Source organism: Mauremys reevesii, linkage group 21 (genome assembly GCF_016161935.1).
Source record: "Mauremys reevesii isolate NIE-2019 linkage group 21, ASM1616193v1, whole genome shotgun sequence".
NCBI lineage: Eukaryota > Metazoa > Chordata > Testudines > Geoemydidae > Mauremys > Mauremys reevesii.
The window spans coordinates 13144092-13413730 of record NC_052643.1 but is presented as its reverse complement, the minus strand read 5'-3'; the positions used below and the strand labels follow the sequence as shown (position 1 = coordinate 13413730).

At 47.9% G+C, this 269639-nt stretch overlaps 4 protein-coding genes across 12 annotated transcripts; all 4 read left to right on the top strand.

Annotated features, from left to right (window-relative positions):
- The first annotated feature begins 741 nt into the window (after positions 1–741).
- Positions 742–13730, top strand: LOC120387642 (C-factor-like). The gene is made up of 6 exons (XM_039508577.1): positions 742–901; positions 8291–8342; positions 9344–9531; positions 11214–11369; positions 12576–12686; positions 12956–13730. Exons 1-6 carry the CDS (start codon positions 761–763, stop codon positions 13067–13069), a joined length of 762 nt encoding a protein of 253 aa, XP_039364511.1. The 5' UTR covers positions 742–760; the 3' UTR covers positions 13070–13730.
- A 5044-nt stretch (positions 13731–18774) lies between these two features.
- Positions 18775–22734, top strand: AURKAIP1 (aurora kinase A interacting protein 1). The gene is made up of 4 exons (XM_039508633.1): positions 18775–18920; positions 19451–19543; positions 21026–21477; positions 22575–22734. Exons 2-4 carry the CDS (start codon positions 19492–19494, stop codon positions 22674–22676), a joined length of 606 nt encoding a protein of 201 aa, XP_039364567.1. The 5' UTR covers positions 18775–18920; positions 19451–19491; the 3' UTR covers positions 22677–22734.
- Positions 22735–33015: 10281 nt separating this feature from the next.
- On the top strand, positions 33016–80458 carry MXRA8 (matrix remodeling associated 8). 5 transcript variants are annotated; one of them, XM_039508681.1, is made up of 12 exons: positions 33018–33153; positions 42250–42320; positions 50514–50604; positions 60694–60717; positions 61149–61457; positions 62085–62186; positions 63466–63924; positions 72853–73011; positions 74134–74164; positions 76653–76729; positions 77753–77830; positions 79515–80458. In XM_039508681.1, exons 3-12 carry the CDS (start codon positions 50556–50558, stop codon positions 79538–79540), a joined length of 1314 nt encoding a protein of 437 aa, XP_039364615.1. In that variant the 5' UTR covers positions 33018–33153; positions 42250–42320; positions 50514–50555; the 3' UTR covers positions 79541–80458. The 5 variants fall into 5 exon arrangements, with proteins under 5 accessions (XP_039364616.1, XP_039364615.1, XP_039364619.1 ...); XM_039508682.1 differs by lacking the exon at positions 42250–42320 and having other exon boundaries at positions 33016–33153; XM_039508685.1 differs by lacking the exon at positions 50514–50604.
- Positions 80459–98119: 17661 nt separating this feature from the next.
- On the top strand, positions 98120–266633 carry DVL1 (dishevelled segment polarity protein 1). 5 transcript variants are annotated; one of them, XM_039508680.1, is made up of 16 exons: positions 98131–98742; positions 168190–168259; positions 194316–194437; positions 204820–204932; positions 237605–237743; positions 247287–247380; positions 248474–248543; positions 249427–249566; positions 249981–250057; positions 250418–250485; positions 251041–251190; positions 257861–257992; positions 258994–259161; positions 261524–261730; positions 263160–263206; positions 266162–266218. In XM_039508680.1, the coding sequence occupies exons 1-15, from the start codon at positions 98573–98575 to the stop codon at positions 263168–263170; spliced, it is 1731 nt and encodes a 576-aa protein (XP_039364614.1). In that variant the 5' UTR covers positions 98131–98572; the 3' UTR covers positions 263171–263206; positions 266162–266218. The 5 variants fall into 5 exon arrangements, with proteins under 5 accessions (XP_039364612.1, XP_039364610.1, XP_039364613.1 ...); XM_039508678.1 differs by lacking the exons at positions 263160–263206; positions 266162–266218 and adding an exon at positions 262093–263149 and having other exon boundaries at positions 98120–98742; XM_039508676.1 differs by lacking the exon at positions 263160–263206 and having other exon boundaries at positions 98129–98742; positions 266162–266633.
- The last annotated feature ends 3006 nt before the right edge of the window (positions 266634–269639 follow it).

The window sequence follows — 269639 nt, the reverse complement described above, 5'->3', positions numbered from 1 at the left end:
GGGGGATTGGGGAAGAAGTGGAGTGGGACCCTGGGAGGGTGGGATTGGGATGGGTGGGGTGGAGGGGACCATGAGAGGGGGTGGGATTGGGATGAGTGGGATGGGGGGACCGTGGGAGGGGTGGGATTGGGATGAATGGGGTGGGACCCTGGGAGGGGATGGGATTGGGATGGGTGGGGTGGAGGACCCGGGAGGGGGATGGGACTGGGATGAGCAGGGTGGGAGGGACCCTGGAAGGGGGTGGGATTGGGATGGGGGTGGAGGACCCGGGAGGGGATGGGACTGGGATGAGCAGGGTGGGAGGGACCCTGGGAGGGGATGGGATTGGGATGGGTGGGGTGAGGGTACCCTGGGAGGGGAGGATTGGGATGGGTGGGGTGGGGTACCCTGGAGGAGGGGAGGGGATTGGGATGAGTGGGGTGGGGTACCCTGGGAGGGGAGGGGATGGGATTGGGGTGAGTGGGGTGGGGTACCCTGGGAGGGGAGGGGATGGGATTGGGGTGAGTGGGGTGGGGTACCCTGGGAGGGGATGGGTGGGGTGGAGGAGACCCTGGGAGGCGATGGGGAGATCCTGGGGCAGGGAGCGGGGTCCTCGGAGGATGGGGGCTTGGGAGGAGCAGCCGGTGGGGTGAGGACGGGGCCCAGGAGGAGCAGCTGGGGTGGGGCCCTGTGGGGCGGGGCGAGGCCCCGGCCCCGCCCCGGGCTGGGTTAAAACCGCCCCGCCCGCAGCCGGCCCGGCTCAGCGGCGTCCGGCCCCAGCATGGCCCAGCAGCGCTGCCGCTCCGTGCTCATCACCGGCTGCAGCCGGGGCATCGGGCTGGGGCTGGCGCGGGGGCTGGCGGCCGCGAGCCCCGCTCCGGACTGGGTGATCGCCACGTGCCGCTACCCGGAGAAGGCGCAGGTAGAACAGGAGGGACCCTGCCGAGACCCCCCCGCCCCCGGCCCATACCGGGGGTGTTGGCTCACGGGCACTGGGGGCTTCTGCAGCCCGGGGCGGGGAGAGAGGCAGTTCTGGGCCATGGGGCTGGAACTGGGGGGGGCTGCTGCTGCTGCACCCCCCCCCCCGCTTGGAGCAGTTTCCATCATATCCAGGGTTTACAGTTTGGTTTAATGGCTCTCAGTCCCCCCCCCCCCACACACACACAAATTGTCCCAGTGCCCCTGCTGGAAGGGGGGACCTCTCTGCTCCCCACGGGGCTAGGGGGTGTGGATCAGGGTGAAATCCAAGGATCAGGCCCTGACTGGGAAAAACTTCAGTGTTCGCTAGGGTGACCAAACTCGGGACGGGGCTGGGGGTGTAATAGGAGCCTATATAAGAACAAGACCCTAAAATTGGGACTGTGCCTATAAAACTGGGAGGTCTGGTCGCCCTAATGTTTGCTGATTCCTTGGTGCAGCACAAGTCCTATTCCAAACTTTCAACCTGCCGGGAAACTGGCTAGTCTCCCTAAGGATTTTTTTTTTAAACCCTGCTCGATCTCTAACTCTGAGGCAGGGCTGGCTCCTACAAAAGCGCCTGTTTATGCGCTGCGGAGCTACTGCTGGTAACTCCCCACCTTTCAAGGGCACAAGACTTAAAATGAAATTAACAAGGACTGCTGCCATTCCCATGGCTCTTGTACATTGCAGAGCGGAGGACAGACTTCTTTCTTAGCTGGAAGGCACATCTGGAAAGCAGTCTACTTACACAGCTGCCCCATATTAAACCTCCCTCAAAGCCACTAACCCTGTTCCCTCCTTCATTCAGTGCTGGATAGGTAAATCCCTGACTCTGCTAACCCCCTGAAAGCTGACTCCTACCAGTACTAGACTCCTGGATCTCTTCTGTTGCATTGCTTCATTGATTCCCTTGCCTTTTGTCTGATGGGGTTTTTGTTCTGCTAGAAAAGGAGTTCATTGCATTGGTGTATTTCAGTCTTACTTCATGTCAGAGTGGTGTGGTGGTGGTTTGGGGGGTGGGGGTTAATCCCTCTTTCCTTCAAGTTGGGATCAGCTCGCTTATCGCTACCCAAATGGATTCCTTTGTAGACTTAAATCTGTATTCTTGAAACCTTCTCAGCCAATTCATTAGATTCCCCTGCCCCCTTTCAATCAGCAGTCCTAGTATAATATTGTGGGTATAGACTTGACTTCTTTGTCCAGGCACTCTCCAGACTTCACTCGTAGTGAGTGATTGCTAATCATAGCTTTGGGGTATCTAACTTGCAAGTGGGGTAATTTGTCACCCACCCTCTTTTCACAGAAAGGGGGAACCATTCTGGTGAGTAACTTCACAGTGTATCTCTGTGGTCTGCCCTTTGCCTTTTGGCATAAATCCTTGAACCCATGGCCTGCCTGCTAATTGCAAGGTCAAAGTCTGCCCTTGGCTGACTTCGGAGAATGTCTGGTGTGTGCCTTCCTGTATTCTTTATGCATATAAAATAATGGGGTTGAAATTAGCTGTTCCTACTCAAGAAGGAGATCTCGGCGTCATTGTGGATAGTTCTCTGAAAACATCCACTCACTGTGCAGCGGCAGTCAAAACAGTGAACAGAATGTTGGGAGTTCTTAAAGGGATAGATAAGATGAAAATATCATATTGCCTCTATAAATCCATAGTACGCCCACATCTTGAATACTGCATGCAGATGTGGTTGCCATACTGATTAGGGGTATGGAACCGCTTCCATATGAGGCGAGATTAATGAGACTGGGACCTTTCAGCTTGGAAAAGAGATGACTAAGTGGGGGATGTGATAGAGATCTAGAAAATCATGACGGGTGTGGGGAAAGTAAATATGAGAAGTAGTAAACAACACTTCCTTAACACAAGAACTAGGGGGCAGCAAATGAAATTAAGAGGGAGCAGGTTTAAAAATAAATACTTCACAGAATGCACAGTTAACCTGTGAAACTCTTTGCCAGAGGATGTTGTGAAGGCCGAGATTATAACAGGGTTTAAAAAAAACTAGATAAGTTCACGGAGGACAGGTCCATCAATGGCTATTGGCCAAGATGGGCAGGAATGGTGTCCCTAGCCTCTGTTTGCCAGAAGCTGGGAATGAGTGATAGGGGATGGATCACTTGATTACCTGTCATTTCCTCTGGGGCACCTGGCATTGACCACTATATGAAGACAGAATACTGGACCTTTGGTCTGACCCAATTTTGAGAGGGCTGGCCTACTAGTTAGGGTATTAACTTGAGAGATGGGGCTTCAATTCCTGGCTTTACCCCTAGATTTCCTGTGTGACCTTGGGCACAGGGATGGGGGAGAGGGGAGGAGATCTGTGCTGCTTCTGAGCAGTTTGGGTTTGCAGCTGCTGCTTCCTAGGAGGCAGGAAGGAACAGCTGACACCAGGCAGTGGGCCACATGGAAGGCCCTTGCCTTGCAGGCTGGATGGATCTGGCATGCAGGCCACCACTTGAAGCACAATGCTCTGAGCATTACACCAATACAAATAATAAATCTGCTCTGAAGCTGGCTTGAAATTAACACTCCTTCCCCTAGCGAGGGGTGTTGCTAAAAGGTGGCTTCTGAAACCCTGTGGAGGAGGGGAAACCAGAAGTTCTCTTAATCTCTGTAGAGAACAACAATATTGCCTACCCTAAGCATTCAAAAATCCTGAATGGGGCTCCTGAAAATCACGAGGCTTTGAAACCTTGTTTTGAATTAGAAGGTAGATGGCACAGCCGAGCCTGCAAGGTGTCTTGTCTGAGCTCTCTTCCTGCAGCCCTGAGAGCTAGAAACTCCCTTTTCCAAAGAAAGGAGAGAGTCTCCTGACTTCAGCAGCTGGGGCCTTAAACACTGAACTTGGCGAAACTCACGATAAAATCATGACTTGGCAACAGTACTTGTGTTAACTTTTCTTGAATGCCAAATATGAGCTCTTACTAAGCACGTGTGAGCAGAAAAGCAGTGAGATTCATTATTGTCTCTTCCTCACTCCCCACTCAAATATCACGTAGCTCAACTTATTTTAGTAAAGCAGGAGCTTTAAGTGTTCAAAGCTTCCACCAGCAAGACGTTAGCGCCTGCCCCTCCAAAGGCTTTTACTTCACATGGTTCCCATTTATAGCCAGGTTTAAGTGATAGTCTTTGTTCCCATGGAGTAGATGTGTGGGGAAAAGTCACATTTACCCAGTTCTGGCTCTTTTAACCACCTAGGGCCTGAGTCTCCACTGTTCTGCACCTTGTGTAGCCCTACCAGTGAAAAGTGGATGTAAAACCTACCAGACTAGAATGGTCTGATCCTAGTGTCCTCTCCTGAGCTGGATGATGAACTCTGGAAATGTCTGGGGAGGCCTCTCCGATCTGGATTTGTAAAAATCCAATTACAGGAGACCTGAGTTCAGGGCCGGTGCAAGGATGTTTCATGCTCTAGGCGAAACTTCCACCTTGCCCCCCCCCACCCTGAGACACCCCCCCCTTGTGGCAGCTGCCCCCCTCTGCCCTGAGGCGACCCCCCCCTTGCGGCAGCTCACCCCTGCTCCACGCACGAGCACCCCAAGCACGCCATCACTGCTTCACTTCTCCCACCTCCCAGGCTTGCAGCACCTAAGCTGATTGGTGCTGCAAGCCTGGGAGGTGGGAGAAGTGAAGCAGCTCACCCCTGCCCCGCCTCCTCCCCAAGCATGCCATGGCTGCTTCACTTCTCCCAGCTTGCGGCACCACTCAGCTTAGGCGCCGCAAGTCTGGGAGGCGGGAGAAGTGAAGGGGACATGGTGTGCTCAGGGAAGAGGCGGGGCAGGGGTGAGCTGGGGTGGGGAGTCCCCCTGCGTGCCATCCTCCCTTCCTGCGCCCACCTGCCCCAGCTCCCTCTGCCTAAATGCCGGTGGCGACCGGGGCTGCCGAAGATCCAGCCACCGCGGTCGCTGCCGAATAAAATGGCGCCCCCCCAAATCCTAGCGCCCTAGGCAAGCGCCTAGGTCGCCTAAATGGTTGCACCGGCCCTGCCTGAGTTGCTTCCAGACTGCCCCTGGAAAGGTGGGAAAGAAGCCGCCAATGGCTTTTAAAAGCCTGCCTTGAGGGCTTAAATATTTTGCTTGATCTTCTTGTACCTTTTCCCCTCTATGTAGGCTAACTGCCAGCATAGCCAATGGTGGTACTTCTCCAGTGGCCTGGGAACACACTGGATCCCTCCACCCAATCCTCCCAACTACAGAAGGAGCAAATGTCTTTCCTGTACCTTGCTGACCCCTGGGATAACAGAACAGTTGAAAGCTTTTGCATGTGAGTCTCTGCCAGCTTAGACTGACTTGTGCTGAATAAATCCTAGGGGCTGTCTACTGTGTGTGCCTAGCAAATGGACTTCTGAGGCTAGAGATCCTGTAGTCTGTCTAGCACCCCTTCTCCTAGGAGTACAGTACCCTGCTTTAGCATGGATGTGTCTGATGCTGTACTGTTCAATGTGTTAATTACCTGCCCATTGCCCTATGCACATGAGCAATAGGGCAACAGGTAGGGGGGGAGGCATAGCTCAGTGGTTTGAGCATTGGCCTGCTAAACCCAGGGTTGAGAGTTCAATCCTTGAGGGGGGCCATTTAGGAAACTGGGGTAAAAATCTGCCTGGGGATTAGCCCTGCTTTGAGCAGGGGGTTGGACTAGATACCTCCTGAGGTCCCTTCCAACCCTGGTATTCTATGATATTCTAAATGGCTACAGATCTCTGACCAAATCAATCCTGCATTCCAGCTCACCCATTCAGGATTAACAAAACACTTGTGCTGTTCTGGAAAACAGGAGTAAGCAGTTAATGATCAGTCAAGCATGCCCTGAAGGCCAATGGCTCTTGGCTTCTTGGATCTCCTATTCCACCCTCCTCACAACCTGCAGTTCACAGTTAAGGACTCTGCACAGAGAATGTCCCAGTGGCAGCCCCTCACATGCAAATAGGCTTGGCAGAATTTAACTTTTTATTTTGATGGAAGATACTTAAAGACTTTTCTTATTTTTACCTATGTAAACAATCATGGTTGTGGGGAATAATGGAGGGTGTCATACAACAATTATTTAATTATAGAGATCGAGATTCACAAAGTTAAAGCTTTGTAACTGTCAAAACACAGGTTGTCAAGATACAAAATATCCTCAAATCAGAGTGTTTTAAATTCTCAAGCAGCCTATTTCTTTATCTATCTGTAAACCTCAATTAATGGAAACACTTGGTCTCTGCACAGTGAAAGTTTTATTTTTAAATAATAAATGTTAATAAATGTAATCCTTCCAAGCCTATGGATAAACCAGGGGTCTGCTGACTCAATCAGGCACCATAGTTGGTGAGTTGTTGCACAAGGTGGTTCTTGGTTAGCAAGGTCCCTAATCAGCAAGGTTGGAGGGATCTAGAAGGATAATCTGTCTTTCTACCCCTCCTATCCCCAACTTGAAGACATGCATGATCCTTCCAGACCCCTCTGAATATAGGACACTTCTCTCTAACTAGGTTCCTACATTCAAAGCTAGTCCTTCTACTTACTCCCCTCTCCTGCAGTGTGTCCCTGTGTGATAGCACATTCGTCACTAGAAGAACTCCAGAGAAAAGTGCAGGGAGGGACAGTGGAGGGCTATCACTCTGACTTTGCAATAGAAGATGCTGGTGCTTAACAGTTCCCTTTGTCACTGCATCCTGTAGGGAAACTGGACTGTTCCTTTTACATAAAAACTTTGGCAGATGGAGGACTCTGTAGCCAGAAGGACCCACTAAATAAAATGAGGAGTCAAATCTTTTCTGGGACTCTGTCTTTTAGAGACTCTGAATTGTCTCTCTCAAGACACAAGCTACATTCTGGAGGCTTTGTAACTTGTTACATTTTGGTCTGGGGTGGCGGGACCAGCATCACTGATCCTGGCCCCTGGCTTTGCCTGAGTATGATTGACCCTGGAGTAGGTGCAGCTGACAGTATCTTAACTTGAACTTTTTAAAATAAACACAACCCAGTGGTCACGAGTCTTTGGAATTTACCATCTGTGAAAAGGGCCAGGATGAAACCAAAGGCCCAAGTCTCTTCCTCATTTCAAGAGGAATATCAAGGCAAGGTTCCCAGCCGACAAGCCTTGTGCCTTATCTGCAAGGGTCACCTCAAGATGTTTGTGGTGGGAACCAAAATCTCCATGGCTTTTTCCATCTCTCACCACCCTGAGGCTGCCAACAAGAGGATCAGATCTGTTTTGATTCAATCACTAATCAGGCTGATAGCAAGCACCAGCTTGTTTAACACAGGTAGGGTGCCCAGATGTCGGGATTTTTATAGGGACAGTCCCAATATTTGGAGCTTTTCCTTGTATAGGTGCCAGTTACTCTGCACCCACTGTCCCCATTTTTGACACTTGCTGTCTGGTGGCCTGTGTTTAGGGTGACCAAACACCCATCAGATGGCAGCAACTCAGTGTCTGAGGCTCTCTGGTGAGAATAAGAATTGCCTGTGGGAATTCACTCTCTGGAATGAGACTGAGAAGAACCCACCCTGTTTGTTTCATTTGGCTAAGATTTACACCCTGCTTTGTGGCCTAGAAGGGAAGTGTTCCCCCAGGATCATCAACCTGAATCTGTCTAGTGGCAGCTAGGCTACCATTGCAATTGTGTTCCTGCTAGTTAGTGACTCCTTGTTTCCCTAAAACAAACAAAAAAACCAGGAGTACTTGTGGCACCTTAGAGATGAACAAATTTATTTGAGCATAAGCTTTCCTGGGCTAAAACCCACTTCATTGGACAGTTAAACTTCAGTCTTCAATTTCACTGTGACTGTTTTGCAGAGAACTTGACTGTAGTGCATGGAACTGAAAAGAATTCAGTCTTGAGTCTTGCACAATAAAAAACTTCCCAGTGATTGCCCTTATGTTCTCAAATCTCAAATGCTCCTTACTTAAACTAGTGCTGCTTTTCCGTGCTGCTGCCAGCACAGACGTGCCTGAATCTTCAATGACTAAACACTCAGGCTGTGGAACTCTGTAGCTGATGCTCTGAATGGGAAGCAGTGTAATGTCGGTCCAGCAACTGCATGCAATAGGTTGTTATCCTGCTATCCGAAGCCCGTTGCAGGATGGGCTCACCAGTAGCGTTCCATCTCATGGCTAGACTGCTGGATACACGCCCTGCATGCTCGCCCAATGGAGAATGTAAGCAGGGTGCCCTCATGGTGTGGGGCTGCTAGTGGCTTTACCAAGTGAGTCAGTAAGAGCTTGACTTCTCAGAGGTGGCCAGCACCACACTCCCAGGGAAGCTAAATAGACAGGCGTGCTCAGCACTCCTGAAAACTGAGCCGTAACTACAGGCAGATGAGACCACAACTCAATTTTTCCTTCTGTTTCTAGGAACTCCAGCAGCTCAGCAAGCAGTATAGCAACATCAAACTACTCCAGCTTGGTGAGTGGAAGGGCCTCGTAACAAACCAAAGCATGTGCTACCATAGCAAGGTTGGGTTGCTTTTGAGACATGGGAGTGGAAGATCAGAAGTCGCATCTCTTCACTAATAACTTAAAGCCACTCCCCAGATCTCTGGTACTGTACAGATTTCTTAACTCTTGTGTGACAGTTTGGTTCCTTCTAGTGTTTGAGAAATGATCTGTGCTAATTAGGGTGACCAGATGTCCCAATTTTTATAGGGACTGTCCTGATTTTGGGGTCTTTTTTAATACTTGGCTTTCAGGGTTTGTTTGCTTGTCTGTGACAGGGTGTTTACATTTAACTGAAACTCACTGTTTTTTAGATCAATTTTGACATCTGACTACTGCCTATTGAAGAGAACTCCTCTTTTCCCTCCCCCCAACTTATTGTCAGTCCCTCACTGAAGGAGGACTGAGGCAAAACTCCACATTCAAACAGCCTCAGAGTTTGGATCCACGCTTTGTCTTGCTCTCATGTCTGTGGAATGGCTTGAGAGGAGGACACCCAAACTCTCAGGTCCTTCTCTCCTTTAGCTTGTATTGGATCACACGGTATCAGTCCTGGTGCTGGATTGAGATCATACATCCTCTTTGTACCCTGACTTTGATGTGACAAACCTGAAATTGTTATGCACTTAGCCCCTTCTGGTCATGAATAAAAACTGAGCTAAGTCAGGCAAGAGGACTGGCCATGCATGACCAGATGTGTATCGGGCTGGGGTGAGGAAGCCCTTATTTCCCACCTTCATTAAAGGGAAGACGCCTTGTTCAACATGGACCACGTAACATTCCTCTTGCTTATATGTTCTGGCCATGCTTGTTTCAGTGGGACTTAAATTTCCACCAAGCATATTTCCTACACCTATCCTGAGCCAGCCTGATGCACTGGCTTTGCCTGTGCAGCCCATACTGGGTACACAGACTATCACTGTCCTAGAGAATCCACTTCATTGCCGGTGTTTCCTTTCCTCTCTGTGGCAGATGTGGTCTGTGAAAACAGCATAAAGAAAGTAGTCAAGGAAGCGGAAGAGATCTTGGGAGACAAAGGGCTGAACTGCCTCATTAACAATGCTGGTATCAATGTGGTGGCGTCCCTGGAAGAAGTCACTGCTGAAACAATGCTCACCATTTATGAAACCAACACAGTCGCTCAGCTGATGGTCACTAAGGTAAGACCGGGAAGTGGGTTGACTTTGGGAAAGAGACTAAAAAGGCTCTGTACTTTGTGTACTGCCTATACAAGTCTTCATGAGCCCCATCGATGCCTCTTTACATTGTACGAGCCTGGTGAGTCTTCCAGAGACAAGCTAATGCTTAACTGCATGGTCACTGGGGTAGCCCAGTGGGCCAGCTTATCTGTATTATAGTCATTGCTTTGTTCTGCTTTCTTATATTGAGTAGTAATGCAAGGAACCTACAGGCCTTTTAGTAGATAGAGGCTTGAGGCCTATAACCCTTAGCATAGATCAACTTAAGTACCAGTAAGTCGTAAGTTATAGGGAACTGAAAGTGGTTTGCCAGAGCGGAAATTTTGTCCAGAATACTGACATCAACCACACAGAACACAGCTGACCCCAGCACAGAACATAGCTGACACCAGCATCTGGAAAGTTCCAGACAGAACCTCCAGCTTCAAAGCTGCCATGACAGCAAATTGATGTGTATGCTAATAAGGTAACATCATACATGTACTAACCTATAGAAACCGGACACCTTAAGGGGAGGAAATACAAATAAGGACCTCGACTGAATATGCCTTCACCATAGGGTGACCGGATGACAAGAAAAAAATATCGTGATGCTGCCAAAGCGCAAAAAAATAAAAGCTGGAGCGCTATCGAAGCCAAATATCGGGACAAATGGCGTCCCGACCACACATCTGTTGGGATGCGGGACAGACAGCTGAATATCGGGACATCTGGTCACTCTAATTGGTCATGGCAGTGTCAGCGTAACCTACTAAAAAGTAACATCCCAAGGGCAGCAGAGGGGTTGGAGAAATATAGATCTTGGGAGGGGCCAGAATGATGGCCACCAGGGAAGATGAGGACTATGATGGTGATTAAGATAATGGTTAAGTATGAAAGATCAGGGTGTAAGTATGGACGTCCAAATGTACTTTCTGTATTATCTCTATCTGCTTTAAGTTTGTGTGTTTATAATCTTTGCTAAATTAATCATATTTATATATAGAAAGAGTTCCTGTAGTGTGAGTGCACCTGTGCATATCAGCGTTCCCAAATCAGGATTTTTACAACAATCTTACTGGGCCTGATCTTGGGACAAGAACCTATTAATCCTCAAGTTACAGTTGTATTTACCCAACTTTGGGTCAGGCTACACTGGCTAATGCTGACTCTCAAAGCTCTTAAACTATTCTGGAGAGAGGTCCGTCTCAACCCTAGCCCAGTATGTGGGGTGTCACAATCTGCTTAGTTTGACCATGCCCTCTGATTTGAGCAATGAACAGTACGTGGTGGGCTCCTCAAAGCCGCTTCTAGCCTTTTTCTATGGTATGCAAATCTCCCTGTCTTGTGGGACAAGAGTACTTCATGTCTCTTCAGGGGTTCATAGTGCCAGGTCCTGAGCAGACTTGGACTGTAAATAAGCAAAGGATTACATCGAGAAGCTGCTTGCTTCGTGTGGGTGATAGATCTGTGGTGGTTCTAAAGTCAGCATAAATCATTAGCTAGCTCTGTAGAGGGTCTACCAGTGTGTTAATGTTACTGCAAGTCGGATAGTAGCATAAAGTTGAGCTCCGCTCTTAATAGAACAGTGTTTAATCCCAAATTGGTCGTGGTCAGGCTGAGACTGAAATTTAAGTTGAAATAAAATGAATTTTCTCTTACAGGCCTTTCTTCCCCTTCTGAGGAAGGCAGCCCAGTTGAGCACTGGTATGGGTTGTCACCGAGCAGCCATTATCAACATGTCCTCGCTTGCTGCCTCCATGCAACTGGTCCAGGCAAATGAGATGTTCCTCAAAGTCTATCCTTATAGAATAGCGAAGGTGGGTGTTTTCCAAAGCTTTGCTCAATTGAAACCAGGCAATGCTCTGAGCTATAGGGGATCCTAAACTGGTAACTAACTTAGAAATAGGGGTTCATTCTCTATGCTGTATAAGAGGACTTTACTAGGTAAAGACTTGCTAGTCAATATAAAATAAGACGAGAGAGCTGTTGTCCTCCTCCTTTCTGCACAAAGCTCCCTTTTACCACAAACCTATCTATCAGGAATATGGAACATGCTGTCCTTACCTGGACAGTATAGTGGTTAGTTAAGTTCTAAATGCACCCAGCATATCTAGGAGATCTCCCTAGACCTACGATGCACCTACTGGCCATAGTGCAAGGCTTCTGCCTAACCTCAGCAAGGTGGTGAATAGGGTAAATATTAAACTGATTGCAAGGAGTGGCAGTCTCACCATGGTTAGTGTCAACATGAATGTGGGTTTTTAACATCTACATATCCAGGGACTGTGATTGATCTGCTATTTGTTTTGGTTAGCCAAGGATGGATTTAATAGAATACTGGTTGCTTGGGTTAAATGACGTATGTCAGACATTCTTCCTCCTCATTCCTCCCCTCTCCCACAACAACACGTCTTTCTCAACTCCTAAGGTTCTAGGACCTTGCTGCTTAGGAACTAGATGGAACATCTGTTTCTTCAGACACTCAATACAACAATGACTGCACAAACCAAGTAGCTCCATTAAACTCACCAAGTTGTCTGGTAGGCTGGTGGGGAAAGAAGGGGTTACCTTTTCTTTCTCGTTGGTCTTAAATGCTTGGATGGAGGAGTCTTGTAAATATTCTTAGTTCAAGGGTTCTGAAAGGCTGTATTTATATGGGGGGCTGTGAGTATATAGAGTCTTTCAGAACCTTTGAACTAAGAATATTTACAAGACTCCTCCGTGTGAGTGTCAAACTGTACTTCCACATCTATCAGAACTTAACCAAAAATTGCCCCATCATTCTCCTCACTTGCACCAAAATAGGTCCATTGACTTTTGACCCACTCTTGATTGGCATCTTCTAAGAGAGGAGATTGAAGCCCACAGTGTCTGAAGTACGTCTTCCAAAGGGGACCTTTCTACAGCTCCCTCACTCATCGGGTCAGGGATGGGGAAGCACGGTACTAACTGGCTGGCCTTCCTTCCAGACCTCAAAGTTGATATGTGAAACTGACACACTGATACCATGTTCACTCTTCCAGACTGCACTGAATATGATCACCAGGTGTCTTGCTGCAGACTTGAAAGGGGATGGAATCCTTTGTATTTCTCTGCACCCAGGCTGGATTCAAACTGACATGGGAGGAGACATGGTTAGTGACATCAAGACACTTTATATTTATATATTTTTGAGGTCCAACCTTGCATCTCAACACCTTAAAATATACTGGTTCTCTAGTTCACTCTTGCAATCCGCTGCTGAAGGTTTTGAAGAGCCTGTTGCCTTAACACATCTCATTAACTAGGAAACTATATTAAGTGCAACATTACTTATGGGTGTGCAAGAGCTTCCTTAGAATTCTATTGCTTGCCTTTCCCCAAGGATACTCCTCATAACTTTTTTTAATCTTGATCCTCCTAGGCTCCCTTGCAGATACAAGAAGCTATTCCAGGTATCCTCTCAGTTCTGGCTAATCTCAGCGAAAAAGACAACGGCTCCTTCCTAGATGGGCAAGGGGGAACACTACCGTGGTAACACACACACCATGGACTACAGGTTGAGAGTAATGCCAGAAGTTAAATCTTGGTTGGCAATGTCTTTGTCTAGATCTCTTTGACTATTAACAAAACTGTTATCCAACATGTACAGATATTTGGAAGGGTTTTTTGCTCAGCTGTTCAAATAACCTCTGCAAACCCTGAGAAGGAAACAGGACACGGGGAATGATACCTTTTAGCAAACACTCCAATTTATTAAAACTACAGCTAAGGGGGTGGGTATTATTCCTATTGGATTCCAAAGCCAAAGCAGTAATATCTACTCTTATGGGTGGGAGTTGCAGGTGAGACCATTCCATTCAGTGGATTTGGGCCTGTTTACATCAGATAAAGGGGTTGCTATGGTCCCTGCTCCAAGCTGGACGGACATGTCTGGATGGCTCCTGCAGGCTGAACCTCTCTGGTAACTCTTGTACTGTAAATCAGTCTAGCAGGTCAGGGCTGTTCAGGTGGGTAAAGACTGAAGCTTTAACCCTGGTCACTGCACTTCTCCAGAAGTGTCCCCATGGTCATGGCACAAGACACTTGTTTCCTTCCTTGCTGTGGGACCAATCCCCTGGTCCATGTAGGGGTGGGGTTTGTATTTTTGACTCCTAACTTGTCTTCAATAAAAGCTGCTTTTGTTTAAGCAAAAACCACTTATTTACTGAACTACTTCAGAGGCTTTCTACTGGACCTAGCTTAGGAGTCTGGGCCTCTGGCTCAAGGGGTGTGAGATCAAAATTCCAGCTGAAAGGCATTGCTCTCTGTCCAGTGCTACCTTGAAGGTGGCTGTTAGAGGCTGGCTCAGTTCACGGGTAGTGCCCAAAACATGGAGAGCAACTAATTGTTGGGTACAAAATGTTACCTGTAGATGAGATAGAGCAGAGATCTCTGAATACTGACTGAGGTAAGGATGGAAGCAAAGACTCTATTGCAGGAACTATGCAGTGTGTTAAAGTTTCTTTTTCGTGCTTTTTCTAATCTCTTAAGTCAAGCTGCCTACTTATGTTAATGGTGCGCTGAAGAATAGCTTTCTCTCTGATGAGCTGTGACTTTAATAGCAATATGGAGAAGGGCCAAAGCTGTGAGCCGTCTCTTCCAGGACAGTAGCTGTTCTTCAAAACCTGCCCCCGAGTGATCTTGCAAACTGGTTTAAGATACAGCTCCCATGACCAGGGACCTCACATTCATTTCCCCCGCCCTCCTAGTTCTCATGCCACAGTACCAACAGCAGATGAACCGTAACTAGGTCTGACTGAATCAATTGCTGTGGGAGGGGGGACTACCTTCTATATCAAGGGTTCTCCATATGCTATAAAAACTCCGTGGCCCACCTGTGTCATAATAACAGCTTTTCTGCACATGAAAGCCAGGACTGGTGTTAGGGAGCAGCAAGCAAGCCAATTATCCAGAGCCGTGTGCTAGAGGGCTCCTACTAGGGCCAGTTCTACCATTTTTACCACCCCAAGCGCAAAAAAAACAAACCAACCCAAAAAGCCCCTCTGACTGCCACTGCCCCAACTGCTGATGCAGAGGAGAGAACTGCTGGGCCTGCCACCTGAACTGCCTAAAAAACCACACCTGCCTGGACTCTGCCACCCCAAGAACAGACAGAATACTGCCCCTCAGCATGTGCTGCCCCAGGCACATGCTTGCTCCGCTAGTGCCCGGAGCCAGCCCCCATGAAGCTACATTGCTCAGGCTTTGGCATCTGCCTTGGCTGGCAGGGCTCAGGGCCTGGGCTTCAACCCCCCCTGTCAGGGCTTCAGCTTTCTGCCCTAGGCCCCACTGATTCTGTTTGGTGGCCTGACCTGGAACATGCTTGGGCCGCCCCCGTCCCCAGGGGGCCACAGGCCCCTGCTTGAGAACTACTGTTCTACATCTCATTTGGGTGTTGATACCAGCATCCTGAAAGAGTGCAGGAGCCCCTGCTCACTTCCCCCCAAGCAGATACACTGCCAGCTAGTGGGGTACCTGCTGGGGCCCCATCCCTGCCTTTCCATGAAGGCAGGGGCACTAGTAGTGCTTGTGGGGAACAAATGGGGACAAGAGCTATTGGTTTCCACCACCCTTCAAAGGGGCGGTGGGGGGGGTGGGTCTTAGCCCCCTTTGCCCTGCCCCCCATGCCAGTGTGGGGGAGCTGGCATTGTTGTGGTGTACGTAGAGCCTGGGGTTACCTTAATCCAATCCTTCCTGGAGTTTCTCTAGGTGCGACAGCCATAAACAAATAGTCCCCTGTCCTCCTGCCAAGGGGGAAGAGAGACAGCCTTTGGCTGATACAGCTCGGCAGACAAAATAGGCTTATGAAACAACTCTGCCACTGCTGCTCATCGCTCTGTGTGCACTGAATTTCAGTGTTAAATCTAGCCAGGGCATTATAGGTGTTCCGGGCTATTCATGGTTCTTTGATGGCTGAAATAGCTGTACCTTATACCTATGGGACATTTGTGTTTAAATTCCTTCTTGCTATGCACATGGGGTGGGGGTACTACTGCTGCAGCCCTCTCCGGACATACTATGTCTGCACACTGTCTAATGTTCTCAGAAGGCTGAGAGACTTGCGATGAGGTGGGATCTACAGCTGCCTCTACACGTGCATTAAGGCTGTCCCTAAATTACAACTTCCTTTGTCCTCTGCCTTCTGTACTTAGACCCTTCCCCCCAACTGGTGTAACTTCATGTGATGCAAACTCTAAAATCTTGGTAACTACCCCCAAAGTGCTCTTCATCTAGGCTGCCCCATCGTTACTGGCTGGACACTGAGTTGCTATTGCTCAGAACTACAGTCAAAGTAGGTTAAAGGTGCTGTGCTGTTAATCCAGTCACTGTAATGCTCTTCAGAGTCAGCTGATGCTGTCTTAGGTCAAAATAAAAGCTATTTTTAAACTCATTGTAGTTACAGCTTTTTTTTCCCCTCCTGGTTGTACATATCTAAGTCTCCTGCCTGTTCATTATGCCTTGTCGAGTGGGGGAAATGAAGCTACTGGTTGAAAACTGGTTCATAAGCTACAGCTGTGGGGGGTAGCAGCCTGTCCCTGTTCTGCTCCATATACCCGCTCATTCCTTTGATCTCCATTGGCAACCTGAAAGTGTCACCATGTCATAATGATCTGTCCATGGTCCAGTGCAGTGATGCACCAACCAGAAGTCACTTGCTGAGGGAATGTGTGTGTTTGCTTCGATTCACTTGACAGAGAGGTGCAAAAGTGAAACTGCAGGGTGGGTGGATAGTGCTTTTTTTTCATGCTATGTAAAGAAGGCACACAAAGCTTGTTCTCTCTCCTCTGATTAGCATGGGTATTTCTTGCCTTTAGAAATGTAGTTCTTGTTTACCCTAGAAGAGGCAATGTTGACTAAAACACTAGTGCAACTATATCATATGAAGCTAGAAGCCACTGCAGTTAAGAAGGGTGTTTTAGTTGAAGAGTTTGACAAAGTATTGGCACAGATGAGACATCCACAGCCAATGCATAGGGAGTATTGACATTAACAAGAGTGAGCCCTTCCTGGTCTCTCCAGTATCAGTTTAAATGTGGACAGGCTTCCCCCGGTTTGGATTGCCAAGCCCATCTTGGAGAAGAGCTTCCGGCTGGGAAGCTGCCCCAGGGCTCTTGCGGGGTGGCCTACTGGCTCTGGACAGTGTCATGGGTGGTGTAATATGAGGCCATCGATTCCTGTCATGGGGGCCTCTTCCTCCTGCATGGAATGTTCTCTGGAATTCAGCAAAACCCACCTCTAAGAAGTGCTGAACTTTGGAAAGGCAACCCTGGAAACCCCGCTAACCACTTCAAGAAAACGTTTATAAATGTTCAACAATTTTCTTCTGGGGTTTGAAGCAGCACTGATAAGGCTGGTGCCCAGAAGTCTTCTGCTCTTCTTCCCTGCGGCTTTCATGTTACCCCTGAGGTCAGTTTATTGTGAGACGGCCAGCAACAGGCTCAGAAATGCCCATTGGAGTTAGGCATGGCAAGAGAACGACCCATTCTGCTGTCTTTAAGCCACACTAGAGAGTGTGACCAATAGTTTTGGGTATGATAACTGGGGTAAAATAAATCAGAGTCCAATCTGATCTGCTGGGATGACACCAAATATAGGGAGGAGATATAATGGGTAGTCAGTAGGAAGCACAGGGAGACATCATCACAGGCGAGGGGCCGGGCTGCATGTTTGAGGGGGTGTTTCAAACATATTCCCCAAAGGAAATTCCCCAGAGAGGAATGTTTTCCTCAGAACACTCTGCTGTCATTCAATATCCCTGCTGAGAAGCTGCTTCAGGGAAACACTGAAGTCTTGTCCCTTTGGCAAGGAACATCAGTAGTACCCGTTCTTTCTCCCATTTCTGTTATGCCCAGGCCAGAAACAGCATGTGGAAATGTGGCCCAAGCATGCAAACGATGAGATTCCAGCCACTCTCCCTTTCCTCAGGCTAGGACCTAGGTAATTACAGACATGCAGGCCAACATGTGCTTTCACTGATTCAACATTTGGGTTTCAAACATGTGTGTGCAACATGCACATCTCTGTGTTCTCATGTGTATGTCTGGGGCTCAGCTGTGTGTGTTCATGTGGCTCTTTACTGCTCACCTGCATGTGTGTGTATAAATGCATGGAATGTGTCTGTGTGTGTCTGGGAGTCACCTGTGTGTGTGCCTATATGTGCCTACATCTACGTTCATGCATCTCTCTAGGGCACTCACCCATGTGTGCATGTGTGTGGGGGACTCACCCGTGTGTTACTGTCTGGGGCTCGTGTGTGTGTGTGTCTGGGGTTCACCCTTGTGTGTATGTGTGTGTATGTGTTAACTGTCTGGGGCTTGTGTGTGTGTGTTGCCGGCACAGAGTGCCCGAGGACAGCAACAGTGGGGTTTGTTGCCCGGTGTGCTTCGTGCCAATGAACACACCAAGGCGGAGAAGCAGACAAAGTTTATTTGAGATCTCAAAGCGATGCAAGGAGACAGGCACGTCTCAAATCAAGCACACAGCTACAAGCAGCTTTTCTCTTTTTATACATAACTTTAGCTAAGCTCTTCCTTTCCCCCCTCCGCCTTCCCCCCCCCCCCCAGCAATTACACTGAGCAGTAGCAATTACATGAAGTGGTTAAGTCATGCTTGGCATCTAACAGTCTAGTAACTCTTTTTGAACCCTTATCCTGTCTTATTCCCTTTGATCTGTTATCTTGCCCCTTAGCCAGAGGCATACAGGCCTCATTGTTATTTCCTGGTACCAGTGTGAGTGGGGTTGCACCTGATAACTAGCTGTTACACATTCCATTCTCTGTTGCTGGCTCGTTAGGTCGATTAAAGTTCAAACATGGAAGGGCTTTGGTTCGACATGGAGTGACTTTGGTTCATTCAGGCCTAGTGCAAGAAGGCTTCATTGACACTCGTGGTCTTCCACCCTCCTGAGTTACCTGGGGTTATGCCTAGTGACACCAACATATGTGTGTGTGTGTGTGTGTGTGTGTGTGAGGGGGGGGTCACGCTTGTGTGTGTGTCTCTGTGTGTGTGTGTGTGTCTGCCTGCGGCTCTCTGCTGGCTCCTGTCTGTCCGCCGGCTCTCGGGGGTGCCAGCCTGGCCGCGTGCCTGGCCCACGTGCGTCGCCCCCGGTTCGCCCCGTGCAAAGCCCCCCCCCCGGCCGCGCTCGCTCCGGGGACAGCGGCCATCCCGTACCGAGCATGCGCAGTACAACCTAGGGCGCAATCGCGGGCGGGGGGACAGTTTATGCTGCTGCACCGGCCGCTGGGGCCGGAACGCGGGCGCTGGGGCGCGGGGCCGGGCGGGCCGGAGCGTCGCCGGAATTTCCGGAAGCCGGGGTTTGTGCGGGGCCCGGCGGCGGGCCCGGGATGGTGAGTGCGGGCTCGGGCCCTCCCCGCTGGGCTGGGCTGGGCTGGGCTGGGGGCGGCGGGGCTCATTCCCCGGGTCCCTGTAGTAACGGATCTTGGGGCCGGGCAGCGGTTGGGGTCGATGGGTGGTGGGGTCTGGGGCGGGAGCGGTTGGGGTCGATGGCCGGGAGGGGGCTGGGGAGCGGTTGGGGTCGATGGGCGGGAGCGGTTGGGGTCGATGGGCGGGGAGCGGTTGGGGTCGATGGGTGAGGGGCGGCTGGGGCGGGGGAGCGGTTGGGGTCGATGGGTGAGGGGGGCGGCTGGGGTTGATGAGTGAGGGGGGGGCGGGGGAGCGGTTGGGGTCGATGGGCGGGGGGGGCTGGGGCGGGGGAGCGGTTGGGGTCGATGGGCGGGGGCTGGGGCGGGGAGCGGTTGGGGTCGATGGGCGGGGGGGGCTGGGGCGGGGGAGCGGTTGGGGTTGATCACGGTTGGTGCCTGGCTGAGTTCCTTCCAGCTTTGTGTAGTTCACTGAATGACGGTTCTTATGTTGGCAGTCGTTACTGGTTCTGACAGAGGGAAGAAATCAATAACAAATATGTTGATATCACGGCTAACATCTCAGTTAGCGAAGGCCTCACGATTTGCAGGTAAACAGAACTGTGAAACTAACACACACACACACACACACCAGTTCGTCTGTGTTAGAACTCATAGTGCAAAACCGAATTTGAAGTTTTCAGGGGTAATTAGACTTCCAGAGTTTCTTTTGCCAGCAAGCATTACAAGTCAGGAGAATGAGTCATTTGTGCTGAAGAACAGTAGGTCACTAATCCTGCTGCCTGGCATGTATTGACACTATTGTGAGGTTTTGCCTTAATTTTATATGTGATCATAAGGGGAATGAATGTATTTTGGAGCGGAAAGGTTGAATCTTGAGATTTTGTTCAGGTTCGTAGGGTCTTTTTATATCTGACTTTTTTTCCTACTCTACATGCAGGGGTAACTTCTTTAGCTTAATTTTAGCTGGTTGAATTGTACCCTTCTCCTTAAGGTAACGTGCACATTTTACATTAGTTCAACTAATGGGTAAATTACAGTTTAACCGCTTCATTCTTTAGTGTTAAACTGTTTTTGAACATAGTGGTCCAAATAATTATTTGAAATTTCCTGTGTGTATTTTAACTATGGGCCCACAAAAGCAACATCAGTAACTATATACTGTAGTTATACCACTATGGTATATTTAAGTTAGGTTTTCCCCTTCTCATTCCTCCCTAGCCAAACACGTGCCATGGACCTGTCTTATCATCTGCCCCCTCTCTTGGGTGCACCACTAGGAGCTCCTCCAACTCCTGAGTGAGTGAGGGAGAGAGACAGAGCTAGGCTGGGATCTTCCCACAACCCACCCCCTACCCCCTAGTGCACTTGGCCCCAGCATTCCAGTCTTTCCCTCTGGGGAAACCATGAGATGCAGGAGCCTTCCATCTCCTGGGGAAGGAGAGGGGAAAAGAGCTGGATTGGCCTCCCCTCAACCAGACCCACATGACCATATCTTCCCAGAGATGATAACCCACTGCTGCTGCAGGCCACCGTAGTAGAAGTCTGTACTGCAATTCTGAAGGTTCAGGGTTCAAACCTGGCCTGCCGGTGGTGCACGATTTGTGGGTTGTTATAGTTGTACACAATAGAATTTGTCTTTTTTTCTTTGAACAAACAAATTAGAAAATTGCATCCAAAAAACTATTAACCTAAATTACTTTCTCTTGCGAACTCACCCACTCAGAAGTTAAGAAATGCCACTTTTATGCCTCCCAATGCAACTTTAATTTGACCCCTTGTGTGTATGCATTGATACAGTCTTTAATTACGTGATTGCATACTATTTTTTCCACATGACCCCTACCTCTTTCCGCGAACAGAATGGATGCACAAGGGGTGGAATTACGGTTGGACAGGCGAGAGTAAATTTGGCATTTCCTAACTTCCAAATGGTTGAGTTTGCAACCTAAATAACTTTTAAAGTAGCTTTTTGGGCATAATTTTAATATTTAGCTATTTTAAAACTAGACATTCATGTAATGTGTTCTTCAAGAAGTTTAACTCTTAAACAAAACTCTTGTTTCTTTAAGGACATTTTTTGCCAAGATCAGTGTCTTCTGTTCTGTGCTCTGGTCCTACATCTGCAAATTACAGCACACAACCCTCTGATAAGAATGGAGCCCAACCTCAGCGCTGGTATGCACTGGACCCTGAACTGGAAGAAATGCTGGTCCCCAGAAAAATGTCCATCAGCCCTTTAGAAAGCTGGCTGACTGTTAGATACTCCCTCCCTAAAGTGGAGATCATCAATGTTCATGAAAAGCTTAGTTATGAACCTACCCAACAGTATGACTGTCCCCCATGTGAATGGGGAGCTGATGTGGAAGAAGAGGACGGAGAAGTCAGCACTAACAAGGTTGAGTGTAAGAATGTGTTGAAGATCCGCAGGAGGAAAATGAATAGGCATAAGTACAAAAAGCTGCTCAAACGAACACGTTTTTTGAGGAGGAAGATACTAGATGGTCGCAGGAAAAAACGTCAGGTGAGATTGGGTTAAACAGTCCAGCAAATCAACAGAAGCATATTTTCAAAAAGTGGCTGGCACTTTTTTTAGATATGGCTAGCAGTTTATGTGGTGCTTTTGATCTAGAATTGACTTGTGAAAAACGGCAGCAATCTGATTGGAACAATTCCAGTGCATTGGGCTGGTGGCTTTGCAGATCATGCAGGTTTCGGAACCCTCTGAACTTTTTGGCTTGTTTTTTTGACCTGGATGTCCTTGACCAATTATTTAATATTTCTGTAGCTGTAAAGAGATGTATTAAACTTTGAATGATACATCACTATGCATGGTGATCTATCTTGACCTTCAAATAATTTGAAAAGAAGAATGGTTACGACTTTTGCAGTATATAAAGATAATCTGTCGACATATGCACCAATGAGTAGTACACGTGCCCAAGATGTTTGGATAGTTGGTGTAATAACCATTTTCTACCTGTCTTGCCAGCATCCTCAGCTGATGTACTAAGGAGAAAATATCACACTGCACTCCTGTCTAGAAGCATTTTACTTTCTAGAATGGGGGGATGGGGGAGGGGGGCAGGAAGGACATGGGTCCACATTGACTGGCAGAGGCAGATGCAACTCCACTGGTTGAATGGGCTACTTACTCTGCCTTTCCACAGCCCACAGGTCTTCCATACTTCAAATTGTTTCATCCCCGTTCTAGTCTTTCTCCCACCACACATGTCCTTAGCAGGTGTTTGTGTCTTGTTAGTCCCAGTTAACCCCTTCAAGTTTAAAGAGTCTGGGTTAAAGGTCCCCTTTCCTTTCTTGATCCCTGCTGGATACTGTTTTTTTTTTTTCTTAACATTTGAACTCCTTAAATATGTCTCTGTTTTCAGTATTTCTAATGGGGCATTTCTAAAATGCAGTTATACGGCATTTGAAATGCATTTTCTGCAATAAGAACTACAGTACACTATGAGAAGCAGGACAGGCTGCCTAGGTAACGTACTGCTTCCTTTATACAGATAACACCCAGCTTCTCTTTAGGATACTTCTTATGTAGTGGGGTGTCTTGGTTTGAACGTGTCACTTCCAAGAGAGCTCACAGTTGTCCCTTTTTCTTTCCAGGCCAAGTTTGAGAAAGATCTGAAACACATCTGGAGAAGAGCTGGGTTGAAAAAACCTTCTGAGGGCTGGCAGCTTCCCAAGATATTTGTGAGAACTAAATGACTGGAACACCTCAACTGTGTTTTGCCATTTAATTGTAATTAAAGGGTATTTAAAATAAGTCAAAGTTCTTTTAACTTTGTCCTGAATGATGAGACCAGAGGGGTGTGAATGTTTAAAATCTTGGTGAGGAGATCATTCCGAGCCCTGTGCAACACTGGTATTGAAATAATAAAATGCCAAAAATAAAATAATTAAAAAATAAAATAAAATCAAGCATGCGGGCATAGTAACTAAAAATGACCTGAGTTAAAAATCAATTAGTGGGTTCATTAGCTCAAGTCAGACCTCTGTCTCCCAGCGCCAGCCCCTCTGTCTAGCTGCATGGAGAAGAGAGAAATAGAGCAAGTAAGGTTCTGAATAAAATGACCCAACCCACAGGACTTGCCAGTTCTGAGGAATATTCTCATGGAGTTTCAGTCAGAGCTGGTTTGGGACCAATTTGCTGTGAGGGTCAGAGATCCAGGCCGATCCAGCTGTTCTCATTTCTCTTAGTGCAAGGCATAAGGCAGAAGTGATCCTGCACATACCTTCATCCTAGATCAGGGCCTTTTTGTATTGGTAATAAGTCCTTGAAATGTAACCACCCAAGTATATGGTATCCAGTCCCAAGTGGGGGTGTGAATGTGATGGGCTTTGTTACCTTGGTGGAGATGGAACGACAGCATCACAAGTGTGATACAATAGTCTTAGTATGGCGAGAGGGAAGCAGTCCCTGCTGCACCAATGGCCTCTGAGTGTGAGGGGGATTGCACCTCATACTGGTGCAGAAGACAGGGTCATGTGACCAGCACATCTCAAATGTTCCTGCAGGAGAAGCTCCCTGTTGGTTGTAAAATAGTGTCTCATTCTCATCATACATCCTGCTACAGGATGCCTGCTGCTTGCTTCTCAAGACAGAAATAATGCTGTTCACAGGCTGTAGCAGAGTTGGGGCAGGAGTGGAAGTTGCATTAACCAGCAGGCTCAGTGAGTAGCTTCTTCACACGAAGGCATCCAGCAGCCGTTCTGAAGAGAAGAAGCAACTAAAGATCTTTATTTGTATTGTCTAAGCCATTTTTAGTGGGGGTCCAGAGTCCTGGCTTCTGTTTTTGGCCCTGCTTTGACTTGCACTGGGGTGCTGGGGCAAGTCACTTTCCTTCTGTCTTTCCATCTGAGAGGTGAAATACAATATCCCACCAGAGACAGATGATGAAAACAATTAGAGGTGATGTCCTATGAAGAGAGGGGGAAAGACTAAGTCTTTTGAGTTTGGAGGGGTTATGTTAGAGGTATACAAAATAATAAATGGTGCATAGGTGATAAATTGGGTACTCCTGTTCATTCTTTCATAATCCAAGAATAAGGGGACACCTGATTAAACCAAAAGGCAACAAAATTAAAAGCGGATAAAAGTATATACTTAACTACATTGGCCTGTGGAACTCATTGCTACAAGGTAATATTTAGACTAGCTGATGGGAATTTGGAAGAAATGTCTCATGTGGCCAAGTTACTTTGCAGTGAACATTTATGGGGTTCTGTGCACTTTGTTCTGAAGTATCTGGCGCTGGCCACATTCAGAAACTGGATATTGGATTAGATGGACCGTGGTCTGATTAGGATGGTAATTTCTGTTGTATCCTTCTTTAAGTCATCTGCCAATGCAACCAAAAGACACCTGCTACTCTTCTTCCTGTCAGTAGATGGCAGTAGACTCAAGGCCTCCTAAAATGCTTTGGGAGTTGTAATAGGAGCCTGCTGGATAATTTTCTAGTTCTTGTATTTTAAAGAATTGGGGTGTGTGTAAAAATCCTTATTCTTGACAGAAACATATTGCTATAATGGGAGGTGTATTCAATTGATGTGACCCCTGAGACACACGCAGGACTAGAACATTGCTAAGGCTGGCTTTCCAGACTATAGGCTCAAGTCTGTTATTAGCAGGTGGCTTTGATCAGGGCTTTAAAAACAACCCCTTGCCTCCTCGTAAAGCTTTAAAGAGGGCTACAGCTGCAGTGCTTTTTAACCCGCTCAAACAGGGCTTTTTTCAGCCTATTCCCTCAGGGCTCCAATAAGGGGAGCGCTTAACCCTCTGCCTTAAAAAGTCCCTGTATGTAATGCTGGCTCTAGCCTTCAGGGGCGTGGTTAATATTCAGCAGGCATCCAGGGGTTGCTAAAAAGTCTGAACGTTTTACAGTGTAACTGCACAAAAGTGCCTTGCTGTCAGGTCCTTTCAGTCTGGCCTCCTCTCTCTGAGCAGGTGCCTAAAGTATTAGCTCATTTGGAGTGAGGCCCCTGGGTTTTTATTTCCCTTCATGCTCATTCTTAGGGGCTGTGTTCACAGCTCTGTCGCTCCCATTCCTGCTGCTTTTGGGACTGGCTCTTAGGCCTCTCGCTGATTGCCCTCCTGTCAGAAAAATCTGTCTGCGTGTTTCTAGGGTGCTGGTTGCTGTGGTATCTTTGGGAGGGGGGTCTTCAAAATTACAAGCAAAATCCTGTCCCAAAAGACTAGCCACCGCCTATGCCTCATTTAACACGGCTGTGCTGCTGTGATGTTCTCTGCTCTTGCAGCCTGAGCAGACAGAATCCTGTGACTCTTGCTTTTATTCCAGAAGCACTGACATGCCATCCCAGCTTCCAGCCTAATGGGTGTGTGAGTGATTGGAATGTGGCACCAGGTGTGAGGTGCGTGTGTCCCTGACTTTCCCTGTGATAATCTGTTGAATATTGATAGTGGTGCCACAAACATGGTTGTACTCATCCTCTTTTTGTACCTCGGAGGTGAACATACAGAGACTGGCCATGTACATCAAACACCCATGGCCATCTTAACCAATTCCCCCTCTGCCCCCACCTTACTATTTCAGGGGGTGCAGAGTTGGGTTCAGGGCTTTGTGGGTTGGAATCTACTGAGCATGCCACAGGTAAGAACATAACATTCAAAGCTCTTCCGTCTTTGGGTAGGAGAGGAGAGCAATGTCTGTCATTGCACTAGTCACTCTGTAAGCCTGTGGAACACAAAGCAGTTCACTGCAGTCATGGCTGGTAGCTCAAGAGTGGAGGGAGGGACGTGTCATATCCTGGGATTAGCCCCATAGCGTTAAAGCCACCTCTTGATATGTCACCCTGTTCTTTAACACCGAGTCAGCTGCTAGGAAAGAGAATTCTGAAACACTTGAAGTTCCATGGCACAGACCTCATACAATTCTTCACCTAGAAGAGCTGGATTGTTTCGTTACAGGGCAGTCGCCGTGTTCCAGCTGGAGGTCTCTGCAGTGAATTCCATCTCTTCACTAAGTAGAAGTCTGATTATATCTGCCCTCTAAATCATAGTTCAGTGCATAGAGTCATCATCTTTACGTCTACTAAACATAGTGGCAGCCTAATCTGCAGGTTTATGGAAGTACTGTGTAATTTGCAATGGTGTTTACAAATAAGCCCCAGTATGTTCCTATATAATTAAAGGCTGGGGACAAGACATTTGTGCCCTGCTCTTAGTAGTATATATATTTTTTCTAGGTGGGGTCGCATGGTTAAATCATGGTTATCCTAAAGCAGTGGTTTTCAGCCTTTTTTTATTTGCAGACCCCTAAAAAAAATTTCAGAGAGGTGTGGACCCCTTTGGAAATCTTAGACATAGTCTGCGGACCCAGGGCTGAAACTCACTGTCCTAAAGCATGGTGGAAGTCTCATGCTGTTTCAGTGCCAGACACTATAAGGACACACAGACACACACATTCACCCTCTCATTCTCTCTGTGTAATCCTCCACCAATACTAAAATCAACATGTCCTAGCTCACTCAATCACAGATCAGGTTTTCTACCCTAATACAGCCCTTCATCCCTTGGGTTAACCTGCTCCTGCTCTTGTTGGGGAGGAACAGATGAAAGAAAGTTCCCTATATTTGTCTGTAGGGGGAGCACCAGCACATAATATTCCATTCTGGAAACCTTATTATGAATTTCTACTGTTCTAGAAATATAAATATGCCTATGTGCGTATGCACACACACGTGTACAAGTATGTGTAGCTATGGTAGCAGCTGAAAGCCTGTGGAGGGGCAAGCTTTGACCTTTATCCTACTCAGATAAATCAAGAGGTTTCAAGGATTCTTCCTTCGGCTCCCTATTATGGTTGAAAACCAGCAGGAGGCTGCCAGAGGAATCCATGCTAAGTATTACAGAGGCTGGAGCTATCCAGTGAAGACAACGTGATGGATGTTTGAAACTGGGATTCAGCCATCGCTCAGGAAGGAGTTCAGAAAACTGGAATATGAAACGAATTACACGCACGCACCCCCTCCCCCTCCGTGCTTGGGTTGTGTGTGCTTGGATACAGAGAGCAAACTAGACTGTTGAGCAGAATATTGGCTCTCATTCAGTCTGGTAGTTTTAGCGTTTGGATTAATGTCGTTACAGAGCTACCTGGTTTGAACTGAAACCGTGGTTCGGATCTCAGGTAGGAATACCGGTGCTCTCCAAAGAGATATAAAGGGGCTGTATTTTGTTCCCCGTCAGTCAAAGCAGTGTATAAGCCTCACACAGATGGCCTGCTCTCTTCCCAGAAGTGCAAGACACCGCAGCATTGTGACTTAAACAGCTGGGATGGGCTGAATCTGCTGCAGAACTGGCAGCTCATAATGGTGATGGGCGAACTTCAGAGGGACTGGGAGGCTCTCCCCTTTTAGATACATGTGGCTGTTGTCAGTGTGGTAGCGAGAATCTCGAGTCCAGATTTGTGTGTTTCCCAGTGGTTTCTGGTTGTGAAATAATAGCTCCTGCATTCAAACAGCATGAGCTTAAGATACCTGTCAAATGCTGGGGCCGATCCTCAGCTGGTGATGATCGATGTAGTTCCCTTGACTTCACTGGAGATGCATTGATTTATAGCAGCTGAGAATCAGGCCCATTATGTCAGTGGACTACATGGCAATGGGGTAGAGCCAGTGTAGACAGAACGTGCTGGCCACTGGCTTTTTAACCACTGGAGCGTCCACTCCTGTTCACAGCAGGTCTAAACGCTATGGTGAAAATAACTCCGCAGTCCGCAGGGGTCTGGATGCACTAGCAATCGCTCCATTGGTACCAGATTCTCACTACCACATTGACAACAGCCACATGTATCTAAATGGAGACACACTCCCACCAATCAAACTGGAAACCAGTTGCTATCCATATATGGAGTAAAGCCCTTTGGTAACGAGTATCAAATTGAATGGCTGCCTACCGCACTCAAGATTCCCAGGTGGTCTCCTATTCAAATACTAGCCAGGCCGGGGATGGTTTAGCTTCTAAGGTCAGGCAAGATCAGGTGCATTTAGTCCGATATGGCCATGAATATCAAATTGAAATGGATGAAAGATAGCAACAGTTACACCCTGTGTTAGGCACAACACGGCAGCGAAAACCACGGTGTGAAAACCACGCCTGAGTCAAGTGATCCTGTTCCATGTGCTGCATGTGTAAAGCATTAGCTTGGCTGTCTTCTGGGCAACTTTGACAGCTTGGGTAATTCCTACCATATAAGTAGTGATGGGTGACCCTCCAAAGGTGTGAAATTTGGGTTTGAGTCAGAGGAACACAGATTTGAGCTGCTTATTCAAACCATGGGCTGAAAATCTGAGAACAGGCTTCTTGGGAATATTTCTGCTCCAGGCTGACTTTAATCAGCTCTCAGCCCATGCTTCCCTGGGTTCTGAAACTGTCACCAGCCCTGCTGGCAACTCTGATTGGGCTTCCCCTCCCAGTGGCAGAACCAAAGGGGGAGACCCTGCTCCCGTGTGAGCCTTGGAATAGTTCAGGGAACCACTACATACAAGAACAACGAGGAGTCCTTGTGACACCTTAGAGCAGGGGTAGGCAACCTATGGCACGCGTGCTGAAGGCGGCACACGAGCTGATTTTCAGTGGCACTCATGCTGCCCGGGTCCTGGCCACCGGTCCGGGGGGGCTCTGCATTTTAATTTAATTTTAAACTAAATTTTAAACATTTAAAAAACCTTATTTACTTTACATACAACAATAGTTTAGTTCTATATTATAGACTTATAGAAAGAGACCTTCTAAAAACACTAAAATGTATTACCGGCACGCGAAACCTTAAATTAGAGTGAGTAAATGAAGACTCGGCACACCACTTCTGAAAGGTTGCCGACTCCTGCCTTGGAGACTAACAAATTTATTTGGGCATAAGCTTTCGTGGGCTAGAACCCACTTCATCAGATGCGTGGAGTGGAAAAGACAGGAGCAGGTATAAATACATGAGAAGATGTGAGTTGCTGTACCAAGGGTGAGATCAGTCTAACGAAACAATTCAATTGACAGCAGGATACCAAGGGAGGAAAGATAATTTCTGAAGTGGTAATGAGAGTGGCCCATTTCAGACAGCTGAAAGGAGGTGTGAGTAACAGTAGGGGAAAACGAGTATTGGGGAAATTAGGTTTAGGTTTTGTAATGACCCAACCACTCCCAGTCTTTATTCAGGCCTAATCTGATAGTGTCCAGTTTGCAAATTAATTCCAGTTCTGCAGTTTGAAGTTGGAGTCTGTTTTTGAAGTTTTTTTGTTGAAGAATTGCCACTTTTAGGTCTGTTATTGAGTGACCAGGGAGATTGAAGTGTTCTCCTACTGGCTTTTGAATGTTATGATTCCTGATGTCAGATTGTGTCCATTTATTCTTTTGCATTTAGACTGTCTGGTTTGGCCAATGTACGTGGCAGAGGGGCATTGCTGGCACACGATGGCATATATCACATTGGTAGATGTGCAGGTGAATGAGCCCCTGATGGTGTGGTTGATGTGGTTAGGTCCTATGATGGTGTCGCTTGAATAGATACGTGGACAGAGTTGGTTGTGAGAGTGAGGGATCATCCTTCAGGATAGGTTGTAGATCCTTGATGATGCGCTGGAGAGGTTACTAAAACACTTGCCAGTTTATGCTGGCGCTGCTCACATAATGGAGCCTTGTCAGGGTAACACACTTCCTCCAACCAGTATGAACTGAAACAGCTCTTTATGATGTGCATTGGCAGCGACTCCTGCTATGATATCATCGGAGCAGGCACGTGTGTCTGAAGTGCCGGGTACAGGCTGCGGGGTGCCCAGTAAACCCAGCCGTGTGCGGCTGTAAAAGAAAATGTGAAGGGACGTTATTCTTCACAGCGTTGTACTGGCTGCTGAAAGATTTCACCAAGTTGCAAAGCAAATTTCCTTCCGTTTGCAGCCTGAGGGGTTCCATCTGTGCTCAGTGCTTAGCCTCTGATGCCAGGGGCCTGGTTCCTAGTGTGTATTTTGGGCACCGTCCTCTTCGCTTGAATCATTAAGGCTCCAGGGCAATCTCAGATGAAGGGGCACATGCCAGGGATCTTTTCTACCCCATCTAATTCCCACCTCCATTGTGCCTTGGAAGTTTTCCGAGCAGCTTGTGAACAATGCCTGCGTTTCAGAGGGGGAAGCGCCGAGCTCCCCTGCTGTCGGTCAGCTAGCTGCTGATTGGATTTATTAAAAACCACGGGGAACGCAGCCCAATAATTCCTGAGCAAAAACGATGGGTGCGTTTACACTGGTGAGCTAACAGGGACACTGCCAGGTTAAAAACAATGGGCCAGATCTTTAGCTGGTGTAAATAGGCACGTTTCCATTAACTTCACGGGCATTGAGTTGAGGAGGTCCTGGCCCCACATATTTTAAAAGTAAATGGTCCTGAGCTGCTGTAAGCCAGTGTGATTGTGCTGATTGCTGTCAGTGGAGGAAATGGCTCAAATGATCTTTCAATGATGCTAACAGCACCGTAGATAATGAAACCTGATTGTGAAAAAGAATCTTGTTAAAAAGTCCTGCCCTGGACTTTGTGTATTGAAATGCTGCTGCTGCTGCTGAGTTAGGCCCAGTCCTACAATGCGCTGAGAAGGACTGGTCAAAAATGACATGGATTTTCCACATGAAATTCAAAAGAAACAAGGCCTCTTTTCTTTTTAAAATTTCATGCAGAATTTTTCCACTTTTCATCTAAATGCAATGAAAAATTTCACGTGCATTTGCTCTGAAACAAAAACCATTTGTTTTGATGCTATTCAAACCAATCAACCAACCATCTTTCTCTTTGGGGAGCTTTTAGCACTGCTCTCCCTGTCTTTCTTTTCCCCCTCTCGATGCGAGAGAAGCTGGCGGGGGCGGGAGAAAGAAGCAAAAACTGGAAGTAATTTGGTTTCAATTCACAGTGAAAGCTCTTGTTTTATTTTGATGGAAAAGCCGAACATTTCAAATGATACGACAAATTCAGGGGGATTTTTTTTATCGTTCGAAAAGCCATTTTTCATCACAAAATCTTTAAGGGAGCTCGACCAGCTGTGGTGCTGGGTGAGTTCTGGTGGGCCTGAACCCACTCTGCCTTTTCACCGATATGAACAGGATTTGGGAGGATTTAGGAGTAGCTCGATAGCATCGAGCGCTCAGTAAGTCCTGTGAATAGTCCTGGAGTGACATTGCTGCTAGAGGCAGGGTGCTGCGAGGGAAAGCCCTCCCTGAGGACATGGCAAGCTCCATAAAAATAAAGATTTCGGAAATATTTAAGACTTTCTATTTGAAGAGGATTTGCAGAACTTGGCAGAGTCCTCACAGCTGAACTGTGACCCAAGCCAGTGGGGGGTTGATCTGAAGCAGAATAATTATCGACTGGGGAAAAAGCGTGCCAAAAGCAAGAACAGTAAAAGAGGCCTGAGGTGAGGTTATGGCCAGCAATGTGACTGCATGTTAATGGCACTGTCTTACTCAGCAGCTCTGCTCCCTGGGTGTCTTTGAGTCAGATCCGTTTCCTCAACTGACAAAGTGTTCTCACTCCTGCTAGCTTTGCAGGGCCGGGTCAGCTAGGAAAGAGCCAGCTGGATTCAGGTCAGAATTGTCCTGAGGGCAGAATCTTTGAGATAGGTCATCATGGCAACCTTCCCTCCAGACCAGACCGCCCAGCTTTGGCTCCTCAGGGCATCTGTACTGTTCCAATCAGGGGTGCTGGAACAATTTTTATAGCGGGGATGCTGATGATGGAAACCGTATATATGGTGTCATTTCTACTTCAAGCCAGGGAGTGCGGCGGCAGCATCCCCAGGAGTTCCAGCACCCCTAGTTCCAGCACCCCTAGTTCCAATTACTGGCCGGAAGTTGTTACTGCAGTGCAACCTCAAACCTGCTTCATGTAGGTAGCTTAATGTGCAGCCGTCACAGAACTGCCATTGTCTGAGCCGTTTTACCTTTCTTATGTGTGAGGAGGGCATGACCTAGGTTGTTACCAGCATCCTGCCAAGCGTAAGGAAATCTTCCTTGGCTTGTCCTAACATAGGGAGAGCCAAATCTCCTACTTTCTGACAACAGCAGCTATTCCTTGGGGAAGGGATGGGGGCTGCTGGGCCCTCCAGAAAAGCAGGAAACGTTTCCTCACCAGGAATCTGTGGAGGATTCCTGCCAGGGTCCACATCTGATCCGGAGAGGAAGAGGGTGGCAAATGCCCAACACACGGGGCGGGAGTGGTTTTCATTATTATACAACGGGGTTGCAGAACACAAGGGAGGATGAATGAAAAAGTACAGGCCAGCGAACCATGTCTACATAGAGAAAGCACACAAAGAGGGCTTTGTCTGGCCTACGGCGTCTCTCCATCTCCATAGGGTGAGCTGCAAAATTCAGACCCAAACTTAAAATCCCCCCAAATCCAAGCTGAGCTGCCCCCCGTGTCTTGGTCCTTTCATTTCTAGGGCGAACAAAGAGGAACAGTTTGCAGACCCAGAGCTGTTTGCAGGTAGGTTTGGAAGGACGACTTTTTTACTGGTCAGTGTCGTTAAATGGCAACGACACCCACAGACTTATGAAAAAATATTTCCATTGATAAAATTTGCGGCTAGGCAAAGTAGGAAAAATGCTGTTTGCGAACGTCTTAGAGTTTGAGTTCAGGTTATTTACTTTGTATGTGCATGTGATGTCGAGCAGCTGCCTTTTAACAGTTATAAAGCTTCAGCTTTTTTTTGAATCTCAGCCCCTTCTGTAATTATTGACTGACCCCTTCATGGTCCGATCCCCGCATAATTTCCCGCAAGTGTGAACATTTAAATGGATACAGATGAAACAAAAAGGCGTAGCACCCATCATTCTGCACAGCTGTGAAAATGTAAATTGATACAAGTAGAAAAAATGCTTAAAAATAAACTGTTATCCATCAAAATGATTAAAAATGGATTCTGGCAACCCTATTTATAGGGCACAGACTCCTCCTAGTAATTAGCACAGACCTGTCTGTGGGTGGGGCTCCTATAAATGGCCGTTCCTCCATTTTGGCTTCTTTCTGCAAAGCCTCAGCTTGTGCTGCAGGGAGCAGCTATCAGCAGGTATGAGGTCAATAAAAGGAAGAGAAAAGGGACTAGGAAAGGAAGAACCAGCAGGTGGGGAAGAGCCCTGGAGAAGGCTGGGACCGCGTGCGTGATCCCTGTCCAGCTGGAAAGTAGAGGAGAAGGTAAAAGCCCCTAGTTCCGCCTTGGAATTCCCTGGGATAGGAGGCAGGCAATTACATAGGGCTGGACTCTGATCTCCGTTACACTGGGAAAGCCAGGGAGATGCCACTGAAGTCCTTACTCCCCAGCTCTATCATCAGTAAACCTGAGATGGAAACTGAGGCACAGAGTGGTGAAGTGACTTGCCCAGAGTCACCCAGCAAGCCAGTGGCAGAGCCAGGAAAGGGACCCCTGGGTCTCTATCCACTAGGCAGCACTGCCTCCTGATGTAAAACCAGACTAAGCAAGAGGAGAATGAGAAACTCCTACCCTCTTCCGCCCGTTTTCATTTTTGCCCCAGAATACCCCCAGTTGCTACTGGTTTAGCTTAGCTTTGCTCACCAGCCATTTTGAAATCTTGCCTGGTGAAAACAGACTTCGGACAGCTAGTCACGGGGGGGCGGGCTTCCCCCCAGCAGGCCATAAGGGGCTAATGAGCCACAGCAGGGAAATAAAAGAGGGGAAATGTGCTTGGATGAGTGACAGGAGATGTAATGAGTGGCTGTCGACCTCCTGCCATGAGGAGGCTCTGGGGTTTGCAGACGGGTGGCCAGTTTTTCGCTGATTTCCCTGCTCTTTGCGGTGTCCTGGGCTGGCTGCAGCTGGTGTCAGAGACAGGCTTCCTCCATCTTGGAGCAGGAACTTTTAAAGAGCTTTTTCAGCAGACTCCCTGATCTGAGCGGCTGTTGGAAGAGATGAAAAGCGCCCGCTTCACTGTTTGGGAAGCACTTCTGTGGGCCTGTGCTATGCTGAGCAGTGGCAAGGGGATGGACAAAGCAAGGAGAAATATAAAGCATCCCTGCCTTAAGCTTAGAACAGGCCCAGAGCCACTCCACTCCAGGCAAACCTAGCTCTTGTTTTCCTGGCGGGAAGTTTAGCACAGGATAAAATTCTCAGTGCAGAGCTGGGATGTGATGTATGCAGCCAAGAGGAGAGTTCTGCCCTGCATTGAAAGGGGGACGCTCGCTTAAAACAAAAAGTAAGGGGCGGGGGAGGTAGTTTGCTTGATGTGAATTTAAGGAGCATTGTCCAGTATGGATCTTAGTCCAAATCAGCTCTGATGTGTTCATAAATTTTGACTTGAACTTAGTGAGTGACTCTTGCTTTTCCCTCACCGTGATCACAGTTACTGGCCTTTCCACTGTTCTGCAAGCTGCTGTGCAAGAGCTGCAGTAGGTTTGATGCACGAGGCTGGGTTTTCAAAGCGTGTATCCTTTTTGTGTACACTTTTTTCATGTCCCCATTTCCAGCAATGCAGAATCTCAGCTCTGTAACGACTGGGGGTAGGGGATTTGTGATTCTGTAAGCTCTGACTGCTGGTCAGGGGCCTCCACTCCAGAGTATTAAAGATTTCCTGGTATCTTTTTGCAAGAATACCTGGCCAGATTCCCATTTCCACCTGCCTAAATTCCCCTGCAGTTTTATTCGGATATGGGATTCTTCTTCACTTCCTGTTCTAAACTGTTGTGCAGCGTTTCTGTATGCTGTCCACTAGCTGCTATGTTCCACCTCAGAAGTGGCTGCATTTCAGTAACGCGTGACAGTGGTTGCTGTGCACAGCTCTTTGGGATGAAGTTGCTATGTCAACTATGTCTCTTTCATCCCCCAGGCAACATTCTCCCATTTCAGTTTGCCTTGGATGAATGTGTTGCTTGCTGCCCTGCACAGTAAACCAAACTCTCTGCTTTGCACCTCTCCTTCCCAGCTCCGTATTCAAGCAGCCCATCTGCAAATAACTGATCGTCACCACCCCCCTTCCTACAGTGGTTCTGTCAGAAGCCCCCCTACTCTTCCTGGGTTGAAAAAGCCCATTTTCTGTAAATTGGCAAGATATGTATTTCTCTAAATCCAAACCATCTCCCCGGACCCGCATGCTCTTGAAGTTAATGTTGCTAGACCAATCTTCTAGGGCATCGTCTCTCTTTCATGAGTCCTCCAGGGCCATTTGGAGAGCAATCAACCTGCGGAACAAAGATTAGGAATGATGGAGAGGTGGTTTTCAGCCATGGTTTCAGAACCTGCACTTTTCCGAGGCGACGATGACTTATGACAACTATTAATTTCTTGGTTAACGGCTGGCTGCTCTCAATGGGCCTTCGTGGATAATGAAGGGGTAAAATTACCCCCGGCTGGTTTCACAAATGAAACTGATTATAATGAAGCTTACTGGAACCCTAGATCCTCAGACCCACAGGAGTGCGCTGCGAGGCTGCACGTGACAGTGCTCCTTTCAGGGGAACTAGTGCATTGCTAACTACCGCAGTAACATCCAGGAGCTACTAAGACAAGGTTTGAGTAAGATACTGTGGCTCAGCCCCTCAGAGGTATTTAGGTACCTAACTCCTATTGGGTCCAATGAGAGTTAGGCACCTAAATACCTTAGAGGAGCTGGGCCTAGGAGCCAGGAACACTGGTTCCCTCTATGGCCTCTGGCAAGTCACTTAATCAGTTTGTGCCTCAGCTTCCTCAGTTCTAAAATTGGGAATAATAGTCCTGAGCTGCCTGGCCGGGGTGTTGTGTAGGGCATTGCGACCCTGGGATGGAAGTAGGGTGACCAGATGTCCCGATTTTTATAGGGACAGTCCCAATTTTGGGGTCTTTTTCTTATACAGGCTCCTATTACCCCCCCACCCCCATCCCGATTTTTCACACTTGCTGTCTGGTCGCCCTAGATGGAAGGCTCAATAGAGGTGCCCCCGGTGATCATTAGAAGTGGGGGGGGATGTAGGTTTCCAAGCAGAGAGAAACACGGAGCATCCAATTTCCAGGGGTGGTCAACAGCAGCAGCTCCTCATTATGTTCAGCTGGAACTGGGGATGCTCAGCACTTCTGGAGATCGGGCCCAGAGTGGATCTACAAGTTGCCCTTTCAGAGCAGCCCCAGGTCTGAAGAGCTGGCCCAGCTCCATGTTTACGCCTCTGAATTTAGCAACAGGCTCGTATTGCATTCTGGAGGGCAGCCTTCGTTAAGCCCAAACGATGTTTTCTTTTCTTGTAAATAAAGTGGTCTGGAAAGCCTTGGAAAATAATAAAACCTCTTGGGAGGCAGCCTCCCAGCACTCTTTTCAGGACAAAGCTATTGATTTTCCCAGCCCTCTCGCTCCCTCTCCGTCATTTGCGATCTCAAAATAAGCTGCTGGGCTTGCAATGCCGCTGCCTCCATTACAGGCGGGCACAGCTGATGGGCTGCAATTAGCGTGGGGAACGGAGTCCCTTCAAAAGCCAGTTTCACCAGAGCCTGGTTCTCATGTGGAGAGGGGCTAGACAATGTGGTTTCAAGCACGAGGCTGATGGTCAGAAAAGTGACTCTGAAAATGAGCCCTTTCTGCAGCACGGGGTCCACTCCCTGAGTACCTTTGAGTCCCGCCTGCTTCCGTGAGTCACGGGAATAGCATGGAGCGCTCGTGGCTGTGGCCTCTGAGGGCTACGCGGTGGCAGACAGGCTTGCTGCTGCCCACGGAGAGGCAGAGGCCTGGGACTTCAGCCCGCTCCACCAGCACCAAATTCACTCACGCTCTCAGCAGTGGTTATTTCCAAAGGTAAATGAGGGGACGCTCCAGTGAGGAGGAGCAACCTTAACGGCTGTTGGAGGTGTCCCTGCTCGCCGGTGAATGGAAAGGAGGGTCAAGGAGAAGGGAGAGGGACGCCGGGCCTGATCCAAAGTCAGCGGCAGTCTTTGGCAGTCGATGTGCGCACCCTGAACCCCGTCACCCCAAATAAAGACAAGCAGAACTGTAGGGCTCAGTGCTGCTGGCTATTGCAGCTGGGGGAACCTGCTTAAAACAGCTGTCTCCCATCATAGGCTTCAGGCAGATTCACACGGTTTCGGGGTTCCAACCGTGAGGTTCTAGCTGTAGGGTGGGGGGGGGTCACTGCTAGAAGAGGGTTCATTGCGATGGTGTCTTGACTGGGCTCCTGATCTGTGCTACGCCTTGGACTTCCGCACCAGCCAACCACCTGAGATGGCCCCATCTATTTTGTGTGACCAAGGAGGCAGTGTGGCCGAGTGCATAGAGCCCTGGACTGGGACTCAGGGGACCTGGATTTTTTCCCTAGCTCAGCCACTGACTGGCCTGCTGGGTGCCCTTGGATAAGTCAGTTCGCCTCTCCATGCCTCAGTTTCCCCCTCTATAAAATGACACTGACCTCCTTCGTAATGTGCTTTGAGATCTACTGAGGAAAAACTCTCCATAAGAGCTAGATTTTACAATTAGCTGACTTGTAACCACTGCTGTCCTGTGACTGAGTCCCCCAGGAGCGTAGACGGGACCTGAGTCTGCCTATTCTGATACACATCAGGGTCCCCTCTTTCCCTGATTGTCTTTAAGAGCTTTTTTTCAAATCACTAACAAACAGGGCTGAGTAACAGTGAGTGGAATGTCAGGCTCCTGGGAAGCTGGCTTGTCTTGCACGCCTAAGACAAACAAACTGGCTGATTCGATTCCACTGTCATTTCCTCCTGGTTCTTAGCGCTGTCTGTGATCTGCAGAGTTGGACACGGGCGAGTTATGTGCCCAAGGGGCGGCTTAGTGGTCTAAGTGTAAGTTTGAAATACCGAGACTCCTGAGAACCACAGCTCCTGCTGGGGGTGACCCAGCCCGTCGTGAGCTGGGCACACTGAATTCCATGCAGTTGTTTCTCTGTATGGACACGAGTGATCTGAAGGCACTTGGGTGCCCTGGTCCAGATTTCCCCTTGCCCCAGTATGTGTCTGTTGGCTGCCTTTGAACTGATTCCTGACCGTGCATAGAGTCAAATCCTGAAGTCTTTATTCAGGGCAAACTCCCATTCGCTTCCACTTTCACGTCACATTTCCACCTTTTCTCAGCCCCAGAGTAACCGGATGGACCATTTTCAGTTCAACACCCATGTCTTACATTTATATGCTTAGTGCTGGTCTGGCTCTTTGAGCTGGCGGAGGGAATGAGGTCTGTGTTTTTTGAATGAGACCCACAGGAAAGGGGAAACACGTGGCAAGGTGTTGCCTTGCTTAGGGGATCAGGGAGAGTCAAAGAACTTTTGATGGGGAGACAGTCAACCTGACCATCACGTTCCGGTCTGAACACACGTTACCCACCATAGTCCTGGGTAACGCCTGAGCCCTGAGATTGCTGGGGATGAACGAAATGAGAGAGAGAATATTACCCTGATTTTTGCAGTCAGCTCCCTTTGCACATGGGGCAGAGTGTATCGGCAGCGGCACTTTCTCCCCTGCGTAGCTGTGTAAGCCCTGATCCCACAAATGCATTGGTGCATGTGCCAGCAGAGCCCCGTAGCTGTGTGGAGTCCCATTGACTCCCCTGGAGCTCTGTGGCACTGCGAGTCTCCCCCATACATGAGTGCAGTCGCCAGAAGCAGGGTCTTAGTTCCAACCTCTCTGATAAGACAAAAGCAGCGCGGTCCAGGGGAGAAGGTACTGGGCTGAGATTCAGGAGCACTGGATTCTGTTCCTGGCTCTGCCACTGACCCTAATTCTAATCTGATTTGACTGTGTCTGCAGCTTTGTTTATTCATTTCCATGAGCATTCCTGGGAATACCTTTAAAAATCTCGCCCAGAGAGACTAAGTGATTTGCCCAGGGTCACACAAGGAGTCAGTGGCAGAGCCAGGAATTCGACTCAGATCTTCTTAGTTCCAGTCCAGTGCATTATTTACAAGCCTCCACTTCCCGAATCCTTGTTTATCTTCTGCACCCTCTCCTTATAATTCCCCCTCCCCTGAGGGAATTCGAACCCCACCGATTTATTCAGGCCTTTCTTCAGCTTATAAAAGCCCCAGCCATCCAATTAGAGAGTAGACGCAATAACATGTGACTTAGGTGACCAGTCACATAGCCTGAATATTGCATACTTGCATTGAACAGCCGTGAGCAGCCCATGGGCTGAAGTGTGGCTGCACTGAAGATTTGTCGGATACCTGAGGACCCTGAACAACGGGATGGAAGTCCTGGCCTGGCTGTGAACAGACAGAAAAAGGGACGTCAATCACTGGATAACTTGTCCACAGTCAATAATTCGCCAAGCTGTGCCCAGCATATCTCCCATGTTTCCCCAGGCCAGTCTGCGCTGTGTGGCCTGGGAAGGAGTGAGGGTGAACTTCAAAAAAGGGTCGGCGGTTTGGCTAAGAATCTAGAGGTTTGGCCATTCCTCCAAACTTTCCAGACCTCTTGAGCTTGCAAAATTGGGCTGGAGATCTCATGAGAATAAGCCTTGGTTTATATCCTGCTCCTGTTTTGACCCCAGTGTAAGGTTCGGTTCGGATCCGAGATGCAGAAGGCAGGTTTTGATTGGTTCCTGTTCGTATCCCAGCAGGCTGGCAAATGGGGCAGCCGTGGCGGCTCTGACTGCAAACGCGAATGGCGTCAGGGCCAAGAGTTTGTGGTGGGTGGTTTCAGTTCCCTGCCCTCACATCGGAGTTCTGACCAGTGAGACTTGGCCAACAGGGGGATTTGCTAAGCTGCGGAGGGGACCCAGACGGGTTAGGCTGTGTTACTGTGGCTGTCCAGGGTGGGCTCCTCTTTGACAAAAGGGAGCACAGGCTTGCGGCATAGAGGTCCCTTATGCATTTTGTGATGCCAGGCTGTAAGTCCCAGAGACTCCTGCCCCCACCCCACAAAGCACACTGGTTCCTTTTACTGCTTTCCCTTCCATTTAGAATTAAAAGCACGAATAGAGGCTTGTCCAGAAGAATGATAGAGCACTGGACTGGGACTTAAGAGACCTGATTCAATTCCTGGCTCTGCCACTGCTTTGCTGGGTGACCTTGGGCAAGTCACGGCCCGCTCTGTGCCTCAGTTTCCCCCATCTGTAAAATGAGGATAAGGATACTTCCTGCCTTTGTAAAGTGCTTTGAGGTCTGTGGATAAACCCATTATAGAAGAGCTAAATTAATCGATTACCTGGGGCCCTTACAATAGGATTCAGTGATCCAGCAGATCTTGTCCATCACTACTGTGAAAGTTTTAAACGGTACCATAATTCTGGTGTAAATTGACTTAGCTCCAGCAAAGTCAATAGAGCCAAGCTGATTTATACCAGCTGCGGATCTGCCCCTGTTTGATGATTTTCAAGCCCACAAATCAGTCCATCCATCTGGATTCTCTCTCCACTCATTCACCGTCAGCCTGAGTCCTGCATTTTTATCTTGGAAACAGAATCTTCAAACTAAAGTCTGGAAAAAAATCTCTGTTGGTTTCTTGGGCAAGTCTTCTGTTTTTCTAGCTGGCTTCTAGTCCTGGTTTTGAAATGAATTCCAGGAATCCAAGTCTGAAGGCCGCCCAGTGAAAACGGGTGTTTAAATATAGTGCCGTCCCAAGATGTTAAAGTGACTGGAGCTACAGCAGCCCAGAACCCCCAAGAGGTTTAATGGCAAAAGGTGCATGCGAGGACACCTAACTGGCCAGCAATACCTGAACAGCCAGATGGAATGGGAGGGATTCTAGTCCAGTGATTAAGGCATCTCCATCTGTGGTTTAGGTACCCAAATGCCTTTGCGGATCCACCCCTAAGTGATTTGTCCAAAGTCTGTGCTCGAACGGTGACGTGAACCCAGGTGTCCTGGGCTGGCACCCCAACCGCTGGGTCATCCTTCCTCTTGCTGATCTGACCTCAGCTCCCCCACTGACTAGATCCAGGGCTCTCTCTCTTTTCTCTTCACCAGCAACAGGCTTGTCACTGGAGCGTGACGGGGGAATTAATAGATGAAATCCCTGGCTAATAATTTTCCATGATTTTACTCTGCATATAAATACCCAGAAAGGCTGACGTGTGCCCGTTACAGTAGGCAGTCTGGTACCTTCACCCAGCTGGCTCATCGATTTGTGCCAGCAGCTGGGTCAGGCTGGAGACTCTGCGTTCAGGTTCTGCAGTTGAACAGGAATACACAGAGGAACCTCTGCACAGAACCCTGGACTTTTCATTTTGAATAAACTCTTCGGAAAGGGCAAATCAGGGGGTTTAGCTCTGTAATTTCAGTACAGAAGAAACATTGTAACATGGAGTCCCGAAGAGATGCCACTGCTCATTAGGTCACTGAGATAATGATAGGCTTCATTTGACGAGCCTGTCATTGCGGCTAGATTTCAGTTTTGTCCTCTTAGTTCACGGAACCAAGTGCGTGTTGTATTATTTCAGTCTCGCTTACGGGATTCATTGCAGATGGAAGATTTATTTTAATGGGAGAAGCTTTGCAACCAAATGAAACCTCCTGGGAAACATGCACTCTCCAGTGACTTACGCGGGATTGTGTTACGTTGTTCTCGCCCGTCAGCACTAGACAGCACTAAAGGCGGGTTTTCTAATCAAATTGTCCTGAGAAAAGGGAGTGCATGTGGATGATATGCAAGTCCTCATGAATGTAGCACACTGATGGGATAACAAGAGTTAGGGGAGCAGTTCCTGCTACAAAGAATTGCATCAGTGCACCTTAATCCTGACTGGCAGCCCTGGGCTTCCCAGGTACAGCTCTGCAGATGCGTCTCCCTCCTGACCTTCAGCACCCATGTTGCTTTGCCAATGCACCTGCCATTACACTTCATTTCCCATCTGTAGTGCTCCTTGTGCTGGAAACCCCCAGCTCTGCTGTATATATATGGAGATATACCTATCTCATAGAGCTGGAAGGGACTCTGAAAAGTCATTGAGTCCAGCCCCCTTCCTTCCCTAGTACTGATTTTGACCCAGATCCCTAAGTGGCCTCCTCAAGGATTGAGCTCACAACCCTGGGTTTAGCAGGCCAATACTCAAACCACTGAGCTATCCTTCCCCCTCAATAGGAATCTTTTCCTTGCTTTTGATAGCCCCGAGCAGATTAATCATAGACTATCAGGGTTGGAAGGGACCTCAGGAGATATCTAGTCCAACCCCCTGCTCAAAGCAGGACCAATCCCCAGACGGATTTTTACCCCAGTTCCCTAAATGGCCCCCTCAAGGATTGTGATGAGATGTCATCCAATCCCATGTTAGAACAGACCTAAAAGGATCATTGGTAGTTTGATCATGGATCATTGACAGGGGCTTTGTGAATGACTCATGCTATGTTATTTTGTGTCTTCCTGTCCAGTGGGAACTACTCCTGCTGTGCCTGAAAGCCGCTCCTTCCTTATCGTGATGGCTCTCTCAGATAGCAAATAGGTGTGTGCCGTGTCTCTTTATATCGTCAGTTGGGCTGTGGTGTTTGGTCATGTCAACACTCTAGATAATTGCTCTGGCACTAATAAAATGTGGTGCAAGTTTTAAACAAAATGATTTAAAGGAGGGCTGTCAAACAATTTTTAAAAATCACAATTAACCATGAGATTAAAAAAATAGTTGCGATTCATCGCAGTTTTAATCGCACTGTTAAACAATACTAGAATACCGATTGAAATGTGTTATAAATATTTTTGGATGTTTTTCTACATTTTCAAATATATTGATTTCAATCACAGCACAGAATACTCAGTGTACAGTGCTCACTTTATATTGTTATTTTGGATTACAAATATTTGCACTGTAAAAAAGTATTTCTCAACTCACCTCATACAAGTGCCGTAGTGCAATCTCTTTATCATGAAAGTGCAACTTACAAATGTAGTTTTTTTAATATATAACTTCACTCAAAAACAAAACAATGTAAAACTTTAGAGCCTGAAGAGGCATACAAATGTTTAGCATATGCACGTAAATACCTGGCAACGCCAGCCACAAGAGTGCCAATGCAAATGTCTGTTCTCACTTTCTGGGGACATTGTAAATAAGAAGCATTATCGCCCATAAATGTAAACACACTTGTTTGCCTGAGCGATTGGCTGGATAAGAAGTAAGACTGAGTGGACTTAGTCCTCAGCTTCCCCGGCAGGACCTGCAACTGCATGAATCCTAAACCAGATCCAACGCTTCCTCCAGTGCTCAAAGAGTCTTGCCATGCTGCCCTGTAACATGCCTTGATCTGCTCTGTGGGCGCTGGGTGGTCAGAGGCCTGTGGCTGGTTGGTCGAAATGATGAAGCAGAAGCGGTTTTTCCCTGAGTGAAGCTGCTTTTCTTTGGCCATCTCTGTGGTCAGAGCAGGGCAGCTGGAATGTGCCACTTTGAGCAAATGAGCCGCGCTGCTTGTTTGGAGAATCAATACCCCAAATGCCACTAGAAGGGCGGGCACAGGAGAGACCTGGGAAAAGCTGGCTGAGCTGGTTTCCATGGAGGATCTAGCTTCTGGTCCCAAGCTCACCCCTCCATGCCCAGCCTGACAAGTACCAGGGAGAGCAGCTGAGGCAGTTACCTCATCTCCATGGCCTTCCTGGGTACCACCATGGGCTGGCCAACCCAGGAGTGGCCCCGGATCCAACGCTTCCTCCAGTGCTCAAAGAGTCTTGCCATGCTGCCCTGTAACATGCCTTGATCTGCTCTGTGGGCGCTGGGTGGTCAGAGGCCTGTGGCTGGTTGGTCGAAATGATGAAGCAGAAGCGGTTTTTCCCTGAGTGAAGCTGCTTTTCTTTGGCCATCTCTGTGGTCAGAGCAGGGCAGCTGGAATGTGCCACTTTGAGCAAATGAGCCGCGCTGCTTGTTTGGAGAATCAATACCCCAAATGCCACTAGAAGGGCGGGCACAGGAGAGACCTGGGAAAAGCTGGCTGAGCTGGTTTCCATGGAGGATCTAGCTTCTGGTCCCAAGCTCACCCCTCCATGCCCAGCCTGACAAGTACCAGGGAGAGCAGCTGAGGCAGTTACCTCATCTCCATGGCCTTCCTGGGTACCACCATGGGCTGGCCAACCCAGGAGTGGCCCCGGTTGGCCTCAGCTGGGAAGGCCGGCCAGACCAGCGTGGGGCCCTAGGGGCGGGGATGGGGGATGGGACATGCAGCAGGGCAAGGGCCTGTGAGCCACACCCGCTTGGAGAGGGATGTTCCAGAAACGCCTTGGCCCCCCTCTGCCTCTCCCCTTCTCTCAGCCTGAGCCCCAGAGAGGCTGCGCCTCTTCTCGCCAGTTTAGCTGTTTTCCTTTGCAGATCTCAGTGGCTTCTGCCTGGATTTTGGCTCCTTTCAGACAGGAAATAGCCGATTCATAACAGCAGCAACCACAGCCATCCAGAGAAGTCATGCAAGGCACAGCCAGCAGCTTCTGCAAAGCCAGACCCAGGAGGCAGAACAGGGGACGGGGGAGGGAAGGGATCTGCAGTCGATGCCCAAAAGGCCAAGGTTGATCAGCAGGAGGCAGTAAAGAATGGAGCAGGGTGGGGTGGGTCCCGAGCTTGCAAGATGCAGAAGGGCGGCAGTCGCACCAGGCTTTCTGTGCTGAGCTACAGGGCTTGCAGGCACTGCTCTCTGATGACGCAGCTGGGCAGAGGGCCGTGGGTTCAGAACCGTTTCATTTTGCTCCTCTGACCCACAGAGGCAACGGGATACAAGAGGAAAGGCTCCTTTTCCCGCTCTCCTCAGGCAGAGATGACGAGCCAGAGTCTCAGCTGGAGATCAGCATTGTCTATGGAGTCGTGATGGACACCAGCTGGAGGGCTGGTAGCTGGTGTTCAGCTTGGAGCGGGGGGAACGTGCGACAGGCAGGAGGTTTGGAAACTGGGCTAATCATGGTGCCTTTTTCTAGCCCCTCCCATCTGAGGATCTCAAAGCACTTTGTAAAATGCAGGTTGCTGAGTCCCCGTATGGGGAAATGGAGGCACAGGGAGGAGGTGAAGATTTCAGGGTCTAGTAGTGGTACAGCCAATATATGGAACTCCTCTAGCAACACTCCTCGTCTTATGCTTTACCCACTAGACCATGCTTCCTTCTCACGGTGCCCTTGTGATGTCCCTGCCAGCCCTGACACTTGGGTGTTCCTTTCTGAAGAGGGTCATCGACTCATCTCTGCAGGGGTCAGGTTGGAGTTAGCAAGAGGCAAACCTCCAAATGACTGGCTCAGGTGGTCCTCTGAATATATCCAAGCTTCTCTGACTCCCCTCTGGCTTACACCAAAGCGTTCCCTCTGGGTTGGGTAGGGACTGGGACCAGCACGAGCTGGGATTTCTGGATTTCTAATCCTGGGAAGAGCAGAGAGTCAGGAAAACAAGCAAAGTTACCCACACTCTTCCATATTCCAGCAGAGTGGTTCAGTTCAAGTTCGGGGTCAAATTTCAGTGGGATCTTCTTGTAGCCAAACCAGTGCACCCCGCCTGGGTTGGAGCTTTGCTGTGGCTTGTTTCCACTGGGCTGAGTCTGTATCTGTTAAAAAAAAACCCGTTGTTTATGGACATATTATTTAATAATAATCACTGGAGTTTCTTGCACCGCCTCTGAAGCACCCGGTGCTGGTCACTGTTGGAGGCAAGATATTGGGCTGGATGGACCACGGGTCTGATCTAGTCTGGCTGCCCCTCAGCTCACACTTGTTGCAGCGCACACACTATGTCCTGGTGTTTAGGTCTCTGTAATAAAATGTTACATTCATAATGCACCTTTCCTCCTAGAGCATTTATCCAGCTAGATAAACACAGCTGCACGAATGCAACCATTTCTAGGATGGGGGAAAGCTACCATGTAGCACACAGGACAGGGTATGATATTGTGATGGGAAAAATTGACCAGGGTCACGTACTTTCTCTGACAGAAATGCTACATAGACCTTCAATATCCTTTGGTTCGAAGGGCTCGTTGGACAGATCCACACACTTTTAACTTTCTAGGGTTATGTGTTTATTTCCCTTGGAATGTAACAAAGGGATGTGGTAGCCCTGGTAGGATTCAAACATGTGGCTTTAGGGAATCCAGGTGTTTGAACACACAGTGCTTTGCCACTGAGCATCTTATCGGCCATTTTCTAGGCTCAGTCAGCTACAGTGCATCAAACAGCCCAATCTGAACCCCACATGAAAAGGGCAGTGCTCGTGGCTGACTAACTGTGTGTTTGTCTACAAAGTGGAGAAGGCTGCCAGCTGCTAAAGATTTCCATTCTCTCTGAGGCTGCGTGACACATTACCAAACAGGAAGGCTGCGTAACGCTGGGAAACTGATTGCTGTATCGAATGCTGCTTGGCAAAGAGGTCTGAGACGCCTCTTGGTGCCTGGTGCGCTTCGCAGGCCTGAGTGGAAGGCCAGGAGCCTCTGAAAGGGACAGGCACAGAGGGGGCAACGGGAAGGGGAGATGAGAAGGACCGTCGGGGGACTGAACTTCTCTACTGAAAAAATCTAAACTGCAAATGAGACAGTCGTTCCCTGCTGTTCAGATCCGAGGGGAGGACTGGGAAAGTACCATTCAAGAGATCACTCAGTCGGGCGAGAAGAGAGGTAGGAGTGGGCTGCCCTATCATGCCCTGCCCTTTGCAGGTATAGGCCTGGTCAGGTAGGAGATGCCCATCGGACTTGCACAGAAGAGTCCGAGAGAAAACCATAGAGAATTATGTGCTTGCAACAGAATGTTTACATGGAACCCTAGAGCAGGGTAAAATCCACTGCTAAATTCTAGAAGGCAGTTAAACAATTCTCCAAAGTACAAAGTCATTCAAGACCAAAGCACAGGGCCAAATTCTAATGGAACGGCGCCAACTTACACCCGCTGAGAATTGGGCCCAAGTCCTAAAATAACACCTAAGCACTTTTCATACTCCTGTTACGTTACTCATGCTACATGCTGTGAGAGCAAGTATCACCAGTTACTCTGCCCTAGGCAATCCTCATGTACCAGCTCCTACTGAGAGGGGACATTAAGTCCTCTCCCTATGCTGTCTGGGAAGGTGCCCTGGGGTCGGTAACTTCCTTTGTCACAGCCCTTAGAGGCGATCCGTGTTAGGCTGAACATCCCATCTAAGTGCAGCCCTCTCTGGCCTTAGCACGGCATGGACTCAAATCTGGGTGCAAGATTTTGATCTTGTGGTGAAGGTGTTAAACGAGGACTCTCCCTGTGTGACCTTGGGTAATATTTTCAAAAGCCCCTAAGGGATTTAGGTGCCTGACTCCCACTGACTTTCATTGGCATCTCTCAGTGGCTCAGTTCCCCATCTTTAAAATGGGCCCAATAATACTTTTTGCCTGCACAGAGACCAATCAGGGACCCACCTAGCACAGTGGGGCCCTGATCTTATCTTGAGGGTCTCTAGGTATTACTGTAATAAAAAATATTGACTTGAACCCCCAGCCTTCAGCCACTGAGGCAAAAGTGCTACTATCTGAGCACTATCTGTGGTATAGAGGAGCCAGACACAAGCAGAGCTATTCATGCTCTGTTACAAACCAATACATGCGTCAGTTTCTGGACCTCATAGGTGGAACCTCATAGGGATGCTATTGACTCTGGCAAAATGTGCAGGCGAAAGGAGGGGTTAAATAAAAATCAGAAAGCATGAAAACAGAAGAACCACTGCGACAAATAGGTTGTGAATTTGAATTTAAGCCACTCCCAGCACAGAATCACTTTTGAAATGTGCATTCCTCCGAGTCCGCTTCCTTCAGACGTCGGGGCATTGTTCTGAGTCAAATGCTACGTAAAGGAAATCTGAACGCTGCAGCAGGCTGATCAGGGCCGATGGTAGCCCATGTTGCTGATTAGAGCTAGGTGGAATTTTTTGGCCAAAACTATTTGTTGGTGAAAAATGCAGATTTGGGTTTTGCAAATTGTTGCTAATAAAAAAAAAAAAAAAAAAAAAAAAAAAAATTCTAAAAAATTTGGAAAATTTTTTTTTTTCATTTTTTTTTTTTTTTTTTTTTTTTTTTTTTGTTTTTTTAGCTTCAAAATCTAGCTTCAAAATCTTTTTAAAAATAAAAAAAAAAAAAAAAAAAAAAAAAAACAAAAAAAAAAACAAAAAAAAATTTTTTCATGATTTTCTGTTTTTTTTTTTCCTTACTTTTAGTTTCAAATTTTTTTTTTTTTGATTGAAAATTATTCTCCCCAATTTTTTGAACGGTCACAGAATTGAAAAATCCCTCCCTGTCACAGCTCTACTGCTGCTGTCTTTGACCTCCCTCGCATGGGGAATGGCAGCTCAGATGGTTTTGCTGTGTAATGTTAACGGCACATGACTAGAGCCAGGGCATCCATATAAACATTGTCAGATTACATCTCCACACACACAGCCTTTGTTCTCGAGAGAGATTGAAAATGGGATTAGATTTGAAGAATGAATGGGAGGTGGTTTGGTGTTTTGTGTGTTGTGTTGTTGTTCATCCTTTATATTAAAAGCTTGAAAAAAATGGATCAACTTCGGTTTAGGCAGGTTTGAGTTCAGAGGTTTTTTTTTGTTTCCATCATCTATCTCAAAGTGCTTTCCAAGCAATTAAGCTCCCAATGCCTCTGATGAGGGGAAGTGTTGACACAGCAGAGTCACAAAGTAGCTAGCCCAAGGCACGGGGAGCTATGATTTGATTTGCAATGATTGTGAGCACCTACTGACCTCAATGAGAGTTGTGGGTGCCCATGCCACCACATGACAGATCAATACTGAACCAGAAAGAGAACTCATGAGTCCTGACTCAAGATGTCACCCACTAAGGTTTATTATTCGCTAGTTTAGGATTGGGTTCATTTTCCGAATCAAAAAACAGACTGGTAAGGAAGAGAAAGACCTTCCTCAGTAACGTTAGGGGAAGGGTTGGGTTTTTTTTCTTGGCTTGCGTTTTAGGGTCATCTTCACATTTGGAAATGAATCTTTCTCTTCTCTTTCACGTTGTCTTCAGTGCGGTCTGGTAGCGGGAGCTCCCTTTGGTGTGCTAAAAGGACACAGAACCCGCTGAGATGTTCAGCAGAGATGAAGCAAGAGTCTCCGCTCACCATGGAGGGTTTACGGATTTCAGGCCAAGGCCTTACTGTTACTTCTGACTGTTTTCATTTATTTTCCGCCCTTGAGAGTTAACAGACCAGAAGCTCTTGCATTCTGTTTCCCGTACCAGCTGCATCTTTGACTCCACTGGCTCTCAGGCATCTTTTCTTGTCTCTAAGGGGTTGACATTCCACAGAGTAACAGTTACTCCTGGAGAATGGAAACTTGCCTTGCAGTTTTAACATTGGATTTGAAAATATGTATGTTTGATTTTTTTTTTTAAATAGCTGTGTGAACTCGGGGAAGACTCATCCGATTTCTGCAGGTAGCAGAATGCTGGAGAAACTAGCCGGCCAGATTTTCTTTTCAGGTGAAGAGGGAATTTTCCACAGATAGCTCTCAGTTATTCCTCTCAATTGACTCTCTGCATACAAAACCTGCATTGGTTTCACTGAAATCGATTTAGTTAAACTGCTGCCGCTTTCATATGTGGTCTTTCATATCAGCTTAAAACTGGTTCTATTGGTTTAGCATGGGCCTGTGCATTTACTGATGCAAGCTAAATTGCTCTGAGCCGGGTTTGAATGGACGTACGTGTCCATGAACAACGTTGCACCGGTAACTGGACTGATATAAAATCACACTTTTCGTCACATTGGTACCACTTTATGTACAGACCTGGCCTAACATAACAGTCTTTCTCATGAGCAGGAGCCCACTAAGAACTCTGCTTTTCCATCACTACCTGAGATCATTGCTGTATCATGGCCCTATTAGTCTTGTATCTAACAGCTTACGAGCGGACCAAGGAAACAAAGACCAGTATGTTGGGCTCTCCAAGATCCACTGTACAAGGCGTCTGTTTTTTCTTTGAATAGAAATCAGTCAACCCGTGGCATTGTTCTGTTCTTGTACACGGAGCTTGAATGTAGAGGTTCTCCGCTGGTTGTATCTCTCCTGTCTGTCATAGCAGAGAAGCTGGCACCAAAGGCTGGAGAGGGGTCCTGTCCATCAGGAGACATTTGGGGGGACAATTATAATCTAGTCTTTTTTGCCCCCACTGCCTTGAACTCAAGTCAACGTTGTTTCCTAAGTCATCCTCTGAGACTTGTTTTTAAAGTAAAACCATGTGAGGGGAGACAGATCAAAAAACCACAAAGGTTCAAAAATCCTGTCCCTGGCAGACAGCTGGATGAGTGTCAAAAGAAAGGAACAGCTGGATCCAGTAAAAGCACAAGGAAAATTAGTTCCATACCCAGAAGGGAAGTAGGGGGAGGGGGCTGGGTTTTGGAGCGCAGAGCTGTGTGGGACCAGCGAAAGTCAGCAGATGAGACTTTGACATCAAAGTCAGGGAGCAGAGCAGAAGGATCCAAGGGGGGAAGAGAGAGAGCTCGTGTTTTGGAGAAATTGAGCAGGAAGCTTTAAGGAAGGGAAGGAGGTGGAGAGAGTGTTTTGGAGGGGGCAGCGCAGAGGGGAGGTGGGGTGTTATAAATTGTAGGTGGAGTAATACTGCAAGAATTTGAGCTGCTGTCCCTGGCTCCCCGGCTCTACGGTGATGAGGTCATAGTGTTTTTGGGTTAAAAAAAACAACAACTTCAACTTGTTTTTCAGGAGAGAGAGAGAGAGAGAGAGAAACACACAGAGGCTGAAGAAATGGAGCAAGTAGCAAAACTCCTTCTGTGGCAGCTTTTGCTTCTGCAAAGTAAGCTTCTAGCTGATCGGCATCAATGTTATGTGTCTTTCTTGCACCCCGAGAGAATGGGGGCTTGGAGTTTACCTGGGGGAGCCGGCTCTGTCAGTTCAGTGTCTTGGTTTAGATTCTTGTAGCTAGTTGTTTTTCTGGAGTGTGTGTGTGTGGCGGGGTGAGGGTAGGATGACCAGATGTCCTGATTTTATAGGGACAGTCCTGATTTGGGGGTCTTTTTCTTATAAAGGCTCCTATTACCCCCCCACCGATTTTTCACACTTGCTGTCTGGTCACCGTAGGTGGGGGAAAAGGTTTGGCTGGGGAAAAGGGATTTCTCTTGGCTTTTCTGGAGGAGGAATGTTTGGTGTGGAGGGGTTGATCAGAGGATGTTCTGGGTCGTTATCCATGTACTTTGGTTTGTTTTGCTGGTGTGCAGAAGGAAGGGAAGGAACATCGCTTGGGATTGCCCCAAAGCTTTGAGACGCTCTGAATCGTTTGATCTCAGGTGACTTTGTGCTGTAAGGCAGGAGCAGGCAGTTGCTGTGGGCGGTAAGGGGGGAAATGCTAAAACTGTTTGGGCTGCCCAGGTAAAAACAGGATTCACCTGACATCCCGGGGGAGGGCGGAGATGGAGAAGGGGGAGGATGGTCGGGGCAGGAGGGTTATTATAGAAACGTGGCACTTTTTATGTTGTTTCCTGTGTTGCAAAATTTGGGCGGGGGGGGAATGGCAGATCCAATGCGCCGAGAAAGGGGGCCTCAGCTGGCTCTAATGAAGTGAAAAGACTTGTGGGTAAATAGCAGCCCCCCCCCCCCAGAAGGAAGCAGCCCACGTCACACCACCCAAACCAGCCCCTTTGACACCTCTGAGGAGAGGTGGGGGTGAGCAAGGCTGGCTCTCCCCGGGGCACAGGACGGCTCGGTTTCTGAAGGACGACAGTGGAGCCCATCTGGAAAATGTGGGGTGCAAGCTCTTTTGGGGCTTTTTTATCCCCCAGCTTCATAAACCCAAATAATCCCATTAGCCAGTGGCTGGGGTTCCCCCGCACCTGCCTTGCATAGCTCCTGCAGGTCACAGGTGAATTCAGGTTTTGTGCTCAGTCTGGTCCCTGGTGGATATTTTCCACCTCACCAAGCCAGCCACAGTTGGCAGTGCCTCTGGGTGTGGTTCAGGACTGGCAGAGCAGGGAAGGCTGCCGGTGAGGACTGTGGGGCACGGGCAGAGCTGTGAGGGACTCAGCACTGGAAGAGACGATCACGACTGAGGAGCAGTGGGAGAGCTGTGTGGGGATCCGTGACCGGAGTGGGAGGGGGGATGGTTTCGTGTCATGCCTGAGAAGCACTGGCAGAACTGAGGGGACTGGAACCAGCTGGGTTGTTACCCTACACGATTCAGGTGCTTTGGCAGAGCTTGAGGCGCATGTGGGACAGGAACAGCAGGTTCTATTGCTGCTCATCAGCAGTAGAGCAGCGTGGGGCTCAGACCTGCAGGTCAGGGTTGAGGGGTTCTAGCGGACACATTTGGGCGCAGTTTGTGGGGGTGGGGGCAGGGTTGCAGCCCTGTCACAGATCTTCCACTTCCAGGCTGACTTCACCAAATTCCCATGACAATAAAGTTGGAAGCAAGGCGGGGAGATATCCCGTTCCTTCAGTCTTTGATGAGATGCGGTTCTGATCTCCACCCTGGAGCGTTCATCCCTCGGGGAAAGGCCGGCTCCGTTCCGAATGGCTCTGCGTAGCGGGCCGCGGGCCAACACACTGTACACGAGGCTGAGACGTGTTTACAAAGCGAAGCACATATCTGAGCTGTCTGGGAGAAGCAGGGCCTGTGTGCGCAGCAGCCAAGATGGCGACGGGCAAATGCTGGCGGAGCTTCTCCTGGCTCCTCGTGCAGCCGGAGGACTTTTTTCTTTCTGCCGAGACGGCACATTTTTGTCTCTCTCCGGTCTGACAGGCATGTTCCCACTTGTGGGAAGGTGTTGGAATTGTTAGAGTCGGATGGCTGGGGAAGCTTTTGGGAGTCCCAAAAATCCCCTCCGAAAGCAAGAACAAAACTCTGCTGTTGAGAAATTAAATCCCAGGAGCCATTTTTTTTTTTTAAAACGGGGACTTAAAAAAACACCAGTGCAAGGGCTGACTCAGCAATCAAGCGGCTGCCTGTGAGGGGATCTTCATTCAAGATCCAGCCTCGGTCTTTCAGTCCCAGGCCAGCAGGAGATAGGAGCAGCAGGGATGCAGTGTGGTTAGCCGTTAGGAAGCAAGTTACTCACTGATGCCCCCGCCTGGGTGACTTGAAAAGAGGGGCGTAGATCCGCCTCCCTCTGCTGAGTCAGCTGGCAAATAGAGCTATTCCCAGAACTAAGCTGAGCTGTTCGGTGTGGCTATTGCTAGCACAGTGCCTGCAAGACAAACCATAATGGTCCCGTTGACACTGGGTCAGGCCCCCAAGGAGCCAGCGTGAAGTTGCTACCATTTTCCAAGAGAGTACGAGCTTAAGTCAGTAGCAGCATCTGGTATGTTTGCACTGACGTGGGAAGGCCCTTAAAAGTGCTGACGCAGGGGTCGCGATGACGGAGAACGAGGAACTTGGTATTTTCACATGCTTCTTATTTTTAACTTTTTAAAAAACTCCCGTTTTTGAGTAAGCTCCTCGTTCAAGGCCCGATCCACTGCCCACTCGCTCCAGCCGGACCGTGATGCTGCCCCACCCCTCCAGCAAGAGGAGCAGCAGCTCCCTTTTTGTCAATGGAGGCTGGTTTAATGGCCAGTGCAGAGGTGTCACTTCCTTGGACGGAAGCTCAGGCATCTAGACAGCACCCCAGTGGTGTGTTAATGGTTAGAGCAGGGAGTGGGAGGCAGGATTCCCAGGATCTAGTCCTGGCTCTGTGATTGTCTGACTGTGTGATCTGGGGTAGGCTGAAATTTTCATAAGCGGCTGCTGATTTGGGGCGTGTCTGATTTCTTAGGCTACAGCTAGGGGCTGATTCCGAGAGCTGCTGAGCACCCACAAGTCCCGCTGAAGTCCATGCACGCTACAGGTGCTCAGCCCTTCTGCAAATCAGGCCCAAGCTGTCCCAAGTTGGGCACCCCAAAACCGAGGCACCTCAGATCAGTGTCCACTTTCAAAAGCGTTGGCCTGAACCTCTCCAGAGCTCAATTTCCTGAAGTGCAGATTAGAAGTGACGACACCTGGCTCACGAAGGTGTCAGGCGGCACTTTGAAGCTGAAAGGACTATGGCCAAGATCACGAGTGCTATTGTTTAGAAGCCGGGATGCTGCAGAGCTTTGACACAGTGACGCTAAACAGGAGGAAGGGCTCTGAAGGACGACAGGGAATTCTTTCCCAAGTGTCTCCCTGGTGGGTCTTGCCCACATGCTCAGGGTCTAACTGAGCGCCATATCTGGGTTGAGAAGGAATTTCTCCTGGGTCCAATTGGCAGAGACCCTCGGGGCGGGGGAGGCTTTCACCTTCCTCTGCTGCGTGGCTCACGGGTCACATGCAGGTTTAAACGAGTGTAAATGGTGAATTCTCTGTAACTTGACGTCTTTCAACCATGATTTAAGGACGTCAGCAACTCAGCCAGAGGTTCGGGGTCTGTTACAGGAGAGGGTGGGTGGGGTTCTGTGGCCTGCGATGTCCAGAAGGTCAGACTTAGATAATCACGATGGTCCCTTCTGACCTTAAAGTCTATGAGACTCAGTGGCCTGGAAAACGGGCAACGAGATGGGCAAAGGAAAAGGGACTGAAAAAGAGATGGTCAGAGCTGAACTTACTCTAACTGAAAGGCCTTGTCTAGGGACACAGGCAGGCTGGGCCGGAGATGAGGTCCCTGCATTCAGAAGGACCTTCCTCCAGCCTGTATCAGCTGAACCCTTAGGAGGGAGAAGAGCATGGACAATTCCTGGTTGATCTCAGTTACCCTGGGAAGAGACAGTGCGAGTCAAGTATGCTGGGTGTAGATCACTAAGAAGGCTCGATTCTGCTGCCCTTACTCCTAGGGGGAGTCTCTTGCTTCTCAAGTGGCCCCATGGATTTCACCCCATGCTTGTCTTGTAAAGCACTGCTCTCTCTAGACCTGATCCGGCACCTCCTGAAGTCAATGGCAAGGCTCCTACTGGCTTCAGCGGGGCCAGCCTCAGAACCAGTGTGAGTAAGGATGGCAGAATCGGGCCTTTGGGGGGGGGTTACCCGCTGTCACAGGACCCTGTAATGAACACACCCATTTACCAGCCAACAGCCCCATCACGCAACAGTCAGACAATCACAGCCCCATCACGCTGCCTCCTGTGATGTTAGCCAGATTCCTGGCTCAGCCCTGCCGTTGCCTTTCGTCCTCTATTAGCCCTTCGTTGAACAGGATGCCGGGTGTTTTGATTAGCCCAGCTTCGGGCTCAGCCTCTCAGTCGGAGCGGCAGTCTCTCCTTGGCATCCCAGACTCCTTCCGATGGAAGCCGTGGTGGTGTTCTGTGTGTAGGAAAGGGGAGAGGTGGTTTCCTACTTGGGTCACACCGAGGAGGTCACTCAGGACGTTCCTCAGAGTTTTGGGCTCTTGCTTCTTGTTTGTCCAGCTTCTTCTTGGCCTAGCTGAGAAGCTTGCCTTGGGATTATAGAAGCCAGAGCCTGGGTGTGTATTTTACAGGGAGAGCTTGAAATGTAGGCTGTTCCCCTCTTCTCATCCGGCAGAGCTCAAGATTTTGCCTTTCCTTGGGGGCTTTCGTTGGACGGGCCAGCACGATATCTCAGGAACTCAGTGGGAAGAACCCTGTGTTTGCCTCTAGAGTAGAAGAAAAGTTCGGGGCCACCATGTGAGCCAGTCTCCCTAGCACCACTTGTGTCTGGAGCTGAGGATGGGGCTGGGGGATGTAGCTACAGGGGTCAGAGCAGTTGCCCTCCATTTTGTAAAGCGGAACCATGAACTGCAGCGAACGCAGTTTGGCCAAGGCTTGAGGTTGTGGTCCCAAAGCTTCGGCTCTCGTGTTTCTAGGCCTAACGGTTGCAGAGGGAAACCAGGGCAACCTGCCCTTCCCTTTCATCTCCTGGAGCCATCCGCCAGCGTGGCCCTGGACGTGGCATTGACAGTGCTGTGAGTTGAGCACGGGGCTCCTGGCTGCCCCTTGCCTCCGTCGCACAAACTGTGTCAGTGTAAGGGGCTGTACGGCTGCCAGGATGGGTCACTGGCCTTTCTTCCAGCTGGTGCAATGCTTCTACAACACGCCCCCTTCCAGTGCCGGGGGAGGGTGGCCGCAGTGCGGCTCTGCTCTGGCTGTCCCCAGCTGCCCCAATGGCTGCGTGGGGCCGGAGGCAGCTTAGGGCAGTGTCTCAGGCTGCTCTTACTTTGCTGGGTCCCAGGGCAGCCCCAAACCATGACCCAGAATCAGGGAGGTGCCACTTTTCTTTCATCCCATCTCCAGTCTCAGGCACATTGATGAATTGGGTCCCAGTAGCCCACGGGCGTCCCTGATCTCACACCCCTCCACTGTTCCCCCTGCGTCCTGCCCGATCGGCTCAACTCACTACCTCCTTTGTCTCCTCCCACTCCTGGCTTCGGACCTCCTCTCACGCTGCCCCCACCCCAACACAGTTACTGCCTTGATCAAGGTGGGCAAAGCAGCCTCTTTCAGTTGACAGGTTCAGTACTGACAGGTGGGAGTCGGTGTCTCTGAGCCACGCACAGTCCAGGGTTTGTATCCCAGCCAGTCAGGATGAACAATAGAACCAAGAGCTCGAAGTATGTCCCTGGCAAAGCACAGACAGGTATTACACCTACTTTACAGATGGGTAAATTGAGGCACAGAGAAACACAGTGACTTGCCCATGTCCTACAACGAGTGGCAGAGCTGGGAAGAGAACTCAGGAGTCCGGACGTGCAGTTGCCTAGTAACCACTAGCCTGGTGCCTCCCCTGTAAGGATCTGCTAGCAGAGGCTTTAACAGATGAATGAAAGGGAGGCCGGCAGGAGCCGTGTCAAGTTTTTCTCTCCTGGAAGCTGCTGCTCTGATGTTACAGATGATCACGCTCTGCAGCCTTGTTTCACAGAACAACCACGTTTTGCAATGTGGCGGAGGAACACACGTGGCCTGTTAATGAGCTCCAGCAGCCCATCCTGGCAATACGCCCCAGTGGATGGACAGGAGAGTCAGGGCTTGTGTGGTCCTGATCATGCCAGTAGGTAAAACCAGCATAATAACAGAATCCAGAACTGAGGGGAGAGGGGCTCTGCTATTCTTAGCTCAGGGACGATGCAGGCTGTGGAGTGGGGCACATGGAGGGTTTCCGGGTTTGGAAGGCTCAGCTGGATGACTTTGTCAGATGTCCAATTTATGCAGTTTGCCTCCATGGTTTTTACATTAAGTTGTAAGGGGGAAAGGGAAAAATAAATGCGTTCCCACGGCTCTCCCACAAGAGGAGATTCTCGCAGCACCAAATCAATCCATTATTAAGTGAACAGCAAAACTAAAAAATTAATATAGCTCTACCTTGATATAACGCTGTCCTTGGGAGCCAAAAAATCTTGCCGCATGATAGGTGAAACTGTGTTATATTATACGTGCTTTGATCCACTGGAGTGTGCAGCCCCGCCTCCCCGGAGCACTGCTTTACTGCGTTATATCCAAATTCGTGTTATATCAGGTGGTGTTATATTGAGGTAGCGGTGTACTTTGATCCATGTTTGCAAAGCATTTTGGGATCCTCAGAAGGAGAGTGCTATAGAAAGGCAAAGTAGCATTTCCTTGTTGCCCCAAGCTAAATCTGAGCTTCCAGAAATGAAGGCCTGAGCATTATTGTTCTGCGCCAAGTGCTTTGTAAACCTCAAGAACAGGGATCGGAAAGGAAGGAATCACTTCACTGTTTGGGAATGTGTTGTCCCTTTCTTTTATACAAAGTGATACAGAGTCACCGGCATTTCCCCACTGTATTCTCTTTGTAAAGCTGCAAATATAAATGCAGAAGAAAAGGCTTCCATCTGGAGTATCTCTGAATGGGGCTCTTGCATGGAAATGGCCATTCTCACACCATGTCATTGCCGATGCTTTGCGAGAGGCAGAGAATAAGAGTGGTTTATTTTACTGAGCGTGTTCTCTGTGGGTGTGATTGAAGTAGCCCCATTCTGGAGTTAATTTATTCCCTGTTGCAAGAAATAAATTCCAGTCTTTGTCAGGGTGGCATTGTGCCCATGGCATTAGCAGGACAAAACAACTAATTATCTGGCTGTAACCCATTTGTGCTTAAATGGTTAACAGATGGTTTATGGAGATGAATGATGCCACTGTGTTGTGATACTGAACCATGCTCTCCACGCTGCCCACTGGACTTCCCATCCTATGCAACTAGCAGGAGGTACTGGGCTGTCCAAAGGGGGAAATGAAGACATTTGTTTATGTCTCTGGAAGTAGTTCTCACCGCATGGATCTGAGTTATGTGGGCTGGAGAGGCTAGCCTGGGGAAGCCAGGCGTGTGAGGGAGATAGAATGGAATGGGGAGGCCCTTGATGTCAACAGGTGGTTTCTCTGACTAGTACTGGCAGCGAAGTGTGACAGGAGCGTGCAGGGGAACACACCTGAGTGCAGTGAGCTTGGCCAAAGGATTCGTGCTTTTCTGATCATCAGCTTTTTTCCTTTTATGAAACCCTGGAACTCAGTCAGTTGCATCAACTCCCGCATCGGTGCTGCTGCCCTTTCTCCTGAAGACTTGGACACCAAAGTCCTCTGTTTAGCCATAGGACAGGAAGAGTGGCAGTGCCGTCTTCCCCTCCACTCTACTCCGGCTCAGCTCTGACCTGGGACTTGAATCTCCATGTCCATTTAGTCCTTGGTCTCTGTTGGGACAGCAATCTTGAATGCCCTCTAAGAAGGAACCAGAGTGAGATTACCAAACGCCGTTCACACAGGTAGCACAGAGCCGAGCAGGGTTCAGATAGATGATCTACAAGGGGAAGGTTCCATACCCCATTGCTAGTTCCATGAGCCATCCAGCGCCCCCTTGCTGCTACAGTCCATGGATGATCCCTGGAATCGCAATGGACCGTCATGGGGAGCCTGGTCGATGTGGCAGCAGCAGAGGTGCAATTATGCCTGGTCACCCTTTCTTACTAACCGTTTGTGGAAGAAGGGTGGAACTTTTCTCTTCTAGATGTAAGGCTGGGTGTCTTCCTACAAGTCCCCAGGGCCCCTCCCCCTCCAAATGAACAGCTCTGAGGGCCTCGCCCTGGCTGACTATACACCAGGCCGAACAAAAGCCTCTATTATCTATTATATAATGGCAGCGTGGTCAGAAGCACTGCCTAGCACCACGGGCGAACCAGCTGGAGCCAGTGGAGAGAGACCAAGGTGATGTTTGTATGCCAGTTCCATTATAAACACTCCGTCTCAGCGAGAGAACACAGGGGGAGGGTGGGTATTTTGGTAATTCACTACAATTTCCCATCGATGGGTGTGCTCAGCCGCTGTCTCGTCTTACCCTGCACAGAGCCGGTCTGCGTTGTGAGTTGGTCGAAATGCCGGCAGCTGTCGGCCCCTTGTGTTCAAACATCCCCCCTGTGGCTGCTGGTGGAGGAGCTGCCCCATCGGCAGCAGTGGTGGCAAATATTAGGGAGGAAAAAACCCTGTGGTAGACAAGGTCCTGTTTCCATTGTGTAAAGCCAGGCTTTGTGGTGTGAGGGCACAGGGATAGCCCCTGTCAGTATGTTCCCAGCCCTAATCACAGCTCCAGGCTATGAGGCTCAGCTGTAGTTTTCTCTGGGCAAAGCTGCGACTGAGAAGCAGTGTGTGACTGCAATCTGGCTGAAAGCACTGTTGTAACTGGCCCAGGATGGAAGGCACCCTACAGGCATCAGAAAGGCCAGTGATTTCCTGAGAACAGGACCCCTGACCACTTAGTTCAAAAAATGCTGGCCTCAGCCCTTTTAGCAACAGGAGAAACCCTTAGGGATGGCTAGCTGAGAATGTCTACACTGCCATCGGGACAGTGTGTGTAGACACACCTGAGCTAGCTCACTGAAAATAGCAGTGTGGCCACCTGGCCTGAGTCCGGACCTACCGTCCCAGTCCAGATTGTACACGAGCGGCTCGCCTGTGTTGCTGCCCAGGCAGCCGTGGCCACATTGCTATTTTAGCAAGATAACTCGATCAAAGCTAGCTCGGGTATGTCTACATGAGTTGCAGTCATGCCTCCCAGTTGCTGTGTAGACACACCCTTAAGGACAGGTTCAAATCCTGTCTGTAGGCTGCACCCATTAGAAGACGTAAGCTACATACACGTTTAAGGCCTGATCTTGGGAGGAACTGGTGTGTTGTATTAAATGCTTGGTTGTTTTTTTTTTTTATCCTGGTGGCTCCCGAACAGAATTAAGATATTTACCGGGCGAGAAGCTGCATCTGTAGGACCAACTGAGGGGAAGTTAAATTGGGGTTATAAACTCCCCTCTAGCCCAACCAGCACATTAAAGGTCAATGCGAGGATTGGAAGAAATCCCTGTTTTTCTTCTGCTGACATGAATGGCACGTTCATTTCAATGGGGGGGTTGGTGGGTACAGGGTTTGGCCTCTGAAAGTTACCACAAATACCAGGCCACTGATAGGTTTCCAATCCACTTAGCTCCTTTTTCTAATTATCACCTGGACCAGGGTACGAGTAAAGTTACCAGAAGAGAATCCAGATAATGAAAAAGATGGGAGGAGGGGCCAGCCAGATCGCTGGGGTTGACGGTGGTGAAGAGAGTTAATTAGCATGGTAAACTACTGGGCCACAATTTAATCTGGTGCCTCAGGTTATCTCTGCAAAGCCAAGACCAAATCCGACTCTATTTTGACCCCGTGTCTCAACCCCCTTCTCCAGCCTGCTTGTTTTTTTCATTCACTGGAAGTTCTTTGGGTCAGAGACTCTCATTTCTTATGCTTGTAATGGGCCTAGCACTGTGGGGCCCAGACGGGTTGTGAGGCCGTCAGCGCTAGCACAGTATAAATATTAAATAATCACAATGATGAAGAAGAGCTGAAGGATGGAATAATAAAAATAAAGGAAAGATGCTTGCTGCTGGCTATGAATATATTTAATATTTGCTCATTTACTTTGTCAGTAACGTTATTTTCTCTTCTCCTTTGACAGGGTCTGTTGTTCATTTGTATTCAGGTAAGTGACACCCTTTTAATCTGTCCTGGTTTTAGGATCGTTAGAAGTATGGGCACTAACTAGGGTTGCCAACCCTCCCGGTATCGGGCTCGATCTCCCGGAGGCTACTAAAGCCAATCCGGGAAATTTTAGGCTGCTAAAAGTCCAGCAGTGCAGCAGGGCTAATGCAGGCTCCCTACCTGCCCCTGGCCCCACACCGCTCCCAGAAGTGGCAACAAGTCAGGCAGCGACTCCTAGGAGGAGGCGTGGCCAAGGGGTCTCTACACACTGCCCCCGCCCCAAGCACCAACTCTGCACCTCCCATTGGCCAGGAGCTCCTGCCGGACATGCATAGATTCTAGAACATGCTGCCATGACCAACCTGCTGCTTCCATGCATCCTTCCCCACTTCATGCCCCATCAGTCCGGCCTCTCCCTCTCTCTGCCCACAGTCCCAGCTGACATGTTGAACCCTGAGAGCGTGGTGGTGTCGGTGTCGAATGTCAGCGCCGTGGCTGGATCCCAAACTGTCCTGACCTGCAAGAGTTTCCGCATGATCTGGACCCAGGACCGTCTGAATGACCGCCAGCGTGTGGTCCACTGGGACTTGTATAGCAACCAGGATGGCGATTACAAGGCGGAGAGGCTGTGTGACATGTACTCAGCTGGGGAGCAGCGGGTGTACAGCTCCTACAACCAAGGGAGGATAGCCATGCCTCAGAATGCATTCGCAGATGGCAACTTCTCACTGGTGATCAAAGGTACCAGGAGCCAAAGTGATCTCTCCTTCCATTGCTTCTAGAGAGCTGCAGCTCCATGCTCTTGTACTGAGATTTCCTATGGGGAAGGGAGGCTGATGTTATCTGAGACTCAGGAACTGCAGTGTTCTAACCACTAGTAAAGTAACCACCTTTTAAGAGAAATGTGCCTTGCAACCACTTTGAAAGCCTTAATCACGGTGTGTCAAGAGGAAGGATGGCCTTATGGGTAAAGCACTGGACTAGGTCTGGGTTCCAGTCCCAGCACTGTCATGAACTCCCTGTGTGGCCTTGGTTGAGTCACTTAATCACTCTGTGCCTCATTTTCCCCACCTGTAACGTGATAAGAATCCTGTCTTCCTCCCACTCTCTGTCTGTCTGGTCTATGCAGATTGTGAGCTCTCTGGGTCTCTCACAATGCCTCGCACAAGCTTGGCTGGGGCTGGTGTTACTGAAATGCCAAATAATAATTCAAACAAACAAGACTGAGCTCAAATGAGCATGTAACTGCAGAGAGAGGTTGGCCCTGTTTGTCTAAAGCTCATGGCCGCCATGCCTGGGGGCGTGCTGCATAAACAACCGCAAACTATCGTCACCTTGCTCTTAAATGGTCTTTTTCTCCTGCGCTAGATGTTGCAGAGAGCGACCAAGGCACGTACTCCTGTAACCTCCACCATCACTACTGCCACTTGTACGAGACGGTGAAAATCCAGCTGGAGGTCACCGAGCAAGGTAAAGGCGCCTGCTGATGCAAACGATGGGGATCGGTCCCTCTGCGGGGGGGCAAGTACTTCCCATGCCCAATACTTCGGGCCCCAGGCTGACAGAGAACTCTGGGCAGGGGGAGCCCTATGCTCATGTAGAGCCTTGTTGGTTTCACAGGTGTACTACCCAGCTTTGGTCAGGGAGACCCCTGCTCCCACCCACTGCCTCACTGAAATCGGTGGGGGTTTGTGCAGAGGCGGAGCACCGTGCAGGATAGGATCACGGGTGCTGCACGTGAATGTTGCTGCACCTCAGAAGACATCCGTGCTCACTGCAGCTTCTAGCAACCATGCAGCTGTGAGGTTTCATTCTCTTTGCCATTGGAGCCTTGCGGTGTCACAGCTCTCTGGGTTAGACCAGAGCGGGGGCTTCTAGGGACTGCCACCGACAGCACCACTTGGATGGAGACGCCGCTTGCTGTAGATGTTCCCCCTTGCCCGCTAGCTTCACCTCCATCTTGTCCAGGTTGAGCAGCCGGCTGGCTTTCCTGCAGGTCCCAGTCTCCTTAGCCCTGGGAAAGAGCTGAGGCTGCCCTGCCTGGCTGTGCTGCGAAAGAGGCGAAGGGCTGACTGTTCAGCAAGCGTACGGGTAACTCGTATAAGTGGGTGGTGGGATGGGAAGGATGCAGCATCTTCTCCTTTCTGCTCTCGCTCCCTGAAAGTTTCTGTTCGTATAATAAAAATGCCCAGTCTGTCTCCAGGAGCCCCAGGCTGCTTTTCTGTTTTTTATTGCTCAGCATGAACAGCCTGCAAGCCGGTGATCCTGTAACTCCTCCAGTAATTAGGGCACTGGGAGCAGCAAAGCATTTCCTGCAAGGAGACTGCTTAAGACGCTTGGAGGATGGGACCCAGGGTGTTGAAGATAGTCTGTTATCACTATTCCATTCTCAGTCGTTGGAGAGAGCACGCAGACCTAGCCACGGACTCTCAGCTACCAGGGAGGAAGGATGGGCTTGCAGTTAAAGCCCTAAAGGGGGACCCAGGCGTCCTGCGTTCAATTCCTAGCCCTGGCACAGACTCTGTTTGTGAGGTTTGAGAGCCAGTCACTTCCCTTCCACGGGCCTCAGGTTGTGATGCACTTTGAGATCCTTGGAAAGCACTCTCGGTGGTTCCTAGCATAGGAAAGGCTGGTGTCCTTAGACAGCAGAGCTGCCGGGGGCATCGGGTATAATAAGGTGTGTGTGCTGGGTTGTTTCCAGATGTAGATGTGTATGTTTACCCAGCTGCCTCCTGTGTCCTCTCTGCAGCCAGGGAAGCGAAGAGGTACTGGGATGGCGAGAAGGCCGTGATCGTTGCCTTGCAGGACAGCACCGTGGTGCTCCCCTGCGTGAACCGGAACCAGATCTGGACTGAACGGCACAGCGAGGAGGAGCAGCAGGTGGTCCACTGGGACAGGCAGCCCCCGGGGGTCCCGCACGACCGGGCCGACCGCCTCATAGACCTGTACGCCTCCGGTGAGCGCCGCTCCTACGGGCCTCTCTTCATCCGGCAGAAGATGAACATCACCGAGACGGCCTTCGCCCTGGGCGACTTCTCGCTGCGGATTTCAGCCCTGGAGAACGCGGATGAGGGCACGTACTCCTGCCACCTCCACCATCACTACTGCGGCCTCCACGAGCGCAGGATCTTCCGGGTCTCCGTGACGGAGCCAGTGAGAGAGAAGAAGGTGGTGAACCTCACTAACCCCAACAGCGTGCCACCTGTAGGTAGGTGACCCTCCGAGGGTGGGGGGGGTCCTTCCTCCCGGGAGGAGGTGAACAGCTGCAGCCCTGCTCTCGGGCTGAGCTAGGCCGGCTGAGAGGGGCTATGGAGCAGGCCTATGGGCCCTGCCCTCAGGGAATGCCTCCAGTTCCAGAGGGTTTTCTAGCAGGCAGAGATGGCTCTGCCCCCACACCGGCCCTGGGCTCAGGAGACACTCTGGGGCAGGCCGGAAGGAGGGAGGGGACGTGACCAAGGTGACTCTGCATCCCTGCAAAGCTCCGCAGAGGCCATTGATGCAACTTGGAGATGCTCTGAGAGCTTCTCCAGCCTGAGCCAGGTCCACACGTGACCCTGCAGCCAGGAGCAGATGAGACTCAAACAGCGTCACTTCTGTCCATGCAGGAATGAATCTGCCCCTATGTTCTGAGGGGTGGTTGGTGTCTTTGTGTGGGTGGTGGGTGCTCTGATTGCTTGAGAGGAAAAACATCTGCAAAGAGCAAACCCTGGGAACCTCTGGACAGGGCCTGCTCCTGCCTCCAGCTCGCACTGAAGTCAGTGGGAGTTAAAGATGCTCAGCACCTTTGCAGCTGATGGGTCTGATTCTTCTCTGCCTTGCATCTAGTGCCACTCTATTCACTGGTGCAAAGTGCATGTCCATGGTTACTATTCTGGTGTGGGAGCATTTCACACCCACTCTGAACAGGTGTCCATGCCAGGTGGTGGAGAATCAGGCCCCAAGACCACCCCCCCCTTTTTTTTTTTTTACCATATCTCGCATTTTCTGCTCTGGACGAGCTGCTCTCTGAAGCCTGTTCAAACCCTGAACCATCACACTCATCACAGGCAACTCCCCTTCCCCAGTTTAATAATTTTTGAGCCTTCCGGGTTATCGTTCTTTATTAACATTTTAAAATATTCATCATGGTTTAATATTTATTGGCTGCTTAATACTGAATTTAAACGTGCTTCATAAATCTTTAAGTTCTGCTTCAGCAAGAGGCTTTTCCAAGCCACGGAGGCCTGTGTCTCCCCGTTGGGCCACAGGTCGGCATCCAGAAAAGAGAGGCATTATCAAACAGAGATTGCCCGTGGGCTGAGTTTATGGAGAGGCTGGGACACAAATACACCTCTACCCCGATGTAACGCTGTTCTCAGGAGCCAAAAAATCTTACCGCGTTATAGGTGAAACTGTGTTATGTCGAACTTGCTTTGATCCGCCGGAGCGTGCAGCCCCGCCCCCGCCCCCGCCCGCAGAGCACTGCTTTACCGCATTATATCCGAATTCGTGTTATATCGGGCCGCGTTATATCGGGGTAGAAGTGCATTACTCTCTCTGCCTATGGCCTTTTGCTGCCGTCCCATGGCTTGGGGAGTCACGTTCAGCTGCCATTTTGCAGATCTACATTTCAATTTCAGGGAGGGTCCCCTAAGAATCCGGGTTTGCTCTTTCTTTGTGCAGTCAGTGAACTGGTAACCACCTGAACAGGAGGTGGACAAAACATGGGAGGAGCTAGAACCAATTGAATATAGACAGACGAGCTCACTGGTCATTCAATCCTGCATCAGGTCCCCAAAACGGCTCAAGCAGTACTGTCCCCTCTTGCCTTCTAGAGGAAATACCTAACTAATGTCCTGGCCAATTTGAAATAGCACTGAGAATGGCTCAGTATCCTGACTGCATTCTGATGTGGGGTAATTACATTCTGCCTCCTTGCATTGCCCCATGGCTTTCAATAGAGTACATAGTCATCATTTGCACTTCAAAACTGTTGGCTTAGTATTGCTGTGGGCTGTCCCATAGCTGCTGTGTTTCACCCCAGCGATGGCTGCATTTCAGTGGTGGGGAAAGTGATCCCAGCGTAGTGAGTTTCAGTTTAATTGAGCCTATCAAGCACATTGGGAGAAAAGGTGCTGGATACGTGCAAGATAATATCAGTAGTCTGGGTCCTGCACCGGGGTTTGTCACTGGCAAAAAGAAGGAAAGGATTAATTACTGCAATCAAAGAAGCAGTCTCAGGAGCCCTCTCTCCCCCTTACACTAATTCAAATTTAAGCATCAAACTACTGTTCTTCCTGTGTTCGATGGGTTTTGTTTCTCCCTGGTAAACTTTTCCTGGAGGTTTTACTCTTTACATTTCATTGGAGTGCACAGGACTAAATAAAATAAAATAAAGCTACTATGTTCCATTAACTGAATGATAACAGTGTCTGCAGCTGGACTGACAAACGCAGTCTTGTAGGTCAGAGTGTGCTGGAGGAACTCAAGAGACAGTGACGTCTAAGGACCAGCGCAGGGAAACTGGGAGCCAGGACACCTGGGTTCTCTTTCTGGCTGAGTCTCTGTGACTGGCTTTGTGACTTTGGACAAATCCAGTAGGGTCCAGTCCTGCACCGCGCACTCACACGAGGAGCAGGGTAATCGCTTGTGCCTGCACAGGATGGAGAGAACGTCTTGCAGCAGTGACATGAGCCATCATTGGTTGATCTTCATAAAGTGCTTTGAGATCCTCCGATGACGGGTGTTATTGAAGGGTACAGAGCCTGAACTGTGCCCCGTGTGCAAAGTATTAGTACAAGAAGGGAAGGAGCCTTCTGCCACTTTGGCAAACTGGGTCCTGATCCTGCGAATCTCCGTAATGTTTTCTCATGCGAGTAGTCCTCACTGGTCTCCTCTGGCCAACAGCAAAAAACGACACAGATGAACATGTTCCCTTTGAAGTCAATGGCAAAACTTGCAGAGACAGCAGTGGGAGAAGGATCAGGCCCAGGATCCCCCCCCCCCACACCTCATTTGAAGAACACATAAGCTGGATTTTTTCTGTTCAGAGCCTTTGCTAAACAGGTCCATGAGGGGCTGGCTGCAGTGCACTTGGGGCCCACGGATCTCAGCGGGGTTTGGATCAGGCCTTAGTGGGCCTCGGGTAAAGCAAAGCAAGTCGGTTCAGCTGCTAAGCTTTGCCCCCTTTGGGCCCCTGGGTGGTGAGTGCTCATCTGGCCTGTAAAGCGCCACGCTAAGAATTTGCTGAATCAAGGGGAATTTGAGAGAAGCTGGAATGTCTCGTGTGCCTGTTCCAAACCCATCGACACCATGCAGCATGCCGGAGCGGGTCCTGTTTCCATAGCAGCGGGAGTGGCCGTGACAGAACCTCCCCACTCCTTGCGCACCCCTGAACAAATCTTCCGGGAGAAACGAAAGAAAAGGAAAACGTCAGGGGATAACAGAACCAAAGCGCTGACCTTTCTCAATGAACAGCTCCAGTTTCAGGCTTAGCTCCAAGGTTTGGAGCCATTTCCAGACAGGAAACTTCATCCTGCTGCAAATAGAAACCTGGGGCTGGATTCTGCTCTTGGTTGCACCCGAATGAATCTAGAGTGAAGCCACTGACTTTAGTGGAATGATTCTGAGGAGCTGAGAGAAGAATCCGGCCGTTATCTCACTGACGGATTTACTCAGCCGGTGCAAAGTGGTGTAGCTCTGTAGGCAAAATGGTGTAGCTGGTGCAAAGTGGTGAAACTAGACCCATTTACACTAGCGCCAGGGATCTGACCCCCAGGGCCACTCAGAGGGGGGGGGGCAAGTGGGGCAATTTGCCCCAGGCCCTGCAGGGGCCCCCACGAGAATATAATATTCTATAGTTTTGCAACTTTTTTTTACGGAAGGGGCCCCCCAAATTGCTTTGCCCCAGGCCCCCTGAATCCTGTGGGCGGCCCTGCTGACCCCTGGTATTTTGGTGGCAGGAATGTCGGGAGGCTGTTCCCTACTTAATTTTTTGCACTAAAAATCAGTTATCCTGGGTTAAAATAAAGCAGCAGCCCTTTGAAAACGCATGCAAGTTCGTCATATATTTCAACCAAAGGCCTCAGAGCATCTTACAAACACTGAATCCCTCAAGTCTCACATGCCTGTGAGATAGGTACCTCTTTATAAAACAAACCTGTTAATTATTCCTCCTTGTCCTAAATGGAGTAGTATGGGAGCCAGGGAACTAAACGGGATTATACCGTATTTGAGAGAAACAAGGAAAGGATTTTGACTATGGCTGCCTGCATGCCTGGTCCCCAGTCCTGTATCCTGATCCATGCGAGTGGACCCTCACGTCCGTGCAGAGCCCTGTGGACTTCGGCTCCAAGGGTCCACCTGTATGGATCAGATTGCAGGACTGAGGCTTTGGTGTGTAACTCCACTGAATTCAGTGCTTTATAGTCTGATTTGTGAGCGTGTGTGTGGGGAATATCAGTGCCTTAACTCTTGCATTGCTGGCTATGGTAACGCCCACCTCTTTTGTTAACCAGTACTGACTATTTTCGGGAACTTTAGTGCAGTGGCTTGAGTGCAGATAGGGATGTGATATTTAGAAATATTGCACGTTTGGCTTTTGCTCGTGGCATAAAGCAGCATCACCTAAGCTTACACTTTGGTGGAAAACTAGAATGGGGAAGAGATAATGTATACTAGATAGAGATTCTGTTCCTGACTCTGCCACTGGCCTGCTGAGTGACCTTGGCCAAGTCACTTCACTGCCTGGTACCTCAGTTTCCCCATCTGTAAAATGCTGATCTCCTTTGTCAAGTGTTTTGAGATCTACTGGTGAAAAGCACTAGATAACAGCTAGGTGTTAATAATAACAATAATAATAATTAATAATAATACTTAATAAAATAAACCTCAAGAGGCCCAAAACTGTTTCAGATCTATTCTTTGTTATGTTAGTGAAATCCCCAGTGTTTACAAAAGGCTAAGCCAACTCCAACCCTCTCTAGCAAGCGATGTCAGGGAAAGGCAAAAGACCAGTAAGCTGCCGCGCTGGGGATGCTGTCACCTGGTTTAAACATCTGCCAGTGCGGTTGCTTCCTCTGTGTGGCAGCTACTGCCGCCTTTAACAACATAGAGATTTGCAGCAGGCCGTTGATGTTGATGGCTCTGCAAGTGGGTTTTTAATATTTTTTTTAAGCCTGGCTCTGGTGACAAGATTTACCCAGTTCATCCCCAGTAGAGCCAGCCAGCAACAGTCGGCGCAGTGGGTAGTGATGGTAGTAAAAGAGGGATACACGATTGGGCTAGAGGACAAACCCATCAGACCACACAGGGCTCTTGCCCAGCGTCTCGATTTTCCGGTGATGATGCTGGCATTTCCAAGGCGTCATCTTTGGCTCTACGTTTTTGGCTCAGTTTCCCAAGATGTGTGTATTTAAAAAACCAACAAAACAACCTGCCCCAAAGCCAGAGGCTCTATGTATATAACCAGAGCCTTTCACCGCAGGATCGTGGGCACTTGACAGTCATTATTTAATGCTCGCAGCACCCTTGTGGAGCAAATCAGTTATTTTTGCCATTTTACAGATATGGAAACTGAGGCACGGGAGTGGTTTAAATAGATTTTTTGTCTTATTATCGGGGTCTTGTTCCTCTCCCTGAGTGTACGCTGACCCCATGGCAACCAAAGACCCTTCCCCCTCATTAGGGACGGGGCCACGTTGTGAATTTCACATCCATAGGCTTTGCAGCTGAACGCCTCCTCAGTCTGAGAGTGTTGGATGGTCTGTCCGGCCCATTGAAGAGAGCGGCCCAGGTTGGATTGTTTGCATCTGGATCCAAGCTCCCCGAAAGTTCAGGAGGGGTCAGATCCAGTGTTCAGGTTCTGAACCAGGTCTAACTGGGTTTCTTCCACAAAGCTTAACGAAGACTCCATCAGGCTTTCAGAACTCTCCACCCTGCTGTACCTCCCCTTCCCAGAATGCCCTGCTGCTCTTACCAAGTTGGTAACAAACGGTTTCCCGGGTGGAGCACTCCTGTGTGTTCCAGTATTATAGCTGTCAAACTCTCGCGGCAAAAAGACAGCACAGCGAGGGCTGAATCCAGCCCTGCGCTATGCAGGTCTACAAGGACAGGAAAAGGAAATAGGTAGCTTCTTCCCCAGTACAACCAGCAGAGCATGAAGGGACAGGACTAATGGACATAGCAAGCCCAGGCACCATGTCCCCCACGGGGCCATGCTTTTCTGGCCGGGATGTGTCCAGCCGTCCAATCACACATGCTGCCATCGGCGGGGGGCGCTGGCATTTCACTCTTGCTGGGAGCAGCAGCAAAGTGCTTGGCCTGGGCCTGCCCTGCCGAATCCTGGTCAGCCTGGCAGGAGTCGCTTTTACAGTACAAGCACTGGAGATGTATCTCTAGTCCCACTTCCTGCTCCTCCCAGAGCAGGACCCAACCCAGAGACAGCGAGAGGGTTTCCTGGTTCCTACCTGTTCTTGAGCAGCTGCCTCAATTCTTCAGTTTTGATCACCAGTTTAGCATCTCCTAATGCCCTGGGGCCCTGGGTCACTCAAGTGTTTAATTAAAGTTTGGCTGATTGGTTTAATGGGCTATTTGCTCTGGCCCATTAGCCCTTCTGTAACTGGGGTCCTGGACCTTTGGGTCAGGGTGCTCAGCGCTTGGTTTATTGTAGGGAATGTGGAGTTTCTGGATCCCTGGCTGCATTTGCATTTCTGTGCTGATGGAACTGAATAATTTATAACATTCTCAAATGGCCCGAAAAGCAAAACCAGCTGTTGGAGTCATGATGAACTCGCTGGCTTCGCTCAGCAGCGACATTCCTCTGACAGCCGATCATCGCTGCGCTTAACCGATACTCCGGAGGTGTCACGTCACTTACCGGGGAATGACTAAAAAGGCTCTGGGGAGATCTGGCTGCACAGGCAAGGCTGACACAAACGGAGAGCTGGGTTCAACCCGGGGGCAATCATGTCCCAGCTGAGACAGGCCCTGGTGGTCTCATTCTAGTCTCGATGGTCATTTGGTCCACACTGCAAAATCACCCTCCAGTTTGGCCTAGCATAGTCTTTGCTTAGGACAGGCGTGCTGGCAGACAGATGGAAGTTCTTTCTTGGCAATATTGTGCACGGTGGGCCGGGCATGGCAGGGGAAAAGTCTGCCACTTAGTGCCTGCTATTTGTCTCTGTTATTAACCCCCCACTCTCAAGAGCACCAAAATACACTTACAAAGAAAAGAGGGAGCTACATTCTGCTCTCCCTTAAACTGGTGTAAATCCAAAGTAATGGAATTACTCCGGATTGACTCTGGTATAATGGTGAGCAGAATTTGGACCATTTTAATTACTATATAGGCACTGGGGAAACTAAGGAACCAGAACAATTAGGAAGTTTGCATATGCACATGCAGGGCCAGGAAGAGAACCCAGGATTCCTGGTCCCTGCTTTAGCCATTAGGGAATGCTGCCTGAACATACTGCAAGGTATGATGGCTCTTTGGATGTTCCCCCTCACTCTCTCTCACTATAGGAATTTAACTCTGAAGCAGCTTTCAGGTTAGAATTCCCTGTTGGCGTTCGTCTGGTGCTGTGTGAACATTCCCAGTCTCCAGGAGACAGCATTGCTTTGAACTCTGCTTCAAAGGGAAGTCCCCCACAGCACAGTGTGTCTCAGGGCTTTGCTATCTATCCTTCGGCAGGATTTATCTAACCCCCCGACTCTTGCAAACAAATATTTCCTTCTCGTTCTTCAGGGGGAGGGAGGGAGAGAGCATTGACCCAATTATTCGGGCTCGAGAAAAACGTTCCATGTACAAACTCTATTTCCCTTCCCTGCTTGGAAGACGAGCAACTGGAATCGACAAGCTGCTGCGCCCAGAAATGGAATGGATTTCTGGCTTTTTCGCTGTGTTCTTTGTTATTTATTTTGTTTTATTTAAAAGAAAATTCATTCTTCGGCATTGCAAATTCCTTCCACTCCATAAATTATACCACTTGGCAGGGCCGGGCTGCTTCACCCGTTAGCTGTCTGGAGCCGAAGCAGTGCAGTGCAGGTCTAAAGCGACCAGAAAAGCGCTCTCTGCTCTCATGCAGAGGCACCTGGGGCTCTCCTTGCTGCTCCCTGGATTCGCCCCCTTTGCTAGACAGGAGAAGTGCCGTGATAATCAGTAAGAGTCACCAACAGCACGTTTGCTTCCCTGGAAAGGCTTGGGAACGTTAAACACGAGCACATGTTACAGAACGTGCAGCAGAGTGGGCGGATGCTCTAATGGTTAGTGAGTTGGCTAGACTCTCGGGGGAGCAGGGTTCACTTCCTGGTTCTGCTCTCTGTGCCCTGCCTGACTTGGCTCACATCACTGAATCTCCCTGTGATTCAGTTCCCTCTCTGTTAATTGGGGTCAATAATCCTCAGGATCATACATTGCTAAAGGCAGGGGATGTCTCTTACCATGGGTATGCACAGTACGCAGCCCTGTGGGTCCTGATCTTGGCTGGGAGCCTCCAAGCTCAGATGAAGAGAGAAATAATAATTGAGACGTCCAGAGGGGTGTGTTGTGTTATTTTAGAAGGAATCAAGGTGCCCAAGGAGTTAATGTGACCCTGCCACTGTCTAACATTAAACAGGGTCAGGGTTTGGTATCCAGAGACCTCAGCCTGCTTAGCAGCATGGCAATCACCACTAATTATCCATTGAAACCTTTCATTAAAGATCCATTTGAAATGTACCATATTGAATAAGGCTTTCGTTTTACCAACATTCCTTGTTCCCTTTCCCGGTAGCTGAAGGGAGCTCTTAGGCTGTTCGGAGGTGGGGCTAGCTTTGCCTCAGGTCTCTCTCTAACGGGACCCCTTTCATCGCAAAGGCTCCTGCTGGACGTTACAGCCTGTATCTATGGGGCTCACTCATTCCTCACTGAAATGCAGCCATTTCTGGGGTGGAACTGCCCGCCGTTCTGTGCCCCGAAGCACAACAGCATTTAAAAGAGGGTGCGAAGAATAACTTCTCTCCTTCCCCACGCTGGGGCACGTTTAGGTTCCAAAGCCGTCACTGAAAAGGATTTATCTTTGAACCAGGCACCCCCCTCCCCGTCTGTGTTCCGCTTTGCTCCAGATATGTGGGTGCTGCCATTTTATTCTGCTTTGCTTTCTCTCACCAACGCCAGATCCAAACCTAGGCAGGGGCCATAACGTGATAAACGTCATCATCCCCGAGAGCCGGGTGCACTTCTTCCAGCAGCTGGGCTACATCCTGGCAACCCTGCTCCTCTTCCTCATCCTCCTCATCATCGTGGTGCTCGTTACCCGCAAACACCGGAGGAGAGGTAAGCGCCTGGCTGGCAGGGAAAGGGCACCAATGGGAAAGTCTCCAGGGGTGTTACCTGGCTTAAGGGGTGCTGCTGAGCATCGTGCTGAAGGCAATGGGGCTCGTGGTGGGTTTGCAGGAGTTGGCCTGAAGAGAGACCGTTCCATGAGATGGGTGTGATAGTCATCAGGGCATGAGGCGGTCACACGGCTCACCCCGAACCTTTAAACTGCACCCCTCCCACTATCAACAGTTACACGTTGCCTCTGCCCAAACTGTGTAAAACCCAGTGCACCTCCTGTGGGTGAAGTGAGCTGTAATTGGTGTCTTCGGCCTTGTGTGGACCCTGTGACTCTCCCCCTGCAGAAGGAGATACGTGCCTACAGACATGACTGTAACAGAAATAGCCACGTACACTATGGCGAGCCTATGTGGGTGGCAACGTCGACCTCCTCAGTGGTGCCCTAGGATCGCCACTCTTGGTGGGGGGTAGAGACCCGAACACCAGGGGACCAGATTCTGATCTCAGTGACCCTGCTGAAAATCCAGAGCCACTCCACTCACTTTGATGGAGTTACACTGGGTTCACCTTGGTGTCAAATGAGAACAGAATCCGGGCCAAGGTCGTCCTAAGGAGAAGAGGACCCCTGAGATCATAGTTCCATCCAAGGCGGGGTGAAGGAATCTAGCCTGATACCCGCCTTTTGGAGAGGTCACAGACCTAATGGCTCTAGCCTGATACCTGTGGCCCACCATAGACACAGTCCTAAATGGCTGTCCTGTCTCACCTGTGCGGATGTACCATGGACCTAGTGAGTGCAGCAGCATGAGGCAGGGAGTGACCCCTGAAAGGTCCATGCCTGAAATACCAGAGGGAGACGTGACAAATGAAGAAGACCAAAGCTTTTGGTGGCCAGTCTGGTCTGGGAAGGGTGGAACAACAGGTGAAGATTTAGGAACAAAACGTGACTGGTCAGTGGGTTGGGAGAAGGGGTAGCTGGGATGGCGTCCTCGGGCAATGGAGCTGGGATGCACACGGGTGGGCACGTGGTTGGGCTGTGAAAGCCAGGCCCACGGTGAGCGGCCCTCTCAGCCCCGGTGTCATTGCTCCCGCTCACTGCGTGTCTCTTTCCCCGTCTAGGCTACGAGTACAATGTGAAGAAATACGACGAGTAAGTAGGAATCCCTGATCTGTAGTAACTGAGCACTGAACAAAGCGAAAGGCTCCGTCTTGAAGAATATGGGCCCAGATTCTCGGTGCTGTCACGTGCTGTAATGCCACCAGGGCTGTCCACCTGCCGAGGGTGTCTCTGTGAAGTGCACAGTCATGCAACAAGCATGTTAATTACAGGCTTTATTCACTGCCTTCCCGCTGATTCTCCTGCAGCTCACTCCCTAATTATGGCCATTGCTATGTGTTTGGGGCTGTACACAAAAATTGGGATCCCCTTCCCTGGTGAGTAGCTTGAACCCTACCAAAATGGTTGTTGGAGGGCTGGCTCGGCAGCTGGATTTCCTCTGCTTACACGCTGCGAACTGAGCCTCAAAATAAACAGCGCTTCATTAACGATACCCCCAGGAGTTCGTGTTAAAGGCACAAAGTGCACAGGTCTGGTGCAAACACTGCTGTGGTTGTCCTGGACACACGCCTGTGCCTAAGCCCCCTTAAACTTTCTTTTCATCTTGGCCCCACTTCTGGGACTTGTGCTTCTCCGTTTATTTCTCTGTAAGGAAGAGACCTTTGGCTGACATGCTGTAGGAGAGGATGGTGTCTGAAAAGAGAGACAGAGAGGTGGTGACGTTCCCCGGACTTCAGTGGGAGACGTGATTCCCTTTTGTGAGACCATTTTGTCATGTGTTCACTTCCTTTATGAGAAAAGTCTGATAGAATGTATTAGGGATTTTATTAACTGAATTACGGTAGCACCTCAAGGTCCTGACTGAGCTCGTAGCCCCATAGTGCTAGGTACTGTACTTACATATAGTAAGAAACCATCCCTGACCCAGAGACCTTACAGTCTGCTTAGACAAGTCAGAGAAAGCGTGGGAGGAAAAACGAGGCACAACAAGGCCAAGTGACTTGCAGAAGGTCACAGAGCAGGTCACTGGAGGTACGTCTACACTTCACACTAATCTCAGGCTCTGACTCAGGTTTGAACTCAAGCCCCCTTTCCGTCCATACCTAAATCAGTCTGCCTCGGGCCAGCAAGCACGCAGCCCTGCTAGGGGTGTGAGTCAGAGCTCTCTATCTTGGGTCCAAGCCCTGTCATTCTGTAGTGTGGATTCAGCTCAAGCCTCAGACCCGAGTCAGACGGTCAGCATAGTGCAGTATGGAAGCATTAGCGCAGCTGTGAGCAGGGGCGGCTCCAGGCACCAGCACACCAAGCTCGTGCTTGGGGCGGCAAGCCACAGGGGGCGCTCTGCCGGGCGCCACGAGGGCGGCAGGCAGGTTGCCTTCGGCGGCATGCCTGCAGAGGGTCTGCTGGTCCCGTGGCTTCGGTGGACCTCCCGCAGGCTGCCGCCGAATCCGCGGGACCGGGGACCTCCCGCAGGCAAGCTGCCGAAGGCAGCCTGCCTGCCGTGCTTGGGGCGGCAAAATACCTAGAGCCACCCCTGGCTGTGAGACCTGGGTCTAGCAATTGTAAGCCCAGGTTCACAATGCAGTGTGGACGTTCAAGCATGGGCTTGGAAACACCAAGTCCACAAGCCCAGATCCTACAAACCTGGGTTTACAATGCAGTGTAGACATACCCTGGCAGAGCCAGGATTAGTGGCTCTGACTCTCAATGCTGTGGTCTGTCTACTAGATCACACTGTCTCCAGCGCAACCAGTAAGGCTCTGTAGAAATTTAGTAGGGTTCTACGGAATATACCCTAAAACCTCTAGTATTTAATAGCGAATGTGCATCTTGTGCAGGGTTTTCCTACCATCCTAAAGATGTACAACCTTTTTTGATTAAATTCTCTGGAATGGTCTCCCAAAAACCTCTTGTGATGTTCCCCTCTGGTGTTATTTGGAGCAGTGATCTGCTAGGTCACTCCAATCCTTGACTCTGGAAGCCAGCCTCACCCTGCTCTGCTTGAGAACCCCCACCCCTGGGCTGTTCACGTACAGCCTCTGGCATGTCAGATGCTTGCTTTGAGCCATGAGGATACATTTTCAGCCTCATAACTATATACATGAAATTATAACCTGTAACAATTACTATAACATCACTATAACAACCATGCTCAGTGCATCACGAGCCTTCTGAAGACACCAGCATGACAAGCTTTGCATTGGATACCACACAATCATTTTATAAAGATGAACCTGGGGGTGTAGGGTGTCCTAAAGGAAAGTGTGATGGAAGAGAACAGTTAAAACATCGTGATTTTGGTCTTTATTGTTAAAGGGTAAATCTTCAAAGCAGTGGATGATGATTTAACCACAGTGCTCCCCTTAGCTTTAATGTGTGTGGTACAGCAGAAATCCCCCAATCCCCTGCTCTGAAATTACCCACTCTGAAGATCAGGAATTGGCTGGAATGTTGGGAGCAGAGGTGATGGGAAAGATATGAGAGAAGTGGGGAACAACCTGCAAAAATGAAAAAAGTTAAAGGAACCAAGTGTAGAAAATATCTGGCAAATTGTGAGTTTTTTTCTCATTCCCTTTGTCAGGAAGGACATGAATCTCAAAGAGTTCTCAGTTGACACAACCGACCTGACCCAGTACAAAAGCGAAGACATAAGGCTGGGTATGTGTTGAATCAGCAGGATGTTTCCTGCAGCAGTTCTCAAAAACTAATTACGACTGAGATTTTCCAAGCCATCTAAAGGATTTGGTTGGTTGCCCAGTTTCTCATTCATTTCTGTGGGAGGTGCCCATCCACAATCTGTAGGCAGCTTTGGAAATCTCAGCCCACAAACCTAAAACTTGGGCTAAAAATGTTGGGCTGAACCTGGGGGCTTGAGTTTTTGGGGTGACTGTGAGTTTTGGGATGAGCTGGGGGCTGATTTATGGGTTTGGGGGAAACGGGCAAAACTCTTTACTTTCCCTTTGAGCTTTGGGGCTTCTTTGAACCCTGCAGCTCATAGCAAAATTCACAGGAATGTGAATCCATGTGACGCAAAAACAGGACGAAAATGTGCACAACAGTCTGTGAAAGGGGTGTTATAAGGATGATAAGGGACTGCTTGGAGAATCATGGGATACAGAGTCAGAGACTGAGCTACAGAGATCCCAAGATGGGCCCCAGAAAAACAGAAGGCGTGTGAAATGCAGCAACAGAGAATAGAGGAGTCCCCGGGGGCAGGTCTGGGCAGAGGATGGGATCTGGGATATAATTCTGTGCAGGGGGGTGGGGCCGGCTGCACCTGTGGCTTCCTACAACTCTGATAAAATCCTGCTGAGGGCCTGCATCTTCTGAGAGTTTTCCTAGGAGCAAAATTCTTTAAATAACGACATCAGGAAAGGCCCCCCAGGTGCCCTTCCCCCAGCTAATCCAGAGCATCTCGCTACAGACCTAAGCAATCCGTGGCCGCTAACGGGGGCCACACGCTGACGTATTCAGACTTGATCTGTGCCAGTGAAGTGATTAAGCTGGGGAAACAGGTTTCCTCCCTGCCAGTATCCGAGTAGTTCTGCAAATATGACCGATCTGGAGATGCACCTAGTGCCCGTCAGGAACAATCTCACATCCCGCTAATCAGAAAAGCGTTGCTTTCTTTTAACGGTCTGTTGGAGTCTGGCCTCTGAACTGCGTTCTTTCCTCATGCAGATTTCAAAAACAACATCCTGAAGGAGCGGGCCGAGCAGGTCAAGAGCTTCCCAGCAAAGATCATTGATTTAGACAAAGGTACCGATGACCCACTCCACCCACTAAATGCTGGGCTGGATGCTGTTTATTGTGGGGGCTGGGGGAGGCGGGGAGCATGGTGCTAAGATTGCAGCCGCCCAAGCCACAGATGAAGGGGGAATGTCCAAACAGCCTGACACGTGGCCGCTGGAATGAGGAGTTGGTTCTGCTCTTGTCCTCTCATCATGCAGCCACAAGTTACAAGTGGTGATTAGGAGCCTTAAAAGCTCTTGGCAGCAGATGAGGAGAATTTTCTTCCCACCCCAGTATGTAACAGAACTAGAATACTTTATTCCAGTCTTTTAAATAGCACTTTCCCCGGCACCTCCTAGCAGAAATGTGCTCCCATGGAGGTTAGGGATGACCCACTCTCTGGAAGAAAGTACTGTGGGCTAATTTCGTTATGGACATCATCCACTTGCTCCAAAGCAAGCAAACAAACCCCCCAGGAGTCTGAATCTCCTCTCATGCCCATGTAAATCTGGAGTAACTCCATTGAAATCAACAAAGTTACACTGGTGTAAAACTGGTGCAAGTGAGAAGGGAATCACGCCCTGGGCCTCCTGTAACTCAGCTTTATAACTTTATTAGTACCGTGATCACATCAGTTACCCTGGAGCTGCAACTGCCTAGATTCTGTGGAGCATCTCATAGTAACCATTTAAATAGCTTGGGACCAGTCCGGATCCCACCTGTGAAAGGACCATACCAGATCACTGAGAGAAGCAGAGTCCATGGGGAGTTGCTAGCAAATGAAGGAGACATTTTGCGCTCTCTAGTAAAATGATTATGCGTTATTTGGAACAATGGACTATTCCCTGTATAAAAAGGGGGAGAGACTTTTCCTAAAGGGAACCTGGGTCTTCCTCTGTTTGAATCAGATCACGTGGGTGGCTGTCACAGCATGGAGATGGAATTATACGAGAGAAGGCACCCCACAGAAAAAGAGGTGGATAGAAAGTTCCCAAATCCTTCCCCCTCAGGCCTAGGTCTGGATGAAGTTGTGAGCCACTTTCACAGAGTATGGAAAAAGTTCTGTTCACTCTGAGTGCCTCACGCTCACACATGCATTTATCCTCCTCATTCTCCTGCGAATAGAATAGGGTGACATTTTTCAACTGAAACTTTTTTTCAGTGCAAAATGCAGATTTGGCAACACCAAAACATGTGGCAAATTCACGTCGATTTCGGTGAAGAGCTTTTATTGAAAAAAACCCTAATAGAGAAATTCTGAACAAAATCAAAATGTTTTGTTAAACGTGAAATGATTCTTTTTTCTTCTTATTATTATTTTTCAACTCACCAAAAATTTAGAAAAAATTCAGTTTTGAGTCAATCTCCCATTTTTGTTTGACTTGCCAATGAGCTGAAAAATCTGGCTTGACCAGTGAAGTGGGGAAATGACGTTATTCCCATTTGGGGATCTGAGCCCTGGGAGGAGGGAATCGAACTCAGGTCTTCTAAGCAGCACTCAGGTGCTTTTAATACACTTTCAGCTGAGGCATTTCCATCACGACATGCACATACATACTCCAGGCCCAGCTGGGTCTCAGAAAGAGGATTTTTACCAGACGAGCAGGCTGTGAGCACCCTGCTGCACATCTGTATATATCACAGTGGCTTGATTTGCGTGATTTTAAAGGAGTCTGCAAACACTAACCTCCGCCCCCTCCTGTGCTTTCAGATTTCAGGAAGGAATACTGTAAATGAAGACATTCGGAAGCTGCTGGCTGGACCAGAAGCTGCAATTAAAAATAGACGAGATGCATTCCTTATTATAACATCCTTCCAGTTACCGTAGATCTTTCATTTAGACTTTCTTCCCGTTGGGCACCAAGGCGTGTGCAGCTGCATACAGAAAGGTTTAGATTGGCTGTGTGATCTTGGAGATGGTTTTTGGTGGCTTCTTTTTCCCCTTTCCTGTTTATTTTTCCATCCCTTTTCTGGATTTTTTTTTTGTTCTTTTGCATCAATGGTTTTTTTCAGCTGAACCAGCAGATGTTTAGCTTTAACTTAACAGCATTAAATAAACCCCACCTGCACCATGACCCTGAGCCATCCGTATATCAGGTCCTTTTCCGTGCAATGTGTTTAACAGCAAATAAGACAGGGTCTGTTTCTGATCTCCCATATGCTGGCGTAAATCAGGAGGAACAATCATGACACTTAGCACTTTTCATGGTCAAGATGTGGTATCAATGTTAGCTAATCCATCCTCATGCCCTGCCAGGAGGGTGAGTAAATATTATCATCCTCCTGCAGGTGTGGAAACTGAGGCATGTAAGTGCAGAAACTTGCCTGTGATTTTGCAGAGGATAAGTGGCAACACCAGGATTAGATCCCAGATGCTGTGGACACCTAGCTCTGTCTTATTCCTCTCAGCCACCTTGCCTGATTTTATTATTATTATTTTAAATTATAGACCAAATCCAACCTTGGCATGAGCAGGTACAGCTTCCTTTGAAGTCAATGCATTATCCTGTTGGAAAACCAGTGTAAGCTAGATCAGAACCAGAAATCTTACTATGAACAAGGCAAAATTCTTGGATCCATCGAGTGGTTCTCTGCTACATATCCTGCATTTGCCAGGTGGGTCCTACCCATCAGGGGCAGCTCTAGAAATTACGCCACCCCAAGCAGGGCGGCACGCTCGCCGCCCTTCCCCGGTCCCGCGGCAGGTCCGCTCATCCCGGGGCTCCGGTGGACCTCCCGCAGGCATGACTGCGGAAGGTCCACTGGAGCCAAATGCCGCCCTGCGGGACAATGCCGCCCCACGCGCCTGCTTGGCGCGCTGGGGTCTGGAGCCGGCCCTGCTACCCATGCAGTGAGGTGCAGACCTAACTCCACCCTGTAGATCTCTTAGCTGCAGGATGGATCAGGGAGGAGAATTTTTCACTATGCACCAAACCCAGCCCCAGGCACAACTCCCACTGATGTAAAGAGAGGCAGTATGCTGGGGGTGAACGGAGACCTTAGGTTAGCAACTGAAATCAAACTCAATCAGCGACAGTTCCTCAGATCTATCACCTAAAAAGAATGTGTCAAGTGTGGGAATCTCCCTCACATCCTCTGCAATGAAGACTCATGCAAACAGTTAATCAAGCTTCTCCGTAACAGCCTTGTCTTCCTTGAGTGATCCTTCAGCACCTTGATCATCCATTGACTGTTTGGCCAGCATTTCAAATTCTCCACCGTCTGTTTCCTATTGGTAAATTATCATCATAGAGCTGCTCCGGGGAGCATTCTTTGTTTTTCCGTAAGACTTGGAAGGTCCCAGCGAAGGAGGAACAGATTCAGAAGGGCTGCAAGGTGTGTATATCAACAAACTCTCAAAACAGGCTACAGGGCGATTTCTGGGTGCTAACTCTTAGGCAGGAAGGTTGAGGAGGGAAAGGAAACAGGATCAGTTCTGTGGATGTTGACTTCACATTTGGAAGTAGGGGACATAGGCTGAGAAGCCCTTTGCAAATAAATAGCCTGTTGGGCTGGTATTTCATGTTGAAAATTGAATCTCTTTCTGAGTCAACTCTTTGCATGTTGGAAATCACACGGTGGATTCTGCCATACTTTGGTTTCCATTATCTCCTCACTGGCAGAGGCTGAATTCTGGAGATGCCTGGCTGCCGCAAGAATGCATTTCGGGCCAAATTTGGGCCTGGAGCATCCATTTACGCCAAAGCTGAATTTAGTTCTTCAAGCTCCATCAGAGGGATCCTGGATGGTGCCCAGCCAATCTTGTCACAATGCCGCGGGGCCCTCATACATACTTAGAAGCCAGGATGAGAGGCTTTTTGTACCTAAAGGAGAGTGTAAAGGAAAAGGGTTCATCATGAGTACCACATAGGCTCTGATGTCTCGCCGATGGTGGGCGTCTCCTTACAGAAGAATAATTTTCTGTGGGAGAGCGCTACTTTAATGCAGCCTCTTAGGGCAACATTAGCTAAACAGCAGAGGTGTGAAAAAATACTGGTGCGACATAGTAGGTTCCCTTATCCTCCTGTAATCCCGTTTCCTGCAAGCTGCTCAGTGAAGGCAGACCCCTGATCCTGCGGGACACAGCTGGTAGGATCAAGGCTCTACGTTCCACTAGTTGCCTGGCCTCAGAAGGCAGAGAGCCATTCTTGGCTTGCATTTCGTGGGGCTTGACTGAAATCCAACCCACATCTCTGCAGGTGCAGGAGGAAGCACTGGTTATTCAATCAGGACGGCACAGTCTCAAGCAATCGGCATTAATGTGTGTCTCTCTTTCTCTTTCATGTCTGTGAGTCAAAGGTTGGAACTTTTACTTGCCAGTTCAAATTGCTTAGCGTAGCTTATATAAACACAGGCTAGAAATGGGGTCACTTACTCATAAGCTCCAGAGGAGTTTCAATATTTCATTTGTCTTCTAGACTGCAAAAGAGCTTAAGGGGAAAACATTAACATGTTTTCTGAACTAGGCACAGGGCTTTGAGAGTTCCCCATCTTTGCTTTGGTCTCCAGTGGGAATGCGCTGGAGTGTGTGTAACCCTACGTTGCCCGAGGTGATACTGTGCCCGCCTAGCAAGCAAGTGAATCAGTAACTCAGAAGAGGTGTTCGTGGGTGAGTCTGTGAAGCCTCCTGTGACGTTTGTGGGTGGAATTTTGCTTGTGCCATGTATCGTGGCTGCATCTCTGCACATGCAGTTACTCAAAGCAAACTGCGTTTCTCACAGTCCACGCGGTGCAACTGGCTTGGAGTTTCAGCCTGGGCCCAAAGCTGGATGAGAAGAATTACACAAAAACGTGGCCAGGGAAAATTGTGCCCGGCAGTTGTTAGACGTCCCTCGCTGTCCAGGCCACTTTAAGAAAAAACAAAAGAATGGTCAGGCTGGAGCTGGTGCTTCAAAAGAAGGTGCAATTCCCTGGCCAATTGCACTGTGCTGCACATGGAGGGACAAAATTCCTCCTTTATCTCTGGCCTGCCATGGGAGGATCTGAGGTTGTCATGCTGGCAGGGTCTAGGAACACTCAGGAGAGCAACCCCTTCCTTTCCGCATGCGTGGTAAGAGAGGTGATGGTTCTTGAAGGAATCATGTCCCGACAGAGACCTTGTTGTGATGTTTCCACTGCCAGCTCCTTGGGTCAGGGACCGTATCTGGTCCAGAGCCAGGCACACCACTGAAGCTTAATAGTAAAAAATAAAAAGTTCCCAGGCCTTAGTGGGGAGGAGATTTTAAAAAGAGGGTCTCTTGGAGGGACTGCACCCTCTCCAAGAAAAACCAACTGAAATGGCAGCATTAAAGTCTGGCTCATCCAGTGTCCTGTGTAGATCTGAACAGGTTCAGTGCAAGGTTGGTTTTTGCTAATCAACGAGAAAATCAAGCCGGACAGGGCATGCGTTGCTGCCTTACTACAGGGACACATTTACCAGGTCAAAGGCCAGAGGTAAAGAGATCCAGGCAAGACTACAGGACAATCTGGTTAGTGTTTCCATAGTACTGTTAAAGAACTAAGTGGAGTCAGCAGGGGTAGACTCTTGTGTTTGGTGGTGCATAGGAGTGATGAGAGGGCAGACAGCTTTCAGCTCTGACACCACTGAGCAGTTCATTAGCTGTAGCTCCTTGGCATGTTTCCTCTTGTATATTGTTGGTCTTTCCCCTTGGCCTGAAGGAATATGGCTGGTCTCTCTGCAGCTCGGTTTTCTCATCAGTATAGGGGGATAATAATTCCTCGCTCACAGAGGAGCAATTCATTAATATTTGTCAAGCACTTTGAGACCCTTAAATGCAGGTCTCTATAGCAGTGCAAAAAAAAATAAAAATGACTGCACGGAGCAGATGCTGCATTTAATCTTTAGCAGACATGTTTCCCTTTTGATTTATGGACTGTTGTCAAGCTTCGCACCCTTCTAGTTTCCTTTGATTCCTGAGAAACACATTTCACTATAATAAGAATAATAAAACCCCTTAATATTTGTCTTCTGATTGCTTTCCCTGTTCTGAAGCAAGTTGATGGCAGAAAATGCCAAGTGCCTGGTAGGGTAGTTAAGATTTTATAGACTGTAATCTTTTGTTTGGAAACAAGGCAACAGTTTACATCGGTGACCTTAAAAAGGGGTTATGTTAAATGCCAGCTGGTCCCAGATTGGCTCGGCTCTTTGGAAGCAAACATTTTCCAGAGAGCTTTGTGTAGCAAAAGGGCCTTCATTTTTAATTCTTGGAATCAGTATTATCTGGTGCTGGTGGTTTTGACTTTGGAGCAGTGAAAGCATGATCCTTTCCCTGTGATTTATGCTCTCCACTCAGATAGGAAAGCTGCCAGAAAGTTCGTTTTATTGTTCTTGCATTCCTGCTGATTGAGTCCTTTTGGCTGTTTTTCCTCCCAAGTGCAATTGTTCATAAGTGAATGATTGTTATTGTTAACAGTTCTGTAGGCTATCGGACCTGCAATGACTTCTCCTCCTTTTGTAGCAAGCATAGTCATTTGGCACCGGAGAGAAAGACAGAGAGAAATCCTAGGATTAGTTTAATGAAGATGACATTGTCATGATCTTAATTGGACATAAACAGTAGGGAGTCATTTCTGTAGGCAGGAAAGTGGGTACAGATAAAAAACTAAGACACCTACGTGGACTCAGTGATTTGGAAAAGATAAAAAAAAGAACAGCTCTTGTGTTTCAGTGTCTGGGCAAAAAATTATCCTCGGCATGAGCTGGTGAAATCTTAATTGACGCCTGAACTTGACTAGAAGCTTGCGAGATGGTATAATTCGATGCAGCTGCGCAATCCTTTTACAGGTGCTAAAACAACAGGGATTATGTTAGTCTCCAACTTAGATATTTTGCCAGAAATCAGACAGCTGCTCTTGTTGCTGGGAATTGGTATATAGATATATATTTTGGTAATTAGAAGCTTGCTAATTACAGTGGAGCTCCATCTAGATGAGAACCCGCCTGGCAGGTGTGATGCTATAACCCAGTCTTTATGTGGGGCTTGCCTGGGTTGCATGCAGCAGGGAGGATGCACCTGAATGACACAGAGTGAAGCAAAAAGTGTTTCCTCCCCCAGTATCTGAGTGGTTGGGCGTGTCTTAAAATTCAGAGGGGCAGAGGCTAAGTGCTGCTTCCCAGGTGACACTTGAACGTGAAGCAAAGGCAGAGTCAGTTTCTCAGCTGGTGTAAATCAGTAAGCTCTGGTGCTACACCCATTTACATCAGCTAATGATCTGACCCACAACAGTTTGTTCAAGGAAATAAGAATAATTTTGGTTTGTCTGATGATTTGTCCCGCAAAACAGGCTACAAGAGATTTTGCCTGTGGAAAGAAAACTCATGGTGAGCACAGGAAAAGCTGTAAAGTTTTTTTTTAAATTTAATTATTTTATACCATTTAGGATTTTTTATTTTAAAAACTCCCTGATGAAATAGCAGTCATTGCAATGTAGAGAAGTGTCTTTAATGTAAAACCCAGAAGGTGTTAGCAGTGACACACCATGCTTCTGGTTTGAGGGCTACGCTGGGTAACAGAGACGTGGTGGATTCTCTGTTGCCTGAAGTCTGTAAATCAAAAGGGGATGCTTGCTAAAAGATACGCTCCGGCTCAGCCGGAAATGCTGGGCTCGATGCAGAAATTAGTGGGTGAGGTTCTCTAGCTTGTGTTACACAGGAGGTCAGATTGGATGATCATAACAGTCCCCTCTGGCCTTAAAATCTATGAAGCCTCTGCTGGTGGCCTGGTGCTGCATTTGGCTTTTTCTGAGGTGCATTTGGAAATTAATAAAATTAGAGTAATGTGTGCAATAGAAAATGCCTCCTAAATTATATATGGGGCTAATTTTTTCTGTTACAGCTCTGCAACCCTATAATAATAATTAATACCAAGGAGCCATTCCGCCCAAGAGCTCAAAGTGCTTTACGGAGGTGTGTAAGTAGAAATGTCTTTAGGTCTCAGGTGGGGAAACTGAGGCACACCGTGATTTTTTTTTTTATCGACTTGTCCAAAGATACAGAAGAGACCAATAGCAGAGCTAGGACTAGGACACAAATCTGCTTTTCAGCTGTGTGCACTAGCCACTGAACTGTGCTGCCTCTCCAGATTGAGGGGAGAGTTTGGCCCATAAAGCTGGTTTGACTCTGTGTTGTAATATACTTCATTTCCATACTATCATTGTTGCTTTATTGTCATCATTTATCAGCCCATTGTGTTACTCTCCTGACATGTAAGAAATAAAGAAGAATGTAATTGGTTTTCAAATGCAGTTGGTTTTATTTCTTGCTCTTTGAGACGCCCTCTGAGAAACTGAGAAGCAGCCGCATGTTCCTTCTTCCATCTGTGCAGTATCTTCCACCTCAAAGTGCTCCAAAATGCTCAACAAACGATGGCCCCAATCCTGCATGCTCCCAGCGCATGGAACTCCCCTTGGCTTTGGTAAAGAGTTCCCCACGGGGAGGGCTCATCAGACTGGGTCTGTAAGGCCCAAATCCTACAGTCTATATGCAAAACCTCCCATTGACTTCCCAAGACGTTGTATTTAAGGATGGCAGGATCAGCCCTTCTACTGCATACACAGATCACAGCACCACTGAGGGTTTAGCCGTCCACGGTAACAATGCACAATGCTGTAGACCAGGAAGAGAAGGAAGACACCATATCCCATTGAAACTGCAGGGGAGGAGGATGTTGGGCACGGTGACAGTATAGCAGCGTTATTATTACTGTTAGTAGAATCTTCAGGACTCTGGGATTGGCAGACAGAGAGGCAAAGAATTTGCCTTTAGTAGCGGGGTCAGGAATCTGCCCCACCCACCTGCTGCCAGGAGTTAAACTTCCAAAGCTCATGCCACTTGGTGCATTTAGTCAATTCCTCCTACCTGGGATTCCTGCTGGACTTAAATAGCCGCCAAGCCTCCCCAAGTCCATTCTGCTCTTGGAGAGCCACCAACTGCTGACCAATATTCCAGCAGGAGTGACAGAGTTTTCCCCAGGACAGAGTGGAAACCGCTGATGTTACCCTGTTGCATGGACAGTCCACAGTCCCTGGCAAAGGAAGAGGGAGATCAAAGCATTTGGCATGGGAGAAAAGCAGGAGGTGATACAGTGTAAATAGCTAGAGGTGGCTTGAGGAGCCTGTCCGGTCTACCTGGCTCTCACCAATGCTTAGGGTCTCACCTGCATGGAATTCGTATGCAAAACAATCCATTGTCATTCCATGACACCTCTTACCCGAGGGAAAATCAGCCTGCACTGCCTCCCTCAGCTCTCCCAACTGGCCAAAATAAACAAGGCTAAAGAGGGGGCTAGTGAAGAGCTGGAGGGGCCCCCCAATCTCCTTTCTGACAGCAGATTGAAAGGAAGGTTGGGGTGATTTCCCTGCCTCTGATGGCGTTACCCCCCTTGTCTGGGTGTTGCTCAATCAGCCCTGCTAGGATAGGGCTCCCCAAAACACACGTGACAATCAAACCCTTTGCCTTTGGAGTGCCCCAGGTTGCACCAAGCATCATGAACCTTCTGTTTCTTTGGCTGAGGTGAATTCAGGGCCCACAAGCACACAGTGTCTCCACGCTGGTCGGTCCCATTTTTAAGCTGCAGCGCGTGTTCCTCACCGCAGCATCTAAGAGGAAGCAGGGCTGGCCATTCTTCTAGCAGCGGAGCTCATCCCTCGACCAAGCTCCACTGGGAAGGAATCAAACCTGAGACCATTTTTAGACTGAAAACTAGCTCCTCACCTTATTTTTTTTTTCTAAAAGCCTCGAGCAAACTGCAGGGCTGTGCCACGGAAAATGCTTTCAAATTATACCGCAACTGCTGGAGGCCAAAGACACCAGCAATTTGCTTTCTCCCATTAGTGCTAGATGGGAAATGTGGAGCCGCGTTTCCAAAGGGCCTCCGAAAGTGCAGCTGCAAAAGTCTGCAGGCATGTCTGTTTGCACACGCATGACACCCACATTTACATGTGCTCCAAAGGCAAGTGACCAGCTGCCAACCAAAAGGGAGAATTTTTCCCATATGCAAATCGGGCAGCTGGCAGAGGTGGGTGTGATCACCAAACCCCTTGGAGAACATGGTCCTAATGCCTAACCAGGGCCAATCCTGGGCCACACAATGCTCTGGGCCTCAGGGGACAAAGTATCCGAAAACCTGCACAGAGGAAGAAGAGGAAAAGGGGAGCAAGCCCCGGGGTGGGGGGTGGTGGAGACACAGATGGGAGGGAGAGGTGAAATAAAGAGGAAAAGTACACAGTGTGATTCACTCTCTCCTAAATGGACAAAACACAGTCCCTTGCCCAGGATCCCAAACTCTGGTGCTTCGCAGAGAGCTGGCTTTAATTGCATTAAGGACAGCGTCAATGACAGGAAAACTTTCCCATGTAAACAAGAGCTGGAGGGGTGATGCCCGGTGGTGAGTGGGAAGATGGGTGAACCAGGCAATGCAGAGTGGGAGGTGCCCATTAATCTCACTGCTGAGATGTGGTCCTCACTGTGAAAATGTTTTAGAGGTGTGTGGTTGTATTTCTAGTCCCACAGATGCCCTGTGGATGGGATTCATCTAGGGATTGTGTCTTGGCTAGAACACAGGTTTTGTCCCACTTGATTGCAGAGCCATTGGCCATTATCTTTGAAAACTCATGGCGACTGGGGAGGTCCCCGATGACTAGAAAAAGGCTGATGTAGTTCCCATCTTTAAAAAAGGGAAGGAGGAGGATCCAGGGAACTACAGGCCAGTCAGCCTCACCTCAGTCCCTGGAAAAATCATGGAGCAGGTCCTCAAGGAATCAATTTTGAAGCACTTTGAGGAGAGGAAAGTGGGGATTAGGAACAGTCAGCATGGATTCACCAAGGGCAAGTCATGCCTGACTAACCTAATTGCCTTCTTTGATGAAATAACTGGCTCTGTGGATGAGAGGAAAGCAGTGGGCGTGTTATTCCTTGACTTTAGCAGAGCTTTTGATACGGTCTCCCACAGTATTTTTGCCAGCAAGTTAAAGTCGTATGGGCTGGATGAATGGACTATAAGGTGGATAGAAAGCTGGCTAGATCATCGGGCTCAGCGGGTAGTGATCAATGGCTCCATGTCTAGCTGGCAGCCGGTATCAAGCGGATTGCCCCAAGGGTCAGTCCTGGGGTCGGTTTTGTTCAATATCTTCATTAATGATCTGGAGGATGGCGTGGACTGCACCCTCAGCAAGTTTGCAGATGACACTAAACTGGGAGGAGTGGTAGATACACTGGAGGGTAGGGATAGGATACAGAGGGACCTAGACAATTTGAAGGATTGGGCCAAAAGAAATCTGATGAAGTTCAACAAGGACAAGTGCAAAGTCCTGCACTTAGGACGGAAGAATCCCATGCACAGCTACAGATGAGGGACCGAGCAGCTAGGTAGCAGTTCTGCAGAAAAGGACCTAGGGGTTACAGTGGACGAGAAGCTGGATATGAGTCGACAGTGTGCCCTTGTTGCCAAGAAGGCTAACGGCATTTTGAGCTGTATAAGTAGGAGCATTGCCAGCAGATCGAGGGACGTGATCATTTCCCTCTATTCAGCATTGGTGAGGCCTCATCTGGAGTATTGTGTCCAGTTTTGGGCCCCACACTACAAGAAGGATGTGGAAAATTGGGAAGAGTCCAGCAGAGGGCAACCAAAATGATTAGGGGGGCTGGAGCACATGACTTATGAGGAGAGGCTGAGGGAACTGGGGTTGTTTAGTCTTCAGAAGAGAAGAGTGAGGGGGAATTTGATAGCTGTTTTCAACTACCTGAAAGGGGGTTCCAAAGAGGATGGATCTAGACTGTTCTCAGTGGTAGCGGATGACAGAACAAGGAGTAATGGTCTCAAGTTGCAGTGGGGAAGGTTTAGGTTGGATATTAGGAAAAACTTTCACTAGGAGGGTGGTGAAGCACTGGAATGGGTTACCTAGGGAGGTGGTGGAATCTCCTTCCTTAGAGGTTTTTAAGGTGAGGCTTGACAAAGCCCTGGCTGGGATGATTTAGTTGGGGATTGGTCCTGCTTTGAGCAGGGGGTTGGACTAGATGGCCTCCTGAGGTCCCTTCCAACCCTGATATTCTATGATTCTATGATCTGTGGAGGCAGGGAATTTAATACAGGACTTGAATTTGAGGAGCCCACATAAAACAATCAAGAGGAGGAAAAATGGCACTTTATCAAAATGAACTTGATTCCACTTGCTGCTTTGATGACCTGCCTCCGTGCTCCAGCCTGACGTCCCTTCACAAGCAAAACTTCCAGCAACTTCAAAAGGAGACTTTTCTGCATAAGAGCTGCAGGTTCAGGCATTTGACCAGCAAAGAGATGGGCTGGGTTTTGTTTTACCTGCTTCTGTCAGTATTTCCAACCCATCTGGCTTATAGAACTCAAACGGCATCCTTTCCCATTCAGACTTCATCGCTCAGATGTTATCTGGCAGGCCACGGCAGATTTCATGGTGATGTATGCAACAGCAACACCGCCAGGCTTTCATCAGCACTGCAGAGCACTAGATAAGATGTAAAATTGGGCCCTGGGTCGCTTGTGATTATCAAGTTAGTAAAGATCTCATAAAACCTTTTGCAAGATATGGGGAGTTACCTGTAGGACTCTGGCCAAATTCGGCCAATTTAAATTATGCTCTACCGCTTCAATTCAATCTGGGATTTTCCTTCATATCCTCTAAATTGTCTGTAGTGTTATGAGCTGTTAAACAGCTGCCACGTTCCACCTCAGAGGTGGCTGCACTTCAGTGATGGGCGCACCTTTGTAATGTAGGTAAACATCATTCTCTAAAAGCATCCGGCTTTCACTTTGGGTTTGCTGTTGCTGGGATGCACTGATGCACTGGAGGGTAGTTCAGGCTCCTGGCCTGCAGAGGAGGCAATTCGTGCTGACTACGGCGCTGGGTTTTGTGCCCCACAAAACACTTCCCATGGAGCCACTGACACCCATCAGATGGGAACAGCATCATTACAGCCCTGGGCTGGATTTAAAATTAGAACCTGGGCTGGAGCCGGCTCTATCCCATCCCCAGTCCCACAGCTTCTATTTACGTTCATAGGGGAACTATGCACTTGCCCCAGCAGAGTTTACTAACTTTTTCCACTGCAAGTGTCTTGTTTCTTTTGAACAGTCCCCCAGGAGTTCAGACGCCAGGTGCTGCCCTGGCTGAGGTATCAAGCTTTGTTTATTTATTTGTTATTTTTGCCTGTGAAGTACATTTTGTCTCATTCCTACAGACCTCATGGCGGGCACAGACCTGCAGCTGGAAAGCCCCGCAGAGTAAGTATGTACATTCCCTGAAATGCCTTTGAAAAAGCCCAATATCGGGTGTCATTCTAGCTTATTTGTTTCCTAAACCTGCTGCAGCCAAAAGCAACAAGGAGCCTTGCTGGAAGCCAGGGAGCGGGTTTGCTGCACTGCAATGCCTTTGCCACCCTCTGGTGGCGGATGGGAGCCTCGTCTGAGCTGAGTTCTGCAATGACCTGTCAGCTCCCCAGGGAGGTGGCCGAAGAGGAAATAGACTCACAGGCCCAGATACTCAGGTGGTGTATATTGATTTCAATGGCAATTTATACTATCTGAGGAGCAGGCCCATTGCTTCTTAATTTTAGACAAATCCAGATGTGTGGGCGATACACGACCTCTTTCCTTTGTAAAAAGCTCCTAGGACAATTTCCATGGCTAGCTGCCAACTCCCATTTTTGGATGACAGGAAACATTTACAGCCTCTATGAACTGGAGTTAAAACACTGAAAGTGAGCCGCCAAACCCCCTCCCCTGAGAGGAGAAGAGCGTGTGCACATCATTACACCTGCCCTTTCCTACTACACTTAGAAAATCTATTAGTGCCCAATACAATTAAACCTCGTTAGATGGGGCCACTTAAAACGTGTGACGAAGAGCAGTTGCTTGCTTGCGATTCGCACGCGTAGCTGCACTCACAGATAGAGGTGACTACTCCCAAACTTTTATACGTCCTTCCGATGTAAATGGCCAACATCTCCCTCTCCTTTTCTCCTCTGCCACCAGTGACTCATGTGGATAATGCTTAAGTGAAAAGCGTCCTGTTACAGGAATGAGTAGTAAATATGAGTCATGCTGGCAGGACTCCATGGCGTGGCAAATTGAGAAACGTTTATCTCTAGGTCATTAGTGTGGATCCAGCCAGGATGGAGTCTCTGCCAGCTAGTTGGTGGCCTCAGTTCACTTCCTGATGGAGAGGCAGCCGTAGATGTGACACTCACTGGCCTCCTCAGTGGCGTTCTCAGCAGAGAGGCCACAGGACTGAGTCTGAACCTATAGGATGGATAAGGAAAGTTGGCAAGGATTGTTGGGCATGGGGGTGTGGGAAGCTTCTACTGACACCAGCCCAGATGTTCCCATTCTGTTGATAAGCAGAAGTTTTCATTTTCTAGCTGGCAATCTGACCAAGGGTACTTTTATGATCTCATTGACATCACTGGCTGGCCCTTAGAGAACAAAGCAGGCTTGTTTTCTAAGGCAAAACCAACATCTAAGCTCCCAATGGAAGTTTTTGCTCAGTTCTTGACAGGTGTTTGTCTGAGGTGTCGTGTGAGTGGCCGTTCGGTTCATCTTCCCCTTGTGAGTCTCATACCACAGGCAGGGGCAGAGTGACTTGGCTGCTCTGTCAAGAGATCAGGAGCCTTTCTCTCGGTACAGGACCAAAACTAAATTCCCCGTTCCTTGATAGGTTTCTAAATGGCAAAGGTTCCATGCAAGGTGTGAAGGGCACTTTTCAAACATTTATTTGTACCTTGGTAGTGTCTAGTGCCCCCAATCACAGATCAGGGCCCCGTTTTAGGTACTGTGCGCAGACCCAATGAAAAGACTATTCCTATCCCCAAAGCGTTTAGAGTCAAAATAAATACGAGTTTTGCCTTTGGATTCCCTTGCCAAAGGATCACCAGAGGGAGGGGAGATGCTTTTTCTCCTTTACCTGCAGAGATTTCTAAAAACACCCTTGCAAGCTGGGAATGGGCCTGAGTCACACAGTTCCCTAAAACTCCAGGATGTCCCAATCCTTGCTTTTCTTTCAGTCCCAGTTCTAGTGCAAATGCTTAGTTAAAAAAGCACGATGTGCAGTAAGCCTGTGGAATTCAGTGCCACAAGAGGCCATCGTAAATACAACACAAAAGCCAGATTTTTTAAAAATGGGGTTGGTAATTGAAGAGCCATAAGAATGATTAAAAGAGTAGAAAACATGCCTGAAAGTGACAGACTCAAAGAGCTCGATCCATTTAGTTTAACAAGGAGAAGGTTAAGGGGTGACTTGATTGCAGTCTGTAAGTATCTGCCTGGGGAACCAATATTTGCTCTTCAGTCTAGCAGAGACAGATCTAACATGATCCAATGGCTGGAAGTTGAAGCTAGACAAATTCAGACAGGAGATAAGGTGCACAGGTGTAACAGTAATTAATCATGGGAACAATTTACCAAGGGTCGTGATTGTCATCAGATGTCACCGGTGTGGTGCTCTGCTCTGTTCAATGTTGATAACAGTCGGCTGCAGGCGTGTGTTCCCCTGTGTGCTGCCTCGGCTCTGCAAATCGCTGACAGAGCCCGAGAGAACCCCCAATGACCACAGACTCTAGTAAGGTACGAAGGCACCCGGCCAGGTTTATTGCCAAACAAAACATAGTCTCTAGCTTCCTGGATCAGATGTCTACAGTGCTGCTAGTACATCTGTGCTCCCTGACAATAGACCGACTCAGTCAGTGGCCGGACTCACCACTGCCCCCTAGGCCAGACAAGGCAACTCCTCAGGGGTGCATTCTTATACACAGCTACAAACAAGTTACACCTCACTCCTGACGCATTGAGGTACAACCCCTCTACGTAGCAAGGTGCCGCCTCTCACCTTGTACATGTTGGTTCGAACAAAACAACTCTAGCCATCATGTTACCCTTTTGCCTTGTCTTTAGGATGGGTCAGCCTGTTCCTTGTTATCTGTGTGGAACATGCAAGTATCGGAGTGTTCTAGTACCATCCTAGCACATGTTTACACCTCTAGTGTCCAGTACCTTTTAGGTATGAATATTTTTGCAGCATCAGCCCTTTCGTTGCCAGCTTCTGTGAGCAGGGCCTGCCTCTGGCTCACAGCTTCACTCTGCTTTATGTTAACAAAGTCTTGACCATTACTTTAGTTCAGGCCTTAGGCCTCATACCGGGCCTCTGAGAAGGGTTTATGTTTCAGGGCCTCATCTTATCACAATGATGCATTCTCCATCACTGGCAATTTTTAAACCAAGATTGGATGGTTTTCTGAAAGATCTGCTAAAGGAATCGTTTTGGGGAAGTTCTCTGGCCTGTGCTTTGAGGAGGTCAGACTAGATGATCCCAGTGGACCCTCCTGACCTTGGAATCTACGAATCTGTGAATTCTGTGGCCAGTAATGAAGGGTAGTATGAACTTCTAAAAAAAAAAAAAAATGGCTGATCAATGCTTATGCTTTAAGCATTCATCTCCTCCAGAAGGCTATTTCCTCAATCAAGTGGCTTGGACCATTATACCTTAATTTGACTTTCCTTTGAAATGTCAGGTACTGGATTCCGCAAGAAGCAAAATCTTAGCCTTGGTGCACCAATGGTTTACTAGTATGGCAAACCCCCTGTTTCTCACTATGTATCAAATACATTTAATTGGATTAGCTTGTGGTTTAACTGTAACGTTCATCTGGGTTATGCCAAGAAGGCAGGGCATTATGGGCGGGACACAGGAATCCTTCTGTGAGTCATAAATCCAAGCTCCTGTCTCTATGCTGGCGTGTAGCCATCTGACAATTATACAACTTGTTCCATTTTTAGTTGTCAAAAGTGAAAGCAAATTGGCTAGAGCAGGGACAGGGCTCTGCAGACCCAATCCCTGTGTCAGCCCCTCCTTCGAAACTGAGAAATTCAGAACGTCATTAAGTACCCACTAAAGAGACCAAAGTCTTGAATATTTGTGTGGGGTTTTTCTTTATTATTTATTAAAAAGATTGCAGAGGACACGGTATCTCTGAGAAGCATAGCTCAGGTTAGAGAACAAGCCGTACATTCCCACCAAGTGATTCTAAAATGTAGTAAAACTGCTGTTTTTGTGGCATATTTTCTGTACCAAATGCATCCCAAAATGTTATGTGAACCACACTGTGTGTGTGTGTGTGTGTGTGTGTGTGTGTGTGTGTGTGTGTGTGTGTGTGAGAGAGAGAGAGAGAACGAACTTGGATGCATGAGCTAGGGTGACCAAATGTCCCGATTTTATAGGGACAATCCCAATTTTGGGGTCTTTTTCTTATATAGGCTCCTATTACACCCCATCCCCATCCTGATTTTTCACTCTTGCTGTCTGGTCACCCTAGCGTGAGCTTATGGAAATCCTCAGTAGTTTGTGCTTATCGCAAGTAAAAGGCCAATATTTAAATAGTGAAAACATAGGTTTAAAGTTTCCAAAGTGACTAGTGGCTACATTTTGAGGGGCCCAACTGGGGACACTTTAAAGAAGACTGATGTTGAGAGTGGGGGTGCTCAGCACCTCCTGAAAATCAGACACCTTTGATGTGTGCCAAATTGGAGACCCCAAAACCGAACCACCCTACAACCACTAATCACGTTTTGAAAATTCAGGCCACAGCTTTTCCTTGCTGTTCACCTTGCATGTCTTGCTAAAGGATTAGAGAGGGATTTGGGCTCAATGGTGAAAACAGTGGTATAAATGCCCGTAGAGAGTCAGGGTTGGAGAACTTCAGTGAATGCAATTTTGTGATTACATCACAGTACTAGGAGTGCCGGCAGATAGTTGGCGCTAGCATTTTGGTTTCCCAATACATGTCACAGTCAGGCCTGGCAAGAGAAATGTGAGACTTTGGCACATCATGTTCACTGCCCCGCCCCTTTCACTTTATTTACACAGATGGTACAGATAGTGGGGGGAGGGCCCTTTGAAATCAGGGCTCTGGTCCACTTGTCTCCCCTTCCCCCCTTTTGTCAGCCCCAGTTACAATGATACAATAGAGAATAGTTAGGTTCCTTTCGGGTGAGATGACTTCTTTTTAAATGGGATGGGAACATAGGAAATTAGGGTAGAAAGAACCATAGGTCCATCCCCAGGATGGCAGGATCAAACTGTCTTTTGGCTGGGGCACCCAGAAATACTTTTACATTCCAATTAAAAATAAAACCCTTCCCTCCTTGATGACTGATGCACAGCAGGCTGTGTGCCGGTTTTCTGTGCACTGGCTGCCCCATCCACCTCGGTGATGGCTCCTTGGTGGAGGTAAACAGGGCCTGATCGTGCATCAACTTACTACCGCATCTAAGCAAAGGGGCTGCACTCGGTTGTGTTTGCAGGATTGGGCCCATACTTTGTTAAAGCACCTCCGGCTGAAAGATGCTACATAAATGTAAGATGTGGGGTAGGATTTTCAAAGGTGCCTAAGGAAGTTAAAGTTCGGTGCCCAATTCCCATTCAAAATCAACAGGAATTGGGAACCTAACTAGGTGCTTTTCAAAATCTCACCCCTCAGGCTTAGATTTGGGGATACCCCCTCTCTCCCCTTTCAAAATAATAAATAGTAACAATGTTAACGAACCGTTTGGCCTACTGCAGCTGCATTAACACAACTGGCTCCCCTGCGGCTCTCCACGGCCACAGGTCATTCAATTACTGAGTTGCAATTTACCTTTCCACAGGCAGCAGCTGAATATTTGGAGAAACGAATGTGATCTTTCTTGGGGGTGGCGCCAAAAGAAAAAAAAGGAATATAATACGCCTGGGGTTTTGCTGCAGAAGTATTTTTAATGAACCGTGGATTCCCCACGACCCAGCAACATACTTTTTGGAAATCTTCACAGGCCGGTTGCCCTCCTTTGGAATTTTTAAGGAGGAAGCTGGAGTCACTCAAATGTAGGAGCTACAGGATCTGCTCCCCTAAAGAGGTGTTCTTTAGAACCAGAGGACCACCACTCTGCTCCAGAGCACCGCTCTCATACCTGGAGCAGTAGGACCAAAGCTACTCCAAAGCATGGGGAGAGCATGTTGGACTGCTCCATGACGTCTGAGAAAGGATTACATTTTTATGACAGGTAAAAAGCTTTGTAGATGCCAACCACCCCGGCAGTATCTACACTGGAGACATTCCCAATCAGCACCTATTAAAGATTTCTGAAGATGGCAAATGTCTCTCTCTGCTTTCTTATTAGCATAGGCTTTGGTTCATGACAACTTGTACTAACAGCAGGGGAACACTGAGCATGGTGATTAGACAGAAAAAAAATCAACCCAGCTCTGTTGAAATACAAAGGGAAGGAACAACCCTGATTTGGCCAGTGACTGCTCTGCTTTCTGTACCTGGCTGTTTCCAGTTACAACACACAAGACACATTTTTCTGCAGCTACCAAAATCTCCTTTTTACCAGCTCTTGCTTGGTTTAACCTCAAACTCTTTTCTTTTTTTTGCCTAAATTTCAGCATTCCTTGGTTTCCCTCTACTCCAACTATGAATGCAAAGCCAGTGCCACTTGTGTCCTTATCCCACAGGTTAGTCCTGTAAGGAGCAGAGCAATCTGCAGAAGAAAAGCAGGTGGAGGGGCTGCGAATGGGCCGGGCACCAAAATTTGGCCAACATTTTCAACCCAGGCTGGCTAATGTGTTATGCTCCGAGATCCATATTTAGGCAGATCCATAGAGCAGCTTGATTTTTATTTCAGTGGGAACTGCAGGTGCTCAGCTGCTGCCCCTTCATGAGTCATTTTACTGGAGTCAAAGGGGCTGCTCGCATGAGGAGGACTCAGAGGAGGGTTATTTGAAAGCCAGGGAGGGCTAGATCTGGCCCATGTTCCTGTGTAACAGTAAATCGCTCTGTCAGGAAATGACAGGTATGAAGCGAGCTGATTATTTACTATAGCTTTACTATCAGGTTTCCAGGCATGGCAACCATAAACCCGTGAAATGCCTTGTGTGTGGCTATAATTCAGCCAAGACTGCCAGCCTCAAAACGACACCAGCTGGTACTTTTGTTTCGTTAGGAAGATTTTTGTCTTTGTCCATTTCAATCCGCCCAGGAACCAGCCCCCCCCGGGTCTATTTCCAAGCAGCCAGCAGGGAACTAGCGACCCGGGCCATTTCGTTCCCGGAGTTGGCGGATCACGTTTCCACGGCGGCTCGGAAGCCAGGACCGGCGCGTCACATGATTGCAGGGAAAAGCTGCGGAGCCGGGACCCCGCTTTGAAACCCCCTGGGCAGCCGCGCGGTGCGGGGCTGGTAGGGGCCTTCGGAGCAGCCTGTAACCCAGGGGGGCGGCTGGCGGCTGGCTCCTGCGCCGGCTAAGGGCAGGGGCCAGGCTCGGAACACGGGGTCCCTTTAACTCAGCCGGGGGAGGAGGCAGCAGCGAGGAGGCTGGGAAGCGGCTTTACTCCCCCCTCCCCACCCAGAGCAGCTGGCAAAAGCGGGTGGCTGCAGCGGCGGCTCCAAACGCCACCCCGCCAGCCGGCTGCGTGCGGGGCTCCTCCAGCGGCGTTCGCCTCTCGCCTCCCCGGCGAGCTCCGGGGCATGGCCCGCCTCCGCGGTGCCCCCTCTCCTCGCCCGCCGGGCCGGGGCCGGGGCCGGGGCTGGGGCCCGCTTGCATTTCTCCCGTTGAGCAGCTAGAGAGCGGTGCAGGGAATGAAATCCCCGGTGCAATAGCCAGGAGCCGAGCGCTCCCTTCCTGTCTGCAGCCGCGCCGGGCCGGGGCCGGGGAACCCCAGCGAGTGACGGGCAGCTCCGAGCTGGGCTGGATCGGCCCCCCCTCCCCCCCCCATGGCGGAGACTAAAATCATCTACCACATCGACGAGGAGGAGACCCCCTACCTGGTGAAGCTGCCGGTGCCCCCGGAGAAAGTCACTTTGACAGATTTTAAAAATGTCCTCAGCAACCGGCCCGTGCACAGCTACAAATTCTTCTTCAAGTCCATGGACCAGGATTTCGGGTGAGTGTGTCTGGGGGGGGGGTGTATACCCCCCCGCCCCGGTCTCCTAGCGCTGTTTGTTATATGGGGGGGACCCCAAATATTCCCTTCCCCCTCCCCTGTCGGCTGCGATGGGCTTTACACCCCTCCCGGGAGCGGCGCAGCCGAGCGCACCTGTTCCCCGCGCCGGGGGGCGCAGCTCGCGCGGGTCGGGGGGGAGGGGGGCACTTTCTATTCGTGGGAGGGGGAAGGGTCCGAGGGGCGTTTGTTTGATATGGGGGGGGAATGGAGCAAACGCCCCCAAGGGCTGGGAGATTGGGGGGGGGGCGACGAGAGCAGCCCCCCAGCAGCTGTGGCGGGGGGGGCTGGGATCGCGCTGGGGGGTGCCCCCTTTACATGAGGGGAGGGGGCGCGGGGGCTGCCTCTGTATGTGGGGGGGTCAGGGGGCTGCTGCCCTGCAAGGGGTGCCCGGGGAGGGGGCTGGGGCAGCGCTAGAGCCAGCGGGGTTTGTGCCCCCCCCCCAGCGGAGCTGGGTAGCGCTGGGGAGGGGGGGCTGTGCCTTGTCACCCCCACGGGCGGGGGGAGCCTGGCACCGTGGCGCCGGCTTCGCGCTAGGCCCGGGCGGCCGCCGCCGCTACGGGGCCGGGGGAGGCAGCTACTAACATGGCGGCCCGGGCTGGGGAGGCGGCGGGGCAGCCTCCTTCAATACAGCCCCAGCAGTGCCCGGGCGGGGGGGGGCGGCATGGGGGCAGATCCCCCCCCCTGCGCCAATTACCCAGCGGGGGGGGGCTTGGGGGCAGCTTCCCCCTCCCTGCCCCCAGGGCCACTCACCCAAGAACTAGGCGTAATTGACTCTGCCCTGGCAGCGGGACAGGGCATCTCCCAGTGCCAAGGGCTGGGGCAGTTCCTGCCCCGATACCCAGGCACAAGCGGGCAAGGGAGGGTCCTTATCCCTTATCTGACCCAAGTCAGATCTACAGGGAGAGGGGTTCATGGCCCTTCCCACGTGCAGGTATCTGCCTCAGGGAGACTGGGCCAAAAGCCCTTCTCCTCCTCCAGGCGGCTGGTCCTGGAAAGCCAGGCTGCCTCCTGGACACACACCCCCTGCCCTGGGGAAATGGGAGAAATTCCATTCCCCAGTACCCAGCTAATCACCCAGAAAGAGAGGCCAATACTCTGCCCTGGCGCTAGCCACGGGGCGTTGGGTAACTGGCTGGCTTCCCGCTGAGCAAGCCCTCTGCTGCTCTCTGCACACTGAGCATCTCCGCTCTCCTGTCACCTTACACATCTGCTCTGGATAGTCTTCAGGACACCCCAATAATATACTATAAAGGACATGACCAAGAATATGCTAACGGATGTATTCGAAGGGCCTTCCACTCTTGCAAGTGCGAAAGCACCTTTGCATGCACCCATCAGCTAGCTGCTTCCTCTCGGAAGTGATCGTTTTCACCCCAAGAGTGTGCAGAACGTATAAAAGCTGATGAAGACGAGGGGCCAGATTTTCAAAAGTCCAATTGATCTGTGGGTGCTGGACACACTTCTGGCCCAGCTTTCCCTCGCAAATGAGGGGTTTGTGTACTTGAATTTGTTTGCATTCATATATAAATATAAAAAGAAGTCCAATGCCCTTTGACAGTTTGTCATAAATCAGCTTTCAAAGGGTAATAATCCCTCTGTAATACGCAGCTGCACTTTTTGGTCTTGGGTGTTTGTATCTGCATCTATCACTGGCAAGACATCTCCGCATTTCTAGATTGCATTTGGAAGAGGATAGATGAAACATTTGTCGAAATGTAACGTGAGTGATCTAATGCCTATAGCATCACTAACATAATAAGCATATGAATATAGTGCCTGGTATCTAAAATGACTCTGTCGGTAATGTTCATACCATCTTAAAATGATATTCTCTTTATTGCTTCTTGAAAGCTTGAACCCTGCAGCTTGTTTCTCCAATTGTTTCTCCATCAGCACTGGAACATGTTTCTATGCTGAAGGATGTTTCTTATGTGGTAGATCGTTTGTTTATATTGGTTTGTTACCGAGCTGCTCGTGCACTGATTTATTTATTTTCCTAGAATTTGGAAACGTTTATTTTGAAAAAAGTACATTAAGAATTAATTTCAAAACAAACACATGGGCATGTGTGAAATGGTCCAGATGTTAGACCAGCCAGTTGGGCCTTCTGAAGTACTTGCTTTTTAATAGCACAATTGAGTACAACTTAAAAATATGTATATCATGTTGGACAAGCATAAAATTTGCCTGTCCCTTAAACTTACATTTTTCTACATGAAGGGTGCTGCAGTATTGTGGGATAGCTTTAAAATGCCAGCTCTCTTCGGGTGTGTGATCCAACCTCAGTAAAACCGGGCTGGATTCTGAGTTTGTTGGGACTGCAGGTAAAGTCACTCATGTAGTGCTGCCCTTGCTCTTTGTCCAGGTGAAGGATAGTAGTTAACAAGAAAATCCTGTGCAAGATTCTTGTTTGTTTCAGTTCTCTTACTGCCTGGATTTTCATCTCTATCTGATCCATTTGCCTGCTTGTGAAAATGGAGTTGGCATAAGAGTGGGGAGTTGCAAATGTACAGTCGGATTTTGGATCTGTCAAATTAGTGTCCCTTTAGTAAACAATAGTCTCTAATACAAATATACGATACAATTGATACTTCGTAAAAGTGACGTGTGAGAATGGCTGCAGTTAAGTTGTCTGTGCTGCCAGTGAAATGTGGAGTTGCTGCTTGGTGATACCGGGGGAACCTTGCATCGTACAGTGGCAAATATGAGGGTGTTTGGTTGAAGCCGTTGTCTTAGAGAGGGTCCTGGTGATCTTGTAATATGGAACTGGAAAGGTTTTGCTTTTCCAAGTAGCAAAGCTACAAATTTGTGAATGGGATTCACAGACATTAACACCACCAGCTTAAATTATATGGTGATAACATGAAGCAAGATACACCTAGCAAACTCAAAGCTAAAGGTCATACTTGGTCTCTAACTGCTGCTCCCTTGTGTATGTAGTACATAGGATAAAATTGAATTCCATTGCCGCTCACGTGCGGTACCTGGCACTCCACCTTTTGAAGTGCCCATGTGCAGACGTGTGCTGAAAAATTGGCAGTTCCAAGGTTTCTACTATATTCTGCTTCAGAAACCAGCAGCAACAGAAAAGCCAGACCCAGCATGTGAGCTAGAAGATCTTAAAATTTTCTGATGGGGGAGGGGGAACTCCAAAACATTAAAATAAGGATTTTTAAAATATAATCTGCTGCACTCTTCCCTGAAATGAAATAAGAACCCTTGGTCTCTATGAGGGTCACAACACAAAATGTTAACAGTTTGGATTGCTGCATTTATTGGCTAGTAGCAGCAGTCAGCTGGTGAAGTGCTTGATCCTGAAGTATCCTGTTGACTTCAGCGGGAGTTGTGGATGCCCACTGCATTGGGGGCAGACATTGTGGCTTCCCTAGACGGTCCATTCATGCATCAGCACTAGTTTTGTTGCAAGATGGGTCTCTCTAAAAGTTGAAGTTGTTTAAAGGTAAGCGTCAAAGTTTTTGTGCCTAAACCCCTGTTGAAGTTCCTAAATAATATATAACAAGGTATGACCTCAATCCTTGGTTTTTTGAGGGTAGAAGGGTCTGCCAGCATGTATCTGACTGCAAGATTTGTGCCTGTGTGTAAATTTTAAATGGCATTTACTTATCTTTCCTAAGCTTCAGCTCACAATGAATTTCTATGGCCAAGTTGAAAACCAACATAAAATCAGATCTCTAATGGAAGAGCTGATGCAATATTAACAGTGCTAACAACACCACAACCACTTGTCTTTTTTTCCTTCTGTGACCACTGGAATGCCCCTTTCACCTCCATTCTTAATGTAAAATGTCATCATCTTATAGCAGGGCTCATTTCTCCAACCACCGATGGCTTCTCTGCATCAAGTTCATCATGCAGTTGGTGACTGGGGAAGTCATTGGGGTTTCCTCGGGGGGGGGGGGGAGGGAAGAGTGTGTGTGTGTGTGTGTGTGTGTGTAAAATAAATAAATAAAATATATAATTCTTTAAGAAAGTAATCATCTTATTTCAGGATCCAGTTCAAAACTGTCTACCTTGTAATGTCACTACCTGGATTTGCTCCATCCGAAACTACAGACGTTGTTTGAACCAAATGTAGAGTTGCCATGTCCCTTAGACTCCTGGACCCAATGAGCCCGTTTCTGGTCTGAGGGATAGCATGGGTGTGTAAACTATATATGTTGGTCGACGGGGTTCAATCTAAAACCCTGATCCTGCAAACACTGATGCACGTGCTTAACTATATGCATGTGTGTAGTCCCGCTGACTTCAATGGGACTGCTCATATGTTTGTCAGCTCATGGCCAATGTCAGTAAATCCTAGGTGTGGTGGGACTGAAAGGCGTAAGTTACACCAATGTAGTCTTTCCTCTGACTTTGTTCCTGTCCCCAGTCCATTAGCACCAGCCTCCTCTTTATCCCACCCCTCAGCAGAGTTGGTGCAAGAGCCTTCTGTGCAGCTCCTATCATCTGGAACAGCTTTTCTCTGTTCCTCCACTTTATCATCTCCTCCCCATCCCCGGCTTTCAAATCTCACATGAAAACAAGTTTGTTTCTCCTTTCTGTGTACCTCTGTTTCTCTCTCCTGCTGTGATTATTCCACTCTCTAACTGTGGTGGGGAACTTTGTAAAGCATTTCAGGATACAGTCTGTATGAAGGGCTGGAGACTAAAGCAGTGTTGTGTTGTAGATGCACTGGAGTAGGAAGCTATTGGCGCAGTAAGGGTAGCGTCTGCTCCTGTTTAGGGCTAGTGTCTCTCATAAGCCAATATGCGATCAATCAGCCTTGTCTACTGGTCCTACTAAACTTTTATTGCTTCCTTTATAAACACAATTACATAGGAAAAGCAGAGGGAATTGGAGAACCAATTTGCGTTTTGGCTGTCAGGACAAAGTATTAACAGTAAATATGGGTTTGTGTTTTTATAATTTTGTATCCTGAAGGGTGCATTTTTTTTTCAATAGCAAACAGGGAACTATATCTACAATTTCCACTAACAATCACAAGAATTGTCTGATTTCCTCTGAACATCCCTGAAAATGTTCCCTGAGGAATTGTTTTTTTTTCTGTTCTCTAAGATTTCATTTAAAACTGAAATGTTCCTGTCGTTTGGAGTTCTCTCGCTCTAGACTTCTGTTCTTGGCATTGCTGCTCAATGGCCGTGCAGAGCTATAATTTGGCAAGTTGACTGCTTGGCAGGGCAGTTTATAAATCCCAATATGGAATGAAAAGTAGTTCTTGTGTTAGGAAGGCAAATGTTTTTGTGCAGAAGTGGAGCCTTCTTCCGAAGCCAGCGATCAGGAACTGACTCTGCAATATTGCACATGTTGTTGTAATTATGGCCCAGCCTTTCCTGGATCCTGAAATAATGTAATAAATAACTGTGTTCAGAAATAATGTATACATGGAATTGTTTCCAACCCGGAATGACCAGGGTTATTTAGGGCAGAGAGAAGTGGTGGTAGAACAGGGGCCTTGTTACACAGTCTGTCTCATGTATCTATGCTGAGTGTTTGGCCAGCCTTCAGCATGCTGGTCGGAAAGCACGGCAGAGGAGGTTCTAGGGATCTTTCTGATTTAGTTAGGGCTTAATTTACTAATGCACAAAGTACTTAATGTTACAGCCTCAGCCAGCTATGGTAGTGTAAACCGGAGTGATGCACAGGTATGATACAGAACAACTTAACATCACTTGAAGTCTGCTTATATCAGGCTCCTAATGCATCTCCCATGCCTGATGACCTCTGCACCCACTGGTGGGGGCATGGATTGTCTATACTTTGAAGGTACAGTACTTTCCTGCTACCTTCATATCTATAGCTCACAATAATATATGAATGCAAATATTGCCTTACAGCTCAGAATCCAGCTTATTCACATGAAGTGTCCATAATATCAGATGAGCACATATATTTCCAACTCGTCTCCTTTATAAGGAAAAGCTCTGGAAAAAACCTACTGATTTATAATACTGTAGAACACTGTCCAATAATGTGTGGTTTAGAGCTGGAAACTATGAAAGCAATCAACTCAAAGATAAAGCAATTAATTACAGGACTGCATGTAATGTTATCATCCTTGCACTTGGTGTCTGGGCTGCAAAAGAAATATTAACATACCTCCATATTTTGGTGAAATGTATGACCAGATGTAAGGGATGAGGGTGAAGGCGGCACAGCCTGGCCTAGCATTCGTGGCTGGACTGCTGCCTACAAGGACAGTCACGAGGTGATAGTCAGCGAGCCGGGCTCAGATTAATTGCTAGGCGAGAGTCGGGGTCAGAGTCAGGCTGGAGTCAGAGACTGGAAATCAGAAAGCGAGGTGAGGCCTGGAGTCGCGGCAAGCTCGAAGTCTGGGTGGTTGCCTGGACAACTTCCTGGCATACCCTCCAGAGTTAAATAGTGAGCATGGGCCAATCAGAAAACCCCAGCGTGCTGTAACTCTGGACCCGTCGGGTGGTACTTCCTGTGGTGCATATTCTTCACAGTGCTCCCTGGATGTGGCTCTGTGTGCCCCCTACTTGGTGGCAATGTGGGAACATCAGCTGTCCCAGGCTCTGCAGACCGGGTTCTGGTCCTGCAGACCCTTCCCCAAGCAGAGTTAACTGTGGAGTTGTGACCACTTTGAATATGAGTAACTACATTCTGCTTTCGTAAATCATCCAGCAGAAACTCCCTGGTTAAAGTGTTCTTCTGGCCTCAGCCAGCTCCTTTCACTGGGGCTCAATCCCATGAATTTAAATGGAATTAGAGCAGTCTGGGGATCCATTGGACTGAAAGTTGATACAGTATTGCGCTTTACTTTCACAGATAGAAGCAATGTCAGGTTATTGCTACACAACACTGGGGAAATGCGAAGTCTGCCAATGTTTTTCCTACTAATCTTTCTCTTTGTACTTGAAATGGGAGTGTAGGTTTTAGCTAGAGGGTGAACCCCTTGGAGTAAAGAGGGCCTGAGTTCTAATCCCATTTTTGACTATGACTCAATCTATGGCACTGATGAAGTCATCAAAACCCCGATTCAGCAAATCACTTAAGCGCATGCTTAATTTTTCACATGTGGGCTTTGATTTTCAAAGGGGTCAAAGGAAATTAGTTGGCTCATCGAATTCCTATTGAAAGTCAATGGGAGGTGGATGCCTTTACTCCTTGAGGCCATTTTGAGAATCCTAGCTATGGTTATCTCCCACTGACTTTGTGAGACTTCAGCATTTGCTTACGTGCTTTGCTGGGCCAGGATGGAGTTAGACAGGTGGGTAAACGTGTTGAAATGCCGTGCTGAATTGGAGCCGTAAGGCCAAGTTTCCAGAGTAGCTGGGTGCCTGCTGCTCCTCCTGCCTTCTCAGCACTTCTCAAATCAAGCCCTTAACATCTCTTCCTCAATTTCCCCATGAATGATATTTACCTATCTACACAGTTTGAGGATTAAGTAGCTATGACCTTATTGTGAACAAATCAATGATGAAATATTGATCTACAGCAGCTGAGAATCTGGCCCATTAGTTTGTAGATGTCATCGGAACAGCAAAAGAAGAAGAGAAGAGCAGCAAAAATGATTAGGGGTGTGGAACAGCTTCCATACGAGGAGAGATTTAAAAAGACTGGGACTGTTCAGCTTGGAAAGGAGACGACTGATATCTATAAAATCACAACTGGTGTGGTGAGGGTGAACAGGGAAGTGTTATTTACCCTTTCACGTAACACATGGACCAGGGGTCACCCAATTAAATGACTAGGTAGCAGGTTTAAAACAAACACAAGGAAGTACTTCTTCACACGGTCAACCTGTGGAGCCCACTTCCAGGGGATGTCGTGAAGGGTAAAAGTAAACTGGGTTGAAAAAAGAATTCGAGAAGTTCATGGAGGGTAGGTCCATCAATAGCTATTAGCCAAGATGGTCAGGGACACAGCCCCAGTCCCTAAGTCTGACTGCCAGAAACTGGGACTGGATGACAGAGGATGGATCATTTGATAATTGCCCTCTTCTGTTCACTCCCTCTGAAGCATCTGGCATCGGCCACTGTTGGAAGACAAGATACTGGGCTTGATGGACCATTGGTCTGACCCAGTATGGCCATTCTGGTGTTCTTATACAAATTAGACGGCCTCTCTCTCTAACAAATACATTCCAGTGCAAATATCTCTTTCAAGTGGTACGTGCTTTTGAACAGACGGTGCAACAAATTAGTTCCTCTAAAAGTTTTTCCCCACCCTGGGTTCTTTTAGGCCTTATCTGCCTATCTCTGCTTGCTCGGGCTATTATGTAACTGGTTCTTTTGGCCTACAGACATCAAAGTTGTCTTAAGGTCACGCTCAGCTGTTCCACATAAGGTAAACAAACAAACATGGCTGCTCAAGGAGATGAGTGCGTGACACATTACAGGACTTTGACGAGGTTTTATAGCCCTTCTGTTGTTGCTCACTTAACTAGCATTGTAGGGAGAGCCAGGAGTCTGAAGAACGTAGGTAGCAGCAACTTTGCTTATTCAGGGCTTGAGCCGAAGCCCAGTGCAGTCAATTAGTCTTTCTATTGATTTCAGTGGGCTTTGAGTCAGCAGTTCCTTAGCTATCTAGTTTGTGTTTTGAATTTTCAGTTTGTTGTGAGTACCAAGGGGAACAGATGTTTTTTAAAGTCAGATCTGCCAATATTTCAATGAGTGGCACCCACAAAAATGTAGGTAAAACAGGTGGCTGAGTAGCATCATGAGAAGGGATAAATTTATCAGAGGCAGGGAAATCTTCCAAAGCCTCCCTTCGATTTGGCACTGGGATTTTAACTAGTTACTGCATTCAATGGTAGCTAATAAGACTTCTGTGATTTAGGATGGTGTCTCGACAGCAGTGATTCTCAACCTTTATGGGCCACTCTATAGGTCTGCCAGATGAGGGCCTTGACTGGTTCCATGGAGCAGCCACCTGCTCCTATTCTCCTGAGTGTGCGCCAGCCTGAAATGGAGCTTGGTCTGCGCCAAGCCCTCATGCAAGAAGTTGGCAGCTGTCCCAATCCATGGTGAGTTGGAGAGCAATCAAAACTGAGGGCCACGTGCTGTTCTCAGTCAAACCAGTGTCACTGTGGAGTAACGGAATCACTTAGAGCACAATTTGGGCCTGACTAGCTGGGTCAGGCAGCAGTTGGGTCCAGGGAGTTTTCAGCCTTAAGGCAGGGAGGGGAAGCTAGGTTAAAAGTCACACAAGCCCGAAGTACTGATGCCTCGTACTGACCTGGGACTTGAGTTCCAGAGTCAATGCTTGTTCTGACACTGACTTCCTATGTGACCTTGGTCAACTCACTTAGGTCCCAGTTCAACAAGGCATTTAAACACACGTCTGTGTAAAAAGTTAGACATGTAACTAAGTGCTTTGCTGAATTGCTAGGTATGTGCTGTACTTAGAGCCTTGTTTGCTGTTTATAAAATGAGGGCAGTTGAACTTCCCTTCTCCAGCTTTGTCTGTCTCGTCTGTTTAGGTCGGGGTTGGCAACCTTTCAGAAGTGCTGTGCCGAGTCTTCATTTATTCACTCTGATTTAAGGTTTTGCATGCCAGTAATACATTTTAACATTTTTAGAAGGTCTCTTTCTATGAGTCTATAATATAGAACTAAACTATTGGTGTTTGTAAAGTAAATAAGGTTTTTAAAAATGTTTAAGAAGCTTCATTTAAAATTAAATTAAAATGCAGAGCCCCCTGGACTGGTGGCCAGGACCAGGGCAGTGTGAGTGCAGCTGAAAATCAGCTTGCGTGCCGCAGGTTGCCTATCCCTGGTTTAGATGTTGAGCTTCTAGGAGCAAGGACTGTCTCTGTGGTGATTTTTTTTTTGCACAGAGCCTGCATAAGTGGGACCTTTAATTTTGGCTGGGGGTAGTAGGTATTATTGTCCTGCAAAAGCTAAATCATAAAGGTATATGTACCAAAGCCTGTGCACTTGTAACCATACTAGCATACATGTATTTTGCCAGATTCATTCTGATGCTTTTCTATAGTGCAAGTCACGTCTTATTTTAAAGGTCCAGCTGTCGTATAATCGAATAATTAAACCAGACATTGTTCTAGTGGCAATAACATGGATCCCAAGGACAGCCCTGCTCTGAGGGTGGAGTGTTATATTTTATTAAAAACTAGTGCTATGAAAACATGCCAAAGGGATACAGTAGGTTTGGCCTGCTTCCTGTGGCTAGTGATCTGCTGTGAGACAAGCGAGAAAAACAATTTAGTTACTATTCCTAGAACTAAACCTCCCCCACAATGTGTGTATAGTCAACTATCCTGTAGGCAGGTAGCCTTCCTGCCTTTGATTTAACCACACATGTAGATTGTGCAGCTGTTAAAATTATTAAGTGGCTCTAGGAGTGAGGTTCAGAACACATCTGTGGGCTTACTGCTCCTGTAATGAATGAATTTATTTGTGACGTGAGTGGGATTAAATAGCGTTTATTAAAAAATCATTTGTTGAACAATTATCATCCTTCTAGTCTGCCAGAGAGAGAGCAAAGCAGGTTCACCAGGAGGGGATCCATGTCTACATTTTCAAAATCAACCTTAAATACCATGGGAACAGATTAAAGATAGGATTAAGGAATTCATTTACATGCAGTTGTAAAACCTGTGAAAATTGCTGTGGTATACTGGAGATTAATACAGCGGGTTGATTTGACTTGGATTCTGCTTGCCTTTGGGCACGTGCCTGGGGTTTTTGAAAATAGGCTTGTTCCTGCTTGTCTTTGGGATTCTACTTGAAATGCAGCCGGTAAGTGACTGTCTGCACCTTTATCAGTTATCATTCTGATTGCTTTGCAGAGTCTCAGATGTTGGCGATGTTAGAGAACCAAGAAATTGCACAGTTTCTTTTGTGTGTGTGTGGGGGGGGGCTGGGTTGACATTATTGGTTAAAACTAATTTGTGGGGGAATCCTCTCAAAGGCATGAAACTATCTACAGTGTCAGTCTTTTTTGCAACTGCTATGCTCCAGCAAAAGCATATGGAAGCTGATGAGGTGGTATAGCTGTAGTGTGTGTGTATATATGGAATTTACTTCTTAGCTCATTCTACATGGTGGTAGCTGCCAGGATGCTCTCCTTGTTCTTCCAGCCTGCATCTTCCTTTGAATCGTGCTGCCTGTGTCAATTCAGCTGCCTCGATAACTGAAATTGCCTCTCCCACATTTTCTCCAGGAGCTGGAATTTTTGAGTGTTTATCCCATTATAGCTGGCTGCACCCTGTGACTACCCGTTCCAAAGGGCAGGGGAATAATGAGCAATACTGAATGTACAGATACATTGCAACAGATGCCTTTCTGCCTGCCATGTCCCCATAGTGTCTTGGTAAATCTGCTGTTGCACACGACCTGATCGCTTGTATGCAAAGAACTGAGTTTCTATAGGAAAGCCGATGAAGAGCAGAATATGTTGCTGGTTCCCATGCGAAATGTTAAACCCAGCAAGCTTTAAAATCGAATGGCACAAGCACAAGCAGGCAAAGGGATCGTTCGTGGCTTGTAGAAACACTCTTGCATATAAATGCTCATCGCTAAGCCCAGCCTGTTTTACTGAGTTTTCTTCAAAACAGCGTCTTGAAAGGGTCACCACGTATTGATGATCTTTAGAGGAACTTGAGATATAATACTGTGAAATATTCTCCATGGATCTGATGCATCTAGTCAAGTGGTTTTTGGAAATGGTCAGTATCAGCATGATACACCAGTAAATCACGGAACATAAAAACTTGCTGGATGGAAAGTCCATAGGTTGAGAAAAGTAACCCCACTGTTCTTGTTCCGTAACTTTCTTAGACGTTAATTGACTGTACATGATCTCTCTCAGAATGACGCAATGTTGGGCTCAACTGGCTGTCTTGCTTTGAATTGTTTAACAGGAGCAGTTGCAGTACACCTGTGGCTCAGCGAGTGGCCCCTTTCTGGCTACAAGGAAGCTTAATGGGTGATTGAATTGCCCATGTAGCTGGCTCTAAAAGAAACTTTAGAAGTGAGGGCTGTGTGGAGTTTTCTTTCTCAACTCCACTGGAGTCATCGGGAGACTTGTGGTGAGAGTTCCTTGTATTCCTTCACATAGTCTTCGAGTTCTTCCCCAATCTCTTTGCCTGCGAGCTCCGTTCCCTTTCCTTCTGTCTCCAAGGAACTCTTGCTTTAAGTGATTACCACTCAAAAATCGTGACGAACTCTGATAATTTCTTTTCTGAAACAGCGTCCCCATTCATAACCATGATGGGGAAATGACAGTACTTCTGCCAGGAGAAAAAAGGCATCCATCCGTGCTTCTGTGAAGCCGACACATGCCTTGGGGATTTCATAGACCTCAAGTTAACTTATCCCATACCCTGGTCTCCTTCTCACTGTTGTCTTGAATGCCTTGTAATGATCCATAGGGATCCCTGATTAACAATTTAGAATTCCTCCCCAAGGGCCCAGATTGTTAGTTTGCATACATTAACTAGTAAGTCTGTCTTCTTTATTGCTACCAGGTTCAGCTTTACCATGGGTAGAATAAACGTGTACGGCAGTTGCAGCTGTGGCCTGAGACAACAGTGATGCTCATTCCATAATACTGGCCTTCTCCTACCATTTGTCTGGTCTTTTTAGAGCTAGGACAGTTCAGTGTGTGTTGTGTGTAGCACACTGTGATCTCTAGGTACTGCTGCAGTACCAATAAAAATCTATGGCACTCAAGCCTTCATGCCACAATAAAATGTGCGTGTAATAGATCCCTGCCAGATGGGAAGAGCTGATATTTCATTTGCTTTTGTTATAGTAGGTGAAGCAGATACTACTGTATGGCTTGTATGAATTAACTGTGTGTGAGTGTGTGTCTTATTAGCATTGAGGTGCTATGATAGGAAGACCTAGATAGACAGACCAGTTCCTTTTAATCAGTGGAAAACCAAGCAAGGTGTGTTGTGGGGGAGGGATAGCTCAGTGGTTTGAGCATTGGCCTGCTAAACCCAGGGTTGTGAGTTCAATCCTTGAGGGGGCCATTTAGGGATTTGGGGATTGGTCCTGCTTTGAGCAGCAGGTTGGACTAGATGATCTCTTGAGGTCCCTTCCAACCCTTATAATCTATGATTTGCACAGCCCGAGGTCCAGATGAGTTCTATTATTGGATATATCTGGGGTACCTAGTCATGAAAAGACTCTCTCTCCTGCCCCTTCACCAGAGCAGGCTCGTTCAGTGTACCTTGTAAACTTGGGGGTTGGAAGAAACCTTTTCCTGATGGGGCCTAAATTTTTCTCTTTTTAATTTCAACACCATTATTTGACGTACTCACCAGCTGTCTAACCTGGATGCATAATGCTGGGATGGGGATGGACTCTCCTTCAGGTAACTTGTCGAAACACCCAGTGAGATTTGTTGAAGACATGATTACACAACTAGGGTGACCAGACAGCAAGTGTGAAAAATCGGGACGGGGGTGGGGGGTAATAAGTGCCTATGTAAGAGAGAGCTCCAAAAATCGGGACTGTCCCTATAAAATTGGGACATCTGCTCACCCTATGCACGACTGTTCTGCAGCCAGTGCTACCGGGGCCTTTGAAAACCTCAAAAGCGTCTCTTGACTGCTCCTGTTTTTTTTCAGAAGGAATGTGTGATTTTTCTGGGGGCGGGATGTAGGAGCAGGGGGTGGTTGGTGTTCTAGGTGGGGTGTGGATCTGCTATGTGACTGTTAGTTAGATCCTCATCTTAACCTTCTCAGCAGACTGATAAGACTGAGTTGAGCTGTAACTTTCCTTCCAGGCTTAAGTGCTCCATTTGCACCTGAGCATTTCCTCGGGCAATTAGCAAAAAGCTCTTGAGAGGTGGTTCCTCGCTCTCCCTTTAGACAAATGGAATCTTGTCCCTTTTTTATCCAAGAGTTCCAAGGCAATTGATTTTTTTGTGTGTTTTACCTTGGCATTGATTTTGACCAAGTTCTTCTATTAAAGGTGTCAGACTAAGTGCAGGCAGTGCTGCATTTAGATTGCTCCAAGTCCTGCTTTGTCACTTTAGCTGATGAGGCAGGTAATGTAGAAAGAAAGCTAATGGCAACAGACTCAAAATAGCCACTTAGGAGCATGTTGAAAATAATAAAATACAATACAATACATAAGAAAAGCGCTCCATATTGAGTCTATAAGCCCCTCATGGACTAGAACGGAGTTATCCCAGAAGCTGTCTAGCCAGCCATATCTTACCAGGGCAACTGCACAACAGACAGGCTAGGAATCAGGGCTTGGCTACACTTACAAATTTGCAGCGCTGCAGCAGGGTGTGAAAACACACCCTCTCCAGCGCTGCAAATTGCGGCGCTGCAAAGCGCCAGTGTGGTCAAAGCCCCAGCGCTGGGAGCGCGGCTCCCAATGCTGTACGTTATTCCCCACAGGGAGGTGGAGTACGGACAGCGCTGGGAGAGCTTTCTCCCAGCGCTGGTGCTTTGACTACACTTAGCGTTTCAAAGCGCTGCCGCGGCAGCGCTTTGAAGCGCTAAGTGTAGCTACAGCTACACTTAGTCTTGTGGGCTGAAATGCCAGAGTTGTCCCTGCAAGACCCCAGCTTAGGGAACTCCTTTCCCAGAAGAGGGGACAGAGAGCCAGGGTCAGTGGCTGTGTCTAAAGGCAGGATGCACCTCTTCCTACTGTAGCTGCATCTTCCTGTCCCCAACTAGTACTTAAGGCCTGAGCCAAAGCCCATTGAAGCAAATGTGTCTTCCCATGGATTTGAATGGCCAGGAGCATAATGGAGAACCGTGGGAGTGGAGGAAAAAACAAGAAGAAAACAGAATTCCTTTGGGAGGAGCAACATGGAAAGAGTTTTGGTAATCGGGGAAAGGGGAGAATAAGGGGCCTGTGGATCTGCTCATTGCTGCCTCCAGGATTTTCCAGTACTTGAGTGTCCCATGTGGGCAGGCCCCCTAGAGATACCAAAGATGGAAACGTCTTGGGGGCTGGAACAATGTGAATAGTGGGGGTGGGGGGGGGGTGCTGAGAGCCACTGAACCAAACTGTAAACCCTGTGTGTGATGAAAACCACTTCCAGCCAAGGGGTGCGGCAGCCCCCCCCGCCCCCCCAGCACCAGTGGAAATGCCTTTGAGCCTCTGTTAGCATTTGAAACGATCTCTCAATTCATGGTGGCTCCCCCGGCATATGGGAAGGGAAAATTCCGAGCTCCCGACACACCCTTGGCTGAACCCTGGCGATCCATCCCTGAGAACAAGAGAAGGGGTCAGGCCCAGCCTGGGGACGCCTTTCCAACACAGGAGCTGCACCCTGCTGTCTCCAGAGTGGTCGTTCTCAGCATTACAGCTGCTTGGTTCCTCACCCCAGAGGTGGTAGCTCTGTCTCGAGGTCTGTTACCCACGTCCCGTTCCAGCTCTGCAGGCTTGGCAGGGGCCGGTATGAGTTCACAGGAAAAACAAGCAGTTAGTCTTTTAAAAACACGAGGCACTGACTGTGCACCTCTCCAGGGGTGCTCTGCATGGCTTCTAGGGCAGAGGGAGGTTGCATGCTCTCTCGTCTGCATGCAGATGATTGTGGGCCTGGTTGCCTCGCCCTACACCTGGGGAAAAAACTTGCATCATGTGCTGGAAACCATCCTCTCCACCCCACGCACAAGTTGAAACATAAGGAATTTCCACCTTCTTACCTTTTAGAGGCAGCTGGGTCTCCTCTCCATACCAGAATGGCTGGGGGGGGGGGTCCCTCCTTTACCCCCAATCTAAAATCCAGGCACTTCTCAGGGCTGTATTTATGGAAGTCCAGTGCTTGGGTACAGCGTCCCAGGCCATCCCTTTCTCCGATGACAGCCCAGCTCCTTCAGGGGGATGGGGAAAGAATCCAGCTACTGCCCACACGCTGTCCCTATTGGCCAATAGTGTGAAACACCCCAGCTCCCGCTACATCCCTCAAGGGGATCTGACGATGTGGAGGGCCAGCCAGGATCAGATAAGGCCTGCATTATCAGGGGTCAGTGCCACTGTCCCTGTGGGATTCAGGGGTGGGACAATACCGTGGGGAGCTTCTCTCCCCTGGGGCAACCTCCTTCCGTTCTTCTCATCCCCTTCTGACCTGGGGTATGCTAGCCTCCCAGCACCCCTCCAGCGAGGCCCTCAGGGCCTGCTGCTATTGCCCCGCTACCCTACTCTTCTGTCCTCTCCCCAGCGGCATCCTTCCCACGACTCTCCCACCGAATGGCAATACAATTCTTCGGTTTAAAAAGTCCACCCCTAACTGTGGTACCAGAGCCTGCTAAATAATGGATATGCATTGTGCAGGCACCTGAGGTCAGTCTTCAATGGCTGGTTCGAAAGGGGTGGGGAGGAGGGCCCTGGGTTACTTTATTTTTACTCATTTCTAACTTTTGCCCAATGTGATTTTTGAAATTTGTCACGGTTCCGACCCAGCTTCGCCCACAGTTCACGTCCCTCCAGGTGGGACTGAAGACCACTGCTCGCTGGCCACGGAGTGTCAAAAGAAGCCCGTCTCTTCTTCCATCCTTCCCCTCTCTCTCTCTCTCTCTCTCTCTCTCCAAGGGCTTAATAAACTCATCCTCCTCAGAACACCTTCTATCCTCTGGAGTTTTGGATGAAGGCTCTTGGGAGATGTACTTTATATAATCCTCCCTCCTTTAAATATGGAAAACTGCTCAAACCCTGGACTTTGGTGAAGCATATTAGAAGCGGTGAGAGACATTCACCTGTCTTATCTAATACCAAGGGGGGTGTGGCTTTTTTTTTTTAAATGGCAGCATAACGTATGGATATTGGAGGAGAGACTGATGTCATGGGAGACGTTCACCTTATTTATTTCCACTAGCAATTAACGTTCAGTGTGTGGGAGCTTGGGCCTGGCTCTTGGGTGTGGGCCTTTGCCGCATGAACGTTGTGCATTGTTGTGCTATGCAGGGACATAGGAAGGGGAGAATTGACACAGGTGCTCTTCCCAGTTGTTACTAAGCAGCATGATTAGCAGGCTCCCTAATGGGAGGTTACAACAGCGATTGTGGAGGTGCGCTAATCTGCACCAGTCAGGTTGGCGCTTCCTTTTTAAGGTATCCCAGGCACTACGGGAGGAGTTTCAGTTTCGGAGAGTCCACTGGACAAACCAGCCCCTCATTTGTTACTTGCATTTAGACCGTAACTAGGCTACCTTAACTAGCATATGGTCTGTGATGGGGCAGTGCTGCTTCCATAGACGCTTGAGTAAATGGAAATTCTGTTCCAAGTCTCTCTGGTGGAGTTAGGTACCCTACAAAGAACTTATCACTGGTACCGAAGCACCAGTTCATAACATATAGGAATCCATTACTAACCAGAGCGTTTAGGCTTCAATTCAGCAAAGCATCTAAGCACATGTTTGACTTGAAGCATGTGAATAGGTCCATCTCCATCAGCCAAGTGCTTATGCAGAAGCCTCTGATTCGCTGGCAGGTACAAGATTCCCTTCGCCCTTATGGGCCTGAGCCAAAACACTTTGAAATAAATGGCAAAGCTGCTGCTGATTTCAATGGGCTTTGGATCAGACTCTGCTGGTGGGCTTGGATGAGGGATGCAGATTTAGCAGGGATTGTAAGTGCACCAGAAAGCTGGCTGAGGTGTTACAGGCTTTTGCGCCTTCTGAGTTTGCGTCGGTACCTTTTCCACTGTGAAAAGAACTTAAGTGGCGGACTAAGGATTCTGAGGACACCCGTGCTCTTGGGAGGAAATGTAATGAGAAGTTCCTGGCAAATCCACTTGATTTCCACTAGCTGGATTGCAAAATCAAGGAAGACTGACCTTTCCAGGGCCTAGGATGTACAAAGCTATTCTGGAACTGCAACTTTCCTGCCGTGCAGACGTCGGAGAGCTTGTGGTATTCAAAGCACGTCACCTGTGCATGTGCTTCAGATCGGGGAGCTGACGAATGGGAGAGATCTGCCCTGACTCTGGAGAGAACTCTACCAGAGGGATGGGAGAGGAGGTGTCTGGGCACAGCAACACGACTCTCCAGTTCTGCCTCTGGCTCTTCGCTCCCTGTCATCAGTGGCAGAGCGGAGATAAGCGCCGCCGAGTGCCCCACTTGTGCATGGGCGGGGGGAACGTTGCTGTTTATGCTGGCTAGACTCTTTCCAGCTGATGGCTGACTGCGCCAGTCTAATTAACAGCACCAAAAGTTTGCATCGGGTGCCACTAATGTCACTTGGGCTTTAATGAGCATTAGCTCAATGGCGTAGCACATACGAGGGTGCAGGGGGGCATGCATTGCTGGTGACTTTCTTGTTATCTCGAGGGGGTCCCTGCTTTCAGAGGAGACTAAAATACAATGGAGGTAAAGCAGCCAGTTTCTGCTCCAAAGTGTAATTGAATGAGGCAAGCTGATGGACAAATACAGAGGATTTTACAGTATTCAAGGAAGGGGTGGCCTAAATATTTGCCCCAAGTTCACTCTGGTGCAAAGAATCCCTGGGCTAAATGTGACCAGCTGAAATGAGGGGGACATTGCAAGATACTATCAGCTATATTTAAGGTTATATGACCTGGTAAAAAATAAAATCCTCCTGGAAACCTGTGGTAAGACTTGTTAAGCACAGCAAATGTGCTAAAGAACAGCTGTCAGCATGATGGCCAGGAAAGAGCATTTGATCCAATATGTAAGATTGGCGATAAAAACTAATGCGTATAACATGAATTTCAGTTGTGTTTTAACTCTTATTTCTAAACCTTAATGGTGCGGTCTAATTCTACTGGGTTGCTGGTACACTGGTATCTATATTACTGTCTTTGTGACTATATTGTTTACCAGTGTGTTTGTAATGATTTGTTTACACGCATGCTTTATATCAAAATTGTTTTGTCGGCAATAGCAGATTGTTTATCCGTACACACGCTTGTGCAAGAATGTTAAACAAGCGGCAGTGTGGGGCGGGAAGTAGGGTTTGGATTGGACAATAAAATAAGACTAGTCAATGTTGCTCTTGGTTCACAGTCGGTGTCCCTTTCCGGTTCTGTTGCAGCCGCCTGAAGCTCTTGTGCGGTGCGTTTCCAACGCTGCAGGCTGTCTTGATAATATTGAAATGTTTTCATTAAGAGTTCAATATTAAAAACGTACGGTGCGTGTGAGGCTGGCTTTTAGCACAGAACATAGATTCTTGAGACTAATCTACTTGCCCATGTCCCTTTAAAGCCAAATCGCCATGGTAATGCGGCCAGACCAAGCCAGCGGATACGTTAATTACAGTTTATCCTGGGAGGACCAGGAAGCCTCAGTCTCTCTTCCCGTGATCCTTCTGGGGAGGAATGAAGTTGAGGAACACAGTTCTTTAGTGGCTGTTGGCTCTTGACTGCGGTATATTGGGGTTATATGTGTACCTGAGGCATTTCAACCATTTGGTTGCTCAGCTCATTTCCTGGGATAGGATCCTGCAGCTCGTTGCGTGGCATCTCCTAGTCAAGATTTTGCTGCTAGTAACTGCAGAACTTTGGTGTCTCCTCCTTTGTACACAAGTCTGTGCTCTCCTTTGGGTATCGGAACTTACCGAGGGCTGGACAGGACATTATTATCCACCCAACTCTTTCATTCTAGGGCCCATCGATTTAGAGCTGGCCAAAACTTGCAATTTCCGGTTCATGGGAGAACTTGTGAAACTTTGATTTCTTTTCAGACTGGGACCGAAACTAGACTCCGTGTGTGTGCGAGCACCAGAAATTCTGTAAAACGTTTGTTTCAGAAACAGACAGGTGGTGGTTCTGAAAGGAAGTCTGCTGTTTGGATGGCAGCTGCTGGCTGAAATGGACACGTTCTTGTCAGTTTCCCTGCTTTCAGCCACTGGACAGCAGTAATGAAACATTTCAGGGCTGACGGATCGGCATTATCTGACTTAAACCATGGAAAATTCCCAACCTGTTCTACCACCGATTCCACACATCACCGTCAAGTCGTATGCTCTTAGACAGCTGGACACAAGATACTCCTCCTTCAGCCACATGTAGGGATGGACAAGCAGCCAAGCTGATAGCAGTAGTGTTAATAAGGACTGTTGTTTTTTTTTTAATCTCCCAGAGGCAAAAGCCTCCCAGGTACTACCTGCTTGAACCCTACCTGCCAAAGGACTGAGATCCAACTTTAGTCTCTGGCTAAGATGTCTTACGGTGTGTGAGGTTGTTTGTCCACCAGGCAGGCAACTAAATATGATCATCCCCCTCCCCTGCATTGAAAAGAGCATGGAAGTCCCGTGTCACCCCCCACCCCGCTATGTGGATGGAGCATAGAGGGTGAGATTTTTTCAAAGCTGCCAAATGAGAACTGGGCACCCAAATGCCTTAATTGTTAGTGGGAACTGAGTATCCAAATCCCCTAAGCACCTTTGCAGATGTCACCCGTAGTCTTTGGCTGTCTTGGGTCTATGTGTCTGGCTGCCTTGTTAGCCCTGGTGCATGGGATCTAGCGAATTGACTGAGTGATTGTTAGTTAAAACTCTATTTTAAAGCCTTTGTGCAAAGTGAGTAGGAGGTTACTCCGTGTTACCATCTCGTTGTATCTGTTCTGGCAGCCTGGACGGCGTCCTCTTGAGAGAACAGTAATTGAATGGGACTGCTGGTGCCGTTAACTTGCATGGCTTTTTGCTCAGTCTTTGAACTGCGTATTCTCTTTCCCTCTGCAGTGCAGCAGCTAAGCAATGGGTCTGGTGCATGCCGTACGGAAGGCAAACGGCAGAAATAGCTTGCTTGCGTTTCCATGGGAGATATGTGGAAATTAGACTTCCCTGTCATTTGAAAACTGGGCCTTGGTACAGTGCTTTGTGGGGAAAAAATCATGCCCAGCTTAACGTCCCCTTCAAAATCTGTTTCCCATAGTGCACTTCGGCATCTCTGTTAGAGTTTTGTGACATTCTCAGTTAAGGTTTCAGCTTTAATCCCAGCTTTGTCCCTATAGATGCATCCGTTGCAATACAGCCTTCTGCTTGCATAGAAGGCAGCATGGTGTAGTGCCCATTGTCCTGCTCTAACCACCAGAAGGCCTGAGTTCTCTTTCTGACTCTGCCACTGACTTGCTGTGTCACCTTGGACAATTCACTTAACATCTCTGTGCTTCAGTGTGTCCTGCTGCACAATGAGGATGGTACTTGCGCACCTTTTGCAAAGAGATTTTAGAGCCTCAAGTGAAAGGTAAGAGGAAAGGAGAGGGATTGACGATACATAGAGCCCTGGATATAAAGCAGATATCTGCAGATTTGCTGGGCTCTACTGATGTTAACCTAACTTTTAACTGGCAAGATTAGGGAATATTGTATGCATGCACTCTAGGCTGAGAGTGTGGTCCCCCGCCCCCCAAAGTGGTGTAGGGAATTTAGACACACGATGATTTATAATTTCCTGGAAATTGGGTGCCTAAATCCAGTCGGAGGGTTTGAACATTTCAGCCTTAGAATCCTGCCCAAGTGACACTGTGACTGGTGTTGTATTAGCACCTAGGAGCTTAGTCATGGACCAATGTGACCACTCACAGGCCTGACCCAAAAAGCCTCCTATTGCCAGGTCCTTGTCAGCTCTGCTGTTGTGTTCATTGGGTCATGTGCTTCTCCTGGGGAATCTCACCGCTCACAGATCCGCCTTGGCCAGCAAGATGTATGCAAAAACGGTAACCCTCTCTTGTTGTCTCGACTGGGGCTGTAAGGTCTTTGGGGCTGGGACTGTACCCTCTCTGTCCTGTACACGTCTGATGTGTTTTAGGTGCTGTATGAATAATGATTAAGGCCCTGATCCTGCTTGTGCTTAACTGTATTTTCACTGGGGTCAATGGACTGCTCATGCACTTAATTTTAAGCGCACAAGTGCAGACTCTAGTGAAATACAATGTGTGGGCCTTCATTTCAGACCGGTCTCTAATTTGGATGTGCAAATTTTGCATGGACGATCACTGATGCATGCTTAAAATTTGGCCCTTTGAGTCTGTCTCTGAGCAGAGCCAGCTATTGTGTGGTAGCAGCACATCTTAGTCTTTCAGAAATCACAGCAAAGAACCCAGTCAAGCATAGAATGAGCAACTGTCGCTAGAAAATTAAAGTTGAAGCAAACCTGAGAGCTGCTTTTTGATGCCAGGATCCTTTGAAAGAGCCGTAAATATTGTAACAATTTTAGTCCCTTGACTAAGCTTGTGCTACAGAATGTTTTGCACTATTCACGATGGAGAAAGGCTGCAAAAGAAGCAGTGTAGGATCCCAGAGTGATGAATCCAATAACTGTTTAGGATAAATTAATATCCATGGCTGCTCAGCATGCAGATGGCATCTTTCTTGCACGTCTTAGTGGAAGCTGATATTCTAAAGTTCCAATCCTGGCCCTGCCTCTGACTTTGTAACCTTCCTAAGGGGTTTCAAAGCTTCATGATCATGAAATACTTTGAGACGCTCCACTTACAGAATCACAAGCTCTCCTGCAAAAATCTCACGGTGACTCAATTTTTCTAGATGAAACCAAGTGGCATTCTTGCTCTGCTCAGCAGTTCTAACGCGATAACAGTGCCAACATGAATTCAAGGGCAGGAATAGACTCCATCCATGAGTTCTGAGATCCAGATCACAGCTCTAACCACTGGACTTCGCTGATTTGATTTCCTCTGAGAGGTGGCGGAAGGGAGAAGATCTCCAAAGGTACAGGTAGTCTAGATGCTTAGCTAAATTTACGGTTTGTGCAAGCCTCTGCTCACGTGAGGTGTGCATAACTTCCTGCACGCAAACAAGGAAAAGTTGTTACTAGTCCACACCATTTAGTTTAAACTGAGGTCTTGAAACTAAAATATTCCAGTGGGAATAATGAGACATGCTTGCCGCATGTGGTTTTTGTGTGTGTTTCTATTTCCCGGTTGCTAGTACACATTACGGTTTCTTTTCACTGTTCTAGGCTTGACTGTCGTTCGAATACTTCCCTTTGCTGTAAGCAAGAGGCTGCACAATTGATTTTTTTCTTTCTCGGCATTGCTGTTAGTCCATTTAAGAACAGCCTAACACATGGAGGGATTTAGCAGAAGGAACACATTTGTTGAATGCATGTATCGGGGAGGAGAATACATTGATCCAGGAGAGCGTAACCTCAGAGGTTTTCGCAATCTATACTGGGTCTCGGGCAGCAGTGTATCGTTTCTACCTCTGCTTTACATAAACGAAAGCTTCTAGGGAATGTTTTTACAAGTAAGACTGTAATGCTTATTATTTAATTCAAATTGCTTAGCAGGATAATTTTTCCATATGCAGATCACCTCCCTACTATGCATCATGGTTACCAAGGATAAGAAAATCTGGACGTAGCTAACCTTGCACTGAAAGGCAACTGGCAATTTGCAACACACAGTCTCTAATCTGATTTCAGTCCATGTCGGGGAGAGGGGGAGGAAACCTACTTTTTCCCTATAGATTGTGGCCTAATTTCACTAGCTGTAGACGTTTTGCTGAACATGATGTGGTGTTGAACCTAAGGGAATATGTTCTTCATAATGGAAACGTAGGTGGTTGTTATTAGATATCTTTCTGAAATTATAACATTCCCCAGTGACAGCAAAATGAACGATCTTCCCTGATCTGAACAAGTATCCTATGGCAGTGTTTGCCCACAGTGCTCTAAAGTATCCGCTACGTGATCATAGCTAGTGGTTTGGGACGCTAAATTGATTAGTGGAATGTCTGCAAGGGAAAAAATATCAATTTGTCCTCATTAATCATCAGAGCTGACTTGGCATGAGGCATTCTGGTAAAAACAAACGTTGTTGCTAAGGTTCTGCTTTTAAAGTATGAAAGGCCACTTCACTGCTGGTGTTCCTCTTGCAGCTTGGAGCACGGGTTCTTAAAGGGGTGACCTTGTTTTAGGCCCAACGTTTGTGTACAGTTTTGTTTAAAAGACTGGACCATGAAGAGAAATGTTTTGTTGGATAACTTTTGTGCATGCCTCCTTCTAGAATTATCGTTGATAATTACAAGAGCAATTACCCAAATATCTTACGAGAGAGGAGGGAAGCAGATGGATACTGATGAGGGCAAGCAGCGATGGAGGAGAAATTTCAAACTCCTAACGAGTGGGATTCTTCAATGAAGTCTGCTAGAAGGCTTCCTGCTTGGAGTGAGATTTTGGTTCTGGGGTTTGTTCCTGTTGCTACTCTTCCATATTTGTGTATTAAGCTGATTTTTAAAGAAAAGAAAGGGAAAAAAATTACACAGTAGATTTTTTTCTGTGTATCGACAGAGAGGAAGATGTTGGAAGACAGTCCTTTCCCCAAGGATCTTACAAGCTAAGGCCCCTGTACGGCAAAGATGTACATGCTTAAAGCCAAACATACGAGAGTTGGATCTAAAGATCATTGGGCTGGATTTGCTACACTTTAAGTGGGGTTTACACTGGCATAGAGCTGAAGTGATAGGATTACAATCAGAAGTGCAGTCCTGTCACCCTCTAGTGGTTGGAGGCCAACGTAGGGCAAGGCTACACTACAGCGCTACATTGGCGCGTCTGGTGGTGACGCACTATGCTGACGGGAGAGTGTCTCCTGCTGACATAGCGTTGGTGTGGGACAGTGCGAAACTTGCGTCGGTCAGAGGGTGGGAGGACTTTTTCACACCCCTGAGCAACGTAAATTGGATCGAGTTAGGCTGTCATGTAGACCTGCCCTCAGGATATAAATTCTACTACAGCTGAGATCCCCGTCGTGCAAGTATTGAGGGCAGGTGCTTACTGTAGCAGAAGGCCCAGAGTTCTGTGCCGGCTGGCAACAGCCAAGTTTATGCAGCCAGGCCACAGGATTGTTGTTGTCTCTTTAAATCTCCGCGTTGTGAGCTGCTGCATGGTTAGTGCCTCCAGGTGCAGAACAGCGTGTGGAGCTGGGATGTCGCACTGACAGATCTTTGAATCCTCTGCTGTTCTAAATTGAGGCCCCAACTCTCTTTATGTCAATTACGCGATCCAGAGATACTGGCACCTTTTGAGCCCTAGACTCCAGCGTTGATACCGATGTGGCATGTCTCGCAACTGCCATCTGCTTTATGCAGATACTGCAATGTAGATGGTATGCTTCATGTGGGATTCTATTCCACAGCCCCCTGGTTATCAGCAAAAACGCAGGTGTTCCTCACGTTTCCCCTCCGTGTGTGTGTGATGGGGCAAAACGAGAGAGCCGCATGTCGCTTCCCTGGGCTTTTCATGGAACTTAGTGCGAGTGCAGATGGCATTTAATGACCAGTGTCTAGCAAGAGCAGGTTTGCAAGCGACAGTATTCCTTTCTGTAGGAATGTACTGTATGTCCGACTCTCCCTGCGTGGGGGTTTTTTTCTTCATGCACGGCATTTTAAAAAAAAAGTGGGGGGAGCAGGTCCCTGGAGGGTGGGTGGGGGAGATGAGGCATGCTTGCCTCAAATCACAAGACATGTGAAAGTGCTTTAGTTTGAAACAAAACACAAACTTTGCTTCCCAGGGGAGATGAAGAGCAGGATATTTTTCAGGGGTGGAAATTTTAACGTAGCTGTTTTGATGAATTCATCTTAGTGTTTTGTTTTGTTTTTTTCCCACTGGCAGGGAATGTTGACTGTTTCAAACCGATGTCCGGTTACCTCTCGTGTGCATCTTAGATAGTCAGCAAAAGCAGGGAGGAAATTTAACCAAGTCTTATTAGAGATGGGCAGAAACTGAAAACAAGAAATCAGACACAAGCTTGCCGCTCAAATGGGTGGAACGCAAATGCCTGAATGTCCAGTTTGGATCTGGACTCTGAACACTGATTGAGAAGTGATTATCAGCAGTAGGAATTTGGTCTGTAGGAAAGATGAGAATTTTGTCTCCAGCTCCAGAGCTCAGATTCTGAACTCCAGTTGAGGATCATTAAATGGAACCCTACCTGTGCTAATGAATAATATGTTATACTTACACTGAGTGCTATGTATCTAGACAGCATCCTTGTAAAGTACTTGACAAACTGTGGCTGAGATTTTCAAACCTGCCCTAGGCATTTGGATGGTCTTTAAGCTGAGATTTTTCAAAGCTGCCTATCTGCAAGTCTGACTTCAGCAACCACTCAAAATGCAGCCATCTCTGGAGAGCAACATGATAGTTTTCATCTCCTACAGAACAGTTCAGGATGGAGTGAGAACAATATTGCCAACCCCATGCATTCAAAAATCATGAATCGGGTTTAAAAATCAAGATGTGTGTTTTGTTCTCAGTTTTTTGGGCTTTTTTGAGTGTTTTGAGGGGCACATCAGTAACATATTCAAGCTTTCCCCTACAGCCAGGGCTAGAAACGACCTCCTTTAAAAATGAAACCTGAGATTCTCTCCTAATCACAGAACTCCAGGAGCTGCAGCTTCAAGTCCTGTGACGTGCGAGATGACATGGTGAGAGCTGGGAACGCTGTGAAGAATATTCCGTCTGTACGAACTAGGTGGGGATGAAGACCAGCTGAATGTAATGATCCAGACTGGGATCTGGCCAGGGCACCAGATTTTGCCCTCGAGCTCTGATATTCCCAGTGGTCAGGGCCTTGGGTTTATGCCTTGTCTGAACAAATGTGCATTTCCTCTTCCTAGACCCTGCGGAGATGATCTATTGCTACCTTTCGTGACCTCACTTCCATGGCAACAGGGACTGATGTCATAAACATGAGCTGAACCCCTTGTTAACACTCGGCCCTTTCCTAGTGCTCTCCATGCAGGATTTCCAAGTGCTAAGGGCCGCGTGCTGCTTTCCATTTGTATGCAGAGTGCTCTGTTAGAGACTACTGGGCTTCGGCCCTTTAGTGTTTCCAGAGTGCTTTGAGATCCTTGGCAAGGAGAGCGCTAGGGAAGTGCTGCCCATCCCATGAGCTAAGGAATGATTTCCCCCTCTGTTTCACGGAGAGGAAAACTGAGGAGCAGAGAGAAGTTGAGTTTCCTGAAACTGGGATTAGAACCTCGGACTCCCAATCTCCTGCTAGGTCACGCTGCTTTAGGGTGACCAGACAGCAAATGTGAAAAATCGGGATGGAGTTAAGGGGGTAATAGGAGCCTATATAAGAGAGACTCAAAAATCAGGACTGTCCCTATAAAATTGGGACATCTGGTCACCCTACGCTGCTTCCTCAATAACAGCGGTGGGAATACAGCTGGAAAAGCAAATGGCCTTTCGCTGCCAAGGGGTTCTTCCATCCTGCATGGAAACCCCTCTCAAAGAGGGAATCCTATTGTGCTTGGACTATCTCTGTATTAGAGCTAATGGCCGTTAATGTTAATGGCATCTCCCTATGCACCAAGCTGAGACTGCTCTTGGTTTAGCTAGCCCAGGAAGCATTTCCATGCTTGCTTCTGCGAGAGACCGTCTCAGCATTTCTAGCCAAAGCAAGCAAATAAAGAATAATCTTTACATCTTCTCCCACTTCAAAAGTGGGGTGAGGGAGAGGCGCTGAACGTTCTGTATCAAGCACTTCCTACCACGGTCCTCCTCATTCAAAAACGAATTCAAGATGAGTTAATATATGGACACGGTGGGGAAACAGGTCTCGTGCTTGTTCCTGTGTTAGCAGCCTTAACGAGCTGTCAGTCTGTTCAGGCAGTCGGGAATCTCCCTTTCAAAAATAGCTTTGAGTCTCTATAGCCCAGCTCCAGATCTTTGTTTTCAAGGATAATGTTTTTTGTCAGCTTTGTGTGCTGCTATTTTTCATTATTTTGCATTTCTAAGGCACCCATTGCTACCTTGTCTGGGCACCCTTTGCTTGGGTCTGAAAGGCATCTGTTTCCATGGCAGCCATAGCTCACTTCTGAAAAAAGGGATGACACCTGAGTGGACTCAGCAGGTTGGTTATTAGGCATGAACCTGCGCAGAGATGAGTCATGGATCATACAAAGAACACGGGGTTTGTTCTGTGGCAAAATGAACAGATAAGGGCCCTCCCCTGATTGCTCCCGGCTCCTGAGAATTCAAACCTGGTCTCAGTCCACAATATTCTGTGTGGTTTAGCTGGTTGGCTTTGCACCCAGGCACCAAAACAAACCAGTTCTGTTACAGTCGGTCTCCAGCAGCAGAGTCCCAATCTGCGACTGGGACCCCATCGTGGTGGGAACTGTGTAAGCAACTAATGAAAAGAAGGTCGCTGCCCCAAAGAGCTTACAGTTGAAGTACAACAAAACAGAGGACGGAGCACAAGCTAACAGCGAGACCCTTCAGCTGAGCAGATCATGCAGCAGTCCCAGCACGCCGGCCGTTTAGCTGCTGTCGAGTGTTCTGTGGCCATCATGGCAGAGGTGAGAGACTTGAAGAACAAGTTCGTAGTGGCCCCTTTGCCTCAGACCCAAACCTGACCTTTGTGACAGGTCAGAAAAGTTGACTTCTCTTTCCTGCTCTCCCAGTAGCTTTCCATTTGTATCCATTTCCAGGCTCGGGGGTGTGGCAGCAGATGTATTTTGAAGTGGGCTATTAGAAATCTCTTTGCAAGCGGGCGTGCCTAAAGCTGTCCATTAGCAGCTGGCTCTACTGCCATGGGGATTTGTGAAGGTAGCACTTAGTCTACGATTTGTTCGGCTTTTTAAAAAAAAGAAGAGAAAACCTTTCAGCGTTTTCACGAAATAGATTCGGAAAAGAATTAGATTGGAAAAGCCAGTGTCAAAGTAGGAGTCCTCTAAAAATTCTAGTGACTAATAATAGTCAACAACTAACCCTGAAAGAATTTTAAATGGGAAAATAATTTCAGTTTCACTTAAAAGTGAGAGAGAGGATGATGTGCTGAAGCGACTGGATTGGGACTTGAGATCCGGGTCCAATTTTTCGCTCTGCCACAGACTCTGTGTATAGCCCAGGGCAGGTCATTTAGGCCCCAATCCTACAAACAGATATGCACGTGCTTAGCTTAAACTAGTTCTGTTGACGTCGGTTGGACTATTCCCATGTTTAAACTTCAGCACATGTACTTGAGGAATGAATCTTTCTGTGCTTCAGTAACCCATCTAAAAAAGCTTTTCAACCAGGCTGAGCCCCACCAATGCAAGCTTCTTGTTCCATGAATGTGACACATCAACCCTGGGACGCTGCTCCTGTGCAGGGTTGTACCTGTGCTGGTACAAATATACCCAGCATTTAGTATTTTGGCAGCAAAGTCCTACAACTGGCATCTCATTCATCTGCCAAGGAATCACAGTAGCTTGCCAGATTTCTCTCCTTTTTTGCTTTGCTCCACAGGGCAAAACATGTGTGTGTCTCTTTCTCTCCGGGCTTTTGGCAGTCATTGCAACAATTTCTCTGTGGCAACCATCTGCAGAGATCACGTCACTTGCACCTGCAGAAGTTTGATCTTGAATCTCTTGCTGCAGTTTGAGTGAAGAAAGGGAAGTGTGCCCATTCAGAAAGCAGGGCCATTCAAATGATTCTCTCAAAGGTTTTTGAGAGCGGTGATTTCCAGGGATTCATTGCACCCGATGGGCTCTCTTAGCTACAGGTAAAATTGAAAAATGGATGCATTGCATTAGGAGGGATGAATTTTATTCTGAAACTCACCGTGGGGCAGAGTGCCTCAGTCCCACATACCCCTTTCATGAGATGCAAAGTGGTACTTAAAAGGAAAGGAGATGCATGCCCAATCCCTGAGCACCGGGGCATTCTTTCCCTTTTGTATGCCACGTAGCTGTTTTGTTCCGTCTAATAAAGTTAATGGTATTTGGCCATATATAAAACGTGTTCTTGCAAAGTGGTAGCCAGCAATGATGTGACCTGTGCATTTACAAAGACCTTCTGTACCTCAATCTCCGGACTCACCATGCTACTTCCCCTCATTTAGGGGATGCCTGGGTTTCCTTTGTCATCAGGAAGACTAGTGGGATCCCAGCCGCTATAGACTTTTAAGCAAGCTCATATGCTCCTGGATATGAGTGGTTAAAGGCGGGATCAATGGCAAAACTCATAGCGGCTCTGGGGGACAGAAGCTAGTTTTTAATGGTAGGAGTGCATCTGGGGCTGAAGAGCTGTGGGTGTTTGAAATAAGGAGAGACCAGATGGTGGTACAGCAGCAATCCGTAGCTTCCATGGACATGGCACTGGGGACACTTTAAAATGAGTTGGTATATTTCATAATATTTTCATACTGTGTCGCCCTGCTCACAACACTTGCATCAGGCTTGATTTGAAAGACACATGTCCCCAGTTCATGGCATGTAGGGGATTGATTTGGTCCTTTCCATGATATTTAGGATCTTTCTCTTTGTGATGTTGCACTGCATATGTTTTATGGAAATATGCGTGAGTGTAAATAATGATGTAACTTGAATATGCTTTATGCAAAAGGTCTCTTGTAAGGTATTACTACAAAGCTTATGATCTACTGAGTGTGTTCACCCCAATTGTTTGCAGGTATTATTTCTATGTCTGGAGTTACGAGAATAAGATACAAACTTGTATTACTGATGCAAACATATAAAGTGGAAGCCATTAAGGGTGCTTCAGAATCAATGACCTGTAAATGGCTCAGTTTACTTGCAAACCTTCCTGGGTGCGTGGGGGAAGAATGGAGAATGAGGTCTCACAGGACATGTGACATGATACTGGAATCCATCTTAAAGCTGGTGCTTTTCCATTTAGAAGGAGGGGTGGGGACCCAGAGAAACAAGATTCCCGCCTTGTGCCAAAGATCTAAAAGGGGACGGAGCAGAACAAAGAGCTTCCAGTCATGAGAAAACCCTAGTTTCCACCTAAGATGTCTGCTGGAACTAACAAGGACTACATCGGGGAAAGGATTGGGCCCAGACTAGGAAGGCGTCTAGTCTGTGTATTGGAACATCTCTGAGGGTGAGATATTATCTGTAATCAGTTTCTTAATGTATTAGGCTTAGACTTGTGTGTTTTTGTTTTATTTTGCTTGGTAATTTACATTGTTCTGTCCGTTATTACTTGAAACTACTTAAATTTTTAAGGCTCGGCTTGACAGAGCCCTGGCTGGGATGATTTAGTTGGTGTTGGTCCTGCTTTGAGCAGGGGATTGGACTGGATGACCTCCTGAGGTCTCTTCCAACCCTGATATTCTATGAAATCCTACTTTTTATACTTAATAAAATCAATTTTGTTTATTGATGAACCCAGAGTAAGTGATAAATACCTGCGGGATCAAACAGCTGTGCATCTCTCTATCAGTGTTATAGAGGGTGGACAGTTCATGAGTTTATGCTGTATAAAGCTTATACAGGGCAAAATGGATTTATTTGGGGTTTGGATCCCATTGGGAACTTGGTGTCTGGGTGTTGGAGATAAGTAACCTGCTGAGTGGTTTTCAGTTAAAGCCTGCAGCTTTGGGGGTGTGGTTCAGATCCTGGGTCTGTGTTGCAGCAGGCTAGTGTGTCTGGCTCAACAAGGCAGGGTTCTGGAGTCCCAAGCTGGAAGGAAAAATGGGCTCAGCACATCAGGTGACGGTCCCAAGGGGGTCTCTGTGACTGAACCAGTCACACTCTTTCCTTGTAACAATGAGCTGTGGGATAAATCAGGGGTCCCATTCCTAATACACTGCTCTAATTCAGAGTGAGGCTAGCTAACAATCAAATGCCTGCCTCCTCTGTGTTTCAGATTGGCCCAGCAGGGGCTGCATTTCATGGCTGCTATTAGCCAGGCGGCTCCAGTTCCTACTTCTTTGACATGCTCCTTTTCTACCCTCCCAGCATCTTTTTGAATAAGGTGTGTTTTTTTTTTAATCTAGTTAATAAGCAAGTTTTTGCTTATGTTAGCAATGGAAAAAATTCGCTCCCCTACCCCACCCTCACACAAATTAGCAGCAAGCCAGTGAATTGACGTGAATGCTGCTGTGAATTGCCCTCTGCTGCAGGGCGGGATCCTGGTTTGCATCATTAACGCCAAGCTGACTAGAGTGTCTATAACGAAAATCAGCAAGTGCAAGAGGAATTAGGACTCTGGCCTGCAAGGGGTGGAGGGGTCATTTTCCGTGGGTGTTGCAGAGAATGGTGGCCAAGCTTTAGGAGGAGTCAGTTTGACAGGTTCCCATAGTGGGAATTCCTGCAGCTGCCTCGGCTTGGCCATTCCCCTGTGAGTTGCAGTAAAGATGAGGTGGAACTTAGACATCTGAGTGAGGGCAGCAGAGGAAAAATCCGTGTAGCTGATTCATCTTGTATTTATTTGTATTATGATAGCGCTTAGAGCCCTCAGTCAAGAAGAGAGCTGATCTAGGCTATAAACACCTAGCAAGGCCTTGTCTACACTACCAGGTCTTTGCCTATATAGCTATACTGGCAGCGCCTCCTAGTGTAGATGCAATACAAGCCAACAGAAGGAGGAGTTCTATTAGGATAGCAAGACTGCTCTGTGAACGGCCATTAGCTGTGCCACTGGAATCCCTCCTCTCTTGGTCTGGCTGTGTTTCTGCAGTGGGCTCTGTTGGCATAGTTTATGGTTGGGTATCTTTTCATACCCCTGGCCCGTGCCCCCTCCTGCATTCTAAACACCTTACCCCCAGCCCCACGCTAGAGCCCACACCCCCAGCCCGGAGCCTGCACCTCAGCTCCCTGCCCCAGCCCTGAATCCTGCATTTCTGGCCCCACCCTGAAGCCCACACCCCCAGCTCAGAGCCTGCACACCTGCCCCAGTCCAGAATCCTCTCCCGCACCCTGAACCGCTCATTTCTGGCCTCAGCCAAGAGCCCCCTCCTGCACCCCCAGCCCAGAGCCCTCACCTCCTCCTGCACCCCAATCCCCTGCCCCAGCCCGGTAAAATGAGCCTGGGAGTGAGGCTGGGGGGAGAGTGAGGGAGGATGGAGTGCGTGGGGGGCTCAGCGAAATAGCAGGGCAAAGGTGTTTGGTTTTCTGCGATTTAGAAAGCTGGCAACCCTAACACCCACTCCTAGAGCTACAGCATTCTGAGCTGCGTCGGTTCAGCTCTTCTGGAGTTTCATCCTGTCTGTGTTTTATGCTCCCTGCGTACACAGGGAAGGGAAAGTGCAACATGGAACCTATTCCCTTTGCCCTGCAGTTAATTGGTTCCTATTTACTAAAGGCCCTTTCACTCAGCCCTAATTATCAGGATGACATGGATGTCCTAAAGAATGAGCATGTAATGAAGCACTCAGCAAACACTGTGGTTCTCCCAGCAAGTGGGTAAAGAGATTCCATTGTGCTATTGTTCCCATGATAAAACCCCAGAGGAGCGGAGGGAGTCTGAAAAAGTGAGACCAAGTGCAGTCTGGAAAATTTAAGAGCAGTAGCGGCAGGAATAGGGTGACCAGATAGCAACTGTGGAAAAAACAGGACAGGGGGTGGGAGGGGGGTAATAGGCACCTATATAAGAAAAAGTCCCCAAAAACGGGACTGTCCCATTAAAAATGGGACATTTGGTCACCCTAATTATACCACACCCCTGAAGACAAAAAAAAAAAAAAGTGGGATCTTTCTCTTTTAGTGCTATAAAAGTGGCAGTTGGTAGAGCAGGTTTGACCATGTCCATATTACATCACCTTTGTAATGTGTTACTTTCGGTCCATGTTCTGTCCTGTTCCACCATGCTTAACCAGGACGTGTATTGCTGGGAAAGCAGAGCAAAGAAAAGGAGATTGCATGCTAGTTATGCTGAGACTGCAGTTGCTTTATCCCTCCAGTTTTCTTGGCACGCTGTCCTGGGGCAGCACTGTGCCTTTGCTTGTAGGGGCATTTTTTTTCCAATGCCACAATTCAAGGCTTTAGATGGATTTCTCTAACTTTTTTGTATTTTGTTTGTAGAGTATCACTTTTTTGCAGCCAATTTGACATTAGACAAAATTCCAAAATACAGAGCCTGCAACAGTGCAAATCCTACCCTTTGTCACAGTTTATTAAAGGGACTCATCAACTTTAAAAGGCCAACATTCCACACTCACTATTGTTATATAAGCAACACAAGATTTCTACTACTGACTGATGAGGAAAAAACAAACAAAAACAACCAAAACCTGTAATTCTCTCAATTTATTTCTGTTTACTTTGTGCATTTGGCAGCACTTTGTATGCAGTCAGTTTTGCTGTTCCCTCTGCAGAACCAGTTTGTTTGCATGAGTCTTTCACACACAAACAGGCAAGAGAAGCGTTTTAAAAAGCAGGAAAATGGGAGTGTGAAAATCGTAAGTATTGGTAGGGGCACTTGGGAGTGGTTGTAGAACCCACAACTACTTTTAACTTGTAGTTTAAAAACGGATTTGATTTCAGGTTGAGTGTTCCTTTAAAGCACACTGCTCCGAGGATTCACAAGAGCCGGATTTCAACACGGCACCACAGAGATCATGCAACGCACTGCAAAACAATTCCTTAGTGAGGCACTAAGAACCCTGGGATATGTCCCCAGGTTACTGCAGCGCCAGTGCGGATGCCCCTACATATGTAAGGCTCTGCAGCGTGGATGCTGGCAGGTTGGCTTGGCTAACCTGGATACCCGTCCCTGGGTTTCCAGACCCCACTTAATTCTGCAGTGAGCACATCCCCATAATGCTGTGTCCTCTGGTTGTAACGTAGGGCAAACCCACAGTCTACGAAACATTGACAGCATCAGCACCTCTTAACACATTTATTAAGCAGGTTTCTCAGGAGTCAGCCGTGCCCCAGATACTTTGGGGGCCCGTGAAGCTCAAAACAGCGACTTCAGCAACCCCTCAACGTTCAAACCAGCGCCGATGCCCTGACTCGAGTGCCGCTGCTCTTATGACAACAGGTTATTTTAAGAGAGAGCAGGAGGAAAGATGGTCAACTTGCATTTAACTGACATGCCCAATCCAAACAGACTAGAAAACTTTTTTTCTTATTTAAGTTGATTCACAGCCCTGGTGACTGACGCCCTCTGTGTTCACCAACACACACCTACAGCACAAGCAGCATAGTGCAGGCTTCCCTGCTGATGTGCCTGAACCCGGACCTGCAAAGGGTCCATCTCACAGAACCATTCAGTCCATGGCCTCTCTTGACGATGCTAGCAGAGGAGCCCATGGTGGCTGTTGTGATATTAAACCCCCATCCACTAGGAATTAAGCTGACAGCTCATTTCACACAGACCACCAACACAACATTGCTGGCCTAGATTCAAACCCCAGACGCCTTGGCGAAAGGGGACTGTGGGGTCTTACCAATTCTCTGGCATCTCCCTGCCCACAAGAACAGTCCACTTGTGTGCAAAGTTATAGAGCCATTTCCCAGTTTACACTAGGTTACTCTAAAGAAAGCAAATAGATATGGCCTCTAATGAGGATATTCAGTAAGCTGCTGAGAGTCCACAATGCCCCAGTTATTGGCTGGTAAAGCCCCTTGCCATCAGCTTAGCATCCAGATATAAATCAGAGCTGCTCACGCCACCTGCACCAGCCTTCGGGGGAAGGAGAAACACGACCATTGAGTCTCCAGCGAGAGAGAGGTGTCTCGTTTTTGCTTAATTTGAAGCAACATGTATTATTGGACTGTCAGTGATTGACTCAAGGTTGTCAAAACCAATTGTATCCAGAAGCAGCCATGGGCAGCAGCCTTTAGTCAGTCTGTCAGGCTTGGCTAGATCAATTATGTCACGAACTTGTTCTCCTGTCTGATATCTTCCAGCCTGCAGTCCCCAGAGCTGGCCACAATGGTCCCTTCTGTGATTACGATCTCCATCCCCTCTCTTCTGTTGCTTTCTCTTTTATTTTACTTGATGAGAAAAAGCCTACCATTCCTTCTTAGAGACAGAGATGGCTTCCACTAAAGAATTTTTTTTTTTTTTTTTTTACATCTTGACGCCTGCCTCAGTGTCCTCACCTGTTAAAGGGGATAATAATGCAACATTGCAGAAGTATTGAGCCTTCAAAAAATAGTTAGTGTTTCAGTTTAGCATGTCAAGACTTAACCTAGGGGGACCAGACAGCAAGTGTGAAAAATCAGGATGGGGTGGGGGGTTAATAGGAGCCTATATAAGAAAGACCCCAAATTGAGACTGTCCCTATAAAATCGGGACATCTGGTCACCCTAGGTATAATGCTTAGAACAGCAGACTGGGAGTTGCTGTCCCTGACATGCTAAAGTGCTGCTCAGAATCCGAAAGATCTGGTGGTTTGTTTATTTTTTGAGTGACTTGGGTTTGTTTTTTGGATATCTATCTTCAGTCCATTAAAGGGAATGACCTTTTTAAAAAATACAGGGTAGGCACTTAATGTGTCTTTAGGCTAGTTAAAAGAACAGGAGTACTTAGTACTCCTGTTTTTTTTTTTTGCGGATACAGACTAACATGGCTGGTACTCTCTAACTTTAGACTAGTTAGTGAACCAACGCTTGCCTCAGTGTCCTCACCTATTAAAAGGGAATAATAATGCAACATTGCAGAAGTATTGAGGCTTCATAAATTGGAGTCAGTTTCTGATCCCTTTCTTATGTCGACTAGCAAGTAAAGGCATTGTAATCTGGTCCATAGTCCGTTGGACAGCCTTGCATGGGAGGCACTAGAGAAATGTCAAATATTAAAGCTGATACTTGTTGTTGCTGTAGCAACAGCTTCAAGCCTCATGTCCTATCATCTCCACATTTTGCCTGAACTTTAGAAGTCCTGAGCGCTCACCAGATCCCATGTGGGTAGAAAGGATGGTCTGGGACACTGGGCTGGGAGCCAGGAGATCTGAGTTCAGTTCTCAGCTCATCCAGAGTCTCTCCCTCTGTGACTTTGGGGAGGTCTGTCTACCTTGCACCTCGGTTCCCCGCTTTACAAATGAGGATAGTACTTTCCCTAGCTTGAAAAGCTGTTGTGAGGCTCAAACCCATGATTGGCGGGCAGATCCTCAGATGTTAGGATGATGAGGGCCATACGTGCACTTAGATAGGAGCTTCCATTGATTTCAGTCTGGGGGCTCAGCTTTTTTTGAACCTCGGAGCCAGATACAGCCCTCTTGGGGACCAGGAGAATAGGGAACCCTCTGGTGGCATGAGCACAAATCTGTGTTCAAATTCCTAGACCTCTAGCATTTAAAAACAGGAATTTACCAAAAAATCAGTGACCCTACGCTTTTGGGGCCCGACCCTGCAAATCCTACTCTGAGTAGTTCCACTGCTCAGATAAGTAAAAGCTTCAGGATCAGGCCCATATTTAACCAAATGTATTTATAATGAATATCTTTCGGTGTCCCCTTGAGGTAAGTCTTGCAAATGGGACAATCATCAGGCATGTAAATTTCAAGGCTTAATAACTTTGCACTGTATCCCCTTTATAGGCTTTCTATGAATAGATTAAAAAAAAAAGGCGATACCTCCAAAAAGGGCTAATGTCCACTTCTTTCATGTTCCAGCCGAAGGTCTGTAGAAATGTCAGTGGGAGGAGTTCCCTGCTATCATAGCAAAGGTACAATGATTGAGAGTGCCCAGAGTTTAGAGATTTATTGGTAATAAAAGAGCCTGCTATTTAAAGCCGAGAGGATATTAAGAAGGTTCAATTGTTTGGTTTATGTAAAGCTCTGCACAATTGAATTTTATTATGGGATTTTCAGTCAGAATTGCCAGCCTAAAGATATTTATTGGCACACTACCCTAGTTTGACAAATTACATGAATGACTTTCTAGTTATTCTGACTGGCTCCTAGAACTAATTAAATTTGTACGCAAAATAAAGTAGACCATTGAAATGGTGTCCTAGGGAAGATGCTGGCTGAGTGGTGGCTGCAGCAGTTTGAATAGAAAACATTTGGGGGCCATGTGGTTTAAAAGTCCAGGGGGTGAATCCAGTTACCGATGGGAATTCTAACAGGTGCAGTCTGTTTAGTCCTCTCCCGGGCAAGTAACTGGCACGTGGAACAATGGTAATGAAGTAGTCATTGGAATGAGATGTTTCACTTCGACTCAGGATCTCCAAGCACTCAACAAACTGTCCACAGGAATGCGGCGCTCACCACTGGGATGGGATGTAGCAGCCGCTTTAACAGTGCGTGCAACTCTCCACAACAGATTTAGGGCCGAAGGTGAAGAACCAGCCTATGTTAATTTTAAATGACAGAGGGGAATTTAGTTAGGGAGGTTGATACTAACGAAGTTTTCATTTGGGCAGGACACCAAGGTGTCGATATCCCGTCTCTTGTGAAAAGGTCCATTGACTCTTCAATGACAAGTGGACAGGACTTTGATTCTACATCTGCTCCAAAAAATTGCCCCCACCACCACCACTCCCATGGTAGTGGCGTGCCCCCTAATATCATGGTAGTGATGTTGTTGCTTCGTGGTGATTTGGAAGGAAGAGCGCCCCCTACTGAATCCGTTTCCTAGGTGCTGAATGGGAGATAGCTCAATGAAGGGTTAGCCCAGCCCCACTTGGCTCCTGAGTTCCGCCAGGTGGCCTGACCGCAAGCCCTTTGGAGCACGGAGGGAACGGGTCTAGGAGTCGCAGACTAGAGTGCTTCATTCTCAGGAAGCATTTGAGAAAGGCCTGTTCTCGCACGTGTGTGGCAAGGTCCTAGCAACAGACACGTGAAAGGACAGTTCTGAAAAGCCAAAAGTTTAATTCTCCCCCCTTCCCCCACCCCTCCATTCTCTCTCCTTTGTAATGGATTCTTTTTTTCCTCAGACTCTGGAGAGCACTAATTAGGAAATCAGCCTCTGGTTGGTTGGATAACAATTGGCAACTGCCACAGTTACAGAGCTGCCAGTCTCTCTCCTGGAGTCGCCGAGCAGAAAATGAATGAAGTTAAGAATTCAGCTGTAATGGAAGAATGGACAGATTATAAAGCCATTGGGATTGGGTCTTCTGTTGTTCGGCAGAGCCGGATCAGAGTAGATACGTCCCAAAGAAATGGGAATTAGGAAATGGCAAAGCAGAGCTTTGATTTTGGGAGATGCTACCCAGATCCTGCTGCAGAGAGACTTGGGCAGCCAAAGACGCCTTCAGGGTCCGTTGCACAGCCTGCCCCTGTTAAGCTGTGTAGCTGCTTTATCTACTGTACCTGTAGCCAAATAAATGAAGAGCACTTAGCTATCACGGGCTCCTGCAGCGTTGGCCTATTCCGAGGCTGCAAACTGCTCACTGATGCTCTCAGGGCCTTGAGAGTCTGTCCAATAAGCAGCCACTTGTGTTTTGACACTGGGTGGAGGTTTAGATTCAGCACATAGTCTTGGTGCTTGTGAGACTTGCAACTAGGGTGACCAGATATCCCGATTTCATAGGGGCAGTCCTGATTTTTGGGTCTTTTTTGTATATAGGCTCCTATTACCCCCCACCCCCATCCCGATTTTTGACATTTGCTGTCTGGTCACCCTACCTGCAACCTGAGCTTGGCCTACTCTCCTCTTGTCAGCCCCTGCATGGCAGCCAGCCGTCCCTTCAGTGTAGGATTTGGAGAGACCCTGTCCAGTGACACCAAACAACCCGAGCTGGAGAGCGAGAACCCAAGATAACCCCAGGGCCTGTCTGTGTCTAGCGGCCATAAAGAACTAACTTTTTGTTTGTTACAACTGAGTAGTGCAATCGTTTTGGTACCACGAGGGATGCTGCAGACATCAGATGTGCAAGTGGTGCCAAAGCCTGATCTTTCCTAGACAGATGTTCCCTAGACTATGAAGTCCCCACAGGGGACTTCAATTTGGGTTCAACCAGAGATGAGTCTGATGGGTTCTAGTAAAATAAAACTAGGAAGCAACTCAAACCTTCTCCCAAAATTCAAACTCGGACGTTTTTCAAATGCCTTGTCATTTCAGCAAACTTCCCCCTGCTGTTTCACCTTCTATTTCACAGCATCTTTAGTCCTTATTCACATAACCCTTCCTGATGACTGAGGGATTTGGATTCCCTTGTGGTGTATTCCACAGCCTAGGTGGAGAACAACTAAAGGCTGTATGAGATACTCCAGAGAGCTACCTGTGGCAGGAAGAACCACACGGAGTCTCTAATTAGATAGCTGAAGAGAACAAGGTGGTAGGTTATGTTCTTGCAATCTGAACAAATGAGAGAGGGAAGTCCATGATGCCATCCACCTGTCAAAGGCATTTTAAAATAATCAGAGCATCTAGTAGGGCAATTAGCACAATTAGCATGGGCGGGGGGAATTGGGATCACTGAATATGGAATAAGGAAATAGCCTGGTCTTTCAGTCCTCTGCAGCAATCTCCTGGTTGGAGTGTAAGTGGGACCAGCATACTAAAGGGCACAGGACAATCATACAGGCTGAAAGGCAGCGGTGCCTGAATAGACACCTCTCTAGTGGTCAGACACATTCTAGCTCGATTCTCCGCTCACTGTACACCAACATCAGCAGAGTTCTGTCATCTGAAAACTGGTAAAGAATCGGAGGATGACTGGTTTTTCGGTGAAGGCACTGAATTGGCGTTTAGGAGATCTGGAGTCAGTTCTGTCACATGCTTCCTGTGCGATCTTGGGCAAGCCACTTAATTGCTCCGTGCTTCAGTTTCCCATCTATTAAATGGGGACAATAGTCCTTCCTTTCTCTTGTCTATTTATGTTGCAAGCTTTTGGGGGAAGGGACCATCCCTTACTGGGCCTAACACAGTGGGGCCTTGCTCTCAGTTGCAGATCTCTAGCTATGTAATCGAATATGAAATAATAACCTGCCCCTATATTTTTCTCTTGAAGTATGTGTAGCAGTAGTGACTGGTAACCCTAACAAAGGGTTTGAGGTTCTGTTGGGTTCAACACATGAAAATTCACATGCTTGTCCAATAGGCCAGGACTTCCTGGGTCTGCGAAGGGTTTGGGTCAAGTTTGGAGCAAAGGGTTTGCCCCTCTTTTCCCCCCCTTCACACACAAATAGGACCTGGGGACCCCATTCCCAGATGCACAGAATCTAAAACTCTTCTCTCACCTGCCTTGGTTTCTCTAAGCTGTCATTTAGGCTCTTAAAGGGGAAGAAAAACAAGCCGACAGGTAGAGCTAGGCTAGCAAGAAGCATGTTGCGAGCGTTCTAATGGGGCCGCTCCCAAGCCAGGCGGCCCGTGGGCTCTCCCAGCTGCAAGGTAATAGTTATCTAAGTGTAATATTTGGAGCGCAGTTTCCTAACGCACTCATCTTAGCTCTTGGCAGACGCCCCATCTGTCACTTTGAACGGCGTCTGAGCTGAAAGCTTCCCAGCACATTAGGTTTTCTGATGTTCTTTAAATGGCTGCTGTTAAGAGCAGCTGGGCAAACGCTGCTCCTACCGCTAATGACCCATTGGGCTTAGTGAGACTGAAAGGACAGTGGAGGGCTGAAATACAGCGTTGCTGGGGTTTTACTGCACTGCAGTCTGATCACTGCGGGGTGGGGAGGGCAGAGCAGTTTGTCACGTTCACTGGGATGATAGAGTGAAACAAAGCCCTGATCCAAACAGCTCTGTGGACAGTTGGCACCATCACTGAAGTTCTCGTGTAGCTTTCTGTCAAGCACCAAACCCAAGGTCCCACCTGAACACCCAGCAGTCTGCCGAACTGCTGACAGGAAGACACCCAACTGTGCCGGGGGGAAGGGGGGAATGTCAGGCACTGTCCTATGCCTGTGGGGTGTGCAAGATGGGGGCTTGACCTCTAGGGGAAGGTGTCTCAGGATCTGGTTGGGACTCCATATGAGCTGGAACAGTCTGGCCCAGGCCTGCTCCTTGACGAGAACTTGGCAGCTTCATACCCATTGCTAGATGGAGTATGAAGTCGCACCTGATGCGTTCGAGTGCTTAGCTATATCCAGTGTAGGCCCAGTGGCCTAGTGCAGTGGTTCTCCACCACCAGTTCACGTACCTCAGGCTTTTGTCACAGGTACTTCGGGGTCTTCCCCCTCAGGCTGATCTCTCCCTCCTGGGGTTGCTTGCAATCATCAGCATGGGGTTTGGAGCAGCCCAACCGCCATGGTGGGTTAAACCATGCTGAAACTGACTGGGAAGTAGTGGGCGTGAATGGTACAGCCAAGGTCTCAGACTAACAACAGGCTATAGTTGCTTGTGAGGGTTGGCAGTGTCCAGTTTAACTTCCGGTTTCCTGTTGCCCAGAGCAGTGAGACTTGATAGCACCCATGAGTAGGAGGCTTTGCCTCGGAGAGGTGGAACTTCTGATCGGTTTGTTAGGCCTGGAGCACTTTTGACTGGGAGCATTATTGCTCAACATCACCTTTTACCAGCCAATAAATGAGAAGTCCAGTCCCATCGTCCTTGGCTCTCGGAGTTGGGGGTGGCTGTTAGTTAGTTAGAGCCTTGACAGGTTTAAGGCGACAGGGTGGTCCTCAAAGCTTAGAGAGGTCACCTGCCACCAAACAAGGGTGGAGCTTAAAGGGCTCCAGTAAAAATTCCCAGCTTTCTTAAAACAAAGGTGAGAGTTTCTGAATTCTTCTCAGTGGCTAACAAATGTTGCCTGATGACAGCTGTGGGATACATAGCCCCCAGCTATTGTGGCCAGCGCTGTTCTCCAATGATGATTTGCTCGGGTCCCAACCTCACAACAAGATCTGGAAGAGGAAGCAGAATGAGACTAACTACAATGGGTGACGCATATCCAGCGTAATTGGCTAGGTTTAATTGAAAATAAACTTGATTTAGAAGAAAGCCCTAATCTTGATTGTAATTTGGCATTTAAAGGCTCCTGGATGGAGTATTACTCATGAGACACTGACTGGGTTTTGTCCCTTTCAGACTGGCTGTGCTTGGTATCGAAGTCTGACTGCCCAGGAGAGATTCTGTAATGAAATTGATGTGATGGATAGTGGTGCTTTAAAAAGTGCAGCGTCTGTCTCTTCACCAGCGTGGCTGTAGGATTCACCCCCTTCTTACATGTATATCTAAAATCGCAGCCTCCTAGCCTCTTATGTTCAGGGAAGGCTTGGAGTGATGGAAACGTGTTCTCTGTGGGGGTAACCACGTGTGCATCTTGTTTCCCACAATCTTCATCCAAGGTCCCTTCCCTCCATAAGTTTTGTGTGGTTGTGAACATAAAGTACTGGAGTGCCAGTCCTGAGCATTGCAGTCCTCTGTTTATTTGCAGCATGGGAACAATACAGACTTCTTCACACCGCCCCGCTGGTGTGTGCCTCCATGGAATGGAAGGGATCAGCCACTACATGGAGGACAGTTGGTCATCTAGTATTGTTTTATTCTAGCACTTAGAGACCCCAGCTGAAGTCAAGGGCTCATTGTGACCCACCTATGGCTGGCGGCTGAGCCAGGGACAGAATCCAGATTTCTGGAGGCTCATCCAGCGCCTTATCCACTAGACCGCACTGCCTCTCATTGATAGTCCACTCCATCCTGAAACTGGCCACTGGGACTGCCAAAAAGCGGGCATCTGGTGGTGGCGCACACCGAGAGGTCTGTGCTTGCTCACTAAGAAATGGGCAAAGAATACAATGTCTTTTCCCCCATTGGCACTGATTTACCTTCTAGGTTGTCTTCTAAGGTTATTATTTAAATTGCAAGAGCACTTACAGGGCACAGTGGGCCCCCATTGTGCTAGGAAACTACAGTCCCTGCTCCAAGGAGCTTACCCAGAGGTTTCATTAATGAGCCCTACGTCATATGCACTCATTGCATTTGCGTCTTACGTTCTGGGGAGGCCTGTTGAGAACTGAAATAGCTACATGAGAAGCCATCAGCTGCAAAACTTAAGCTACAGGAACCTTGTTAATGTTTCTCTCACCTTGAAACACACACAAAATCCTCTAAACGTAACTTCTTTTGAAGATATCCATGTAAGGTGTATTGAAAAATGGACACTTGCATTTTCCTTTCAATTTTGATTGGTTACTAGATTAGCAGCCTTTTCAAGGCTGGCTTAATGACTAACTCATTGCCATTGTACTCAGCTAATTTATTGGGAGTCCGAATCCAGGCTGTCCATCAGTTTAATAGCAGCGTGTCTTGGTTGATGACTTAGTTCCCTCACTTACCAATCTCACTCTAACCCTGGTTTGAGCCGCTGTTGATTGCACGGGCTCTAAAGGCTCGTATTTCACAACAATTGTGCTCACTCCTTAGCAATCTGTTTTTCTGAGTTGAAACTGAAACTGAGGGCTGGCCTGAACTACAAAATTGGGTTGGCTTAACTGCATCACTCAGGGCGGTGGAAAAAATCCACCTCCTTTGCAATGGAGTTAAGCTGACCTCAGCCCCGGTGTAGGCACTGCTCGGTTGGTGGAAGAATTCTTCCATCAGTCTAGCTACCAAAGAGGTGGATTTATGTCCGTGGGGGAAGAACCCCTTCTGTTGCTCTAGTAAGAGTCTATACTATGGCAGTGCCTGACCCATAATCTCAACTCTTTTTAGTTAGCAGGTTCGGGGTGTTGCGTTAGATTCCCCATGTGCACGTGCCCAGAGAATGTCAGTGTGTGTTCAGTGATCTTGATTCACTGCCTGGGCCAATGGGAACTGTTGCATCCTGTGGGGGATTAAACCCTAGAGGAACACCGCAGTGTTAAGTAGCAACCAAGACTCTGTGAAAGTTTCCCCAGTAGAGGCCATCCGTGCCATGCACTGAATCTGGCTCCAAAGAGAGAGGCCTCCAACACATGAGCTAACAGACTGGGGTCTAGCCCTCAGCCGCCAGCGTGTGTGGTGTTGGTAACTTATATAGTGATGGTGCTTATTGCTTGCAGAACATGAATTCGTTACAGCATACGCCGAACTGCCAAATGCCTGTACGCTGAGTTGTGCTGGTGGAAGCTGAGGTCATGTGCCAGCCGACCTGATGAACTCAATTGTCTCCACTACATCAGTGACCTTGAATGATGCGATTTGATCTGTAGACAAATAACTTCGAGAGAGACCCTGTCAATAATAAAATAATGTGAAAGGTTTCTGTGTCGGGACCCTACTAAACCAATACTCTTACAACCACCCCCAGATGGATGATTTTCCACATCCCAAATGTTTGAGTCTGTGAGCATCAGGGCCACTTGGCTGCGGTGTGTAGTTTTCCATGTGGCTGACTTGGCGTTCAGATCTCTCAGCTAGTAATCATTGGAACTGGCTAGTTGATAGTATTTTCTGTAAGGCATTGGCCATGGTGGCTATCTTTTTAATTTGGCCTGGATATGGAATTTTAGTCAAGTCATTAAGTAACGTGAGAAGAAACACTTCAAAGACTAATTGGAGTCAGTGCCCATCTTGGTGTGTCTGTGTGTGTGTTTTAACATTTGACGTTTTTCATTTCTTGGGTGGTTTTGAGTAAAATATATATGATGGAATTGAGATGTTTTTGGCATCTGATATGGTGACAGAGTTATGCTCGTGACATTTTTATTGCTAATGAATTAATACTTGCTGTGTATTGAAAGATGGCTAGAGTAGCGAGCGATACCCCGTGGGTGCATAGGACGGATGAGACTAACTCTTAACTTTATGTTGCATTTCATTAAGAAACCAATTCCCTCTTTATGGGTAACATCTGGTTGCAAAGGCAGCCTGTGCCCTTGTTTTTCCTCCATTTCCTTGTGTAGGAAATAGGAGGGCTCAGTTTTAAATGGTCCATATGTCTTGTGTTGGCCCACTTCGTTGAGGGGGGAGGGGGGACTTTGCCCCATGTAATGCTCACCTGTAGATCTCCAAGCACCTTGCAATGGGAGTTAGCCCCATAAATACCTGTGCTGCAGTTTACAAAGGACGGTCCATGTCTCATGGTACCTGTAGTGAGACCTAAACCCATTGCATGTGAGAGATTTTTGTTGACAGCTATTTTAAAATTCTTTTTGGGCCAGGAGCAAGAAAATAAAATCACCGTCATGTTCCATATTGTATGGTGGGGGGGAGGAGAAGGTTTGCTGAAGATATCTCAGAATATACCATCCTCTGACATCACCGATACCATCAGCCCGGACTTTTAGCCAATAGAATTGGATGGCACAGACCGGTTAGTGGGTCATTTCGCTCCCAAGTCTCCATTGTCAATTTAGCATAAGCCATGCTAATATGGTTAAGTGTGGCTCTGTCCCCCTCTAGTGGCTAGACAACATGGAGGTTAATGGAGCTGCTACTGGGTTTGAGCAAATAGACCTGATCCTTTAGGTCAGGCAGTGGGAGAACATGCTTTGAAAGCCAGAGTTCAAATGAACCCGACGGGGGCCATTATTACATTGGCTTTGCAGTGCACCTTGACTAGTACTTACCTCCACAATCCTGAATGAACATTCATTCTACCTTTTCACCACGCTGACCGTGGAATAAATACCAAATTCCTTAACGTGGGCACCCGCCAAACATTGGCATCTAAATTGCTCTCACAAAGTACAGTATGTACACGCAGACACGTAATTGCTTTAGTGAATGGGAACTTGTGTAACCCACACACCTCCTGGGTGTGGTGTTCTGTCCCATCTAGTGGTATTGAGACCACTTAAAGATAAAACGAGTTTGCTCTACAGCCTTAGCTAAGAGCCAGTTGGCTTTTAGCTCATGCGGTAAAGTCTCATGCACTAAGCTGAAAAGGTCGCTGGTTCAATCCTTCCTGCTGATGACTGGCATCTGTTGGCATTACACTTGCACACACAGGTGTCCTGTTACATATATGAATTCAAATGTTGGCAGCATAGTTTTAGGTGCAAAGAACTGAAAAGATATCTCTGAAGTGCAGTTTCCATTAGAGATGTGACTGTAAAAATGGCCCCTTCTAACTCGGCAGATCTTGGGTCTAAGTCTTTGCTTTATTACCTGTCATGAAATTTGTACTGATGTCATTAACGCCACAATGCTACACTGGAGAGGAACACTGAAATGAATGCTCTGGTTTCAGAATGATTGCACCATGGTTACCAGTGACAGTAAAGCAAATGGAACGAGACTGAAGGAACACGATTTTAGAGATTTTTTTTCCTCCCCTTTAACACAGAAAATGGATTCTTAAGGTTGCAATATGTGACTGGTATTATTGCCTTTGAAAATAGATTGCTTGACAACCAATAAGCCAAAGTGCTGGTGACAGCCTTTGCATGCACAAATCTAGCTCTTCTGCTGAATTCTAAAGGCAAGACGTGAGACCGTGTGACTCTGAATTGCTTTGGCATAGAAACTAAGGATGCTATTGAATGCCAGATGCTTGTTTTCTGGTTTTTCTGTATATGTGTGATGCTATTGGGGTTGTCAATGTGTCTGCATGTTGCTGTTCCAGCTGGGAAGATCTAGGAGCGCTGGTCTTGCAGCCCTTGCTGTGTGGTGGTTGCAGTTAGATGTAAGTACGTGCCGACCTTCCCACTAAAAGTATTCAGTCCTGGGGGGGACTTACAAATTGCATATTCACCCTGTGTTAATCTTGCTATACAACAATGGATTAATTGAAGCAGGAAATAACAATCCCGCCCCCACCTGGCTCTCGGACACTGCTTTGGCCATTTTAAAAGGTGAGCAAATTACAAAGACAACAGACATTTGCGGCCTCCAGGTATTGTCTCTCCTTATTGTTGTTTGACATTTTGAATAATAATGAGCCATTATTCATTAACATCGGTGGGAATTTGACTGAGTAGGGACGTGTAGGATAGCAAACTTGCGGCAATGCTTTACATGTCTGTGGCATCTTTCTTGGAGCACTTTCTGACAGTTCACTAAGAATCATGGGAAGGTACGGTACTGGTATGGGGATAATGATGCTTTTTACTCTCAAATGCTTTGAGAGTGTCTGTATTCACCCGTTGTATGCAGTGGTGTTGTATCTCAGTCTTGGTCCCAGGATATGAGAGAGACAAGGTGGGTGAGGTAATGTTTTGTATTGGTCAACTTCTGTTGGTGAGAGAGGCAAGCTTTCGAGCTTACACAGAGCCCAGACTTGAAGGGTTAAATTCCTCCCTGTGCAGAAGGCTAGTATGACACCTATGCATTGCTAAGTCTGACTTAGGTGGAGCTGGGAGCTTGCCCTGGGTCTTGGCAAAAGGGTGAGTTGTTGTGTCTTAAGAAGCTAGTTGTAGTATTGGAAAGGCTGAAGCACTGACAAAATGGCTGATTATGGTCACCCAGTGAGTGCGAGAGCCGCAAAGAGACCAAGGAGTCCTGCCTCCAGTCTCCTGTTCCAACCACCAGACCAATTCCACGGCGCATGTTGATGTGAACACACACACGCTTTGCCCCTTAATTCCGAGTTTGCTGCTCCCCACCCCACTTGTCAGCACGTAGCGTTTGCGTGTGAACGGTGCACCTGGTCACCATGCCCGCTCTTGGCACTGTGTGCTGCAGGTCCTGTGATTCACCCTGCTGTCTCCACACACAGCATTCAGCTCCGCCACTGAAGACCAGGTCTGCAGTGCTGGGCGAGATGCACCTGTACTGCTGCTGCATGCGGTGGGAACACGCATCCTCTCCTCCTCCTCCTCTGATTCACAGGGAGTGTGAATCTGCTGGAGCTACCAGCGAGGGGACTTCATCTTGTCTTGACCCAGAGAGGCAGGTGCTTTGGCGATGGAGGCTCTGAGTTCAGTCCCCAGTGATGATGGTTGTTAATGGGGCTTTTCGATACCCAGTACCATAGTGGAGGGGCTGCTTAAGAGTTCTGTATGGCATCTCCCCTGGGGACAGTGTGAGTTCTGTAAAGTCTAGGGTCCCTGATGGCGCTTTTACATTCTTTTCTCAGTAATCTATAATGGGATGACCCCCCCCCCCACTGATGGCGCTGACTGTTACGGGTGCCTTGCGCTGAGGGGGGGGAGGGGCGTGATGCCATTTGAATAGGCAGTTGCTCTACAAACAGGATAAATCTTTGAGGTGGAAACAACATGGCAGGTGATTTGGCCAGGCCCTCTGGGAGCTGGGCAGGTTTCTTTGCCACTCGCTGATGGGATCTGGAGCCACTTTTGATTAGTGAAAGCATCTGAACTGTGCCCTTTGTTCCCCACCGAGGCTCAGCTGGGAGAACAAAACTTCAAGTGCATATTAAAAGCAGCAGCACCTTGGTGAATTAGTACACGGTTCTTTGTATGCAAAGGTCAAGACATGGGCTCAGCCTACAGAGGCTTTTTTAACTGGCTGCTTCTCTGCCTTGACTTTGTGTGACTGTTGCCTGTAAGTGCTATTTGGAGAGTTTGCCACTCTGGTGTTTTGAAGATAATTGCACCCTGGGGAAAACAGAATCGGAGCCAGCCATTTCAAATGGGCATTCAAGCACCACCTCGCTGTCTGCTGCAGTCTCCCTTTGCAGTTTCCTTCTAGGCTCTTTCCTAGGAAAACGTATTCCATTTTTTAATGAGTTGTTAATCTAGAATGTGGTCAAAACCCTGGAGTGGGACTCGGGTACTGGATTCAGTTCTTGATTCTGCCGCTTTGGGCAAGTAGCTTTGCCACTGTGGACTTAGTTTCCCTATCTGTGCAATGGGGATAAATTCATGCATGATTGGGAGGCACTTGATACTACGGTGATGGAAGGGCCCCAGAGGCACCCAGATAGGATACATTAGATTAGACTTGTTACTCTTCAGGTAGCAGTTCCAATTCAGATTTTATTTCACTCCAGCTGTAAAATGCTTAAATTCTTTCCTTCAATTTGTTTTGCAAAAGAATTCTTCCAGGCAAAGTGCATGCTGTGCCGGGGGAAAAACCTGGCTCCCCCCTGCACAGATGTATGATCATTCACCATCCCGTTCATTTGCCATTTGCAAATGTTTGTTCACAAGAATGGTCACGAGAGTGAGTGTTTCAAATTCACTTTAGAATCCACATTAAGGGTGTGTCTACACTGTACACTAAGCCCAGGCTCTGATTTAGGTTTGAGCCCAAGGGCCCCTTCCATTCAGACACAAGGATTAATCTGACTTGGGTCAGCAAGCACTCAGGACTGGGGTCCTAGAATCCTGGTGGGGGAGGGTCACAGTGACTTTGGGTCCTCACACTGTCATTTCCAGTGTGAACACAGCTCTCACCACAGACCTGAGTCAGAAGGTCTATGTAGTGCAGTAGGGATGTGTTAGCACTGCCGAGAGACTTGGGTGCAGCAATTGTAAGCCCGGATTACAATGCAGTGTGGACACTGAATCGCAGGCTCGGAAACCGCAGATCCAGGTCCCGCAGATCGAGTTTACACTGCCGTGTAGATACACCGTAGAATAGATGTTTTCAGCTGCCATTCTGAAAACATCCTGTCAGAGCTGAAAAAGAGAGGATATGAATTAGCTGGACCAGTTACAAGGCTATAAATTGCAGCTATCACTTTGAGTAGTTGCTAATAGTTAACAATCAGCTTATAGGCAGAAGTATGTTCGTATAAACCATTAATCACATTTTGAATGCAAGCTTTCTGCAAACAGCCTTTGCTGTCTGTTCACGTGTCCATAAGCACCGGCGATAAATTCATTAAATGTACAGTTTGCTGTGAACAGTTTCCCAGTTCTACTCCAAACCCTTGCAGAGAGCATTGGTTAGATCAGGACTCCTGGGTTCTACTCCTACCTCTGCCATGTGCTGTTGTGGGTTCGCTTGGCTCTACCATAATAACAGGGCACTTAGTTCTTAACGGGTGCTTTTCATCCATGGATTTCAAAGTGCTTTGTGAAGGTGGGTAAGCAGCATTTTCCCCTCTCTGTGGCTAGGGCAAGTGAAACACAGAGGTGAAGTGACTTGGCCACCATGTCCCGGAAGGTCAGTGTCAGAGCTGTGGCTAGAAGTCATCTTCTAGTCGAGGGACTGGGCTGCCTCCCAGCAGAGCCATTGACATGGCAGAGGGTGACGTGCCCATTGGCCAGTGGGATATTGCTGCAGAGAATTTTCTGAAAACTGTGGCTCATCACAGATGCTTTTGCAGCTGAATCTTTGGGAGCTAGTGTAAATTGCAGTGGATAGGCCCCAAGACCCAGTGCTCAGCAGAGCGGTGTTCGAGTCTCTGCTCTCACAGACTCCCTGGATGACCTTAAGCAAGTCACTTCACTTCTCCTTATCTCTGCTTCCGTGTCTTCCGTAGACTGTACGCTATGCAGAGCAGGGATGGTCACTCCCCCGTATGCGTACACATTGCCTAGCACAATGGGACCCTGAGCTCAGTAGCCCTATAATGATGGCAGGAGTCCATAACGAGCGGTGGGCTTTTCCTCACTGCAGACCAATGGTTAGGTCTCTCTGCAGGCTCAGGGCAAGGGGAATATTGACTCGCCCAGCCAACATTGCAACATGCGTTCTAGCAGGAGCTGCATCTGGAATAAATGACACACAGCACAGAAATACCAAGTCACCCCCAGCACCGTAACTGAAGAGTGAAATTTGAGGAATGGTGGATTCTTTAAAGATTTTTTTTTTTTTAAATGCCGTGCCTGGAAAGTTTGCAAGTTGTGGTTTTCTTTTGGGCTCACGCTGGCGGCCCAGGCAGTCATTGCACACATTTGGTATGAGCAACTTCAATAGCTATCCGGGCAGTGGTTGCTGACATGTTTTGTACCACTTTTCATTTTTATCAGGCGCCTTCAGATCAGCCTTTCTGGTGTGGAGCGAGTAGTGAAAGATAAATTATGCAGTCATGTTTGATGAGGCTTAAAAGATGCTGCAGTAAATCTTCTTTTATTTATGATCTGCCAAAACAGTTGGCTCAAGGAGACTGGGCCCCTCCCCTCCCTTTTTTTTCTTTTTAAATTAAAAGCTTTTTGTGAAAATGGAGAACATGTATATTTCAGATCCAGCCCTGAGTTACGTTGCATTTTTACCGTCGGGGTCATTAATAACATTTTTGTTTAATTTATGTATGTATCTTTAGGTAGCATATTTTGGAGGGGAAGGTAGGGCTTCTTGTTTTGGTTTTGTTTTTAAATCTTCTTTCATAAGAGACTGTTGGTTTAAATTATTAAAACCATCTTTAAAATTCCCCAGTGCATAGCAGCAGATGCCACCGACATTGCGGGCTGAGCTATTACCCTCTCTTTTGATGTCTTCTGCTTCAGAGGTAGTTTGTTTGTTTTGACCATGTTTATTATGGTAGCGCCAACCAAGATCAGGACCCCATGGGGTTAGGTGCTGTACAGACACCGACTAAGAGATCGTCCCTGCCCCAAAGAGTTCACAATCTAAATAGACAAGGCAGGTGAAGAATGAGGGAGAGACTGATTTATCCCCAGCTCATCGGTGGTGCTATTGAGATACAAATGAGCTGGCCAAGGTCACACAAGGAGTCTGGTGTAGCTAGGAACTGAACCCAGATCTCTTGAGACCAATATACTTCCTTAACCACAAAGTCACCATTTACCTCTCTGAACAATTAAATTTAGAGAGAAATGGGAAAGGAGATGTAATACAGCATGGGTTTACCAAAGTTAGACCACAACAGACTAACCTGAGATCCTTCTTTCAGCAAATAACTGTTTTAAGATAAGGGAAGTGCTTTATATTTAATATATTTAGACTTCAGTAAAGCATTTGACATGGTACCACATGGGAAATCATTAGTTAAATTAGGGAAGATGAGGCTCACTGTAAGATGGGAAGAAGTTGAAGGTTGTGCTGAAAAGTGAATTATCGGACTGAAGGGCGATTACTGGTGGAGCTCCCCAAGGATCAGTCTTGGGACCAGTCTTACTTAATATGTGTATTAATGATGCTGGCACAAACTGTAGGAGTGTGCTAACAAAATGTGGTGGTGATACAAAGATGGGAGGCATTGTCAATATAGAGGAGGATCGGAATATTATACAGGAAAATCTAGGTGACATTGAAAACTGGAGTGACCGAAATGAGATGCAGTTCAATAGCGCAAAGTGCAAGGTCATGCACTTGAGGACTAACCATAAGAATTTCGGTTCCAAGGTGGGGGCTCATCAGTTGGAAGTGCAGAAGGGAAGAGACATGGTTGTTTTAGTCAATAGAGGTTGACTATGAACCACCAATGTAATGTAGCTGTGAAAAGGGCAAGTGTGATTCTAGGATGTATTAGGTGAGCTATTTCCAGTAGAGAGAGAGAGAGAGAAGTATTAATGCATTTGTACAAGGCGTTAGTAAAACCTCATTTGGAATACCACGTACAGTTCTGGTCACCCATGTTCAAGAAAGATGAGTATAAATTGGAACAGGTGCAGTGAAGAGCTACTAGGATGATCAGGGGACTGGAGACCTGTCTTATGAGAGGACACTGGAAGGGCTTGGCTAGTTGAGTCTCACAAAAAGAAGTCTGAGAAGGGGATATGATTGCTTTCTATAAATACATTTTGAGGGGGGGGGGATAAATAACCTTAAGTAGCTCTTCACACTCCCTGGTAAAGAACAATGTTAACACTAGAACAAATGGACGTAAACTGGCCATGAACAAATTCAGGCTGGAAACTAGAAGGTTTCTAACCATCCGAGGAGTGAAGTTCTGGAACCACCTCCCAGTAGGAGTTGGGGGGTGAGTGGGTGGGCAAACAAGTTAATTTTGAGAGACAGCTGAACAAATTTGAGTGCAGGTGTATGATGGGGTTGCTTGTTATGACAGGGACAGGGTTCAACAGCCTTGGGACTTCCGGTTTTTATGTTCTTCACGCTCATGCTTCAGGGTTTCAGCTGGCCACTGGCAGGGAGTCAGGAAGGGATCTGTTTTCTCCCATGTATTCTGGGAGGCTTTTTTAATCTCCTTTCTGTGAAGCATCAGGGATAGCCATGGCTGGAGGTGGGATACTGGGCAGAGTGGGCCAGGGCTGTGAGGTGGCACTGATCAGTCTCTCTCTCAGATGCTTGGCTGGCTGGTTCTTGTTCATATGCTCACGGTCTAGCTGATTGCCATATGTAGGGTTGGGAAGGAATTTTCCCCCTGGGTCAGATTGGCTGTGACCGTGGTTGTTGTTGTTGTTTTTTCTCTTCTTCTTCTTCCTCTGCAGCTTTTGGGTGCAGGTCACAATCCTTTTTTTTGCCGGGATTATCTGGGTATATTTCCTTTAATTATTTCCCTGCCATAGGAGGGTCCGCGGGCACTGGTGCACCTTTTTCCCTCTGACTCTTTGCCTGTGGCACATAATAGTCATGTCCTGTGGGCTGTGATACTTTGGTATCATTCTGGTTATTGGGCTTAGTGTGCTGGCATTGGTGGCCAGTGATATACAGGATGTCAGATGATCTCGTGGTCTTTTCTGGCCTTAGACTCAGTGACTCTATAGGTCAATTCACATGCATCCTGCAGCTGTGCTTTCTGGGTAAGGCTGTTAGTAATAAAGAGCATAAGCCTTCTCTCCAAGCCTGGCTCTTCCTTGGTTTCTCTGGAGGACCTCCCTAGCCCTCTCTGGCCAGAGGGCTACACCCATCTCTTTATTCCAGGTGAATGCTTCTGCCACAGCAGGTCAGCAACGTTTACTCAGCGGACTGATGCAGTGTCCTAACAGGGGGCAGCCAAGAGAAAAGTTTGGCATCTTTATACAAGCTTGTCGATTTCACCATCCAGTTATGTTTCGCTTCCTGTCCTGTCACATGCATGTCCTTGTCTAACCTTTTCTGTTATATTCTGACCCCAAATACTCTTGTCTCCTGACCTCACTTAGGCCCAGTCCTGCAAAGACTTATACGCATGCTTAACTTGACACATGCCAATAATCCAGTTTAAAGTTTGTGTGTTGGGTTGGGTAGGTCAGGGTTGCGTTAGGACTTCTGGATTAGATTCCTCTCCAGTTTTGGCAGTGGAAGTGGTCTGTTCTTGGCAATGTGGCTCAGCTGTAGCCCAGGATTTTGGAAGTCCACCTCTTGCAAGATCAACTTTTGAGAGACTTCTGCCAGGTTGGGTTGAAATCTGACCTTGTGCATTGATTTGACTTTGAGTATCATCAGAACAGAGCCTGTCCCCTTGTCTGTCAAATCAAATCTTGAGCTGCAGCCTAAACTTAATCAAGATCCACACACCACTTCTTTATTTCATATAATTTCTTAGTGCCCCATGTGAGCGTTGTGCTGTATGATATGTGAACGGTGCCCGAGAAATAACAGGATCCCTGCCCCAGAGAAGCTTTAATCTCAAGGGTACGAAACTGTGCTGTACCATCATGCAGTGCAAAGGCAGAGCAGTGTGTGGTTTGCATTGCTGGATGTATCGCGGAACTGGTGGATTTTTCATAAGTGGTTCTGAAGGAGGAGAGGGAGAAGCAAGTGCCGTATTCAGTAACGGTATCATTCCTTTTGTTCACTATTCTATCACTCTCTGCTAATGCAGCAATGCTTGCACTTCGCTCAGCCGGGCACCCTCTGACTCGCACCCCCAGTGGAAGCGCCTGATGCCTCTCAGATGAGGTTTTTTCCATTTTGAAATGATGTCAGAATGAAATTCCCATGTGTTGGTTCCTTCCTTGTGCTACTAAAACCACCCTAGATTATTACAACTGAAAGAGGTTTTAGAAATGGAATTTACTTTGCTCCATTCGTGCAGCCTGTTCACTTTATTCTGGTCTGCATTCAGTGAAACTGGGGTGCTCTGTGTCACTTTCTGTCTTATAATTACTGTTGCATTGAGAGTCTCAGGCCCTCGCAAGATGCTATGGTGTTTAGGTTTCCTGTGCGACAGGGGATTGTTTGTTTAAATAAAAAAAATGATTTACCTGAACTGTGTCTTTTTTAGAAAAAGAAAAGCTTTCTGTTTGTGTTAGGTTTTGTAAAACTGTGTGTGTGTGTGTGTGTGTGTGTGTGTGTGTGATGTCAGAAATATTTTGGGAGGTAGCCTGGTCTAGTGACTAAGCCACTCACCTGGGAACAGGCTATCTGCATTTTAACCACCTACGCCATTGATTGACTGACGGCATGATCTTAAGTGTGTTGCATTCTATGCTTCAACTTCTTGAGCTATGAAATGTGGATAATGGCATAGGTGCTGGAAGAAGGAGGGTTGGGGGTGCTGCCACACCTCCTGGCTTGAAGTGGTTTCCATTACATAGACTCAGGGTTTACAGTTTGGTTCAATGGCTCTCACCACCCCCACTATACAAGTTGTTCCAGCAGCCCTGGATAATGGTACTTCTCCACTTTGGCAAAGTGCTTCGAGATCTGCAGATAAAAATCCCTCTGTGCTTAGTATTGGTATTTAATGTCACAGGAAAGTCCTAGTCATGGAGAAAAAAATAATTATCAGCGCTAAAGTCACAATGGAGACAACTTAATTTGTTTCAATAGACGTTTCAGCCAGAGATCAGTCCCCCCACTCCCCCCCGGTGTTTTTAAGGTTTATTGTCTAGAAAATACTTGACTTGCCGGACTGAAGGTTACCCTGTTCCTTAGGGAAGAAATGTGCAGTGGATGAACTAGATATCCCATCTCTAGCATCCATGAAACAACATAAGCGTTATTGGCCTGGGAATAGAGGAGCCGCTCACTGTGGTAGCTGGAGAGAATTGTCCCCAATTAAATGTTTTAAAATCTGTACGAGGGGACTGATGTTAACATAAATGCAATACAAGCTTTAGCCGGAGTAGCAACGTTGAACTGTACATTAGAAATTGCCTTCCAGTGATGTTTGGAGAATCTGGCAAGGGGCAGAGGGCTAGCAGGAAGGGGGCTGGGCTAGATTGGAATGGAAGATCTGGGCTGGGAGCCCAACACAGCTGGTTTGAAACACGTGGAACCGTTTAGCGTGAGTCACCGTGTCAGAGCATTGTGCTCAGTAACAACCAGTGGGGTTATTTTTTGTAATGGTTTTTAGTGCTGGTGAAAGGTGCCAGGCGGAGTGCCTTCCTCCTTACCCCGGCTGCGAATGTACTGTTAAGTCTTACGTGGCAGGGACCACGTTTAACAGAGCTCTGGATTGTCCTTTATCGCTGGTCAATAACGCTTAGCTGTGATAGTGTTTCTCCTCCACTGATCTCCAAGAAAGGTCTGTAGCATCATTCCCATTTTGAAGCTCCTGCTGCTGCATTTCCACTCTGGGTTTTTAGCTGTGTGGCCAGCTCAAAGCTAGCATGGGTGTGCCTACCTGTGCAGCAGTCACACGTCCGGTTGCAGTATAGACCTACCCACTGTCCCCTAAGTAACCTCATTGCTCCCATTATAGGTTTTCCCATCAATTTCTCCTCCTAGGCTGCTTTATACTCTGTGACCCAACTAGGAGCAATGTTTGCTCTTCCCTGAAGAGTGGTCTGATTTTTACATATTGAAATGTTAAGCTTAGGTTAACACCCTGTTACATGCCTTTAATTAGATTCACTCTGTTTCAGAGTTTTTTTGTTTTGATTTAAATACTTTTTTTAACAAGCCACTGAAGCGACCAAAATGATCCACTGTCATCTTGGTCGTTCATGTGTGCCCTGCGGAGATCCTCAACCATCTCTCGCGATAACACGAGCAGTTACTAGCCACGCTGCCTCCTTAATGCAGGAAATTGGGAGGCAGGACTCGGGGGTTCTGCTCCCTGACCGGGCCTTGTTACCTATCCTCAGAAGCGAGTGGTATACAACCTGAAAGGGACGAGTTTCTCTGAGTTTGGAGAAAGCGTCGCCTCGTTTCGTGGGTGCTAATGGTTTTCAGTGGGTAGTTACAGACCTATGTCGGTGTAACGACATTGCTCAAGGGTGTAAAAAATCCACAGCCCTAAGCATCATAGTTATTACGACCTCTTCTGCCCCTCACTCCCCATGTAGACAGCATTATGTCAATGGGAGAACTTCTCCTGTTGTCATAGCTACCACCTCTCAGGGAGGTGGGTTGACTATGCCGATGGGAGAGCACTCTTCCATCAGCATAGGGGCGTTTTCTCGTAAGGCTGTGCCACTGCAGTGCTTTAATGAAGATGGTCTATGTCAATGGGAGAGAGATCTCCTGTCGGCACATTAATCCACCTCCTTGAGAGGTGGTAGCTGCTATGTCAACGGGAAATTCTCCTGTTGACGTAGCGCTGTCTACATGGGGGTGAAGGTCGGTATAACTGTTGCTCAGGGCTGTGGATTTTTCACTCTGATGAGATCCTGACTCTGCTTAAAAGAAGCAGCTTCCCCGAATGCGCAATGCATAAGGTCTGTCCTTGAATTTTTTTTATAGGACCTCTAAGAATGGGTCTAATCAGATATGTTCTCAGGGTGGTCTCTTCATTAACCCCAGACTGGGGAACACCAAGTCCAGAGGCAAGTTTTTAATGTGCTTTATGTCTGGATGATGGCCTCTAGTGGCTGACCCCACAAAGAGGAAAACAGACCTACTATTTCTGTCAGCCGAGGGAACTCACCTTTAGCTCCAGTGGTAGAGGCCTCTGCTTTGGAAGCTGTAGGAAAAGGGTTTTAGTACCAACTTTCTGCTGTTGTGTGTCATTTGTATAGTAATTGTGTTGTGTGCCAATGTGTGTTCATGACTCGTTTATGCAAGTGTTGGTTCATACAGGAGTCTGTATGGAAATGCAAAGTATTGTCGTTCTTTAATTGCTCAAAAAATGGGGCATAGGTTCCGTTCTGGCTCTACTGCATTGAGTGGAAAGATCCCTAGGCCAGGGAGTCATTTGCATGAGCTTTCCACAGAGAGGCACCTGCAGATCTGCCTCTGAAAGCTTCCACAGCTCAACCCCGTTTCCTGCTCGGTAACTCAGCGGGGTGCAGCTGAGATCTAAGGTTTTCCAGCATCATAGAAGGCTGTGGATCTTTTGTGTTGAGCAGGGTCCTTCTGATGCTGCAGTGCAGCATGGTGTTTATCCTGCTTGGCAAAAAGATTCCATCCCTTCTAGTCTATTTCCAGAATAAACACTGTGTCCCAGCCAGATCCCATCGGCTAATTTCGTGGGTGGCATTATTTTTGTGAACTTTTTTTTTTTTTTCTTTTCAAGGAGGGATGGTTAAACAAACATGTTTTTGTGTTGAGGCCGCAGCTATCAAAACTATACTCTTAATTCTCATTAAGAATTCCAACAGAAATGTTAATCAGCTTTGAAAGGGACCTATTTTTAGAGCAGCTGTGTAGAATTCCGTTCGGAGTACTCCCAACCCATCATGTGATCAGTGGGGTGAGATTTTTTTAAAGAGACTCGGAAAGGTTGGCTGCAGCAGCTGTTTGCTACTGGTTTGCCGTGTGCACTCTGACATACGTTCTGTCCTTACAGGACTGACGCGTTCTTTGAACTTTAGAGTGGACCCCCACAACGATGACAGAATCTCCTATCTGTCGGTGCTATGCCCTGCCAGGGAATCTCACGGCAGCCTTGCTGTCTTGCAGTGTTTATAGTCTACATGGGGTCTTAATCCTTGCAGATTGGTCCAACAAGACTGATGTTACCAGGTAATCTGGGTGTTCTGGAGAAACTTTCTGGGCAGATTTAAAGGGGTAATGGCTGATCCTTGGCTGGTGTAAATCAGTGGAGCTCAGTTGACTTCAGTGGAGCAACTCCTATTTCCACAGCTGAGAATCTGGCCCCTAGTTCCATGTTAATGTATATAGCGAAGCAGATTACAGCACAGTTAGGAGGCTTCAAAGCTGCTTGGGGCGAGCTGTAGACTCAAGGGCTGCCAAAACATCTAGTGGGTTAATATAAATAACTTCCGGGCTGGTTTACTTGTTGCAGATTAGCAGACTGTGCTGCTAATTTAAACAGCTGTTTATTTTGCGGGGGGGGAACCCGCTGCTTCATAAGTGGAATCAAAGTGAGCACCCGTGAGAAGCTGCGGCTTGAATTTATGTTGCTAAAATCTGTGCTTCAATGAGCTTGTCTCCAGCTCTGTCATCTTACTGACTCTGAGACAAATTGGCTTTGAATTTAGGACAAATTACCCTGCTGCTTTGCCCTTCTCTCCGGAGTTTCAAGCATTTAATGGCTGAGGCCTGTGAAGTCGGGCAGCCATGAGGCTGGGAAGAGATTTGCCCAAGGTCCCACGTTGGAAGGCTTGAGTCACCTTGTGCAAGGCCTGTGGCCACCTGTGGCTAAGGATGCATCACCCCTGGGTGAGTGCAGACAGTGTTCCCGTCATTGCTGTTGAGAGGAGGCAGCTTGAATTCACAGTCAGGGCTCAGCAGCAGTCACTGCCCAGCCCCGGTGGAACCTGAGTCCATGCACCTGCCCCCCAGAGCCAGAGGAGGTGGGGGGCTGCTCGAAGCCCTACCACTGCCAGTGGAAAGTAGAACCTGAAGTCTGTGTCGGAGCTGGACACAGAGCCTGGCTCTCCTGGGGCCGTGCCGTGCCACCTGGCCATGCCTCCTTGGCCTCAGATTCTGCTGCAAGTCGGAGGGGAGAGAGGGTGGGCACGAGGAGGGTATAGGAACCTAGACGGGCAGGGAAGGGGAGGACTGGGGACTGGTGTGAGGGAAGGAGGGTGGTTTCTGCTACCAGGACTGATGGCTGCATGTATGAATTGGATTTTAAATCTCCTCTCAGTGGAATGCTGGGAAGAACATGGCCCTTGGAGAAGGCACCCTGGAGAAAGTGCCCACTTGCTCTAAGTTTTCCATAGCAGAAGTGCTTGGGGGTTCCAGGGTCCTGGGTTCTGTTCCTGGCTCGGCCGGTGAGTCCCTGCCCCTCTCTGCGCTTCTCTTGACCTACCTGGCGGGTGGGTGGAGAGGTTTAAAAGTTCACCTCTGCTGACAGGTGGCAGGACAGGGCAAAATTATTGTGAATCTAAAATACGGGCGCGAGCGTCTCTCTCCGGCTCACTCTTCCTGAGGCGTGCCCTGCCCCTGCACAGGAAGGGTTGGATGCGCTGCTGGGACACGCTCAGGCCACCTCCACGAGATGATTCCAGGAACCTGGTTGGTTTTTTTACTGCTCACTGTTTTAGTGATGACTGTGCAAGACACACACTGATGGACAGTCCCTGGGCCAGAGAGTTCCCGGCGTGAGGGACACATAGAAGACCTGAAATAAAGAGGAATAGCAGGATCCCAGTCCAGCAATTGCTTGCTCTTAGCAGGAATAAGCACTGCACCTACCTGGCTTCTGTCCGGCTGCAGGGTGTGGCTTAGGTGGCAAATACCCATTCCAGAGTCAGGACTGAGGACCTACTTTTCCAGCTGCCTAGTGGCCCTGGCTTGATGGCTTTCATTATCATAGGGCAGGCTGCGGTGGTGGGGGGAATCCTACTCTCTTCCCCTGCCCCCCATTGTGCAGCTGTCCCCCCCGCCCCCCGACTTAAGGAGTCCTGTCCCAGCTGCTTGGCCGGAGTCCTTTGGCAGATGAGAAGCTGCCCCGTCTCTCTGCTGCTCCTCGCTGTGCCAGCCTCAACCGGGCTCGTCACTCAGGGCCTGATTCTGCAAGTCCCAAGATGCTGAGCCGCTGTTGCGTGTTAGCAAGAGCAGCCTCTAGCGCTCCCCAGGCGTCCTTCTCACGAGCCCTGCACCTCCGCTCTTGTGTAGCCAAGTCGGGCCTTTGACTGATCTGTGCTTTCAAAGAGGTCCCCAAATTGAATAAAAGAACCCGTGTGCTTCATTCTCCTTCCCTTCCTAAGCCCACTGCCACCAGCTCCTGGGCCCCGAGAGCTGCCTCTTCCGCGCAAAGAATGATTTATGAAATTAGTGGTGGCTGCAGCATTTGATATTCTTGGCACTGTTTGCTGCTACCCAGAGCGAGCCGGGAATTACAGCCTGTCATTCTCCTGCCTCGTAGCCTGGGGCCGTATTCGATAGTTCAAGCTGTAGCAGAGCTGGCAGCCCTGCCGCAGCAGATCCTGTGCTAAAGCGCATTGTTTTGGAAGTGGTAGCTTTGATGTCTGTTTTCCAGCAAGCCTACGGCTGAAGCGTTCTGTGCTGAGTAGCAGGGAAATCACATATTCCATGGCTAGCAGGGTCTTTTTAAAGACCACCGAGGCCTTTGGGGAAAAAGTAGCGATTGGGGGGCGTTGAACAACATAACCCGCTGCTTCCTAACATGTGACCCTTACCACACCCCTGAGCTTAGTGGGTGGCCCCAAAAGGTCAGACATTTGAGCCATAGGACTGTAAACCTGAACAGGCTTAAATTTACTTGTGTGAGCAGGTTTGCTGACTTCTCTGGCTCTGCTCACATGAGTAGAATAAACTAGCGCATAAGGATGTGCAGGATTGGGGTATAATTCCCAGTAAATGACATTTCTGTACCAAAAATTGCCATTCTAGTTTAAGATATAGCCGCCAGCATAAAATTATTGCAGCATCTTAAGTCCTGATCCTGCAGCTGGATCCATGAAGAGGATTCAGCAATACACTGAAGCATGTGCTTAAATCCGATTGAATGGGACTAAAGCCATGTGCATAAGGTTAAGCATATGTTTAAATGCTTTGCTGAATTTGGGTTGAGGTCACGGTGGCTCTGTGCCAGCTAGGATGACCAGACAGCAAATGTGAAAAATCAGGAACGGGGGGGGTAATAGGAGCCTATATAAGAAAAAGACCCAGAAATTGGGACTGTCCCTATAAAATTGGGACATCTGGTCACCCTAGTGCCAGCTGTAGGGTCTGCCCATGCGGCTCTGATGGCAAGTTTGGGCAATGGGTTCCTATTCTTGTCCAGATTAAATAGATACTGTCAGATCAAAACTTGGCCCAAATTGTACGGTTTTATTTTAAACAAACTGACTAATAGAAATTTTCGGACTGAAAACTCTGAACATCCAGGCCCCGATTCACCAAAGCATTTAAGCCCTTTCAAAAACTTTAGCACTCATGGTACAAGATCTCAGTATCTTTAAAAACAGAGTGGATTGATTTAAATCACCAATTGTAATCACAATTTAAATCAGTAAGCAGGAAACTTGGTTTAAATAATTGATTTTAATCTTGTTTTGCATTTGTAAGTTTTAGTTTGACTATAGAAACGTTGATTCTCATTGGTTGGTAATTAAAACAAGTTGATTTGCAACTAAATAGAGCCTTCTACACTAAATTTGGTACTTTTTGCTAACCAGGAGGATACATTATATCTCCACACATTTATTTAAGGAATTCTATAGTTTAACTTACATTTATCAGATTCTTAATGTTTACTTTTTTTATTATGGTAGAGAATGATGAATGACTCATTTTTTATTTACTAGATTTTTTTTTTTTTACACTCCATATTAGTGTCAAGCTGCATTGGGATATGAATTATAATTCAATTAAAAATGCACAAGAACAGAACTTTTAAATTTTTTTTAAATAAAACTCCCTTGAATATGCTGGATAAAAAGGGGAATAAAGTAAGCTTGATAAAACATGTTTTATATTTCAAACAAATTTATTAAACAAAGGAAGTATGATCAGTAGTTAGTGAATTGAGCTAATTGTTTCTGGACATCATGTCTTTTCAAGATTTTAGAATTAGTAGATCTCATCCTCACACCTAGTTTTTATTTGTAGCTTAGATGAAGAAAACAAGCTTTCCTGCCTTTTCAGCTCCCAATCAGTTTTCTGAACTGTGACTGAATAGTCATTGAACTAGTCATTGAACTGAATTAGATGAATAAACGGACAGGAAGAAAATATTCTCTTTGCATCTGCAGAAGAGGCTACTGTTGCCAAAAGCTAGTATAGCACTTCAACAAACTCTGGTTCCAGGTGCTTAGCCAGTGACTTCCACCTGTGCAGTGGTCTGATTTTCTTTAAAACGTTGGCAGCAAACGTACTGCTTGGATGTTACTTTTGAAATTTAATTTAAAATATTTTCATAGGTTATAGTAAATTTGGGCCTTGATATAGGTTGTCGTTTCAAATTTAATTTTAAATAGGCTTATTTTTTTTAAAAAAGTATTCAATTTAAATAAAAATCCGAAGAAAAATCAATTTTTATCCACCCTGCTTAACGCCTCCCTCCCGCCAAACAATTTATTCTTCTTTAAAACTTCTCTTCCGCTGGCCTTTTCAGGAACCCCTAGAACTGCCTGCTTTGCCTTGTCGTTTGAGAGCGGTTTCTGATGGATTGCAGCTTTTGAGATAGGGATTGGAGAGTGGTGGGAAAGGTGATGGGATTTCAGAGCTCACACTTTCTTAATCTTAATCTTATTTTATTTAAGTGAGAACTCTCTCTGTAGCCTAAAGCAACAGTCATAAAAACCTAGTTGAATGTGCCCTGCTGAAAGTTGACATCTGTAACTGTTTAGTAGAGCTAGAAGCTGGCTCACTGGGGATTTGTTGCGAACACACAGCTTCAAGGCAATTGCTAATTACTCCCAGTAGTTTGGAACCACTAGTTGATTTAGATACTGCTGTAGTCATCTGGATGACTCTAGAGGTATTGACTGTAGTGTAGTCAACCGTCTCTTCCATCACTGTGGAGTCCAGGCCAGGATTTAGGGAGGCTGTGTGCAGTGCTGTTTAGCAGTACAAGCTATTTTATTTAGCGTGGGAGCTAGGGAGAACCACAGGGTCAATCTGTGTGCCGCAGCCTCGATATAGACCTTGTTGCGTGTGAACCCAGACCAATCTCTTCTCTGCCAAGGGGGAGAGTGCATTGATTACAGGCACTATGGTATTCCTGTGCCTGCCCCAAAGGACATAACTTAGACAAAGGCAACGTTGTTACCCGTTTCCAGACTGTGAGAGCCAGGGAGCCTGACTTGCATGCGGCCTCACAGTCTGTGGCAGAGTTGGGAGTCGACCCCAGATCTCTTGAGCCCCCTTCACCGCAAGGCCGTCCTTCCTCGGTGAGGATTGGGCACATGCTTCTTGAGTTAACTTGGGCAGTCTGTTGGCTCTGGGCAGAAGGCATGAAGAATGTGATGATTTAACATGGCTTTGACCCCAAACCTCATTTCTGGCTGAGTTTTGCTTTGAATCTGAGGGCTTGTTTGAACTCGGCACTCAAGGGGTGAGAAGCCTCGGATGGAAAACGTAAGGGGTAAAAATGTGGAACGAAGCCCTTTGAAAGGAAACCCTGGAACTGAGCCCAGCTTGGGGGGGGTGCATGTCTGTTTTCTTCCTAATAGTGTCACTTGAATGTCTGGTTGGTATTTACTTATTTACAAATCAATCAATCCAGTGGGTGGCCCCGAAGATTGTAAGCAATCTTCTCGCACTGCCCTGTGCTGCTGGGGGGTTGGAACTGTAGAACAAACGCATGCCTTTTGGCATGGCTGTTGCTTTTCATTTCTAGTGTGACGCTGTTTGGAGTGGTTGCTTCTCTTTTAATTGTGAATGCATTGGGGGGAGGGATAGCTCAGTGGTTTGAGCATTGGCCTGCTAAACCCAGGGTTGTGAGCTCAATCCTTGAGGGGGCCACTTAGGGATCTGGAGCAAAATCTTGGTCCTGCTAATGAAGGCAGGGGGCTGGACTTGATGACGTTTCAAGGTCCCTTCCAGTTCTAGAAGATAGGATATCTCCATTAATTTAGTTTAATCCCGTGTCCTCTGTCTCCGCACACTGCTCATGCTGCATCAATGGGAGCTGCATACATGGATTGGGGCTGTGTTACGGGGGTCTGTGTGTGTGGTCAGTGCTCGAATTGGGAGAACTCAGGAGTGAGTAGTAACGGTACCGACCCTGGTGGGTGATTGATTTTTTTTCTCTTGAGTCAGCATGTGAACCAATGCCCCTGCATGGGGTTAGAGGTGAGTCTGTACTGCTGTCTTCAGAGATTCCACAGGCAATTTTTGTAGGAGCAGAGGCCTTAATCCAGGTGTCGTCATGTTCAAATACTAACTTGGGTAATTACATTTTGTCTCCTTAAGGGCCTGATCCAAAGGGTATCTTTTCATTAACTTAAAGGGTTTGGATTGGTCCTAAATCACCCTGCTGGTTGCCCCATAGCTGTTTTGATTGAGATACAGAATTCTTTTCACTTTCATCCCCAACGTACCATGAAGTGTTCCTGCATGCTGTTAAACAGCTGCTGTGCCGCATGCCAGAGGTGGCTGGAATCATTCCTGTTTGTAAAGGATGTTGGGATGACAGTTGCTATGCTGTCACCTGGTGCTTTTAAATGCCGATGCTCTTGCAGAGTGATGCTAGTCCATGTGACTAGATCTCACAGGGCCAAATGCATAGCTAGTACACCTCCATGAACTGCAGAGAGATTGTAGTGGGGGGAATTTGGCCTGCTGTTGGTCTAATGAATTATAACTGTTCTAGATGCTCCTGAATCAAAAATCCAAGGCCACGTTCTGTGCTCTGAACCTTGGCGTGTTGGAAATTCCAACCCTGCCTTGGATTTGAAGTTGGGGCCCCTCTCTGATTATTGCTTTGGGTCCCTCTCTGTTGGGTGTGTATCTGGGGAGGGCGGCGGGGAGTGGGGGTGGGGGAATAGGTGTGCATCTGGTTTTGGGGGGATTTTTTTTTCATGGCCAATTTCCATACGTTATGACCTGCAGTCACGTGACTCCCGACAATTGTGGTTCTGATGCATGATTGCAACGTGTCCAAACTGTGCTGCAAAGATGAACAGGGCGCAGGAGCCTCGTCCGAGTAGCTGGGCTGCGTACTGCAAGGGTGCATGTGGGGGGATGGAGGAGGAACAGCAGCCCTACCGCATCCTCTCTGTGAGGTGAATCCCTGTAGCAATGGATCCTTTGGGCCTTGCTCCAGTTCCCTTAGTCCTGGCACAACCCCTCTCCCCACTGGTACATTGAAACCACACAGGTTTGGGTGCCAGGGATCCTCTGCCCTGGTATAACATTGTCCCATCTCCTCCTGTTCATTCAAATCCTTTCTTCAAACACAATACTCCTTTCCTTGGTAGCCGACCACGGAGCAGAAATGGAGCAGGGAGCGAGCCAGCGGGGGTGGGGGATTGACTGTTACTGGGGCAGAGCAAAGGTGGCTGCAGGTGGAGATGAGGGCCAGCGAGGCAGGACAAAACCGGGATAAAGGCGCAAGAAAGTGGGGAGACCCCGACTGACATCAGGAGTGGAAGTGGAGCTGGACAGCCGGAGTTTAGACAGGCTGAAGGAGAGAGGGAGGGAGAGATCACAGCGGTCAAGGCATGTGGTCCCCAGACGGAAGAGGCGTTCGTTCAAGCAGGCATGAGCCTCGCAGCTGTTCTGAGCCTGCCTTCCCACTAGCAAAGTGTGCCTTTTGTGGAGCGGATCGCTGGGTGGGAGGATGAATGTCGGAGGCTCTGGGAAGACAAATAGATGAGTCAAGTCCCCTTTTCGGTTAAGAGATGTCCAAGGTTTGCTGCTGTTTTATTACACAGCTATAAAGCAGCAATCAAATGAGAGAGAAATAAACGTTCTGTGACAGCGAGCTGAGTTGCTCCTTTTAGAGGAAGCTATTGGGGGAGGCGGGTGTTGTTAATTCAGAGGGTGGGGGTGTCTTTAAGAAAGCAAACTAGAGGCTGCCCCGTGGAAAATGAAATTGACACGCTTCATCTTTTGCTAGCAAACACGCGCCTCCTTCCTATGTAGCTGGCATGGTGTATGGCGGTGCCGTTCCTCCTTTGGGAGTTGAGATGCTTGAATTGGACCTCCTGAAAATAAATGAAATATTGACCCCTTCAGATCTGGGCTCTTGCCTTTGTTCTTGTGCCAGCCTGTGCTGTTAACAGAATGAGGAGCTGAAGGGTAATATCTCTCCCACTGCACCGCCCTGTGGTTCCGGCTGCTGTCTGCAGCAGCCTGCGAGATGGGGCAATGCTCCGTTCTGCTCCCTGGCATTTTCGGAGCTGCATGCAGCTGGTTAACAGTAACTCCTCATGTGTCTCCTTCCGAAGATCACACAGCTTTGGCATCACACTTCTGCAAGGGAACAGAACTCCAAGCTACAGCTGCACCTTGGCGCTCATCCATACCCCCCTTGGGGCAGGCTGCAGCTTTGTGAACACTTCAGAAAGGGGCGGGGGGCAGGGGAAAAGCCAGAGAACTTTGTTACCGGCAAGAGAAAAATGAATGATCCAAGAGTGGAGTGAAGGGTGCTGGAGTTAAGGGGAAGGGACGGCCGTGGGGCAAAGGGGCTGGACTGTGGTGCTGCAGAAGATCTGAGTTTAAAGCCCAGCTCTGCTTCAGACTTACCTGTGTGACCTCAGGGGAGTCCCTTAAAACTAGTCTATTATCCCCATTTCACAGACTGGGATTAAGAATTTCCTCTGGGCTGTCCATCCAAATTGTGAGGTGTTCAGTGTGAACGGTCTGTGTGCGAGCAGCACCTAGCGCAACGGAGCCCTGACCTGGGTTAGCGCCTAGAGCAGGGGTCGGCAGCCTTTCAGCAGCGCTGGGCCGAGTCTTCATTTATTCACTCTCATTTAAGGTTTGGCGTGTCAGTCATACATTTGAAAGTTTTTAGTAGGTCTCTTTCTATAAGTCTATAATATGTAACTAAACTGTTGTATATAAAAGTAAATAAGATTTTTAAAATGTTTAAGAAGCTTCATTTAAAATTCAATTAAAATGCAGAGCCCCCAGGACCCAGGCAGTGTGAGTGCCACTGAAAATCAGCTCGCGTGCCGCCTTGGGCACGTGTGCCATAGGTTGCCTACCCCTGGCCTAGAGGCTGTACTGGAATGGCAAGGCAGGAGTGAGACTCCAGAGTTGAGAAAATGACTGGCGTTCCCTGTGGCAGATGGACAGTCACTGCTGATCACGCTCCACCTGCTGTTTTCAGATGATTTGAAGAACTGGGTTGTAAAACGAGAGAAATGTGACCCATCACATGGTGCATTGCTTTCCTTTATCATTAGCTGTAACAGCTGTACCCCTCACACCCTTCCTCCACCTGCTTCCTTTCTGTTCTTTCCCTCTGCACTTTCTCCTACCCTCTAGAGGGGGCTTGCCTGGTATGGTGCTGGAGACTTACTGATGTTAAAATCAATAGGATCCCACCACCTCTGGGCCTGATTCTGCAGCTTCTGCCTGCACAGAGTTCCATTCTGAAGTCCTTCCAGAGACCTGGAATCTGTTGGTCTTGGCTGTGTCTGTCTACTGTGTCTTTTTTCATACACGTTCCGGTTTTTGTATATAACTTGGGCAGATCAAGAAAGGTGAAAAAAACGAATTGTCCGTGTTCATAACTTTCTGTCTTCGAGTGTCGGAACGGCTGCGGGGTGCAGCAAGGGGGTAGAACAGGGTGCGTACGGAGACTTGAGACTGGAGTAGCTTTTACTTCCAGGTTGTAGTGTAAGTAGTAACTGGAAGTTGATACACTGTTATCAGCTTGGTGGCCTATGTGAAATGAGTCTGGTGTTCTCGGAGCCTGATCCAAAGCACTTTGAAGTCAGTGAAAAGACTTCAGTGGGCTTTGAATCTAACTCTTTATACAGAATCTTGCTTGGTGCTTTTGATTCTCAAAAACCCAACTAAAACTAAAATGTGCGTCTAGCCCTTTGCAGACCTACTGAGATACGTTTATAACTGGCGGCAGTCACACCTTGATGCTCATGTTGGCCTTTTTCCCAGATTCAACAGTCACTAAGATGAAAAGTCCCCAGCTTAAATATCATTTACTGAGACTTCACCTCTGAACATCCTGGACTCCAGAGCCAGAGAGGAGTTGACAGCTTGCCCACCAGACCCATTCACTGACCTGGCCAGCATTTTTTGTCCAGTAGATGAATAACCCTCTTTGGGATGAAATTTATGGCATGCAGAGTAATTGAACAGGAATGCACCAGAACCAGCAGCATTCTCTCTATCGGACTAGATAGCTTAGGAGACGAACAGAGCAAAAAGCATAGGAGTACAATTACGCCTTCTAAAGGACTGGAGCATTACTTACAGTTTATGGTCTTGGTGCTACGTTGGGATGATCAGAGCAAAGAACTGTCTTGATGTCATGGATTAGAACCTGTTAAATGCTGCCCACCTGGATCTGATGTTGATACGAGCTCTTGATGGTTTTATTTTTCAGGGTGGTGAAGGAGGAGATCTCGGATGACAATGCAAAGCTACCGTGCTTCAATGGAAGAGTGGTGTCCTGGGTAGGTTGGTCTGTGTGTCTGTGTACGTGTGCTGCGCGGTGGCTTGCATCTAGATTTAGCTGGTATGTGAGCACAGCAGGGAATTACTGGCCTCGTGCTTACAAACAAACTCAGATTATGGGACAGTGCAGGAGTTTGTCTCTCCCTGCTCCAGTACTCTCTACTTTGTGGTACTGACTCAGATTCTGCCTTTTAAGAATTTGTGCCTTTTGTAAGGGTGTGATCATGCATATTCACATGTGAATAGTTTTACTAACATGAATGATCCCACGGATAGCAGTGGGACTACTTGCTTGAATATAGTTACCTGTGTGCATTATCTTTGTTGAATTGGGCCCAGACTAAGTAAGTAGAATTGAGTGGGTACGTTTCTTTATTTAGGCCACGATTTTCAAAAACAGGGGGCTGGAGTTGGGCATTTAGCTGAATGGCCTGATTTTCAAAAGTGCAGGGTGCCTAGGAACTCAATTGACCCCAATAGCATTCTGCACTGTAAAAATCAGGCTGTTTATGATGCATCTAAATACCCATAATTGAAAATACGGTATTACCCTTAAATTATAAGCTATTTGCATGTAGCTCCTATTTCCAGAAGCATCCAGATTGTCAGTGGAAAGACTTAATTCAGTTTATGAGGATCTCTTTCTTTTGCCTGAGACTACAGACTGCACAAATGCATACTGATTATGTTTTTTATTGTACCTTTGCTCAAAGCCCTGTGATCTGCAAATCTGTTTCCCTGCCCACCCCTAATTTATTTTGGAATGTTTCAAGGTCCACAAGTGTGTGTGGAGGAGAAACAAAATTAAACTTATTTTTGCTGCACGAGAACTTCAAAAATGGTCAAGGAATTTTGTAACACTTTATGTCCCATCCTCCAAAGAGAGCATCGGAGTGAATCTGAATGTAGAGCTCTGGAGTAAATGTTGTATAATTCATAGGAGAGGGATAAATGTGAAATGTGGTGGCATAACAAAAGAATGGGTGCATCCTTTTGTCCATGGTACGTGACTAACAATAGGCAGAGTAAGTCAGTCTGTCTGATTTTTTTGGAGGGGTCAGTTTTAAGCCTGCTTTGATATCCATTGATCTGGAAGATAATTTTTCATTCAAATACATTATTATTTATTTGTTTTATGGTCGTGCCTGGTGGTATCAGACAAGATTTGGGCCCCATCGTCCTAAGCACAATGCATACACCTACGTACACAGAGTAAGAGATGGTCCCTGCCCGAAAGAGCTTACAGTCTTAATAGACAAGCCAGGCAGAGGGTAGGAATGGAGAGCGTCAGAGGGTGAAGTGGCTTTCCCAGAGATATAGAGCAGATCAGTAGCAGAACTGGAAATAGACCCCAGATCTCCTGAGTCACAATCCAGTGCCCTGTCCCTCAGTCCACACACCTCACATTCTTTCTCCTTTTCTGTGTTTCTCTTAATCAATGTGCTACAAAGGCCCTTTTGTAGCTGGCTAATTGTAGTTCTTAATTACAATCTGCCGCATGTTGTATCTACGTGCGGCTCTCCACGATGCCTTCCATCCTGCGCACGGGTGACTTGCTTTCAGGGCTGCGCTGAAAGACACTCATTGCATAGATGGCTTGCTCAGCCCTGTACCCAGCTCTGCAGCCTGACTGTGATCGGCTTAGCAACAGTACAGAACCTATGACTTGCACGGTAAGCCTGGTGGAAGATTGCTCATGATACTTTCCTGCCCCGCTGGGGATTAGCTTGGCAGTGGAGATGCCAGAACTGTGGTGTGTTAGGCCATTTTAATGAAGATGTTGCTGCAATAAACTTGTAGGCAATAAGTCTCCGGGGTGGGTGATTCACAGAGGAACGTGCTGTTAGGCGCCGGAGAGGGGCTTCAGCTTTGTGGGCTTTTTCTTTTTATGGCAAAAAGGATCTAGCAAACCAATGTCCGTTTACTGTCCTCTTTGAGACTATTCAGTCTGAGAGAAACATCAGCTACCCTCCTATTGGTACCCAGCAGAAGATGAGAATACTAATGATTGCGTAAGAGTCGGCCTGCAATTTTAATACTTGATTGCATAACGAGGAGCACAGTTTTCAAACGTAGGCCCCTCGCTGGGATGTCCAAAGCCTGCACTGGAGCAGGGATACCATTCACCCCTGTACACAGGGCTGACACAAGGTCTGTGCATGACTCAAGTCTCCAAAATAGGGCTTAAGCTGGACTTGAGTGATGTCCGTTTGCCCCATGCCCCGTTCTGAGCACCTAAATGCAGGGCATGAACATCGTGTTCAGGCCTTGGCTTTGACAGGTGTGTCTGATTGGAATCGCCAAGCGCAGCATTCGCCACTGAGAGTAAGATCAGTGACATTTGTTACTACAGTCTGGGGGGCTGGTAGGTAGCCAGTGTCGGCAGGATGGCCCATGGCCAAGAAGTAGTAAAAATAAATTATTATTCTAGGGTTATTTTAGTGGGGGAAAATCCAAGCAGATAGGTTCATCTGGACCCAGCAATAACTGTAAGGGAGCATATGCTGTCTGCCATGCGCTGTTCAGTGCAGTTAGCTCTGTGGGGATTGACTTTGTAACCCTCTAGTATATGGGACAAGGTCCTCAGCTGAGCTCCATTGCTTTCAACTGAGCCATGCTGACTTTTATACCAACTGAGGATCCGGCCCATAGATACACTTCTCCTGCCCCACAGAGAGCACGGGGAGCCTAAAAATATTTCACTACCTCAGTCGTCTCGCCAGAAACGCTGCTGAGGAAACCTGTCTCTGCATTGTACAAAACCTCGCTGGGCTGCTGGGAAAGTCGCTGGGCCCGTCTGCTGGAAGATGTGACTACACACGTTTTGGCTGTCAAAGGAAACCTGGGTGACCTGTTGTAGCCTGCAGTAGAAGGCACATGTGCTGTACGCCGTAGAAGGAGCGTGCACTGTGTTTTTAAACGTCTGTCCGTTTGGGGGTGGGAGGTTGTTTATGACATACTTGTGCGGCTGAGTCAACAGATACAGAGCTTCATGCTTGGCTGGGAGAAACCAACTATACACATTCATATTGGGCCTGAGACTGCTCCGAGTGCAGCTGATTTTTACTGTTCTCTTCAGCGAGAGCAGGATTGGGCCTGTAGACGAATTTGTCTCCGCTGTACTCTACAGTATTCTCTTTCTCGCCTTGCATTTTAAACAGTATCGTCACAACAACTCTCTAGCCTCACTTTGGCAAAGCACAGGCTTAGGGTTAAGGCCACCTGTATTCAGCAAAGCACTTAAACATGTGTTTTAGCATTAAGCGTATGCTCAAATGCTTTGCTGAATCGGGATCTTTAACGTTAAAACGGCTATAGCCCAAAGTGGGAATGGTCCCCAGGCTTTAAATAGTCCTATAAAAGAAAAATACAACCCAGCACTTTATCACCGAGAAATGTTTATTTAAAAGGCTATTTATATAGGTCCTACGCAGCTTGCTTTGTGTTTCGTCCTTGTGGCCCTGCAGCAGTAGATGACTAATAGACACTGGGATTTTTCAAAGCTGACTAAAGGATTTAGGTAGCTAAAGCCCTTGGATGGCTTTGAAAAGCTCAGCTACTATTCCCAGAAGTGTGCTGATACAAATCCTTGATTCTACCAAGGAATCAAGGGAGTAATCAAGCAAGAAGGGACATTTAAATATCTGCCTTCATAACCGAGGGAGAAATCTCCATGTTTGCTACATGGACAAAGTAACTAGGGTTGCCAACTTTCTAATTGCACAAAATGGAACACTCAAGCCCCCCCGCCACTTCTCCAAGGTCCTGCCCCCTGCTCACTACATTCCCCCTCCCTCGGTGGCTTGTTCTCCCCCACCCTCACTTACTTTCACGGGGCTGGGTGCAGGAGGGGGTGAGGGCTCTGGGGTGGGCCTAGAAATGATCAGTTCTGGGCTGGGGCAGGGGATTGGAGTGTGGGGGGAGGCTCCAGCTGGGGGTGTGGGCTCTGGGGTGGGGCTTGGGTTGAGGTGTTTGGGGTGCAGGAGGGGGATCCAGGCTGGGGGGTTGGGCAGAGGTGTTCAGGGTGTGGGAGAGGGCTCTGGGCTGGGGCAGGGGGTTGGGGTACGGGAGAGGGTGGGGGCTCCAGCTGGGGTGTGGGCTCTGGGGTGGGGCTTGGGTTGAGGTGTTTGGGGTGCAGGAGGGCTCCAGGCTGGGGTGGGGCAGAGGTGTTCAGGGTGTGGGAGAGGGCTCTGGGCTGGGGCCGGGGGTTGGGGTACGGGTGCGGGTGGGGGGTGCGGGCTCGGGGGGTGGGCTGGGGATGAGGAGTTCAGAGCAGTGGGGTGTCTGCAGGTTGAGGCAGTGGGGTGAGCGCTCTATCTGGGAGTGTGGGCTCTGGGGTGGGGCCAGGGATGAGGGGTTTGGGGCAGAGGGGTTCAGAATGTGGGAGGGGGGCTCTGGGTTGGGGTGAGGGTTCCAGCTGGGAGTGCAGGCTTTGGGATGAGGGTGTGGGGTGCAGGAGGGCTGGCTCTGGCTTGGGGTGCAGGAGGGGGCTCTGGCTTGGGGGGAGTTGGGGCACAGGCTTACCTCCAGCGGCTCCCAGTCAGCGATGCAGCAGGGTAGCTAAGGCAGGCTTCCTGCCTGTCCTGACTCCACACGGCACTCTGGAGGCGGCCAGCAGGTCCAGCTCCTAGGCGGAGGCGTGACAGGCAGCTCTGCGTGCTGCTCTCGCCTGCAGGCACCACCTCTGCAACTCCCATCATCTGGGAACTGGTGCGAGTGAGAAGCCAGTGCTCGGGGCGGAGGCAGTGTGCAGAGCCCCGTGGTTCCCACCCCCACCCCAACCTAGGAGCTGGACCTGCTGGCCGCTTTTGGGGTGCAGCGCGGTGCCAGGACAGGTAGGGACTAGCCTGCCTTAGCTCCACAGCACTGCCAACCGGACTTTTAATGGCCCGGTCGGCGGTGCTGACCGGAGCCACCAGGATCCTTTTTCGACTAAGTGTTCGGGTCGAAAACCGGACACACCGTCACCCTGAACTGTTCCTGTTTTCAAGCGTGTTTTTTGCACTGGAGAATAAAACCAACATTGAATAAATACCGATGATCCAGTCAGACCTTCCAAGCCCAGCAGAGTCGGGCTAGAGACAGACCGGAGGCATCTCGGTACCACAGGAGCTCTGTTCCAGGACCGGATCCATCCCTGAGCGGCTGATGGCGGTGCTCTTCTCTCTGCGTGGGTCCTGAACACTCTTGTGTTAATTGACACTGCCAGGCTGGAGGTCCCTTCTTTTGGCTGAGCTGTTAAAACTGAGCATCCTGAAAATGGCCCCATAAACTACTTCCCAGTAGTAAGAGGCTTCAACCACTGTGCCATGTTTACGTGCCAGTTGGTCGGATTACATGCTGCTCACCCCCCTTGCCCCTGAAGTTTTAGTTGTGCTGCGTTCCCCTCAGCCTTGCGGCCAGTGGTGCTGCATTGCACCCCAGTGCCGGGGGACCAGACCCTGCTGCAAATTTCTTGACAGCCGAGGTGCTGTGTAGTGTATTAACAAAGGGAGCAAAGCGCTCGGGTGAAAGGGGCCCCAGAAATGCCCATGATGATGGCCTCTACTATGGCATGCGAGCAGCATCCATTTGAAAGGGACGGAAGTGAACAGCGACTTGCCGAACAGGAGAAAAACAAGCCAAACCCTACGAGCTGCTTCTCAGTTCTCCGTGCCCTGCTCATGAGGAATGACCCGAAGGCCATACCTGCCGCTCGGCGCCATTCCCCCAATTTAAGCTGCTAAACTGAGAAGCATTTATGCAAACAGGCTGATATTCAAGCAGCCTTCCGCACCGCTGGGCCGGCCCCTTATCCTTTCCAACACATTCGCTGTCTCCGTGGGGTTTATTTTTATCTAACCTAAATTTCCTTGCTGGTCCGGAAGCAGTTATGCGTGTGATTTAGTGTACGATGGGTGGGAGATCCCTAGTTTTGCTCTGGCAGTGGGACGAGTTTCTGATTCAGTCTAAGCCAGCCAGTTTGGTGATTGCATTGTGCTAGCCCTCCTGTGCAGAACTGACATTATTGCAAAGGTAGATATATTTTGGGCTGTCGGAAAATCCGTTTCTCCATACTAAGGATTAAAGGGACTTTGATTGTTCCCCTGCTGCTGTTTGTTACAAAAACCCATTTATTTAGGCGGTGGATAAGGGGGTGAGACTTGGACTCAGGAGACTGGAGTTCCATTCCCAGCTCTGTCAATGACCTGCTTTGTGACAATGGGCGGGTCACTTCCTGGCTGTGTGCCTCTGTGTTCCCATCTGTAAAATGGGGGTCACGATATTTGGTTTATTTTGCAAAATGCATTGAGATCGACACATGAACAGTGAGAGATGAGTGATGTTACATATGTTGTTTTTAAAAATCCCAGTGGAATCCCAAAATCTCTGAAATGCATCTTTGTAAGAGCCTCAGTTTTATTATTATGATTTAGTTTAAGTACAGTGTGCTGGCCACTTTCCAGACTTGCAAGAATAGATAATCCAGGGGGTTCTCCCTTATTCCAGTTTGTCCCATCCATTCCTACATGAAATGAAAGCTGTTGCTACTTATATTATGGTTGCTCCCAGAGCCCTTGGCCAAGATCAGAGCCCCACGGTGCTAGGTGCTCTGCGGATACGTAGTAAGAGACTCCTCTGCCCCCAAAGCTTGTAATCTAAATAGGTACAAGACAAAGGAAGCCAATCCCTGTTTTACAAGTAGGAAACTGAGGCACAAGAGGGAAGTGACTTGCCTGGTGTGACCCCAGGCACCTCAGTGATTTCAACCCAGCTCTCCTGTATCCCAACCCAGTTCCTAATCATAAGGTCGTCTTTCCCCTTTCTTAAACGGGAGCCTCGCAACCAGAAGGACGGCTTGAAGGCCGAGTGAATTTTTTGAGCGTAACGTTTATTTATTTATTTAACCTTCTAATGGGATCGTTAGTAGCAGCATGGGAACGTGAAGGAGAAATGCTGGGACTCTGAAATGAAACTGTCTAAAGAGAGACTAAAAAACCTACCAGAACCCAAGTCTCCAACGATTCAGATGTCAAGATGTACTTGAAAAGAGAGAAACAAACCTCAAAAGCTTTACGTTTTAATTGGGCTCATCAAAAATGTCAGCGCCGGCCGTGTGTTCTCTTTTTCTGCTGACAGAGGTAGCGTGTTCATTAACTTCATTACAACGGTGGCATTCAGAGGCTGCCGTTAAATACGGAGGGCCCAATCCTGGGCAGTGCTGAGTGCTCTCTACTCTGAGTGAAGTCAATGGGAAAATTCCCATTGATTTAAGTGGTGCAGAATCAGGCCCAATGCCTCCTATAAGCCCAGTGAGCCTCGTCCCGTGCCGTTGACTTCTGGGGGAGCAGGGAGTGTGTGTGATGGGAGAGGAAAGGGATCAACGCGTGGTGGGCGGACACCATTTAATCCAGTTCATAAAATTCATGAGTCAGGACCAGCGGTGGCTCGAGGCACCGGCGCTCCAAGCGCGTGTCTGGGGAGGGAAGCTGCGGGGGGGTGCCCTGCCGGTCCCTGCGAGGGCGGCAGTCAGGCAGCCTTCAGCGGCTTGCCTGTGGGAGGTCCGCCGGTCCCGTGGATTCGGTGGCAATTCGGCAGCGGGTACGCCAAAGCCACAGGACCAGCGGACCTCCTGCAGGCGCGCCGCCGAATCTGCGGGCCCGAAGGCCTGTCGTGTTTGGGGTGGCAAAAAAGCCCCTGGTCAGGCCTGGGTGGGGACTGGGAAACCCCTTCGTCATACCTGACAGGAGGAAGTCTGGAGTGGCCCCCTAACTGCACTTGGTCTCCCTTTTACCGATAAGGTGAGGAATACTAGCGTTACCCTGGCTGTACTGTTTCATGTAGCCATCCGCTCAGAGAAGTGCAGACCTCCGGATCTGTGAATTACAGGGGTCTCCGCTTTCCCGACACAGATGGTTTGCAATGGCTGCAGTTCTCAGCCCTAGAGCAAAAATGCAGTAGGACCTTTTGAACAGTGCAAAATGTGGTGTCTCCTTAAAGGGAGAAGCTGAGGTATTCTCCCCAGATGGTGGTGTAACAGACGTAGTAGCCCTGCTTTTTACAGCAAGGTTCCAACCTGCAGAGCTCTATGCGGACAGACCTGCGATGCAAGGAACTTACTGCAGGATCAGGGCCTTTGCCCTTTGTTCTGTGCTTGTACATGGGGGTATTCCATGGAAAATTACATTTAAGGCTGCACATTCCAGTAGGAAATGCTGAATTTAAGATTGCACATGCGACCTTAACTTTCCCTCCTGCTTTGTGCAAGCATGTTATGAAACAGTTTCTAATTACTGGATGGCATAGTATTTCTCAACATGGGGATTAATTAGTATTAATTAGCTCGTGTGTTTATACAGCTCTTTGAATATGTAAACGGCTGAAAGGTCTCCTGGAAGGTCATGTAGAAAGATGTGTTTTTAAGGAAGAAGTCACAAAACCAACCCTTAAGAATCAAACTCCTTGGAAAAGGAACCTCTTATGAAGAGCAGCGTTTGCAGCTCAGAGAAATGTTGTGTCTCTTCATTTCTGAGACCGTTTCCTGCACTGATGTCAAACTTCCTAGGCGACTGAAACTCCCTGGGAAGATCCTTATTTCCATCTGGGCCTGTAAGGATCTAACCAGCCTTACCGGATCTGGGCTGTGCATGACTCCTCTGAACTCACACGCCAAACCTTTGAGAGGGACGCTCATCCCTAAGGGTTAGTCTATACTTCAACATTTTCCAAAACAGTGATTCCAGAATATTTATCCCAGAATCCAGTGGATTAAATTAAATTGGGAAAAGGCACTTTGATTCTGCCATAAGAATGTCCACATGCGGATTTATAACTACTCCGGAATAGCTATTTTGGTCCATTTCTAGCTGTAGACAAGCCCTGACTGTTCCAAACATTTCCTCCATTCCATGTGCTGATAAAGTGAAGCCCCGCGGAAGAGCTGTAGATTATGCTGCTTCTGATCGTCTTGCAGTTGGCTAGCTTGGGTTAGTGTTTGTAAATTGTCTTATTGTTACGTTGCTTGTCATCATCCCCTTACTAAGGCCTGCTAATAAGTGCTAAATGTTACTATGATGAGGTATTCACCACCTTTCTGCCGCTCTTGGTGTTCCTGATACTTGTAATGCCGTGATCTGGGCTAATGCTTATGAAATCAGGGAACAGGTAATTTCTCATCTGGATATTTGTGTTCATGGCTTAGTTCCTCCAAGCCAGACAATGCTCCTTTCTTGGTCGCTTGTTTCACTTTTTTCCAGGAAGAACATTGGCTTTGTTTGTCTGTTCTTCCCTAGACGAAATGAGATTCATCAGGTGATGGAGCAGAAGTCATCATTGTCCTGAGCGCCAGTCCAGGGCTCTTAATGTCGAGGGTCAGTTTGGTTGCGGAGTCACAGATTCCAAATCTGGAAGTTTAGAGATCACGTTAGTATTGCAAAGATCAAGAAGCACAAGCAAATAGATGCCCTACATCAGCTGTTCCAAACCAGTGGTATTGCCAAGCCTTTTGCAACAAGTACACTAGTCTCTCATTCGCCACGTTATTAGTGTTGAGTCTGTTCTTAGCCCCTTGTGCACACCACCATCTAGCTGCCATTAGGGTGACCAGGTGTCCCGATTTTTGGGTCTTTTTCTTATATAGGCTCCTATTCCCCCCCCCCCCCCCCGCCCCCGTCCTGATTTTTCACACTTGCTGTCTGGTCACCCTAGCTGCCATTCAGCTGTGTATGTTGTAATTCATTGTCAAGCGAACAGTTTCCACGGAGGGGTAAGTGTGAGCAACTGAACAGAAGGCAATGGGCACTGGTTGGTGCAGGCAATGTAAACTATCCTCTGCCTCAAAAGACTGAGAACCATCCAGCAGCCATAAACTCATCTCTACGTTTCTGTGTGTGTCCTGCTAGCTAGGATTCAGTTTGTAGCCCTCCTCTTACCGATTGTTGACGACACCCTTTTACAGACAATGACGTTGACATGTGCTGCGGTTGACTGTGCTGAATTATCAGCTGAAACATCTGTGCCTGACCTGCATTGCCAATTGCAAATTACTTTTTTCGCATCAACAGCCATAAAATTGAAATGCTTATCTGCCTCTCCTTGCCGCTAATTATTGGAGGAGGTTTATGTTAATCTTACTGTAAATTAATTGTTCACAGTTTGGAACCTTTTAATAACCCAGTCACTTGAACTGAATAGAAAATTGCATCCATGCATTTCAGACCTAGCCTAGTTACAGCCTTCTCTTTTGGAATAAGGATGTTTTTCAGCATGACCTACTCCAGTTCCTGGCTTCCCACACAATGGATTTGAGCTGCCTTTGTTTCCTTCGCTGTTTAAATCAAGCGTCTGCCTATAGCTAGGCATGGAAGGATTAGATTTTTATTGGTAAATGTCGGTAAACGTCGTAGACGCACGTGCTGATAATGTATTTCTATCGGTGGTGATCAAAATTTACAGACACGCAAAGTAAGAGAAATGCTGCTTGTAAACTTGTTAGTGTTTTGATTTAAGGACATTTAGCTTGTGATGCTGACAATTTTGTGTTTTAATAGTTATAAAGCTTTACCTTTTTGAATCTGTCTGCTGTCATTAAACTGTCTGATTTTTCCCCCCTGGCCTCCAATTTCTCACAATGGAAAATTGAAATTGATAAAAATAAAAAATGCTTAAAGCCCATCATTTAGTGCAAATGTGAACATTTAAATCAATAAAAATAGAAAACAAATGCTTAAAAATAAACATCTATTGAAATTATTTAAAAAAATATTTTTTTTAAAAAAAAGGTACTCTGCCAAGCCTACCTACAGCAAACACCTTGACTCTCTCACTGAGTCAGTTGTGATAACTGGGCTCTTCCATTGTAATTCTTTTGTGTGTGTATAGACATTCCACATCCTGGCAGAATGTTTAAAAACTGGAGCATTTGGCATAGGTGATGTGGCTTAGTAGTCCCCTCCTATCTTTCTCCAGAGGCTGGTGCAGCAATTACTGACGCTTTGAAGTTACAAGACGAGTGACATTTAGAAAGTTCTGAGTTTCGTCTCTTTTTTAATAACATCGGCATCGTTATATTTATCTTCGGCAGGAGCTTTGATCTTGGCGTCACATGCTGGACTGGTTTCCATAGGCGATATCTTTAAAAGGAGGCTTTGCAACCCTTCAGCTGTTGCTTGTATCCCCTCGCTTTGGAACTGCCTTCATTAATACCCGCGAGTGGCGAGTCACAATCACCGCTTCTGATTGGCTAACAATTGCGTGGCCTTCTATTAGGTTTGTCGTCCCACCTCCGCCATCCCTGCCTTGGCCTGCTCGTTTGTCTCATCCACTTGTTGCATCTTATGGTGGTTTTTTTAAGACTAAGTGGTTTGGGCCTGTCATTCTAGATTTCTAAGGCACCTACTCAGTGGGGCCCAACCTGGTTGGCCTTTAGGCACTAGCACAGTATAAACGTTGTTAATAAATTGCAAGCCAGTCTTTCATCTGCACGAATGCACAATAAGAGACAGGCCCTGCCCTGAAGAGCTTCCAGCTCAAATGAGCACAGCCGACAATGGGACCATTATCTCTATTTTATAATTGGGGCACGGGGGTGGAGGGGTGGAGTGACTTGCCCAGAGTCACAGACAGTCCGTGGCTGGGGTGGGAGTCGAACTCTGATCTCCTGAGTCCCATTCTAGTGCCTTAAGTGTAAGTCCATCTTCCTGACAAAATGCATGGCCGCTGAACGAAGTGACGGATAAAGAGCAGAGGCCAGGAGTCCGGCTGGATTTTATCACGAGACGTTCCACTACAGGCCTCAATCCAGAGCCAGCAAGCAAACTCTGAGTAGAAAGATTCCTCCCACCTCCCCCGCAAGAACCACAAAGTACCAGGTGGGTGGGGGAATAGATTTCTCTTCAGATCAGGACTGAACTGAATTGGCAGAGCAGCATGAGAAAAAGTGCAGGTGTAGGCAAAACCGTAAGGCTGGATTCTGCTCTCACCCGTTTTGCATTGATGCTAGTCGCTCCTCCTGTCCTGCATGGACGTGAGAAGAGAATTGGGCCTTTAGGAGGGGTCAGAAGATTCCATTCCCCAGCGGTCGGGCATGGAAGTGTGGCAGACAGACCTACCTTCTCTCCAACAGTGACAGGAGCTGAGCTGTTGATGGGGGAGGGCAGGTGCTGATGAGCAGGTGAGTATAATCTGGGTATTCTGCCCCTCTCCATCATCTGGAGTTGTTGAGTGAAATATCTGTATTATTATTGTTACAAAAATGTATTTCACTGCAGCCCATTTGCAGGACTGGGGGTGCGTGATTTCTATATCCGTAGCAGCACAAGTTCAGGGACAATCTGCCAAACAGTTCAAGCCCCAGCCACCAAAGAACAGATTCTTGTCCTAGCAGTGATTCTATCCTGGCTAGAACCCAGGAGGCCAAGCTACTGGTATTTCAGGCTTTCGTAAGTGGTGCTTAGTCTACGGCAAGCCCCAGTCTCCCGGGATCAGAGTGCACGTGAGTGAACAGGAGGCAGCCGGCGTGGGCTGGTGTAGCCGTTCGTCTGTCACGAATACATTAGCGGCTCATAGGGCAATGACAGTAGCATGAAAGATGGATTGGGGCCTGATTCATAGCCCATTGAAATCAATGGGGGTCTTGCTGCTGGCTTCAGTGGGCTTTGGATCAGGATCCTTGTGAGTGTGTTTATCTACTGGACTTATAGGAAGGAATTGTCAGCTGTGCTGCTAAGAAAATGGATCCTCTTATGTATACGCTACTCACATAAACCTGTCCTCTGGAGCAATCTGTGGGAGTCTCTGGTGATGAGCGTGTGTTGGAGTATTTGGATTTAGCGTTCTAATCAGAGCCATGATGCGACTTGTCAACTGTATTTGAGGGTAAAGGGCGACCTCCTCCTTTGGTGAGCTAAATCGCAAATCAACTTTGTTTGTTTCACAATGTGACTTTAAATCACATTCTGGCTCTTGCTTTGGCGAAGCTGCTACTTAATCAGTTTAACATGCATGGTACACCCTTCGAAAATTAAAATAGACACAGGCAAACTCCCAGTCCTCAATTCCTAACCTCCAATGGTTGGCAAACAACTTTGTTTCTCACTTGGTGTATGTGATCAGATGTTTGAAAGAGGTTATAAAGACGTTTTGAAGCATGGAAGTTACATTAAGAAGAAGATGTGACGCTTTTTAATATATATATCCCAGTGTGCTATGAAGTACGATTATTCAAATACTCTTCTGTCTGTTTCTAGACTCCCCACACCCCTCTAGTCCTCCAGATCTTGCAGTATTCTACCAGGGATTTGTGTGACTCATGGCAAAGATTTTCCAAAGTAGCCGTTGATTTTTGGGTGCCCAACTTGACACTTTAAAGGGACCCTCATTTTCAGAAAATCTTGGCACCTGCCCTCTGAAAATCAGGCCCCTTTTGGGGGCACCGAATCACTAAGCATTACTGAAATTCTTGACCCATATGTTTTAGGATTCATCTATCTGAACAGTTAGACTGTGCCCACATTTGAGCTGGGACACATGATTCCCAGCTCATGTAGATGTACTAGTTCCACTCGAGCCAGTGTGCTAAAAAGAGCAGTGTCGCTGGGACAGTGCAGGCAGTGGCTTGAGCTGGCTACCGGAGTGTGTACCCACTCCGACCCCCTTGGCACAGTCTCTGGTGGCCAGCCCTAGTTGCCGCGTGGCTATGCTAATATTTTTAGCGTGCTTGCTCAAGCAGCGCTAGCCTGGGTACAGCTAAGTGAGCTGGGAATCCCACCTCCCCGCTCAAGTGTAGACACAGTCTGAGTGCACAGCAAGCTGGAGTGCAAAGCTGCGGTGTGCTGGTGTGCTGCACACAAACTGGCGTGTGGTCCCTGCTACCGGGCATTAGCAGTTCCCTGCTGTGCACTGCTCTATTCCCATTTCAAAACAGAGCGACTCCAAGTGAGCGAAGGACTCGTAATGCGTGTTAGCAGGATCCTGAGAGCTAGTTAGTTTGCTAGGGCACTGTAGATTTACATCCCAGATTGCCGGGTACTGACTGTTCCTCTAGACCAGGCCTAAGTTTTAACTGAATGTAAACCAACCCACCCCAATTCCCCTGAGCTGCTCTGTTGCAAGAAATGGCTCCCTTGATCCGTACTCGCTGTAAACCCTTCAACACAAGTTGTGGGTACTTCTCCTTGATGCCAATGGGACTGCTTACACGGACAAAGTTATCCATGTGCTCCGGGGTCTGCAGGATTGGGGCCTTGCTGGGGATTTTTCTATGGAAAAGCCAGTGGCAGCTGTGGGAGGGGGGAGACAGAGACACCCACCCACCCCCTTCAGGCGTTGCTGCAGCCGCTCCTGCAGTGCTTTCACAGCCTGCCCATTGATGTTGGGAATTTGAAAAGAACTAGCCCCCGGGTAGCTGCCGATTCAGAACCAGCCGAGAGGCCTCTGCCAGCAGTTCACACACAGTGGGTTGGCCATTATCAGTGGTTTTTTCGGAAAGCTTTGCGACATCTGAGAATAATTGGCTGAGTGACTGGTTTGTGACATCCAATTTCTGATTGGCTCTTAGTGATGTCATACCCATGTCTCTCTCCGCCTGTAGCATCTAGGTGCACAGAGATAATGCTTTGTCAATGGACCGAACTGCTTGTCCTCTTGTATGTACACTTCCAGATGCTGCATTTCTGCCCAATTGCTGTTCCACTTGTCAGGTAGAGTCACGCAGCCTTGTGCTGTACAGGGTTGCATAGGAGACCTGGGATTGTTCAGCAATCTGTCGCTAAGAGTCAGTGTCTCTTAGTGCATAATTGAGGCAGCGGATGCAGAATCTAAATAATCCAAACAAGCAGCTTCCAGCTGATTCTAATTTGTAAAAGAAATTACAGCAGGACCTTTCTCTTCCCTTGTCAGAATACAAGCTCACGTGCTCCTCTGCTGTTGGCAGTGGGGACTGAATGTCCTGCCCATTTTGCTGGGAGAAATATTCTGGGTCTGGATGCGTGAAGCCTGAGCAGAAGGAGGAGATTCTGCTCTACGGTGCATTGATCTTCCCCAGCACAGCCTGCATTTTCCAAAGAGCTCGGCGGCTGGGGTGCATGTTGGGTACAGGAACATCTTGGAAATCTGGCCATTCGTGCCCGAGTGGGAGCTGCTGAGAACTTTGAAAACTGTCCCCGGCCGTGGGTGCGGAGCCCTTGAAAATTGGGCCTTGTGAGAGTCCATTGTTGGTGGCAATTGCAAGATCCTGCGTCACTTAGACTCAAGCTTCTTTGTCTGTGGGCTTGTTTCTGTTCATACTCCAGCCAGCCCCAGTACCTACTTTTGTCCTCCCCATGTGCTTGGCATGCCTTCTCTGATCCTGTTTGCCAAACCCCCACCTCCCGTTCCAATCCCTTTTAAAATCTCCTGGCTGTCGTTTCGCCTCTGGGGAGCGAGTTACAGAATTTGAAACAACAAAAACTAAACCCCTAATTCAGGGCGTGATTTCAGTTGTACACGTGTCTTTCCAAGTAACTGCACAATCCCATCCTAGCTGTCCTATCCCCTGTGCTCTCGGACCCTCCTCTCTTGTGTCCTGCCTTCGATTTAGAAGTGGGAGGGAGAAGGGGTGGGATTTGGACCCAGCTGGGATGTTAAAATCAAGGACAGAAGAGGAGTTGAAGGCGGCTCCTTAGGCCTTCCTGTCACTCAGGCAGATGCTAATGGTACTGTCACTGAGGACACAGAATGGGGGTTAGGTGGAAAGATCAAAGCTTAGTTTTGACTCTTTTTTTCCTGCTAGATATCAAGCCACAGAAATGAAACAGACACTGGAGAGGGGTAGGGGGAGGGAACTGTTCTCCCACTGATGAAAGCAGATGGCCCTGCCTACACTTACATGCTTTGCCAAGGGGTGAGGAGACCCCCTAAGGCTGCGAAAGCTGAAGCCCAGCTGTCCCCAGTCACTTTTGAGACCCTCGTTATAGTCCGTTCCCCTTTGCCATATGTCCGAGGAGATGCAGGGCTGAGGAATCATGGGCTGATATTCTGTTTTATTAGACACAGTCAGCGGCATGCTAACCTGAGCTCCTCCAAGCTTTGCAACTGAGGACGTTTTAGAGATTTCCCAGACTTGTGCTGGGGGTGGAGAGAAGAGTGTGTTCTTGAAATAGAATAGTTTGAAGTGAGGCCAGATATTTTGCAAAAAATCTGGAGAAAGAGCTGAAGTTGGCGGGCGACTTCTTGATAGGAAATGGGATGACTGTTAGTGCTCCTGGCACCAAGTAGCATGAGGATGACATGGTCTTTGCACCAAAGATCTCTTGAACAGACCAAGCAGTAGAGCTGGGGTCTGACCCAAACCCCACTGGAGTCACTGGGGGTCGGATATGGCAGCAGTGAAGATCATCAAGATAGACTAGACTGTATGGACGTGTGTTTTTTCCTCTGCCCCTCAATGCCGTAGTGGGAGAGACCTCTGCGCTGCCTTGAGTACAGACGGGCCCACGCTGAAACATTTCCCTGTGGATTTTGAGCCCGCCCAATGTATCGTTTGCTACTGAAACTGAAGGGGGAATATAAAGAGGAAGGAAGTTGTTATTCCAACTGTAATTTGGTCAGGATACCTGGGTAAATTGTCCTATTCTTATGAAAATGACACAGGATCTTAACTAGCCACAAGTGGTCAGGCCTGTTTTCTCGCATCATCTGAAAGACACCTCCAGGGGCACAGCTCCTCTGATAGCAGCGGCATGTACTTGGCATAGTTCCTAGGAGCCTGATCCGGAGCCCAGTGAGGGACTGGTGACAGCGATAAGCGCTAACCCCCAGTAATAGGGGTTTGCAGGGTTGGAGGGCAGCGTCCTGCCTAGTGAACCATTAGCACAATTTGCTGAGTAGCTTGGGTTGTCCTTGGGGCAGTCTCCTGTCCCAGGCACTAAAGTAAATCCCGTGTCCCTGATCTGCCTGTGCAAACCCGCGTGTGTCTGTGGAGCCCTGTTGCCTTTGATGGGACTCCATCCGGACAGAGGGTTGGATCCCTTTGCGGGATCGCTGTCCACGCAGGCAGTGCTCCTGGGCACTGGTTCTCAACCTTTCCCGACTACTGCGCCCCTTTCAGGAGTCTGATTTGTCTGGTGTACCCCCAAGTTTCAACTCACTTAAAAACCACTTGCTTACAAAATCAGACACAAAAATAAAAAGGTGTCACAGCCACACTAGTTCTGAAAAATTGCTCATTTTCTCATAATTATAAAATAAATCCATTGGAATATAAATATTGTATGTACATCTCAGTGTATAGTATACAGAGCAGCAGAAACAAATCATTGTATGAAACTGTAGTTTGTACGGACTTCACTAGTGCTTTTTATGTAGCCTGTTGTAAAACTAGGCAAGAATCTGAGTTGATGTGTCCCCTGGAAGACCTCTGCGTACCCCCAGGGGTACATGTACCTCTGGTTGATAACTACTGCTCCTGGGGACAATGGGCCACGTCTCTGGGGCTTTGCCTTCGGCAGCCAATAGAGCTATGCCTTCATATGAAATAATGACTTTCTGCCCCTAACAAGAGGTGGTAGTTACGGCATTGACTGCAGAAATCCTGACTAACGGCTCTTCTTAATTAGGTATTTATGCATCCGCTATTATCACCCTCCCTCCTTGTCCTTAAGGGGGCACAGATGCCAAGCACTCCAACATTACACACAGCAGAGCTGAGAGATTTAAATAAGACTCCTAATGAAGCTGCGTGTTTAGGTTCTCAGACCCACATGCGCAATAACTATTGATGCAGAGTAAAGTGCACTATGGAACACCCCCACCAACCCAGCATGGCCTCAATTGTGGGTCAACTTAACAAATCTCATCCTAGGCCCCGTGCAAACACATAGCAAGAGACAGTCCCTGCGCCAAAGAGCTTATAGTCTAAATAATATGACACAGGGTGTGGTGGGAAACTGAGGCACGGGAGGTGAAGTGATTTGCCCGAGGTGTCACACAAGGTCAGTGGCCTAGCTGGGAATAGAACCCAGGTGTCCTGACTCCCAAGCCAGTGCACTAGTCACATCTCTCACTCCAAATGGGAACCTTAGGACTTATGTGCATGTGAGTGATCAGTTGATGGTGTACCTATGTTAAGCTTTCAGATGGGATGGCGGACTGGGGCAGTGGGGTGCATCCATACAGGCATTTGGTTGGATTGAGTTTTAACCCCTGCAAATTATCGGGGTAACTTTGATCACTGCCTCCCAGTCACTCAGTTAAATTGCTTTTGCCTCTGGTTGCCAGCTGCATTTTAATTGGTTAAAGGACATTTGAATTGATTAACCCCACTAGTGTAGAGAAGTGCTGAGGCGTGAAAGACTAGGTCATGGCCAGGATATTGTATGATGGGCCAGATTCACCGTGGCGTAATGGAGTAGCTCCGTTGACTTGATTAGAAATACACCAAGGATCAATCAGCTGTGCGAGGTCCAAGTCCACCCTTCAGGAGGTCCTTTACACATTCCTAGCATGCAGAAAGAAAGGCGAGGCTTCCATCAGTGTTCAATGATCACAGGGGATATTATTACCATAGACTCTTTCTAAGCTGCACAGTATTAACCTGCGCCCTCTGAGCCTGTCACTGGGTATCATTTGTGCTGCTGTAAATCAGAAGTGACTCTGTAAAGTCAGCGGAGATACTGCAGCGTTACCAATGGGAAAGGAGAATCAGGCCCTTTCTGTAGCTCACACAGAATGGGTAAGTTCTCCTCATCTCTCAGCAAAGATTTAATAGCAGCTGCTCTGGTGAGATCTTAGCAATATGGGGATCTCACTGTGTTAATTCGTGAAACAGACTTTAAGCAACAATTATAATTGGTTACACATTTATTAATTCTCACCCCTGCGAAATAGGCAAAAGATGTTTAGAGTCCGCTTCATCCATCACTGACATGCAGCCCTCTCTGGGGTGGAACACAGCAGCTGTTTCACAGCGCACAGGAATGCTGTGTAACCACACAGCACAGCTGCAGTATAAGGCAGGAAATGAAGCAGGATGCTGCATCCAGTTGAAACTGCAGGGGGAATTTGATGGGCAAAATGTAATTATCGGAATTGGCATTTGGCCACGACGCTGGGGTTAACAACCCCTGCTCTTCTGGAAAGGCTTTGAGACGCCTATCATGCCCAAACAGAATACCACCTTTTTGGGGTTTTTTTCTTTTCTTTCAAAATGACCTAGTACTGGAGCATTTTGCGCTACACTCTAGCTCCCTAAGAGAAAGGGATGTGATTTATCTTCAAGCGAAGCCGATCAGATACTTAGCTCTCTGCCTGGCATCGTTCGTTGTTGGAAGAAATGATGAATCCTTAATGAGCTTTGCAAAAGACAGAGAACAGATTTTCCTGCACCCCAATGCATGATACAAGCCCTTTGTTCGATCCCAGAGTGCAGATTCAGCAAACGCTCGAACATCCTCACTTTCCTGCCGAATTCCTCTTCCTTGTGCTGTCATGACAAAGAGCTTTCCAGATGGAGTGGGACAGCTGTTTTATTACCGCATGCACTGCGGTAGCATTGGAAGGCCCCAACCAGTTTCAGGACCCCATTGTGCTAGGTGATGTACATATGTGTAACTTTTCCAATTCCACTCCATTCGACCACGGCGCAAGGCCAGCTAGCCTGAGCCGTTGCCTTAATCCAACTGCACCTTTGTCGTCTGGGGCGGGTTTCCTTTCCTGCAGTGTCACAGCGGGTATTTTCCTAAAGCTCCTTCATCGTATTCCCATTAATTTGGTTTAGAGCCATCAGAATATCCAATGACACTTTATTTCCCATGCTCACAAATGTGGATGTCGAGGAGTGAAGGATGAAAGATTCGGTGAACGGCAGAGCGTGCCCTACCCGCTGTCAGCCGGCACGGAGCTGGCCAGCAAATGATTTTGTTTTAATATTGTAACAAGGCCTTTTGCTAAAGTCCTGCAGGACCCTCCAGGCCCTAGATCTGCAGAACAGCAAGAACGCCCTTTTAAACTGTCTCACTCTCAGCTCATTTCAGGTGCTGCCAGACCTGAGGGATTTCCTGACACTTCCAATATCCTCAAAGAAGCTGTTTGAGTTTCACATCCTCCCCTTTTCTCCCCAAGGCTGGGCCATCCAAACTCTAATAATCAGCAGGATTTTGCCTCATTGCTTTACAGGGCTAAGCCCTTCCCTTTAGAGATGCAAACACTTTGCACGAAGCCTCCTGCAAGGATTTCAAAGCCTTAAAATGTTGATTCATTGGGTTTCACAAGTCCCTGGGAGGTGGCGTTATCCTCATTGGGCTGATGGAGAAGCAAATTAGGTCACTTGTCGAGTGTCTCACAGCAAATCAAGGACAGAACTTAGGCTAGAACCCAGGAGTTCTGGCTCTCAGGTCTGTGCTCTAACCACTAGGTGATGTTGCCGCCATTAGGTAATATGCCTTTTCACCTGCGCTAGCTCGGAGAAAGAGTTCTCCATTTTCTTGCCCTACCAAATTCAAAGTTAAACAAGTTTTGACCAGCTCCCATAATCATGTGTCTCCCTGCCTGGAGAGCAGGTGTTTCATTTCCGAAGAGACCCAGGCTTAACCTCAGGCTCCTGACTAATGAAGGAGCTGCCCTCTGTCGACCCTTCTAAATCCTCTTGTGGGAATTAACTTTCAGTTGACAACTGATATCCTCAAAGACTTTCTTCCAGGCTTTGCAAGCCGGCCAACAGGAGGTACCAGAAATCAATAGAGCGAGCTTGTCCATGCAGAATTTCCAGTCAAATTCTTTCTTCCAGTCTGGTAGGTTTGGATCAAACCACTGCATTGGTGGAAGGATGGAACAGGCCATTTGGCTGGCCCTCTTCTGTCTCTAGTGGGTTGTGGCGTGGTCTTATGGTCTGCATATAGGAATCAGGATCTCCGGAGTTCCATCCCACCTTGCCACTGACTACCTCTGTGACCTCTGGCAAATCACTTAGGCACTGTGCCTCAGTTTCCCCATCTGTAAAATGAGGCTGCTGATATTTATCCTACTGCCCAAGGGGGCTGCTGAAGCTAAATTAGCTAAGAAAAACACTGTATGTACTTGTTTCTGCACCTCCTATAGGGGCAGAACGATAACTGTCCAATGGGCCTGGCACAATCAAAGCAGCCTAAGGGAGCTGGGAACTCGGATCCTATCGAATGCCAATAGGAAATGGGTGTATCCCTTTGAACATGCCAGCCTAGGTGCACTGTGCCTAGAATAGAGCCTGTGGCTAACATCAGGCAAAGCTGACAGCAGCCTTCAGTGTGTGCACCAGAGCCCCAGGTGTTGTGCCACCGTGTCAGCACAATTAGCTCATCAGACCAAGGGCAGTGTGCTGCTGGGTAACTGACAGTCCTGGATGAAATGTGTCACTGCCGTTTTTCCTGGGAAGCGATTTATCTCGGTGTCAGCTCAGCTCGGCCTCTTTGGTTTTGGCTGCACATAGTTAGGACAGGTGTTCCCGTCTGTAGAAAGGCTGGAGAAAGTTTTGCATCTTCCGGCTTCAGAGCAAATAGCGCTAGACTGGTCTGGGTAGCTCGGTCTGATTTGGGAGCGGGACAGGCGTGAGGAGTGTTCGGATCTCATGTCTACGCCCAATTTTTTTTCCTTTGTGTTCCTTGGTTTGATCCGTGCAAATGTTCTCACCCACAGAGGGATTCCTTGAGGGACAGGCCTTGCTCAGAGATGCACCCTGTGACGGGTTCGATCACAGAAACCCCCCTGGGAGCTGCCAACTAATGTGCCAGGACCACCTCTGCTCCTGTTTTCCCTGCCAGCTCAGGACCCCAGCACCCTGTCTTGCTGAGCCAGACGCTCCCGTCTGCTCCAACAAAGACCCAGGGTCTGAATTACCTGCCCCAAAGCTGCAGGTTTACCTGAAAACAGCTCACAGAAGTGCACTTGTCTTTAGCACTCAGATGCCCATCTCCCAATGGGGTCTAAACCCAAATAAATCCGTTTTACTCTGTATAAAGCTTATGCAGGGTACACTCATAAATTGTTCTCCCTCTATGACACTGATATAGAGAGATGCACAGCTGTTTGCTCCCCCAGGTATTAACACATACTCTGAGTTAATCAATAAGTAAAATGTGATTGTATTAAATCCAGAAAGTAGGATTTAAGTGGTTCCAGGTAGTAACAGACAGAACAAAGTAAGTGACCAAGCAAAATAAAATAAAATGTGCAAATCTATGTCTAATTAAACTGAATACAGATAATCTCACCCTCAGAAATGCTGCAGTAAGTTTTTTTTTTTTTTTTTCCCCCCTCAGACTGGACCCCTTCCAGGCCTGGGCACAATTCTTTCCCCTGGTACAGCTCTTGTTCCAGCTCAGGTGGTAGCTAGGGGGTTCTTCATGATGACTCCTCTTTTTTGTTCACTTCCACCCCTTTATTTATCTTTTGCATAAGGCGGGAATCCTTTGTGTCTCTCTCTGGGTTTGCCCCACCCCACTGGAAAAGTACCAGATTAAAGATGGATTCCAGTTCATATGACATGATCACATGTCACTGTAAGACCCCAAACCTTCATTCCTCCCAGCCTGGCTCACAGGAAGGCCTGCTTGCAAACAGAGCCCCAGTCAATTGTCCTGGTTGATGGGAGCCATTAAGATTCCAAACCGCCATTAGTGGCCCAGACTTTGCATAATTACAATAGGCCCTCAGAATTGTATCTGGGACTAGAAATATGAAATATAAGAGTGGTACATTTATACAAATAGGATGACCACACTCAGTAGATTATAAACTTTGTAATGCCTTACAAGAGACCTATTGCATGAAGCATATTCCAGTTGCATTATATTCACTCATTACCATATTTTTTTATAAAACCATATAGACTGCACAACATCACACATCCCCGTCTCCATAATACTGCCATGCCTTCTAGGTGCCTTCCTGGCGCTAAACAGATTCCCGTTGGCATGTTATTTGGATCACTCGTGCTATGTGTCGCTTCCATATCGCTCTCGCTTTGGGTGATGGACGAGTCTGATGAGTAATATAGCTGGCTCCGAAGAACCGTTTTGTATTCAAACTGCTCCTTTTTGTGTCCATCTGTCTCCTGCCTGCTTGTTACTATGATCTATTCCCCTTCGGGACTGCGTGCTGCCTGCCAGGTCCACCGGTTTTCCTCCCTTCCCCCCCACCATTTGCACTGATGGCTAGTATTTACCCAAGAATTATATTAGGATTAGCCTTTGATAAATTAACCAATTACAGTCAAGCTTGTTGAAGCTGTGTTTAGCTTTTATGTCCCGTTACAAATGGAGAGAGACGGAGACCTCTGGCCTCTCAGTGAGAGGTGATAATCTGAGTTAGTATTAGCGCATCTACTTAATTAAAAGGCTTCTTAATCGTGTTTGTGTGAAGGGACTGGGGAAGGGGATTTAGATGGTTTAAGGGATTGGTAATAGGATATGAGCCCCTTTGCCTCTAGTTCAAGTGGAGCTCATGGCCAGAAATGGTCGGCATCTCGTCTGATCAGTGGCCCATGTGAAAGAAACGTCCTCGGTGCCATTTCTGGTTAATCCGAATTCCCTGTCGCTGGACAAAATGGTCCCGATGAAACGAGGCTGAAGGATGCTCTCTCACAGTCAAGGCACTGGGTGGGACTCGGAAAATCCCAGATTAATTCCTGTTTCTGCCACGCTTTGTGCCTCAGTTTCCCATCTGTTCAAGATGCTATTCAGACTGCTTTTCTCCCACCCTGGGTATTGTCTGTTGGGCCTGTAAGCTCTTTTGGGGCAGGGGCTCTCTTGCTGTGTGCGTACAGGGCTGAGCACAACAGGACTCTGTTCTCCTCCTTTTGAGCCTCGAAGCGCGACCACGCTATAAATACAATCCGGCAACGGGAGGAGTTTGCACAAGTGCCATTGTGAACAAAAAATGGAACAAGTTTTCAAGCCTTTTTGCCTCCTGCGTTCTCCAATTTATGTGTGGAGGCCTGGATAGCGTGGGCCGAGGGGCTGTTTCCTTACAGTAATAATAATAATAAATAAATCTACTCTATATTTTAAAACAAAAATATTGCTCCTATTTTTGCCCCTTTCTGTTGGAAATAAAGTTGGAGCAAAACCGGACCCGTTAATCTGAAATCCCCAAACATCAGGGGTTAGTTTGGAGCGGAAACTGGGTCCAAACTGCTTCTGGTGTGATTCTAAGTGTCCTTTCTCCAGCTATGGCCCCTTCCACCCAAGGGCTGCAAATCAGTTTACCAACATTAATGAATGAATTTAACCTCGCACCAGCCTGAGGGGGAAACCTGAGGCAGGGAGAAATTAAGTGACTCATTTAAGGCTGCACAGAATCCCCGTCAGAGCCAGGAATTGAACCCGGGTTATCTGATTCCCAGTTGTGTGCTTTAACTGTGGCTTTCTCCAACGCTAGCAAGGTTTTATAAAGATGGAAGTAGCCCTTGCTTCACCTGGCTCTACCAAAAAAAGGGTGGTGGTGATGGGGAATAGTCTGAAAGACATTGGCCTCCAAAACCTTGCAGAATGTGGAAACGTAAATACGATAAATCAGATTTGGTTAGGATAAGTCTCCAACTTCAAACGTCCTCCAGTGTCCGTCAACATAAGGTTCTGAGTTAGGAACAAGGGCACGTGATTGGCTCACTCTCAAAGGGCCTGATTCTGCAGGCGCAAAAGCCCATGGGAGTTTCATCCGCTGAGTTTGGTGGAACAGGACTGGACCCAGTGCGTCTTTTGTGTAACCCTAACATCCCTGTTATCCATATACACGAGGCTTCCTCCCGTTGATAGGAAGTGGAAAATGAGAAGCGGCAGCGTGGTGGTTATCTGCAGAATTTATACACCCCTGTAATGAGAATGGAATGTATAATAAGCCTCAGACACACCGGGCTGTGTCTAGCTGCCTGTTATTTGTGGTGAGAAGATTGATTGCTGTAGCTTTTCTTCAATTACCCATTTTCACATGAGTGTTCTACGTGGAGTCCTTTGCATCCTTCCCCGCTCCCCTGGCTGGCTGCCTGCCAGCAGCCTGTAGCTTCCGTGAATGCAGATGTCGGCATTAAAGGGGTTTTGTACGCAGTCGTTTATAGCAACATTGTTTTACAGAAGGTTTCAGGCCATTATGGACTATTGAGAGCGCACAGCCTGCGAAGCAAAAAATAAAAAAAAAAGCCCCGAATCTTTAGGGAGCCTCTGGATTTTTAAACTGGCTGCAATTTGTTTCTGCCTATATGAGGATTTTATGGCATTGTTGAGGAATGACCTTGACATTTATAATGGAAATGGGCCTAAATCACAAAACTCAGCCCCAGCTTGGGATTTCAGGTCTGCCTCCTAAAGTTCCCAGGTGTTCAGGCTGGGGCTTTTGTATAAAATAAGGGTTAGCCATGGAATTGGATCTGGACCCAGAGTCTGATTTTTTTTTCCCCAGTCTTCAGGTGGGGTCTGTGTAACAAACCAGGGCTGGGTGCATACAGCCGGGATCCAGTCTGAGTCTTCAGCACCTTGCACATGAGCGCTTGCCACGGGAACGGACAGAGAAATTCCTTGCGTTTGGGCCATGTGATTTTGTAGCCTTTGAATTTCCTTGTGAGCACGGGGGGCTGATTGAACCCGTGGTGGTAAAGTGGTCACCGAAGGCAGGGCGTTCTGCAAAGTCCCCCAGGGCATTCATGTGCATGTGTTTCCTAAGGGTTCCTGAAGGCCTGGGAGGATTCCAGGGATTTTGTTCAGTCCCAGTGACCTGCTAAAGGCCACAAGTTTCCTTAGGAAACTCAAAGGACGCTGCAGAGGTCTCAAAACACACTCCCTGCCCAGCAACGTCAGTCTTGCTTTGAGTCAGCTGCAGGTTTGTGGGTCTCAGAAGGGCTTTGCACAAAGCTCTACCAGTTTCAGTTTCATGTTCGGACCCAAAGTGATCCGGCTTTTGTGAACGATTGGCAAAGAGCCATCAGAATCCGATGCCAAGCAGTTCTCTCCCCCTCTAATCTATCTAGACATTCATAGGGTACCTATCGGGGGCATCTGAGCATCTTACGTCAGGGCATGGAAACCTGTATGAGTGTATCTAATTCTCCCTTTTTTTTCTCCCCCGCTATTGCAGCTGGTCCTGGCTGAAAGCTCCCACTCCGACACGGGCTCCCAGTGCACTGAAAGCCACACGGACCTCCCTCCTCCCATCGAGAGAACGGGTGGCATCGGAGACTCACGGCCTCCCTCGTTTCAGTAAGGCCAAGCTATGCTTTCTAATCCAGGGATGCAAAATACTCGCCTGGCTCTTCCCCCACCTCTCTGCCTTCCCCTTCCCCGGCTCTCAGCACCCAGGGTTAGGTGCTTCCCACATGTTTTATTTATTGTTTTGCTAATGCTGTGCTCATTGGGGAATCAAAGGGGGGATGGGAGGAAAAATATCGTCATTGAAATGAAGTTACCGTATTGCTTGTCATTTTGAAACCCACCGTGGGGGAGAGAAGGGGAGGAATGTAAATGCTTTGCCTGGCATGTGGATGACAACCTTCTATTACCGCGTGCCATATAATTATGTAGCTCACACGGGCAGCAGAACGTTATTATAATGAGCAGCAATTTGCATAAGGAATAATGCTCCCCGCCCCCATGCTATCACCCCGACTGTATGTAATGCAACGTACGTTGGTGGAATAGCAGCCTCGTTACCTGCAGCAGTACGTGCAGGGCCAGATCCTCTCAGTGTGAATCTAGAATGACTCCATTGACTTGCGTGGGGACTGAGAGAAGATCCGGACCATAGTCTTTTGTATGTTGTTTTCAAGTATCCAGCGACAGAGTCCTGTGGCACCTTATAGACTAAGGGGCGCTGTTGCGCGGCAGCTGGCCGCGCGCAGCAGCGCTTTGCGCGCGTAGTCAAGCGCCGCCAGCGCGCAGAAAAAACTCAAAGCGAGTCTCCTCCCCGTCTCCTCCCCCCTGAGGGGATAACGGCGCTGGGAGCGGCGCGGCGCTGGCTGGCTGGAGGGCTGATTACACTGGGCTTTAGAGCGCGCATTGCAGCGCTGCAGAGGGTGTGTTTTCACACCCTGCTGCAGCGCTGCAAATTTGTAAGTGTAGCCAAGCCCTAACAGACGTATTGGAGCATGAGCTTTCGTGGGTGAATACTCACTTCGTCAGATGGACTCTTTGTCACTTTTTGCAGATCCAGACTAACACAGTTACCCCTCTGATCCTTAAAGTATCCAGTGATCCTTCTGCTCTGTTCCAGGGAACAGCAAGTATTTTCCCCCAAAGGCTAGCTGTGCTTGAGAGCTGAGGTTCTGCCCTGTAGTTTTAGATTTGGGCCTGAACTGAAACCCTAGATCAGTGCAGTCCTGAATTTTGCTGCTGGTTCCTTTCCCTGTAATCCAGTGAATCCAACTCCCAAACCCAGATTCAAAACTGCCGCCCTGTGCACCAGTCCTTTGGGGTGGTTGGAATCCGGATCTGAATCTTGCCTCTCAGGCCCTTCACCATTTGTCAACAGAGTGAATTATTCTCACTTCTGACGTGAGTTAAACCGCTGGGAAATCCGACGCACGGAGACGTTAAGTGGCATTTTCCCCAGGGTCAAGTTAGTATCAGCATCAGAACTAGAAAGCAAAGTGCCAGACGCCCAGACCCATGTTCTAACCACTAGGCTACACTGCCTCCTGGAAGTGCGAATAGAACCCAGGAGTTCTGACTCCTCTGCCCCCCTTGCTCTGACCACCAGACCGCTCTGCCTCCCTTCAGAAAAACAGAAGCCATCGGTCTCTAGGGCTGTCAGCCCCAGGCTTATCTAGCTCAAAATTCAGTGCTGTTTCTCTTGCTATATTGACCAATCTGGCCTGATCAAGTGAACGACCCGCTGCGTGAAACCCTCGTGTTTGCCCATTTTATTCTCTTGGAAGCCAAGTGAGCTCTCAGTACCTCTGGCCTCTCCTTGTGCTTGGCAACCCAAATGCCCCGTGCTCGGTGCATAGATGCTGATGCCGGGACATCTCTCCGATTCGCTTCTTTGACAGGCTTTGTGCTGCAAGGCCCGAACGGCAGGCAGCCCCTGGCGCAGCGGGGTTAACAGCTGTTCCGTTTGTTCCGCTGCTGACTCTGCCCTTTGCATTTGGCTCCGCATTGGTGACATTAACAGGTCCCCAGTAAGGATGCGTCGGGAGCCGAACCCCAGTGCCAGTGAGCCAGTGACGCACTATTCAAAGAGGCAAACCCAGTGTCCTTTCCTGCTGTTCTCATGTTCCCTCCTCCTTCCCCCACCCCTGCTTTCTGGGATGTCTGATGCCTGGGAGAGCCGTTATCTGGGTGGAGGGGCTAAGCACCCAGCTGCATTCTGGAGGGGACCAGAAATCCCAGGGATACTCACCTTGCCTGCCTTTCTCGCAAGGGTTATGCTGCCCTCTTGTGACCAAGCTTTGCTTTCCTTGTGGGCGAGTAGCCTGTACAATTGCAGTCACATGACCTGCGAGCATAACTAGTTCTTTCTTCCTGACCTATATATAGAAATATGTGATGGGTTTCGAACGCTTGAACTGTACCTCTTAAAAACACCCCCGCAAACTCGCGGCACAGGGTCACACGTGCAGCATTCCCTGTTTTTACCCCCTGTGCTTTAAAGATGCCGTTTTATTCAGCTGTGCTCTTCTATTGCACATGCTGCCATCTGTCAAACTCCCAGGACTTTGTCAATGGGGCCTCATGCTTCCCAGCGCCCCTTGGAGGTAGGGGCTGAGATCCCCATTTCGCAGCTGGACAAACTGAGACACAACGAGGTGACGTGGCTTGCCCAAGGTCTGACGCGGTGAGTCAGGCAGAGAAGCCGGGAGGTCCTGGCTCCCAGGCTTTTGTTTAGTAGTTAGAACACTACTTGCTGTCGCTGCACACGGAGGCGTTGAGCCAGCTGTCTGAACAAACAGCAGCGTGGAGAAATCGGGGATGGAGAAGAAATGCAAGTGCTTGGCTTTTTTGGCCCAGTGGAGCAATGGCCTAATGAGGGTATGGTGGGGTGGGCGGCCATGGGAGTCTGTGAGGCGAGGGGAACTGCCAAGTGTGTGGCCCGTCATTGTGTACGCTTGCTCCTGCTGCCTGGGGTGCGGGCCCTGGCTGCGCTTGGCCTCAGCAGACCCGGGAGAATGCAGGAATGTTGGCCAGCTGCTGAGCAGAGGGTCCTGGGAAGCAAGATGGTGGGTTGGCTGGAAGTTGGCAGATGAGTTGTTTTAAAGCCCGAGTTCTTCCCCTGAAGTCTGATGAGAGGTTTGCGGTTCAGTTCCGTCGCAGCCTGTCATGGACAGATCTCTGCACTTGCACTCCGCCTGCTGGCCTGGGAGTCCCCTTTTGTCCCAGCCCCTGGAAGGGGAGGGCTTTTTAGGGTAGGAATTGCTCCCTCCCCCTTGATACCTATGTCAGTTCCTTTTTCTATTTCATAGTTGTAGATTTTAAGGCCAGCAGGGACTGGTCTGATCCTCTTGTTTGACTTCCTGCCTAGCACGGGCCAGAGAACCTCGCCCAGTAACCTCTGCATCAAGCCAAGAACTTCTGCTTAGCTAGGGCATATCTTGTAGAAAGACGTCCCATCTTGATTTCAAAAGCCTGCAAGTGACGGAGAACCCAACACACCCCTAGGTAAGTTGTCCCAATGGAGAATTATCCTCCCTGCTAAAGAGCTGTGCCTTATTTCTGGTCTGAACTTCTTTAGCGTCTGCTTCCAGCCACTTTCTGCTAGATTAAAGAGCCATCCGCTATCGGACATCTGCCCCGTGCAGCTACCTGTAGAGAGTGATAGTCACCTCTAACCTTCTCTTGGACTGAGGGACTGAGCTTCTGAAACCTCTCTCGATAAGGCGTGTTTTCCAGACCTTGAATCGTTTCTGGACCCTTTCCACTTTCTCAACGTTCTTCTTGAAGAGCGGACACAAGAACGGGACACAGTGTTCCGCTAATGGTCTCGCTAACACCGTATACCCTTGTCTGCCTACTGCTTGATCTCCCTCTGCTTATACAGCTGAGGATTGCATTCATTCACCCAGTTAGCTACAGCATTGCCCTGGGAACTCTCATGCAACTTGTGATCTGTCAGGGCCCCTGGGTCTTTTTTCAACGTCGGTGTGGTCCAGGATTCCTTCTCCCCCACCTTCAATCTTCTAAATGTGACCTGCATTCTTTGTTCTTTTCAGAGGTGTTTATTTTCATATAACCGCCACTGGCCCGATGTCTTTTGCTTCTCTTCTCCCTCCCTTTTCTGGTGATGGTTGTATTTATTAATTGCATCACCCAGGGGCCCCGATCGTAAGCTCTTTGGGGCACCGACTGTGTTTGTTCTGTGACTGTTCGGCACCCCACGGTGCTAGGTGCTGTACAGTCACAGAGAAAAGACAGTCAGTGCCCCCAAAGAGCTTAGCTGATGAGGAGATGGATTAATGGCGACAGACGGGTTGGCAGGCAACACAACAGTGAGATAGTACTGGTCAGAATGATAAACACACCAGCTGCCTCACCATTGCTGTAGGTTTTGAGTTTTTGGGGTTTTTTTTGGTCCTAGCCCAACCTTTTGGATTTATTTTTGGCTGGATTCAAAAAGGTTATTTTTTTTCCTGATGCTTTTCATTGTATTTGAATGCAGTTGCAATTGCTTGGCACCACGAGCAGCTCAGTGAGGGCACAAATAACACATTGCTTTTGTGTGGTGTTAACTCAACTGCCTGGAGGACGGTCCAGTGGTTAGAACTCTAGTCTGCAACTCAGGAGACCTGGGCTCAATTCCTTGTTCTGCCACAGACTTCCTGTGTGACCTTGGGCAAATCGCTTAATCTTTCTGTGCCGCAGGGCTTGTCTATACTACTGCTTAAATTGATGCAAGTTACGTCGCTCAGGGGTGTGAAAAAGCCACCTCCCTCAGCGGTGTAAGTTAGATCGACTTAGCGTGCTGTCCACACAGTGCTCTGTCTGTGGGAGACGCTCTCCCGCCAACATAACTTCCACCTCTCATTGAGGTGGAGTAATTATTCTGAGCATTCTCCTGTCAGCATAGTCTGTGTTCACCAAATGCACGACAGTACCCCTGCCCGGCTTCCCAGGGGGGCTGTGAGGAGCAACACGCTAAAGATTGTGAGGCGCTCGGATACTGTGGGAGCGGAGGCTATACAAATCTGATTAGAAAATGATCACTTCAGAGCTTTGCCCAGAACCTGGCACTGCAAGCTGGGGTCACTTACTCAGAGGGTGTAAATGGACATCGCTCCAGTCACATCAATGGAGCAATGCTGATTTACCCCAGTGGGGGGCCTGGCCCAGTATCCCTGCCCTCGCACATCCACGGCGTGCTCCTTTCACGTTGGCAAGTAAACCCGACAGCCCAGCAGCGAGAGAGAAAACCAGCAGAGCCACCGTTCCAAGGTAGAGATTTCTCAGGCAGCCTTTGAGTGTCCGATTGCCGGTGAGCTGTGCAGCGATGCATGCTAACTGCCTGCACTCACTAGATGGTGCTGCTGAGGTTGAATGATGAAGGCCTGGAAAACCAGCTGATGTCCACCTTTGTTTAGGGACGAATGGGAATCTTTCTTTCCCCCCACTCCTCTTCCCCCCTGTGATAAGTGGACCCAAAAGAGAAAAGCACGCCTGTTCAGGACAGCACTTCAGGTCATGGTTAAGTGCCTTTGGGACTAAGCACATGCTGAAGTCCTGTCCTGAATCGGGGCCTCTGCGTGTGATGGATACTTAAGCACAGCTCCTTCATCAAAGGGAAGTGTGTGGTGCACAGCTGCAGGAGGCGATTCCAGCAGGTCTGTCGTGTTGTGTTTTACAGGAGGTGCATGCCTGCATCAGCTTACGCCACAAGCAAAGGGACTCTGGTGTCGGGCAAGTCCCGGTTTGACCACACAGGTGTCACGTTGTTATAATTAATAGCCAGTTCCCAGACTAGCGTCCCGGGGGGATTGTGGCTCAGGACTGAAGCATGGTGGCACAGCTGTGGGTGTGCAGGACTGTAGCAGCAGGAGGAACTGTTGTTCATGACTAAAACACCTTGGCAAAGCGGCATTGGGGGCCCATTTACTCAGGTTTGGAAGGTGCTAGCATGGTCCCTTCTGAATTTCTACCCTGAGGAAAGTCCATAGAGATCTTGTTGGTTTCCTGCTCGCTTTCAGTTGTCCCCATGCGGGTTTGAGTGAGGAGGATTTGATGCAGCCTTTGATTGTTGTCCTGGGTTTCTCAATATGGAAAGAGAGGACTGCTCAGGCACCAGCCTTTCCCCTCAAAGAATTTAATTTTTACAGCTCCTGCGGAAAAAAATTAGCATCGGTGCCGAGCAGTGTGCTTGTGTCTCTTGTCCTGCACTTTCTGTTTGACGTGCCCAGCTCATTCTAGCAACAGAGATATGCACACATGTGAAACTGGCAGGGCATCTCCTGTGTTTCTTCAGCCTTAATGAGAAGCTGGGGGATTCCTTCCGCAGCATATGCTGCTTGAGCAGTTTCTGGCTGTCAAGGATCAGCTTTAAATTATGCACTGTTTTTACAGAGCTTGGTGTTTTGGTTGACTTGGTGCTGCTTTTGTCTCTCCTTCCCCCACCCCCCCGCGTATGTCCTGGTCTGTGGCATAACCGCTGAGATCTGAGAGGCACCTCTGTAGATTATTGCTAGTATTTCACATTAACCATCTTTCATCCCCTGGTCTGAAAGCACTGTGCACAGCTGGGTACACATAATCTCCCATGCACAGATTGAGAAACGGAGGCACAGAACAATTAAATCCCTTCTCTTGAGGTAGTGGCAGGACTGGGATAGAACTCGGATCTCCAGAGTCCCAATCCAATACTTTATCCACTGTACCTCATGGCTCCCTGTACTATGGTAGTTAGGAGCAAACTCAAACGGTGCAGAGTTTTCTGTTCCTCTAAGTATCAAATGTTAGGATGCTTCTCTGAGCCCCTTTGGTGCATGTAAATGTTGAACTGATGACCAAATTTCATTTGGGGACCTAATTCCCTTCCCCATTGGCCATATTGGTGGGGGCTAAAAGGCGTTTTTGCCTCCTCCTTGGAGCACTGAGCAGGAGTCATCTGTTGCTGGATGGGCGTATCCTTCATGTTCAGTTCCCTGTGATTCCTGGGAGAGAACACTGGGCTCAGACTGGTGGATTTCAGACATCCTTTCCTCTTGTTTTGGGTGGGAAATGGGCTTGTGATTTGAGCACAGGCAGAGTGTCCAGACCTGGGTTCTGTTCCTGATTGTCACAGACAAATCCTTTAACCTCACTTTGCCTCAGTTTCTCCCTCTGTAAAATGGGGATATACTTGCCTATCCCACATGGGGATTATTGGGCTTAACTAGTGTTTGCAAAATGTCTGAGAGCCTCAGCCGGAAGCTGCTATGGAGTGGCTGAGTAAGATTAACCTGTTCCATTTAATGGTTTTACCCCATTTCACCATCGTGTGGAACATAAAACAGAAACCCCTGGGAAAAGGAGGAAAATCAGTGTTAAGTAGGTGCCCATATAATTGACTTTTAGCCCTCTTTTAAGTCCTCTATACACTTATTACACATACGCTGTTCAGCTCCCTTGATGGTCTATAGTAGTTGTATAACAGTTTTGCCTTTTGAATCCATGTAGTCAATAGAGCACGTCATAGTGTCATTAACTGTATCCATTTTAGTGCATTCTCTGCATGCAGTTTATCCTCTCTTGACCTGCTGTTAGACTAGATCGATCTATTCAGTCTCTGATAGGGACAAAGTGGTGATGTTGGAACATGTATTGCTGAGGTGTAACTAGTGTGATTTTTGTAAAACTTTTTTTTTGTCCCTAAGACAAATATTTCATGTTACTGGACTGTCATTCGGCTCATTGGTGGCAACAACGGTGTTTTCTAGTGGTTCAGAGAAGGACCTGGGATGAGAGAGATCTGGGATGTATTTCTGGCTCTCTTTTGAGCCCATGTTTTAAAATATGGCCTCTGATTTTGGATGCCTCCATTCTTACATGCTCAACTTTAGACACACTGCATCAGGGCCTAATTTTCAGCAGTGATGACACCCTCCCCATCTCCTGTTGAGATCAATGGGAGCTGCATGTTTTCAGCACTGCTGGAATTCAGACCCTACCATAGGGTGTCAAAAATTGGACACCCCCCCCCCAAATTAGCAATTACTTTGTGCCTTATTTTATCTATTGGTGAAGCAAGGATGTTCCGTTTGAGATCCTTTGGTGAAAAGCACCTCAAAATGCTAATGCAGCAATCTGAGGGAAGCAAGGGGAGACCTGCCAGGTAGGGCCCTCCACCAAGACTCTGAAGACCTGGGTTCGATTTCCGGTTATGCCACGGACACCCTGTGAGACCTGGGCAAGTCTCTGGGGGTACAGCTACCCTTAGAGGTAATTTGTCTCCTCAAACCGGAGTTTTAGCTAGCACGGGTATGTCTCCTCGGCTGGAATTTACTACCAGCTCAAAGTGTAGACGTACCTTTTAGACTCTATGCCTCACTTCCCCATCTATGAGAGGCGGGTGATAGCACTTTCTTACCTCCCGGGATGTTGTGAGAATAAATCTGTTGATGGCTGTGTGGAGCTGGGATACTATTGCGATGATGGCCATAAAAGCAACTACCGAGAGACGCACATGAAATGTAACTCTCAGCTGCATAGCGTGTCTGCAAGCCGGGGCAGCTTGTTTGATGGGTGGGTATCTGAGGGGACCCTTTCTCAGTGAAGCCATTCCAGTCCCTAGCTACACAGTGGCGCATTGCTACATCAGATCCTGTTTAGTCGGCATTCTCTGGAGCTACAGGTCAATTTCCACAAATCAGTCCATTAAAATGAGCTATGGCCTCTGGGAGGCTTTTCTTATTGCCTTCCACATGAGTGCTCCGGTGCGGTTTATGAAACGTAAGAATGACAGGGCGCCATAAAACCCATTGAGCCTGAAGGGAGAAGTATGCAGCCAAGCTAATGCTGTTTGGGGAGACGCGGGGGCGGGGGGGTAAAGCACATCCCCTCTGCTCCGACCAGCTTCACTTTGGCATTTCCTCAGCAGTGGTCTTGAAACAGACGGTTGCTCGTAAACGGGGTTATATGCACAGTGCTCTGTATTGCAGCCCCAGTGACTGGCTAGCAAAGGCTGCAGTTTGGCACAGTGATTTAAACTAGGGGTGATGGGCAACCTTGCTCAGCTCTATTGAGGAGCAGCCCCCTGAAGGCTGGGAGTAGGGAGCCAGTATTGCTCCGTTTTGTCTAGATTCACAATGTGGCCTTAAGTCTTAGAGGCCGAATTCTTCCCTGACTTACAAGCCAACATTTCCACTGACAACCTGGGCACTGGCAAATTGCTGGAGTGGACAGGTGGCTCCTGGAGGCGCTGTCGCAGAAGAGGGAAGCGTAGGGCTCTCAGCTGCCCAGGGCTTTGGCTTAGTTAAATCCCAACTGGCCCCTTTTCCACTCTTCCCCTTGACGTTGTTCGCCCAACATAACCTGACTCCCCTGCTCTCTCCCTCGTGCCCTGAACCAGCAGGGAAAAGGCAGAACATGGCGGGGGGGGGCGGGGCAGAGTGTTGTCAGCCTGGAGTGACTGTGAGTCCCAGCATGCTCTAGCCTGTTTCCTTCATTCCTCTGTATCTCGGCAATGAATTCTGGGACTCGGGGTCTTCCTAGGCCGCAAGGCTGCCATAAAGGGGGCTGTGCTCAGTTGTGGTTTATGCCCTTTGGCAAGCGGCTAACTCCAAACGGGGTGTTGCTGTAAAGGTTGGGGGCCCATGCACCGTGTGACTGAGCCCTCAGGATGGTGAGCGACAGCGGAAGGTGCATGCAGCAGGTGAATTGTGTCTGTTTTGCAGCAGGGAGACTCATGGCTACCCTAGGGATACCTGAGAGGGACAGCGAGTGTCTAGCAGTCCTTTCAGAATGACCCAATAGCTACCTCTCCAGAGAAACACGCCACTGGACTGTCAGCATTACTGGAGTAGCTCAGACGCCCTTGTGGATGTCTCTTGGATCCTTGATCTGTGGAGAATATTGAGGGGCATTGGGAGAGGGCGGTTGTGTGTTCAGAGGTAGAAGTATATGTGAGAACTAACGACTCTTTCCTCAAGAGTCCCTGTGGTGTTTTCTCACCTGAGTTAGGCCGGACGGAGGTGCATTTGTGCTGCCTCCCTGATGCTCAGGCTCCCGGCAGGGCGCTGTGGAAACATGAACTGGAGTCTCCAGCTGCTGTGTGAATGTGTAACCAGTCAAAGCTGCCTTCCCGCTGGCCTCTCCAAAGCATGCCACGGATCTGCTAAGATTCACGTGGAAACAATCCCCTCTCTCATCCCAACATCAAGACCATTGGGACCACAATCTAAACTAGAGGGTCTGAGCCTGCTTTGTTCAATGAAAGCATGATGCTTTCTGGGCATTCCCAAGGCAGGGAGACCAATCTGTCCCCTCGTCCTCTAGCTCAGCTCCAGTGGGCCGTCACGGAGCAGTCTGTGGGAAGCTTGCACTGTGTTGTACCTGTCCTCTGTATTCAGTCTCGGGGGCTGCGAAGCCAGCACCCTTCCTGGACACTAAGCGCATCGGCAGGTTTGTTTTTAGTGAGGTGGTGTGTGACCCTTGACTGTCTTCTGCCCTCTTGTCTCTCACAGCCCGAATGCTGCCAGCAGTCGAGATGGACTGGACAACGAAACAGGAACGGAGTCGGTTGTTAGCCACAGGCGAGAGAGACACCGGCGGCGGAACAGGGAAGGCCATGAAGACGGTAAGCCCTGTGTCCCTTTTATCCATCTACGGCATCATTCTGGAGCCCCGGTGCGAACCCCCCAACCCCCGCCCACTGAGAGAGGTGGCTCTGGGTTCCTGTGCCTTTAAAAAAGATGGTAGCAGCAGTTCTCAAGCAGGGGTCCAAGGCCCCTGGGGGGCTGTGAACTCGTTTCAGAGGCTCCGCTGGCATTAGGCTCACTGGGGCCCAGGGCAGAAGGTCGAGGCCCCGTCACCCTGCCACCCGGGTTGCTACCCCCTTAACGCCAGCCCTGGCTTTTATATGCAGCAAACCAGTTGTTATGGAACAGGTGGGCTGTGGAGTTTCTATAGCATGGGGTGGGGAAAGGAAAAGGTTGAGGCCCCCTGTGATAAAGGACAGGGAAGCATGTTACCGAGCCGGGAGCTCCTGTACTTCCCTGTTAGCCCGAGCGCTCTCCAGTGAAGTGAAGGTGGGTGGGGGGAGAATCCTATTGCAAAATTTGCACAAATGGCTCCAGCGTTTAGAAGACGGGTCCCAGCTTTGCTTCTGCTTATTATTTATATTGCAGTGGAGACAAAGGGCATTTTAGAGCTGGTCAGAATTTTCCAGATTTCTGTTTTGGATGAAAATGCGTCTATTTCCCCACCCCCTTTGTCTCCTCATTTTGCCCCCTTTGTTTCAACCAGTTCTAGCACTTTTTTTAATACATATACAGAAAAAGCTGCTGGCACTAACTGCACCAGGTCTGTCATTGGCTCCCAGCCTCCCATTGGTGTTTCGCTGGGGTCGTGGGTGTGTCTGCACCATATTCTATTTAGGTAGCCTGGTGCAACTCCCAGCTCTTGGTTTATCTCGGGACACCGCCTTCAGTGCTCTCTTAGATTTCCCCCGAACTCCTTACCTGCCTCCAACCCCCGAGTGGCGTAACTGACGCATCTCATCAGACTTGATGCTGGTGCTGCCTCTGGACTCAGCCCAAGACATGGAAACCTGTGTATGCACAGCCCTGCCCGTTGTGTGAAGGAGTATGAAGTTCTGTGCGGCCGTGATGGGCGCCGTAAGTGCCAGCTGTAAAATCCCACATGACCACAGATTTTACACTTAGGGCCTGATCCAAAGGCCATTGAAGTCAATGGGGATCTTTCCATTGTCTTTAGTTGGGTTTGGATAAAGCCTGAGAGATGTAGTAAGGAAGCCATGGTTTACGTTGCCGTGGGTGTGCGTATCATGCGTGGCCACCGATTATGGGTTTGAAACATTTGCACATCCAAGGTAAGTGTGTAAACTGTAGAATTCCATCCTGTGGTCTCCACTCTACACACCTGAGTGAGCTTATTCATTCCTTGCCAGAGAAGCAATGTTTGGCATATCCAGGGTTAAGTGTTGTGGCTCATCAAGTGTAAAACTGTCCTGCCTCTGGAATATTTTGCTCTGACATCTCTGGAGCCTGTGTAGGTTTAACTCACAGCCCCACCTACCAAAGTATCTGCGAGTGCCCCCAAACACAAGACCAGAAGGGCATGAATACTGTGTCGGCAGCAGGTGTCTTTCTGTTTATTTAACCACCCAACGCGTCAGTGGCTCGGAGAATGAATGAGTGTCCCTCAAACGGCGGGTGGAGCAGAGAGCTGTCTTCACATGGTACTGACTGCAGATTCCTTTGGGAAACCACTGGAAAGGGGGGGAGCGTTCGAACCATGTTGGGTCAAAAGGTTGTTACTTGAAGAATGTTAAAAGGCGACGTGTGTTTAAAGCTGGTTTATTGTCTCCTTCCCTCCCAAACTCTTTAGAAACGACTGCGTTAAATATGCCAGTCTGAACTCGATAAGAAGGAAGTTTTAAGAGACAGGCCTCTTGGCCTCCTTTACCCCCACTCGCCTGCTCTGCGTCTCTTCTCGACGCTCCACTCCAAAGAAACAGAAGGTGTATGTGGAGTTTGACAATTCGCTGGAATCGCTCTTCGTTGTTTGCTGCTCTCTACTGCTGACCTGGCGGGCCTCTCATTTGAGGTCTGACTGGATCTGGGTCCCACCTGGCCCTGATCTGATGCAGGGCCTGCTGCCCTAGTGCTTTAGCCAGAGCTGCGTGAAACTCAGCAGAACCTCTCTGCCTGGAGCTCCTGTCGCTGATCGGGCCGGCTTCAGCCCCTGTGGATTGTGCCTCCCAAGTGTTGCTTTGAGATTGAGGTTCACGCTAGGCCAAAACCAGCTAGTGTCACCTGGCTCTCTAGGTCGAAATGTAGTTCCCTGTCTGTGTCTGTCTGTCCATCCCTTGCTCGTCACATGCTATGTGAATGCCTGGTGCTGTCTTCCCCTCCAGCTGTTTGGTTCCAGCACAGATACCTGCTAGGGTGGGAGGGGTTGGATGCAGTCAGGTCCTTTCCAGCAAAGGTTCAATCCTGCAAGCCGCTGGCCAGCTTCAGGGCTTGTTTGGCTCCTGGGTGGATCAGACCCTAAGGGCTGTTGGTCAAAGAGCTAAAAATACCCTGTGGGGCCCATGCCTGTCTGTTTTCAATGTATGTTGCCTTTTCCATTCATCCGTGCCTCTTTCTCACTCGCTAGCCCAGCGTAGGGGGAGCGCGTGTTTTAGGCCTTGGCTCCCGTGGGCAGATGTGTATTATTACAGCTGAGGCTGTAGTGGGAGAGGGAGCAGAGAGAGGGTATGTTTGTTCTCTGCTCAGCTCAGAGGATGTTTCCCCTTCCCCTGATCTCTGTGATCTGCAGTGAGCTGTTCCCCCATAGACACCCCTCTGTGCAGCATGCAGAGGTAGGTTGGCGGGGCTCCCAGCTGCTGTCTGGAGGGGACGTTTGCTAGACTTGTCAATGCCTGTTTAAATGTCTGGGTCAAAGTGGAGAAGAGCTGTGAGGAAGCTGGCGGCTTCGGTTTGGGAGGCTCTGGACAAATTGTTTGGTTTGTGGGCTTCAGTCCATACAGGGTTTGAAACCTGGAGGTTCAGATTCAGACAAGTCCCTCTCAGAACTCAAAGCAAATTCAACTCAAAGGTGGCTGGGAGGCTTGTTTCCAGATGCAGTGTAGACATACCCCTGATGAGTCTGTTTACCTGTGCCTGACTTTCTTGTCCACTGTAAGCTCCGTGGGGCAGAAGGGTCCTTGTTTGTCCAGTACTGAGAATCCCATCAGCATTTAACAAGGGGTGGTAATGCTGTGGTGAAAAGCCACGGGACCTTTAGTAACCACTGGTGGCTGCTAAAACCTCAGGTTCTTTCAGCTTATCTGAAAGGTCACACCGTCAGCAGCATAGCGCCCCCAAGAGCCCTGCTGGGACAAAGACTCACTCCTGACTGGGTGGGAAGTGCGTTACCTACTGAATTGCTTCCTACAGCACCCTGGGTTTTCCTAAACTGACCGACCCAAGTACTGACCTGTTTCAGTGCTACTCTAGTGTGCCAGACTTGGCAGGATCACACTGAGAAGCTGATGGCTGTGACTTCAGCTGCAGATGGTATTCTCGATCTCCTTTTCTACAGACCTTCCATGCAGTGTTGCGTCTGCCACGTGGCGGTGGAGCTGAGCCTCAGAGGAGGTGAGTGTTTATGGACTGTGCTCACTGGGCTGTCAGGTGCTTTCGGATCCTCCTGGATGGCAGGCACTATCTGTCTGGTCTGATCCCTTTCCTTGGAGGCTTCTCGTTAGGTTTGGAGTCAGGGTTGAATAAGGCAGAACAAGGAATTGGGTCTTGCGCCATCCAGATGATCCCATCTGTACACAGAGGCAGCACCTGTGCCATGTTCTGTTTATGTTCCCCTAGGTGCGCCGCATGTGAATAGCGTTCCATTTTCCTCACCGTTGCGTAGCCCTGGCCCTCTGAGATTGCGTGAGGCCGTTGTGTTTGCTGCATGGTTCCGGCCTTTAGCCTCTTCCCCCTTCAGTATCATTCATTTGCTGCCATGACAATCATTTGTTTTCTAGTTTGAGAATTGAAGTTTGCAAAGAGAGAGTGTCCTTTTTAATTAGGAGAAGTGCTAACCTCTGCTTCCCACCATTCTCTGGGAGATCCATAGATCCTGTCTAACAGGTGCTGGGAGGCATCTTGTCACCTTGTACACTGTGCTTTTTCGCCTGTGATTTGTAGGGAGCTAAACAAAGCCCTTTTGGGGGTGTTTTTGGATTGGTCACCGTTGTTTGACATAAAGTCACAGGTGGGAGATTTGTGATCAAACAGAGTAGCCCCGAGTTTGCTGGGCATTCCTTCTCTTGACAGTGGCAACCTCTTTATCAGGGGGCCCAGATTTTTTGGGGGGGCATAGGCGGGATTGGACCCATGGAGAAATGGAAAGTTCTGCTGCTGTTTTATTTACTTTTCCAATAAGGGAGCAGAATTTATAACGAACGCCGATAAGAATCAGAGGGGTAGCCATATTAGTCTGTATCCACAAGAATGAAGTGGGTCGCCATTGCTGGAATGGTGCCATAGGAACAAAAGAATAACTGTACTCCAGATCAGATGTGCTCCATCCACTCCAGTTCCTAGTCTCCAACAGTGGCGAGCACCATCTGGTTCAGGGGAAGGTCCCCGAGATTCTAGAAGAATAGACGGCCCACTAGTCAGGGGTTGGCTTATGCCCTGACGCATGAGGGTTTCCATCCTATTGAATGTTACTGGGGGTGTTCTGGTTATCTGGCTAGATCTCTAACCCTTTCCTGGTAATGGAGGGATGGGTCTGACACCGTATCTTGCATCCCACTGTTTCCTACCTTGGATGGCATTGGGACCTGAATTTTGTAACTGTGGCCCATCGCTGCACTTAATGGGGTTTACTTCACACACTGAGTTTTCCTATAACAACCCTTTGCACTTAAATGGGGTTTATGCATCTTCCCAGGGCGTTGTCTCCCTTAGCTCATTACTCATTAATCCTCCTGGAACCCTGAGGAGGCAAATTAGAGTGATCACCCCTGTTTGACTGAGGGCACAGAGGTGAGGCATTCGAGGAGCCTCCCCCACTGAAGGCTATGTGAGTTTTGCGGCAGACTTCAAAGGGAGCAGGATCAAACCTTCACTGGCTGGCCTAAGACAATCGTGTACGTCACTGAGTGTGCGTGTTTGAAATGCAGAAGTTCCTGGCTGCTGGCCCTGTGTTCTGACCGCTAGCCCACACCTTTCCCTATGCATGGAAACTCTCCTCCTTTCAGCCCTGTCTTGGTTCTGCCGATATTGCCAAAGGGCAGATCACTTATCCAGCTATGTAAATGGCTGTTCTGCACAGTGGTCTGTTCTGCTCCCTGTAGCACACTGGATGCATGAGCAAGGCCTTGGTGATGTGAAGGAATGTGCTTCAAACAAGAACAGTGCCTTATTTCCAATTGAAGGCAACCATCCGGGCTTGTCAGCTCATTACAGCTTCTTCCCTGGCATTTAAATAAGATTAAAAGGCAGATGTAATTTGCAATGATTCGTCTCACTGGGGGGAAAAAAAAAATCCAGCACGCCTCTGATTAGTGAGATTGATTTTGAAGCCCCTTCACAACGCAACTCGTATGTCAGCAGAGCCATCCTTTCCGTGAGCCTTCTGGCCATCTCTGCCTGCTGGAACGAAAGGATGAGGGTCCACAGCCAAATTCAGGGACAGGAGCTGTGTGTGTCACTCGTCGCTGCGAAATAATGGCCAAGCCCCTGCTCAGCTGCTATGGGAATCCGGCAATATACGAAGTCTTTGATCTGGCCATGTAGAGACTTGTTATAAGGAGACCAAAATTACAGCTCCAGTAATTCACTAGGACGTGGGGGAAGTGTCCTCTTTAGTGCTCTGAGGACCTTTTGGTTTTGTTCCAGGGGCGTTAATTACACTGCAGTGCAAAGCCCCACTTGTTTAAGCACATGTACAGTGCCATCCGCTCACCAAGCTACACTGAAAAAATGCCCCGTTATAGAATCGAGAGGTCATCTATCCAGTCCCCTGCACTCATGGCAGTTATCCAGACCATCCCTGTCAGGTGTCTCTCTAACCTGCTCTTAAAAATCCCTAATGATGGAGCAACACATTCCTTGTGTCCCTGTTCAGTGTGAACATTCAGTCAGTTCCCACGGTGATGCAAAACGATCAGCAGCAGCAGTTACTGGTAAATATGCTCTTTTTCACCTGCAAAGTGGACAGGTGCAACTCACCTCAGGCACTTTCTGTAACCCACAATTCTCCAGAACTGAAACCTGAACAGTCCCCAAGTGATTTTCAAAGAATATGATTCACTTCCCCAATGCTGAAATGCAGCCATCTCTGCTTCACAGAGCGTTACTGCACATTAACAGCAGTGCAAAAAGTAAGGTTGGAAGAATCTTCCCTGCAGCTGAACCTGCAAGGGGAATTTCTGCTAGGCAGCATGTAACAACCCAGGCTGGAATCGGGCCGTGATATAAAGATCATACCTTGCCTAATGATAGGTGCTGTTGGATCTTCAGTAATTGTTTTATGTTGCATTCAATTAATAGACATAAACAGATCCTCTGCCAGCAGAATTTCCCCTAGCACCACTGTGTAGCACAGTAACTCAAGGATCCCTAGCAAAACGTTAGGCAGCAGCTGTCACTTTGTTGACTTTCCATTGAAATTAGTGGGGCAGATGGGATGGAGTAGGAGTATTTATGCATATATACACCGGGTTCATGTGTGTGCAGAAGCAGAAAAGTGAACAAGAGGAAGAAACCCCTTTCGAAGTCCAGGGTTCTCAAGTGTCATAAATTTGGCCACAATAAATGTTGGGGATGCAGCCTAGTGCACTGGCCTAAAACTCAGGAAGTCTGCGCTCTAAGATGAGAGCTGCCACCACCACCCTGCTCTGTGACCTCAGGCAAAACACTTCCCTAGTCTGTGCCTCCGTTTCCCCCTCCCACGCTCTGGCTGTTCGGAGCAGGGATACTCTCTCGCTGTGTTTGGACAGCACCTAGCACTGTGGGGCCCCAGACCTCAACTGGTTCCTTGAGGCCCTACTGCAAGATAAATAATACTTTGTGAGTGCCCCGTTTGGGTTGTCGAAGGGGTGCACGCCGGTGTGTTTTTGCATGTGCACTGTGTGTCTCTGCTCCCATGCTCGCTGACAGCAACAATGGCAGAAATCAGCCAGGGAGGCAGTGTAAATAACAGGCGGCCTTTCTTTTCTTCCCATCCGTAAGGGTTAGAATCCTGAGCCGATCTCTGCTGCCTTGTCCTGCCATACGGCAATGGAGCCGCTACAGAATAATCTTCTGTCTTTCCTGAGCCAGGGGCTTTGATAATAGGAAGCTCAGTGCAATGTTCAAATAAAGAAAGGTCTTGTACAGACCAATCATTCGGGTGATTCGGGGGGGTGAGGGGGACGGGAATGAGCTGATCAGAAGCTGACAGGTTCAGTAGAACATGGGTGTGAGTCTCTGGGTAGAGGATGCAGAGGGTGAATTGAAAGGACATTTTCTAGTTGGCATTTACCATTTGTTTGCCAGTAGCACACAGAGCCCCAGCCACCATCCCCATTGTGCTAGGCGCTGGATGCGGACGTAGAAGTGAGAGACAGACGAGGACAGACAAAGGTTGTGTGTGTGGGGAGGGGGTTGGAAACGGAGAACAAGGAGGGGAAAGTTCTCACCCAAGATCACAAAGCAAAACAGGGACCAGAGCCAAGGTGTCCTGAGTCCTAGTCCAGTGCCTCATCCGCTAGGGCTGCTGCCTCTCTGATTATTGGTCAGGGTGTTTGTTCTAAACCCTCGGAGGCTGAAATCGCTTTCCTCGCAGTTTCATCCCCACTGCCATTTGCACAAACTGGTTCAGCATTGTGGAGCCGCTCAGAAAAATTAATGTATGAATAAAATAATCATGACCTTATAGCAGATCAGCATGTGAACAAGATGTGTGTGATGTGGAGAAAAAGCTTCTTATTATGCAGGACGTATCAAGTATGGATCTGCTGCAATATAGATGGGTATGAAGGCGTCAGTCCCTAGGAAACTCCAAGTAGTGCAGAACGCTGCAGCATGTCTCCTCAGCGACATGGGCTACTGAGAACACATCAGACTTGCCTTCTGTTTTCTACGCTGGCTTCCCACCGAATTTCAAGACCCTGGCCTGGGCCCAGGGTATTTAAAAGAGCCGAAAGCGCCGGGATGAAAATTATGGTTGGCCGTTTTGCTCCACTGGCACGAGGGAGCTCTCCACGATAAGGATATAGCTCAGGTCTGTGCACAAGACAGAGCTTTCACGGGTGCTGGCGTGAGTCCCTGGGGAAGTTCATTCCAGTGTCTAAGGGCCGTCACTCACCTTCCCACTGTTTGCTTCAAGTGCCAGGTGCGTTTCTTTAATCACCCTTCTGTAGCATAGATTTAGAGCAGCGTGCGGGAGCCTATGTGAAAAACATGCTACCAAAACAAGATTGTCTCCTGCACAAGCATCTTCCCCTGCCCCTCCCCATGGGGAGAGGATGAGAGAGCAAACCTGTGACCGATGCTACTCACATTACTTAGTGCACTACCGGAAGGTGCTCAGCTACTGCAGTGATGAGCACGATCTGAGAACCTGTATAGACTAGAATAGTACTGTGTTTACACTCATTTCTAATGTGTGGGTAGTTAAAAAGATTTTAAGGCCAGAAGGGGGCCACTATGATTATCTAAACTGGCCTCCTGCGTAATACAGGCCAGAAAATTTCACTTCATAGAGCTCAACAGCCTGTGGTTGAATTGCTTGGGTATTTTTATATAAATTGTGTATAGAAAGCTTCATTGAGAATATTAAAGCAGGTCATGATTGTACTGTAAGCTCCATGCAGTGCCTCATTGAAGTAATTGGAGTTCAGTGTGATTGCAAGGGGTCTGTCCTTGCAGAGAAGATTGTAAGATCAGGGCTTTAATACTTCAAAGACAGGAAAAGTCAAAGTTAAGGTTTCACACATAACCTTAACTCTGCCCTTTTGCCTAAAGCAACTGGGGCAGGCCAGAGTTTCCAGCCCTTTTGTCTGCCGTTGCTTCAAATACCAGTTGTGTTTCCTGGTCCTGTAACATTTTCATGTTTGTTTTCATTTCTCTTCTGTATCCTGCTCCTTGCAGAAGGCTAAGTAAGTCACCTTTTTCGTCGGACATTTTGGAGCAGAATTCTTGTGTCTATGTGCAGTCTTATGGAAATCTTCAGGAATGGATAGGCAAAATGTTTCTGGTACTTTAATGGAAAAGCTTAACTGGGTCTCCCCTGCCTGAATGATTGTCTCATAAGTGCATGACTGACCTTGCATAGAGTTTTCAAGAAAAATGTTAAGCCTTGCTTTGCATAAACTGAGAATTAGAAGAGAATTTGGTTACCACCTGATATATTCATTGTGCAAGCGATTACCAAAGATAGTAGAGGTTTGTAGTAGAGAGGAGTTTGTGATTTACTGAATCAGGGAGTGACTCTGGTAATGATACATCTGAGGTTGTTCCACTCCCTCCGGCTACTCTCTCACTTCTCATAAATGTTGTTGCTATTTGATAGCATAGAAATAATTAATGGCACCAGACATCATTGTGCCTGTATCTATTCTGATTAAAAAACAAATCCTTCATCAGTTATCAAAGAAATTGCGGTGCTGGGGAAAGTGATTTCTCCCAGGGAACCAGCTTAATTTTCAAAGGGTTCATTTTTAAACTGCGTAAAGTGATGTGCATTTAAAGAGGTGTGATGTTTGGAGGAGCAATCTCCTAGTTTTTCCCGCAGGCCTGATTGGTGCGTCAGATGAATTTCCATTGCAGTTTGTTTGAACAAAGGATGTCAGCAATAGAGCTGGGCCAGATGTTTTTACAGTGAATAGAAATTTCACCGAAAAATGCATTCCTCAGGGCTCTGAACGTGTTTGTGAATGTGGGTCAAATTCAGCAAATAGTTTTGGTCGGGATAAAAAACTGGGGAAAACCCCTGGAAATGTCATTTCCAAACAAAATGTCCAAAGGAACCGTTTTGAAATGAAATGTCCATTTGAACCGACACTTTGATTAGCAGACGTTGTTTGGAAAATGTTGACATTCCGAATGTTTTGTTTGACCTGAAGAAAAGTTTTTTTTCATTTCCTTTCATTCATCGAGAGAACCAAAAAAACCCCACCTCTCCTGGTTTGGTGCCAAACTGAATTTTTCAGATTTTTTTTTTAGTTTGCCCACTGAACTGTAAAAATCCGTTCTTCACTCAGCTCTCATCAGCAGGGCCCGCTCCCAGCCTGGCTGACCAGTCCTCCATGGGGTCAAGGAACATTGTGGAATGTGCTTGTTGACCCAGTCAGCAAGGCACTTAAGCGCACGCTTAACATTAAGCAAGTGCTTAAAGCCAAATAACATCAATAGGCCTTAAGCATGTTAAGTGCTTTGCTGAATCAGGGCCTCAGAGCGCACCCAGCACTGGATGCTGCCTGGGTTGTGTTTAAGTGCCCGGTGAAGTCAATTGGGGAAGCTTTATGTTGACTTCAGTGGACTTTGGTCTGGATTCAGGTGCTTGTAGAGGGGGTTGACTCCCTTTCCTTACTCACGCACTAGCATGATACATAGAAACAAGATCGTTAATTTCTGGGGGTCTCCAACCTTCCAATTTATCTTCCTCCCAACGTGCAATCTCAGTTAAGTAATTTTGAAAAGAATAATTCCCGTTAGTGAGCAACATACATCCTCGGATGTTGAATAACGTGATGCACACGCTAATCTCTGTCTACCGATCTCCCGGGTGTCTAATAAAAGGCTGGAAAGCAAAGAGCAGCATGCCCTCCTCAGAGGGATTGCACGATTCTTAGATTGTTGTGCTCCCAAACCAGAGAGTTACCCACCAAGCACAAGAGACGAGCGCATTTGTGCTGATGTAGATGTCATCTGTCGCTTGGGTGAGAGACAGTAAAGCCAACCTGCAGACACAGGTGTGCTTTGTAAAGCGGACCTAGGCAAAGTTACCTTTTGAATGTGATTTCCTCCTCTCCCCCACTCCCCCCAAAAATAGTGGCGGGGGAGAAGGGAAGGGGTGCTAAAGACACAGAAATAATTGGTGTGGGGGAACCAAGAGCCCCTTTGTATCAAACTGAGGCTTTATGTGAGTTAGGAAATGTCTTTCTCCTGATCACCTTTTGCTCTAATTAGTAGCAAATCTCTCTCTGGATTTGTCTGCAAATAAAATCACAGGCTGAATGAGCTGGAGCTGTCACTGGGGGAGAACCCTGACTCCCCTTGTTTCCTGCCCCCCACCCCTTAAAGCAACAGAAGTACTTGATACTAGGAAAAGTTGACCAAGTCCCATTAAATGAGAGGGGAGCCAGGCTCTTAATTAGAAGCGTGGGAGGTCTGCTTGGCACATGTTCTCGGGACCCCTCGCTGACTAGGATAAAGGGCCCACGTCCATTTCCCGAGGAGGAGCGAGAAAAGGGACTGTGGAACGTCTAATTAGGGAGGTAATTAAGGGACAAGTTTTCATGAGCGTTCAGAATGTTTTATAGCTGCTGCCGTTTTTTGACAAGTCTGCGTCCGTCAAGTGTCGGCGCTATTGTTTCAATGCCGAGTTTGCACTGCGGTGAACCGAACCATTGTATGGATAGATGAAAAAGCCTGGGTCAATGGCCTGTGCTTTGGGAGATGCCTGGCATGTACACTCAAGGCCCTGTGAACGTTCGGGAAGAGCGATTGTTCCGAATTTCCAGTAGCAGCTACAGTAGGTGTATTCTTAAGCCTTGGGGAGAGCAGTGTATCTGTATTCCCAGTGCCCTTTGTTCAGGCCAATTGTAACAGAAACGTAAACAACTGTAGTTTTCTAAAAAAGAGCTTCGCCCAACCATCTCTGGCTTCGTTTATTCTTCAAGAGCTCGCCATGCAGAAATCGGGCCTGGTCCATGGGTAATTAGAATCCAGATCAAATAGATTCCTGTGGGAAATATTTGTGTAGTTATTTCAAATGCTATTTGCTTCGATAGGACCAACAGTGTCCCAAGCTCTCTGAGGTACTATGCAGAAATCGGGCCTGGTCCATGGGTAATTAGAATCCAGATCAAATAGATTCCTGTGGGAAATATTTGTGTAGTTATTTCAAATGCTATTTGCTTCGATAGGACCAACAGTGTCCCAAGCTCTCTGAGGTACTAAGGACTTTACTGAAACAGTTGTATTGGGAAAAAGGGGCACCGGGAAAGTCTTCATTTGTAAATACCATCTGTCAGCTAGTTTTACACATTTAGATGCATATAATAGCAGGTGGGGTGTGTGTGTGTGTGTCTGTTTTTTCCAGAGATGCTGGGAACCTGCAGGTGTTAATTTCACTTGGAGCTACAGATGCTCAGGATCTCTGAAAATCCGACCCAGAGAACGTATTTGTGGCTGTAGCGTTCCTCTGCTGAGAAATATTGCCTAGCACTAAAAGCAGAGGGCTGGGTGTTGGGATTCCTGGCTTCTTCTAGTTCTCCTGCTGACTTTCTCTGTGACTTTGGGTATGTCCCTTCATTTGTCTGGGCTTCAGTTTATCCATCCGTAAAAGGGGGATAAAGACACTTGACTTGGGATATTGTATGAGATGTAATTGACGTTTGCAGAGTGCTCTACGATTTGCAGTTGAAAGGTGATATATGCAAATACTGAACCATGTAGGCAAATCTGTTAAGATACAGAAGGTGGATTGGAAAGGAATCTTGTGCTGTAACATTGGGAAAGGATATTTGTTAAAAGGGAAGTTACATTATCCTGCATCCAACTCATTTTCCAGGGCAAGTTAAGACTAAGTCAGCACGGGGAAGCAACTGCTCATGAGCGATTGTGTTTCTCGGTACATTTCCTTTGACAAATAGATGTATTGGCTACTCCTGTTTGAAGGAAAAGCCATTAGGGGTAAGTGATTACGTTCCCATGCCAAACCAAACACTCACTGTATTGACACTGGAGGCAGTAATGCTCCAGGATCAGTCACACATATGTCCAAGGACTTCGTGTTGCCGAGTAGGTTTGTTTTCAGGTTTGCTTCATTTTTAACATGGAGGCAGCTTGCTGCTGCTTGGGTCTGTTCACAGCTGTCGTGAGTTGCCTTATGTGTAAAGGGGCATAAAGTCTTGCGCAGGCTACTCTCATGGGCTGCATGCTTGTCTGTGAGGGAAGGAGGGAACCCATGATTTCATCGTCCTCGTCAGAGTTTGTTTTATTGGTCTGTATCGCAGCAGCCACATCCCCATCGTGTTAGGTGCTGTGCAAACGCAAAACAGAGCCCTTCCCTGCCCTGAAGAGCTCCCAGTCTAAGCACAAGAGAAGAGATGGCAGGTGCCTACAACACACAGACAAGCAGGGAGCACAACATGGCTATGAGACACTAATACTCCCTCTTCTCCCCTTACCTGCCCAGTAACGACTGGTGTCCTGTGCTCACAGGCCTGGACCCAGCTGCTGGAGGGGAGATGGCATGCGTTGGAATGGATTTCAATGTCTGCCTATAATTGATGGAGGACCCCCTGGATAGCTAGAGCTCTGTCATCTCCTCTCTGAGGTTTAGGGTTAGTTGCGATTTCTGCCCGCCCTGCTGTTCTACACGGGGCTAATGGAGAACCCTTTATAACTTCCTAGTGCAGATGCCTCTGCTCTGCTGCCCCCTTTCAAGGCTTGTTTGATTCCACACTTTGAAGTGCTTTTGTCCCTCAGGGTGAGACCTTCTCCGCTGTTGATGAAAGCCAAGGAGAACGCACTTTAACCTCCGGAGCAATGTCTTCTCCTAATCGTCATGACAGATTGAAAGGTTCTTGTCTGATTGTTTCAATGGATTCTGCTTCCTCTAATGAAGCAATAGGAGCTCGGGGTCAAGGAGGATAGAAAGTCCCTGGCCATTAGTGGGTTAGGCATTGAATTCCCAGGTGGGTACTCTGTACAAAGGAGACAGAAACGGCAGGATGTGTTTGTGCTGGGAATGGCTGAGACAAAGGGATGTGATTCTTGTTTACATTTAGGGTTTGTCTACCTGGGAAAACTGTCCCAGTGATACAGGCAGCGTTATACCAGTATAAACCCCATGCGGACACTGGAGAGTGGTGGGGTTTTTTTTTGGTTTGGCTTAAACCCCTTCCCAGGGAACATAGTGAAACCAGAAAAAAATGCATTGTGGACATGCATGTGCATTAGAGATACTGGTGTAACTATAGCTATTTGCATTCACAACTTAGGGGATACTGAAAAACCTCCTGTGTAGAGAAGACCTAAAGTCCATTTATTCCACTCTGGCAGTGTAACGGTGCCTTAGCGTCAGAGGTGAAAGTAAGCTGGTACTGCCTGGTACGCCGTGCCGGACCAGACCGGCTTCCCCAGGCTGGCGATTTAAAGGGCCCGGGGCCCCCCTTTAAATCGCCAGAGCCCTGGGGAGAGGCAACAGGGCTCCATCAGCGATTTAAAGGACCCGGAGCTCCGCTGCGGTAGCAGCAGCCACAGCCCCGGGCCCTTTAAATCACCCCTGAGCCCCGGGGTTCCCAGCCGCCTCTGCAGCTGGTAGCTCTGGGGTGATTTAAAGGCCCTGCCTCTTGCGGTTGAGGCCATGCCCCTGCTCAGGACTCCGGCGTACCGGTAAGTCCTTTAACTTACTTTCACCCCTGCTTAGCGTGGGAGCATATTATACCTGCCCCCACTTTACGCAGCTTCAAAGGGGACGTGGTGTAAATGAGAATCAGGCCCCCGGGTAAAAGCCTGAAGATGAAACGCGTATTATCGTTTTGCCAAAACTAGCACGCAACAGATAGGAGGGAGGTGGGGCTGGGGGTGACTGATAAATGGCAGCAGGAAGCATGTTCTGTAGTAAACCAGTGATGGACAAACGACAAGCTTGGCGTTCTTGGTTTCGATGGAGTCACCCAGAGCGTGGATGCTTACCTGAACGATCAGTACCTCTCTGATCTGCAAACTCAGGCTGGAAGCCTCTCTCTGGAGCAGCCGTTCAACAGTTCCGTTTCCAGCCCCAGCCAAAGCCCGGCTGTGCACTGGCTGCTGCAAAAATGACAAGCCCCAAGGGGAAAAAATGTAACAAATGGTTACAGAGCTCAAAAGGGGTTCCTTACCGGCGTGGGCTTGGGAAGGGGGTGGCAATCAGAGGTTCTTAACTTATCCAGACAGGTTCATCCTTATAATTATTTTGTCTACATAGCATCATAAACACGCCTGGCACTTTAAAAGCCAGGGGCTGGAGTCTCAGCTGGTGCAAACCAATATCACTCACTGACGTGCCTGGAGCTGCGGCATTTTGTCCTAGCTGAGGATCTGGCCTCTGCATGGTTCCGTTTCCAGGGTGGGAGTTCAAAAGGGAATCTGAAGATGACAATTGCCTAGAAGATCCAGGCCTGTAGCCTCTCTTAGCTATTTAGCTGGGCACACTCTGCTCACCCGAGGAGGGGAAGCAAGCATGCCCTGCAAGGACACAACAGGCCTTTCATGGTTCCTCTCTCGTGTGTAATTACTTTCCATTGAGTTTGTCTTTGATAAAATACCTCTAACCTAACCTTTCTCTAGAGACCTGCGGGTGGGGCTAAGCAGGGGGGCCGTCTTTAGTCCTGGCCGACGGACTTGACCTTGTTTCCCTTCACAATTATTTTTTTCAAACAGACACTGGTCTGGGAACAAGCACACCGCTTGGCTGTCCAGCACGCCTGGATCAAGAGGCTGCCGTTGGTTTGAGACATCGCTGCCCGTTAACATAATCTGCTTTTTAACGAAGTGAATTCTGACTCTCAAGGGCTGTGGTGCTGATTAGCAGAACCACTTCGATCCCCCAACCCCAAATGGAACAGGCTTCAAACCCTTAGAACCTAGCGGATGAGTTACTCCTCTTGATCACCTCCCCTCAAAATGAGCCAGGCCTGCCTCGGTGCTCTGCTTTCCTTCCTCCTCCTCCCCCGCCACCCACCCCCCAGTGAAGCCAATGGTTCAGTCCCGTTTACCTGGATTGGCAGCATTTTTACACTCCCCATTTTACTTCACTTGCAGTTTTACGATAGCAAAGCAGGGAAGAAGCTGCACTGACAATAAACCATCATAACCTGCTGAGGAATGCCCTGGTTGGTTCCACCACAGTCGATGTTAGTAAATGTGTCTGCTATGTGGTGCGCTAGTTAAATGTTTTAATAGTTGCTATTTAGGCAATGCAGTAACAAGTATTGTACTGAGTCTTTATGCTCTGGCCTCTGTCGGCTCTGATTGGTCTTTCGAAGGAGCCTAAGATTGGGTGCCTGCCTCCTGAAAATCCCATTCCTAACTGGTGGATCTCTGCGTTTTCCCTGTTGGACTTGGATCCTTTGAGACCTACTCGTGAAAGTCACTGTATAAGAGCTAGGTAGTGTTTAATTCTTTAGCACTAGCTGGCACTTGCAGGTCTGGCTGGGTGCGCAGTGCCATGATGTTTTGGGAGTGCCAGCTCTGCCTTGTGCGTGAAATGTGTGGGCAGGTGAGATCACCTGTAGGGTTGGGGGTGCGGTTGTTGCTTCGTACTAGGACAAATTGGGCCCCCAAAGTCTATGGAATCATTTTAAATGGGTCCATGATTATTTATGATTATGGAGCTTTAAAAGGCCAGCAGCCGATTTGGGAGTGTACATGTTCCACTGAGCAAATTAATAAGAAGGGACTCAATCAATGTACATGGGGCAGATTGTCAGGTGCTGTAAGTTGACAGAGCTCCACTGAAGTCAAGCTGAGCTGAGGATCTGGCCCCTAATGTATCTTTATCTCAGAGTCGCAGGTTTCCAGAGCTCAGCGTTGCTAGCTTGTAGCTTAGCCACGTGCATCAGCCAAAGGGGCCAGTGAAAGAGGCTTTCTGGATCAGTTGAGCTCAAGAGGATTTCATTCATGCCCCACCTTCCTCTTGATGGCTCTTCACATGGAGGGAGCCCGGAGGGAGGGTGGCCTCTGCATCTCTTTGCGCCTTCTCTGCTCGACTCTTGTTTTCAGCGCAGCTCATCAGCAGTTGATTAAAGCAGTTGGAACCTCTGCTTTTTGGGGAAACGAATGGCAGGCCGCCTGCAAGTGAGCAATTGATTAGATAAATAACTTTTTAAATTTGCTTTCTCGCAGCGTTGCTCAGATAATCGCCCCTGACTCCACTTCCATGCTCAGTTCTAAACAGACACCAATTACCGGTTAGACATTTCTTTAATGCCTTGGTTCCTTGTTTCTTGCAGTAGGAACGTCTGAGCCGATGGCAATTGCAAAGTTGCACTAACCCGATGATAGACGTAGCTTTTGGCCCACGGAGCCACCCCTTCTGCCAATTGCTCCCTCCGAAATGTCCGCAGGCCGCAAGACTCAGTTGCAGCTATTAATTAAACAGCTCCCCAAGAGGAGGTGGTTTTTAGTAAGGAATGAAAGGCCAGAGGTAGGAGAGACCAAACTTGTGTTTGCATTTGGGATGGGGGGGGTGCTTAAGGCAGACTTTTAGCACCTCCAGATGCAGCAGCTGTGTAGTGCTGGGCCTGATGCTGCAGAACCGGAGCCCAAACATTTACCGGGTCTGCTGCCTCCTACTGGAGAGTCTTGGCAGCTCTTCTCTTTCAGGCCGCTTCTTGAGGGAGCCCTCCAAAGTGTGACGACGGAGGGACGGAATGGGCTCTGGAGGCTGGGAATGGGAGCGGGGGGGCTTTGGCTTCCGGGTCTCCAGTTCAAACTCAGCGAAGGTCAAGAAGTAACCCCGAATGACTTTGCCACGGGTAGTCCCTGAGGCCAAGGACTTAGCAAGACTTAAAAAGCGCTGGGACCCGGATAGGGAGAACAGGAATAGCTGGCGTCGCTATAGTCAGTGCTCACAAACTTTTCAGAAGGGATGGTAAAGCTCGTGATTCAGGGTTTAAGCCAATCTCTAGCTATTAGAGAGGAGGAGAAGGGCTAATGTAGGGGGCAGGTTATCCCGTATCTGCTACTGCCGTGTTCTGACGCCTGCCTCCGCAGCATCTGGTACCAGCTGCTGCCAGAGACAGGACGCTGGACTAGATGGACGGTGGGTCTGATATACTCTGGCAGTTCCTATCGCAGGAGCAGGCGTGATGGGGGCTACCAAGTGGCACCACTGCCCCTCCACGGCCTGGGATGGAAGATTCCTCCACTCCTTGCCCCTTGCTCTGGGCCAAGTCTAGCTACTTGGACGTGGCACAGAGGAAAGGCTCAGCCCTGGCGATAGGTATTGGCTGTTAGCCACAGGATGCAGCATTCTGATTTAGCTCTTTTCACCTTCCCTCGTAAGTCAGCCTCTCCAGTGCCCAGACTCTTTGCTCCTCTCTGACCTGCCTTTGTCACATCAGCGTCTTTCAGTGCCCAGAACTCAATGCAGCCTTCCAGGTGGTGTGCCCCCAGAGCCGCATAACGAGCAGCCACCCTTACCTCTCTCTGCGATGGATAAAGTCATGTCAGATAATATATATTACCCATCTAACCGATCCATCCCCTTGGGCTTGTGTATGACATTCGTTGCCATGGTACTTGAGGGCCTTGGAAGAATCCATGTGCCAAGTATAACTTTGGGGACAGTTTGTTAGTCCTGAATAGTGTAGGTGATGCATGCAGCCAGGATTCTGTTTCCCTGTGTGCTTCACCTTGATAGGTAAGAAGTCTGCCTGAGTTTTCCATATGCCCGACTTCTCCGTGGGGAGATGGGGCAGGAAGGGAATTCAGGGCAGTGGAAGATCTTGCAGAGAGACGTTCTTCTTTCTTTTTTTGGCGGTTTTCCTTAATCTACAACGAAAGCCACCGAGGCTGAACGGTACCTGCTGTGTTCTTTATGTATGGAGAACATCATGCTATGCAGCTAAGCATGTGAGTCAATAGCGACCATATGTGACTGGCCTTGGGGTGTTTCTCTTCGTTGAGGAGGAATCTCAGCGCTGCCAAGTAGTGCTTATCCTGTCCGTTGTTTTAGGAATGGTTGGAGCCTCTGCTTCCCTCCCCACCCCCTGCACTCCGAAGAAATTCCTTTGGTTTTTCCATTTCATCTTTGTCTGATTTCAGCCGAGTTAACACAAGACATCGCAAACTGAATCCCGGCAGCCTCTTTGTTGAGCTGATGCCATTTGCTGCCACCTTTATTCTGGCTCAACAAGCCTGAGGGATAATGGGCGGAATTATCTCTAGCTTCCTTCGCAGACGCGGTGGTGGGGGGTACAGAGGTAGTGGAGGAGAGTGTTTGCAAGCGTGTTAGGCTGCCGTGCTTTGTGCCGAGCTTACGCCATTGGAAGTAGAAACACGGTGTTTCTTTCCTCTTGTCAAAGCAGCACACGGCCTGTCGCTTTGATCAGGAGAACGTGCCTTCTCCCGAGAGACCCCTTTGTTGGCCGGCATATGTCGGCTGCTTGCTGGAGAGAAGTCTACCTGTCTTTCCAGCACTGCCCTTTGGGGACTCAGCGCTGAAGGACTATTCATCAGGGCCACAATGTGTGTGCCAGAGGCCCTAGGAAGAGAGTACATCACCGGAGCATTTGCATAGCTTCCCCCTCATTGGTTTGGCTCTCCGTGATGCAGCTGTGCCTACAGTGAAGGCAGAGTGACGGCTGACTATAGCGTCTCACTGATCCGCTGGCTCAGGTGTCTTTAGGCACGTTGAGGTTTGGTTGTGTGTGTGCATTTTAAAAAGGATTTCTTAGGAAGCCCAGGCTGAAGTTTGTTCTGCCCAGTCTAGCCAGCAGAAGTTGTGCTTTAAAGTAAGTATATATAGCAGCTTACTGAGCGTATTGCTGGAAGGAGCTTTAAAGTGAGTAGCTTTTGGTATATGCTGTTGGAGGACAAATTCAGGAGGTGGGTGAATATGTAGGATGGGTTTTAGAGGGGGGGCGTGAGAGAGAGGGAGAGATCTCGCTCTCCACCCTCTTGCTTTGGTGTTGTACAAACTCTGAAAAACATTTAATCCTACAATCCTTTATAGTTTAAAAAAAAAAACACCCAACAACTCAGTTGTGATGTCTTTGCAGAACAATACTGTCTTTCTCTAGTTAAGGATTATTGATCTCTGCTGTGGTAAAACTCCATGGGAAGGATTAAATAGTATTTCTGATCAAAGGCCATGATTTTGTCAAAAGTGAAAGTATATTTCCAAAACTCCTTTGCTATATGAGGTGCTAAAATGTTATAGTTTAAAAACAATGGGGGAGTTTTCAACAACATGTATCGTTTAGGTAAAAAGCTTTGTAAATTTTTTAAATGTTGGTATTAGGAAATATGTCTCTTAATGTAACCCCTGTAATATGAATAGAAAAATAAGGCAGAGGTGGGGGGGGTAGCGGGATAGGTATTTTCTTACATCTTTTAATTTTATTAAAAGAAGTGAGCTGCACACAGGGAAATCAGTAAGTTGCATGTCCTAGAAGAGTCACTGTGTTGGGTAGTAAGAGACCTAGACAATGTTACTGTAAATGGGGAAAAAAATAGTTTGAGGACATAAGATCACAGTTCTTAGAGTTGTGTTAGATCTGTTTCAATCTAGCATATGCAGTAATATAGAGCATATACAGTACCATATAGGAGCCTTTAGGTGCTATCATGCTACTATTAATAATTATGATACCAAGAATGTACATTATTTTTCTCTGTTGAACTAGCACCTCCATATTCCACTCCCCTCCCCAATTTCCTTTGCTCTGCTTCTGAAGGGTAATTTAAAAAAGAAAAGCAAACAAAGAAAAAGGGAGTTGGAGAGATTTGTGACAAAGCTGAGAGCTCTCTTTAAATGTCCTGTCCTCCCCGGGGTAGGAGATGTAGCTGTCTCTGTGTCCTAGTGACCAGTCAGCGAAGAAGGCAGTCATGGAATATGAAAACCTCCCTGGAATGAGGTGTAAGCACAGAGCCAAAGCTTGAAAGGAGCTGAGCCACTGCCACTCCAGTTGGAGTCTCTGGGAGCTGAGGAAGTTTATCTGATGATTTGAGCCTTAATTTTCTGAATGGAAACAGTTCCTCAGCAAACGCTGCCTCTTTACGGCTGGGCTGGAGCACCTGGTGGTAACGCCAGGGTGTATAGCTTGAGATAAAACACGAACAAACATCTTCGAAATCCGTCACACAGAAGGTTTTCTATGATTAATTGACTCCAGAGGAGGTGGCATTAAATAACTGATTTCTAGGACCTGATCCTGTAGATCTTATTCAAGCAAAGTTCCCACTGAAGTCAATAGTTATTTTGCCTAGAATGAAAGTGCGATCATGCTCAGGTGTCCTGATTCAGGAAACAACTTAAGCACACGTTGAAGTCTTGTTGAAGTCAATGGGGTATAAGGACACACTTAGCATGAGAAGTATTTAAGCACATGCTATGTCACTTCTTGAATCAGGGACATAACTTGTAGGATCTCAAAGTCTGTCAGGCTATATTTTGTGGTCCTTACACATTCCAAACTCCCGTTGACTTCACTGAAGGTTAATCTGGATTTACACTGGTGGGAGTGAGACTAGAATTTGCTCTATTTTACATTGTAAGCAATGCCTCCACTACTATAAACAGACAATATCCCTGACAGCAGTCTGTGTGTTTTATCCTTTGTCAACTAGAAGTCAGTGGAGTCACTGTAGATTTACACCAATGTAATTGACAGAATTTTGTCTGAGCAACCTGCCAATGCTCATGTTATATACTAATGTGTACATGAAACTGAACAAATTTATAAGAAGGGAATCCCCATACGTGTACTGTAAGGATACTATTTTTAACTATTGTTTATTGTTATTAATACAGGCAAAATGAATAAAGAATTTAAACAGCTATATTAAAATAGAAAAATCAGCCAGTGTAGTTAGGCCTGAACTGTATTTCTAAAATACATTAAAAATCAGAGACAATTTAAAAATAATAATCCCCAAATCATCATAATCTCCTGAAGCCTGAATATAGAGTAAAAAGTAATCATGCAAATTCCAAAGCTGTGCTTATGCATGGCTTATTTGGATAAAGAGGACTACAGCGTATATTCTAGGGATCCCATTAAAAATGTGTCTGTAAAAGGATTTGACTCTTCAGAGATGATCCATGAAAGAGAGAGTGCAAAGCATGTTCAGGGAACAGCCATGTGAAAAAACCCATGCAAATGATTTATGTTCTGTTTCTCCAGTCCCTTGAAGATACAGTGCTCACCAGATTGGCTGCCCTTCGGGCACAAGCATCCTTGGGATTATGTCATGGAGGAAGAGCATGCAGATTTTCCCCCACACCCCCATAATCTCTGAGTCTTCAGGCAAAGAATTCGCTTAATGCCCCAGCTGGAGCTCTGAACGCCACCTTCTTTTCAGGAGTAGAGATATTTTTAATGCACAGAGTCGGAGAATTTTGTGCCTCTGGATTTGGTTGCTTGAGTTGCACGGCGCGGCTGTCACGTGCATACTGCGGATTCCTTCACGGGCCCCGGGGTGGGCAGGGACATGGTCACGTCCACCTTTCTGGAATGTTTTGGGGGAAGCCGGCCACGGCAGGAGAGGCAGCAGCAGCAGAGGTGGCGACAGCAGCAGCAGCAACGTTCCCCTCCGAGACCCAGTCACAGTAGGAGACATTGCCACAAGTGGTGTCACCCCCTGACGAGACCCCTGGAACCAATCAGATGCTACCCAGAAGCTCAGCCCTGCGTGTATCACTGTAGGTATCAAGAGCCATCTTAACTGAGGCTTCCATGCGGTCACATTACAGCTCCCACGAGGTCATTTTATAGCCATGTGGTCTTTAGCCAGGGAAACCGAGGCAGTCTGTCTGTCAAATGGTGATAACACACACCTGCCTCCTGCAGCGTATTGGGGGTTTAAATGATTTCACGTTTGTAACGTCCTTTGGGGAGAGAGCCCCATGTGAGTGCTAAGTATTTGTATGTTCCCATCTGTATCCATCTGATGGAAAGAGCTCGTTTAACACGGGGTGGGGGGGAAGCAGTGCACCCACTAAAAATTCACATGTACTCTTGGCACAAACAAAACCCGCCCCAGCACCCTGCTATTAAACGTTTAGTGAACAGCGGTGAGAGGCCCATTCTCAGCATGCGAACGGTGGGCGGGGGAGAGGGGAGTGGCTCATCAAACTCAATTGGCAAGATTTTTACTCTGTAAGCCCTGAGCACTCTCATGGCATGTGCCTTGGATCTCCAAGGGCTTTGTAAACATCTCACGGTGGCTTGGGAAGCAGCGTCACCTCATTTTATGTACTGACAAACTGAGGCACAGAGAGATTGAGACTTGTCCAAGGTGTCACAGCCAAGCACTGACCGAGGCAGGAATAGAACCCAGGAGTCCTGACTCCCACTCCCCTGCTCCCAGCTGCTTTCCAGAGCTTTGTTTTCTTTCTTCCAACCCTATGATTTCACTGCAAGATTGAGTGGAAAGAGAATATGGGCCGTGAAAGGGAACACCTGGCATAGAGCGCGACTCTCTGATCACCAACGAAGTGACCAGGAAACTGAGGAAAGTTTAAGAACAAGTGCAAATGGATCCATGTTTAACCCTTTCACTGCTAACCACAGGTGCAGCGGCCGTATGGCACTTGCCTTCTGTGGTTTTTAAACACTGGTATTTCATTGGAAGGTCAGAGCTTTGAAGGAAAGTTGCCCAGTATACAGATAAGCCCTGTTAGGTGTGTGTCTGTCTCAGGTATGTGAAGCAGCACTCAGCCGGTTAAAATTCTGCCTGCTTTTAGAATGGTCCTCCATGTGAAAAGCCCCCCTTGAGAACTAAAGAGCATAGCAAATTGATGTGGGCCATTAATTCCTCATATGGCTGTGAACGGATGGAGTTTTTCTGGGATAAATTATTTACCTGAAAACGAATGGGGAAACGGTTTGAGTCTAAATATTACACGTGGGATTAGCTATCCTAGTCCGTTTGATTGGAATACAAGTCACAGCTTCAAGTTTATAGCCTCCAAAACGAGCAGGTACTTTAGGGAAATGTAAATCGTGGGATATTCTGAGATGCCGAAGCTAACCGCTCCTGTCGATATTTATTCAGAGTGCGAGATAATCGCAGTGAAGAATGTGCTCATGCTGTGTTGTAATCCTTCACAAATCTTTAGCCAGGCAATGCACAGGAAAATAAGAGCTTTTTCTTAGAGAAATACTGCTTAAAACCATATTATAGGAGTAGCCGAGAAGCCTGCGCCAGACCCTAGTGTTAGACAATGAGACACTGACAGCTTCAAAAAAAAAATCATATCAATATTAGTTTGAATTTTGAAGCAAATTTGCTATGAGCATTTGTTTTTGTTTCTGTGGATGTCCTGGTGAGTGAGTTTATTAGCATTGAGGTTTGTGGGATCAATGAATTCTGAGCAAGCGTTGCAAGAGTGTAAAAAGGAAGCAAATAAATATCAGGTGCAAGGATTCTCACCTGAAACCTGATTCTAAGAGCTGCGCTCCTCCAGTGAGAGAACAAAACCCTGCCACGTGACCTCTGTGACTAATCAAAATGCCTTGCATTTTGAATGGTGGATCTTTGCAAACCAAATGAGCCACTGGCCCAGAATTATCCATCAGCATTATTTGGCAAAGAATTCTGAATGACAAATTCAAGGATGATATAACCATCTGCTCACGGACAGTTTAGCCAGTGAATTTTTCTGTTCACAAACACTCCATTCTGAATGAGGAGCTGTGTGGTGAGGGAGGCCCGGTTGTGGAAATGAGTGCCCTTCCCAGCTGTGTGGGCTGAGAGAGTGCTTGGAGGTTGCAGGCGATAAATATCCCTCTTTAACCCTCCCATAAGTGAGGACACGTGGAGTTTTCAGCAGTGAAGAGAATGCAAGATGGAATTATACAGAGGAAAAGGGGACCCGCAGTGGTAAAAGCTCTTGGACCACCCACTCTGAATAGAATAAAGAATCTATGCTATCTAGTCACTGCCGGGGGCTTCCACAGTGAACATGGAGTAATGAGTGCCGGGGGCAGCCCAAACTTATGCACAGGGTCCTACAGCTGCAAAAATAGAGAACAGTTATGCAACCAGAGGGGAAGGGGGAACACGACAAATGCAACTGGCCTCGAAAGCTACATGCTTAATAATCAAAACTGAATATAAATAAGCTTTCTCCTTTTGGTGCAGCCTGTTGGCCAGATACATCACCCATTCACACCCCTGTACCTGAGATGAAATTCTGGCCCCGCAGCTTGTATGTGATCTTCGCGCTCCAGCCAATTGGAGCTGGGAAAGCTTTCCACAACGGGGGCTTGTTTTTAAGATCAGGGCTCTGTTTAATGTCAGCTCCACCAAATGAAATAGAAATGATCCGCTCCCATTGATGGGATTGGTTTTATAAGTTGCAACCGACGAATAGCAGAGGGAACTCGGGGAGGGCAACAAAAATAATAAAGGGGGTTTTGTCTAATGGGGAAGTATAAAGTGGGGCTCCTGGGGGTTAGTGTTTTGGACCTGCGCTGCTTCTAATTTACCTACAGCTCCTGTATGAACAATAGACATTTCAGATTCAGAAAGAACAAAGTGATTCAATCTGTCCATGGTAAAGTAGGAGGCAGCTAGTGAATCTGGAAAGCTGCAGCCAACCACAAAACTTCAGAGGGAGCAAGACTTTTCTCCCGTTTGTTGTCAGCAAATGATATGCAGTCAGCTCTCGCAAGCAGTTCTGCTCTGTCTTGGGTCTGCATTTGGTGAGGTGGCTTGGGAGGTCCCATGGCTTTGCTATAGGGTCTTCTTGTCTGGGTATTGACTCCACATTGCTATGATAGATTCTTTCTATTCCCGTAGAGCCGGAGGGGGCCTACTTGGAGATCAGAGACCCTTGTGCTAGGGGCTGTGCGCGCACATCAGGGAACCAGTCTCTGCACCCAATGGCTCAAGCTAGGATCTTTTGAATTTTGGGGCATTCTGTTGTTTAGCCCCAGTTTTCAGAGGTTTATATCTCTTAAAACACTGCTGAAGTGGATGGAGACTTAGACATTTTTTAGGGCTCAACATTAGGGTGGGTTTTGTTGAGCTACTCAGCTAAACAGTGTGACAGCACTACGCTGGGGTGAGCCAGAACACTGTGCAGTAGGGCTGGCAGAAATTTCCCCAGTGATTTGCAAAGCTAGAATAGGGAACATGCTCTGCCCTACAGAACTTAGTTTGAGATTATAGGAACCATGGAAAAGCCTGAACTGGATTGAAGAAGGACAAGGTTTACACAGACAAGACAACAGGGAGACCAGTTTTATTTTCCTCATCTACTGTAGCACCTAGGAGCCCCGGTCATGAACCAGGACCCTATTGGGCTGTGCAGACACAGGACAAAAAGATGGTCCCTGCCCCACAGAGCGTCCAGTAGAGTGGGTTTTACCTCCAGTGGCTGCGTTTCCGCCATATGCTAACGTGTGTGGCTTTGGGTAGTTCCGGGGCCTGGAGTCGGCAGCGGGAGTTGCTGTCCCTGGTCAGGAAATGGAGACTGTCCCTGAAATCCTTTCATTGCCCTCCTGGTCTCCTCGGCCCCTGACTGACCAGCCCACCTACTCTTCCTTTCTTCAACCCGCTCTCTTCTTTTCCTTCTCCCTCCCTTGGGGATACCAACAAGCTCAAGACACAATTGAGAGCTGGATCCCGGAGGTGGTTGGATCTGGGGTTGTGGTCTGGGTCTCTCCCTGCCTTAGGAGCATCCCTCTCCTCCTCTATTTGCCCATTTTTTAATATCCTCCCTCTGGGCCTGCTTCCCTTATGGAATTTCCCATCCCACTCAACAATTCCCACCAACCCATGCACAGGGAAGTGGGGAAGGAAGGGTGGTTTCATATTTAAGACACAAGACTGGGACTTGAGAGATGTGGGTTGTGTGCCCGGCTCTGCTGCAAATGTCCCTGTGAGACCAAGTCCTCCTCTGTGCCCCAGTTCCAATCTGTAACATGGGGATAATAGTCCTGCCTTTCTCCCACCTGTCGTCTGACATGTCAGTTTAGATTGTAAGCTATTTGAGGCAAGGACAGTTGCTCTGTGTGTGTGTGTGTGTGTACATACAGTGCCTTGCGCAATGTGGTCCCCATCTTAGTTGGGAAGTTGCCGCAATAATAATGCGAGAACCTGCTTCCTATCATTCCTTGTCAGGCTAACCATTAGACGGGGCCTCTCAAGCCTTTTCTGACCCCCCCACTCTGTCTTTCATGCAATCCCTGGCCAGTTCCTGGTAACCTGACTTTCCCGGGGATGGCGTTGGGGGTGTGAGGAGAAGCCGTTCTTTCGCTCCGAATGCTGCCATGTGTTCCAGTATTTTGGTTTGCACAATAAGGGTGCCCCATCCAGCACAGCTGATAAAATAAACTGGAAACCCGATGTTTATTGGCAAGTGCAGGAGTCCTCCTCTGAATGGGAATGGAGAATCCTTAGCAGCTGGTTCAGACAGAAACACAGCACGGAGATTCAGCTGACCCAGAATGATGGATTATGATAGATGAGTTTCCTTAATCCTAGTGTTTATCTGCGGTGTTTGCTGAAGACCCAGCTCCAGGCTGATTTGCAAATATCTGCTGGCGTTGTGACCACCTCCACTCTTGCGTTTCTCCGCCAGCTGCTGGATGTGTTCAGGTTCTGCTATTGCAATCACGTTGCTATTCATTTTCATGATTTTTCCTTCACCTCGTCCCCAGGAGTCTGCACAACAGCAAGGACAGGAGGTTTGAGTGCAAGGAGATCTTTGTGGATTCCTGGCCTAAGCCCCAGCATATGGGGTGGAGGTGAGAGGGGTATTGGTTATTATAACAGCTGCTGAACCCCAAGGCTGCGGTAGATTTTTTCCATCCTTCCCAACCCTAATGAGATCCCTTGCACAAAGACAGGGGCCATTTCTCTGTGTTTGTACAGCACAATGGGACCCTGATGCAGTCCTGTGAACTCTCAGTACTACAGCAACACAAACAATAAATAGTCATCAGAGCAGTTCTGACCATTTCAGCCTCATTGTTGGTTGAGCGCAGCAAAGCGTTCAAAGAGGAAGTATTAGCGCAAGAGATTATTAAATATTTCAGAATCTGATGGACCGTTCCTACCCTCTTTCCTGGCAGGGTACGTATTTATTTTATGTGGTCTTGTAACCAAAGTACAAACCCAAATCATGGATATTTTTTCCCCTCTCTACCAAAATTAAAAATGCAGTCCTGTTAAAAGGAACCAACAGGTATTCCACACCAACTGTGATCAGCACAGTAAAAATTGGGTCCAACCGTCTATTCCTAAACCCTTTTCCTCTTCCCCTCAACTTCAGCTCCCACATTGTGACAAATGTTTGTTGTCAATAGACACACCTTGCCTTAGTGAGGTGCTGCCTTGACCTGCCTGATTGGAAATGCTGCCTTGAGACCGCAAAGCTGTGAAGCTAATCTTATAAATCCATCTGCCTGGCTCCTCAGCTGTCAGGTAGTGTCAGGTTCAGCTTTTGTTAACCAGATGCGCATCGAATCCAGGTATGAAGCCAACACCAAAGAGGGACAAAGACTCGCTGTTTGCCCTGGGCCAGGTCATTTAGGCCCAGAACCTCAAAGGTGTTTAGTCTCCTAAATTCCATTGGAATTTGTGTGTCTAACTCCCTTAGGCTCCTTTGAAAATCCCATCCAGTGGAAGTTAGGCGCCTAACTGCCTTTGGAGATGTGCGCCCCGATTCAGCACAGACCTTGCACACGTGCTTAATGTTTAAGCCCCCATTGACTCCCGTGGGACCTGAGCACATGAGTAAAGTTAAGTTAATCGTGTTCGAGTGCTTTGCTGGATTGGGCTTTGCGGAATGAAGCTGCTCATGCTGTCCATTGTAGAGAGCTGAGAGAGCCTTGGATGCAAAGTGCTCCGTACTGTTATCCAGAGCAGACCTTAGGAGACAGAGTTGGGGGAAGAGCACCTGCAGAATGCGGAGAGGGAATGGGCACGTCGGATGGGTCTTTGATTGAGGGGCAAGAAACATCTGGGCGTGGAGAGGAATGTCAGGAAACGGGAAGCGAGCCCCAGCAGTTAAAGCTTCACGCATGGCTTTGTTCTCTTGTAAACGGATTAAGGCGCTTCTGTGTTCTTCAGCTCTCAGGTTCACTTCTCATCTCTTGTCTTACCAAGTCGCCAGAATCGGGGAGCTCTGATGGTGACTCCGATTGCCTGGCGAGTACTTTAAATCTCCCCTCAACAGAATAGGCTTCTTTCAGCAGTGAAGCCTTTGTGTTCTTCTGTTTTGTTTTGTTTTACCCTGCCCTCCGGGCCAGTAATGAAAACATTCCTTCCTGGACCTGAACAGGCTTGGGTAGGAGTCTGCCTTCTGCATTTGCACAAGGGAAGCAATAAAAGGTTCCTGCTTAGGAAGATGCACATGTTTTGGGTGATTTAAGATGGGATTTTTTTCAAAAGCCCCTAGGGGGAAATTAGCCACGCAAATTCCCATTGACTCTCAATGGGATTTGAGTATTTCTTGGGCCATGTCTACACACGTAAGTGCTGCAGCGGCGCAGTTGTACCAATGCAGCTGGGCCACTGCAGTGCATCTGGTGAAGACATGCTGTGCTGACAGGAGAGAGCTCTCCCATTGGCATAATAAAAACCCCTCCGTGAACCAGCCGTGTCAACGGGAGAAGCTCTCCTGCCGCCACAGTGCTGTGCACGGGAGTGCTGATGTTGGTATAACTTGGGTCACCAGCCTCAGTGATGCAACATAACTTTGCAGTTCTCTAGGCCCTCCCATCTGAAGGTCTCCAAGACTTTATGGACAATAATTAAGCTGCAAAACCCTCCTAGCAGGCGCTAAGTGGTTTATCATTCCCCAGTTCACAGATGGGGCAAACTGAAGCACAGAGAGATGAAGCAACGTTGATGCTGGGAACAGAACCCAGGCCACTAGGTTTTCCAGGCATCTGCTCTAGCCACTAGACTGCACTGTATCTGGATTTAAAACTATTCACTCATTCCCCAGGAAGGAGGCTGGTCATTAGCCCAAGCCAAGGACATTCTCTGTGGTTTTAATGGACAGTTTGGTAGCTGTATGAAACTGACTAATTTGATGGCCAGAACACCGTTTTCTCAGCTTTAGAATCAGGAAAGTTTTCTTCTTCTCCTTCTGTTTTGTCACGGATGACAGCCCCAGTGAAAGAAAAAAATGGCTCTTAAAGCTTGACTGAGATGCTGGGTTTGAACATTCAGGGAGTTTGTAGAACAGATGACTTGACTTTGGCTGACAAAGGTCAAAGTTGGCCGATTCCCCGTGAGAAGAAATAACACAGTTTAGTCTTTACTTCCTCAGTGACCATTCGAGAGACTGGTGTGTCTGTTTCTAGGCCACCTGCTTGATCGTTAGACTAGCTTTGCCTGAGCACTCCTATGGTCCAGGCTGGGAGGGGCAAAATTTGACTTCCCTTTATTTTCCCGTCTGTCTGTGTTGAGTCTGGGATATACAGGCTTAGTTGCTTGGTCCCTGAGTTTGGTTTGAAATCCAGAACTAGAAGGATATTTTCGGGGGGATTCCCACTGGATTTTTTTTATCTGATCATCTGTGGCACAATATACACACAAATTATTAGTTTCCAGCCTATTTAAGGGCTGGTCTACATGACGGGGGGGTGGGGGGGGAGGATCGATCTAAGTTACGCAACTTCAGCTATGTGAATAACGTATTCCAATTGTTTTTTTTATAATTATATGGTAAAAATGAACAAGTGAGCAATTTCTCAGTAACTGTGGCTGTGACACTTTTGTGGTTTTATGTCTGATTTTATAAGCAAGTAGTTTTTAAGTGAGGAGACCAATCAGACTCCTGAAAGGAGTACGGCAGTCTGGAAAGGTTGAGAGCCACTGCTCTGGATTCCAGTAGTGCCTAGAGGTCCCAACCAAGACCAGGGTCCCACTGTGCTGGGAGCTGTACAAGTCCCTGCTCTGAAGAACTTGCAGTGTAAATAGACAAGACAACGTACCATTGTCCAGTGATGCAGATGGAGAGTTGAAGCACTGAGAGATTAAATGCCAATAGTCCCAAGGTCACATGGAGAATCTGAGGCAGTGCCTGGAACTAAACACTGATCTCCCACCCGAGGTGTTAAACACAGGACCATCCTCGGCGGTCTCAACATAGTTCTGAGAGGACACGAGTCCAGTCTCAAAACCCATTATTAGAACTAGTTCACAATCCTAGTAGAGCATCAGGGCTCGGATGGACCAGGGCATCTGAACGATCCCCTCGTGCACCATAGGCTAGCTAGGAGGGATGCTGCTAGGTGTGATTCCCTGCAACCCAAGATTGAGTCACATTGGCCAGGAGTGGGGAACTCACCATGCTGCTTTCAGGTTGCACCCGCTCTGGCAATATAAAGACGACTTGGGTCTTCAGGGACTGCCAACATAGCCCCTTTCTCCACTGCTAAATTCACGTAAACTGGGCCAAGGTAGTGACGGAATGGGATTTGGAAATTATGCACCAGAAGGATCGGCCCGGTTACTATCACAGCACTTTGATTATCTAGCTTTACAGTCGGGAGGGCTTGAAATACAGAGAATAATAGTGCTTTGTAATTCTCGAGTACCTTTTGTCTGGAGATCTCAAAGTGCTATACAATTAATTCCCCTGGGAAGGAGGGAGGGAAGTAATCAGATGCCCATTTCCCAGATGAGTAAACCGAGGCAGCAAGGTTAAGGGTGGCAGATCTGGGACTAGAAACCAGCTCTCTCAACCCCTGGTCCTGTGACTATCTGCTAGTCCATGCTGCTTCTTGTAATTTTTCAAATAATCTTACTTCAAAACTTATGCAAAGTCTTAGGCTGTGAAAGTTTCTTCCTGGATATAATAATTGCCCCCTGGTTTGTATATTCCTGGCACCATCATTCTTTCGGTATGAAGCTTTTCCATTGTATAATCTGCTTGTACCTGGGAAGGCATTCCAAGGGTTAGAAAGCATGCTTTAAAAAGTCAGTCCTGCTTTGAAGTCTAGTTTGTTGATTTCTTGACCGGGTGCCTTATCAGAAACAGCCTTTCCGGCGTCTAGGACAAGAACTTTCTTGGCAAATTGTATCACTCTTAGGTCAAGGGTCTTTTAGTGACAGGTGACTGAGTGGAGAACAGAGAGAGGAAGTTTGTTTTGTAGAGGGATATCCTGAGTGCCTCTGTAGCCAGAGGTGAGCCACCGGTGCATTCAGGTAAATGGGGTACGCTTTCGGAGGGAAGATGTACAGGGAAGTCCTTGCACTCTGATTGCATACTCAGAGCTGTGTTAGCAGAAGAAAATGTGCCAATATATTTTATGCATATGGAAAGGCCAAGACAATGAGGCTGCGACGTAGTTGTGCTGCCCAGGTTGTGGGGAACCTGACTGGGTGTGGGGGGGTGGAACCTGACTGGGCGTGGGGGAACGTACGGATTTGTGTCTGAGAGAGAAGTTGGTAGCACTGTGCAGACCGGGGCAGTGCACATTTTCCCCTGCTGCTTAAGCGCCAAACCCCCGGCACCCCTGTGCTATGTGCTGCTCTGCCAACGAACCTCAGTCCTGACTTGCAGCACTTGCTGCTCTTTCAGCGCTGGGCTCCCCACAGAGCTCTGCTGATGCACCTCAGTCCTGACCTGCCCTAACCCCTGTACGACTCTCCCTGTGAACGCTAAACCTGGTCTGTGAATGAGCCAGAGGGGGGTAGATGGGGGAAGGATTTGTCAGCTGTTGACTAAAATCCAAACACTGAGTGGTTCTGTTTTCAAGATGGGCCCTTTTCCCAGAGTGTTGGGAATTGGTTGTTTAGTGTCAGTCTCATGCTCCCATCCCTGGCGCCTTCATGCCACTGCAGTCGTTTGTCACCCTCTCTCCGCCTCAGGCCTGATTTCCTGCTGTTCTCTCCGCAGTCCCTAGGCTCAATGGGCACCCCAAGCTGGACAGGCACCGCGAGCACCCGCCCGGCTACGACAGCTCTTCCACCATGATGAGCAGCGAGCTGGAGTCCAGCAGCTTCATTGACTCTGATGATGACGATAACACAAGCAGGTAGGGAGCCGGTGTGGGGAATTGATGCTGAGCAATTAGGATAGATTTACTGTGTTGCTTTTAATTGTGTAGGACCGGACTGTGACCCTAGCTATGCACCGGGCTAAGGGAGCGTAAGGCATCCCTTACACACACTGTCCTCATCACCATTTGCAGCTTGGAGTGGGGGGTGGGGGAGGAAAAGCAGCCTCTGTGGGGCAGCTTCTGCAGAGGTGGGCAGCGGGCAGAGTTCGGGAGCAGATGGAGCCTCCATATCACCTACCCACATGTGCTGCCAGCCAGTGCAGCTGAGCGGGTACAGAGGAGAAACCTGGTCTGCAGTAGGTGTAGGACTGATGCAAATCACATCCCCTGCCTGGAGCAAGGAGAGGGACCCAGGGGCCAGACTGACTGAGTCACAATCTGGTTCCCAGTTTTCTCCTGGAGAAGCCTGCCAACAAGCTGCCCCATACTCTGGGTTCATGGCAAAGCCCCTGTTGAACACTGTGAATTTACCAGGCTCTTTACCTGGAGTAAGACTCCCTCCCTACCCCCTGTGGGTTTGCAGTGGAAGACAAAGACCAGTCACGGGACAGCCATTCGAGTGAGGGAGGGTGGGGAGGCCCAGGGCAGGAAGGTTTTCTGGATTACATGGGTTGTTGGGCAATTAAAGGAGGAGACGGGAGAGTTTGCAAGTCAAGAGGCCAACAAGAAGTATTATCGTGTCCTTTAAAACCCCAGCATTTGCCTCTCCCCCAGTGCTGTGGCACCTTCTTATCATAGGGCAAAACTACAGTGGACGTTGAGTCTGAAATGGCGCCTGCTCTATATTGACTGCTCAGTCGATTGGTAGACAGGACCAGCTGCTTAATTGGGAGTCACTTAATCAGGGAGTCTGCTTCGCTGCAATTCCCTGGGAACCCATTTGAGACCAATTGGGACATTAATCCCATTTAGTGGGGATGCATGGCTGGGAGTATCTGTCAGGAGGAGAATTCCCTTCTCTGCACAGCTTCCTAAGATGGTCTGATCTGCCAAAGCCTAAATACTCCACTGTCTGAATACACTGCGGCCCTTCTTGAAACCAAATGGAGGACCTCTGGGGATGCATCCATGGGGGATTTATTTGCTCTTTACTTTGATCTGAGCACTGGCCTACTGATTACTCCTTACCGTTCATCTCTGGATACTAGAGATGGGACCCAGTTGAGAAGTTTGGACCGAGAGCCAAATTGCCCTGTAGCTGAAGGTGAGTGTTCCAATTAAGGAACAACTCTAATTCCTGGACATCCCATGCCTGTAACAGCTATCCTGCTCTGTGTCCTCAGAGCAAGGACGGCTACAGTTTGAAATCCAAACATTGTGCAGACCTCAAGTACCAGATGGTTTTTTTTGGCTTGTTATTAGTTGCAAAACACTCCATAGCAATGATGTGAATATTGTAATGTAATATCTTCCAAGTAAGTAGACATTAATTAATGCTGAATTACATATTCCATGATCCCGATGAGCAGTAGAGGAATTCATCCCAAATAACGCTATTACAAAGAAGGCCTGTTTTGCCAAATATCTATACAGCATTTTAATTAATCTTTCCCGGAGCCAGGGCACTGGGAGTAGTTGGGAAATACTGCTGGATGTTTTCAAAATGATCTTCCATCTCAAAGCACTCTCGCTTTGTCTCTGGTTATGTTTGCCTTTCCTTAAAGGGTTTGTAGGATGACAAGGCGTTCGTATTCTAATTCTGTATATTTTTTATGATTTTACCACTCCATTGCTGCACGATTTAAAACAAAACTCACCATTGCTTTTGCAAGACCAGCTTCTTGTTCCCTCTCCTGGTTTCCCAGTGCAAGTAGCTATAAATGCTGCATCTAGAGCTGTGCTGACGTCCTCTGGAGATGCTGAGCTGAAAAAGCCCATTCCAGGTCTCTGGTACTCCAAGGAGGCCTCTCGTAAAACCACGAAAGACACAACTTGATATTCCTGTTGTTTCTAAGGTGAAAAGCAAACAAAAGAGGAGCCCAACTCAGCAAGGTATTTAAACACATGCCTCATTTTAAGCACATGAATAGCCCATTGAATTCAGAGGAATTATTTGCAGGCTTGCAGCTAGTCAGATGCTTAAGTGCCTTGCTGAACTGAGGCCTCAGTTATTTTTAATTTGCTAAAATCCCCCCTAATTGCAGCTCCATTTGACACATGTAAAGGGCGAGGTTTTTCGGATGGGTAATGCAGAATGCCCATTTGTCCATGCACATGCATGCTCGTTTGGGCTACCGGGTCACCTGTTGACAGTCTGGCCGATTTTGCTTTGACCTGAAAAATATGTGCTTGCAAGACACAGTCTGGGTGAAAAACGCCCAGCCAAAACTGATAATTTCACATGCAAATGGAAATTCCTTGTGCAAATATGAGCTGTGGGCATGGATCGCCAACATGCGGAAATGCAGGGACCAATCCTCAAGTATTTTACGCACACGAGTAAGCCCATCAGCCTTCCCTGTGCCTAAATGATTTGCAGAATCCAGCCCTTTGCCTGTAACCTTCATCCATTCTAAGCTTTCCTAAAACCTTTAGGGTTCCCAAGAGAGCCTTGCAGCTCATTTTGTTTCTTGTAAATAAATGAATTATTTCCATGGCAGCAAGATATGCAGTGGGGCAGGATTAGCACAGTCAGGGTGGCTACTGAAGCACAGCGTGCTCGACCCAGCTAAATCCTGTCCTATATTTTAATAAAGAAAACTCTCTGCACCTGACCCAAGACGAGAGAGAAATTCTTAGAAGCTGCTGCCAAGGGCCCTTTCCTTTCTAGGCGAGGGCAGAAGTTCTTGGCATACAAAGCAGCTGCCAGACTAGCGCCTCAGGAAGAGCAGCGTAATGGAATGCGCCAAGGTATGTTGTTCTATAACAAAGACGATGTTCACAAGCCGATGAGAGATTCCGCTGGTGGGGGGAGAATTTTCTTCACTGGCAAACACGGCCTGATAGAAAACCAAACGCGCTCCAGAGCTGCTGGGGATGGGGGCCCGGGGAAAGGGCGAAAGGGGGTAAGTTTGTTTAATGGCGTTGATAAACTCTCGTATTGGAGGCCGAGTTGAGAGTAGGGAGTGAGCAGGTGAGGGGGACAACACGGAGAGAAGAATCCAAATGTAAAGGATTTTATGGTGGTAACAACGAGGAAGAGGTGAACTTTCTGTGGTACTTCTGTGTGAGTATTTGATTGATTTTAACTTGGAGCGGTGCAGCAGAGTTGGTTAATTTCCAATCCAGTGAGAGCTGTGATGCGTTTTAGTGAGGGGGGGCTTTGTTTCAGTGAGTGGATGTCTCAAGGCAGTACAGTTCCCCAATTCGACACCATCTTTTAGGTTTGTTTTCTTAACCAGAATCCTGTTACACCAAGATTCATGTATCATCTGTGCCTTATATGGTAGGAGACTTTTTCTTTTTTTTAATAGTGCTGGCATATCTTTGTCTCAGGTTCTCTACAGACAGTAGCAATTTCACTCTCTTTTATGGTTCAGGGAGTTTCAGACTTTGATCTTCTGATTCATTTTGGTGTTTTTCTTCTGGGATGTGGGAAAAAGATACGAAAAACTGTTTGTTTTCTTTAAAAAATGCCTTTAAAGCAATGTGATATAATGGGGTATAGTACACAAGTCATTAAGCAGCGTAAAATTAGTGGCGTTTGCAGGTAATGGGTGATATATTGAGTACAGAGCTGCTGGAGAGTCATCCATTCAATAAAGAGGTACTGTTCTAAAGTCTGTCTTCCTTCCCCCTAAGACCGTAAATAGTTGGAAAACAAAAGGCTATTAGGAAGCTAGGTTTTTGACAGCAGCCTATAATTATTATTAATAAGAACTCTTAGCTCTAATGTGGTCAAAATCGTGCGTGGCGAGAATTCCAACTGCACTGACTTCAGATGTGCCGAAGTCTATTGCATGAAAGAACCAAATGAAAGAACGTTTTCTGAAGCGCTTTTCGCAAACTATGTCTATCGTTACCATTTCTCCCCCCCCCCCCCGTCCTCTTTGGAGAAAGCAGATTGCATTGATTATCCTCATTTTATAACCTCTGGGTAGAGTTTTAATAGCTTTTCGGTTCTGAGGAGTGCAAAAGGAGTTTTGGCCAGTGGTTGCAGCAGGAGACTGAGAGTCAGGACTCCTGGGTTCTATTCCTGGCGTGGCACTGACACCTGGTGACCTGGGGCAAGTCACGCTCTTTGTCCAATTGTAAAATGGCAGTAGTCATTCCTACCCGCCTCCCAGGGATGCTGTAAGGATTAAGTAATTAATTCTTGTAAAGCACTTGTGAAATACTGGACGTGAAAAGTGCTACAGAAATGCAAATTAGTATGACTGGCTATGTAATTGTAATATATATTTTCTTTATTGATGAAACATGGAGTAAGCAGCAGTTCTGTTGAGGACACAGGTATGAAAAAGTTGGCGAGAAGAACTTAAGAGATGGCTAAAATGTTATGGCAACGTGCAAGAGGAAATAAGTTTGATTCCTTTGATTTTTTCCCTAATTACTTTTTTTTAAAGAAATTGCAGAGACTGTGGAGCCTGATATTTACAAACATGCTTTTACATCATCTAGGAGTCTTGCCAAGACCGACTGCTTTCCTTGTACTTGCACCCAAGGTTATTAAGACAGCTTAAAACCTTGCCCAGCTTCCCACAAGAAGGGATCAAGAATTAATTGAATTAAATGCGTACACGTTTGTAGCATTCTTCAGGATAAATTTCTCTTCTTTCATTTCTTTCGCATACATTTTGCAAGTACCATTTCAACACCCTTCATCTGTGATGGAAGGATGCCAGAAAGCAAGCCCAGGGAAGTGTGTCTTAAGGCTGAAGATGTGGTCCTGAATTTTGAAAGACAAAGAGTGAAAGAGCCAATTTGGATCGCATTAAAACTGCCCCAAATCATGGACTGTATTTTAGAACCAAATATGAACTGAGATCTTTTGTGGGTCTGATGCCACCCCAACTCCTGGTTTCTGATGCAGAGTAAAACCAGAAATATTGCAGACCAAAAGAACATGACTCCTCTTAGTCTGATACCAGCTGGAAACAAAAGTGCCAGAAATCCTTCAAGAAAGTCTGTTCTGTGGGATATCCAGTTCCGTTTTTACAGATCGACAGTGTCCAGCATTTGGAGAGGTGCATATCCTAATGGAACCCAGATTCCCACATGAGGCCCACGTCTCCCTATGCAGACTAGTATCATTTGATCCAGGATTGCTGAGGTACATGGGGAGGGTAAAGGTGTGTATCCTTTTGAAGATGCTGAGTGTGCAGTTGACGGTGGAATCAGCCTGCAGGTGATGCTAAAATGTTCTGACTGCCGTCACCCGCACACATATGCAAGTATCTTTCTTCAGTTTGCCTATTTTCTGTCTAATCCCTCTATCTAGGCTCATCCCTATAGTCGCTCTGTCATATAGTGTACGTTCTCTGGGACACGGACTGTCTTCTTTGTTTGTCTAGAGAGTGCCTAAATCAGTGGGGCCCTGGGCTCTACCATAATGCAAGTAAATAATAACAGAGTGCCTAGCTCCTGTGGCATAGAGAGTAGGACACATGGGTGGTGGTATTGGCCAGATCAGATACCACCTCCGCAGCACTTTCGAGCCAATTGGATGCTTTGAGTGAATGTCTGGAATTTCCTGAGGGTTACAGAACCATCTTTCTGAATCATTAAGCAGATTGTCTCCCTTTCCCTTCAGTTTGTAAGAATCGGTTTCTTACGCTTTTAATAACCACACTCTGCTCTGACATGGTCTCCGTTGAGAAGGTATAATTTACCCTATGCCTTCAGAATTCCTTCGATATAATTATGAAAGGTAAGCAAGTCAGAAGGGGTAAGGTACATTATTCTTTAAGAAATCAGTAATAAAGGATGTATAAGATGGTGGTTGGTGGAAGAACCTCTAAGAAGATCTGACAGTTTGGGTGGAATAATGACCCAGAGTTTGGATGCTAGTTCTCAGACCTCTTTGAATCTGTAGAACCTCTAAGTCTCATGGGAAACAGGCTTTCTCTCCAGATTTCTGCTATTTCTTCCTTCTGTTCTGTTCACTTTCTTGTAGTATTTTTGCACTTCTACTTCTGTAACACTAGCAACATGTCTGATGTGACTGCCATCTAGTGGCTGGGTCACTAGAAAATAACAGCCTGCTACTAGCCACCAGCTAAGCTTTAATGGTAGAAGTCTAGCTTGTGACCTGGAAGACCCAAGTGCAAACCATGCTAATGACTCCTTACACTTCCAGCCCTGGCCAGAGCCCAGAATTGCAGAAGGAGCAGAGAAAATAGGAGGAAAAGTTAAGCCAACTACAAATTGGTGAGAATATTTTAGCCAAACTCTCTTGACCATCCCTTGCATCAGACCAGTGTCTAAAATGCATCCATCTTGCTGGTATTTTAGCAATGGACCATTACAAGTTACAATCAGGACATCTTTAATTGGTTTCAGAGCAATTAGGAACGTAGCTAATTTTACCCTTGTATATATCAAAGCTATCTTTGAAACACTGAGTCCCTGACTTGATGGGGGATTAAAACGTCACTTCTAAGTGCTCACAAAGTCAGAGAGCAGCTGCATTTTCCAGCCAGATTTACTGCAGACAAATATTTTTAGTCCAGCCTGCCAGAGAGAATCCAATTGAACCCCTGGTATAATTGCTCTTTGTGTTTCTAAGCAGCACCGTGTTGATGTGCCTCAGAGCAGGAGGGGAGGAATTGGCACAACCTGTCAGCATGGGCAGCTCGGGAGGTTTGTTTACTGGAAGTGCCTGGTGATAACGAGAATATTGACAGGGAGAGAGTGGGCTGGAAGATGCTTCTATGTCAGAAATGTTGGAAGCAACACTAGGTCCCTGCCAAGGCTACTTGAGGCAAAACTGGGCTAGGGGGCCTTGAAGGTGTCTGATGTTTCTGCCCACTGGTCCTGCAATTTCCTGTCCAGACAAAACCTTTGTCTGCGAGGCGAAGGAAGAGCTCTCTGCTCCTGGGAGGAGTCCCTCCCTAATCTGACATCTCAGGCGTGGCATGGCATGTGCGTTTTGTCAACATCTCTAACCTAGAGCCCGCCGTTTACAATGGGAAACAGCAGCCAGTGGCTTGCTTGGCGTGGCACTGTGAAACCAAACAAATGATATGGTGAGCTGCCTGGGACGTGTCCTGCGATCTGTGTGTCCGTTGCAAACCAGAATCCCCCTCCTTAGGAGTTGTCTAGAGCGGCGTTTCTCAACGACCGGCCCGTGGACCGGCGCCAGTCCCTGAGATCTCCCTGACACGGTCCAGGGAGGCAGCAAGCCAGTCCCTGGTTAAAAAAGGTTGAGAAACACTGGTCTAGAGCAGCACCTTCTAAACTACTGCATGCTTCGGTTGATCGTTACAGATGCTGAGAATCAACTACATGATGCAAAGCTGCCGGGAATTATTTAAAGCTGTTATAATCAGAAAAAGATGACAGTATAAAAATTGCCGTGTGTTTCATTCTTTCTCTCTCATGGCCCAACCCAGCTGCATGAAAGTCAACAGAAAGATTAATGTGTGCTTCACCATGAGTCATGCTGGACTTCACCCCTTCCCCAGGGCTCACAGCATGGAATGAAATCTTGGCACAGGGTTAGTTTGCCTACTGAAGCACTGAAGTCCTACTCTTATCAGCGTAAGAAAGGCACTTGCCTCTCACTCGGCAGCCTTCCCAGGAATCTTGCTGTTTGACTTGCGTCCAAGCAGGAAAGTTTCCCCAGAATCTCTCTTCAAGTAGCAGGCAGGTTCATTGGACTCAAGCAAACTCACTTCACTGGACTTCAAGCCCACCTGATTGTTGTGGGTTGGAGAATTCAGCTCAGTCTTGAACACACTTAGGTTCATGCTCTACTAAGGAGAGATTCTGGGAGGAAAGAGGAGAAGAGTGAAAATCCAATCGGGGAAAAATATTGGTGGCAAAATGGACATTATGTGAAATTGAGCCCTGTGCAGAGCAGCCAACAAGATCTAGGCACCCCGGAAGCCATACCGTACCATATGTGGAGTGCTTAGGTAGGATTTAAGTGGTGTGTGGGCTTTGCCAGTAATGGAGGCACTTGAAATCACTAGTTGCTTTTGAAAATGTAGGCTGTTGCCACTCCAAATGGAACTGCCCTGCTGGTTGGGGGGAAGCATGTGCTTGATGTTGACAAGCTTTGAATTAGTTTTGTGAACTCAGAGGATAAATCGAGAGATTCACAAACCTTCCAGCTCCATGAGGTTCCCGTCCCCAATAGTCACTCGCAGAGTATACACGAGTTGGATACTCCCGGCGTGTGGGGATTCTCATGACAACAGGCCCCTTCATGAGATTTCCAGGGTTTGTCCTCTCTTGTGGTTTCCAGCATTTTGAATGTGGCCAGAATCTTGTAGATCAGAGCCAGGTAGACATGGGAAAAACAGGTCCAGGGTCCCTGTTGCTCGGGTATGTGAAGCAGGGACTTGCGTCTGCCCATTTGCTCTTGAAGCGGCTATGTTGTGCTGGTTAAAGATATAGCATCATCTTTGTCTCTCTTAACCATTTGTAGAGTAACAAATAGAGAGGAAGGATGTTCTTGTGGTTACCCACCAGACTGGGATTTGTGAGATCCGGGTTCTGTCCTTGACTCTGCCACAGATTGCTTGTGTGACCTTGGACAAGTCACTTCATGTCTTCGGGTCTCAGTTCCTCATCTGTAAAATGGGGATGATACAACTTCCCTACCTCACCGAGCAGTTCTGAAGAAAAATGCATGAATGGATGTGACACTCGGCGATTACAGTGCCTTCGAAAATCATAGAAACAAAAATAAATAAATCGCTCCGTGGCAACGTAACTTTCTCCATCCCACGGACTGAGGAGCCATCGGAACAAGCATAACTATTTGAGAAAGTTATTCTCTTAGCTATGAGGCCCCCATTAAGTTCCTAGTCACATGGGATTCCAGTTGCATGGAGGAATAGCGGCATGCTGACAAGGATCTTTCTTTCTCCCTCCAGGGCTCTCAGAATGTAGCATCACGTGATTCTCCAGGGTTCTCTGTACTGGAGCCTTTCAGAGCAGAGATTAAAATAATTGCTTGGCCTACAGCTGTCTTTATTGTGTGCATTTTTCTTCATTGGCTAATGGGGTCAGGACCACCACAAAGTACTAGGCAATGCTGGGTATCCGTGACCTTGGGTGGTTAAATCAGAAGGATTTGTGTTTCCAAGTTGGGGGCTGAATTCCCTCTTGCTCCCGGAGAGGAGGAAGATAGTAAATTATTCTCATTAATCCATGTTGTAATTTAGCCTGTAACCTCCTTGTCACAGTTAATCTACTGCCCTGTGCATGCTGCTAGGCAAAGACCAAGATCGAACACACTGGGGTGAGCGGCAGTTCAAGGAGGGAGGGAGGAGCATCGTGAACCAATTGCTGGGGCCTACATTTCTTGCTCCCTCCTGGATCTTCAGGCATCGGCCGTTTGTGGCAGAGTAGAGAGTTGAAAATGGCCTCACTTTTATGCAGCTGAATTGTGCTTTGAATTCTCCCCAGGCTGAGTAGCTCCACAGAGCAAAGTACTTCGTCCCGGCTCATACGGAAGCATAAACGCAGGAGGAGAAAACAAAGGATGCGCCAGATTGACAGGGTAAGGTTGGGGTGGGTCGTGTTTCTGATGAGCGCAATGTGTGGTAGAAGGAGGTTATGGGACTGGCCAACAACCTACTGAAGCTAGTGGAAAGATTCCTGTCCACTCCTATAGGCTTTGAAACAGGTCCTCAACCTAGGAATCTTGAAGTATTATCACAGCTTGTTGTTTTTCTTCAGACCTCTGCCTTTGATGCTGAGTGACCCTGCTTCTTGCCCCATCTTCTCTCTGCCACGTGCTCCCATGGGACCGCCTCAGTCAGGACACGGTCTTCAGTAAGAGGAAGGGCCAATGGCAAGGTTACTATAGTATTGGGTATTTGGCCTGCATCATCCTCTCCTATTGACCTGAATGGGAGCAGAGGATGCTCAGCTCTTAGGAAAAACTCAGCAACTTGCAAGGATTGTGTCTCACTCCATTCTGGGACACTGCTGCAATAGCTGCACCGGAGTGACTCTGAGGATGTATTATAATTTAATCAGGCACTTGTTTGCTTCTCATAAAAAATATATATATATACCCGGGGGCTTTAAAGAAACAGAATATGTTAAGCTCTTATTGCTAGAACTGGGCTAACAGAAGAGCTATTCTCAAACATGTTTGTTGAACCTTGATAGTGTTTCGATTTAGCCATGTGTGTCCCGTTTTCTGTTTGCCTTTCTGCAAACTTTTATGGGGTCATGTTTTATTTGCACGGATGGTTGGGAAGGAGCTTTGATCCATGGGAATACCAGGACTCGCATGCAAATGCACATCTATGCGACAAGAGTACTTTCTTTAGGTCATCTGATCCGAAACTGTACCACATGACTTCGCATGCACCGTTCAAATAGAGAATCCCTGCTATTGAGTATTGCTATGAGCCCCTTTCAAACAACCATTGGGTGAAATACATTTGTTGAAGAATTATGAATAAGGAATCAATTTCAATAAATCATGATGGGTTCCTAGGTGGTTCCAATACAGAAGAAAGGTCCAAATCTGATCCGTTGGTTGCTCCCAATGAATTGCTCCCAGTTAGTTATTTTCATTGCTAGATTTTGAACCATTTGAAAGCTGGGATTCTGATGAAGCCTCTCTTTTATTTTTCCAGTCATCCTCATTCAGCAGTATTACGGATTCAACCATGTCCCTGAATATCATCACTGTCACGCTCAATATGGGTAAGCTGATGTTGTAGCATCGTTGTTTATTTTTATTCTTAATTCTGTTTGTCGAGTGCTGTAAATGTTCATTGTTTACTATTAAGGTCAAGACTTAGCATGATACAATAGCTGAGCTACTTAAATTAGGGCCTGATCCAAAGTTCTTTAGAAGTCAATGAAAAGATTCCTGTTGACTTAAAGGGGCATAAATTTTGAGAGCTGTCCAGACTGCCAAATGAAGCAGGTGGGTCTCAGTCCAGTTCAGAGTGGATGTGTGTCCATATAACATAATCCACACCATAACTGTCTCAGATTTTTGATCTTCATGGCAGATACAGCAGGATAAGCCATGACTGTGGTCATTGGAGATGGAATTCTCCTCTCACTCCTAGAAGTGGGGTAAGAAGGAAGGTAGCTTGGTGATGGGGGCTTATGTTGCTGCCACCCATGTTGTCCACATTGTTTGGATAAATAGACACTTTCAGACTTGTCAGTCCAACCCCTTTCACCAGCCCTGAATTCCTGCTGCCCCAGTGATGTATGGAAAAACAAACACGACCTGATGCTATTAAGTGTGTTATTTCTAGACGCAGACAGGTCTTTTCGGTACAGTTCCTCTTGCTTATTTTCTTTAAAATGTGCAAATTTTCAACAAGTCATATGGAAAACATAATCCAAGATCAACAACCTCTCCCTGCTTGGATGAATATGCCAGGTACATATGCCCAGCTCAGCTTAGCCTCTTGGTCTGAATGTCTACAATGCTTCTGTTGATAATGTGGTGGTGGTGAGAAATTTGGAAGACACCTGTCTCTCTTAAGGCCATAGAGTAATGCTCTGCCAGCTTTCAGTGGCCTTCCATCACCTCACTTGCTTTTTCTTCCCCCCTCTGCCTATCTAGAAAAGTATAATTTCCTGGGGATCAGCATCGTAGGACAGAGCAACGACCGAGGAGATGGTGGCATTTACATTGGCTCTATCATGAAAGGAGGAGCCGTGGCAGCAGACGGCCGAATTGAACCAGGAGACATGCTTCTACAGGTTGGTCCCTGCCCCCAAAATTATGCCGCTTGCTGAGATATTACTGGCTTCAGCTCGGCCTTTCCACCAGCTTCCCTCGTTCCAGAACCCGTGAGTGAAATTCACCCTTGTGCAAAGAAGTTTTAGCTTGCACAAGGTCTACCTACTACATAAGTCTCTAAATCGTTGCCGTTTAACTTGAGCTCCCCCTGCTGGATGGCTGACCAACTCTACAGCAATGAAAAATCTCTTCAGTTTCTCCACCAAATGAAAACAAAGTTAAGACAAATTAAAGTTGGGGCCTCGCTCATAGTGCTTGACAATGCCCTCTTCATGGCCGTTGGCATGGGACAGGCTAACACTAGCCTAAGTAAAACATCCTTTTCCCTTCAGTGACAACCTCTGACCATCATTGTCTTTTGTGACATGTTCCAGGTGAATGAGGTCAACTTTGAGAACATGAGCAATGATGACGCAGTGCGGGTTTTACGGGAAATAGTCTCCAAGCCTGGGTGAGTGTGTCACCAGATCCCTGTCTTCCCCCGTCTCCCGAAATATTGGTATTGGGCGAAGTTCAGCAGTTCAGTCTGGATAAGCACAGTTCACTGGATGCTTATCCTGACTATCTGAACCACTTGGAGTAGGTCAGTCTCTGGCTGCTAGTATACCAGCTAAAACCAACACCGACTGGTAGCTGTCTTGCTGATTCATTCCCTTTGGGGATCCTAGGGCAAAAGACTCCTCAGAATGTGATTGTTCTATCTGGCCATCCCTGAGGAGGAACAAATTAGTTCACCGCGATCGAGTATCATTCTCCCGGTTCTACAGGGAAAGAGAACTGCCTCATCCCTATTTATTTTCTCTTTTTTCAGACCTATCAGCCTAACGGTGGCCAAGTGCTGGGACCCCACACCTAGGAGTTATTTCACTATCCCCAGGGGTAAGTGAGCAGCCAGTATAACAGTGCTAAGTTGCAAGGTTTTCAAAATCCATGGCACAAAGACCTCAAGGGTCAAGGCATTTCCAGCTACCCTGTCATCTTAGAAAGTTTCCCCCCCCCACCACCACAACCCTTTGCAAACAGATCAGGAGATCTAGTTCTAAGTGGTGGGTGGGGGGACGCAGGGGTTCTTTCTTTCTTGACTTCAGTTAGCTTTGGGTCTGGGTCGGGTTTCACAGTATAATATGAGAAGACTCCTGCTACAATCACAGGAACCTGATCATCTTGGATGTACCCCTCCAAATCTAACCCAACCGTCCCTGCTTAGTGCCCTGGATGAAGGCAAAAGTCCCTGATAGGACACCCAAGGAGACAATTCCTTCTGGTCCCCCACACTAGTGATCATAGCCCTGTGCACATGAATGACAAGGACCCAAGATACTGACAGTGTCCAAATAATTGTCTCTTATCCCCACTAACCATCCGTTGAATCCTGCTGAGGTGGATTCTGCCAGAAATCTGATTGGTTTCTTTCTTTTTTGTTTGCTGTTCCAGCTGAACCAGTGAGGCCGATTGACCCTGCAGCATGGATCTCTCATACCACAGCCATGACGGGAGCGTACCCCCGTTACGGTATGAGCCCCTCCATGAGCACCATCACATCTACCAGCTCCTCACTAACAAGCTCAATTCACGATTCGGAAAGTAAGTCGCACTGCGGCCAGCACAGGGCAGGTGTCTTCTGCTCAGGGCCGGCAGTGTAGAGCTGCACAAAAAGCAAAGCAAGACACAAACAAACACGACAACCACAAGAAAACATTTAAATTTTTAATGTTAACGTGTGGGGAGCATAAAACTTTCTGAAGGTTAACACAGTGGTAGCACAGTGTAGGAGGAGCAAGGTTTTGCACTTAGATTTTGCACCATAAATTAGAAGGGCTTCCCCCACGTCTTCCAATCAAATGGAAGGGCAGAGCTCCATCCTAATGTATCAGTCCCTTACAGAGCCAGAAGCCGTTTTCCCCCCCAGGTGGATAACCTTGCAGATCAGGAACTGGGGCATTATGTTTGGAAACTTTTTTAATTGCTACCAAAGAGCCTTCACAGTGTTTTTAATATGGTTTAATTGGGTTGCCATTTCTTTTGGGAACTTTATTAAATTTAAAAAACCAAACAAATGAAAATCAAAACCCGGTGACTTTTATCCCGCAAGAGGAAATGAAGGGTCAGATTCTCTCCTCCACTGGTCTGGTCTGTTGTGACAATTCCTAAGTTCTCCTGTCTGCCTAGTGCGAAAGTTATGATGGTTTCTTATCTTGGAAACGTTAGAACTGAAGAAATAAGTCTTACCTTGTTCTCTAGTGAGTGTGCAGGGCACAATGCAGCATTTGATTTAAAACACATGGCACTGAGGCAAGACAAATACATGCAGCGGGTGGCTGGTCAGCGCCTCACCTCTGAGGCCCCAATTTAGGAAAGCATCCCTGTTTGAGACCGCAGTTAAGCATGTGCTGAAGAGACTTCAGCGTGGTGCTTAAGTCCATCCCTATTTAGGGCAGCACTTACAGACTAGCTGAAGTATTTTCCCGGATGAATGAACGAAGAATAGAGAGACCGGAAACTAAACACATTCTGCAAGACTGGTTCACGACTTCTTCCAAAATGTTGCCATCTAGCATCCTGCTTTGAGCTGCGGCTGCTAACTGGTCCTGTTGGTGCTCACAGGGCAATCTTAGCCGACTTAGCTAAACGCACCGGACACGCTTCCCTATTGCCCTGTGAACAGCAAAATTAAACAGCACTTTTGCCTCCATCAGGATCAAATTCTTGTCTCGTTCTTACTCGTCAAGTGGCAAAGCCTCGGTGTGTGTCCCCAAGCTTTTCTTCCCCCAGCGATTCCTCTGAGGCAGGCAGGACAGCTGCTGTACTTTGTTGGCTGGCATAATTTTTTCAAAAGAAGAACAACTAGGAAGGAGCAATGCAAACTGGATGCTTTTGGTGGCTATTCATGATAGCATGTCCCTGTTTAGAAAATTTGGGCCAAGATTTTCAATGGTGACCAGCAATTTTGGGGTCTGTTTGAAATACCTTAAAGATGGCTTGGTTTCAGAGTGCTCCCCCCTTTCTAAAAATCAGGCCCTTTTACGGTGCCTCAGCGTAACATCCAAAAACTGAAATGCCTCAAATGACTAGTCACTTCTGAAAGGGTTGGCTTATCTGAGTAGGTTAAAAGAAGGGGTGAGAATTGATGGATCCAGCTGTATTGCTCACACACATCTCCTTTAATCTTTGTTTTGCACTGAAAATATTCTCGGCTGCACAGAGTAATAAAAAAAAGAGATTGACTCTGTTAACTAACCGTGACACTGCCAATTATAGTTCAGGTGTTATTTCCACTCCGAGATTTGTTTTGCAATGAAATAATCTAAACTAGACCCTCTAAGGAACTTTACCCCTTAAAAAGTGCTTGTTTCTTTCCTACAGATATCCTGTATGGAAAAACCCTTAATACAGAATGAACCTTCTGTAGAATCTTTAACCCAATCTGTAGCAAGGATATAGTTCCCCACAGATTCTGTAAGTTGCCTTAAAATTTCTGTAGGGAGGATCTCATTCTCTGTTAAGGCTCCAATTCAGCGATCACTGAAGCCAGCTTGCATAACTCACGATCTTAATGTTAGGCAAGCGCTTAAGTACATTGCTGAATTGGGGGCCTAAAATCTATAGGTTGCTTAATGTCATTTCTGTAACCCCTTAGAGAAACCCTATTGGTTTCATGGCTAATACGTTGTATTGGATTTTTCCATAGGGGCAAAACAACAACAATCATCATCATAATGAATAAAGTAGATCTTCATTGCTCATTTAAAGGCCTTTGGTTTAATGATCAATGACAGAATCTTTCCTGGACAAATGTTTGGCTGAAGTATTAAATTCCTGGAGTTGTCTGTGCGTTGGTGGTGCCTTTATATTTAAAAATACCAGCAGGTCCTGCCAGACCATGTAGGTGCTTGCTCGCTCTCTGATTTCCTAAGCGGACAGTGGCTAGAATTACAGCCTCACCTTGAAACTCTGAAAGGGGAGTTACCTCTTTTCTCTGCATCTCCCTAGACAGGAGGCGGCACCAACAAAAGGGGGCAAAATATTATCAGCAGTCAAAGGCAAGTGAACCACTTATCCCACCATGGCTTTATCTAGAGATGCATTTTTTTCAGTCTTATACATACTAAAGATTACTGGAGTCTAATATGTCTGCTGATTGCTGTCAAACAATGAGAGTCTGTTACTCTGTTTACATTCCTCTTGAACCATTAATGTATCGGGTGCCTTGCTACACAGCACAGCGATTTGGAAATGAGGAAGGTGGACACCCTCTTCATCATGCTTCTGAAATGCAGGTTGCTTGGGAGTGAAACCAGTTTTCTGCAGATAGCTTTTCATTTCTTGTGGCGTGGGGTGTCCCCTTTTCCTAACGCGAGCAGGAGGAAAAACTGAAATCAGAACAAAATGGCTCCGTTTCCACATCTGTAAAGTTGTTATCCTGACGCACATCAGAGGTGTGTCTGGGGGATTCTTCATTCATAGTTCTGATGCTTTTTGCATAGCTGCTGGAACCTGGGGGCGGGGAGGAGGTGCTGCCACACCCGCTGGCTTGAAGTGGTTTCCATCATAGGCAGGGCTTACAGTTTGGTTCAATGGCTCTCAGCACCCCTCATTATACAAATTGTTCCAGCACACCCGGCTCTTTGGGATCCTCAGATGGCAGGCGCGATAGAAGGGTAACATTTTATTACAAACAAGGCCAACAGGACTAGCAGTGAGGTTGGTCGCAAACTGCACTGCCATTCATTTGATTTTCCCCTTCGGTCTCCTCCACTTGGAGCCAGTCTGATGCACAGTAGGGGTGGCACGCCCAGATCTCAGGAGTGGGTCAGGAGGAAGAGAGGATCTCACCCATTAACCTCTCAGCCAAGTACGGCAGAAGCTGAGAGAGAGCATGCCTCTAAACCCAGAATGGAATAAACAAACAGGGCTTTCCAGCCTTGCACTTCCCCGTCCAAGAGCCTCCTAGATTCTCTCAGGGTTACGTTGCCGATACTCCCAGCAAACATAAACATCAGTTTTACTGTTTTGGCTGTAAACGTGGAAGCAGCCAGTTAATGGAGCAGCATTAGCTGAGTGCAAGTCTGTGTCGAGGTTCCTGCGTTTCAGCACTGCAGTATGTCTCCTGATTTACTCTGTTTATATATGGGGCTGGGACAACGTAAACAGGTTGAAAGACTCCTCTTTTCTTCCAGCCCACCCCCTTTACCTGCTTGCCTGTTCCTAACATCAGACATATTGGTGCAGCCAGTGTTACATCAACACTGGTGCCTAAAGCACCTGAGATTTGGAGGTCCTCAGGTGAAACCCACAGCACAGCAGGGCATGGGTTTCTTATTTGGGTTTGGTTTTGTTATCTCTTTATTTCTTCAGGCTTGTTCTCAAACACAGGACTCCTCAGGGACCTGACTACTCAATTGCTGTTAAATCAGACTTTTTTCATACCAGATAGAGCCAGTTTTCCATATTAATTATTACTGAAAAAAGTACTTTGTTCTAGAATAATTTTCAGCTTATTCCAGAGCAACAATCTCTTTCAATAGCCTCTGATTTTCTCTGTTGGGCCAGCTGCCTTCAGGCAGTACAAGCGCCAATGCTGGTTTATCTGTTAAAGGCAGAGCACCTTTTCCCCACTCCGTTTTCAGAAGGGGAGCTTGCTTACTGCCCGTCCGGGTCTTCTAAGATCACCCTAGATATATTTATGTGTAAAAGTACTCCAGTTTTCTTCGGCGCTAGCCCCTGAGCATTTCAAAATCCCTCTTGGCAGCTATTGAGTTTCGGAGTCTGATCCAAAATCCACTGAAATCAATGGGAGTTTTTTTCCATTGACTTGAATGGAGTTTGGATCAAACCCTCAGACCGTTACTTGCTTTTTGAAAAGGGGTATCCTGCCCAGAGCTACTTGTTCCTTCTGCGTGGGCCTTTCTCTTCAGCAAATATTGTACATGCACGTGCACTAGAATGAAGGTGCAAAATAAAGATGGCATGAGGTGTGGTACAACTGTCCTGATGTGTATATACCCTTATCCGTAATCTCCAAAAGTGGAGAGGTGAAATTGACAGGTAAAGGTGCCACTCAGAACCAATCTAAAGCAACGGGCTAATGCAGTGATACTCAGACTAGGGCTCAGAAGCTGCAAGTGGCTCTTTGCAGCACATGATATTAAAACACTGTGTGATTTAGTTATTAACTGATCTAAGTTATTAACCAGTCAGGATACTTTTCCTATGTTATTAACCAATTGTAGAACACTTGGTCAGTCATTTTGCTGTGAGAATAATTATATATAATTCTCACAGCAAAATGACTATATAATTTTCTCTCTCTCTCATATACTCGAGAGAGAGAGAGAGAGAGAGAGAATGAAACAATAGATTTACACTACTGTGGCTCCTTTGGGGAACGTTGATCACTAATTTGGCTCCTGAACCGCTAGGATCTGAGGATCAGTGGGCTAATGCATCTGATTCAAAAGATGGTCGGCATTTCTGCCTGTTCTAATGCTCGTGTATTCACCACCCCCCTCAGTCATGTTGTCAGGTCAAGGGTTACTTGATGAAGGTCAGTCCCGAAGTGGATGCATTTTCTTTGATGTAACTGAGAGTTTTCAGATTTGGACAGCAACCAGCAAACTACAGCCTACTGATCCAGCATCCTTCTGCTTCCAGTGGTTTCTTAAAAGCATAATATTGATGTGGAGACAGACCATGAAAATCAAGTTTATTGCTCCCCACATATTTAAATCCGACATTCTTTTTTTTTTAAAGTTGCTTTTTGTTACTAACTGAACTAACTTAAAGCAAAAGCAAAATCTTAGTGTTGCTCAGATGGCATGAGAGTTTAGAAGCCTCGTGTGTATATGGCATGTGATGATCTATTTCAAGTGTGTAGATGTGCATGTATCAAGATCAGTGGTTTGAGTTTCTGCTGTTTTGTATTTTTGTTTTTTACCAAAAGTGTGAGGGTGGCTGACGCAAAGAGAAATTGGTTCCGTTGCTCTCCTAGAAAGGTGCGGGGGGCTCACGACTTGCTATGTTTCTGCCGGAGATGGGCCTGAGCTATGTGATGGATATGAATTTTCCTGAGCTGGGAGGACGGGAGGCAAAGTTAACATAATGAGTATGGTGGGCAGCCCATTAAAAATACATGACCAGCTGTGAAGTTGGGAATTGGATCCAGAGTTTGACGGCGTTTGGGGTTCAGACCGGTCTCTAATTACTATGATCTATAGTGAGCATCACTCTTATGGAAGGAAAGGTCCTAGGAGTTGCTGGTTGAGGTAACTAAGGAGAATAGCCCTCCCATACGAGGGTCGGGGGGGGGGCAGGCTTAACCCTGCCCAGCCAGCACAGCAGATCTGGCAGGCACTTACCGTTGGGTTTTATGATGGAAATGGATCAGCAAAACAAATCACTCTTGTTTCTAGCTGAACACTCGGGTCCGGGGCGGGGTGGTGAAATGAGAGAAGCAGCAATGACTGATCAGTGCTGACACATCTAGAATTGGCCTTTCCAAATACTCTGCAAGAGAGGTCCCCCGAGTGTGGGGAAGGGGGTGTTCTCATTGGGTTGTGTTACTTTCCCTGGTTTGTAAGGCTGCGTACCACTAAACAAGTCATTTGGAAGGCATCCACCAGCCCAGCGCTTGTTAATGATACAGGCTGTCTTCTGGTTTCCCGATTCATTTCCCTCCTCCCTTTGATGCCGGGACCGTGCCCATTGACATCAATAGGAGCTGCAGATGCATTGATAGCAGAATAGATTCACCCTCTTCTTTCCCTGGCAGGGCCACCATTCATGGTGATTAACCCGGAGGTCTAGGTAGAAGCAAAACGTGCTTGTTCCCAACGTTGTCTGTTGTACAACCGCCATGTGACCTGTGGTGGGTTGAATGTGGCGGGAGTGTTGCCTGAAGTCCCTCTGCGCTGCAAATTAAATGGGAAATTGCAGATGATTGGATCAGCCTCAGGAGCTCCCCCTAGTGAAACGGGTGGTAGTGACTTGTAACTGGCTGGAGAAGCCAACACCTGTAGGATGCTTGCAACTCAGTGACGAAACTGTTCACGCCAAGCAGCATCTTTACAGAACTGGTGTGAATCCTGTACGTTGGTGCCATTGCTGAGGGCAAGACGGGGGGAATCTTGTGGCTGTGTCTTGCCTCTGCTTTGGAAAGCTGTGTCTTGAAAGGTGCAATCCAAACGGTGAGCTGAAACTGTGACTCTCTGCAGAGGTGGCTGAGCTCCGAGAAGCATCTAACCTCTCTTCCTTTCAGAATTGGAAGAATCTCCCTTGACTGTGAAGAGTGACATGGCTACTATTGTCAAGGTTATGCAGTTACCTGACTCAGGCCTGGAAATCCGGGACAGAATGTGGTTAAAAATTACCATCTCCAATGCAGTGATAGGTAAGCAGGTCCCCCGAGGGCTGTGCAGATCACCTAGTGGCTTGTTAGGAACGGGCTGGGGAAGCTGCCTTTTAGAGCCACAAGCCACACAAGCCTTTTCTTGTGTGTATCTGTGAAAGAATCTATTTGTGAAAAGGGGGAACGAATGGCTTGAGTTTGAACTTGTGTGGGCTAGGACTGTACAAGCTTCCCCTACCCATTGTCCCACTGCACCTGAACCCACTGCTGTTCCCATCCTGTGCCTCCCTGCAGCTGTGGAATGCATCTCAGTCCAGGATAGCAGCGCCCCCTGCTGCTCCAAACCTGCACGTTCACACAGCTCTGTCAAGGCATCTCAGTCGTGACCTGAACCACCCCAGCTAGTCCCCTCTTGAAGGGAGACGGCCAAGTGACCCAGCTGGTGTTTTCATGCTGCATGCAAATGTGCACTGAGCTCTAAGCAACCTAAGTTACTTTTACTTGTAATCTAAGCAGGACATTAGACAGCCTGGAGTTGCCACCCCTCCTGGCCCCCCATATCTGTTGAACTCCTGTCACTGTCTGAATAAACATTGTATCATTTCAGAGTGTCTTAATTCCTTCTCATATGCACTATGTTAAAAAAAAAATCCATGTATGATTTTTTTTCCCCAGCATTTAAATGAATAGGTGCTCCACCTGGATGCAGGCTTGTTTTTCACTTTCTGGCTTAAATTGCTGGTGGTTAGCGCTGTTAGACAGCTGCTCCATCCCACCCCAGAGGTGGATGCATTTCAGTGGTGGGCCAAATGATCTGCAGGTGAACGGTGCTATGAAATTATGATATTCTGAAGCTTTCCAGGGCAGGGCCTGACCTGTCTCTTTTTTTTGACAGTGCCTAGCACAACGCTGCTCCTGAGCTGGTTGAGGCCTATAGGCATTATTGCATTATGATAGATAATAGGAGTTTGAATGTTGTCTTGCCAGCTAAAAATAACATTGGGATGTTTCTCCTCTTTCTCCATTCCCCGCTCCCATTGCAGGGGCAGATGTGGTTGACTGGCTTTACACGCACGTGGAGGGCTTCAAGGACAGACGGGAGGCTAGAAAATACGCCAGCAGCATGTTAAAACACGGCTACCTCAGGCACACTGTGAACAAAATCACCTTCTCAGAGCAGTGCTATTATGTCTTCGGGGACCTCTGCAGCAGTAAGTCCCTCAGCCGTGAAGGGCAAAGCTGCGTGTGTGCTGGATGCCAGCTCCTCTGTTCTGGCAGGAAGTGCAGGACAGCCGCCTGTGGGATTTCACAGGCACATTTCCACACATGTGCCCCCTCGTCCTGTCCCCCCGCCACGAGTCACATGATTGTTAGCCAATATTTTCCCCTAGGAGAAGCAACTGAGTTATCTCAGGGAGGGGATGGCTCAGTGGTTTGAGCATTGGCCTGCTAAACCCAGGGTTGTGAGTTCAATCCTTGAGGGGGCCATTTAGGGATTTGGGGTAAAAATCTATCTGGGGCTTGGTCCTGCTTTGAGCAGGGGGTTGGACTAGATACCTCCTGAGGTCCCTTCCAACCCTGAGATTCTATGATTCTATCGTGCCAGAAGCTGGGAATGGGCAACAGGGGCTGGATCCCTTGATGATGCCCTGCTCCGTTCATTCTCTCTGGGCCACCTGGCATTGGCTACTGTTGGAAGACAGGATACTGGGCTAGACGGACGTTTGGTCCGACCCACTGTGGCTGTTCTTATGTTCCTATCTGGATAGGAAGGGTGGTCTAGTGAAATAGGACAGTGGACTGGGACTCAGAAAATCTGTGTTCCAGTCCTGACTCTGCCACACTCCTGTGTGCCCTCGGGTCTCAGTTCCTCATCTGTAAAATGGGGCTAGTATTACCCTGCTTTAGGGGGATGCTGTGAGGGGCTCAAACACTACGGTGATGAGGGCTGTATAAGCATGATCTGACATCGAATAATGATTTCATGCCCTGACACCAGCGTGATCAGCAGAGGCATTCCGTCTGGCCCTCCTTTTGTCTAAATGGGACTAGGCTGCCAGGCATTCTCCACTGACCCCTCTTGCTCTGGAATTCGTTCTTCAGGTCACTTCAGGGGCCCCCAGCGTGGCAGGGTGTTAGCACCTCTCTTTCAGTAATGGCTGTGCCCTCGCCGCGCCCCTCAGCGTTCGGAACAGATCCCACTGGCACAGAAGGGTGCTGAAGCACAGCGGGGGTGGAAGCTACATCTGCACTTGGAGCTCGGGGGTGATTCCAGGCTCGGGGAGAGCTGCTAGCTCGCATCAGGCTGTGCGCTAAAAATAGCAGCGTCGCCGCACTAGTGCGCAGGCAGCGGGAGCAGCAGCACGGGCCAGCTGCCCTGAGCACATTTTCCCACCCCCCACCTCCGTGCCTAAGCAGCTTTATTGCTGGGGCGGCTGGCCTGAGCTGTCCATGCTGCCATGGCTACACTGCTCATTTTAGCGCACTCGCGCAGCGCGAACTAGTGCAAGGGCGAGTGTGCACGCCGGGACTCACACCCCTAGCTCCAAGTGTAGCTGGCAGCCTGGACTTGCCCAGAGTCACACAGGGAGTTTGAGGCAGAGTCAGGCATTGAGCCCGAATCTCCTGAGTCCCAGTCTAGTGCCTTAAGCATAAGGCCACAATCCTTCCTTAGTCTGCCAGAGACTGGCTTCGTTAACCTAGTATCGGGGGGGGAGCCATGTTAGTCTGAATCTGTAAAAGCAGCAAAGAGTCCTGTGGCACCTTATAGACTAACAGACGAAGTGGGTATTCACCCACGAAAGCTCATGCTGCAAAACGTCTGTTAGTCTATAAGGTGCCACAGGATTCTTCGCTGCTTCGTTAACCTAGTGGTTCTGCTGCAAGGCCCATCTCTCCGCTGAGATGCTTCCTATAAACCTTAGAATATCTTTGCGGGTGGCTGGTAGCAATAGGCAAATGGTAGACGGTTTGGGGCGTCGAATCAGAGCAGTGTAGGTGTTTTTGCACTCGCAGTTGCACACGCCCACTTGAAACTATCCATCATAGGTGCCGACTCTGTGGGTGCTCCCGGGCTGGAGCACCCACGGGGAAAAATTAGTTGGTGCTCTGCACCCGCTGGCAGACAAGCTCCTCTCACCCCCACCTGCTCCTCCCCCTTCTCTTCCCCCCGAGCGCGCCGCGTCCCCGCTCCTCTGCCTGCCACCCAGTGCTTCCTGCCACCAAACGGCTGTTTGGCAGCACTTAGGACTTTCCAGGAGGGAGGGGGAGGAGCAGGGACCCAGCGCGCTCAGGGGAGGAGGCGGGGCAGGGACTTTGGGGAATGGGGGCGGGGCGAGGGCGGGACTAGAAGGGGTCGAGCACCCACCGAGAACAGTGGAAGTCGGCGCCTGTGATATCTGTCCCTCCATATTCAATATTCATGCCTACTTCACCCTGGGCAATAGCTTCATTGAACTGCTGAGGTAAAGTCCCAGGTAAAGCCACTAGCTGTCGTTCTAGAGGGTGACGATGGTATGTGGGGCTCAGGGGCTTGGGCAGAGCACTGTCCTCACCTTTTCTTTCTTCCTCCAGATATGGCTGCCTTGAACCTTAACAACGGTTCTAGCGGAGCCTCTGATCAGGACACTCTTGCTCCCCTTCCACATCCTGCTGCACCTTGGCCGTTAGGTCAGGGGTACCCCTACCAGTACCCACTCCCCCCTCCATGCTTCCCACCAGCATACCAGGACCCAGGCTTCAGCTACGGAAGTGGCAGTGCGGGTAGCCAGCAAAGCGAAGGTAAGCCTGTGAGTAGCGCACGCGCTGTCCCAGCTCCCGTTATCCCGGGCCGTTTGCTTGAGTTTCCCTAGTCCTGTCTGTGCTCCCCTTCCTCGTGGTTTTGTATGCTCCATGCATGGGATGTGCAGCCACTGTGCTGAATCCAAACTCCCTTTGCAGACGCAGGGGAGAGGCGGGCTGGCCTTTCAGCACCGCAGTGAAAGTGCTCGTTACATTTTAGTTGAGCCAGCACAATATTCCATCCGGGTACTTCGCTAGAGCTCAGCACACAGAGCAAGAACCACGGGGGAGCTAGATACAGGGCTGTCTGTCGTGTCCAATGTGGCACAGGCATAGCACTGATAAATCACTCCTCATCCCAGGAAAGAGCTACATAGATAACAGCTTGCCGACTAATCAGAAGGCCACCGTGAGAGGTGAAGGGCCTGGTTTTCACAGGTGCGAGGCGCTGATTTCGGTGGCGTGCTCGACGTCCCTGAAAATCAGGCCATTAGCGGTTTGCTTGAAGCCACGTGCCAGAACTGAGAGTCAAGGACAGAAGTGGGATTCCAAACTGCCTGCTCCTGGCTTCCACTTCCGTACTGAGTGCACAAGGCCATTCACCTCCTCTTGTGTGAAATAAGCAGAAAGAGTGCTGTCTGGAGCAGCCAGCCAAATGCACTGCAACCCTGAAACGCCATTCCGCGGGGAGCACAATGGCTTTTGCTCTGATGCATGTTGCATGGGCTGCTTGAATGTACCACCTTCTTTCCAGCCCTAGGATCACCCTGCTACTTCATTCTGAGCATAGTAAATAAAACATGATTCTGTGGTGTGACTGTCCAGTGGGGGCCCCCTGCAATTTCTTAAATACACTGCTTCTGGTGTGTGAATATCCCCCTTGGAAACATTGCCAGTAACCAAAAAGCAAGGCTCAGAAGGAGTCTCCAAGCTTGGGTATGAATCATATTACCAAGATAAACAGCCCCTGCAGTCCCTCCAGACTTAACCCAACCTCCTTCGTTATGCAAACCCAGGCTGGAAATCCCACGAGAACTCTTGTGAGATTTCCAGCACTTGCCCTTCCCACTTCAGCTGAAAACAAGTATGTGTGGGAGGGAAACCAAAAAAGTTCAGATCTTTAGGAAAAAATCCACATCAGGTCTGTTCTGTCACTGGGGGGTGGGGGGCACTGATTTTTCCTCAGGGGGTTCACCAGTCACTGTGAACAACAGAATATTAGCTCTTTGCTGCTGGAATAGGAAAGGCACAATCTTTTTGTCCATGAATCCCGGGTTACCAGCTAGGAGAGTTTCATTAAAGGCGACGGGAGGGTTTCATTTTGAACGGTTCAACACTTTTTTCTTCCTTGTTCTACTTTTGGAAACTACACCGCTGTGTTGTTTCTTGTTTTGTAATTGTGTTATTCCCTTGTTTTGTTCTGAGCAAGCATTAGACTGAAGGATTCAGAAAGGAATGGCTGACACTAGGGGATTGGTAAGCTTCAAACGCCTCCATAATAACAACAAATTCATAGCATGATCATTTAGACTCTTGTGATCCAAATGTTGAGCTGTTCCCTCCCCCCTTGTTTTATTTTTAATTGTCAGAGGCACTTTGCCTGTCCCAGGACATCCTGTTTGTAATACCGTGGCATTAGCGGAGTGAGCAGTCTGATTGCACAGCGGTACAACAGCTACCAGGGAATGGCATCAGAATTCTCCCTGCCAACGTGCAGACTTCCAAATGGTGCCCTGAGCGCCTTTGATCAGCCTTTTGACTCTCCCATCTGGATCCTGTTTTTATTAGTCCAATAAGCTGCTTCTAGAGGTGGCTGCCAATGCTCTCCTGGCATACACCTGGTGGAAGGCCTGTGGGTGCCAGCCATGCACCTTAGTTGTTGGGGGTGCTGGACCAGGCAGCTGGATCTGGTCACACTGGGCATTCAGACGTCTGAAAGCTGACATGACTGACGGACACGTAAAGTGAGCAGCCATTGAGGGTGTAGCAATAACTCCACTAGTCAAAAAGAGACAGTGGCTCTGGTAGGTTGGTAGGGACCCCCAGGGATATCCCAGGATTGCAGTGGCCGGGGAGCCCAAGGGTGTCTGTGCAGATCTGGCGACTGTCCACGTCACACAATTGGTACCTCGTTAGTAGTCATCAGAGCAGCCAAGGATACTGGATTTTGTTCTCCTCTCCTGGATTCGTGTGGAGGAGTATTGGAAGGGCAATGAGAGGAAGCTTGCCCTGTTCTGGGGAGGACGTAGCTCTTAGTAAATAGAGGGCTTAGTTCTCCCAAGCTGTCAGTTCAGCTCCTTTCACCTGCACCAAACTGAATGTGCTGCTACCTTCAGCAGTGACTATGCTGATGAGGTAAGTCAGCCTAGGTTCTGGGGCCTGATTTCGAATAACTCCTCTCACAGACACCTTAACTTTGATGTACACCTCCAGCTTGAATCTAAGAACATTACTGCAGACTCGGCATTGCATGCCCAGCATACCGATCTCTCCATCCATGGGAATTCCTGCTTGAAAACTTACGCTATTTTCCTGGGACGCGTTAGCGAAAAAGGAGATTTCTCTAGTGCTTAAAGGGTTGCCACAATGTGGGGGGGGACCTCTTGCTGGGAAAAAAAGGCCCACTGCATTGGAATTTCTTCCTATCAAGGTGCTTCTTGATTTTGCAAAGCAGTTACCAAAGAGCCCTGCCTTAAGATTTGTGTTTGGGTGGAGATGGGCACTGTGCCAGTCACTCCTAGATGAATTATAATCAGTGCCTTGTAAGAAAACTCTATCTGTGTCATGCTGGCGTCGATCTTGCCTGGAGTGAGGGCTGGAACAGTCATCTTGCTAATTCCCAATTATGCTCTGATGCGTGTTTGTTTTTTTTATTGGCTCATTAGGAGATGTTTGATAATGAAACTCAAAGGGCTTAGCTAACCAATCCTTACAACACCCCCTGGAAGGTAGGGGAGTAAATATAATCACCTCCATTCATGGATGGAGAAACTGAAGCCCAGAGCAGTTAGGTGTCTTGCCTAAAGCAAGCAGGGGAATTGGTGGGGATTAGGAATAGAATTAATCAGTTGCAGGTTCCTAGTCTTGCGGTCAAACCGCTCGCCCACACTGCATCTTGGGTATTTCACATTCTGCTTTGGTCCTCAACCCCTCTGCATACTGCAGGAGGCTTTGAGCTTTCTACTACACATGCCAGGCCTGCCTAGCTTTTTAACTCCATCTCTTTTATTTTGCCTTTTCTCAATATAATCTCATCAGTGGAAGGAGAGCCGCGACTAGCAATAGGAGCACCTGTGATTCTCTCTTCTCTCCCTCCTGTCGCATTAACCATCAGTGCTGTGATGACTTGAGTAGCAAGCACTTGTTCAAATTCAGAATCTGGCCCATGATTACGAGGCAGAGGAGTTTGTGTGTGAATGGAACCTCAAACTAAGGGCTTTGGTTTAAGCGGAGCAATTAGTTCCTTGTTGAATGATGGCTTGGAAAGTTAGGATTTTTTTTTAAAAGAGAGAGAGATTTAACTTGGAAATATCTACCTCAGTATCCATCCCATGCTCATCCTTATGATACCTGAGCACCTCCTGCAGCTGCTCACACGGGGCCTTGCCCCAAACCCAGTGAAGTCAATAGCTCACACTCGCATACTGTGGCTACTTGCACACAACCTCACAGGCATTATTTTTCAGCCTCTGTGGGGAACATCTTCTAGACTCGGCATTTGCATGATCCACGGCAATCTCCATGTAACAACTCTACACTCCGGCTTTTGAAGGCCGTTACAACCACAAAACACCTCAGTGATGGGCTTCGTAGGAATCTGCCTTTGGGTCAGGCCCTGATGCCATGGAAGCCAACAGAATGACTTCCGTAGACTTGGGTTTGGAGCAGGGACATCATTTGAATCTGCTTTGTTTACCAAAGACTGATACAGGAAAGACCAGATGTTTTGAAGAAGAGGTTCCGTGGGAGGATAACCCATCCCTGTGCCAGGGTTCCTGGCATCCACACATTGAGTCAGTCATACTGTTAGAAGGAACCGATTTTGTGTTTAAAAACAGAACCTCCCCTCCCCTCCATTTTGTCTTTTCCCTCTCTACGTGCCGGGGGGGGGGGGCATGGAAGCAGCGGGGCTTCAGGCTGTCGTTCTAGGCTAGCCGATGCTTTTCCCATGCTGGCTCCGGAGGGAGGGTTCGATCGATGTGTGTCCTTGCATGCCACAACTTCCTCAGCTTTGTTCTACCGGGTGTCGTCGCCAAATTCTGGAGTCATCCATAGCCTGTTGTGCTTGACGTGGGCCGGAGTTGGTCATTGTCATTGTTGCCACTGTGGGTTTTGATGCCGGGGGATTTCAGGAAATGTTGATGAATGTGGAGGGGAGGAAACGTGACTGACTGACCCTCCCGTTCTGTTCCTGTTGCTCGCCGTCCACAGGAAGCAAGAGCAGCGGCTCTAACCGGAGCAACAGTGAGAACAGCCGGAGGGCTCTGGGCAGGGAGAAGGACCGCAAGTCAGCCGGAAGCGGCAGCGAATCCGACCACACCGCCCGCAGCGGGGGCGGAGCCAGCGTAGTGCGCCGCGAACGGCCCGTCAGCCAGCTCAGCCACCGGAGTCACGTCTCTGCCACCCACAGCGAGAGAAGCCACCACAGCCACCATTCATATGGGCCTCCGGGGGTCCCACCCCTCTACAACCTGCCAAAGCTAGGCCCCAAAGTCTACGGGACGAGTGGACCCCCCGGCGGACCTCCCGTGAGAGAACTGAGTTCCGTTCCTCCAGAGCTGACGGGGAGCCGGCAGTCCTTCCAGAAGGCGATGGGCAACCCTTGTGAATTCTTTGTTGACATCATGTGAGAGGAAGTGCCTTCAGACTCTGTTTTGGGGGGAGGGAGGGGCTTGTTTTCATTGATGTTGGGGTTTGGGTTTTGGGGGGTGGGGTCATTGCCAAACACTTTAAGAAAGAAAGCTTGGCTGTATTGCATGTAACACCTTCCTGAATCTCAGTCATGTGTTGCAAAAAACAAACAAAATCACCTGGGATTCTTAAATATCAGCAAATCAATGGCATCTTTTCTTTCCTCCTTTTTTTTCCCTTTCTCCCCATGTTTTTTAATGTGGTTGACTGGTGTATATTCACAGCTTAACGAGCTTTGGTAATTGTGGCACCTACTTTCAGTGCAATTAGTGTGTCGTCTTGGCTGATTCAAGAGTATTATTTCATATGACTTCTAAGTTTCCAGTGATGCATTATTAGCACCTTTTATTTTTCTCTCTCTCTCTGTCTTACCAGAAACACTGGCTACTATGACTGATTTCCCTGTCATACATCTGGTATATCGCAAACAGCAACACAAGCAGCCCTGACGCCCGAAAGTGTGTGGGCTGTATGTAAGAGGGACAGGCAGAGAGCGAAATTCCCAGCAGTAGGCAAAGATCTGATTCAATGTAGAATCCTTCTTTCCTCTGCTGAGTAGGGAGTGGAATTGTCTTTCATTTTGACATCATCCTATCACAATCGTGACACCCCTGATGATGAGGCATGTCCATTTTTGTCTGGTCATAACATGCACTTAATTGCTGTTGTAAAGGTTGTTCCTGCAGCAATGGGACAGTTGCCGCTATCTGGTTATGCAAGGCATAGATGCAGCTTTTCCCAATTTAAAGAGGGGATGTTCATCCTATTCCTGCCCACATCAGTGGCTTTGCTGGTAATTGTGGCTGCTCTTTTTCCTCTTGGTTGCTGAATAAGATCTTTCTGGCATCCCCCTTCCCAACTTCACCTCTGCTGTGAATTGGAACCCTGGGGTTGGCCCTGCAGTGTTACCAAGTGGGCGTGTTCTGAAGGCCGACAGGGCTAGAGGTTAGTAACAGTAGTAAGGGGAATGCTTTTATGCACAGCTCAGAAATGCTTGAATGGATTCATCTTTCTACCTAACACACAGTGAAACCTGTGCTAAGGGTCCCACTTCCAACAGGCAGCTTTTTCTTAAGCATCCGCTGTCACACATCTCCAAGGATTTCAGTCCTGTGGTGTTGGAAAATGTTGTTAAAATCCACCTTTATTAGTCAGCTCTTCCTGATGAATTTGAGGATAGGTGCTTAAATCACACTTCACTGTATAGAAAAGATTTTTTCCCCAATATGACAGTCCCTGCTGCTATATTCCTTGCATTATTGTTGGCTTCAGTGCCTAGCAGGCATGCAGAAGAGGTGTATAGCTGTATACTGCTGGGATTTCATGTTCTCTTTTAATCCTACTGCAGCACTGACTTCCCAAGCAGTCTGTTTATCACATCGCACACCCTGAGGTGGCTGCCACAGCTTTTTCTTTTACTTTTTCTTAGTGGAATTAGAAAAAGACAAAGGGTAAAATTTGCAAAAGTAGCTAAATGACTTAGGATCGTAGGGCTCCTTTTCAAAAGTGACTTAGGCACAGAGCAGCCTGCGAGTCAGTGGGTCTTAGGGCGTGTCTAAATGAACAGTGAGTGCATGGCAAGCAGGGGCGTAAAGCTGCAACAGTCCCTGTGGATCCCGCTGCCGTACCCACAAGGTTCCCTAGAATACACTGACATACAGCTGTTTGAAACAGCCATTCACTTCATCAGTGCACATTAGTGCACAGTGGCAGGATCCACGCGGACAGTTAGTGTGCTGGAGCACTGTAGATTTTACACCCCACCTTGCCACACACCAACTCTCCATTTAAGCCCCTAAATCCCTTTTGCCTAACTCACCCATTGGCTAGCATCACCCAGCTCTGTTTCTGGAAGCACAGCTTTCACTATGATTCATCTGGAATCCCAGACTGTACTGGCTAAGTAGCAAAGTTGCCGGTGACCAATATAAAATTGCACGATCCTTTTAGAACCTGGAGCTGTTCGGCAACATTCTTTTCATTTTTCACCTAGGCATGACACAAATACTAATCTCCCTCAAATTCATTTTTTTTTAAATCAAACTTTAAAGCAATCAGAGAAATCAGGGTAAATCATCCCTGACTTTTGCTGTATCTCAAGGAGGCACTGTTTAAAAAAAAAAAAAAGTCTGTGACTTTACTGACAATCTCTGGTGGTTCTGCTTTTAAACCAGTTTTTTACTTCTCTGCTCATGTGGTGGTGTTTTTTTTTTCTGGCTCACTTTATCTTAAAGCAAAAGTTATGGGATCAGGGAAAAAGATTGTAGTGTTAATCTGGTAGGGTATACAGAAGGGGGAGTGAGTGCAGGCTGGGGGTTCACCCAAGGAGGCTGAAGTGTTTTATTTCCTTGTACGTCTTTTCAAGAATTGCAGTTACACACTTGCTGTATTTTTTTTTCTTTTTGTTGTTGTTGTGGTAAGTGCTATTGGCAGAAAAACTGCTCTGTGTCGTGTTGCCCTTTGCTGCTGTGTTGAAATGATTGTGTTCTGTATTTCCGTGTGCATGGGTGACTCTGGAGTCAGGCTGACACAGTCCATAGCGGAGGTGTGGGAAGGTGCTCATCTGCTGAAGCAACAGGCTGCCAAGTCTGGCTTGGACTGTGGGTTAGAAATTAACCTGGTTCTATCCAAACTGGCTGCAGCTGAGATCAGACTCCCAGTTCAGGCAAAGCATGCGCTGCTCTGTGCGCGATGGCAAGTTATTAAACAGTGAACAGCATTTAGAATCTTCTGGTCCCTGAAGAGCCATAGGAGACTCTAAGTGCCCATTCTATGAATAGTGCAATACATCACGCTTACAGTAGAATACATAGGGCTTGATTCCCCTCTCCCTTCCGCAAGAGGAACATACAGGAACTCCACTGAAATCTAGCGAGAGGCCAGGCTGAGTGAGCGGGGAGCCAGGCGCAGGCAGTTTGTCACTTATTCGTGAGTGGGTGGAGGGAGAGCTCCAAAATCCTGCTGATGCCTTTAAATATGTCCAAGTTTATCTTTGCAG

Bases quoted from the DNA above. Each gene is read 5' to 3' on its own strand.
- LOC120387642 (XM_039508577.1), top strand. From the start codon at position 761: ATGGCCCAGCAGCGCTGCCGCTCCGTGCTCATCACCGGCTGCAGCCGG. The intron at 8,343-9,343 runs GTGAGTGGAAGG...TCTCTGTGGCAG, and splicing joins CATCAAACTACTCCAGCTTG to ATGTGGTCTGTGAAAACAGC. The intron at 9,532-11,213 runs GTAAGACCGGGA...TTTCTCTTACAG, and splicing joins CTCAGCTGATGGTCACTAAG to GCCTTTCTTCCCCTTCTGAG.
- DVL1 (XM_039508676.1), top strand. From the start codon at position 98,573: ATGGCGGAGACTAAAATCATCTACCACATCGACGAGGAGGAGACCCCC. The intron at 251,191-257,860 runs GTAAGTCGCACT...TCTTCCTTTCAG, and splicing joins CTCAATTCACGATTCGGAAA to AATTGGAAGAATCTCCCTTG. The intron at 257,993-258,993 runs GTAAGCAGGTCC...CTCCCATTGCAG, and splicing joins CATCTCCAATGCAGTGATAG to GGGCAGATGTGGTTGACTGG.
- AURKAIP1 (XM_039508633.1), top strand. From the start codon at position 19,492: ATGTTGATATCACGGCTAACATCTCAGTTAGCGAAGGCCTCACGATTT. The intron at 19,544-21,025 runs GTAAACAGAACT...TGTTTCTTTAAG, and splicing joins GAAGGCCTCACGATTTGCAG to GACATTTTTTGCCAAGATCA. The intron at 21,478-22,574 runs GTGAGATTGGGT...TTTTCTTTCCAG, and splicing joins GTCGCAGGAAAAAACGTCAG to GCCAAGTTTGAGAAAGATCT.
- MXRA8 (XM_039508682.1), top strand. From the start codon at position 50,556: ATGGAGCAAGTAGCAAAACTCCTTCTGTGGCAGCTTTTGCTTCTGCAA. The intron at 62,187-63,465 runs GTAAAGGCGCCT...TCCTCTCTGCAG, and splicing joins GCTGGAGGTCACCGAGCAAG to CCAGGGAAGCGAAGAGGTAC. The intron at 76,730-77,752 runs GTATGTGTTGAA...TTCCTCATGCAG, and splicing joins AAGCGAAGACATAAGGCTGG to ATTTCAAAAACAACATCCTG.